A 206,656-nucleotide genomic window follows, 5' to 3' on the forward strand; every position below is an offset into this window, starting at 1 on the left:
ATTATTATTATTATCTCTTTTCCAGCGGGCAACAAGCTTTCCTCTCACTGAAGCCAGCAGTTATTCAAATGACCACTCAATAGAGTCAAGGTATACAGAAGAGCATCTCTGACTGCACCAGCAAAAACTACACTGATTGCCACTCATGTCAGCTAAGAACAAGAAACTGGAGCTACAATTCACATAAGCTCATCAAAGAATAGTGCGCTGTGTGTTCAGGGATGCTCTTCTGGATACTTTCGTTGGCTTCCTATCAAGTCTAGGCAGTCTGGCCTGACCTCTGGCATCAGCACACTTTCACCCAGATAACTGCTGTTCACTGGATATTTTCTCCTTTTCAGAACAGTCTCTGCAAACCCCAGAGATGTTTGTGCAAGAAATTCCCAGTAGATAAGCAGTTTCTGAAATACTCAGAGTTTGAATTTCAGCAGGTTTTCTTGAACATGTATAAATACCTAAATCGTTGTCCGGCTGTGTTTCAACTAATGAACAGCAAGTGTTCCTAATAAAGTGAACATTTCACAAGAAATTGTCCTAAAACTCTTACTAGTGATAGATGCTGAAGATTTGTGTGTAAAAGATCATGACTATAGTTCAGATTAAAGTCCATAATAGAGCATGATAGTATAATACATAATAATAATAATATGCTACATGGGTTATGAAGTCTTGGCTTCATTTTTGTGATTGATAAGACAGAATCAGGAAGCAAATGAGGTGGAATATGTTATCATTTCTTTCGTCATCAAGTCTGTGTTTCTGCTCTTTCAGACTAAAACACCATCCCGGATAGAATCTAAGCAGGCTCAGTAGTCTGGCCTCCCATAAAAGCAGTCAAATGCACATGTTTCAAGACAAAATTGTTTTAGTGTTGATCAGTGTGTTAGTGTTAGTCTAGCCTGAGTGACTCTAGACTGTGGGAAGATGCAATAATATGTTCTGGGTTTTTATTTTAAATATATAATGCAAAAAGCAATAAATCTCCATTTTCAGGTGTATGTGGGAATGTATTTATTGAATTATTGTATTTATTGAATGTTGCAACATGGATGAGTAATGTCACTGCATGGTCATACACATGAACACTAATGTAACCTTTAACCTGAAAAAACGTCAATAAAGTCTGAAAAGATCACTTCTTTCACGCCATTACACCATTAGCTCTGTACCATTGTTTTCCCTCAACCCTGCAGACTCAAATGACATCACTTGCAGCAAATGTAGGATTTAATGAGACCACCACACACGAACACACACCAAAAAATAACATTTATGAACATTTAGACAATACTTTAAAGAAAGTTACAAAAACTTCGTGGTTTACTGCTTCTAACAAATATTACACGGGCTGTTTGCCAGAGTATAACAAGCGATTAACAAACATCCCTTTTTGATGTATTTAGCCAGACTCCTTAGACATCCCAGCAGGAGGAAGAGAGCGGGAGAAGGTGAGGAAAAAAGTAGTAGTAGTAAGGGGAGGAGGAGGAAGAGGACGGTCGGTGTCTGTTCCACTTGAATGGCCGAAGCAGTGAGGAGGCTGGTCGGTAGGGGAGACAGACAAGACAGCGCTCTCTCTCTCCCTCTCTGTCTCTCTCTCTTTCCTCTTCCTTCTCTGGCTTTCCACTCCGCCGCGTGTGCGTGCGTCCCGCTCCGCTCCGCTCCAGCACGGTTCGAGTACAGGCAGGGAGGGAGGGGAGACTTGACGCATCGGAGTGAGCGAGCAGCACACAGAGGCTTTCCACTTTCCAATATGCAACCCGCGAGACGCCACACCGTCAGCTACTCGTGCTACTGACACTCAGAGACACAGGGAGACAGAGAGAGAGGGGCAGGGAGGCAGGGATGGAGACACAGTAGTGCCGCACAGACGAGAAGAGCGCAGTGATAACACAAAAGAAGGGAGCAGCGTCTTTTGCGCACAACTCAGACGGGGAGGCTATCTATTTTTGGCCGGGAGCGTCGCCGAGACTTGACAGTGATGTGTGTACGCACAGTTTTGTTTAGTGACAAAATACGGATTAATCTGCGGCCGTGAATTATTGGAGATATCACTTCTGCGAGGAAAGGTAAGTGTGCGGTTAATAAGAGTGGGAGCAGTTGTAGTAGTAGTACAAGTAGTAGTGTGTTCTTTTTTACTTGGTTACTTCAGCATTTGTCAAGTTAAACCTCCAGCAGCCCAGCTGCTGAGCTCCCGAGCTGTGAGTGGGAGCTCAGAAACAAACAGATCCCGCTCCGCATCCCAACTTTTCCCAGATTACATTAAAGCCCTGACGCTGTGTTACGGGATGCGGCGGGGCGGGATTGCCTTCTCTGAATTTCACCCTCTGCTGATCTCATTTGCCTGTCTACTTTGTTGTGGGACTATCATGGTGGAAGTGAAAGTAATCTGCGCGCGTGTGTGTGTGAGCGTCTCTCTGATCGGTGCAGATGTTTAGTAATCCTCCAGTGTTGACCCGCCCTTCAATAATCCCTGCGGATTTGGGGCTGATTACGCCGCCGCCTCCGTTGCCGTTGCTGCTGCTGACCACCTACGGAGGCCCCCAGGAATCCGTCTAAGTCCTGTACACAGCGAAATTAAGGAAAAGGAGACGTTTTCTTAGAATCACCTTTGAATACCACAGGTATTTTAGGGGGCGGGAACACCCACTTTAATTTACGCACCTTTTGAGGATTTCCACTGAAGTGACCAGGAACAAAGATGTTTTCATTCTAGTCCCTGTCATGTGGTCACTTTGTTGTCTCATCATGTAGTGAATCAGCCTTTATGTCACTGTATCTCTAATGGTTTCAATCAGTGCATCTGCCAGTCACTACATAAGCTGTATGTGGGCAGCCTGTGCAGGGCCTGGAGTCTACAATGGCCAGTAAATGCCATATAAGCCCAGTTTAATATGTTTAATAGATGTGGACATCTGTGCGTTTTCAGCACATCTGACATGCCAAACCGAAACTGCTCTTCCAAATGATAACTGAACTGGATTCTGTTAGTTTTCCATCCTCAGAAAAAGAACCTGAAATTAATGCAGGCACCAGGAGGAGGAAATGTGTCAATATAATGTTAACACCAGGCAGGGCAAGACAATGTGCTGCACACGAGCATCAATCCGCTGGCGTGCCTACCTACATTGTTCATTCAGCATTAGGTTTTTATGTCTGACTGAGCAGCTCCAGTGACTCTCTGTGTGTAATCTGTTGCACAGGCTTGTCATCCACCTTGACAAGCGCTGAACTTATTCTAAAGGTCAGCAGCGAGAAAAAGGAGAAATACTTCTCTTTCAAAAGGGTTGAGGACTGGGGATTATTCCTCAGCTCAGTCTTATTTCTTGAACAGCATTGCACGGTATCGCCTCGGAACCTCAAAACGGAGAACAGAGACCCTCCTGAGAATCCAAGCATAAATATTTAAGAGTGTTAAAAAAGATTGTGCGTGTAATTTAACTACCAAATGGCCTAAAACTTTTCATACAAAGACGCATAATTATACAGAGGCAAACTGAAGCACAATTAGCAGCCCGTTGGCTTCAGCTCATGACACACAAACGTTAATGATAATTGCTGCGCTTGACTGATATTTCCCTGCCTGCCTGATGCGGCCAAGGCGGTCCAGATGCAGGCCCGCACTGAAAAAAGAAAAAACAGCACTTTAATGGTTGGCGGCGGCATGAAAACCAACAAGCCTGTCAGAACTGCCAAGGCGCAGAAGTGACATTAAAAATACCCCGGGATAGGTGCATTTAGAGGCCTGGCATAAAAATTTCATTGCATGGTTTCCTCGGGAAAGTATCGCAGAAATGTGTCATCAAGGTCATTTTTATTTCATGCCTCTTCGGGAAAGCTAGCCGAAGGAACGGAACCGAAGATAAAGAGAATGCGTGAGTCTGAATGTGTGCAGATATGTCACAGGACATCCTGAAAGTACAAACATTACAGCTGTAGTCTCTGTGAGAGGCAGAAGCTGGGTGGGAGTTGGTGAGGCTGCGCATAATGAGACTTGTTGCTCGCTCCTACAGTTTGCTGTGTAATCTGCAGTGACGTATGGCTGTTAATGACCGTGAAGTTCTGCAGATGTATTTTCCAAGCCACTTCTTCTCCTGGCCACGGGATGCTTGCCTTCCTTTATGTTTCGAGGTGTTTGATGGGCTAAAACACAGAGAAGAGGGAGTTAGTTGTACTGTTATTATAGTTTTTTTAAGTTCTTCTTAGTTTTTGTTTCATTTTGAATTTTTGTTGTTAATTATTTGTCATTTCAGTTAATTTCCAGAGTTGGTTTGCTCGTTTCTGATTAGTTTTTATAGTTTTAGTTTAGTTTGTACAAGTTAAGTAAGTAAGTATTGATTATTATTACTTATTATTTAATTTATGGCAAATGTCAGAGGCAAAAGTTGGAAAATCAGTACAGATATTAAAACATTAACAGAACCTTTTTTAAGCAGTTGATTTACAAGTGCAATAAAAACATCCATCAAACCCTCATCAGGCAGTTTTTGATAACTAATTTAACTCAATTAACAAATACCAAGGCTTCAGATATTTTCTTTATTATTTTATTTTAGCCTGTTTTCCAAGTTAATTTTTTCTCTAAGGTCCAGTTTTTATTTTTTATTTTGGTTCACTAAAATAAATCTAGTTTTACTATTTAGTTTAGCTTTAACTATGACAACTAATGGTAATTATTACCATATATATGTAAAAATGCAGAAAATTCTCAGGTTTCCACGTCTCCAGTGTGGAGAGTATACACTTTCATTTATTGCAAAGTCAGTTTAATTTGTTTGTATGTTTTTGTTTGTATTGCAGGTGTTGAATCATTTTTTTTGAAGTAATATGAAAACAGACAAAAGGAAGGAAAAAAAACCGTCGCATTTTCAGGCTGAATCGGATATTTTTAGTTGTTTTGTTCTCCCAACAATCCAACGTGAAAATATAATCAATTTACTGAATATAAGAAAAGAAATCTAAGAAGTCGGAAATTCTGAATGATACAATTTTTTTTTGCAATGAGAAAAATTTGCTTCTGTTTCACTTCTTTCTTACATTTCATAGAGTAGATTTTAATATATTTCCTAATTGTCAGCTGAAGCTGTAAACCTTACGGGGTCCTGACGTTTCCATATTGAGAATCACGGCTGTTTAGTATCTGCCGTTTGATCTCTCTTGTCCCTTTTTATAAGCTTTCTAATACACGCTGTAATATTTGTCATAGCTATTTGCACCCACCCCGCTGATCACACGTATGCTCAGTAACAAACAGTAACTAAAAACACGCCTGGTGTCAGTTGTTTAGCATGGCTGCTTTTCAGCTTCACTCTGCTGGATTTTCAAAGCAAACAGCACCGTGAGATTTTTTTCCACAGCACCATAATGGATGAGGAAGCTGCAGGCCCCTGATACTACTTTACCAGAGTGTGGTGCGGTTTTATGTATGCCATGCATTACTTGTTTGGAATAATAGAGTTGTTTGACAAAGGTGCTGCGAGTGTTGGGGAAAAATAATAATAAAAAATCTCGCCTGCCAAGCAGCATCCTGGAAAATTACATGTTTATTCCTCAGCCAAACTCTTAAAAAGGTACGATAGTTGTGATTAGGCTGTATTCCAGGAATGTCAGCGCACCATCGGGCAGATACTGAAAAGATGAATTCTGTTTTCAGTGTATGAAAGTGAAAGCGCTTTATGGAGTCAGCACAGAATGAAAGGGAAAGCGATGCAAGGACCTCACAGTGAGGCTAGCATACAGTTTTGTGCATTTTGTTCTCGCTGTTTGGAACAGCTGCTGAAAAATACAATTACTGCCAAAACAAAAAGGCACCTCAAAAGCAGCGTCTCCAAATGAGTTGCCTTCAGTTTGATGTTTTCCTGCACACCACAAGCTGGTTTCATTGAAACAAATCTTTCATCTGCGTGGACTTACATATAAAATCATCCATCTGCTGCTGATAAAAAATTGTTGCATAATTTAGCCAAAGCAAGTTCATGAATAAGTCTGATTTACACAACAAAATACGTCCCCTTTGTACAACTGCGCGCACACTTCTGTGCATTGTCAGGACTAAGTACAATTGAGTATATAGCAGAGCTCTTCATTAACGTTAGGCATCCCGTCTCTGTGTTCACTTTCATTTTACAAAATCTTGAAAGAAGGCTAAGTGACACAGCTTATGCTCCAGCTCTATTTATTCGGTCTCATTGGTTCTGTAAAATGCCCTATTTGTAATCCAATCATATTAGAATAATTTCCCTGGTTTGGCTATGCTTTATGATGATCTGTCACTTCAAGGCCTCCGGTTTCAAGGCACCGCACTCCTCTGGGGTGACTCTTCACAGACTGTCTGCGCCAGCAATGTTTCCTAGTTCAAACATTGTTGCGCACTGCCTCTCCTTGGGAATGGCTTTAATTGAGTGCTTAATAAGAGCAACGCCACACAGCAACCAACTTCGGTGGGGGGGGTGGGGGAGATCTGAGCGCTGGGAATGTTGCATTATTAAACATACTTATATAAGGCCCGCAAACATTTCCTTTCCAAGTATTCTTGGGATGAGGCCAGATTTGCGATTCTTCTTGATGCTACACCTCGTTTGAACGTGCGTGTGCTTTTCAGTAAAGAGCCGCACAAGCACATTCTCAGAGGTAATATTGTGCTCCTCTGGGTGTGGCTGTTGTGTGAGAGACAGCGGTGCTCGCTGATTTAGTATAAGCGCTTGATAAGAACTGTGCTCCCCACGGGGTGTTGTTATTTTGTTTGAATCGACATTAAAGGATTGAATAGAGCGGCTGGTACGACTCAAAAGAATGCAACAAATATACCCGAAACAATGTGTCCCTTTTTATCGATCGATTGATTTTTTTTCACAGCTTTGTGGACAGAAACACACTGACAGAAAACAAGTGGCATATCTTAAACTGCAGGACTTACATGTAGCGTTTTTGTAAACATTCTCATATATTTTTTTAACATCCCTTTAAAATTTATGCAAGGAAACCTGGTCTCTTAGCTCAATCTCTCCCCTGTGAAAAAGTGCATTTTCATGTGTTATTATACCACGGTTTGAGTTACACAAGATCTTTCAAATAGCAGTTATACACAGTAACATAAATTCATATAATTTACATAAAATGCCATATAAGACAAATAAGCCATTAGAATTGTTTATAATCTCCATTATAAACCATCACACTCTGCAACATCTCAGCATCTCTTGATTAAATCAAAAGAATAACAGCTTTTTGAGATAAAAATGGGATAAAAGTTCTTAATGAGAGAAAAATATCAAGGCTCTGTTATTCACTGTGAGTAAGGTGTCTTAGCTTGGAACTTCTCATTTATTTAAAATGATCTTTTATTTATTTATTTCTTATTTAAAAAAAAAAAAAACAGTAGCACAGAACACAGTGAAATTCTGAAATCCACAGCTTGGTTTGGAAATTCTGGCATCAAACTTCGACATTTTCACTAAATAGGTAAACATCTGTTGTGTATATTCAAACAGTCTGAAGGTTTGAGATGAAGCGTACAAATCTGACACAAAGCTGACACAAAGCTGAGTTTTATTATTATGAGCCGTGCTGTTGTTGAGCACCGTTGCAGAATTTGGAGCTCTGGATTAACCTTGAATGGGTCTGAACTTGAGCTCAACACTTAAGATGGTTTAACAGACTCTATAACAAACTTTGGATGGAGTTTGATACCAGATGGAGATGGATACAGCTGGAGTTTATCAGAAAGTCCTTTGTGTGTTTGCTGCGTGTCCATTTTGGAGACTAAACATCAGTCTTATCATTTCTAGTCAGTTTTAACTATCATCTAACCTGCTACTGAATTTAAACTTCAGAAAGTGTAACAGGAAATTGCTTAAAGTATTTCATAATTTTGGTGGATTTTCACTCTTATTCTAGTTCAATGCTGGGAAACTAGTTTGAAACCAGGAGCAAAAGTGTGGAGGGTTATGTCCCCCCATTTGGACAATGCGAACTCACTGAGAATAAGAGAAGAAGTATAAATATATTTAAAATATATTAAGATATAGTGATAACATTGTTACGTTTGATTAAAACCTTCCAAGCACCAGACATCAATGGACACTGTTTTCTAGGCTAAATCTGTTCGGGCCTTTAAAAACACGTCCTGTTATGGCCAAAAAGTTAAAAGTGAAAAAGCTTCTTTTAAGGATGTAACAAAGGCTTGAATTCAGCCTTATTTCAACCATTTACTAATTTCTGTTAATCCATTGAGAAGTTTTCTTTTGATTAGAGCTCTAAAAGATGTCTAAATGATGCCCAACCATCAAGGCTAGAATATGTTTGAATGTGGTTCCAAAGTAAAGCCAAGCCTTTGTGTGACAGTTTTTGGTTATGAATGGTTACCAGACGGCTGAATACTTATGAGATGTTTGGGAAGAACTGTGTCTTTTCTCTTCTTAACCTTAAAATTAGACACAAAGGACGCTTTAGACATCTTCTCAAGCACTCAAGATGATGGCTTTTCACCTTCTACTTATTAACCAAATATCGATGCTGTTTATACGTCTGGTGAAGTCATCCTTTTTTCAATGTCTTTTCAATACCATGTTGCACAGTTGGAACAGCTTAATGATTCTCATACAGGTGCACTTATTAGTTGTGCCTTTCATATATTTCACATACTGTATACATACTATAACACAGTGGTCCCCAACCCCCGGGCCACGGACCGGTACCGGTCCATGAGTCGTTTAGTACCAGGCCGCAAGAGTTGAGGCTCGGGTGTGAAATTTATGGTTTTCAGGGTTTTTATGGTTATTTTTTATTTTTTGCGTTTTTATCGTTAACTCGGTTTCCCCGGGTCTTTTCCCATGAATAAATCTTTTTTTTTTCTTTGCACCAGTACTGATTTTATTTTGTTGTATTTATCTGCGACACCTTAAAGGCCGGTCCGACATAAACTGGTCCGTGGTGCAAAAAAGGTTGGGGACCACTGCTATAACATACAATACTAACAGAAAATATAAATATGTATTGTGTGTCTGCTAGTAAGATAATACAACTTACTCCAAATACAAACCCAAGGACACCCTGCTTGTGTTATTCAGTTAAATGTTAATTATGTAGCGACAAATTACAACACAGTCATGTCAAGGCTCTTTGTATTGTAAGCTGAAGATCCTGGAAACATAATGGTGCCAAAAAGCTACTGAAGAATGCTTACAAAGAAAAACATTTTGGTGCCAGAATCCATTGTTTGTTTGGTTTGACATGAATATAAATGTTTCTGAATTAACCTAATCAGTCAGGGTTTCACAACAACACTCTTTCACCCGCACGCACAGAGAAGTATTTCAATTTCTTGCAACAAAACAGATACTGAACATAATGTTAATGTGCCAACTATTACATAGATATAAGTTGAAGTTGGTCAGTGGATGTTTTCCAATTGTTAAATAATGAAACTGTGACGTGTCATCTTAATTCATTATCATCACTTTCATTAATTTAAGTTTCTTAAGTAATTTTCCAAACTTGTAAGAGGAAACAGTGTCCTAATGAGCACTCGCACTTCTAAGAAAAACAAAATGTCATTTTCGTTTGGAGCAGCTAAATTTGGAGAGAACTGCAGATGCTGCAAAGTGCAGGTATTCAAAATCTCATCTACCTCTCAAATGAAATAATTAGGCATTCCAGAAAAGCACTGTTTGTTTATCAGACCAGATGTCTGTGATTCAGATAAATTAGATTATTTAGTCACTGTATCAAAGTGCAATCAGCTGCGTCATTTATATATACCAAGGACATTAAGGGGGAAGAAAGACAAAGAAAGAAAGTAAGTAAGAAAAAGAATATTTTGATGTATTCATATTCTCTCTAAATTCTTTGAGACATGATTTTAGATATATCTTTCGCCGTAACCAGTCACATTGTTTTTTTGCTTTTGCTGCACTGTACAGATTAGAGTTGGCACTATATTCAGTGCTACTTTTGATACCACAGGCAGCGTGAGGCTTTTTTGCGCTTTTTTTTACAGGTCTGTTCAAATGTATTCTATTACAGCTCTATTTACTCTCCATGCTTCTCGAGGCTTGGCACCCTTTGTAGCTGCTGGCACTTTTTATGCCTAGTTTACTTTTTTAGAAACAAAAAATTATGTTATCCTGAAAAGATGAACACTGCCTATAAACATTACAGATGGGCAGGACTGGTTACCTTTGCTGCCTAGCTTCAGTAATGTTATTGTTTTATTGTTAGCCATAGCTGCTAGCTGCTACGTTTAAGGAGAACGGATGACTAATGAGGGTAAATACTAATAGTGTTTTATATTTTAATGTTATTGAAACAGAAGTGTTACTGACCTCTTAGAATTCTTCATGAAGACGGAGTGTGAGTCTTTAAAATGTTTCACCAAGTTTGTTCGGCTGCTAGTGAGGGGAGGGGCTGTGTGATGGCCTGTCTGCAGAGGTGCTGTGTGAGGATCTGTGTCAGCTGGAGGAGGTGGAGATCGTACTGTTGGTATCAGTACAGCTGCAAATCTAGTATTAATATATATTTTTAGCATCCATTAGTATATGAGTATTAATTCTTTTATAACCCTGCTTAATATCTTGTATGAAATACTATGAAAGCTATGATATATTAAAGCACAAATGTTACTAAGATCCATAATTTCCATGTTTTATTGGAGCTATACATTCAGTGAGATTGGATTTAGATCATATTAGAAAATGTGTTGTAGGCAACGTTGCTGTGTTTAGTAAGGAGTAACAGTGTGATTTTAATGTAAGTGGAAGGTTTTTATGTCGTTCTTTCAGAGAACCTTTCACATATTTTGATGAGGGTTTTTTAGGTTTTTTGTTTTTTCTAATGTTGATGATTTGTCCGATAATATGTCCAGAGGTTATCCTGAGTGATAATGAAAAAATAAAATAAAATAATAGTTTTAGACATTTTATATATTTTATTTCACACTTCTTAAAATAAATGTTTCGTTTTCTCCTAGATGATTTCTCAATAGCAAGCGAGTACTTGGTCAGTTCCAAACTGTCCGAATTTACCACCCACACCAGCAGTGATGTGAATACACAGCAGCGAGCTGCTTTGTAGCGCTGTCACGGTTTAGCTTCATCACCACCAGACCTGCACCCAGACTTCACAGAACCACATCAAGCAAGTACTCTGTAAAAATTAGGACTCATCAAGCCTGTGGCATATGTACATTATTTCCACAACAAAGTTGCTGGTGCCCATTTTATGATTACTCTACAAGAACCTCTATGACCTACTGTTAAGCCATGTCTGTGAGTTGTAAATGTTTTGTTTGTTTATTTATTTATTTTCATTTTTGCCAAAGTTCGTTTACAGGAAAAAAGAAACAGGGAATCACACAGAACTGTTCGTCCTGCTGACGTACAGTACGGTGATCTAACCGAGAGCGTCCTGCTGTGGTCTGTGTGCACAGCTGTTCACTTTATTAATTTACACTTTATATTATCCTGTCATACCATAACATTACCATAAAGACACTCAGACCCAATACTAAAACACTTTTCTTCAATTTTAACTCTACTTCAAATCATTCGAGCTGAGCAAATCTTTCAAAGCAATGACAAAAAACAGCCGGTGTAAAGAAATACCACATCCGATGGTTAAAAGCTCTAAAACAGAAATGAAAAGTAAATGACAATTATCAGTGTAAACCAGCATCCTCTGAGCAAGAACATTACTATTCCTGTTCACTCATATGGCCCTATTTTGGCACTCATTTGTCAAAAACACTCATGTGCCTTTATTCCTCCTTTAATGAACTGCAAACCTTCTGCTTTTTGATTAAAACAATTTCAGTGAATGCGTCATACATCCTGACATTGTGGCGGCTTTACTCTTCTTCGTTCTTGCTCATTTACTGGTTTTCATTCAAACACATCCTTGTATGTTTTCCTTCGTGTTTTGTGGCTGAGTGCAGGAAAGAATCTGGGCTGCAATAACTTAAAAATGTCTAAATAAATGTGTCTCCTTTGGTGGTCAAGCACTAATATAGGAAACTGCTTATTTTCAAGAAATATGAAAAACATATGTGAATATATTTTTAAAAAACTGATTTATTAATGTAAATAAATCTGACGTGCTTTCTGTTTTTGTCATTCTGCCTTTGGGCAACCACATTCTCTATGAAAGCTTCAACTCAATAAATTTCCCAGTCTGATATCATTAAGTAAAAATTGAAATATTAGCTGAAAGAGTCACAATGTTTAGTTATTTATTGTTTTCCTGTTAGGTGTTAATGGGTGCTTTAAGCTACCTCTGGTAAAATGCATAAAATGATAACATTTATATTAATATTGTACATGATCCCATTTTAAATAAAATCTAAAATAAAACAAATGAATTGCAGTTGGTCTGTGCATTATTAAGTAAAATTTGGGTGATGCTTCAACTTAAATATTAAATAGCTTCATTAATTTTGTACTATTTTGTTGAATTAATTAGCATTTTAGATATATTGTAACTAAATAAGCTATTTAAGATCTTTAAAGCTACCTCTAAAGATATAAGTAAAATATTAGTCATCTCTAAGAGCTTTACACATTTATGGAATCAACAGCCTTCCTTTCATGATGCTGCACTGTAGTCGGTGACAGTACAGTCTGTGTTTTCAGAAGAGGTCAAAACTCTCAATGCTTTGTGCTATTTGCACAGCATGCAAGCATGAGAAGACTTTTCATAAAAGCTTGTGTATCCTGTTTGACTTCAAATAGCTTATATTTATGCTCTAGCTGTGTCGGGATTGTCACAAAAGCAGCATCCGCCTATTGCGTGCCACAACACATGAGCGCCTAATAAATGTAGCTGCCTTCTCGACAGGTGTTACAAACTGAGTTGTAGATAGACCTGTATTGGAGCAGAGCTGCTCCTTTGATCACCTCTGGTTCTGTTTGGCTCTCCGCCCTGATATCACTGGACGATGGATCTCCTGGGACCAGTGCAGTACATTAACCAAACATGTTATCTCCTCCCAAAGCTAATTTAATCCAAGGTAGGATTCTGCACTGCCTGCACAAAGACATCAGTTGCCTTTTGGAACAAGCATTTGCAGTAGACTGATTTTGGACTGCTCTCTACATCGCCAAACTTTGGAGTGGAAACCAGTGTGGTGAGGGGAAGAAGATTTAAAGATCTGTGCCCCTGCTGCACTCATACAGCCACAATAATAACTGAGTGGTACTCTGAGTGGACAGAGTCCAATCCAAAACAAATGTATCATTCATTTGCTTGCAGATTTCTAGCTGCAGGTTGCTAATGCCGTTTATAATTACTACTGTGTATTTGCGAAAAGGTGCTGGTGCAGGCTTACTATTATAAACAAACACCAGCGTGTCACGTTGTTACAAACACTTTGAATTTTAATACGCTGTTAACTCCATGAGGGGTGAAAATCTTTCAATTTTCTGGTCATTTGTTACTGACTGAATACATTGATTGTCTCCTCCTCTAATGCCCCAAAGCATCATCAGTCATTTCCCTTTATCAAAAGCAGCTGCAGTACATTACATCTATGAAATCTGATGCTTGAGTGGTTATAGAGCCCAACTGCAAATTATGGCAGGGAGTCAGGGAATATCAGCATTACCAAACGATTGATATATGCAAATTATAATTACTTTTTAATTCGTAGCACCCACAGTATTAGTAACAGGAGGAGTGGTAGCAGTAATGGTAACAGGAATCTTAGAGTAGATACTGGTAGCAGTCCTGTATTTGCTAATACAGTTGCCATTTTGGCTCAGGGAAGAAATGGATGGATTAAAAAAAACAATCTGTCAACCTTTTTCCATTTCCTTCCTCCATTATTGCTTTTGCTTGTTAGATGCTTTGAATTTAGAGCAAAAGACAGAGAGTCACATTTGTAATATGACAAGCACTGGTTAATCTCTGCAAGCCTAACCAGAGCCTTTGTTAATCACAGCTCAGTACGCTCTGTGTAGCCAGATCATTTATCAACTTCCTTTTCCTTGGTATCAAGAAACTAAATAGATTACAGCAACAATAGGCAGGGGCAAGTTTGTGACGCGCTCAGTAGTGTTATCTTTAGCTGCTGGGGTGCTTTATCAGGTCGAGCTGAAAAGAGTGGAGAGAGCCAAACCTGCATGCTGATACTGTAACAACAGCCTTTAATAAACTGGAGGAAAACTAAGTTACTGAGAGTAACGACAGCTCTGTGAGTACGAGTATGCTCTGTGAACTGCAACAGAACTTTTGAAGCACTCCACAAAGATGCACATCACGATAATCACTATCAAAAAGCAAACAAATTAAAAAAGACCTACAAATGAGTAAGGAGAAATACTCGAATTCCTTTCAAGCATACCGAAAGTGAGAAGTACAGGCTTGTGCAATAGGCTTGCTCCACCACTAACTTCTTTATATCTTGCTAGTAAAATGTGAAATAGGTGCATTCATTTATAGAAAAGTGCATTTATGGAAATACAGAATATAAGGGGGAAAAAAGTTTGTACAATTCTTACAATCTGGAAAGTTAACATTTGGTATGACAACATTTATCCTTCAACGCAGCCTCAACTCTTTCAGGCAAGCTTGTCATTTCTTTAGTTAGTCTTCAGGAATTGTTCATCAGGATTCATGAATGATATTACACAACTTTTTTTGTTTTGTTAATGTTGCGATCAGGCTTCAGAGAATTCCAGTCTGTAGCTCTATTTGTGTTTTTCAGTCAAAGCCTGACGGTACTTTTCTGTGTTTGTGACATGTTCGTCAATTTTGTCGAGATTCCCAGCACCACTGACCGAGTCCTTAACCATGGCTGAATCTCCACCATGTTTTGGTGTTGTTCCCAGATCATCATACTAAATGTTGTTCCAGGATCAACATTGCAAGTGACCAATCAGAACGTCATACTTTTGCAACTTCAGAAAAAACTGCGGTAAAACAAAAAACTGTACTTAAGCTGCGAGAAACCGCCTCTGTCCGCCGATCAACGGACCCTGACCCTAACCCTAACTCTAACCCTTTAATAAACGGTAAGCAGAATTGATATTGTCCTTGCAACATTGGAATTTCATAAATGCACGAATGGCTTGGCAGCCAAAAGAATAACGTCACAACAATGTGATTGGCCACTTGCAATGTTGAAATGCTCACTGTTGTACCTCTCTCCTGATCCTTGCAAACATATTGATGAGAATTTGGTCCATAAAACCTGCTGTGTAATCTGGTGTACTTCAGCTTTTTTCTTCATGTTTCTCTTACTTAATGGCTTCTTGACAGCCACCCTTCCAATCAGGCTTTAGTGAATAGTAGATCAACTGAAGGACCATATATGTCATCATTATTTTATGTCTTCTACTGTAGATGATTTTTAGGGCAGCTACTTATCTAGTTTCCTCAAACTTTTAAAGGACACACTGGACAACATGCCGAGATATTACAAGGTTGTGGCTGGTAGCTCCTTGGAAATCACTTTGTTGCACAAAGTACTGTTTATACCTGTCAAACATAATGGTATGTGTTTTTGTGACAGGTTGATATTAAAATGCCTAAACATCCAATGTAAATGTTGCTTTTCTACTACATGGATGAAATACTGGTTTATCCATTGAGTTGCGGCCTTCTTTTTTTCTTTTAATCACTTGTGCATGTTTAAAAGACCTTCTGATTTCTACATTTAGAAATCTGACATGTTCATTCTGCCATTCAGTATGTACAGGATGCAGTGTGTGTCCTGGATTTGTCTTTTTCCGTATATTTTACATTCTTTGAGTCTCCTTTTGAGTGATTGGTCTGATATGTCTAAATTGTCGTTGTCTGCTGCCTAAGGCACAGTCTCAGACCAAACTACCAAGTATTAATGGGACAATGGAGGAAATATTGTATTAAATAAACCGGTAATACAGTTCCAAAGCCTTTATCTACTCAGCTAACTCCTAACACGTTATATAACACTGCTTGGTCATACCCCGAAAATGTGACTTGAGAGGGTCCAGGGCAGGTATCAGGTCATAACAAGTTGCAAGCAAAACTGGATTCTTACTGTGATGATAAACCTACAGGACACACTTCTACATCACTGTGTCTGGATTTAATCACACTGGAACACAACAACTGGTCCCATTTACCACTAGAAATAACAACAATGGCCTTTTTTCAGTTTTCATCCATCGTTCTGTAATTCATATCAGAACATTACCACGTGCCTGAATGCTTAACTGAAAAAAAAGAGACTGTGTGCCACAAACAACCACAGTTGTGCATTTAATGACCAACAAATTTTCAACAGAAAATATATTTTCACTGAAGCTATTTTTTTACCTTCACAATAAGCAAATGTTAGTAAATGTACTTTTTAGATCCAAACAATTTTTAGACTTGGGAAAAAACAACTGATCGTAACCGAAGGGCTTCTAATCCACAGAGATGACCCAGCATGTGACTCTTTTGCACAGCCCTACATTTGTACACTGTCTCTCCTGCAGCTGTGGTTCTTCATCCGTTATAGCTGTTTATGATGCAGGAACACAACGCTGCAGTTGTCTGTTGTTCTTTAAAGTGACCTTAACACACACCCTTTACTGTTTGGTTGATTGTTGTGGTGTTCCCACGGTGTTCACCAGTGAAAGCTGCTGTTTGTTTAGTTGTGTTGCTGAACTGCACTTTTATATGTCGTCATGCTAAATGTTTTGCGCTTGCAAATTAAGGCTGGTGTAAAACTTTTTGAGGAAAGCATCACCACAAATAAATGCATTGGCTTAATAGACACATGGCTTGGTGGTTTTATAAGAGAGCATATTAATATGCAAAAAAAAATTTCTCTAGGATGAGGCACAGCCTTATACCACTGATGTACCCAAGACACATCCTGACAACCCTCTATATGATGTATGGAGATAAAAGACCTCTTTTCTGTAGGTGGAGACAGGAGACAGAGCTGGAAGGTAGAAAATCTGAGATTAATGAGAGCGTGGCCTACTCAAACAGTTTCCTGTGCCTGTTTTGGTTTTTTTAGTGGTTTTGTCTCACTTTTTCTGACTATGTTTTAAAACTTTGTGCTGTCTATGTTGAATCACAGCAGGGGTGGCAAAACAGAGTTCTTCTGTGCTCCTTTGTAATGGCAAAATTACACAAATAGTTGTAATTTTGGAGAGGTTTGTGTCAAACATGCCTCAGTTCTAAATATATTTTACCCAGGAGACAAAAGATTAATGCCTTTTTTTTTTCCTGGAGGAGCTCTGCAAAAGGTAGATTTCACTTCTTAACCGGCTGTGTTGCTTTAATTCTTACAAAAGTAGAGCTTTTCCACAGGCAGCCTCTGACATTTCTTGCAAAACTTATTCTGTATTCTTTCCTCGGAGTTGCAAGCAAACAGGATAAATCTGTCTCCCTTCGCTGTGCCCTATCTACATTGTGCTTTATTCAACAACCCCTTTAAACCAAATGCCTATCATTTTGGCTGCAAAGTTTAAAAAGCATTTTAATGCGCATCCCAGAAACAGAGAATTGTAGTTTGTAAAGCCGGCGGTCCTAAAAATCAGTGTTTTGAAGAACCTGTATTTTTTTAATTGAAAAAATAAAAACAGTAATACATTTGTGTTTCATGTTCACTAGTGCAACAAGATGTGTCTGCATGCTATGAGCACACAGGTGCAGGATAGACATTGCTTGCAGCTTCAAAGGGTGTTAATGCATATTGGCAGGTTGAGGGTGCAGAAGCCAGGAAATTAGTGTGAACAAAGACTAACAACAAATTCTCCAACACAATCAATATACATTGCTTTGGTGAACAGTACTGTTTCAAGCCACTTTACCTAATGAATCCTGTCCTTTTGGGGTTTTTTTAAATTATTAATTTCCTTTTGACGAGCCCAAATTCATACAGCATTTATTGACTTGGTCCCCACGGGAAGTTATATTGTTACTACCTTCATAACCAACATATTTAGATGAATTTTATTTTTTAAGTACAGATTTCACTGTGAATCACACCAATTACAATGTTTTTTAAGATCCTTAAACGTTACTGTAAGGATGAAGGATGGGCATCACAAAACCCAACGAGGCAATAATACAGAGTAAAATTTATTTTACCTCCGTTCCATGAAGTGAATTCATTTAAAATAAATCAAGTTATTTATTTTAACTTACATTTAAGTTCTTTTGGACCCTAATCAGAAGCAGCATCATAGAGATAGTAACTGGACCCCTTGGAGTCTGTCAGAGTAAGCAGATGGTTGATGGAGATCTTGGCTGAGACACCCTGGATTAGGTGGAGGAGAGGGGGGAGCATGACAGACAGCCTGGAAGCCAGAAAATTAACAGAAAAGAATGATTTTTTTAAAAAGCAGGTGCTACAATAGGTGCTGATTGGTTTAGAGGATGTGTGCAGGTAAGAAGGTAACAGGAACTTTTGAGGCATGTAAATGTTACATGATGGGAAAACAAAGGTGATAAATAAAATTAAGCATTACAAATCACACAAAGATAAGTGGAGATGAGAAAGCAGATATAGCTTATTCCTTACTAAATATACAACTTCATGATGTAAGTAAATGTGACATCGCTTGTCATAGCCATAGTAATGAGCTTACATCAAGAAAAATACTCTTCAGGATTTTGAAAGGAACAGCCATCTATCCACGCAGACCTCCGCACTTTTCAGATTTGTTGCGTTCCCCTTTGCTCCCTAATGGCACAGTAACAGAAAACAGTGTTAGTTTAAAAAAAATCTGCCTTTTGTAGTAATTGTACTAAGTGTTAGTGCCCATCAGTGTCTTTTATTATAAGTAACAATGATACGCATGTGTATGCATACAAATGTTTTCTGCACAATGAAACTCTTTGAATATAGAGGCTGTAAACAGCAATCTTTACAATACATTCACATGCTAGAAGATTTTTAGTGTATTCAGTGAGAGACAGCTGCACAGTTATCAAAACAGCTCAGAATAGTTTCAGATTGGGTGTAACTTAGAGAAACAAAGTGATTTGTGCAGCAAAAGTCTTTAGTGACTTAAGCTAGCATAAGTAGTGACAGTGTTTTCATTCATAAATCTCGACCACCACCACCACTCCTTCACCATCACCACCACCACTTTACTGTGGTTTGAATTGCCGAGTGCTGTCTTGCTGACACTCTCCAAACGGTCCAGTTTTAATTCTCACTCCGGAGAGATATTGTCTCTGTTGAGGAAAAAGCACATAACTGTGAAATTCTTCAGCGTTTTCCAGCATTTCAGCATTTTCTGTCTTTCGGCTCGGCACTGGGGTTTTTGAGCATGAAAGCTGTGCGGCTTCAAAGAAGAACAATACTATGAAAAGTTTTAGCGGTGGCTTTGCGTTTAAACTGTCTTGGAAGTAGATGTCACGCTGGAGATACGGAAATACATACACAAGCGCGCGCACACACACACTGAACTGAAAACTAGATGCTTTGTTTTTTTCTGCTGCTCAACTTCCATGAAATTTGAACCAGGAGTTTACTGTGAACTTTAAACACACAGTGAAAGATTTGGGTTTACTTGATAAACTATAACGTAGCTCATAATTAGTGTGTAATATGTTCTTTCAGTTGTACGTTCCTGCATGTAGTTCCAAAACTTGTGAAATGAGTATGCTGAGTGGGGAAAGGCTACTTGCTAACGAAAACTTTACTTTCAACTAATCTCACCTATGCCTTCTTCTACAGATTGGAAAACCAGAAAGGTGCAAATCGGATTCCATACATTTGTGATTGGATGTGAGACTACTTTGACCCTACAAAATTGAAGATGATGTTGCTATGGAAACTGCTGCTGCTGCAGTCACTTATGGGGTGCCTTGCAGGTAAAGTATCTTATTAAGAACTTTTGATGCATGCCAAAGCTGCCTTTGTGAAGTCTGAGTCTTATTCATATGTATTTGGGGCAAGCGCCAGTATGAAAGCTGTAGTTTAGAAAGGCATAGCTTCAAGTAGATTAGCCATAAGCAAACATAATTTCTCTCACAGATCTAAAATAATATGTCTGTAGAATCCATTCAACGAGGACATTATTTTCAAGGTAAGCCCTGGTCCGCTAAAGACCTCCAATCACTGGCAATATTGCGTTTCAGCCTTTTCTCAGTATTGTATCTGGCACTCACAAAAGGTTAGCAATATCACGCTGAATTTGAATGAGTGGAGTGTACCGCATTAAAGTGGAAATGAAAATGTTCAGTTTAACTTGGCTTCACAGGTCACAAAGAAGGGTGAAATTATCAAAAGTGTAAAACTGCCACAAATCTAAAGTTTTGCTAAACCCCCACCTCGAAACAGCCAATATAAAAAACATGTCAAGGCAAACAAATAAAGAAGCCATGCAGTGAGGAATATGTGATGTCAGCATAAGGCTTTCTAAATCTGTTCGATTATATCAGACCTCAGAATTTAATTATTGAATATTGTCGCTAAATTGCATAATTAATATAACTATATGCAAAAAAAACAGACAGATAAACAAACATAAAGAACATTTAGCTGATAAATTCGAATTTTAAAAAAACTAACAAAGAGGTGGGGGAAACACCCTTCAACCGTGGTTGATGTTGCATAGTTTGTCCACCAGTTTGTCCACCAGTGGACAGAAACACCGATGGACAAACTGGTGTTTCTGTTTGGAACACTACAAACACACAATAACACAACAAGGTTTTGACCACTAGTTGTGGAGCATCTGTTCTATGATATCTGCTGTAGTAAAAGAAACATTTACTAACACATTTCTATTTTATTTCATTATGAAATGAGATGCGAGCAGGATATTGCTTTTCCCAAACGCATAATTGTTCGTTTTCCAGTAGTAAAAAATAAAAGTCAAGTGTGAGATCTGTTTCAGTTAGCTTCTTATGATCTAATTTGCTTTGTCAAGTATTACAGAGTTACCCGGATTAATCTGAGAGCATGAAATTGATCTAACATTTTACAGTAATTCAGCACTCAATCACGAATTCAGTGAACAAGTGAATTAATCACTCAACACATATATATATAAAAAAATCCTTGAAATGTTGTAGCACCAGTAATTATTTTGTAAAAGAAGTGCTGCGAAAGAATATTGAAATTAGGTTAATTTCTCATGTTGACATGTAAAAGAGGCTATGAGGAAATCCTTCCTCGGTACTCTCAGATGTCCATCACTCATTTAGAATGCACTAAAGTTGAGTTATAGCTTCATTACACCGTGGTGCCCATTTCACCCAGAGGCTCTCTGGCATTGATCACATTTTGATGGAGGACTTTAATTTGTCTCCTTTACAAATAGCAGGGGTCACCAGAGAGCACCAGAGGAATCACTCAGAGTGTTTAATCAACAGGTATTACAGGAATAAAGATGAAGAAAAGGCCCCAGTGATGAGGTCTGTGCTCTGTGAAACTCGCCTTCTCATTACTCAACACACATTAAGCCTGTTGTGAACTCCTTACCTTACACATGTGATTATCAGATTTGTGTAAAGGAACCTTGAGCTACATTGCATTTGCCCTTGCAGGGCTAACACGTGTCACTGCTCATCTTATTGTAGGTCTAACAACCCCGCATGATCTCGCTGCAGACAGCTGGTGATTACTGACAAGTGTGCAGCAGAATCCTCGTGGAGCTCATACCTCAAAGGCGCCCACATAACGTTATTTTGTTATGCACTTACAAGAATCAAATTTCCCCCATGAATCCCATCATAAAGTCCCACATGTGTTCCACAGGTCCTGTTAACCATACTGTCCTAACAGTTATAGTCTCATATAGCATATAGCAGAAACATACCGGTAAGATAAGCTGTAGCTCTGTCTACCTATGGACAAAGATACTAGACTGACAGAATAACCTTGTGTTCGTTGACATAAGTACCAGCACATAGTCATACTAGACCAAATTCCACTCATCACTGCATCATTTTTCCTTTCTTTGTGTCAAAGCTAAAGTGTGTCACAAAAGTTAGCACGCCCCACAAAATGATATTCTGCTGCTAATCTATGAGCTACTAATGGACTAACCTTCCATATGAACAACTCTGCCATTGTCTTTTTTTCTATTTCTTTTTTTCACAATAATTTGTCTGCATCTGCAGACTTATAATTAGTGTCGCTAACTCAATGAAGCTAGTGGGACTTCACCTTCCATCACTGCAGTTGCACAATGATTAACTGAATTAGCTGATATTAAAGGCTTTCCCAGCATGTTCCAACAAGTTGACGCCACACAGCCGACCTATGAACTCAAGCCTGTTTTTAGCACATTAACTAATGCCAGTAGATGTGAAATTCAACTTACTTCACATCAAACAGGAGTTATTGATGTAAACTGTGTGTTATAGAGCTATTCAACATTTAAATGTATTTCTCTGAGACACTGAGCAGTAATTCTAGGTCTGCATGAAAACTGTAGGGGTGTTACAACAGCTCAATTTTCTAGCTTTTTGAAACAGAAAAAAAACAGTGCACTCTTCTACATCTGATTATTTGTCCTGTATTCAGATAATTTTGTTTGCATATTGTCTCAGTGGTTAGCACTGTTGCCTCGCAGCAGAACATGAGGCAGAACATGCAAACTCCACAGAGAAATGCCCCGGCAGGTAGTTTCAAACTCAAACACACACATTCATGTTAGGTTAACTGACGGCTCTAAATTGGCCATGAATGGGAGGTAAACTAAGTGCTTCAGGTGTAGAGAATAAAGTGTGCTAGGATCAGATGCAGCTTATAGCCTACAGTGCTTCAAGTGGTCAGTAGGACTACAAAAGTGCTATATAGCTACCAGTCCAATTGCATTCTGCAAGATCTCAGTTGAAGCTTTGCGCCATGGGAGAAGCAGTGTTAATGTGGTCCTAGCTTTAAAACTGTAGAGTGGGCTGTGGCGTGTAAGGACAAAACCCCCTCAGAGAATAACTGTGAAAGAAGCACCCGGTGACTAAAACTGGTTTATCTTCTTTCCAAAATTCTCAAAAACTGAGACATTTGCTTTAATCAATCTTTCAGGGATACGCCAAGGAAGACCCCTGAGCAGTTAATATGTTTCCAGCTCTGCTGAAAAGCCTCAGAAAGCATTTTTTTAGAAGCCAAAGCTTGGACACAGCAACTCTCCTGGTTATCATTTTGGAACAAAACTCATGGAGGACAAGAATGATGCACAATATGCCGACCTAAAGACGCTGGCTTTCATGTGCTGCAGAGTGGATTTGTGAATAGAGAGAACCTCGTGGAGACTTGAGGAAAGAAATTATAAAGATGTTTATTGCAGCTTTAGGTACACTCCTCAGCCCGGGGAGTTACAAGTAGATTTGCTTTTCATGCACAAATGGATAAAAAGCTTGATAATAAGACACGCTATGTGCCAGTCGAAACTAAAAATCCAATTACGTTTTAAAATTAGTCACCTGCCTTTACGATGCAGTAGCAGACAGCAGACTGGGTGTTGTTTTTATTCGTGCATAATGCTTCAGTGTTTTCTATCACATTTGTCCCATTATCACCATTGGTCATTGTCGCATTTTGCTCTCCACTTCTGTTGTAGGTATTTAGGAAATGCAGCACAGCAGTGAGAAAAATGCAGATCAGGAAGGGTAAAGCAGACTTTCCTGAAATGTAATAACAAAAGAACACATTCCTGGTGAATGAGGCTGAACACATAACATGGACTGGAGAAGGTGTAGATTCACCACACTGGAGCAAATTCTTCTCCTAATAATATTTTCTATGACTGATAAAAATTCTCAGTGGACAGAAGGCATTATGCAAATCTGTTTTTGTGAGTTAGTAATGCCACCAAACACAGTCGTGCAGTAAAGTTATGTTACTGCAGGAGTTTGCGCTCAGCTGCTAATGCAGAAAATTTAGAAATATGCCTTAATGCGCAGTCCTCATTTTCTGCAAAGTCTTTCTCACAATGCTGGATTTTCAGATGGTCTCAGATGTTGAGCACACATTAGACATTAGTATTGGATTTGTGTTTATTTATCAAAGAGAATATCAAGAGGATTCACTTCTCTTTGATTCTGCCATAAATCAAAGTGATTTAGTTATTTTTCACTTTGAAATTTCTGACTGTCGGTCCCGTCTTCTACCTTAACTATGGGATGTACATACTCGCTGGACATTTTTTTAGGTATACGTGTTCAGCTGCTCATTAAGGTAAATCTTGTCATCAATATTTTGTTGATATCAAAACTCACGGCAGCGTTATCGTCTGGGTGTGCGGCTGGAATTTCCCATCAGGCTCTTGAGTCTACCTGGTATCCGCCCCTGGGCAGGGCCTGCTTATCCTCCGCAGTTCCACATACCTGGAGCTGATTCCAGGCAATCAAGCCAGAGTGATTTAAGCCTCAGCCTTCAGCACCAGTTCATCATCAACTCACTTCCTGGACTCACCTTGACTTAAACCTCAAGCTTAAGCTTCTCTCTTGGACTCCGGATACCTTACCCCCATCTTGGAAATCACTCTGTGCCTCACCTGCCCCCGCACAACATCAGGAACTCAGCCAATCCACATTCAGCTCACTGCTGATTCACGTCACCCCTTCCACACTGCTTACTCTCTCCAGCTGCAAGTTAGAAAAGTTATACAGCATACTCAACATCTACAGAGTTCCTCTCCACTACCTCCCTAACTCAGTTGTCCTCTCTCCTCGGTGTGACTGCTTAACTGCCACGTTCCATTCTGCATCACTGGCCCACTTCCCCCTCTCAATCAACATGCACCACATTAACTAGGCCTCACCACTTCACGTTCTATGATTTGTTGCCTTTGTCCTTATCACGCTTTGAGTCCAGTGCTTGCACCGACCTTTCGGTCTTGTGACAGGCAGAATGGCTAGATTGTTTGAAGCTGATAGCAAGGCAACTACGCATTACAAAGGTATGCAGAAGAAGATCTGAACACAAAACACATTGAACCTTGAAGCAGATGTGCTACAGCAGTGACCACACTGTGTGCCCGTCCTGTCAGCTAAGAACTGGAAATTGAGGTTAAGTTTGCACAGGCTCATTTTCTTGAAACCTCAATTCCAACTGAGCATCGTTTAAACGCTGCAGCCTATCTGCATATTGTAGCTGACCATGGCTATGCCCTTTCTGACCAGTGCATCCATCTTCTAACGACTGATTTAAACAGGATGAAACCATGTCACAATATTTAAATAATCTTAGACTGGTTCCTTGAACAAGACGGTGACTTCACTGCACTCAAATGGCCTCCATCACCAGATCTCAGTCCAACAGATCTCAAACTGTTAGGGTTTGGTGGAGATTTGCATTCATGAAAGGGCAGCCAACAAATCTGCAGCACATGGTCAGATGTGGCCATCTCCCTGCTGCACTCATGGATCTTTGTTGTTTCATCCTGGATTGTAGTTCTGACACTCACTAGTCCTCAGCCTCTTTCCTTCCAATTAGCATACAGCATCAGGGTGCTGGACCTGGGACAAAGCCCTCGATGCATGGTAAAGAGCTTTGTCTTGAATAGGTGACTATTATTGGGCTTATCTTCAGACTCAAAAACAGAGGTTTATATTGTTAAACATCTTTGTTCCTGTTATTTTACTGAAACATGTTTATGTCCTGTCATGTAAGGCTGTATGAATAATCTAAACATAGTAGTGGTATTATTCTATTAGCAAGTCTGTGCTGCAAACGCCTGATACACTGCATCTTATTAACACACTGGTAAAGCAAACTGTTGCACTGGGTGGCTTTTCGTTTTTTTAAATTATAAACTTGGGCGCTGTGTTTTTGTTTATTTATTCTGAGAAACATACAGTGTAGTAAATGTTCACCAGAGAGCCAACTGTGGCTAATCCGTGGATGAAAATAGTCCCCACTAAATGCACTGTTTATTCCTGTTTGATTAATGTTTGCTAAAAGCTGTCGTCCACAGTTGGTTGGGGAAATTTTTTTTTTCCAAGTGAAATTTAATATTTGTGACCTAGCTGATTGTACAAATTTACAACTAATGGGACTGAAAAAGTGTGTGTGTGTGTATCTGATAGTGGGACTTATTATTCAGAAATTTGGTTAATATTAAAATGGCATGGCCTTTGCAAATAAAAGCATGAAATGGGGGATTTTAAATGTGATTGCAACGCTCTCTTTGTTTGCTTTAGAGTGATTGAAGAAGTGGGTTTGGCAAAGAACTGGATGTTATAAAACCTGAAGTATTTTATCTTTAAACTCCAAGAAGCCAATAACCGAATGCAGCTTTGCTTTTCTGTTGTTGGCCAACTTATTAAATCCACTGTGATAATGTGGAGTTTGTGTAAATGGAACAGGGATTGTGAGGGCTGTTACGATAGGAGGGTGTGTTTGGTGTATGTACACGTTGTTGGCTGTTCAGCTTGTTTTTCTCTGTTCGTCCCTGTTAGCGTCTGATTTCTCCCCACCGTAGTCCTGCTGCGCCGTGCATCCAGAATCTTAATTCTCTACTCGTTGCCTGAGCTTATTCTACCATGATGATAGCAGCAAGCGCCCTTTACTTCTGCACATGCACTCTTGCACATTTTTCATCAAGCTGCTTTTTTTGTGCATGTGTGATTTTGGGGTCCTGTTTCAGAAACACTTGATTTCTTCACCCTGAGAGTCGCTGCAGAGCAGATTAAAGGCACTGTCTTTCCAAGCAGGCTCAGTATTTTACACAGAGCGACACACATACCAATACATGCACACCCTTATGCATTTTGGACACAAGCCTATTTTTGCTTTGTGAGTGAAAGAGGCTTGTTTCCAGATACCTTTCTTCTTCTTCTTTTTCTTTTTAAATGGGCACAATATTGTAAAATGCAAATATGGGCCTAATGCATGAAAAGCAAGAAATGTTTTCCTACAACAAAAAAGTGAAAGCAAATTGACACAGAAATAGCACCAGGAAGCTCCGGCTGATGCTCCGGCGTACCAAACCATAACAAGACGTTTTCGACTTTGAGTACTCAAAGTTTCCGAGTTTCCATAACCTCACCTTAATAGAGCAGTTCAACAGTTTGGAAAATAAAGTAATGTGAAAAACAAAACATATCCTATTATAATTCTAATACACACAAGGTCTGCCAATGGAGACCTTGTGTGTATTTCTAACGTGGCAGCGACTTTGACAAACCAGCAGTATTTGACCTCACGAACTCACCTGTTTCCTAGCAGGTACTAAAATGTTTAAAATTCAGAATTCATAATGCCTTTGATGAACAACAAATGACACATTACAAGGTGTCATTCATTTAACAGAAACTAAGCCAACTAATGCAATGCATGTACTCCATGGTTCAACAACTTTTTAAAACACCTGTAACTGTTTTCTGTGCGACTCCGTCTTGTGTGTTCTCACTGTAGTCTGATGGACTTGTTGCTTGGAAATGACCCCAAAACTCTCCCCAGACTAATAGGTAACAACAGAAACTTCTTTAAGATAATCGCTCATTGCCGAAACAGCATGATTGACCATCTTTTATAGAGGTGCTCACACTTGCTGATGATCAGTTAATCAAGTGTGTTTGATTAGCAGCACCAGGCTCCTCCTTGTACTCGTAATTCCAACGGAAGCAGCAACGGTGTGCTTGCTTTTTTACACGCTGCTTCTGCATTTTGTCTTTAGTGCTTCTTTATTAACTAATGATGCAGTGTCATATGTCCTGTATTACTGTTCATCTTAGCTTCCATTTACATTTTAAAACCTGGAAAGGAACAGATGACTTTTGTTATGGTTTTACATGTAAAACCTTAGAAATGTAAGGTGACTCTATGCTTATTAGCTTTGTCGCTGGAAGTCTCACTCAGATTGGGTTCAAATGTATGCTTTTATTTCCTGTTGTAAAAAGTTGTGAGACCCGTTTCAGTATTGCCATCATATGATGGTTGAGGATTGCCAATGGAGACCTTGTGTGTATTTCTAACGTGGCAGCGGCTTTGACAAACCAGCAGTATTTGACCTCACGAACTCAAAGAGTTCTGGCATCTTCTAAATGTACTCTGCAATAATAACTTGTGACAGTCAGCGACTGAGACAAGGTAAAATTGCATCACTGAAGGAGCATGAGCTCAGTAAACATTTTCCTGATTAGTTCATGGTCCCAATTCAGTCACTACTTTCAAATAATATTTGTAAACCATGGCCCACATTAGTGTTCAGAGGGACATAAAGCAGGATACGCTTTACTGTGTTTCCTGTGAGCTCGCAGTAGATCTCAGTAAGATCCACCCTCACTGGTGATGTCTGCAGCCAAAATATTCAGTTTGAGGCAGTCGTCTATAATATGACTTAAGTTGCCAGTGCTTGATGTCATAGTGAACAAGTCCATCTTTTATGTACAGTCTGCAATTATAAGACTTTTGTTTGGTCTCAACTATTCATAGACGGTGCACGTCACCCACATCCTATTCAGTCGGTAAGTGTTAACCATAAAAGAAACACAGCACTGTTGTCACCAGTGAGGCTTGCAGACTTTAGATTCATGGTGTCAAAGCAAAACAAGGCAAGACAGAAGTGAGCTGAAGGAAGCAACCCACGCAGCCTGTCACACATCCAGTTCTGCTGACCATCTTCATGGATTAATTGGATTTACTTGTGACAAAGACATGTACAGTAGATGCACTGAACCAAATGCACAGCATCAACTGTGCAATTGCATCGCACACATCCAAAGAAGTGAAGGATTTCTTCATTTCATATTTTAATTTTTTATTAATTTATCTTTTTTTGCAGGCCGATTGCATCTCTTCAATTTCTTTATCGTTTAAAATTATTTTTAAAAAAGTAAAACATTACAAGTAATTACAGTATTTTTTAAATAGTGACTCATGAAAGACAGTATAAATTTATTCATTCATATATATATATGAAGATCTGAAAAGGAGCCAGATGACAGCAGCAGCTGAGCACAGTAAAGGTTTTGTCCCTTTTGAGGTAAATTTCCTTAAAAAGAAAAAGAATGTCGTTTTAATTTGAAGGAGTAAACAATCCTATTTAATGATCACAATTACTGTGTGAATCACAATGTTTAGTCTGTGCATATTTACTAGAAATCCAAGTACACCAGTATCAACTTGCAGACTCCTATATTCTCATAGTAATTAACCACCCTATATGTTACAGTGTAGTGCAATTGTGAAAATGTCCGGCATCTTGGAGAATTTGCCACAGTTTGTTTGTGGATTTGTGCCGTCTAAGTGGCTTCTGTCTCTTCATGTAATCCCAGACTGAATCCATGATGTTGACTTCAGTAGCCTATGGGGTCTTTGCCATCTGCTGCAGGACTCCTTTAGTGCCTGATGACTCCAATGGTGGCTTTGAGTCACAGACTACTGTACTAAGACTGCACACAGGGTGAAATAAAATCCAGTCCACTCAATGAAAGCTGTTTATTTCTATTAGTAAATGACCATCAGGTTAGAGTGAAAATGCAAATCATGCAACTGATTAAAAACCAAAACACTTTATGTGTGATGCCTGTAATTTTTGCTTCAGTTGAAAATATTTTCAACTGAAATGAGGAATGACCTCAGAGACTGACAAGACATTGCTGTTTCCAACACGTCGGGCTATCTAAAGGACAACCTGTTGTGAATTCTTTCGGGTAGTTGGCCCGCTAATTCACTGTCATGGCTTTTTCTTTTCAGCTAAAAGCATGCCTGGCATCTCTAATCAGCAGCACAGGACTCATGTGTTGGCCTTGATACAGCTCCCCGGTGTATCCTTGTACTTCAGCTGACCCTTTTTAGCCACTGCAGTAGATTTTCTCCTACTTGAAATGATAAAGTGATAAAGTTTCGTTTTCTGCTTTGCCTAATTTTGGCTTAAACACTGAACATTTTGATGAGGTATGCTCTTAGACACTGGCCTGAAAAAAAAATCCCCGCAGCAGACGGCAGACAGAATGCAGTCGTAACCACAAGTGACACATTTGTTTTTTATATTCTTTATTTCATCTATTATTCACCACTGTACTGTCTGCACATTAATGTGTATGGCAAACAATGCTTTTGTCACCCTCTTGTAATCAACAGTATAGTGAGCTACTGTTTTCTTCCTCTATCAGATGTCTTTGTTCGGCCTGTGGGTTTCACAAAATGTAGGAAGCCTGTAAGACAAGAATGTGTCACCTCAATTTATAACTTTTGGCATCACGACCTTTGGAGAAAGCTGCCTGAGGACATTTGGGTGGATGATCGTTCTAATTTAAGCTTCAAAACTCTTGCTTTCTATATAATGTGCTTCACTTCCTGACCCAACTTTTTCATTGATTTTAGGGTGTTTTCACCACTGTTTGTTACTGTTATATCAATTTCAATATAAGCACCAAAAACAGTATGTGAGGAAATCTTATCTAGCATCTTGAAGACAATTTTCTCATGCGGCGATAACAATGGGCTGCTAATCATACTTGCATTGCTACCTTTACTTCTAGAATAAAAAGGTCATCCAAGGGAGGAGCAGACGTATCATCTGTCTTCCAGCCCACAGAGTTTGGAAATCATAAACTAAATTTGTCAGCTAAGTGGAAACAGGTCTGAAGTTTGCTCTTCTCTGGTCTCTTCTATTAAGGTTTCACATTTACAAGTTTTTCATTAAAATTATTCCTTGTGTTTTATTATTGGTTTGATCGGGAAATTACATCATACTGAGGTAAGAAGAATAACTATTTTGTCATCATTCATGTCTATTGTCATGTTATGTCAAGTATAATATAATAGTTTTCTAGTTTGTGTAATTTTGCTCTGCGCTCGTTTGTCCTTCACCCTGTGAAGTGGTCCAAGCTGTCCATCTAGCCTAGTATTAGTGCTAAGCTAGCGTTAGTGCTCTTTCGATGACCTCTGTTTCTCACCTTGAAAATTGGCTTACCCCCCCAAAAATTCTCCCTTCTGTGTTTATTTAATTAGAAGTTAAAATAAGATTGTTTTTGTGTGTGTATTGTTATAGTGAAGCTTGATCAACAAACCTCATCCAGGATCATAATCTATTGTACGCAATCAAACCACATCATAACCTGTGATATACTTTCCTCTTCTGGCAAACCTGTGCCCGCTTGTTTTTTGTCTAGCAGACGCCAGAAATGTAAAGATCACATATACTTCCAGCTTATTTACTCATTTCCATGCTGCATGGATAATACATGGATATCCAACATATAATAAAGCATGTACTCACAGAAATGTGTACATTTTATTCATTTTATAATATTTTGTTACACTCGAGAAAAAATTAGTAGTTGTTCAGCTGTTCAGGCATTAAATGTTAAGAATCAGACATAATTATACAAAGGTGTGAACAAATAGATGAGCTGGGCAGATCATATCTACATTAGTTACAATAAATGATTCACAGAGTCAGCCTCGTTAATATTTCAAATGTAAAGATAACTGCCTCAAGCTAACTGCTGATGTGAATAACAGTGATAATCTAACAAAGCATCCTCTGTGTTATACTTTGGTAAATGTTTATTTGAATGTTATATTTATCTGAATCCACAATGAAGAGGATGATATAATGGTAGGGCCTATGTATCTTTTATTTTTTTCCACCTGAGGATTGATTGCTAAGTACTCTGTGATGTATACCCATACTCACACTCTCTCTAGGGAACAGCCCAGTATGATCAAATTTGTCCGTGCTGTTAGCCATTAAGCTGCTGCTTTGCTCGAGAGTAGCTGCTGAGGTTGGTGTGAATGTGTTTTTGTGGTTGCGTGTGCAGATTGAATCAGTTCAATCGTCTTACTTCCACTGAAGTGAAAGAGTATCTACTGATATACATCTTCTATCTGTGATATTCAGTGCTTCGCGAGCTTTGTTTTACAGCGCCCATGGAGAATATTGTAGCTGGAATCACAACAAAATAAATACTAGGCAGTCTTCCATACATCCAGTCCACCGAAAGAAAAGAAAGACACAAGAGACAGTTTATAAAAAACACTTTGAATAGCAAATCAAATAGTAACAAGCATGTTGCTAAGAAGATTTAAAATCTTACAGATTTGGTTTTATTAAGTTTGAAAAAAATAACAAAAATAACAATAACTCTGTTTATAAAGTGCTTTCAAAAAGTGCTGAACAGCAATTTGAAGATAAAAAAGATTTAAAAAAAAATTAAAAGCAAAACAGTTTAAAAACTGCTGAAACAAAAGGGAACAACAATAAAAAACAGTAAAAACTTTAGGCTTAGAATTAAGAGGATTGGGTGAACAAGTGGGTCTTTACCTGAGCTCCACAGAGCATGCCTGCCTAATATCTTGAGGGAGGTTGTTCCACAAAGATGGGGCATGAAAAGAAAAAGCATACTCCCCAATAGCTTTTCTGCTGTCTTTAGAAACTTTTAGAAGGCCAGTATCGTGAGTTTGGTGAGCACACGATGGAACGTAGAGGTGCAAAAGCTCAGAGAGATGTGAAGACGCCAAACCGTTCAAAACTTTGTAGGTGAGCAACAGGACCTTGAAATCTGCTCAAACCTGACAAGGCAACCAGATAAGAGATTTCAGTTCTGGATCTTTGGTTAAAATGCAAGCAGCTGCATTTTGTACCATCTGTAAACCTCTAAAACCTTTCTTCGGTGACCCGGAAAGGACAGTGTTACAATAATCACTGCGTGAAGACAAGAACCTCTGCAGTGTCAAGTGATTAAACCTGTCTGGTTTTAAGCTTTGAAGCATCTACCTCTAAAACTTCCACCAGGGTCAAATCATTTTTAAGCTTCAGGGTTTGCTTTTTTTTTTTTTTTTTTTTTTTTTTTTTTCGCCTGTCCCATTTGGTTCTTTAGCCATCAGAATTGTTGTCTGAAGACCAACAAGGATACCCAATGGATTTACTTTGCCAAATGGATCATCGTGGCATTGCCGTATTGGTCCATTTGGTCGATCTTTGTTTTTATTATTTATTATATTTTATTTTCAGATGTTACAGACGGGACAGACATGAGTGAGAGATAGGAAAGGGAGAAAGAAAGAGGAAGGAAAGGAAAAACAGAAGGGGAGAGGGACAGTGAGAAAGGGGGGGAGAAAAAAAAATATCTCCTGGATCACCTGTTGAGAGAAGAATAGAAAACAAGCAAAAAAAGACAAAAAAAACAAAAAACAAAGCAACATACTAAACACAACACCATCGCATTAATCTAGCTAAGTGTAAACAGCAGTAAATACTAAATATTCAATGTTGTTGTGCAGCACGCAGGACAGATGTGCTTCGAAGTAGCAGCCAAGAAAGGTGTAATTTGGGTCTACGAGCAGTGAACACCCGTGTGCATACCTGTGTGGATCAGCGCACTTGTATTCCAAAGGTTTCTCCATGTAACGATCTGCTAGGGAGTGTGGGGGGGCCACAGCCCCGTCCTCCAGGGTGTGAAGCAGGTATGGAGGAGATCAAAACTCCAGACATCCAGAGGCCCCCAGAACACAAGAAACCATGGAAGACCAACAGATGGGCAGCCGCGCCACTGTTCCAGTAAGAGCTGAGGAGAGTCCCAGATGAGTTTGCTTTTTTAATGTGTGGCTCACTTAGTGCTTTATTTGAAATTAAACATAGGTTTTAAAACTGTAGCCCATGTGCATGTTTGTGTGTTTTAATTAGTTTTATTTATATAGCACCAAATCACAACAGCAGTCAAATGATGCTCTATGAGCAAGCATGTAACCAAAGTGGAAAGAAAAAACTCCCTTTTAAGAGGAAGAAACTTCTGAACAGAACCAGGCTCAGGGAGACGCAGGACTCTCCTGAACCATTAACTAATCTCTTTGTAATCAAAAGTTGTTGCCTAAAGGTTGAGAATGTTGCATGCTCAGCTTCTGGGTGATCAACTGGTTGCCTTGCAATCAGTCACCAAATGCAAAACAATCTGTGCACCCACTAGGAGATTGCCATTACTCTGCTGTGCCTGAGGCATTAGTTAGTTAGCTTAATCCACACACCTCATCTTCAACTACTCACAGACAGGTCTGTGAATAGAAAGAAATGCATTTGTTTAGACTTCTGTTTTCCTCCATAGTATAGTCAGCACCATTAGCATTCGGACAATATCAGTTAATTGTGAGTCTCTAAAGATGGAGATCTGTGTATATAAGCAGTTACAGTTCCTAAACAGTTAATACAATACTTTTGCTTGACACCTTGAATTAAACCTAAAACCTTGCACTCCGATTTCATCGTGAGAAAACTACAGAAATTGTCATCGTTCCAAATTCTTACAGAGCCGACTGTATGCAGCCGCAATCAGACAGAGAGCTCATAACAAACGGCATTTGATTTTTCTCTTTCTTTGCCTTTGTGAGTATCTGTAATCCTCCACCTGCCGCAGTCTCTGGTGGCTGTTTAGAAGAAAACTGTAAACACCAAATGACTCCAATCGATAGAAATTCGAATAATTCCATTATGTATAGCCCTAAGTGATGACATCAGTTTATACCACATGCCCCAGTGTGGCTCTGCAGAACAACAATCTGCTCACAGGTACCTGAAAAACAGAAAGAGCAAAGCAGATGACAATGTGCGTTTAATCAGAAGCCTTTGAGGAGTGCCTGAATAAGAAGGTGCATAAAACTGTTTACAGGAATTTTAATCCATTATAGTGATAAGCCAAAGTAGGTCAGGGAGACTGGCAATTAAAAAAATATTAACCATCACGCTGGAATGGAGATTATATTTATAACACGACATTTGCATATTAGACAGAAATTGTTGTTGGAGTGACAATGTTGACAGAAAGGTGGCAGAAAGAACAGCAATAACAGTACTGCTAATGACAAATATATCATCATCCTGTTAAAGTTTGGATTTCATTCAGTGCTTTACTAGCTCGGCGCGTGTGAAATGGAGTCTTTGCTGTTAAAACATATGCAATACATCAGTGTCCTGACTCTACAAAATGATTTTATCCAGCTCAGTGAGCTACTTATGCACTGTGACAGAGCTATCTATTCTAACAGTCACAGGGATGCATGAAAGATACATGCAGATATTCTTTAGTCTCGTCACTTTGAACCCACTTATGAAGTCTTTTGCATTCTCGCAGCCTTGCCCGGGCATTCAGCTCGGCACGCCCACCAGCAGAGAAAACACGCTTTCTTCAAGGTTGACGTGTCACAGCTGTATCTGTTCCATTTGCAGACCCTTGAGTATTATCTCGAACAATCACAGAGGACGCTATCTTTAATGAACTCCTCACAGAGGCTCTGTAAAAAAACACACACACACATGCGCACACATCTGCACAACATGTTTGATGTGCCTCTTCAGATGATGTGCTATCTTTTGCTCTGCGATTGAAGGCAGATTGTTAGAGTGTTGGTGTGAGCCGATGAGAAGCTTATTTTACAAAGTGGACTCGCTTAGATGCTTCTAAACCCAGTTTTTAAAAATGTATTTATGCCACGCCATGGTCTATAAACTCATATACTGTTACTTGTCAGAATGGAAATTGGTCTTTGACAGAACAAAGCAATTCTACTGTGAATGGCAGTCAGAGATGAATAGGAGGCTGATATCCTCTTATTTGTAACCCCTGCCTGTCAGTTTAGCCGCATTTGTTATGACTGCATACGATTATTTTTAGCAGATTTCCTGACAAAACCACAAAAAAACCAGATAACGATAACATAGTAATATATAGCAATCGACCTGATTTAACATCCTACACTGGGAGGTAAACGGTAAGAGTAGGGTTTTTAAACAGTAGGGTTTTTTGGGCTTTTCTTTTTTTCTCCAGACATGAATATAGAGAAGAAACTGCAGCTTAAAGAGTGACAGTTTAATTACTGTCATCTCCCCACATACAAAGCAGACAGATCTAAAATTAAGAGCTAAATTGAGATCAAGTCGCTTATAAACTGTTTATCAGTCGCAGAGTGACCAGTATGTCGAACTTTGGAAAGCTTCGGAAAATGCGCAGCTTCAACAAAGGCACTGACTGAAACTCTGTCCCGAGACAAGAAAACATAAATAGCTTTGCTGCTATCAGCTCTGCGATCATTATGATTATGATCAAGATGAATTTGGTTATTGTTGTCATTAGCAGATCATCATCAACGGAATGATTGAAGTGAAGTAGATGTGATAGCACCAAACAGTCAGAGTGGTTTGATGAAGTTCTGTGAATATATTATCCGGATAGTGTAAAAAGTACAATATAGAAGCATAGCTTCTTAATTGGCTTAATGTTAGTAGTTCTTTAACCCTCCAATTCTGTGCACCCCCACCCCCCTGACTTTAGTGTTCCAGTCAATATTGGCTGGTCAGTTTTAAGACATCACAAACATCAGTTCTGCACCAGCTCAACATGATTCTTCGCATTGTTCTCGTCCCTGTCAGCTCGTCAGCCGTGTTTCAGCATTTCACAGCATTTTGTGTCAGAAGTGCAACCAATGCAAGTCTTCATCAGAAACGCTCAGCGAGCACGGTCACAGACTGGGAGAGTGCTAATGCTGAGACAGACACATAGCTGGGGGAACTGTGCAGCCATTTAGCCATGTGTCACCTCAAGACTAGATTCACAGAGTGAGTCATAGCCCGCCCCGAGCAGGACACTGTATGTTCTTGACCACTGTGAGTCTACTGTCATCACAAACGGGGGAAAATAGGACAAGTTGCTGAAGTCATGACAAAGGGCTGTGAATGCTGATGCTGAAAAACAAGGCTGACACAGTATTTTATTACCCTTGTTATGCTGAAAATAAACAAGAATCCTGCTCGTGCAATTCTGTTACCTGAAGACCGTTAATGCTTTTATCATGAAAATTATTTAGGGAGCCCCATAGGTTTAGATTTATGGATTTAATTCTTTTCAGATAAAATGTATTTGTCCCCGAGAGCCACTTAAGAATTGCATAATGAAGAATCGGTACAATATAACAGAAAACATACTCCACAGAGCAAATGTACTGTGTATATATATATATGATGCAGTTGTACCACTTTATAGACTGTACTGTGATTTTATTTTATTTTTGCACACACATGCAGTTCAGCATAAAATGTACAACTGTTCCACATACTATAACCTATGACTGCCTATATTCATACATGGTGTGGTCTTGCATGCAAACACACATTAATTACAGAGCTATATTTAGTTTGCAGGGCTCCAAGCAGAAACCACAAACTGCTACAAATTCAAATTTAAAATTCAAATTTTATTTGTCACGTACACAGTCATACACAGTACGATATGTAGTGAAATGCTTGGACAACTGCAACACAGCAAGTTGATGTCACGTGTACAAATCTTTGCCCATAAGTCCGTTTAATCAGCCTTGTTTATCAGAGCTGTCATAATAATAAACATTTGCAGTCCGTTACTCTCAGAAACGTGAGTGAACCTCCACAATTAAAGAACTAAATCAGGGCTGTTTCTCTTTTAGTGAAACTGGTGAAAAGGCTGGTCACGAGTATACTTGCGCGTTTTCCCAAACTGACTCCATGCAGTTGCTCCAGAAGATTGCTATTGATGCTAATGGGAAAAATTGATATAGTGAGTTACCAGGACAGACCGATAGATGATTTGTAGGCCTAATTATGACATTTCATTAAAGAGATCCCAGTGGAGGTGTTATGGCAATTTTTGATCAAGCACGCAGTGCGAACGCTGCTTCATTTATCATGGAAGTAAATTATGAAGCATCTGCACATCCAATAAGATAAACTCCAGGGCTGAGTTGTCGCACGGCACTGTGATTCCACGTTTGCCGTGTACCTGCAGAAGCGATAGCGATCTGACGCGATATCAAAAACGTGAAAGTAGAGGATCAGCAACAGGCGGCCGCTTCCTGTTTGTGTTGGCGAAGGGTTATGAGCAAGAGGGGGATCATTACCTGTACTTCAAAAACATACTTTGAAAGTAATGAAGTCAGATGGCACTATCTACTCAGTATATTAAGGTGCTGATGGTAACAGATGGCGCTTTTTAGCATATCAAAGAGTCCCTCCTCCACCAGTTTGCAGAGTTATTATTTGTGTTTGTATTGGCCATGAGATTTTCATTCAGCAGTAATGTCATCTGTGTAGAATTTACATTTCATCAGTGCTTCTTTAATTAATGGAAAGCTCTGCCTTATGTTGATGAAAAAGAAAGCACAGTGGGATGTTTTAATGGGAATCAGAATCAGTAAAACGTAATAATTCAAAAATGTAACGACAGACAATCCGACCTGCCACAGCAGGAGGAGCACGAGTGCAGTCGATACCATTAATAATGACTGCAGTGAGCATGCTGCAGCAATGACATGGTAGCAAGGATATTATAGTTATTATTAGGTGGCCGTCTAAAAAGGGCCAAAGGGGCAGAGATATCTTCTTGTGAAGTAAACTGTGCACAAAAAATATTTAAAATGTATTAACGTAGGAAACCCTGATTGACATTGCGTGCAGTGCCTTGGAACTGAATAGGATTACATTTTTAATTGCATTTGAGCTATTTGACACACACATGCAGTATTTAGGGGACTTGACTGGAGTGCTGCCGCCTCTTCTCAGTTGGCCAATAACGAATCAGCTTCCCTTAACCAAATAGCCATGTGGCACTGTGCCTTGTTTCCTCAGCCAGTGATCTAGCACTATAATCCCCCTTTGATGAAAAAGTTAGTAACAGTGTTCTTGCTACCAGCTCTGGCCCCCAATGAGGATATGCATTTGTTTGTCGTGTTGCAACAGAAAGTCTTGGCAGGAGCAGAAGATTTTGCATCATAGCAAAAATATCATATAGTTGCCAATAAATTTAACTACGGCAAAGCTTGTAAAGTTCAGGTTTGCTTCAAATGTCAAATTATGAGGTATCGTGTGGGGGGGGGGACAACCCAACTATATTCTTATTCTGTGCCCAATAAAGTGGACCCACAGTACAGTAAATGTATTTTATGATTGTGTCTTCTTATCTAAAACATGTACAACATTAAAGCAAATAATAAAGTATATAGAAATGTATCAATTCAATTCAATTTTATTTATATAGCACCAAATTACAACAACAGTCACCTCCATGCGCTCTTTATGTTGTAAAGTAAAGAGCCTACAATACTGGAGAGAAAACCCAACAATCAGCAAGCACTTGCTGACAGTGGCAAGGAAAAACTCCCTTTTAACAGGAAGAAACCTCAAGCAGAACCAGACTCAGGGAGGGGCGGGCATCTGCTGTGATTGGTTGGGAGTGGTGGGAGGAAGACGGGACAAAAGACACAGAGTGGAAGAAAGCCAAAGATTGATAAGAACTAATGATTAAATGCAGAGAGGTGTACAAACACAACGTGAGTGAAGAAGAAGTGCTCAGGGCATCATGGCAAGCCCTCAGCAGCTTAGACTTATTGCAGCGTACAATTGAAGGAGGGTTTAAGGTCACCTAGCTAACTTAATAAAAAACGAAAGTTTTCAGCCTAATCTCAAAAATGGCTAAAACCAATCAGCTGCTAAGTACTCAATTAGGATCAAAGTGAATCCAATGAACTCTTCCTTAAGGTGAGGAAAATGTGGCTTCGTCTTTACGTGAGAACACTGTGGTGTCCCATGAGATTTAGTGCTAGCTGACTAAGTGAAGCTGACTCACCCTTAGCTCAGTGCTGGCAGCCAGAAACAATGTGACATTCATTATATTCTCCAGAGTCTTGGCAAACATTTCACAACAAATGCTACTTGGTTTTTACATTTCCCCATCTTTTTATGCTGCCTATAGTTTCTGTTATTTGATATAAATATGGTAAAACTTTAAAAAGGACTTCAGACAGGTGATCCATCACAGTGACAGTGTCAGCTTTTATCCCCTCCTGATTATTGTAGCGCCTTTAATGCTGTGAAGAATTTCCAAATTATTTGGCATTTACAGCCTCTCTACCACACGGTCATAATGTAACTGTGGCAGCAGCAGAAACTGATAAGATGTCTGCTGTGATGGATGGCATAGTGTATCATAAGAAAGTTTAGATTTCACAAATTCAGTTTAACAAAGTAGTGAAATAAATAAAAAATATTACATGGAAAGTAGGAGTGTTTTTTTTTTAAATCCGCCAAAATTGAACTTAATTGAATTGTCACTTTTCCCATAAATTAAATATTATTTTACAGCAAGCTTTTCATTCTGATAAGGTCTAATATTGTTGACTAATTCAAAGACATGCAGTATCTGTCTAAGCAGCAGTGCTCCTGAATGGTACAATAAGTGCCACCCTGGATGATGCATTTGTGGTATGTCTCCGTAATCATGGTCATTACCCATGAAGGGCATTTCTTAGGTTGACGTGCATGTCAGATGGCCTTTTAAGTCAAGGTCTCTTCTGGTAGTGCTGCCCTGATCTCTTCAGGCCATTTTACAGTGACAGGATGAGCACTGACCTCTGTCATTCCACTGGGTGAGCAGCCTGCGGTGAGCCTGCTGGTGTCAGGCCAGCTGAGCCATGCTGCTAGGCAGACTACTCCATGGCCCTTTGCTCCTGGGTCTACATCCATGCTCACCTCCAAACCAGCCCAGCTGTCCCCACTTCATTATGTGCTGATTAGGAGTAGATTACTCTGTGAGGTGGGTATGATCAGCTAATTTGCAGCACCGCTAAAGAAGGGAAGTGCACCTCATCGAAACTTGTCACGTTTTAAGCAAATTTGTAGCCAGCCTCCTAACATGACCTCAGAACTCCACCATTTAAATGATTTCACTCACTTAGGTTCTCACCGTTTTAAACACTGTTCTCTAACCTATTAAAGCTTTCATTAGGGCTGGGATCTGCTTGATGACAGTATTAGAGAGAGCTCAGCTGTAACCCACAAAACTGAAGCACTTGTCTAACTAACCTGGAGCAGGCGTTTCTAGGTACGCTCACCTGCTCGTCCTCAGGAGGAGCAATTATATTGAGAAGAAGGCAGCCGGGAAGAGGGGGGAGTCCCCAGATGGCCTCTGAGCCAAACCCTTGCTAATTGATGATGTTCGGCATTCAAAGCAGATTCGAGGGGAAGCACTTTCTTCTCCTCTCTCCACTGCCCCAACATCTTTGTTTTGTTTTGTTTTGCTTTGTCAACTCCCGCCGTTTGATATGCATATCAATACATGTTTTATTCATGGCCTTTTGGAGGGAAATCAGTCAAGATCACCTTGCCGTTGTCTGTAGACACAAGAACTACTCGCCCTGTGTACATGTGCTCTGAGTTGCCATTTCAAGGCTAATTTTGCAGCACCACCTCACACTCAGGCAACCCAAAGAAATGAATGATTTATGGGATTGTCACTCAGAGGTTGCAAAACAACCAGAACTGTACATCCTGCATTGTTCTTTCAGTTTTTCGGCTGCTTGTAGGGTTTGTTGTAAAGACACAAGACACCTATGCTGATGGCCTGGCTCAAAATGAGCACTGATATGATGTTCCTGGCAGAGGCAAGACAGGGAGGCTGAGCTGGAAGGCTTTACTGCCCATATCCCACAGGACTCATATGAAGTACCTGCAACTTACTAAAAATATGAACTTTAATTAAAAAAATATTTCATTACAATAATGTCTGCAGTTATTAAATCTCAGGATCCCTCTGGATGCCATATCTGTGAAATGAGTGCATGTGTGTGACTATTACTGTGCATTATGCAAAGCAATTCAAAGTTTGCCTGATAATCTGATTATCAGATAGCACCACAAGCTGCTATCAGACTGAACACATTCGTCTGTTCCAGGCAGTCTAAGCAGAGACTCAAAAGGAAGGGAGCCTCATTAAGAAGTTCCGCCTACATCCGTAAAGCTAGAGTTACAGGGTACCGTCAATACACCAAAGGACACGGTCACTTATTGTATGAACACCACTGATGCCTGGCAGAAACTTGAAATTTTGCTTTAAAGTGCTGGCTAGCAAATATTAACAAAATTTTGCAAAGGAGCAGAAGAGGGAGAACATCTTGGATATTGGATGGATCTACGAAGCCCTGAACTATACCCTTGCTTTATGAGACTGCTGTTTATTTCCAATTTCCTCCTTACAGTCTTTGTTAGTTCATATGTATATTAACCGTGAAGGCAAAGGTCTCCAAACTTTAAGCTAATAACTTGGCAATTAGAAAAACATCCTCTTGACTTATCTCTCTCCTATCACCAATGCACCACGGTTATCTTTACACATCTAATAGTTGGTGGTTGCCGTATTACTTCTTAAAGTTTAATATAGAATCTTTGAAGTGCAATTCACATATACAAGCCTACAAAAAAACAATAGACAAATGTAAGTTGAAACATCTGTATTTTACACAGAAGTACAAATGTCTTGCTGCACTCAATACTGCAGTTCAGCTACCTCAAAAGTTGAACGTTGGAACTTAGGAGTGACAACACGTGTGTTCCAAAAAAGCCAGGAAATATAGGAGTTGTTCTCAAGCTAGGTAGAGTTATTCATCTATCACTAGCAATGCGTGGGATTTTTGCACTTAATAAACACATTCGTGGATAGAGTCTGATCGGGGCACTGCATGTTGCTTATTTTAGTGAGTCACAAATACACAATAGCAGCAGTACAGATTAAAGGTTTGCGATTTTACTACTGTTTACATTTAATCGAACCATCTTGGGTTGTTAACTTAGGGTTGCTGAGACTGCTCCAACTTTCCAAGTGGGAACTCCAACTAGAAGGGGTGGAGGTTTCCTGATTCAAATTCCCACTGGGAACTCTGAAATTCCGACTTGTACAAAGGGATTCTGGTGCATTCTTGAGTGACTGCTAGCTTGGAAGAAAAAATGCTATATTCATTAAACATTTCTACTGCTTCAATCAATAGTAATAGCAAAGATGGCTAATACACTGCCCGTTGCATTCTGTAAAATTCTCTATAATATATCCTGAACGTGTTAATTACCAGGTAATGTTAACAAAAACCTGTATCCTAAAATCAAGATTGTCACTGCAATTCTACTGCTACAATACTTCAAGCCTGACTGTGCGTCATTGCTTTTTCACCTGTTAAAGTTCAGGGTTAGCATACACTCAGCTTTAGCATCACTCTGGGTTCTTTGCTAGCTTTGTGTTAGCATGCTATCTGTGCAGATGTTTGCAAAAACCCAGTTCTGTGTTTTCTGGATTCAGCTTCCACTTTAACAATAAAGTAAAATGAAAAATAATGTTCACATCTCCACTTCTCAAAAGTTGTAGACCGCTCCACGACCTCTTCTTTGCACACAAGCTAACAACCGCTAATTGTAGCACCAGAAGAGCCATGTGATTACTGAATTTAGTACAGTAATGTGTTACACTTCTGCATTATTTAAAAAATGTTATGTAATTACAGTATGTGTTACTTTGGAACATGTTTCCCACAACTGATGAATAGAGACACTATCTGAAGTCCAACTATTTTGTTTACTGCCCATATTACAGGACTCACACTCTGTAGGACACTTGCCCTGGGAATTGGATGTTGAGTATTTCTTTCGTGTTTCTTGTTAGGCTTTTCTGCCCAGATAGGTGTTATATCAGACTAAGGGTTGTGTAATCATTTGTCACTTCACTGGGGAACTGAGTCTACCTGTCCGTATGTCTGTCTAAGACAGAAAAACAAACAAACAAACAAACAAAAAAAAACAGGGTCCACTGTTCAGCTCCATCATAATCGGAGAGTGATAGAATAAAAAAATATGATTAATTTTGTTTCACTTACCTCCTCATCTTGATTCTCATGTGTTTGCTCTGCAGAAGGTGCAGTAAGCTTTAAAACGGCCACATTAGAGTGCCATGCTGTTCACTAACCATGCACAATAAATTTACAGCATGCCTAATAGTGTTGGCAGACGCACAGTTATTGTGGGCAGCACAAACAAAAAGTCTTTTTAGAAGCAGTCATTTCATAGTGTACTGTGCTTCAAAGCAGAAACAGTACTTACACGGATTATGTAGGAATCCATGAGTCAGGAGTGTCTTCTGATTATAGTTGTCTATATTCAGCACAAATAACGTAGAGCATTCATCTTTTTTCTGTAATGCTAAATACATGTTTCTGAAGATAAATCGGGCCAATCAAAGTATACAAAGAAATTCACTGTGTTCTCTCTTTTGCCAAAACCTCAAGCTACTCAAAGCTGCTGACCAGATGTTTTGGGAGCGGATGTTTCTGTTGCTGCAAACAGAACAATAGTGAAGAACATAAATGCTGACTATTTCACATTTCACACACGACGAGCTCATTCCTGTAAGGAGTCTGTTGTGGCTAAAATGGTTGCAAAAGCTTTCCGAACAAGGTCAGAATCAGAACATAAAGACAGTTCAGGACAGATGAATCAGAACTGTCGTCAGGCCATTAATCTTCTCCTTTATGGACAGCTTAGGGGAGAGACAGCAGAGTCTGCTCAGAAATATCTCCCTTCCAGCTCTTAGAAGATTGCCATTGATACCACGTGAATAGCTGTTTGATTGTGGCTTTGTTGGATGACATTAAAACCTGCGAGCCCTCAGTGGATTAGTTTCAAAGGACCAGTACAAACAATGCTGTTCAAAAAGCCCCCACTCAATTGCTTGCTGATACAGAGTGGCGATTATTGTGCAGGGCAGTATTTTTCACACAAACTCTTTTGATGGATATACCCACAGAAAAACATCTTCCAATAAAGGTTAAACTTCTTTATTTTATTTCTGTATTGATTGCTTTGCATGTAGAACATGCTCTATGATCAAAATTAGTGCTGTAAAAAAGATCGACGTGTTAACTTGAGGATAGGAAAATATCATCAGTGCTCTTAGTGTGTAATTAATGCTGAATAATATTTTGTATTTGCTGTCGATCTTATGTTTTCTGTTTTTAGTAAATAAGTGTGCTTTTTTCGGATAAGTGAGCATATTATCATGTTCCATTTTTACTAATACAACCAGAAGTAATTCATGCAATATGCAAGTAAGCACATAACATTAAAAGTTTGGTATTTAAAGGCGCATAAAGTGAAGCAAAAGTTACTTGCACGTCAGTCACTTGCTTTATTGAAATAATTGGTATTTTTAAAAAGCTGCACAAAAAAATAGTACAAAAAGTTTTTAGCCACACCTCATTTCTATATACTTTGCTGGGAAAAATGGGAAATGCATTTGTTTATTGAAAAGTGCAAGCATAGAGTCTGTACAATTTCGTGTAATTGCTTTAACTAGTCTTTAGGAATAGTTCTCCAAGTTTCTTGAAGGACATTCAAAGCTCGTCTTTGGCTGTCATTCTGCAAAGATGATCTCACACCGATAAAGTCGAGGTCCAGGCTCTGGGATGGTCACTCCACCTAATAGTTCTCCATTGTGTGTTTTTTCTATTCAGGTATGGAGTAAAATATATACCGTGTTGAAAATTCATGCTGAAAAATGATGATGCCAATCAGACTCCATCACAGGATGGACCAGAATCTGTCAGTATGTCAATCTTTCATCAGTTCTAGCAAGACCCCCAACACTTCACAATGACAGAGCTTCCACCGTGTTCTGCAGATGGCTGTAGACTCTCACTGTTGAACCTCTCTCCTGACCTCCTCCTTACACATTGATGATGATTTGAAGCAAAAACTAAAAATTTAGATTAATCGCTTCTTATGACCTGTTGCCGCTGACAGCCATCCTTCCACCTGAGACCACTTATAAGATAAGATAAGATAAGATAAGATAAGATAAGATAAGATAAGATAAGATAAGATAAGATAAGATAAGATAAGATAAGATAGAACTTTATTAATCCCTCGGGTGGGTTCCTCTGGGAAATTCGGTTTCCAAAAGCACAGCACCGAAAGAAGTTACAGAGTTACAGAATATTATATACACACACACACACACACACACACACACACACACACACACACACACACACACACACACATAAATAAAATATACGAAGGGGATAAATAGAATAAATAGGAATAAAAATAAAAATACAAGTGAATTGCACATTTCAAGTATTGAGTCTATTGCACTGTTGACTATTTACAAAAGTATTGCACAAGGTATTGTACAGTGAGGTGAAGAGGCACTACAGCTTAGTTGTTCCCCCCTCCTTTGTCCACCTGTTTCTCCTCCCTCTCCCCTCCAGAGAGGAGTTAAACAGTCTGATGGCGTTTGGGACAAAGGAGTTTTTAAGTCTGTTGGTTCTTGTCTTGGGGAGAAGCAACCTGTCACTGAAAAGACTCTTCCGGTTGTTAATGGCCGTGTGCAGAGGATGCCCAGCATTGTTCATAATGTCCAGCAGTTTTTTTTAGTGTGCTTTTCTCTGCCACTGTCACCAGAGTGTCCAGCTTCATGCCGACCACAGAGCTAGCCTTCCTGATCAGTTTCTCCAGCCTGGATGAGTCCTTCTTTGTTGTGCTGCTCCCCCAGCACACCACAGCATAGAAAAGTACTCCAGCAACCACTGACTGGTAAAACATCCTCAGGAGCTTCCTGCAGATGTTAAAAGACCTCAGCCTCCTGAGGAAGTACAGTCGGCTTTGGGCTTTTTTGTACAGGTGCTCTGTGTTGCATGACCAGTCCAGTTTATTGTCCACCCACAGCCCGAGGTACTTGTACTTGTTGACCACCTCCACCTCCTCCCCCTCTATCTGAACCGGCAGTGGACCTTCTCTGGACCTCCCGAAGTCCACAACCAGTTCCTTAGTCTTTGAGGTGTTGAGTTGCAGGTGGTTTGTGTGACTCCATGCGACAAAGTTCCTCACCAGACTTCTGTACTCCTCTTCCTGATCATCCCAGATACACCCCATGATGGCCGTGTCATCTGCAAACTTCTGAATATGGCATAGTTCAGAGTTGTAGCAGAAGTCAGAGGTGTACAGGGTGAAGAGAAGAGGGGACAGCACAGTTCCCTGTGGTGCTCCTGTGCTGCTGACCACTGTGTCAGACGTGATGTCCTTCAGCCTGACGTACTGTGGCCTGTCGGTGAGGTAGTCGGAGATCCAAGCCACCAGGCAGGGGTCCACCTCCATCCTGTTCAGTTTTTCCTGAAGCATACAGGGCCGGATGGTATTAAAGGCACTGGAAAAGTCAAGAAACAGGATCCTGACCGTGCCTTTTCCCCCATCCAGGTGTGAGTGGGCTCTATGCAGGAGGTACAGGATGGCATCCTCCACTCCGACACCCACCTTGTATGCAAACTGTAGTGGGTCCTGGGCATGTTGTACCTGTGGTCGGAGGAGGTTGAGGAAGAGCCGCTCTAGAGTCTTCATAAGATGTGACGTCAGTGCCACCGGTCGGAAGCTTTGGCAAATAGTAGTATCAGGTTCTTGTGTCAGATCTTTGCTCCAGTTTTCTGTAGATTTGTAGGCCTACTACTATTTTATGCCTGTGAAATTATTTTATCTTTGTCATTTTTATAGATTCAACTAAGCTAATAAGAACAAACAATGTGTTTTTGCAATAGACTGCTTATACAGTAACCAAAAGTACCTGAAGATATCATTTAAAATGAGCTCTTTGCTCATTTGTCTGATATGTGTAGACCCAACACTGCTTCAGCCTTTGAGTTTGGTGCCTTTTTAGGTTTGAATGATTCTTAGGTTAGTGCTAAATGGCTTAACAAAAGAACACCCAAAAATATTGCTTGAAAATGGACACGTATGAGTTTCTGTACTAAAAATGAGTGAAAAAACAGTCAAAGAAAAACTCTGAAGACCCTCAGAAAACCAAAGAAAGTGGAGAAGGCCACTTTAAATGACAACTCTGGTTCCTTGGAAGCAAAATATAATGAAATCAGGCTTTTTCACATTACTGTATATCTAAAATGAAGTAGAAATAGTTGTACAGAAATACCAGAATTAACAGTTAACTTCAGAAGAACGCATCTCATTATTATTGCCTGTCAGCTTGCCATTTTCAAAATAGGGTTAAGGTTATCGGTTATTTTTTAGGCAATTAAAACAAAAATAACCCTAACCCTTCATACTGATGGCATGTGCTGTTTCACATTACTGATCTGATCAAGTATTTCCCACCCAAGTTTATTTAATTATAGTTTATTTCGTTTACTTATTCATTTTTTATTCTTCAAATCTTACATGTTTTATGTGTAACATGTTCATAGCTGATAAATGGTGAAGCATGCACATCTAGTGCAATGTAATTTCAATTGTTTTGGATTGTCATTGCCTTTGTTTTTGCAGACAAAGAAGCAATCAGATTGGATTCTTTCTGAGGTCAGAACCAGTCAGCTGAAACACCAGAGAGATTTCAGTTCTTAATTAAAACATTGTAAAGATTCTGTGACTGTTTGTTTGTTTATGTAAAGAATTTATTTGTGATCATAAAAATGCAGGGATGACCTAATGTCACTTCATGGGTAACAACACAGCCAGAAAAAAAAGAGCTTTTTTTCTTCCCAAATGCATCTGCTGCTATTATCCTGCACTGTGGCATTGAACAGCATTTTGGAGCCTTTCAGAGTTTTAATGAGGACATATTTGATTTGAAATTGTTATGGAAACAAACATGTCAGCAGAAGGATAGAGTGTAGACAGTAGTGGATTTTCAAAATATCCTGCGATCTACTAAGCATGAATGACAGCAGTGAAAATACAACTACATAAATACATACAGAAGTTAACTGTAATCCGTGCAAACGGACGAAATAATCTGCAAACTGACAGAGAAAAACGTGGAAACAGCAAAGATCAAAGACTTTTTCTACATCTGTACATATTTTTCGCTCCAGTTAGATGCGAAAATCTTTGAATGTCAGCGTAATGCAGGCAGCAGCCAATTTCCATAGTGCTGTAGGTAGTCCCTGTGGCAGTAACCTGGTGCTTTGGGCTGGAAGTTGCATGAATCATGTTGTAATACCGAGAAGAAGAACAGCCTGTCGCAGGTGTAACAGGGCTACTGGGATACATAGTAAAGTTAGCAGAGTGTTAGAGAAACACAGTTTTAGGACTTTCAGCTTGACCTACTTCTTTTTTTTCAGTGCGGTTTGATACACAGGAAAGCATGCTAAACAGCATCATCTACACCAGATAAGACAGTTTGATTAATGCATGGACAATTCAAGGCACTTCATTTTACAACACCCTCTGTTCATGCAGAGTGAAAAATGTTGGAGTTAGCCTCTACTGTACACACAGTGCTACTCTTTGTATTAGCAATGCAAACAGCAAAACACAAGCACAAGTAAAAGTCACTTACATTGTAGGCAGTTTGACTTCTTTACAACACATTTGTTACTCGGTGTCTGTTCATCTCATCGCCTGTTTAAAGGATTTGTTTTTCCTTTTAGTTTTGTCACCGATGGCATCTTCCGCAAAATTAAGTCATGTTCTAGTAGTCCTCACTGCTCTTTGAATTATCCGCACTAAATATTCACACTAATGAATTACATAGGTTAATTTGTGGAATATGGAGTTATTTTTGTGCCACTATTCTGATCGCACATTAAAAAATAATTGCAGGTGCAAGTGTTGCATTTTGAGGAGAAATTTATTTTGAGCGAAGAAAAGCTAAATTTGAGTGAAAAAAATTCATTGCTGCGTGCAAAAAATGTATTTCAGTGTTTGCTATTACCCATACGGAAAAGAAATAGTAAAAACTTATATGTGATTACTCATGAAAGTGGCCACTTTCATGAGTAAATCATATAAGGCTTACATGATTTACTCATGAAAGTGGTCACTTTCGCATTACTTTCATACATTGTTTTAGTAAGTATCCAAAACATACAAGTTTCATTATATAATTTTTCAAGGGATCTTATATCTTGTATGCTTTTCATACAAGTTTCACGCAAGACAGATACAAACTTTATAAGATTTATATCTTTTCCATATGGGTATCCACACACACAACAGCAGCCCCTCTCACTCAGTTTTTGCATTTGCGCTTGCTCGCAACGTGTTGCTCGCGCTCTCAACATTTCTGCCCGTGCGCGCTCAACTCTTTCTGTACACCGTTATATTTGTGCCACAAAACCAGCCAATCACAGACTTGGATGCAAAAAAATCTGGTCATAAAGGTCAGTAAGGTCAGTAAGGACAAAAAGGTAATATATTGTCCTTACTATTTCAATTTTGTATTATCCAGATGTTTTTATGAACTGCACAGGTAACTTGGACAACAGTTTTATGTACAAATATACTTGTGTGCATCACAGCATCAGCATCCAAGCAGTTACGCAGCAGCAGGAACAAAACTGAGCATATTGGCGGAGTGACGGCTGGATTAAGATAAATGCCTCTCATAACAAAAAGTGCAAAAAGAAAAGATTCCATATTTGCTAATGTTTACACGTCATATATTTGATCTGCCAAATAAACAGAAAAAACAGGTGGAAATGTCTGTGCAGATGGTTTCGGTGATATTTTTGCAGCAGTCTTATACGCGACAGTTCCACTAATTTATGAGTAATAGAGATATAAATCTTCTCAGGGAAGAAGAAAGTGATGACAAAAGTGCTGTGTTGGGGGTTTTTTGTAGTTCGTGGATTTACAGAATCTCTGTAGTCACTCGAGGACACTAAATCATTTTCACAGCTGCATTTTTTTTAAGTGTTTATTTATTTATTCATTTTTGTGTTTTAGTGAGCTAGTTTGGATAAAACAGAGCGACATTCTGAGTGTGGCACTTTCATTTTCTATCTTTGCAAAAACTTGAAATTACTATTGTAACTGTTGCTGATAATGGAAACAGCACAAGCTCTGTTAAGTGCGTTCCAATTGGAAAGCCCTTAACTCACTAAAATTGCAGTCAAAAATTGGCTTTCGAATGCAACCATTAAAGCTTTTGTGGTATTGTCTGTATTATCTTTTTCTGCAAATGGTATGCAGCTGCCTATTTTCAAATCAGCACATTGCTATTTCATTTTGTTCAAGAATTTATGAGGTGACAGTGGACAAACTAGGCTGTTTGTAACCAAAATGTAAAACAAATTTGCCAGATGGGAATTGTTATGTCTTTGAATGACCTGAGTAGTTACGAAAGAATGATCAGGAAACAACTAGCTCTTGCTAGAAATAATTAGAAGCGAAACATGAGCATGCATGTGGCTGTATTGTTGTTTTAAATCCTGTTTTGGTGAGATGCTGGTTAACAGTTGAGAGGCATTTCTGAGCAGCTCTCTGCTCTCTCTTCACAGAGCAGTCGTAAGTCATGATTACAGTTTTTAAATAGGAATTCAAGGCCTATATATGTCCAAGCCCTGTGACAATGGCTCCGACAGCGTCAGTAGCAGTATCAACAACTGCAGGCTTCATTTCTTGGAGATTTTACTGGAAGCTTTCTCTGTAATGCCTCACTTTCCAGACTCTGACAGGGGGTGACACCTTTAAATGTTGCATTCAGCTTTGCATAAAGAAAGAATAGTCCGGCCCACACTAAAATTAGCATTATGTTTGAATGCTTCTGGGGAATTGGAAGCAGACTTTGATACTGTGAAAAGGTGAGGTATGCAGAGAAACATTGTCATGAATTAGATTGCCTATCAAGCAGTTCTTTGAATTATGCATCGCCTGTGCATGCAGTCCCATACAGCTCTGTCATTATTTCTACAACACAATGCTGAAGATTCCTGTTGCTTAAAAGTTTGCCACAAATTAAATAAGTTCGATCTGCATCGTGACAGTTACACATACAAAATTATTTTTTCTACTCGATTTTAGGTTTTTTGGAGGGTTTCCATCAATATTTGTGGAGATGATAAAGCGAAAAATATGACATTTCTTCTACAGTCAAACTAATTGTCAAACCCTTGTTTGTGATATTTTTTATGTGCAGAGGTGATCGGCATTACAGCATTAAACCAAAAAGCAAGGCAGAAAATGGAGCTGTAAAAGATCGGAGCTATGATAAACAAGTCAACCACTGTACCCGAACCTCCTCACAATGATTCTGCCTTCAGTAAGTGAACAATGAGGAAAAACAGTCTGGACTGTTTGGATCCACGGAGGCACCCCCTGTAACAAATCCTCTGTCATCAAGTTGTAACACCAGTGGCATTATGTGGTCCAAAGGCTTGGCTAAGCTGGTGTTCAGTCATAGTACAAACTAAATCGTTATGGATGACTGATCTACGGGCAATCTGACAGCAGCGCTTTTAGAAAGGTCAAAGGCTGAAAATGATCGTTGGGATCTATCGTTCTGCTAAGTTTTAAAACAAAGTCAGCATAGCGTTAACAGCTGTAAAATTCGACTTTCAAACAATATTTGGACTCATAGGTGGCACGCAGTGTTCTGTGGATGGCAAAAAACATCTGTTAGCCTTGAATAACACATCGTCTCCACTTCACCTGGATCTCTACTGCTGTGCGTGGAAGAGCTGCCTGAGACACACCTGCAGTGACAGAGTTATTTTGGTGTACGCTTTTTTCTTCATCCTCCATCAGTCTTTACAGTTGTTGAATGTGGCGATGGAGCCCGTCCTAGCTGTTACCATCTACCTAGCTAACATAGTCTAACCTGATGTTCAGCTGTGAAGTTTTATAAATGTGCAGTTACTGGTGCTGGACATATTTTATATTCCACAAATTATTATGTAAATTGTTATTATTATTCTGCCATGTGCCGCCTGTTGAAGAGAGATAGTTCTGGATTAAAAATTTCATATTAATGCATATGAGTCATATGATTAGAACTATGACTGGAAAGGACACACTACCCCCGCATACACTTGCCAATCCTACTAGTAGCCAATAACATAACATAACAAGCCACTTGAAAAACTCTTCAGCAGTATTTAAAAAATTCTAATGATTTATAAAATTATGAATGCTGTATCTGTATCCCACCCACCACTAATGTCTAGTGCAGCCATTCCCAAAGTCAGTAGTGCTGCGATCCACTTCCCAAGGTGCCCACCCAGTCTTTCCTTTGCCCAAAAAGCAAAAGAAAGTCATGTATTTCCTTAAAAGTTGGTTTCAAATAACATAAACAGCACAGGCTATTGGCTCTAAATTGCTAATTCTACCCAGTCATATGAAAAGTGTTAAGGCCAATGTGTGACCGACCTGCCACTGGGACACAAACTTCAATACAAGAGCAACATAATATCCCAAACTAATCAACTCCTATTACCAGTATTAATTCACTGTTTATATAAATACATTTATATACTGTAAATCGGTAGTTGTACATACTTGTAAGCAAACTGTTATCGTTGCAGCCCACCTGCAGTACCTTCACACCCCACTAGGGGGTCCTGGCCAACACTTTGGGAGACACTGGTTTAGTGTTTGTAATTTTGCTTTAATAATATCTTTTCTTACTCTTTATTCTATCAGTGAGCCTCATGCCTCTGATTCCTGGTAAACTTCACTTCAGCAGTGTTTTGGCTCATTGTCCTGTTGCTGCTGCAGAATGATGTATTAGTCATGCTGGTTACCTGTTGCCTTGAATTGTGAAGAAAATGACAAAAGTGACTTTTGTAAATATTCCCCCACATCATTATAACGTATAACACTTCCAATATCCGTACTCCTTTTCTGCATCTCTTAAAAATGGAACCAAAAAGCTTTCATTCTTGTCACATATCAAACCATCACACCAAAGTCTTTGGACTAATCTAATTTCGATTCCCTCTTCTTCTTGGCCCAATCAGTTATCTTCCTTCCATACGTCTCCCTGAGCAGTCGTTTTGCTGCACCAATTCAACTGTGAATACCTGATTCACGTTTTCTCCTTTGAACAGTTGAAAAGTGGTGATGTGAGCTCTAATCCAAGCTGTTGTTGTGGTTTCTGAGGCTGTAATTCTAATGAACTTCTCCTCTGCAGGAGAGAAACCTCTTGGCCTTTCTTTTCTGGGCTGTACTCAAAAAAGCTTGTTTAAATTACAGCCAGGAGTATCACAATATTCTTTTAAAAATGAAATATTGACATACATTTGAAGATAAGCTAGTGTTGTAAATAACTGTGTAATTGTGCCTAATACATGTATATGTCCAGTTTAAATGAAATGTTAGCAGTGGTCCAGTGTTACCTTAGTTCAATCTCCCACATCTCCCACAGCTTAAGTTCATTAGTGCGATAACTTCCTGGTCGGGGAAGGCTCCAATGATTCAGTATTCTGCTTCACTCGGACAGGCATGGAAACTCAATAAGGAAGTGGGAAGGGAAAAAAAGATGTACTTGACTTCCTGATAATATATTAATGTCATCATCCAGCTCCAAGTCCCATACTTTTAGATGATGATTCAGCTGTATGCTGCAGTGTGTGTGAATGCTGTAGAGCTCATTATCCACAACTTACAGCAGAAGATGAGAAGTGTCTGCTGTCCTCACTGTGCTGAGACCTAATCTCTACCCCATGTCATTAAATAATGCTCGATTTCATGTGATTTCACTGTAACTGCTTAGACATATATTGAGTCTCCTCTTACACAGTAATTCTATGTCACAGGTTGTAAGTCGGAACATCTTTTCTAAATTTGTCATGTAATGGGCTACAGGAGTATCTGTCTGCCAGAGTTAAGGCACGTAACATAATCACTACTTATATTCAGATTTAAGGTCATGTTATAACATTTTTCTTTATGTCAGGGAAACTAAATCTTTGGTTGCCATCAGTATGTGTGCTACTTTAAGCACACAGGAGGCCTAAAATATGGGCGGGTTCTTATAGAACACTGTTGTACTCTACACTCACTTTATACAACATGCCTCATTCACACACCAGCCAGGGATCGAACCAGAGACGCATTTACTTTGTATTTAATGAAGGAGGTCAAGATGTACAGTAGATTCCTGCAGTGCAAGTTTGAAATGTTGTCCCTGACCATTTCTTTGTATTTATATTTGTTGTTGTTTTTTTTATATATATATTATTTGAATAAAGTCAGGATTTGGTATGACCACCTTTATTCTTCAACAAAATTGTAAAGTCAAGTTTTCTTGCAAAAAGCTTTCCTGCCTGTCAAATTTCACATTTATCACTGGCTTTATATGCATTCAGCTGAATAGATGGGAACAAATTCAGCTAAAGAAATAGCAAGAAAGTGCCTAGGGATACCAATTATAATTAGTGTAAAAAAAAACTGGTGTAAAATGTGTAGACACACCTCAGGTTCATTCCTTTATTATGATTGAATAAGTTGCAGGTCAGTGTTGGCTTAAGAACCAAACAAAACAACACTCCTCTGGAAACTTTTAGCCTGGAGACGTGTTGCTCAAGACCACAAATTACAGCAAAGTACCTTTGCAGAGTACTAGAAGTAATGTCAGATACTGTTCAACTCTTTGAATCTTCACCCTGCCTGTCTCATAAACTGTCATGGTTTGTGTTGTGGCAAAGGCAAGGACCCAAATGCAGGACTCATACACAGAAAAGTAAACTCAAAGCAGCAGCTTTATTTGCTGGGAAAATCTCTAACACCGAATACAAGAAAACAAAACTAGAAAACTAACAGAGAACTAGGAATTAGTCAGGAGCACAGAGGACACATGCAGTACTGACAGGGTAAATGATGGTTAAAGACGCAACAACGGACCGAGGAAAACACAGGGCTTAAATACACAAGGGAGTAACAAGGGAATTAGAAACAGCAGGGAAACACAGCTGGGACTAATCTAACATAATGAGACCGGGGAGGAAGCAAAACTGAATACAAAGGAAAAGGAAGTATCAAAATAAAACAGGAAGACGCACAGACCGAAACCCAGACTCAAGACATGCAAGCTTAACACAGGGACACGGGAACAGAGACTAAACAAAGACTAAGATAAACACTGAGGGAGGGAGAACTGAGATCAAATCAAATCAAATCAAATCACTTTTATTGTCACATCACATGTGCAGGCACACTGGCACAGCACATGCGAGTGAAATTCTTGTGTGCGAGCCCCACAAGCAACAGAGATGTGCAAACACAACAACACAACAACACAAACGAGCAAAATACAAGAATGGCCAACCTGAAACTAATAAATATATGTACAATATATAATAGTGTATGCATTTCTGGATGTGTATACTAAATATTTTCCTACGTGTGTGTGTGTGTGTGTGTGTGTGTGTGTGTGTGTGTGTGTGTGTGTGTGTGTGTGTATACACATTTTTACAAATTAAATAGTAAAAATAAAATAAAAATAAAATAAAAATAAAATAATAATAATAATAATAATAATAATAATAAAATATATAAAATATACAGAGTTGAATATGTGCAAAACAAGTGGCATTTATATACAGTGTGGAGTGCATAATGTTGAAGTTCCAGTAGTGAAGCTGAGGTGTCTATGACGTGTTCAGCAGTCTGATGGCCTGATGGAAAAAGCTGTCTCTCAGTCTGCTGGTACGGGACCGGATGCTGCAGAACCTCCTTCCTGATGGAAGCAGTCTGAACAGTTTATGGCTGGGGTGACTGGAGTCCTTGATGATCCTCCCCGCTTTCCTCAGGCACCGCTTCCTGTAGATGTCTTGGAGGGAGGGAAGCTCACCTCCAATTATCCGTTCAGAGCACCGCACTACTCGCTGGAGAGCTTTGCAGTTGTAGGCGGTGCTGTTGCCATACCAGGTGGTGATGCATCCAGTGAGGATGCTCTCAATGGCACAGTGATAGAAGGTCCTGAGGATGCGGGGGCTCATGCCGAATCTTTTCAGTCTCCTGAGAAAGAAGAGGCGCTGCTGCGCCTTCTTCACTGTTTTGTTTGTGTGTACTGACCACGTAAGATCCTCAGCCAGATGTACTCCAAGGAACCGGAAGCTGCTCACTCTCTCCACAGCAGCGCCGTTGATGGTGATGGGGGTGTGTACTTCTCTGCACCTCCGGAAGTCCACTATCAACTCCTTTGTCTTTGCGACGTTGAGGGTGAGATGGTTGTCTTGACACCAGTGGGTCAGGGCGCTGACCTCCTCCCTGTAAGCCGTCTCATCACCGTTGGTGATAAGACCCACCACTGTAGTGTCGTCCGCAAACTTCACAATGATGTTGGAGCTGTTAGTGGCTGTGCAGTCGTAGGTGTAGAGTGAGTACAGGAGAGGGCTCAGTACACACCCCTGTGGAGCACCAGTGTTCAGTGTGATGGGGGATGAGGTGATGCTGCCCAGTCTGACCACCTGGCGTCTGTCAGACAGGAAGCTAAGGATCCAGCTGCAGAGGGAGCTGCTCAGTCCTAGATCCTGCAGTTTCCTGTCCAGCTTCGAGGGAACGATGGTATTGAATGCTGAGCTGTAATCTACAAACAGCATTCTCACATACGTGTCTCTCTTCTCCAGGTGTGACAGGGCAGTGTGTAGTGTCAGGGCTATGGCATCATCAGTGGACCTGTTGTGGCGGTATGCAAACTGTAGAGGGTCCAGTGAGTCGGGTAGTGCAGAGCAGATGAAGTCCCTGACCAGCTTCTCGAAGCATTTGCTTACGATGGGGGTCAGGGCTACAGGTCGCCAGTCGTTCAATGAGGAGATGGTGGAGGATTTGGGTACAGGGACGATGGTGGCCATTTTGAAGCAGGCTGGGACTACAGACAGAGAGAGGGAAAGGTTGAAGATATGCGTGAACACTCCAGCCAGCTGAGCCGCGCATGACCTGAGGACGCGGCCGGGAATCCCGTCCGGACCAGTAGCTTTGCGTGCGTTCACCTTCCCGAAGCACTTCCGCACATCCTCCTCAGACACAGTGTGCGCACTGACGTCATCCGCGGTGCGCACACTGTCCGGTCTCATGGTGTTCGCTGTGTCGAATCTAGCGTAGAATACGTTTAGATCCTCACATAGAGAGGCCGTGGTCTGCGGTGTGCTGGTTTTCCCTCTAAAGTCTGTGATCGTGTTTAGTCCCTGCCACATACTCCGAGGGTTGTCAAACTGTTGCTCCACCCTGTCCCTGTACTCACGTTTGGCTGCTTTGATCGTCTTCCGGAGTTGGTAATGTGCGTGTTTGTAGTCCGATGTGTTCGTGGAGGCAAAGGCGGTGTTCCGTGCCGCGCGAACATCTCCGTTAATCCAGGGTTTTTGATTTGGGAAGGATTTGACTGTTCTGGATGGGACGACATCTTCCACGCATTTCCTGATAAATCCACAGACTGAGTCTGTGTATTCATCAATGTCTCTGGCGGCCACGTGAAACATTTCCCAGTCCGCGTGATCAAAACAGTCCCGCAGCGCAGACTCCGATTGGTCCGTCCAACAGTGCACCGCCCTCCGGGTTGGAGCTTCCTGTTTCAGCTTCTGCCTGTAGGCGGGCAGGAGCAGGATGGAGCAGTGATCTGATTGGCCGAATGGGGCGCGGGGGAGGGCTTTGTACGCATCCCGGAAAGAGGTGTAACAGTGGTCGAGTTGCCGGTTTCCACGTGTGTTGAAAAGGATGTGTTGATGGAGTTTTGGTGAGACTTTCTTCAGGTTTCCCTTATTAAAGTCTCCGGCTGTGATAAACGCTGCCTCTGGGTGTGCGGTTTCCTCACTGCTGATCGCGCTGCACAGTTCCCTGAGTGCACGGTCAGTGTCGGCTTGTGGGGGAATGTAAACAGCCGTAATAATCACTGCTGTAAATTCCCTCGGTAGCCAGAATGGCCGGCACTTAATCATCAGGTACTCCAGGTCCGGTGAGCAGAAGGATTTGACCGGGTGCACGTTCGCATAATCACACCAGCTGTTGTTGATCATGAAACACACACCACCGCCTCTGCTTTTCCCAGTAAGATCCTGTGACCTGTCCGCGGGGTGCACAGAGAACCCCGGCAGTTGTATTGCGGAGTCCGGTACTTTGTCCGATAGCCAGGTTTCTGTGAGGCAGATCACGCAGCAGTCCCGCATCTCTCGCTGGAATGAGATCCGTGCCCGAAGCTCGCACAGCTTGTTCTCCAGAGACTGCATATTAGCCAGTAATAAACTGGGTAACGGTGGTCTGTAAGTGCGCCGTCTCAGTCGAACCAGAACGCCAGATCTTCTCCCTCTGCGTCGGCGTTTGCGGCCTCCAGGGCCAGAGAACAAAGGCGTCTCAGGTGAGATGAATGGGGGGTCTGCAAACGGAGCGTCCGTGTTGCAAAACTTGAACTCCGGAAAGTTATAAGAAAGACCGTCTTTTATGTCCAGTAAGGTTTGTCGGTCGTACACAAGGAGACAAGTGCTGCTCGTGAAAAAATAAAGGAAAAGTAAATTTAAACACAGAAGAAAGCCGTTGCTTGGGGGAGCTCGCGACGAGGCTGCCATACTCGGCGCCATCTTGAACCAAACCATCAGTGAGAACGTAAGAAATAAAGATAACAAAAACCATGAATAACAATAAACAAAGATTATTAATTCAGAACCTGAAACACAAATACTGTGACATAAACTGTTGTTGGTCCCATTCAATCATACGTATAGCACCTGTCACCACCACTTTTACATTCTTCCCCCGCTAAGAGTTGCTGTGGAGATGTAATCGAGTCATCTTCTCTATCAGCAAAACAGATAAAAGAACAATAGAAAAACGTTAGCTGTTGTAGACTGTGAAACTCAAGAGTGTCTGAATCACAGCACACATACACTACACAACAGACAGACTGACTGACAGCTTTAAATCTGCCCCAAAATGCAACATGTTTGCTCTTAGCATGATTCATATTTCTTTGCTGATATCAAGACTTTAGTTAGATTGCCTGGATAATGATAGCTTAAGCATTAAACTTAAACTAAGAACCTTCATGGACATTTAAAGTATTAAAAACATAAGCAGAGTATAAGTAATTTCCACTTTATGTTGACCTGTGCTTAGTTTCTCTTGTGGTTTCTGAAAGTAAAAGAAAAAGAAAGCAAGGTTCAAGGCGGCAGCTAACATGTTTCACTTAATGGTTTGTATTTCCTTCCATTTTTCAAATATTAAGAAAATGCTACGTTATGTAGATATCTGCAGTGAAGTGTGAATCATGCATCAGAAGTAGTAATAAGAAGACTTAAATATAGCCCATTTTTCAACAACACTGAGGACTGAGCTACAAAAGTGCACCCGCTGTGTTCTTCTGTTTTTCTTTCTTTCTTTTTTAAAACTCTGTAATGTAGCTGTTTGTTTCTGTAAACATAACCGCTGTTTGTCTGTCAAACCACTTTTATGCCTGAACTACCAAACTACATGATAAAACCAGGTAAAGAGGCGGAGCTTAGGCCAAGGAAGAACCAATCTGTGTGACAGAACATTGAGCATTAGCTCGTGATCTCAGTTTCTTCATCTGTTTAGGTTTGGTTTCGGGGTTTTTTTCTACATGCTGAACCCACAGTGACATTTTGTCCTCTGTCCTTCCCCTTAGCCCCAACCAGTTGTGGCAGATGCCCCCCGAGCCTGGTTCTGCTCGATGTTTCTCCCTGTTAACCTGGAGTTTTTCGTTCCCACGTTCACCAAATCGCTTGCTCGTGCCTAATTTTGGGGGTTTTCTCAGTATTATTGGAGGGTCTTAACCTCACAATATAAAGATTGAGGTGTCAGTTACTGTGATTTGGTGCTATATAAGTAAAACTGAACTGAATTGAAATCTCTTTTGTGAGTTGGAAGGATTAAACACAAGAGCAGATACAGGATACCTGCCATATAAATTATAAAAGTACCAAGCACAGCTTACTCTCCCATGTTATGTTCTGATGCAACATAACATCAGAAACTGTATGTGTATTATAATGAAGCCTCTGGGCTGGACTGAGGGTCTTAGCAGGATGCTGGTCAGGGGGTCGCTTTAAAAACTGCAACCTCAAGACTCGCCTCGCTTCCAGCTCTTCACCAGTGTGAGGTTATGTTCCCTTCTCATTTATGTGCAACACTATATATCTGTTTCTTATTTGTCTTAACCTATTAATCGTGCATGCCTTTAAACACACACACACACACACACATATACAGTGGGGCAAAAAAGTATTTAGTCAGCCACCGATTGTGCAAGTTCCCCCACCTAAAATGATGACAGAGGTCAGTAATTTGCACCAGAGGTACACTTCAACTGTGAGAGACAGAATGTGAAAAAAAAAATCCATGAATTCACATGGTAGGATTTGTAAAGAATTTATTCGTAAATTAGGGTGGAAAATAAGTATTTGGTCACCTCAAACAAGGAAAATCTCTGGCTCTCACAGACCTGTAACGTCTTCTGTAAGAAGCTTTTCTGTCCCCCACTCTTTACCTGTATGAATGGCACCTGTTTGAACTCATCATCTGTATAAAAGACACCTGTCCACAGCCTCAAACAGTCAGACTCCAAACTCCGCCATGGCCAAGACCAAAGAGCTTTCGAAGGACACCAGGAAAAGTATTGTAGACCTGCACCAGACTGGGAAGAGTGAATCTACAATAGGCAAGCAGCTTGGTGTGAAAAAATCAACTGTGGGAGCAATCATCAGAAAATGGAAGACATACAGGACCACTGATAATCTCCCACGATCTGGGGCTCCACGCAAGATCTCATCCCGTGGGGTCAAAATGATCATGAGAACGGTGAGCAAAGATCCCAGAACCACACGGGGGGACCTGGTGAATGACCTGCAGAGAGCTGGGACCAAAGTAACAAAGGTCACCGTCAGTAACACACTACAATGGCAGGGAATCAAATCCCGCAGTGCCAGACGTGTTCCGCTGCTGAAGCCAGTGCATGTCCAGGCCTGTCTGAAGTGTGCCAGAGAGCACATGGATGATACAGCAGAGGATTGGGAGAATGTCATGTGGTCAGATGAAACCAAAGTAGAACTTTTTGGTATAAACTCAACTCGTCGTGTTTGGAGGACGAAGAATACTGAGTTGCATCCCAAGAACACCATACCTACTGTGAAGCATGGGGGTGGAAACATCATGCTATGGGGCTGTTTTTCTGCCAAGGGGACAGGACGACTGATCCGTGTTAAGGACAGAATGAATGGGGCCATGTATCGTGAGATTTTGAGCCAAAACCTCCTTCCATCAGTGAGAACTTTGAAGATGAAACGAGGCTGGGTCTTCCAACATGACAATGATCCAAAACACACCGCCCGGGCAACAAAGGAGTGGCTCCGTAAGAAGCATTTGAAAGTCCTGGAGTGGCCTAGCCAGTCTCCAGACCTCAACCCCATAGAAAATCTGTGGCGGGAGTTGAAAGTCCGTGTTGCTCGGCGACAGCCCCAAAACATCACTGCTCTCGAGAAGATCTGCATGGAGGAATGGGCCAAAATACCAGCTACTGTGTGTGCAAACCTGGTAAAGACCTATAGTAAACGTTTGACCTCTGTTATTGCCAACAAAGGTTATGTTACAAAGTATTGAGTTGTATTTTTGTTATTGACCCAATACTTATTTTCCACCCTGATTTACGAATAAATTCTTTACAAATCCTACCATGTGGATTCATGGATTTTTTTTTTTTTCACATTCTGTCTCTCACAGTTGAAGTGTACCTCTGGTGCAAATTACTGACCTCTGTCATCATTTTAGGTGGGGGAACTTGCACAATCGGTGGCTGACTAAATACTTTTTTGCCCCACTGTATATATATGTACACTCCCAACAGCACATCAGATGTGAAATACACCTCCATAATTTATCTCACAATTTTAGCCTTGTGTACCTTCATTGTAAATGTTTGATGTCACAAGCTGTTCTGCAGTCTGTCTTTTGTTTGGTTACAATATACAAAGAAAAGAAAACAAATTCCTTCAGTCACTCTACCAGCAACAGTGTTCAGGTTAAATGTTTTTAGCGGCTATGAGCCCAGACGTCTAAAAAGAGACAGGCTTATAAATTAAAAATGATTTTCTTTGCTTTTAGAGGGGGTTTTTTGTATTGTTTTGGGTTTTTTTACTTTTTTACAGAACCATTATTCTTTGCAATTTGGCAAAACATTCAATATAAAATAGCACCTCTCCATAAAAACCCGAGCTCACTGATATCAGATGGAACCGACTGATTCCGACTGACTTTGGTTGCGATTTGCAACAAAGAAATACGAATTGCTTTCCTCAAGCGGCCTTAACGGCTGCTTTAACGAAGTAACTAAGACTTCTTTTGTGCCATTTACAACAAAGAGAAACTGACTGATTGCACCTCTGCAGGGGTAAATGATCCTAACATCACTGGGCAAATAAATAAATTAACAAATAAAAATGAGTTGTCTGAAGCAAATGCAAACATTTTTCTCGATAATAGTCCAACATAAATCTATCCCTATACCCTATTACCACCTAAATAGAAGCTGAAGACACGTCTTACTTCAAATCATTCTTCCCTGTGCTCGGTGTCGTGACAGGCAGTTCAAATTGATATGTTTTGCCTGCTTTGTGGTTTTGCCCTCTCAAAGACTTAAAGCAGCAATAACCTGTTTCTGCCGCTGACTAATTGGCTGCTTGGCAAACAGGCTGGTGGATAAGTTTTGTCTTTCCTTGCTGTCCCACAGAGAGCAGCGTCCTACAGAGCCCCGTCTTTACCAAGCAGCCTGGCAGCATCGTGTATCCTGTGGAGAATGTGGAGAAAAACCGAGAGGTGGTGTTCAGCTGCGAGGCCGAGGGAAGCCCACCTCCCATGTACCGGTGAGTGCGTGACTGCAGTCCTTTATCTCTCTCTTCCTCCTCTCCCTGTTGATGCTGCATGCTTTTATACAAGTGATAGTCTCAATATCTTTCAATTTTTTGACATCATGTCGCGGACAAATGTCTCCATTTTGTCTTCAGCAGTCCCCGTCGCATTTTGGCAGCTGAAAATGCCACTGAGAGAGGACTGTGGCAAAACTCGTGTGCCCACAAATCCTGCAGCACACTTGCATTTCTGTACAGAACAGTCACCTGATTCTTTGCGCTAAAAGGCAGTTTGCTTTTTCTTAACACCTGTTATCTCCATGTCTCCCCTCTTCGTAGAACCGTTATTTAGTCTGTGGACATTTGATCTTTTTCCCTGATAATAATATATTTTTTACAGAAAGTGCAATATATCCTTCTTCTTACTGCTTTGAATCAAAGCTGTTTGTTTCTGGGGTACAAAGATGTGATGTTCAGGGTAGGAACCCATAAATAAAAAGAGAAAAAGGTCTAATCTCATAATATTTTGTCAATTTGGCAGTGATAGTGACGTCTTTTAAAAGTACAAATCAAATATCACACGTGACAAATTCCAAAGGCTCAACTGATGAGTAAATAATTACACGAGACTTATCCTCACACATTATCCTCACACATACATGTCGTCTGTGAACCAGAAAGCAGCAAGTTTCTAATCAGCAAAGCCCGAAGTTGTTCCATTGACAGTGAATTAGATTTGGCCATCGTGGATTCAGAACATGTTTAAACGCCTTACATGTTGAGCATATTCCTGATAGTTAAAAGAGGTGTGCATACCTTGTACAGGTGTACAGATGTGGAACTCCAGCTGCTGTTCACTGTGAATGTAACCGCTCTTAGGATTACTCTCCTGATGCATCAACAACATAGTCTTGGTTCTGGTTCTACTTGTTCATCCATGAAAAATCAAGTCTAAGCTGATCAGGATCATAGGCATATATTACATAAATTCTGTTTTACAGTGGATTTTTCCTTCTACCCCCTGCCGGAAACATGTGTTGCCAATCTGTAGTCTGTGAATGCATGCTAATCTCCACTTGCTCTCCTCTCAGACGTCTTCTCTCTGCTGCAGAGTTCAAAGAGATCCCTGTTTTTATGTCTCTCTTTATTTCCTCCTCACCTCCACCATTAGTCTATTGAAAGGTTGTTTCGTTGTAAGTAAAAGTTGAAATCTATTGTATTTGCTGACTGAAATTACTGTAGAGCCATTTGGAAGCAGTAGTACATTTAATACTTGGGACTTAGCCAGCTTAGAGAATGACCTAATCAGCTGTTTCCTGTCAAGGTCGCTGTGTGGTCCTGTCAGAGCTGCCGCTGCCTCTTAGAGACGTGTTGCAACACACACACAGACAGGAACTAAATCATACTCAAAGTTCATTAATTGCGTGTCACACAGCTGTAAACTCTGACAGCTCGTGCCGCAGTGTTTACATGGAGCAGAGACATGTGCACAGTGTTGTCTGCAGCAAATCCAGATGAAGAGGAGAGGAAGATTGTAGCTAATAAATCGAATTTCAGGCACTCAAGCGTGTGGTTAAACATGCCGATAATAATAATATAGCAACACAGCATTAATAATTAGACACTTCTCGAAAACAGACTTTCTTCCTTGTAAGAGTTAGATGAGAAAATTGACACGTCACTCTGCACTCTGGGTTCTAAAAGTGATATTTAAAGTATGAAAGAATAACTGCAACCCCAGCTGATTGAAATTACTATTACACAGCATACTCGACAAAAAGACCTAAATCTTTATTAGTGATCCAGAAACTTAAACACTGCAAATAAATACAGCAGCTCCTTAACTTGGTGCATAAACACCGAAAATACAGCTAACCTGCTCTGTCTGACGCGAATGAAATACACCCATCATCAGCTGAGTCTATTGCACTAACTGCACCTACTCGTGCTGACAGACTGGTGCTTTCGCATGTACCTTATTACATTTGCAAGGTGAGTCTGCCCGTAAAAATAAATAAAAACCACCATTTAGCTAATCTCCCTTCAAGGCTGTAACCTTGTGCACAGCTGGACCCCTTTTCAATCACTCCACTTAGGTCCAGCTCTCCCGTGATTTAAAAAGGGACCTGATCTCATACGTAGAGCAGGCATTAATGTCTGTGCCAAACTGATCTGACTTAGATGTCAAGAATCATCACTGGCGATTATGGCTGGTTACAACCAGGAGCATCGTTTTTAAGTTGAGGAACCAACACTGGCCAAGCCTGAAGCATTTTAAAAAGAGGAAGAGTGCATGAAATGGTGCAGAGCGGCACAAAAACTGACTTGACCAGATCAGCCACTTATAAATCAGTTGTGGCATTTTTTGTGTTTTTCTTTTTTCTTTGAAGAACTTTCTGATTGAATATTGCTCCAAAAGAAAACACTGACTGGTTCAGTTTTTGGTAACAAGAGTAGAAATATCCCGATCCAAAAGGGTTTGTAATGGAAATCCATCCTAGTCAAGGTTAACTTCTTGGCCATCTCACAGCCACAGCAGTAATGATGCCCTAACATCAAATCACGAGTAGTTCAGTAGACAGGAAGCAGCATGTGAGGCTGGGAAAGAATGTCTCGGACTCCCAGACCATCAGCACCGGCTCCCCTCAGGGCTGTGTTCTTTCTCCTCTGCTCTTCTCCCTGTATACCAACTGCTGCACCTCCACCCACCAGTCTGTCAAGCTAATCAAGTTTGCAGATGACACCACCGTTATTGGACTCATCTCGGACGGGGATGAGTCTGCCTACAGGAGGGAGGTTGAACGTCTGGTGTCCTGGTGCAGCCGCAACAACCTGGTGCTGAATGCCCAGAAGACAGTGGAGATTATTGTGGACTTCAGGAAGCACACAGCTCCACTCCCCCCCATCATCCTGACTGAGACCCCCATCACCTCTGTGGACTCATTCCGCTTCCTGGGTACCACCATCACCCAGGACCTGAAGTGGGAGCCCACCATCACCTCTGTCATTAAGAAAGCCCAGCAGAGGATGTACTTCCTGAGGCAGCTGAAGAAATTCAACCTGCCAACACGGACGATGATGCAATTCTACACTGCAATCATCGAGTCCATCCTCACCTCCTCCATCACCGTGTGGTACGCTGGAGCCACTATCAGGGACAAACAGAGACTGCAGCGTGTTGTGCGCTCTGCTGAGAAGGTGATTGGCTGCAGACTCCCATCTCTGCAGGACCTGTACACCTCCAGGACACTGGGGGGTGCAGCTCGGATCTCAGCTGACCCTTCTCACCCTGGACACAGTCTGTTTGACCTGCTCCCCTCAGGCAGGAGGCTCCGGTCCATTCGCACCAGAACCTCTCGCCATAAGAACAGTTTCTTCCCCTCTGCTGTTGGACACATGAACAATAAACGTACGACTGTTCCCACCCCTAACACATGACCCTACACTGTGTTCACTGCATCATTCTGCATCAAACTGTTCAGACTGCTTCCATCAGGAAGGAGGTTCTGCAGCATCCGGTCCCGTACCAGCAGACTGAGAGACAGCTTTTTCCATCAGGCCATCAGACTGCTGAACACGTCATAGACACCTCAGCTTCACTACTGGAACTTCAACATTATGCACTCCACACTGTATATAAATGCCACTTGTTTTGCACATATTCAACTCTGTATATTTTATATATTTTATTATTATTTTTTTTTTTTATTTTTTATTTTTTTTATTTTTTTTTTTTACTATTTAATTTGTGTGTGTATACACACACACACACACACACACACACGTAGGAAAATATTTAGTATACACATCCAGAAATGCATACACTATTATATATTGTACATATATTTATTAGTTTCAGGTTGGCCATTCTTGTATTTTGCTCGTTTGTGTTGTTGTGTTGTTGTGTTTGCACATCTCTGTTGCTTGTGGGGCTCGCACACAAGAATTTCACTCGCATGTGCTGTGCCAGTGTGCCTGCACATGTGATGTGACAATAAAAGTGATTTGATTTGATTTGATTTGATCATTCCATGTTTGGCACTGATCACCACCTGCACTCATGTATATATCTATCTACTTAGCACTTTTAATTCTTATTCTTATTTTTATTTATTTATTTATTTTTTCATGTCTATTTATGCGTAATTTATGACAGTATGTTTGCACTGAAGCACCGCAGCAATTTCCTAATGTTGTAAACCTTACCCCGCCTCTCGCCCTATGACAGCTGGGATAGGCTCCAGCGCCCCCCGCGACCCTGAAAAGGATAAGCGGAAGCGAATGGATGGATGGATGTAAACCTGCTCAACATTTGGCAATAAAACCCTTTCTGATTCTGATTCTAATTATACTTGTTGTTTCCTTAAATATTATAACTCACAATTTTTACTTCTGATGGAGTTTTTTATATTCTTTCTATATTCATAGACTATGTTGCTAATCTGAACACTTCCCCCATCACTTCAGCACAGTCACATGCTATTTTAAAGGCATGTCTCATGTCTTTCTGGATACTCATCTCCTTTTAGCTCACAGCAGTCACGCCTGTAATCAAGTCAGACAACCACTGACAAAGTTTCAAAGTCTGCTGACGTGTTGGCTTTTCTTGCTCGCGTCTGTGTGAGCTATGAATGAGCTACGAGTGTCATTAAGACGACGTTACTCCAGATTTTTGGCACTTTTATCAGGCCACATGACGGTTTTAAGACTAAAGTGAGGAAAGAAATGTCAGGGTAGCAGTATACATCACAGGTTAAATAAAATAAAACTAGAAAATCAATCAGCTCTTTGTCTTCCTTTTATTGAACACATTGATTGGCCTTAATATGACTGACTAGACTGACTGTGCGTCGATACAGTGCAGGCTATTTTTATAGTCTTACAATAAATCCCCCCTACCCAGACGGAAGTAGACGCCATATGCCTTGGTATACAAGACACTACACCTCTCATTGGAGCCATTTATATGACACAGCTGCCATCCTCCTTCTCACTGCCTGCAGAGACTCTGGGTTGCTGCCTAGCTTCAAAACACTGCTAAGCTATCTAACTAAAATCTTAACTTTTGGTGGAATGGGGCTTTTTTTCTAAATGTTATATTGGTATGGCCTAAATACTCAGAATACCTGTTATGGACTGAGGGAAAAAGACACTTGAGTATTCAGGTGCTATTCTTTAGAGCCTAAAAAGTGGAACACTGGACTTCTTTAGATCTTTGAAGATTTTTTGCCCCTCCTCCAGGAAGCTTCTTCAGTTCTAGAACAATTCAGTTTTATTTATAAAGCACCGAATCACAACAACAGTCACCTCAAGGGGATTTATATTGTAAGGTAGAGCCTACAATAATACATACAGAGAAAAACCCAACAATCATATGACCCCCTATGAGCAAGCACTTTGGCGACAGTGGGAAGGAAAAACTCCCTTTTAACAGGAAGAATCCTCCGACAGAACCAGGCTCAGGGAGGCTCAGGTTGGGAACCGGTTGTTTTTCAAGCTCTCGAGACAACCATGACTCGGATGACTGGGAACCCACACAGAACATCCAGGTGCTGTAGCTTCCACCTCTAATATTCAAACTTTGGCCTCAATGCCTTCAAGTATATCACTGCTGGGCGCCCACGTAATTGCAGGCCAGCAGATAAGCGAGGTTCGCAGTGTCAATACCAAAGTGGTGTTCAGCTACAAACTCTCCTAGTCGTTCTGTGGTTTGACCTTTGCATAAACAGCCACAGAGGAATCAAATCTGGAGACTGAGTGGGCCGTGTTACAGTTCACCGAACAAAACAGAGAGCACCGTTCGATAAAGAACAGACTCACAACACCTTTTGAAAAAGCACATAAGCTAGTCAGGAGGTATTTAAAGCTCTGGAGCTCTGAATCACACGCAGGCATGTTTTCCTGTTATTTTTTTAAACACCTGTAAATTATTTATAGTTTACGCCACACCTCAGATGACGAGGAGATATTCTTTCCATTTCTAATCCAAGAGTGTGTAATTTAAAACTTTATAGTGTCCCACGGTGGTGTGATGTTTGCATGGCCGTAACACAAAGTAGTAATTTTTAAGCACTTTTAAGCACCGGGCTTAAGAAAAAGAACAGACCGCCTAACATTAACAGCCTCATAAGCCAGATGGTGTGGTATTATGCCACTGTGTGCACGGCCTGTTGTTACATGATTGGATAAAGCATGTGCCTAACAAATGGAACTGCTGTTGTGGCCTGTTTGCCATCATAAATCACTGTAAATAGAATTATTAATTGAGTTTACATGTGTTTGATGTAATCTGTTGCTCTGCTACCCGTGGAGGATACTCAGTGGCACCATGACGAGCGTCGTCTCTCCCGCCACGCTACCTTCTATTGTGGTCCCCGCGCCGGCTTTATCTGGTGTTATACAGAAATATTTGAATATCTGCCACTTAAAGTTTAAAGTTCTAATTGGCTTAAAGTGACAAGAGCTGTCACAGGCTGTATAATTTGTCACAAAAGAACAACGGCGGCTTTGGGCGGGCAATTATCCTTAACTACTACTATGTTTAACGACCACACAACATGGCGCATTTAGGAATACACAATGTCTGCCTCTGACTGGGTAAATTCTTCATTTTCAACAAGAGACATGATTACTCACTCAGATACATCAAAACATTTTCCAGGCTCAATTAGCTATCCAGGCTAATGTTTTCGAAAGGCCCAGATAAAGCGGCGAATCGACGGCTGGCAGGGAAAATCTTTTGCAGCGTTTGGTTTTTCAAGCTGTCACCGATTAAGCCGTTTGACTGCAAATACAATGCCAAGCCTCTCCGAGCAATTACAACTGTGAAAAGGCTGCTTTCATATTTGATGGGATGCCTTTTCAACCTCACAGGAAGCCGCTATCAGAGGGCGATATTGAGGTTTTTGCCGCGTCGCCTCACACTGCCCATCCGTTCAGCTCCTGTTCCACTCGAAGGTGGGACTTAGCCGGGACATATTTATGTTGATTTTAGTTTGTTCCGCTTCAGCTGCAAATGAATCTCTGCTGTAGTCCTGTGAGACCGCAGCCGCCCCTCCTCAGGCTCTTCTCTATTGTGTGTAGTAACAAGGCTCTTGAGAGTGTGCACTTACTTATGAGTGAACTGGAGGAGTGCCATGAAAGACCATTGTGCTACACATTTGGTCTATTAAAAGAATAAAAGTCTGCAGACGCTCTTTGTGAGTGCAGCAATGCCCCAGCCAACAACTATTCTGCTGTGGCTGTGTGTGTGTGTGTGTGTGTGTGTGTGTGTGTGTGTGTGTGTGTGTGTGTGTGTGTGTGTGTGTGTGTGGGTGGGTAGGCGGCTAAGGAGCACAACCCGACACTGTTTCTCATGTAAACAGCTCCTACTTGTTTCATATGGAAGCTCTGTACCTACAGGTGTCTTTGTCCAGGGGACCACATAAGTTGGATTTCCCTGCCACTGAAGGCAAACGAGTGTATTCTATAAGCCACATTATGCTACAAAAGACATAATACAGCAAGAAAATTCCACAACGCCACTATCAGTGCTTTCTTAGAAAGGTTATTATGCCTCAAAGGCTCCAAATTGGCATAACAGGGAAAGTTAAGACAGTACCCCCAAACAGCTTTGTGCAACTTCTGTCTCTTGTACAAAAGGGGCTTTAGCAAAGCCCCTTTTTTCACATCAAAGCTGCTTTCTTTTTTCAGCGGAAAACAATGCTCTGCTTTTCCAGCTGAATGGGAAATCGTTCAGAGAAACTTTTTTTTTTAAATCAAAGCAAAATAAATTTTAAAACTCCTCAAAGAAATAATCAGCTACAAAACCCCTCAAAGCCCAAATCAGATCCGGGTAGTCCATTAACCAATGCCATATTAAATCTTCTTTTCAGGCTTGTTTATCTGTGCTGTACCTTTTTACAGCTGAGATAGTTATACAACATCAATAACAAATGGCAATGTATGAGCTCGTTTCTCTGTCTGTTTTAGGTTTTCTTGCCTTGGTTGAAGCGAGTTATGGCTTGAAGCCATTTTTCTGAAATGACTGATTTTTCTCCCACCTGTGTTTCTTTAATAAGGTGCATCTGTGTGGAGAGATTGGAGAGTCTGTTGCCATTTTAAGTGAATTATACCCTTCGTTGGTCCCGCCCAGTCACCCACTCCTAACACCAATGATAATCAAGTGGAAGGGTCTAGAATGTACGAGTGTGAAGGCGAGCTTGCAGGCATCGTTTTAATTGTTGTACCATAATGATTAAGCAGGATTTTTATGCGGTCTGACTGGGGTCTGGCAAGATGGATGGCCTGAAATGCTATCTATTCTCAGGGAGTCAAGTCCTTGGCACCATAGTGGTTCACTGCTGCTTAGATTAACACTAAGCTGGAGGGCATGATTTCTGGGTCCTCTCCACCTTTCATTTCTCTCTTGTTGAAAAACAATCAAATATACAAGTCACGTTCTGCTTCTTCTTCTTGTGCTCTGGCGTACTTCCATTGCCCCAGTCTACACTGAACAGTGTTTAATTTGTTAAATTTACATGTTCATTTTTCTCTCTCTCTTTTTTAGATGGAGACTGAACAGCACGGAAATAAATCCCAAAACTGGATCTCACTACAGCCTTTCTGGGGGCAACCTCAGAATCAGCCATCTGAACAAAGACCAAGATGCTGGAACGTATCAGTGCCTCGCCTCCAACTCTTTCGGGACCATCGTTAGCCGAGAGGCCAGTCTAACCTTCGCATGTGAGTTTATTTTTTTCTATTTTCTTTAGGCGAGCATTTGAGCCTTCTTGGCTTCCATTGGAGAAATAAAAAAGTAAAAATAGAGGGAGAAAGAGAAAAACATGTCAGTCACAAACAAGGATAACATAGTGGGCTGCTCTTCATGACATGTTTAACATGGAGAAAGTTATCTCTGAGGTGCTATTTGTGTGTTGACTGGCGTTTACTCTATAAATGGCTGCACAGTAGGCAAACAGCAAGTGCTAAACTCACTGCAGTGGAGGAAAAAGATCAAGGTTTTCCTCTGAGGTGTCTTGGAGTACAGGCACAGTGATGAAGTGGAAGGTTCGGGTCTTGGTTGTACGTTCTGCAGACTCAACTAAACTTCTTAGCCAAGTTTGAGCATTAACATTGGTTTTATGCTAATGGCTTATTAGCTAAGTGACCATTCAATCTCTTTTAACCCTCTATAGCCCAACAGCATTAGCATAAATGTGCTTATTTATTTGTAATATTGTCAGAGTTAGTAATGTGGATCAGACATTAGACAACAGACCATCTCATACAAACCTAGATAACAGTACATAGTTGTTAGCTAAAAATTATGGCAGCTAATGCTACACTTGCGTGTCCTAGAAGTCACATTTACCCTCTGGTAAACAGTTTGTTAAACTTCATATGAGATTATTTACAAATTTCCTTAATCTGAAAAGGTTAGGTTTCTTCCACATCAAAGCAAAGTAAATTTCCAGTAAACTTCTAGCTAACATGAGCTAAGGAAAACAGTGGCAAAAACAGCTTAGCAACAGAAAAGTTCAGGATATGCTCACTCACTCACCTCAGTATCACTGTCATTGGTTAGATGTGAACTTCATCGAGTGATACTCAACTGTATCACAGGCCTGTCACAAAGTTTTATAGCCTCTTCGGAAACGCAGAGCAGCTGAAAGTAGCCATTAAGGAGCACCAAGGGTTAGCTGATGAAACTTTACTTTCCGTTACTTCAGAGAACAAAAACAGCACACCCACTCATGAAGAAATGCAAAGTCAGCACCATCACTTTTGCAGATTAATGTTTTTTTAATGGCCCTATCATACTGATTTCCGACCAGGAGGACGACAGATTGTTTGATGGATCTTGATGAGTCTAACTGACAAGCCTCTGGACCTCATATTTCTAGCAGGACTGAGTCAATAAGTGCCTACTTTATGTGCCAGTTATTTGACAGGAGTAAATCATGACATTAAAGGCAAAAGAGTGATCACTAGCTCAGATTAGATTTTGAGGTTTGGTGTTTGGGGACAAGGCCACCAATGTGCCTCAGGCCATTTATTTAGTTCCTTGGACCAGCAGGAGGTCAATCCGTGATCTGATTCTGCTGGTGAATTTCCACTATGATAGGATGACAGTTCCATCAATTGTCGGACTCTGACCTTACCAACCTGCAGTTGTTGTCACAGAGTCGGCGTGTGCGTGTATGACCGAATGTCATCTATCTTCTTTATTACTCTTGGTATAGCTTAATTAACTCCACTGCATGATTGAATGGTAAAGGTTCAAGCGAATAATTTAAAGGGCAACTGGTATTACTTTAGAGTGTCATGCAATTCTTTATAGAAATTCAAGGGAAGTAAAGGATATGAGTGAGGTCCTCCTGCAGACTCCTAGTCAGATGCACACAGTGCAGGTATAAGTTGTGTTTCAGCACCTAACAGCAATATTTTTTCCTCCAGTAAAGGTCATGACCTTTTGATGGTAATTAGTTTTACGCATAATTTGACTGTGATTTTGACACAAGACAGGGTCTGAACTGACTCGCTCCTCTAATAAGCCCAGTGCTAATTGCACCCGTCAGAGCCAAAATGAGCGTAATCATTTGGAGCCATATAAATGCACATCTGCTACAATCAAAAAGGTCAAAAGTCAAGAGATTTAAAGTTTGCCCCATCTTCAGTGTAATCGTGCACTGTCATGAAAACATGTCCTTACTATAATTGATTTCCTGTGGAAAAAGATGAAGCATAACTAGAGTGTATACCGTAGAAAGAGGATGAAACTGTGAAGGAAACTTCAGCGCTGGGGACATGAAGGTAAAGGGAAGGAGTCCTATTGTTACTTACAGAAACAATAATAAAAACAATGTACTATAACACAAGTTTGTCCAATTTTTAAACCACATCTAAAAGCAATACAATCCAGGAACACTAGGCAGGCACACAAAGACTGAAAGAAACCATGCATGTATCAAGGTACAGGTGAAGTCAATCGTGACAATAACAAGGTTGAACAAAGAAAGGACGTAAAAAAGAAAGAGAAAGCCACAAGAGGAACTAACCTTCAAAATAAAGCAGGAATCAAATGAAATGAAAGACTACACTGAAAGAAAGAACTAGATTTGACACAGAGCAGTGAGAGACAGACCGGGGCAACGCAAGGCACAAAGAAAATGAAACAACTTTCAAAAACAGCATGAGAAAAAAATTAGAATTGGAACAGAAACTACGGATAATTGCGAACAGCTAGTCATCCTGTTCATAACTGGAGGAACTTTCATTACATGCATAACTGTAGACGTAACTCAACAAAATATGTCATTTGAGGATTGGATGATATGCTGCATTTTTCATGTTAACAAACCTCACAAAAAGACCAAACAACTGATCCCACTAAAGGAAATGCTATCTTAAATGCTAGAGACCTTTTGTTTTCGCCACAGAGCATTCATTGTTTTCCACAGACTATTAAAAATACATCACTAAGTCACACAATTGCACATGGTGACACTTCTGTCATTACCACACACATACACACTGCACAGTCGATACCACAGACACAGTAAATGCTCATTAGCGCACAGAATGCACATCAATTCAAACCTGGAAATATTCCACAACAACCACCCGGTACGTTTGTTTGAGTGAAGTTTAAATCTGCACTGACCAGCCTGTTAGAGAAATCACAGATGATTCACATAATGTGAATCAAAAATGTTTTTCATTGTAACCTAATTTTAGCGAACTACTGCAGAAATGGGAAATCGAAATATAAAAATAATTCAGGTAACGTGTGAGTGTCTGTAGCACGTAGTTTTTTCTGTGACCGAACCCAACCACATGACTGGCACAACTTTTACTTTGAAGGGAAACCATTCTCCAGTCTCCATTTGCAGGTTGCATTGCACCAGCAACCCTGAGGAACCGCTGTCAACCAGTTGGGGAATACACTTGTCACCCTAGCAACAGGTGACTGTGTTACTCCCAGTGTGGGAGACAAATCTCAGGCAATGTGCGCTTGACGTCATGTGAGAAACATCAATAGTTTACTCATGTGGCTCCATGCTGTAGTGGCTAACACATTTGACTTATGCACAGAAGGCCTCCTGTTTGGGATCAGAAGGAGGCGCAAACTCATTCTTAGCGGTAGTGGACCCCTAATGTGGGTCCCCAAGCCCAGGTGAATGGGAGGGTTGTATGGGGAAAGACCATTCAGCATAGTTTGTCATATTCTAAATACTACACAAACATTTTAGCAAAAGCAAAATCTGCTTCTCAAAAAACAAATTAAGAGAACATTTAATTTATTTTTGGTGTGGGTTTGTATCCAGGCTTCAAAGGGAGTTTGGTTTCTACTGATCGCTGTCCCATCATTTTGATCTAAAAAAGTAAAAATGACAGTGCATGCCAGGAAAGATTTTCAACTTGAATATTTCACCCATCAAGATCTGATGTGTGATGTAAGTATTCCCTTAATGTTTCTGAGCAGTGCTTCTACCCCAAGGTCTACTTGAAGCGTGTGGGGTTTTTTTTTCTTCTTCTTTTTTGTGGAGCATTTATACATCACGGCCTCTCTCAGAGGATAGATGTTGCTTAAAACGCATTTTACATTTCATGACCAACAGCAGGAAGTGAAACACAGGATAGAACAGGGTGTTAGGGTTTTGTTCGGTGCTACCGGTAACCATAGCGCTTTCACCGGCAGCAACGTCTTTTGCCTGCCCAGTGCTTTTCAACCACACATCACAAAAGAAGCTCATTTTTGTGTGCTTTTCTGCTTTGCGCTTATGAAAGAAGTATTTTGCTCCCTCCATTTGAACGATTGTATTTACCTCAGCATCTTGTTTTATCAGTCGATGGTAGTTCTCCTTCTGCTGTCTTGTCTTGTAAATGTCGGTCGACCAAACAAATGTAAACCAAAGTCACACTCACAGTTGCAAACACGTCAAACACTTTTTGTGTTATTGATCAATTACTAATCAACTGCTGCATATCTTTGTGGACTACAGTGATTTTTTTTTTATTCCATGCAAACGGTCATGGAATGGGAACTTTTCCATTTCCATTTTACTTTTCAGACTAGACTAGTTAATTAGGACATTTGTTGAAGACTGACAAAAGCGCGGGTCTGCCAGTACAGATATTTGGTGATGGGAGCCTCAATAAGCTGCTAGTTTCTCACAAAATCAAATAAATCAGTGCCATAGTTAATTGTTTTGACTCAGCGTGAAGGTCAAAAGATATTTAATTTTGAGCCGGGTCTTAGAATTGATAATGAAATCCTGATAGTGAGTCGTTGTGAGCACAGGAAAGCGTTGTTGTTCGGTGAACATGCTCTGCCTTCTAATTCAGTCATTTATCTCCGGGTGTGAGGGATTTTTGCCTTTTCTTTAATTAAATAGGTATTAGTGGTGTCTTAATCTTGTTCCAGGTGAGTAATCTTTCTAAAAATCCATTATTGGTCTTGTTGAATTTAGATTGCATTGACACTTAAGACCTGTTTATAGGTCTGAACTTAAATCATACATTTCCATTTAAATTGTAATTCAAACGTCGGGATTTGTATTTGCTAAAGTGTTATCTCCTTCCAGAGGTTGAGCATAGCATATATTGTGTAGAACAAGAGTAAACTGTACAGTGAGACTTGCTCACTTGAATGGTATTAATCAGTTAACATTTGTTAGTCTGCACGCTCCGTGACGCCTTCAAGGTTGTTCTTTGGAATTGGCGGAGCTCCAGATACTTCAGGATTCGTTTCCGTGTCACAAACTTTTGATGGATGACGGTAACCCTCGCAAGGGTTGTGGCTGTCTACCTCCCGAGGCAAGGATAACTGATGGCTAGTGGGCGCTCCCACTCAATACTTGCTGCCCTTGATTAGTATGTCTATTGATTCTGTATTGCTGATTATGTAAAAGATGTACACACATAATTCACACTGATGATCAGGCCGCATATTCAATAACAGAATGATAGTGTGGGCTTCTTATATGGGTGGCACTCTGAGGGCTGTGCGTTGAATGCAGTGACGAGCTCATTCACTGCTGAAGTTTCCGCGACCAGAGATGTCAAGAAGGTTGAGCTTTCAAGAAGAAAATAAAGTGCTGTATACTGTACTTTCCTTGAAACGCTATATATCCCATTTTGAGTAGGAGTGGATATTCGCTTACTTATAAAGTATCTCATCAGAGTCAGAAAAGCTCATATTTTGCCAAGGACATAGGAGGGGTGGGAAATTCCTGATGTCACCGGAGTAGGCTTTAAATCCTTAAGGGGAAATATGAATACCTAATTTAAATGCAAATAAATCCTTTGGACTCCTCTCAGCTGAGTGATAATGTGGTGTGAGTATATTGACTTAGTTAATGAGGTGTAAATAGCTAATGGGTATGATCTAGCTTTTATGTTTTTTTATCCGCAGTACACTATCAACATATCACACTTGGGAACCTGCTATAAAGTGGAATAACTCACTCAGCATTTAATGTTTACCTCTTTAGCTGTCCAGCCTTTGAAATGGGGAAAACTTTTTTGATGATACGTGCAGGGAATTGGCGGGGGGAGGGTCCTCAGCAAAGTCTAACCCTTTTAGAGCACATTACATTTTTGCTTTTTTACATTCCTAAATAATTGTTAAAGTGAAAGTACACCAGTACATAGATCACAGGTTTCAAAATGTACATATGATATAAAAAATGTACATGTTTAATATCATAATTGTGTACTATCCCATATCCTGTCATGGTCCTGGGTCTTTGACCTAGTGTTTTGAGTTTATTGTTATTATTTTCCAGTTTCTGCTGTTTTGTATTTGTTCTTAGGGTTTTGAGTTGGGTGTTTTCTATCATCGCTACCTGTGTCTTTCCTCTGTGTCCTGTTCGTGTCCCCGAGTTGGTATTGTGAAACAGTCTGTGAGTTTCCTGTTTTACTTTGTAGGTTTGTGTCTCGTTATGCCCATTAGTTCAAGCTGTTTCCCCTCCTGTCTGCCAATTCCTGATTACCTGGTGTGCCTGTGCTCCTCGTCGCGTCGTCTGTGTTTCTCTGTGAATCTTCTGTGTACTCTGCATTATTCCGTGTTTCACCGTGTCTCTCTGCTTCCCGCCCCGTGTCCTCCTTTTGTGTTAGTTTTCCCAGTTTAGGTTTATGTTCAGTTCTGCCCTCACCTCTGTTATTGCTCACTGTATATAAATCTCACTTGCACCTCCGCCACTGTCTGCTATTTTGATCCTCCTTCTCACCTCCACACGACTGCTGCCCGAGTCGTGACATATCCCAACAATGTAATGCTGTGTAAGAGGTCTTAATCGCAATAGTATGTATTAAACTAATGTTTAAATTGAGAAAATGTAAGAAAAAAAAATGTGTCCAAAAAGCTGGAACATTTGCCTCTGTGTAGCAGCTTTGCTTCTTTTTGCCACAGTCTGTAAATATTTGGGAGCTGCAGAGAACATTTGTTGGACTTTTTGGAGAGGAATGTTGTCCCATTGTTGTCTGATACAGTCCTCAATCTGCTCTGTTCTTTTTTTTATTTAATGATGCTCCAAATGTTTTCAGTTGGAGAATCGTCTCTATTGCAGGCCATTTAAGCACCTTGGCTCTTTTACTATGGTGCTTGTATAATAGATGAATTATGCAGTTTAGCATTGTTTTTGCTGAAATATTCAAGGCCCTCCCTCAAAAATACGTCATGTAGACGGGAGCATCTGCTGCTCTAAAACCTTTCAGCATTGATGGTGCCTTTCCAGATATGCAACCTCCACCAGGGATGCACGCTTTTGAACTGAGTGATGATACAAAGCCAGATGCCCCCCTGTCCTCTTTAGTCCAGAGGTTTTTAAAAAGAATTTCAGTTCATTTCAGTTCAACAGACCCCAGAACAGTTTTCCGCTTTGCCCACAGAAATTTTTAAAAAACTTTTTCCGTGAGAAGTCACAACAGTATTGTCATTATGAAGTGTCTGAAAAATAACTGTCAGGTAATATAGTGACAGTCCCAGTACACATCCAAAAATGTGTATTAGTAATAAACAGCACTACTTAGTTACCCTGTGGCTTGAGAAAAACTCCTTGAAAGAACATGATATGAATACATCGATGATACTGATGTACTTGAAGGCATTGTCATTGTGGTTTTGTTGGGATCCAGCATTCATGATGACCTCTGAACGTGTGTTAGTTTGAGTTGAGCTGGCATTTCATTGCCCTAATGTACTAATGTACAGGGAGTCACTGCCTAATAAAAGCTAATATTAACACTAACCAATCAGCAGTCAGTTTAAACTTAAATGCAATAAATGTACAACGAGATGCACAGTGTTGGTTTGTGTTTGGTATCAATTGTTAATGAACTGATGCAGCTAATGTGTAATGTGGGCTGTTTAAGTGCAAGGCTAGCAGGGAATGGAATAATGTGTGAACTTTACCATGTCAAATAAGCAGGGTGAATGTGGAAAAATGGCTTCCAGCTACTTCGCTTAAAAAGTAGGATTCAGTGTTTTTTGAACAGAGGACTGGGTAATCTTACTGTTTGCAACATTACTTTATTTTATCTGCATATGTTAGAATGTTGCAAATTTCATGGAAGTGCAGCATCAAAATATATGCACTTTAATCTCAGTTCTAAAAATACTACTGTCGGCCTCCATGCAACTCTATACTTATCTGAAGGTCTACCCAGAGACTGTATATAAATGAAGGCAGATGTAACAGAGCCTTACAGCAGACTGGCTGTTTTTACTATCACTGCCTTGGTGTTTTGGATAGGGACTCTAACCACTCTATGATCTCAGAAACCAAGGCTAGCGTTGTGTCAGTCACATGGTAAAGGAAAATAAAACCCCAATTTATCCTCCTTCTTGGCTCGAATCTTCTGTAAAACTTGAAACAAGTGTCTGAGCTCATAGAGTCACCCAAAAAGTGGTGTTTTTAACAAAAAAAGAGCTCAATGTCATGTTGCTATCGACTTTGGTACAACTGAACAACTTTTTGCAGTTGTAGAAGTCGCCCCCTGCTGGCATTAGCAAGAAGCAAGTTTAAGACACTGACTTGTCTTCTCATAATGTTCTTTTAACTGCCAACCACAGTGCTTTTAGATTCAAGGTGGAACAGCTGAGGACCAGAGTCGAGGCAGGAGAATTAAAGATGCGTTTAAAGATTTTTTTTTTTTTTTTCATTCCATGCATTCATCTCGTCTTGTCTAGTGACAGACAGGCTGATAAAAATCACTGAATACACACCTCTGTGCTGGCTCCCACCTTTGCGCAGGCACAGACAGTACAAACATAGATATGATGTCCTCATACACACACAAACACATTATATCCACCTTCCACTTGAAGACAAAGAGCATCCTCAAGGGGGTAGCAAGTTGTGATGGATCTAATGTTCACGGTTGGACGGGCTTGTTGAAGTATGATAAGTTGTGCTGGCATTTGGAAAGCTCATATGTCTGGGATGTGATCATCAGCTTAATCTGGATCATTGTTTGTAATGCCAGCCCAGGTTTGCAATAATTGATGCTAATGGATCTAGATGGGACATCAGGTTTACTTATTCTGAGGCTATTAATCATTGTTAGCCACTTCCCGTTTTGAACATTACTCTGAAGCTTTTGTGCGGAAAACATTAGCTCAGTTCTATAATATTTTAATGAAATTTCGAAGGGACTTGCGCTCGCCACTGTTCCTTTCAGTGACAAATTTAATGGATATGCTATTTGAGATATCCTTTGCAGGCAAAGTCTGTGCTTTCATGCTTCCTTTTGAACATGTGCACAGCTGCGTACGCTTTAAAAAAAACAAAAAACAGGCTTTTGGTCAAGCCTTCCCACCACAATGCACCCCAAGCCCCCCCCCCCCCCCCCCCCCCCCCCACACACACACACACACACACACACACACACCCCGCATCTGAAGGCATCGGCCGTACCATATTCTAAATTATGCTTTTTACGACTTTCCCAAAGTACCTTTCACAACAATGCTTCTTTTGGTCTTTTTTGGCTGCTGAGAGTGGATGACTGAAGGTGGAGGTTGGTTTTTGGGGAGGGTGGGGGGGTGGATTTTGCCACTATTGCTGCATGCTTTCAGCATGGGCGAGGCCATGCCTGTCGCTGTGAACAGGCACAATCAGTACCTTTAGTGAAGTAGACATCACCACTTCATAAATCCCAACAGCTTTCATCTCAGCCAAAAATAATGCCAAAGACTTTTTTGGGGGGAACAAATTCAGTACCTTAGATGTCTCTGGCTTTTGTTGACTTTGTTCTATAGGATCATATTTTGGGAAGGCTCGGATGCTTTTATCTAACCTTCTATCGTGTTTTTAGATGAAAGTAAATGGGGGGTTAATCCAAAAAAAAGAAGAAAAAAGATTCAGCTTTCGCCGTGAAATTTTGTATTATGCCCAATAATGCAAGCAGTGTTTAGGAGAAAACCGCTTGTCTATTTGCAGCTTTTTATTGTACCACCATTAATAAAAAAAGACGTCTGTAGAAGCAAAATAATTAATTTCACAGAAGAGGCAAAGGGGAGAAAAAAAGCAGTGCAGATATTGCAGCTTTCATCAGTGATCTCTGATGAGCCACACCAGTCTGAGATAAAGCCCATTGGGAAGAAGGAAGTCGATTAGCCTTGCTACAACATTAATCACCTTTGAGTGACAGTTAAGAGATAACTAGGCAGTCAGTGTTCCCTTAAAAAACTGAAAAAAAGCAATAAAAATAAATCACCTAATTTAAGCTTTGAGTCCTGATTCAATTCTACACACATCATAAACCTCCAAGAAAGCGTCTTATATGGACATCTGCAGACATATTTGCCCTGCGTGCCTTTTTAAGCGCTTTTGGTCACCAACCAGCCAAAACCGGGTGCCGGCTTTTCACACTGTAGAAAAACTACGGGAATTTAGGAGGGCAGTGATTTGCTGTGTAAAAATGATTGTAGACAGCAACTTTGTCATCCCATTTGTGGATGTTCAGTTATCCATTTGTGTGGCAGATGTGTTTTTCACAGTAAAGAGCAGGACAAACAAGTGCATTAATCAAATAGGTGGATTTCTGTGCAAGTTCTTTAGGATTAAACTAATGTACAGTCACGAGCATAATAAAATATTTTATTATAAGATTTCTAAAATAATTGAGATGCTGGGTGCAGAAACCCAACCTCCAACAATATGAATGGTTTCATACAGTGCAAAGTATAAAGGAGTGGTGGTAGCAGATTATCTCTGAGGCTATATTATAATCACACTTTAAAATATAAAATTCTAATTCTAAATTTAATTATTAAGAATGTGTATGTGTAAAATTCGTGATTTTATGATGTAAAATCACAAATTTTTATTTTTAACTAGTTTAATTTATTGAGATATGTTGCAAGCTTGTGTTTTGTGTAGCATCTACCTTCTTAATATCTGTAGCCAGAACAAAATGAAGCATAATAATAATAACAACAATGTTGCACTCTGAAATGTTGTCAATTTGAGATTCGGTAAGACTATATTGGAGTTAGTACCTCAAAATGATTACTTTCCTGCACTACTCTGTGGTAGTTTAAGCCCTGCCTGCATTATAATAGTGCAGCTGAGTGTGGTGGTTCTAAAACTCTGGGGCTCGCTCTACTCGGGGGGTATAGAGCTATTTCACGGAGGAGCGCATGACCAGGATGAAAAAATGTGGAGTGGATTTGAGAAGTTGAATAAAACTGTTTCATGTGGGAACAATAAACTAACAGGAGTGCTTTGAGACTTGCAGCGCTGTCAAGCTTCAGGGTGCAAAATTACAAGAGACAGTGGAGAGTTTTCTGACAGGTAAGAAAGGGAAATAACAGACGATGCATATAACCACCACATCGATCAAAATAGAAGGCAAGGAAGTATGATGGATATCTCTATCTCAAGTTCAGTAAACAATAAGTCATTCTTTTATGTTTTAAACTTCGTCATAATGTTATTTCATTAAAATAACATTTTCCAATGAGTGGTAAATGTCGCCTTTTTTTCCTGGCGCCATGATGCGTAGCAGCCTGTTGTTGTTGTTTCTTCTTTTGTGACTTTATCGTCTGATAAAGTTTGTTTTTCTTGCTCAGTGTGACTTATGTGTCTGTCTCATGGAGCGTTGCAGAGAGACGTTGCCAAACTCCCGGTGTTCCTCAGTCTGACTGTGCTAGATGGCTGGAATTTTCAGGAGAGTAGAGACGTTAATCTGAGCAAGAAGAAATGTGCATGGGATGCACTAGTCATCATTAAAAAGTGGTGTAATCCCACACGTTACTGTGAAGGAACATTTGTGTGGCATGAATAAGAAAAAACAAAGCCCGGAGGATCATCTGACACAGAGGATATGGCTAATTAATAGATCCCAACAACCCTGTGAACCACTTACTGCTCTTGCTAACTTTGCTGCTGCAAGGACAAAAGCAGAAAGTCTTCATACCACCTGTCCTGTCAGATTGTTTGTTTTTTGGTTTAACCGAGCTCTTTCTTTAGTTTAAGCTTTTATGATATTATATTTATGTATTGAGCTGTTGTTTTGGGTGTTGTAACAGGAACTAACAACGTTTGAAAAAAAAATACTTCATATTGTTACTGTGATTATTAGAGGTGGAGAAAAATCTGGGTGGATTATAGAAGGAGAGGTATGACAGAGACAAATCATGCACCGCTACCCTTCACAAGTAGCCGGCGTCTCTTACTCCATCAGTGAGTTTGTCTCCTAAAGTTCAGTGTCCTTCACAGTCACACACTTGTGCTCCCCTCTACACAATCACAAACAGTCCCTGATAAAACAAACTGCAGCACCATGACTCAGTTCCTGCTGCAGCCGGTGGGCAGCAAGCGCTACGAGTGAGTCCTGCGGCCACGGCAGAGGCAGCATGAACGTCAGCCTCACTTTGTTATGCTTTCTCAGCAGCCGTCCGAGTCTACTGGACAGCATGTTTTTAAATGTGAAGTAATCCATAGTGTCCTCTGCATGTGTACACCAGGAAGCCCAAGATGCTTTTTCTCAGCTCCTCGACCTCAGGTACAAGTGCCCCAGAAGCACAGACAGGAAAACAAAAACAAAGTCCTGCTCTGGTTTTTGTTTTTTGCTCTCCACCAACACCACAGTGCAACTTTGCTTTAGCAGTTGTAGCCAAGAACAATGAGAAGACACTATATTAGATGTTGCATGTGTATTATTCAGGCAGAAACTGGTGCTGTTCTTTAAAATTGTAGCACTCTGCCAAATTATTCTGAATGACTTTACCCCATGTATTGATTCAGGTGTTTTCTTTTTCTGTCTCTCTAGTTTTAGTCAAGAATGCTGACTTTGGTTTTACATCCTTGAGGGAGACACATCCAATTTGACACTTAAAGGTCCAATCTGGCATTAATCTTTAGAAAAATATTAGGAATTGCTCTTTTAATAGGGCTTAAGACTCTCAGATCGCTATTAGTTAAAGCGTACTCTTGGGTTAAGAAGAGATTTATGTTTAAAGAAATAATTAAAGCCAGCCTCTTAATTGACTTGTTCTGTGGCCAATATGACATATATTAACTGACCTTATAGTCCTCTTCATAAATCACTGAGCCCGATAATTTTACATTTAGATCACTTGGAGCTGAACTAATCAGTAATCTCATTTGAGTGGATTGTTTGCAGTTTTGAGACGAGCAGGTCTGCAAAGACAGCGCTCGTGTCCGCGCCACCGCTCGAACTGACTTGACAATATTCTGCATATTGCAAGGTTAATTAAGGTTAATTAATCCAATTTGGAGAATATGTATGGATAAATCTGAGACAGTATATCAAGCCTCTTAATGTATTAATTCGCTGTCTGTCTTTTATTCGGTTCGGTAGCTAAAATCACATTTATGAATGATCTCTGACCTCAAACTGAATATTAAAAAAAAAACAAGAAGTGGAATAAAGGAAGCCAGAAGAAGCTGTTTAATTTAATTATGCTGCCAATTAACCTCTAAATATACGAGTAGCTCCATGTTTTCTTTGTACTTATTACAAGTATCTGTATTTAAATAGTTCCCTTAGGAATATATGTAGCACTCTTCAAACTGAGTTACCAGTGCAGACACTTAGTCTCTATGCAACGTGTGAATTACATTTACTGAGCTCTGTACATCATTAATGGAGCCAATTTGAAATGAACTGGTTCTTCTATAGCGCTTTTCTACTCTGTCTGAGTGCTCATTCATGCAAGCACTTCTCTATCTAACAGTCATAGTCCGATGGAGCACCTTGGGGTTCGTATCCTGCCCAGACTGGAGGGACTGAACCACCAACCTTCTGATTAGCAGATGATTTGCTCTGCATAAATCATCAGCAAATGTCAGATGTGGTTCTGACCTGCTATTGTTTCCATCAGCTGTCAAAGGAAAATATTTCAGTTTAACAGTACTTGTGGTGTCAAAGCCCTACTAGGAATAGCTTTGTGTGGTTCGGTGGTGGTAGGTTTGATGAATGAAAGGTAACCTGATTACCACCAGAGCTATTAAAATCCCTCATGTGTGACCTGCCACGGCAACCATCTCTGCTTAGCAGCGAGGCTTCAGATTGCTGTCTGGCTCATATTAGTGTGGGTGTGTGTCTTTATTGATTTCAGTGCTTAGTTATAGTTTTTTTTTTTCATCATGTATTCAGCTCAAGCTTAACTTACATTCATTATTCGCAACATACAATTACCAGTGCAGGTTACAGGGAGCAATAATAGGCCTCATTCTTTTCATTTCCACCTTATCTTAAGTGTGTCCCCTCAAGTATGCAAAAGAAATAAATCCAGCAAAAAGAAATTAAGCAACAGACACACACACACACACACACACACACACACACACACACGAGTGAGTGCTTCCTTCCATCGACCTATCTTTGTGTGATTAACAGGGGTGTGTCGAAAGAAGTGACATAAGGTGGCCCTCACCCCCCTTACCCACCATCACCCCCATCCACACACACACTCACAAAAGCAGCCAAATAACTGAATGCAGCTCCCTTCCTTTGAACAAAGGCACAATCTCTTCTCTTCTTTAAAGCAAACATATATTTATGTTCATGGGGCGACCATGGCTCAGGGGGTTGGGAAGCGTATCTGTAACCGGAAGGTCGCCGGTTCGATCCCCAGGCTCTCTGTCCTGGTCGTTGTGTTCTTGGGCAAGACACTTTACCCTACCGCCTACTGGTGATGGCCAGAGGGGCCGATGGTGCGACATGGCAGCCTCGCTTCTGTCAGTCTACCCCAGGGCAGCTGTGGCTACAACCGTAGCTGCCTCCACCAGTGTGTGAATGTGAGAGTGAATGAATAGTGGCATTGTAAAGCACTTTGGGTGCCTTGAAAAAACAGTCCTAAGATTTTTGAGTTTGCATCCAAAACGTGTTCATAGTGCTGCAAACTTTGTCCGCTGTACTCACAAGACAATGCTTTTACCCAGTTGAAGGGGAGGCGTTGGAAAGTAATGCTAATGCTCAGTCCCCGAAGGGTTTTTCTTCTAAAATTCATCACAGTTTTTCATCCAGATTCTACTTTTTAATTCTTATTTCTAATTAATCACAGAGGGAGTTTGTCAGGTTTTTAACAATAATAAGTGAGAAATTTAATTCATTTGTCCTTTTAGTCATATCAAAGCATTTACACTTCCTATGACGACTTTGTATGATGTATAATAGTCAGGTACAACTTATCTGTCCTGTACTGATTTACGCTACCCGTGCGTCTTTTAAATCACTCATTGCTGTCTTCCTCCACCAAAACCCCCGTACTTGTGGCACCATCTCTGTGAATTTGGATATCGGCAGCACAGGCGCACGTGGGGGGGGGGATGATTTGGCTTGAGGCAAAGCCAAAGGCTGTTTACTGCCAAAAATGTTCAGTTTGTTGCTGCTGAAGGTTCAGGCAGTCTTTAAAGGTTTTTTCTGACTTACTCAAAATGTTCCGTACGTCATGTTTTTGTATATCATTTGCTTGGCACGGGGCTTCAGGTTTTTTGCAACAGCGTCTGACACGCTGTGAGTTTGAACTCTGGCCCTCAGAGTTTACAAGTACTGTATTTGACAGGATGAAGCATCAGTTCCTTCCCACAGTCTGAAGAAATATAGGCCATGAACTTTCTGGCGCTATGTGAGTGTGTGCTGTGTTTATGTCTGCGAGCTCTGTAATAAACAGGCAACCTGTTGTGAGCGTTTTCCCCACCTGCTGCTTTAGGTTGCGCACAATGTGACCTTGAAAAGAAGTAAGAAAAACAGTAATTTGTTCATGACAGCACCTTCATGTGTATGCTAATAAAATGTAACAGCCTCCAGCTTGTGGAATATTTTACTTACTGCTGTTTTCTTGTTTTGTTTTTTCTATTTTGCAGACTTGGAAAACTTCAAGACTCAGAGAAGAAGCTCTGTTTCAGTGCGTGAAGGTCAAGGAGTGGTTCTGCTCTGCGGCCCTCCTCCTCATTCTGGAGGTAAAAATAATAAGTTCTCTTGCTTTTTCTTTTTCTTTCAGTTGACTAGCGAGCATGTGTCTGTTTCACACTGAAAATTGGAAGTTATCTCACTGTGCAAAGTAACGATGACTGAAGCGCTTTCAGACGGAGCTCTTTGAGATGTACCTGTTTAACAGCGGCTTTCGCTAGGTAATCAACACCTTAAACCTGACGCTGTGGGGATGGAAAAATTTCCAAGCGATTCGTGCCTCGTGTAGGTGTGATCACTCTCGGCTGGGTCATGGGAAGTGGGACAGCCTCTCTGTTAGGAGCCTAAAGCTGAATGCGCTTTGATGAGAGGGTTATTTTTTGACTTCATTTCCATGGCAGTTAAAATAAACTATTGTGCAGCTCTATTTATTCAGCAACGTTTGCTCTCAAGCTCAAGGCAACGATACTCTGAATTTTATACGGTGTGAGAAGGTAGCATACAAATGATTTTGCTTTCTTGCTGAAAGCCAGATGAGAAGACCGTGCCAGACCGTGCAGTAGGTAAGCTTAGGCTGCCTTCTGAATTCAGGTGGGTTCGTTTAGATGTACTGATCTTGCTCAAGCAGTGACAAGATCATTCATATGGTTAGTTCAAACTGAGAGAAGAGTGTCTTGAATTACATGCACTATTCAGACATTTGAAAAGCTGTCCTTTTTCATCACAGAGCAGGCTGTGACCAGAGGAACTGATTACAATCACATTATTGGCCATCAGCCTAGATAACTCGGGAATGTGATACCTTATCCTTGAAGGAATTTCTTACAATTTGGCTGATGCAAGCAATTCAACTACAAAATGTGGAAATATTTCACAAAAACTAACTTTTTTTTAAAATATATGTCCAAAAGTTAAAGGTCAAATTCACTGTATTTTTATGAGGCCATTCAAAATTGAAACTAAATCTGAGTTTGAGAAATTTCTGACTGCGGCTACAACAACAACAACAACAACAACAACAACAATAATAATAATAATAATAATAATAATAATAATAATAATAAGCCTCGGTTATTTATATAATTTGTATTTGGACAATTTTATTAAAACACCAAAAGATAATTGAGGTAAACTCCTCAGTTAAAAATCAAGTTTTAAGCCAAGCTCTTCATTCCATTCGTCTAATTGCAGCAGATGTGTCCTTGTGCAGCTTCTTCAATTCACTTATTGGAAGTGCTAAATGCAACAGCTGCTTGGATTACATTCTCCCAGCTGACAGCTACCTAACAAATATCACTGATTCATACACTGGTCTGCTTAGTAAAAATGCTGCTCGCATTGAATTGATTGTAATTGTTTGCAGCTTGTATCCTTTTGGGGTTTTAACCGGTGAAAGCTTGGCAAGCTGTGGAGTAATTTGGAATTTTAGATTTACTTTCAAATAGCCGAGCTGACATGCCCGCGTTTGATTGTTCTCTATACTGTGAATAGTTGCTTCGCTGATTCTCTTCATATCTGCCGATTTGTGCTGAAGTAATCCAATTAGGTTGTGTTTTTTAAGACCAACAGGCACATGAAAAGCCCCCTCAAGACACTTGTCTCCTCACTAATAAACAGAGCCAATACAAGGTGTCAGTTAGAAGTCCATTTTAGTAAATTACATCTCTCTGTTGTAATAGAAGCTACCGCCGCTCTGTCATTCAGTTGGATAAACAGCCTTAATCATTTGTTGTTGCTGTGGTTCTTCTAACATTAAACATTTACGAGGACAAAACGTCTTCGGTTTATACCCTCTCATCTTGCCCCAGAGCCCTCGCACGTTTGAAACCTGCACGAGCGTGTTGGTTTGCATGACCTTTAATGAGAAATTCACTGCGATTATCTTCACCTGCCAGTCCATACTGAGTGTTAGCTCACAAAATTATTTTCAAGGCATTTTTCAAATCCCTCACTCAGACAAAAATATCAGACAGCAGACACTAAATCGGGATTCAACAGGCTTCCCCACAAATCCTGGCCAGGCTATTGGCTCCAAACACACACACACGATTACATGTTCTGCCAAGCTGCCCATCAGAGGAACAGCATATTCAAACTGGCAACAATGAAAAGCAATCAATCAGCAGGCAAAGAGCTAAGTGTTTTGCCAGTAGTGCTTTTCTTTGTTGACCCGATACGCTGCTTTGTTGCATCTGAAACGGCACGCTGCATGGCGGGTGACAGGGCGCACCGCTGCTACTCTGGCGCTTCGGCGTCATGCTAGGGTCAGAGTGAACATGCACGATAGGGCATCCTTTGACATAAAGCCTTGCAGTTAGGCAGCAAAATGTATCCTCTGAATGAATTCAAATTTAATTTGCCTGAAAGGAAGTGAGTGGCATAAAACATACTGAATTAAAATTAGTGAGCGCTCACCCTGAGAAATGACTAAATCTGTGCTTTGCTTAATGCTTGTGTGATTGTAATGCTTTGCTTGCTTGTTTGTAATTTGACAATTTTATTATTTATTTGTTTGTTTGTTTCTTGCCCTGTTTCCCTTTCTTTGCTTCACTTTAGTAGTTCCAGTTATTTTTACACCATTATAAAAAGGAGCGTACAAATACGCTTTAGCTCCTGGTGGTGTTCTTTTGTCTCTGCTCTTGTCATCAGAATCTAAAGCTAACAATTTATTCATCCTAAGATCTGTGAACTTTGTTTCTATTGCTTATTCGTTTCTCGCTATCTGTTAGTTTACTGAGTCACAAACCACATACACCAGCCTGATGATTTATTTCCACAGCAGAGCGCATGATGTGTATTAATACACTTCTGAAAATAGGACCCAATAAATACCAGGCACTTTGTTTATTCCTTAAAACTGCAAGTCGCTTTACTTTTCCACAAAGCTTCTGGAACAGTGAAACTATGAATTTAAGACTGGTTTTGAGGCGTTTTTTGTTTTTTCACTAGTAACCAAGCCAGGGGACGGAGAAGACAAATCACAGGGGCCCTATACTTTTCACACACACAGATATGCACACATTTGTGTATTTCACAAATTCTACATGAAATAGTTTTGCCATTTTTTCCACTTTTAGCTGGTTTAAACATACAGTATGCAACTTTATTCACAATAGCGAATGGAGACATGAACTATTTGGACAAATGTCTTTATTTTTTAATTCAGGTGTTTTCACATGCAGTGTCACAGGTGTGTAAAATCAAACATTTGTGAAAGAAGGGGTTGTTCAAAAGCAGCGGTCCCCAACCTTTTTTGCCTTTAAGGTGTCGCTGATAAATACAACAAAACCAGTACTGGTACCAAAAAAACGAAGATTTATTCATAACACACGGGAAAAGACCCAGGGAAACCGAGTTAACGATAAAAATGATTTAAAAAAGTAACGATTAAAAACCCTGAAAACCATAAATTTCAGACCTGAGCCTCAACTCTCGCGGCCCGGTACCAAACAACTCACGGACCGGTACCGGGGTTGGAGGCCGCTGTTCTAAAGAACAGACTGAATCTGAGTGTGGTACTGTAAGAGGATGCCACTGTTGTAACAAGTGAGTGTGTGAATTTTCTTCCCTTCTAGAGTATTTTAAGTGTTATTGCAAAATCGAAATCCCAACAACTCAGCCACCAAGTAACAGATCACATAAAGTTAAAGAGTTCCAGACCTCTTCTGGCATTAACATCAGCACAAAATCTGTGTGCTGGGAGCTTCATGGCATGGGTGGTACTCCCATAGGTGAAGGCAGCTTGTTTCCATATCATTTAACTTGAAAAAATGAGACAAACAACAACTAAAAGCCTGTGGCTTGTCATCTTTATGAATAAGAATTGAAATCTGAGTGTCTGTAGTCGGCTCTGAGCTTCAACAGAGAGCTAACGTTAGCTTAAGTTTGCTTCATTTACAAAGGTGTCACTAACAAAAATGGGTTCTCTGAGGGTACACAGTTGCCAAGCTGTTAAGACATAGCAAGTATTCAGAACTCATTAAACAAACCATGCTACCTAAATACAATCCTCCAGTTCATGCGAGGGAATGTTTTGATGAATATCACTGCTCGTGTGATTAGAAACACTATGCTGGACAACAGTAAAAAGCTGCAGAGCCTCGGTTGAAAAGCTTTTACATGCTCTACTAGAGACATGAATTCAGGAAGCAGCTCAGTCATCAATCTCAGTTGTGTCCTTGTTTTATTGCAAATCTGTTTGGCGTGTCAAAAGATACGCAATGGTGTGTGTTTTCTCATAAATTCACAGAAACAAGATGACTAATGAGGAAAAGGCCATGCATCCAGGATGTGAAGACATTTTTTTCAATCTGCAGGCAGCCTGAAAGGAGACTCAGAATGATAACAACAGAACACAGGTTTATATTCAGGAAACAGTATTTTTCTCTTTTCTGAGGGTGTAAGAGAGGCCGCTAACCTGGCAGTTTTCAATTGGTCAAAATACATGTTTGAAATCTGTGTTGTGTTTGTTTCTGAATGCGACACCAGGCTGACATCTTGTAAGCTTGACAGCATTTCAAGGTTTGTTTGAAAGCAATCCTTCTGAATAGAAAGAATATTAGACAGTTTCATCCAGTTGCTTTCAGCAACGAGCTAACCCTGTCCCAAACCCCGAAGAGTTATATGAAAAGTTGATAATGACACACATTCTCTGCTTGTTGTGGTGCACTGGTAGACTGGGGGGGGGGAATCATTTTCAGTCGTGTGCAGTCAAGTTTTATAATGCTCCTTTGGCACAGAGAGGATGAATCACAATGTGGCATCGGTAGAGTGACAGTCAATAACAGGACAATAATGACTGTCGAGCCACCTAAGCCACCTTCCTTCCCTGACAAGGACCTCATTGCATTTTAATCAAATTCTGCATGTGGGTGGTACTTGCAAGGAAAACCTCTGCACATCCCTATTCAGTGCCATATGTTTGCAGATCTTCCCATGGAGTTAGGACCCTCTGTGTAAGCCCAAGGCTCTGGTGGGTTTCCACCTGCCAGAGGGGGTTCTCAGAGGGCACATTATGTGTGGCAGACAGCTGTCCTGCCCGCTGTAAGCAGCATGGAGTCACCCATGCAGAAAGATGCGTTCGGACACAAGAAGTAGATGGGGATGGTGATAGAGAGAATGATTTCAAAGGAACAGAAAATTAAGGGAATGTGCTGGAAGGGAAGCACATATCTGCTGTATGTAAACCAGGATTAGATCGGATGTGTGCATGTGTATCTTTAGGGGGGGGGGGTTGGTCAGCACATCTCTTTGTGCTATATCTACAGTAAACAGACACATAACTGTGTGGTGATAACAGCAACATGTGTGTTTGTGATAAGCATGACGTGTAACCTGCATATTATGGAAGCAAATATCATAAGCAGCATGCACAGCAGCTGCCTAGGTTGATTACTGGTGACAATACAAACTATGATTAATGACACCGTAATGACAGATAAACAGGGATTGCGTCACTAACTATAATACAGATGACAAGGTAATATTAGGACTTACTAAAATCTATTAGATAAGGGTGTAACTATTCTGCAACCTTGCTCAGGTGATGATACAGTTGTGCATATTATCATGTGGTGATTTTGTCTTCCCTTATTGTGTTATCCTAGTTTATGCTAGTCGTGATGTAGGCGGTGTCCAGATTCATGGGCTGCATCCTCCTGAGGCCGCATTTGTAGACTGATTACGTCACAACGACGCAACGAAGGCTGTCCAAATTCGTAGACTCCGACAAATGCAGCCGACAAATGCGTCCTCCTTTTCCCCGAATTTGAAGGATGGGTCGGGTGTGTCCTTCGTGGCCTACCATATCCCAGAATTCATAGCGCGGCACAGCCAATTCCAATTTCCAACAATGGCGGCCGCTACTAAGTTTTAATATTACTTTTATTGTTCTTTCTGGGTCAAAAAATAAACTTTTAAGATATTTTCAGGCGAGAATGTAGCTGTGTAAACGTCAAATATCTGCTCGGTTTATCAAGACATCGCATGTCTGGAAAAGTGCTTCGACGTTTTCGGAGACGTCTGTTACCCACCAGCTCGATAGCTAGCCGGGGCGATGACAGCGAACTCCCCGTACATCTGGCCTTCGGAGGACCCGGCCCACTTAGACCGCAAAGGCCGGGTCCTCAGGAGGATGCAGCCATGCATTTGGACACACCTGTAAGGAGTTATTGTCTGGTCATTCAGGTGAGGAGAGCTGGAAATATATGAAAATACTGAAGTTTATTTTTCATTTATGATCAAATTATGATTGAGTGAGCATTTAGTTTTTTTCTGACCATACTATTCTACTTTCTTTTAACCTATTATACAGAAAATATTATTATTACTGACATTAAAACATCACAGATATTAAACTGCTCAGCCAAGAAAAACATAAAGATTTATAAACTTAAATAAGATTAAAGTACGTCACGTGAAATTAACATAGCATGTCCAATGATAGCTGCCTGAAGTTGTCAACCTGTTTTAGGTTTTCTGTTGGTATATTGATCAGTTGCCTGGCAACAGTATTCAAATAGCAGCTCAACTATCCTTCTGCTTGTCAAAAATAAGATATTTAAATTCCTTCTGAAGGTGCACTTTGATAAAGGCTATATGAAGTTTTAATCTCTTCATGCAGCATGAGGAGCGACATGTTTATTTCGTGGTATTTGTTGACTCATACTTAGTAGTTTCTCTTTTTTTCCCATCAGGGATTATTCTGCTCTTAATCTGATTAGCAGCTGACACATTTCAATCTCCATGAGTAATCTCCTTTCACAATCATATTTCTCCCTCTTCATCTGTCTGGAAACTTCAGCTCTCTGAAATAATATCGCATGTCACTGTCACACCGTCCATGGCTGAGCCAACAGAGCCTCTTCTGCAAACCCTTCTGGTTTTGATATAATCTAGCAGTTACCTCATGCCAAAGAAGAAACTTTGTAGACAAGCAACCAACAACATGACAGTGGCATGAAATGGGATATTTTTCTGAGAGTGACACTCGGGAGTTGATTGGAGTTTCAAATCACGTATGAAAAGGTCACAGAGGAGTCTGAACAGAGAACGCACACATTTCCCAAAAGACATGTGTGAGTGACATGTTTCCTCAATCTCCTTTAAGCTTCTTAAAGTTTACACTAGTTGTTGTTATGGTTGTGTTTGGAGTGCACGCACGCCTGTGTGTGCGGTATAAAAGCATTAAAAAGAGGGTAATTCACGGCCTCACACAAATATACGTTCATGTCATTCCATGTATAAAGACCATTTCCTTTTTCCTTTTCTTTGTGGGGTTTTTTTTAATGGCGTGTAAGCGACTGCGTCCCCTCTGCCAGGCTGCAGTCACATGGCATGTCCTTGGGCTCCACTGTGCTGCCACATAAACACAAATCCCTCAGTGCCTGTGGGGATTTCATCCCAGAAGAAATGCGCTGTCACCTGCTGTGCAAGGGGAAAATAACAATTGTCGAAAACATGACAGCTCCGTCCACACACCTAGCTTGCCTAGCAGAGCATTGGACAGCAGTTGTAAGTTGAATTCATAGCACTTTTATAGCTGGCTTGCCATCACAGGCCTTTAACTGCTTCTGGTGCTGCATAGAATTCAGCTCACTTAGTGGGATTGTGCACAGATCTGTGCACACTCAGTTAAGTCATACCCTAGAAAATCCTCTCATGTGTTGAAAGAGTTCAAGTTATAGAAGACCTGGTTACCATCTTTAGTTCAAAGATAAGACTAATTCATTATTTTCTTGAATGCATTTCAAAGTGTGATTATCAACTTTTACCAAACCATACATTAATAAAGATTTTTGATTCACAGTGATATAAATCAGAGAAACTTACCCGACGATTCACATTCGAGAAATGAAAAAATATTTTCTCAGTGGTTCACTGGTGTGACAAATAGTACAGAAACGGCCCTTTAGTAACAGCATCAAAGTGGAAACAAAACTACAATACAGACTTCAGCTCTGTAAAGTTTGCCTGCTGACCGATGTGGGGGAGTCGTACTGCATTTGCGAAGCATTTTGTGACTCCAGAGGGAGCCTCGCAAAGCCTGAAATAATGCCTCAAATGATGCTGGCCAACCCAGAAGAAGAAGACAAGACTGAAAATGAAAGAACAGCGAGAGCAAACCAGACCTCCGCAGCCCACACTTTGAGGCTTGCTGCTTTGGCAACTTTCAGTATAACAAACCTGCATCTTAAACTGACCTGTCAGGGGTTGAGTTGTATTGCAGGAAATGTAGGCATTATATCTTTGCATAAAAGAAGAACGAATGGAACAAGTATATTTGTTGCATCAATTCTGATTTTTTTGAGACTTTACATCGTGACACAATGCTAAAAGAATGCAAAGCTGCGTCAGTGGTGGACACTCAGGGGGAGGTTTGCTGTGGCTCTTGGGCAAATATTTTTTACACATTATTTTCCTCACGGTAAAGGGCCGGCTTCATCTGTGGCAACAGAGAGTGTCTCACGAGTGCAGGACTACTGGGGATTTATTGTGTCCCGTACGTCCCGCTGTGATCTCTTTTTACCTGTTGAAAGAATGATGCAAGCTGACGCCTGTGCTAACGCAGCATCGGGTAGATGTTGCGTGGATATTGCAATCTTGTTCATCTCCTTCAGGGAACAGAGGTTATAGTCAAAACAGATTTCTCAGAGGCACACGTCTCCTTTTGTTTTCGTGCATTTCAAAGTCAGTTACAGGTGGGGCTGGGTATCAAAGGTTAAACTGCTGGTGATGTTGTTCTTAGACTCATCGATGATCTTTGCTCCAGCTTGCCGCTGCTGCACTTTGCGCGGTTTACATGTTCAAGGTGATGTAATTAGAAAAGACATTCAGTTTAGACTGTATCACACTGTGTAGATTTTAATTATATTCATGCAAGATTTCAATGTTTCCTCACATCATTGTGTTTGCTTAATTTATTCCTGTTCTTATATTCATGTTACATCACAAACAGGGCACTGCAGGGATCGTGAAGTGTCTCACAATTTACGAGCAATGTGACATTTCACAGATTAGAGAGAAATATTAATGCCAGGATGACAAACTCCACTGTGAGTGTCTGAGAATAGAAAGTAAAGCAGGTAGGTCACATGTTATGATGCCCAATAAAAATTACATGGAAAAAAGACAGGGGTCACATGTTTTCTGCACATGTGCACATGCTGTTTAATCACTACACTTGTAATCGTCCTTTATTTAGTCAACAGTAGGTGAGAAAAGCAAAACAGAGGGAAAAGGAAATGCATATCCAACACATTAGAGCAACACATACATAGAATCCATCTAATTATCAGTTTGTGTCATGCAATGTATACACAGCCGGCGTTGATGGGAATTTGACCCCTATGTAAAATCCTTCCAAACACTGTGCTACTTGTGCACATCAGAAAGAGCATTTCTCGTTCTTTGTTGGCATTTTCAGATGTTTTAGGAAATTTGGACAAATGACTACAACCGTTTACAATTTGCAAGTTATCACATGCAGAGTAGAGATGGACCGATCCGATATTACGTATCGGTATCGGTCCGATACTGACCTAAATTACTGGATCGGATATCGGAGAAAAATAAAAAATGTAATCCGATCCATTAAATATCACGAAAGCACCTCACAAAACTTGCAACACGCCGTAACTCACCTCAGAACGTATGCATCACGTGATAGAGCGGCTGTGGCATGCGGGACCTGTCGGTGGTCTGGATAGCATGTGGAGCTTCGCTAGCAACCTGGCATTTCATCTCCGACAAAGTTATCCCTGAGAGAAGTAAAGCAAGTGTGTAAGTCCATCTCTGAATGTTTGTAAAGCATTCCCACGTTAAGCTTAACAAGCGACTGCCTCTCGCTCTCCGGCTGCTACTTCAATCGTGAAACTGCTTAAATGATCAGCTGATCGGCTTTTCTGTCGCGAGTCCGTGTCTCTAGTTTGTTTTTGGCCCACTTTGCGCCAGAAAGAGGAAACCAGCGGCTGAACAACAGCAGCACGTTTAAGCTTGATAAGCTGTTGTTAGAATTTATTTAATATTAATTTCTACACCAGGATCTTTTTCTACGTAGCTGACGGCTGTAACTGTGCAGGGGCAGATCTAGCAAAGTTTAGCCAGGGGGGCCGATAGGGCATTAACTGGGAAAAGGGGGCACAAAGACATACTTTTCTTTCTTATTCTCATTTAAAATGTCGAGCTTTTAATAAATAATTATCTGACACCCAAAGTTTTAATTTGATGTAAAATGAATAGAAGTCAATTACTGTACATAGTGACTATTAAGTCTAATATATATACCCTAGTAAGCTATAGTACTTTTTCCTTTGAGAAGGTACCATCTGTACAGTCTGCAATTTTGTTGAAGAAAGATGTTGAATCTATTTAATATTTCTTGAAAAATAATTGATTTCTGTGCATTTTTTTTTCACACTGCATCAAATTAAGGTTGATTACGTTGATTAAGCATCATGAGGTGGAGCGTGAGGGGTGGTTCCCTATTTTTTATTTATTTATTTTTGTTGTTGCTGGGAGTTGGAACCCTATTAGTTAGGTTGCTTAATATTTACGCTAAGTACTCTTTAAAATACCAGAATAGGGAGGATGGTGTAGATTTAAGTTTATTAGATTGATCAGTATTGCTGAACTATAAATATATTTTTTTTGCATATAGGTATAACAGAATAGCTTTAAAGTAAAACAGTTGTTGTTTTAAACTTGAGTATGAACTTATACAAAATGCAGCAAGATATTTAAAAAACAGTTTTGTTGATAAAAAAAAACACCATATCGGTATCGGCAGATATCCAAATTTATGATATCGGTATCGGTATCGGACATAAAAAAGTGGTATCGTGCCATCTCTAATGCAGAGTAGTCTGCCTTGTTGCAAAACAGCAAGCAGGCAAAAGTCCACAGCTGTAAGTCCTGAGTTTGAGTATTGTAAAACATATTTATAGATCTTGAGCACAGCAGCGTTGCAGCAATTTGCGAGCATGGAGGAACCTGCTCAAATAAACATTTTACGGGTGCGGCAACCCCCCCGTGGAAGAGGAAGGGGAGTGAGAATGTATGGCAGTGAAGCAAAGAGAAGAGAAGAAAGAAACGAAACATGAACATGGAGGATGTGGCGTGCACGCCTGTTCTTCTGTTCTCAGCTTGTAAGAGAGAGCATCAGGTGTGAAGCTAATGAGAGTCTGTGGCAGCAGAATGTCCAGTGATTCCCTGCAACACTTGGTTGCCGTAGTACACATACAGTACTGTGCAGACAGCAGGGCTAAGGTCCAGGTGTAAATGATCAAGCCACCTCTTGTTTCTTTATATTTTGCGAGGATCATGGGATATGGGTGGAGTGAGGAAACCTGAACATGATAGAAGACAAAAACATTCAAATTAGTTTGAAAGTGCATATTTGGTATAGAAGGAAATTCATTTACTTAGTAAACACAAGATGAGCGGAAATTTGGGGCCACACTGTGTTTGTTTACAATTAAGAGGTAAGCTACAGGTATTACAGGTATTATTCTTCAACACAGCCTGAGCTCTCTTAGACAAGCTTTGATGTGTGTGTTTTTTTAAGGATCCTTCTTCAAGGACACTCAAAGCTCTTCTTTGGATGTTGGGTGCTTTTTGTTGCGTTCTCTCTCAAGATGATCCCACACAATAATGCTTCAATAATGTTGAGGTCTGGGCTCTCGGGATGCCGATCAATGACTGAAAGTGTTCTGTTGAGTGTTTTCCTATCCAGGTATGCTTTTAGTGCATTAGCAGGCTGTTTGGGATCATTGTCACGCTTAAAAATGAAGCCGTCGCTAAATAGACACTTTCCAGATGGTACGGCATGATGGGTCAAAATCTGTTTACAGTTTTTCTGTGTTCGTAACTAAAGATCACTTTAAAGAATAACCAGAAATTCTGGCTTCTTGGAATCAAAATATAAAGAAATGAGTGCAGAGCTGTAGGATTTCAGTTTCCACAGTTTCTGTCTGTGTAATGTGACCATTGGTTCAAAGTTCAGCTGGTTGTCTTGACTGCTCTGCCAACATGTGATTTGCATTTACCAGCAGTCAAACCTGTGTACCTAACAAAGTGGCCAGTGAGTGAACATTCAAGATACTTTATGTAACCGGAGCATGTTATAGCAGCCGGCCATCAGCTACAAAGTGATGCAACAACAAGCAAATCTCATTATATGTTAAATGAATAGATGCACATTGAATAAACTATTAAAGGTTTAGTGGATCTTAACTTGAGTCATAGTATTTTTTTCCAACTAAATGAAAAATAATTAAATTTAGGTTGAGGAAAATGTGATGACTGTAGGACTCGTGATATATGAACTATGAGTGTCTTGAATCTGTAATACGAGAAGACCTGGCTTCCAAAACCACATCAAACAACAAGGACCTGAGCAGGAGCCGCGATTGTTTTCCGCTGCGTGTCTTCCAACGTGACCACTGTCATCAAACATGCTACCTGCACTTACAATCAGCCATAGGAAGACAGGGAAATGGGGGCTGAGTGCAGAATCAGGCACGACACACCCTGCCAGACCAGACTGCAGCACAAAGGCAGAGTGAGGTGCTGCCTCCACACTGCCTCCACACGTTTGCTCCCCAGCTGACAGGCCAGTGTCAGAGCATGGCAGGAATCTATGGTAATTGCTTTCTGCAGAGTTCAAGGAAGGAGAATGGATTAACACAACCTGGTTACAGCGCCGGCTTCTTTTTAGACCGAGCCGCCGCTGCGATGTTTGTTTCTCCCAAATGTGCAGTCCGGTTCCCCTTCGGTCTGTCAGTGTGGATCAGAGGAAACAAGAAGGGCTGAGAGGCTGTCTGTCTTTTTCAAACCAGACCGCATTAATGGGCTGCCAGTGTGACCCAACCGCGCTCTTTGTACTGCACGACTACTGTGTTTAGTCGTGGACTTAATGCTGCTGACCTCTATTTTCTAATGGGGGGAGACCTTTAAGGGGCACTCAAGACTGAAATCACTTGTGTCTATTCCAAGAGTAGTTGTGTCTGTGTGTGTGTCTTTTGTCCTGTTTTTCCTCCCACCTGAGGCTTCGAGAGCGCTGAGCATGTGCATCCTGTCCGGTCCTGTAAAGGAAACAGTGGATCAGAGGATTCTCGGAGCCTGGAGCAGATATGGGAGTACTGCACTCAGTTACACAACGTGGGATGACAGTAGTCTAACAGTGGAAGGCGTCTCTCGAGTTTCTTTTATTTTTGCTTGTCTGTGTGCTGAAGATGCTCTCCTAAATCACCGAGCACGTAGATTCTAACAGGAATAAATTGTACGTTTGTTTTCGGGGGCTTTCCTCGTGTGGGTTGTGCAGCCGTGTTGTTTTGCTGCATGCGCCCTCCTCTCATCAGCTCATGAAGTACTTTAGAAAAAAATTAGATCATGTTGTACTAGCTCAGTGTGTGTTTTTTGTTTTTTTTTACCCAGTTTGACACATACCCAGCAACCCCTCCTACTCAGTGTGTAATACCGTGTGCGTGACGCTTGTAATCAGAGAATTATTCATCCTGGAAAAGGACAACTGTGTGCTGTTTTGTTGTAAATTTTTGCCTTCTTTTTTTTGCAGTATGCTCACATCCCACAGCTTTGTAATTGGGCAATTAAAAATGCATCTTGTTGTCACAGCGTGCCCTTACATCTATTATTGATATGAAGTGATGAGGCTACTGGTGCTGATCATACATTATGATGCCAAACCATACTGATGTAACAGTAAAACTCCTCAAGTCTTTCTTTATTGACAGATGGGTGCTTTGTTTTCTGGCAAAAAAAAAGAGAGCGAGATCTTTGGTCGTTCGTGCTTGTTGTAAATATTGTCGTCTGTGTTCAAATTAATATGAATTGCTTTTAGCGGATAAGCACACAACACTCCCGCCTCCACCCCCACCCCCAGGGACAGTGTCAGTGCAGGCTTGGGGCAACAGCAGGAGGATGAGAAGCAGGCCGGGGCCTGTGTTGTGGAGAAATTAATCACATTACACGAAACCAAAAACATGGCTACCTTTTTTTTTAGCGACTGGCTGACGTCACTGAATTTAACAGCCGTTGCATTTATTTATTTTTATACATTTATTTATAAATTTATTTATAAATTTATTTACTCCTCTGCAAATTTGTTCAGTTTTCATTTGCTGCATGTCCTTTTTCTACCTCAAATCAGCTGTTAGCACAAGTGCACATGCCTTTCATTTCACTGGAGTTTCACTGGACAAAGCCTTAATAGAAAATTGAATGCATTTCTAATGACTTGGTTTGAAGCATAGCTGTGAGTGGCAGAATTCATTATGCATACGTCTTTTGATGGCTGTGTTTTTTTCACTGTATATGGAAACTAAAGGGCTGCTGCAATAAAGAACCAGACGCAGACTCGTTGAATAAGAAGCACTTGAACTCAATCTCTGGGCAGTATTTACTTTTAAAGGAGTAGTATTGCATTTTCTATATTTTATTTTTTTTATCATAAGTTTATTTTGTTTGCCTAAAAGGATATTATACCTTTCTGGGAACATTGTATATGTATCCAAATTATTATGTATTCAAATGGCTATAGCCTTTTATATACATAACAATTTTACAATTACTGTAATGTGCATATAGTCAATAAATATTATTAATAATACAATTAATAAGGTGTTATTTAGAATTCTCAAATTCTTATATGTTATCAATACAAACAATGGCAGTGACAATCACAGGTTTAAATGGCTCTAGATAGTATTACTGTCACTTTGACCTTCAAATCAAGCTCGTGACCTTGAAGCACAGGTCAAAGGTCAAATGTAACATGATATTTTAAATCCTTATACCATACTTTCTGCATGTTGTATATGACAATGCGCACTATATAGGAATCATAGTTTCTAAGTTACAAGGCTTAGAAACCTGACAAATTTTAGTGAAATTTTATTTGATTACTAACACGACCCCACGCTACATCCCTACACAGTTTTAACAGAATTCATAAACTAGTTTTTGAGCTATCATGTTTCAATGACATGCTCGCGCATACACGCTACCAAAACCTAACCTTGGTAGATATAATTAAAACAACTGGGAAAAAAAACTTTACTCAGGCAAGTAGAAAATTCAAAAACCCAAACCAAACCAGAAGACACGTGAGGGAAGACAGCAGTACAGTGTGACAAACAAATGCAAACATAATGATTAGGAAGATGGCAAATGTGTGTTACATTGTAACCTTGGTTCTCTGATTGAGAGACTATCTCACCACTACATACATATGGAATACATAATGTAGTGGAGAGCTACAATAGAACACCAACTATGAGACACAAGATGACGAGACAGAGGAACAAGAGAAAAGAAACAGGAGCTACCAAAATAAGACAGGACGTAACAAAATGAGGGAACATGGAGGTGTAGGCTTAACAACACAGTGAACAGAGGAGAGCAGGAAAACTGAAACTCGTGAAATTAAGTCTAAGTTTTATTACAAGTTACAAAAGGAGATGCAAAAATGAAGTTGAGAATAAAACATGGAAAACAAAACAGGAGGAAGAAGCTAAGATTTCAAGGTAGCTGCGTATCTTAGAGGGCAAATATGTGTATGTTTCCAAGCAGTGAAAGTACATCTTTGCATAGTTGTTGTACTGCAGATGCTTTGTGTTTCACTCGATACAGAACGACATTATGTAAACTATTAACCATATGCTTTTTAAAGGTTTTTCTTCTTTTTGTTTATTTAGGCCAAATGAAAAAAGTGCTGTCATCATCAAAGTTTTTACCCAGTCAAATGAGTTTATATGACACATGAAGTCATTTCATGTTACAGAAACAGTTGCTGTTGATTTAATGCAAATTAAATTAAATTAAATCTGCAGTATCATTTCTCAAAATAAAGATGCTGAAAAAGGATTGTAGTGTTCCAAGTGTCATGGACTCCTGGACTATGATTTGTGACAGAAAGATTCTCCTTCAAGATGTTAAGTTAGTGGCGCTGGCTGTTATGTGTGCAATGTGTTTTTATAGCTGAGCAGTAAGTTTAGCTAGCAGCCGGCCACCATGACTGAGGCTGCTGTGGCACGAGAGACATCTGGCCAGTGTTCCTGTTCAGTTACTCTGTCAGTGCTAAATGAAGCAGTGATCCTGAAGCTATATGGTGCTTGACACACAGTTCCTACTAAGAACTGAGCTTGGCTGCTTAATTACACTCAACATCTTTTGACTGACACAGGACCACAGTGACTCCCTAAAATCCCTCAAGTTAATTTATATGGCACCAAATCACAATAACAGTTGCATCAAGGCATCCTGCAGAGAAATCCCCAACAATTCGTGCACCCCCTATGAGCACGTGCTTGGCGATAGTAGGAAGGAAAAACACCTTTTAACAGGAAGAAACCTCCAGCAGAATCAGTCAGTGTAGATGACACAGCTACTACTTTATTAAATCTCTTAATCACAATTGAATAGAAAATGCACTTTTAGTATTGTTGATATATTTATGCTGCATTCTGGTGCAGAATTTTTAGAGCATATGCATTTTATGTGCTTATCTTTATGAAACCACCTTCTCTGAAGCATATCTGCTGCTGGGGCGGCTGTAGCTCAGGTGGCAGAGCAGGTCAGCCACTAATCAGAAGGTCGGTAGTTCGATCCCAGACTGCCTCCTGGCTGCATGCCAAATATCCTTGGGCAAGATAATAACCCCATGTTTGCCTACTGGTGGTGGTCAGAGGGCCCGGTGGCGCCTGTGTCCGGCAGCCTCGCCTCTGTCAGTACGGCCCAGGGCAGCTGTGGCTACAATGTAGCTTGCCATCGCCAGTGTGTGAATGTGTGTGTGAATGGGTGAATGACTGAATGTAGTGTGAAGCGCTTTGGGGTCCTTAGGGACTAGAAAAGCGCTATACAAATACAGGCCATTTACCATTTTTTACCATATACTCACACAGCGCAGTCTAACTGTCCATCCATAATGCCACAACTTGATGAAGTAGTTTTCTTTCAGCTCATCATAAAGAATGATAGACCTGCTGGGTGATTACTGCCCACCGTCTTTGTCTTCGTGCTCCGTCTTTCCATAATAGCAAATCTGTGCAAAGAGACGGGCATGTTTGACGTCCTCGTCTTCTTCGCTCTTTGAATATTCAGTGAGGCCTGTCCTTTGAAGCTGCTCCTGGATCTCTTTGTGTGAGCGAAGCAGCTTTATTCATGGTGACTCATGCAAAGTGATCTTTAACCCAGAGGGGAACCACAAAAAACTCTTTTGGGACTTCTGCAATCCCCTGTCCGTGGATCATGTTTTGGAAGTTAAATTTAGTTTCTTTTTTCTTTGACATACCAAACTGAGCTCTTGTAGAAATAATTCTTTTCAACATTAAACTTTCTTAATGATTCAGCTTTGAAATAGTGTTTTCAACATCACTTTTCAAATTGAAATCTAAAACAAGTCAGTTCTTGTGTAAAAGCTGCAGTCTGAATATTTTTTGCATGGCAGTAATAGCAATTCTGCAGAGCAGCTGGATTTCTTCAACAATTTGTCTTGAAGATGTCCTGTTTTTATATCAGTGTTGTGTAACCCATAAAATCAATGCCCTGGATGATTGTGTGAGGACCGTTCGGCCAGCTGTGTGAGACATCTCATTATGTCTGTGCTCTCTGCGGTATTTTCCGGCTCATGTTGTGCCATGTAGTCATATGGGTTTTAAACATAGAGCGAGAGCAGGTGCAGCCATAGTCCAAAAGCACTGGAGAGGAAACAAACACAAACAACATGCCTTATCCTGCCTTGAAGTGTCCCTCGTCCCCACGGATCTCCGCTGTGTCATCGGTCTGTGCTCGGCTCTGCGTGCACACAGTGGCCAGAGCCCAAGCCTCAAATGGCACTGATCGGTACAGTACCTGCTCCTTACAGCCAGCAGGAGTATGCAGACCTGCTGTGATAAATTGCCAAGCAGCTAGAGGAGGTGAAGGGAAGGGTTCCTCTAAGGGTGTTTTGCTTAATTGCCAGTCCGTTAACAAGTGGTGGAGTTTGATTAAGCGCAGCAGGAGAATAGTTCATGGCTGTCAGTAATGCTGACTGCAGAACGCCACAATAGCAGATTATGTCACAACATTCAGATTTGATGAGCTGACATCAATAAAGTGACTAAAGTTGTAAAGTGATCACCTCACCCACTGATACCGATAGATTCTATATTCATTCAAATCGCTGCTGAAAGATAAATAGAGGCTTTGGGAAACGCTGTTTGTGACAAACTGCTCGCGTATGGGGTACGTTTACTGCTCGGGCTCATCTTAGATGCCATAGCAACACTCCGTGTTCATTTCTAATTGCGTGTCTGGTTTCTCTGTGAAACCAGCAGTAGAGATGATGTCAGTGGATGAATTACGGTCCCAGTAGGAGTGACCACAGTGTATATGCTGGGTTTTGTTCCTAAAATACTTGTTGTTTACATGTTTTCTGCTGAGCATTTGTCTCAATTTAAGCACCGTTTCGCACTAAATTAGATTATTGACCAGGTTGCTGGAGTCTCACAATTACTTAATTTAATCTACTGTGACATCCAGCCATTAATTATTATTAGGAGTAATTATTATCATTTTTAATAACTCCTCAACACTTGTCTAGACCATTGCTTTTTCTAATATTTCTCTTTCTTTAAAACTTCCCATAATGTCAAATCAGAGGCCTAATGAAGCAGATAAGTGCCTGAAGTAAAGTCCTTTGTCTTGATCTGGCTTTTTAACGGTAAGATAAGTCTCATTACAGTGAGCTTCAGTTTCACCCCTTTCTCAGCGGCTGCTCAAAAGGTTGTGTAGAAACAAGCAGCTTTGATGTCTGTGAATTTAAGGCTGGCTCATATGAATGGACTCAAAGCTAACTACTCAAAGTAATCCTTGGTATTGTTATAAGCAATTATTTGCTGGCAAACTCTTGGATCTCATGACCTGGAAATGTGTGCCTCACTTATCTTCAAAACCTCCAGCATGGCGTTGCAGGGAGCAGCTGACACCTACATGCTTATTTAAAACCTTTTGCATCATAGTTGTGTTTGTAACACAGTGTCTGTGCTGACAAAGTCTTTGTTTGCTTGGAACAAAGAGAAGTGAAATGTTGCTGACTGAATCAATATGGTTTGAGTTGGGGTTTAAGATGATTGCAGTGTTTTGATTCTTGGTTAGCTTTGTGATTTTGTGACCCGGGTGTAAGCTCTTACCATGAGGTACTGCTGCACTTGACTGGCTCCCACATGTATGCAGTGTGTGTGTGTGTGTGCGCACGCGTGTGTGTATGTGTGTGTGCGTGTATATGTGTCTGTGTGTGTGTGTACCTGTTTAGGCATCCTTGTGAGGACCAGAAATTGGCATTCTACTGTACTTGTGGGGACGCACATCACGAGTTTGAAGGAATTTTTGAGGCTCAAAATGTGGTTTTAATGTCAGGGTTATAATGGTTAGGGTAAGCAGCTAGAGAAAGCGTTATGCCAATTAGATGTCCTCACTAAGATAGCAAAATGAGAATGTGTGTGTATATATAAATAGATAGAGAAGCGTGTTGCTTTAAGGGTTTTTTGAAGGAGACAAAAGCCTATAATCGATTCATCTTGATCTTGAAATGTGTTTAGCAGTTAGCACTGCTGCTAACACTAAATGTGATTAAAGTAGTAGTTTAACTATTTTTAGCTTGCACTTCCTTTACTAAAGGAAAACTTGATCATCACAGTATAACACAAACTGGTCAAAATGGTTTCTCACCGTTCAATCACAGGCATTTGTCATTTATGGATACACTTCCTGGAAGTGATAATAACTGGAATTCCTAAACTTATGTTTAGAGAAATTGTTGAATGCTAAATGCAAAGTTTCCTGGCTTTCAGAGTATTTCTTCTTGGTACAATCCTTCCAGTTGGACTGAAGTTTCTTGAAGGCAGTTGCCTGGTTTATCTGGACTAAAGAGTTTTTTTTTTTACCTTTTTTTGTTTGTTTGGGTTTTTATTTTGTTTTTTGTTTTTTATCATTTCTTTTCATTTTCTGCTTATTATTGTCCCTATCTACTTTTTTGCCATCTTTGTTGGAAACTCCTTTGTGAATTCTAGTAGGGTGCCTAGGGAGCAGTAATTATTCATGACAACACAAACCCCATCTCCCAAATCCCTATTTGCATATTCAGACCTAATCAACATGAAAAATGGTCATTAAAGTGAATCCGGATAATTACATTTGTTTTCAACCTCTCACGGATCCTGTTATCAATTTTCACCTTAGCATGATACAACTTAGTCACCGTTTTCACTCCCCAGAGGTGGTCTCAAGCTTATTTCACACCGCAGCCACATCACCCATAAAAATCTCAGTTCCCTTTACCCTTTTCATGAGCCCTTCCTGCATTTAAATATATTTTTTTATATCCTTATCCACAGATCTGGTATTTTCCTGGATCTTCAATGAGTACCCGACATTTGTGAAGCAGGATACGCGTCGCTTCATCTCCCAGGAGACAGGGAATCTGTACATTGCTAAAGTGGAGCCCTCAGATGTTGGCAACTACACTTGTGTGGTGACCAACACCGTCACCAAGACCCGTGTCCAGGGCCCGCCCACTCCACTTGTGCTCCGCAGTGATGGTGAGCTCACACTTATGCCAGTTAACAGCATATAAGAACACTGGTTAGTGCGACAAAAAGGTTTTACTGTTTTGTGATAGTATTTATAGTCTGTTGGGGTACACTCAAAAATGATTCTTCACCCTCAAACATCAGAACAGTCATTTGAGTAAAATGTAACTAAAATATATATAAAATTAAAGGTTTATTTATGCATGGAATGTTTTGGAAAAATTACATATAATTAAATTAGTTAAAGGCAATATTGGGCAGTATGTAGTCACTGATTTACTTCATTTCCTAAAGTATGTGCTGTGTGCTTCATCATTCTGCTGGGTCTCAGTCTATTACTCAACCTTTGGAGCAAAGCAGGGTTTATTTCAATGCTGACAAATTATTGCAGTTTAACACTACATCCCCCAAAACTGTGATTTTGCAGTGTTGCATGCATATGCATACTAAGTGCACATTGTAAATGCAATAGGAAATAATCATGAAACATCTCGTGTTCTACAAAGACAAACCATTAGTGTTTTTCTTGAATGTTTGGTTTGATAACAGATTTCTATTTCTGTGGTCCTTTGTTATAAAAACAAAACAAAACGGCAGTTTCTTTGATACAACAGGAAAGCCAGAATCACTTGGCTGATTTAGTGCAGCGCTCTTTAGAATTTGTACAGGTCATACCCATAGTAGCAAGCCAACATGGCTACTGTTGGTACCTCCCAAAAAACTTTGTTTCAAAGAACACGAATGAAATTCAAAGGTTAATTATCTCCTCCTCTGCTAATTTCAGCCTGTCCTTTTACATGTGGACCTAATGCTTAAGGCTGGCCTTATCAAGCCACTTCAGATGAAAGGTCATTCTCAGCAAGTAATCTAATTGTAGGCTTCTATCCCAGAAGCATGTTCCATATTCTTAAGTAATGCTGAAAAATATGAGAATGTCATAAAGGACATTTAATATAATCTTCCCAATAATGATAGATGATTTGATGTAATAAAAAAAACGACATTTAAGTAGGCAGAATCACTTCTAATCACAACGCACACTTTAAGCTTTTTTTACATGACTTACATGCTATACTAGCTTTAATGTTAATGTTTAACTCAGTTATAATAACCTATGATTAGAAATAAAGGCTTGCTTTGATTTACATTAATGACCACTGGTCATGAATATTAATATGTGTTAATATTAATATTGTTTTAAGTTTATGTTTGAAACTTAGTTTCAGATTGTTTCTAAGGTTGATTTCCAATATTTCGATTTTGTTTTAATCATTTGAAAAAATGCTTAGTTTAAGTGTTCATTTATTTTTAGCATGAGGTGCCAAAAAGAACCAAAATCAAACTCTTGACACAGAACTTCATGAATAAAAACCAAACCTTTATTCAGGCTCTGTATGAAGTCAAAGTATCTTAAACGGTTGCATATTAGGAATAGCAAACAGAGAAAACAGCACAGGTTTAACAGAGAACTTGACAACGACAAAGGAAGACAGCAACTATATATATGACTGTGGCAGAGCGGAGACACCTGGGAAACTAGACACAGCTGAACTAAATTAGATAATAATTAATGAGGAAGTAAAACTGAAATGACCATCAACATTAAACAGGAAGTAACATGAGACAGAGATGAAGCTTCACAAAAAATTACAACGAGACATTTGGGAGGCTAGGCTAAACTAAATGAATGATGCAGCTGGTATGAAATCTACACTGGGGGAAAAAACAGGATAGAATGTAACAACAATGTAACAACAACTAAAAACTAAACACTGAATGAGACGATGAACTGGATATAAAATGAAATAATAAATAGAAGCCAAGACAAAGGAAAACTAAAGCTAAATATGAAACTGACAGTTACAGAAGTAAAGAAACTCTAAACAGCAAACGCTAGAAAACATCATCAAACAGAGAATTTAATAATAACCCTGAATTCAAAGTCTAAAACATAGGGTTCAAAACGACAGGACCATAACTTTTTTATATAACATGAAGTATTTATTGCATTAAGATGTAATATGTTTATAGTAAGTTCACAATGTAGACACAAGGCTTCATGCCGTGCAGACGTCCCAGTCTCCAGGAACAGAAACAGCCTTTCCAAACCGGAACTGACAAGTTCAACCAAACTAACAAAGACTGAAAGCAAAGACATACTTGCTTTATTTTTGTTTCATTGAAGGACATGTATTCCAGTTAGTTTTCATCTTTTTTTAACTAAAATGTTTTCCTCACCTAGTTTGAGTTTTTCAGTTTTTAATTAACTGTTATAACCTTGATGGTTTTAAGTAGAATTTTCTATGAATAAGTCCAGTATATCAGTGTATTGAGTTTGAAAACATTTAAAGGGAATAATGTTTTTATGCATAAACAAACACAAATAAACTCAAAAGATAAACATTTTGAATGATTTAATAAAGACATTTCCCCGAAGATGAAATTTTTACATTCATAAATATAAAATTACTTTTACCTGCAATTTTGCTATTTTATCCAGTGTTTGTGAGTATACACACTAATTTAATAGAAGTCGCAAATAAACACAAAATGTTTTTTTACATATTATCTTATTATCGTCTGTCGGACTAAAAAAAGTTGATGAAACTAAATCTAATATCAAGAAGACGGCTAAGCTAGTTGGTCAGTGGTGAGGCCAGCAGAGATTCCAAAGCACTTTCATTCTCTGCTTCTGCACTTTTTTCATTACAACATTAGTTCAGCACAGCAGCAACACCAACATATCAGGAGTCAGCTCGACCTCATCGTCATGAAGTGGAGCTCAGGTAGGGGATGTGAGTGCGGGTGGGGTGTGGGGGGGTTCAGGTTGGCACATTAAATATGTGTCCCCTACAAAAGGTTATGGTATGAGACAATTACCCGTCCACTTCCTCCTGTCTGCTTTAATATGGGTGATAGTGCTGTGGTTAAGTTTCAGTGACAGTTGTGATAAGGATCTGAATGAGCTTTCACAGTCACTCAGGGAGCCATCCTGATAACACATGCCTCACCAAATCAACGAGATGAAATTGGCCTGTTTCCTACATCTCTAGAGCTATTTGTGCAACACAGCCCTGAATTGCAGCAAAGGGGGAAAAACCTGTTGTTACATTGGTGGATGACAGTACCTTAGAAACGGCATTTCGTGCACCCGTGCTGAGCACTGGCAGAGCTGGGAGAAATGACAGCACGCCAAGTAGCAAATTCATTGATGTAATTTACCTCAGTGTCGTTTTAAGGGAAATGAATAAATCAGAGGTGCTTTTCTTTCCTATGGATGTAAGACACGAGTCTCAAATACATCTATACCAAAGCTAGAACAGCAGAAAATCCACATTCTGTCTTCTTCTCTGCCTATCCAGAGATTTTTAGCATGCACAGCAGCAATATTATAATCCACCAGAGCTGCTTCACCAACAGGAAGCTTTGTAGACACAGTGGCAGCACCCAGGGGGATTTTATGGGCCCATTTTCTGGTTCATAGCTGTTAGCGCTACAACGAGGTGAAACTCATCTGGATGTAAAAGCTCAAACCGTCTATGAATTCTCAGTCTTTTTGTTGTTGTTGTTTTCTTTTTTGGGTTTTGTCAGTTGAACATCAGCGTGTCGCATGTCCACATGGAGAGAATATGTTTTTTGCTTTTTCTTCTCATTACTTTCAACGGGAGGGCATCCTGTGACAATGCTGAGAGCAGTGCTGGTGTCTGCTGCTCAGCATGGAAGTAAAAAAAATAATGCTGCACACAGAAATGTTTTCAGCTTTTGGGTAGCAACAGAAGAAACCACAACGCTGTATTTTTTAACTTCTTTTGCCTGACTTGTTAAACTTGAATAAAAAAAATCTTTCTTTGCACTAACACTCATTTGCATTTCTCTTTCAGGTGTTATGGGTGAATACGAGCCAAAGATTGAAGTTCAGTTTCCAGAGCTTGTTCATGTTGCCAAAGGATCCACTGTAAAACTTGAATGCTTCGCCCTGGGAAAGTAAGCTCACTTTTAGTACAGGCTCAGCATGCTCACGACCATTTAAAAGAAATATGTTGTGAGAAAATGTTACGTTTTCATAACGTGTGCTTTGCCATTTCACTACAATCCTGGTATGTTTCAAGCCTGGCTGCACATCTGACAAATTCGAGAGTGTTGTGGTGTAAGGATCTTCAGCTGAAATATACAGCTTTGTAACACAGTGTACTGAAGCACAAAACACACGGCTAAAGTAAAAAAGTGCTGAACAGTTACACTAAACTCTGTGGTGCTAGGTTATTTTTGCAGCTTCACATCCACAGAGAATGAAATCCCCACATTAAACTTTCATTCAGAATCACCATTAATTGCCATATTTGTTGTTGTTTTTTTGTCTCCAGTTTTGCCTCTTTATCCACCACAGTAGATTTCAGTTCAAACAGTCAAGATGTTGATTAACTTTTTAACTTTAATTCAAATTATTTGCATTCACTGCTTATGAATTACAGCATTTTTTATTCACAGTCCCCCACTTTCAGTTCAGTATTTACACAGTTGACTGATAGTGACTGATGTTGAGGGACGCCATTATTAGGCTGAAAAAAATCAAATCAAATCAAATCAAACCAACCTATCAGACAGGTTTTCAAAATTTTAGAAGTAGCCAAATTAACAAAGTAGAAGCAGTGTTATAGTATTAGCATGTATGGCTGCCAATAGAACTGGGTCTCTAGTTTGGATTGGTGTAACAAACAAAGTAGCTGGATGAATTATGAAGTGTACAAGGCTATACTCTGCTCAGCCAAATAGTGGGCATAGTTTGGGGATGGTCCCTTCCTGTTCCAACACGACTTTGCACCAGTGCACAAAGCAAGGTCCATAAAGAGATGGATTAGTAAACTTGGTGTGGAAGATCTTGACTGGCCTGCACAGAGTCCTGACCTCAACCCAATAGAACACCTTTGGCATGTATTAGAGTGGAGACTGCAAGCCAGGCCTTCTTGTCCAACATTACCGTCCTACCTCACAAATGTGCTTCTGAATAATGTTCAAATATTCCCATAAACACACTCGTAAACCTCGTGGAAAGCCTTCCCAGAAGGGTTGAAGCGGTTATAGCTGCAGAGGGTGGGTTGATATCGTATTAAACTCTACGGATTAGGAATAGGATGTCACCAAGTTCATATGCATGTGAAGGCAAACGAGCAAGGCTATGAAGACGTTTCTGCAAGAAACAGTAGACTAGAGTAGATGCAGTTTCTATATTCAAATTGATATTTTTTGTACCATAGAATATAACAAAGGCATCAAGGTTACATTTTATTTAGTTCATTCACCTAATGCACTTATTTTATCTCAGTGTAGGAGTCTTTGCCATTTATCATCAGCAAAGCTTCCCTGCTCTCGGTTTTATTGTGTGCATCTCCTCACATACATGGAGTGGACCAGAGGAGCTCGTCTGCAATAAAAGTTTCTCAGCAACTGTTAAATCATAAAGCGTGCGAGAAAGGAGAGGGAGAGGACGACGGTGACTCATCATCAAACGTTTTAGTCGTCATCTTTTGCAAACAAACGTAGCTTTGGTGCGGCACCTTCAAACAGCGCAATCAGCGCACTACTGCTGATGCCTGGTGTATTCACAGAACAACACACAATTTAAGTTTGTCAGTATCCAGTATCACATCAATTTACAATCCAAATATCAGATCAGTGTAAACCTAATGCTTCATGTATACAAGACACCTTTCCACATAACAGATACTAATATATGCAATCTGCTTAGCTAGATGATTTGAACGCCATCATGTTCTTTATGAAAATTATGGTGCAGGACATTTACAGGGTAAGCCATCTGAATTTGATCCATAGTTCGCAGAGTCTCCTCTTGAAGCTTGGATCTTATAGATTTCAATTCAAGGTTTATTCGAGCACAACATCCACCAGTCTTGAAAATTACTGAAAGAGTGAAGTATGACTCAGTGATGGTTTTACTTATAAAAAGAATACTTTTTAAAAATTTTCTTGCAGATAATTGGTATACACGCTTTCTACATTCTGGCAGCTCATACTCTAATTCTGCTTTATCATTTCCAATAAAGGTAAATGCATATAAACATTTTTGTCTCTTGTGTCACCCTACCAGCTTCAAAAACACATTTACCTCTCTTCACAGCCCAGCACCTTCTATAAGCTGGAGGAGAGTCGACAATGTGCCATTCCCTAGGAAAGTGGACATGAGAAAGGCCAGCGGCGTGCTGGAAATCCCATATTTCCAGCAGGAGGATGCCGGCACGTACGAGTGTGTGGCTGAAAACTCCAGGGGAATGAACACAGTGAAAGGAAAGCTCTCTTTCTACGGTAGGTGATCCAGTCGTGCATGAATATTTGACCACCGTGCACCACATCTGTCAGACCTGCTCAGACTGAAAGGCAGCAAAAGCAGACACAACTTTTTCTCGCAAAGCCGGCTGCGGCGATCAGCAGAGGCTCGGCGTGGCATGCGCGAGGAAAGAGGTTTGTTTTAACGGCACATCAAAATGATTAAAGGCCATCAGCCATGATGCCTCTAATATTTTGATCCAGATTAAAGGGTGATGTAGATGAGGCTGAGCCCTTGGATACGACCTTGTTGGTGAGCCTCGTATTGGGTTTCCACCAGATGGCATCGTGATTCACGTCCAACTTGACGGGAGATCAAAGCTGTTAAATGTACTATACATAGACCAGTGGCACATATGTCAGGGCCTTAATCTGCACAGCAGCATCTGGATCAACGGGAGGGGGGGTTAGGAGATTTCAGTCATTGTTGCTGACAGTGTCACAGTTGATGCCACACCCACTGAGTTCAGATAGTAGAAGTAGAGATTACCAAAGACTATTTAATTCCAAAATTAAACACCCACTGTGAGAAACACTATCTGCAAGTAACACACGCATCTCAACATTTTAAAGGTTTTTTGCTGCTTTTTATTTTTGGCAAAATGATAAATGTGGAGATCTTGATTTATTATTTTGGCGCATATTTGTCACTCTTACATGTTTCAGATCACTGAGTAAAAGAACAGATGAGAAACAAAGACTGTTGTTTCAGTCTGGAAAGGTTTCCGAAGCCATTTTTAAGGCTTTGGAACTTCAGTGAACCACAGCGAGAGCCATTATCCACAAATCGAGAAAACCTTCAACAGGATTGGCCGACCAACCAAAATTACCCCAAGAGCTCATTGATTCATCCAGGAGGTGTCAAGGCGAAACCACCGCTGACCCAAAAGAACACAAAGTCTTGCCTCAGATTTGCCAAAAACATCTCGATGATCCTGAAAGGTTTTCGCAAATTACACCTGGTGTAAAACTACCACAGCGTTTCATAGAAAGAACATCATACCAAAAGTCAAATATGGTGGTGGTAGAGTCGTTGGTGCTTCAGGACCTGGAAGACTAGCTGTAATTAATGGAACCATGAATTCTGCTCTCTACCAGAGAATCAATTCATTTCCTGAAGCTCAAAAGCACTTGGGTTATTTAGCAGGACAATGACCTGAAACACACCAGCAAGTTGAATGCAAGTTGAACCTCTGAATGCCTTTAAAAAAAACTAGAGTGGCCTAGTCAAAGTCCAGACTTAAATCTGATTGAGATCTTTTGGGATTAACTTAAACAGTCAATTTCTGCTCAAAAACCTTTCTTCGGTGGCTGAATTAAAGCGGTTTTACAAAGAAGACGGGGCCAAAAGACTTATTGTGAGTCATCACAAAAGTTGCACAGTCAGTTATTGGATTTAGAGGGTAATTAATTTTTCACACAGGACCAGGTAGGTTTGGGCAGCTTTTTTCCCTTAATGAATGAAAACATCATTTAAAAACTTTTATATTTACTCCGGTTATTTTGACTGAAATTAAAGTTTGTTTGCTGATCGGAAACATGTAAGTGTGACAAATATCCCCCCCCCCCCCCCCCCAAAATAAAAAGAAAAGAAAAAAAGTATGGAAAGGGGAAAACTTTTACAGCACATAACCCCGAAGGATTTATATATTTGCAAAGAATATATATCCATCTTTCTGTATGCTTAATCATGCTTTTGTCCTTTTTCCCCTCAAACTTCTCTGAAGTTATCAAAGAGGGACTGAAACTTAGGGAGAGAGGAAAGAAAGAAAGAAAGAAAGAAAGAAAGAAAGAAAGAAAGAAAGAAAGAAAGAAAGAAAGAAAGAAAGAAAGAAAGAAAGAAAGAAAGAAAGAAAGAAAGAAAGAATTTAGAGTATTATTTGTGTAGCCACACTGTTAGATAAAAGAATTCTAGTAAAAGTCAATTTATGTTCCTACAGGAAGAATCTGTGTCCAGGTGCCTATGTGTACCTTTTGAGAGGTCAAAAAGGTAAATACATTTTCTGAAAGAGTAAAGGGTACATATTTGCACTGTTTCTCTTAGATTTTATGGTACAGTATCCAAAGACAGTCCGTGTTCTGCCAAATACAAAAAGAAATAAGGTTAAAAATAATTTTACTCTTAGGTTTTAAGGCTATACTGAATATTTAAGTCAGATGAAAAGCATGTAATCCATTCTGACAAGTTTCATTCTGTATCCATCATGTGTATCAGCTGCGTGGTGGTTTTTCTCCTTGTGCGCCGCATTATTCCTGCAGTCTGAAGATGTGTGTTAGAAGTGCATGAATAAGTAAATATAAAAGATCTAAATTTTAAATGAAGGGGAACCCTGTACCCAATTTCTGACTTTTTTTTAAAGTTCTGGTTTTATACCATTACATAAATTGTTACCAGAGGTTAAACATTGGTCTCTGCAATTCTATGAAAAATAAGTATCCCAGTGCTCCAATAGTTTGTAGCAGCATGACTTTGTCAGGCTCTCACACCGTTTAGAGGAATTTTGGTCCACTCTTCTTTACAAAATGACATCAGTTCATTGACCTTTGCAGGTATTTGTTTAAACATAGCTCTCTGAGAGCATTTTCACACCTTTTGTTGGTCTACTTTTCACACAGATGAAAATCCAAGTGAGCAAAAATGCGTCATTACAAGCCACGCGAGAATGTTCAGTCAGCTTACTGGGTAGATGTGTCCTGGGCTGGAGCAACAAAAGCAATTAGGAGAACATGGAGAATTTACATTCATTTCATGGCTAGTTGCTGGCCAAGAGAGACCTCTGGACAGCTATAGTAATTCAATTCAATTCAATTCAATTTTATTTATACAGCGCCAAATCACAACGACAGTCGCCTCAAGGCGCTTTATATTGTAAGGTAGACCCTATAATAATACATACAGAGAAAAACCCAACAATCATCCCCTATGAGCAAGCACTTTGGCGACAGTGGGAAGGAAAAAACTCCCTTTGAACAGGAAGAAACCTCTGACAGAACCAGGCTCAGGGAGGGGTGGGGCCATCTGCTGTGACCGGTTGGCGTGAGATATAGTACATTGCCACATCCTAGCATGCGAAGCATACATGGCTATGGGAAGTTTTTTTTAGCTCAAACTTGCAATGCACATCTGGTACTTTTTCATTCATTCTGCTTTTTGCTTCTGTCCTTGGGACCATTGCCCTGTTGCATGACCCAGTTTTAACCACACTTGTGTTGAACAGATAGTCTCACTTTTGACTATATCGAGTTTATGGTCAACTCAAAGACTGTAAGATGCCTGGGTGCTGCAGCTGCAAAACAAGCCCAAATCATCACCCCTCCACCACCATCCCTGCTATGCTATCTTTAGCAACATTGGCCAAGAAAAAGAGATTTTCCCCTGGCAACGTTTCCAAACAAGCCATATGTTTTCTAATTGTACTGTCATGAACTTTAACATGCTAACTGAGGCCTGTAGCTCGAAAACGCTCGAGCGTTTTTTCCTGTTTCTCTGAACGTTGCGTGGCCTGGCTTTGTGGTGAATTCCTATGAAAGCATTAGGGGTGTACTTAGTTTTTCGAATGACTTTATCTTCAAATTGTATGTGTAAATTATCTTGGTAACTGTTCGAAACAGCTGCTAATGCAGTTTTGAATAACCAGATCAAACTGTGCTGTTACATTCATGTTTGCAGCAACATTTGAACCAGGATATTTCATTTCCACCAAGGTCTTTGAGACTGTTTACTTGTGCTTTTCACATTCTGTGGCGTTTCCTCCCACCTCGACATCTCTCTGTTTTCTTCCTTCTTATTTTCTCCCCTTCCAGTCCTGCTGTGTCAGCCGTCACAAATAACTCATTTGAGGCATTAAACAATTTGCCGTTATTTATAACAGCCCTGGAAGCACTTAGCCTCGCTCACTCTAACGGGCCAGGAGCACGCTGTGATCCGCCAATGCTTGATTCGTCCCTCTGAGCCACCTTTCCTCTCTCAGTTTTGATGGCTTTTGTCAGTCTCTCCCTCTCTCTCACCCATGCTGTCTGCAGCCAGGTGATAAAAATCAGTAATCTTATTTTGAACTCCCTTTGAATTAAGCCTTTGAGACATTCGTCAGCAGTGTAAGCCAATGGGGGGAATCGATAAGGGTATCTCTTGTACATCTAAGCAAGCTACAGTGAAAGGCGAGCATGGCTTTTGTGTTAGACAGGAAGGAATGAAGGTGTTACTTTATGGAGGCACATCGGTCACACTTTTAATACCACTCTTGATGTACTAAGAGACAGAAGCACTGCTTTGTTTTTCTCTCTAATACACAGAAAATGTGAAGGAACTATGTTTGTAATACAACAGCATTTTTACAGGAGGTTTCCATCTCTTCTTTCCTGTCTTCATGTATTTTAATAAATAAACGATTTAGCTTGAGGCCAAAGCAGATTTGCAAAATCAGCTGCACCTTGTGATCATATTGTTTTTTCTCCTTATTAGTCATAATTCTGTACTGGATGAAGTTCCTAACAGCAAATCCAAGCCATAGACAAAAAGGTTTGTTAAATTTCCCCTGTGAAGAAAACGCTTTGAAAAGAAATGGGCTTTTGCTCACTTGCTGATGTCGATATTACTCAGAGGGGAAGTAAATGCAGAACTGTGACAGGTTAGTTTCCCTGTTGTGTTCCCATTTGTGTTTTTGCTGGCTTACCGCTGCATTATCTCGTAGTGATTCCACCGATAAGGCAAATTCCCATCTTTCCTCTGCTTTAGCCTCTTGACGTCGCACCTGATTGTTTGTGTGCTTAGCCCCGGCGCAGGCTGGGACGGGCTGCCGGCTTTCATTTGGCAAGCGTTTTCTGAGGGTCGATGCGCGCACAGCAGGTGAGGGATAGAGCGAAGGATGCTGACAGCGAGGGGGGGCAAAGAACAACGATGACAATGCGGCTCAGAAAAATGTGGTGGGTGGGGGCAGCCCAGTCAGACTCTGATGGAGAGCTGGTGTAGCATGAATGGATGTTAGGCTAAATAAGTGGTGATGGTAACGTTTATAGAAAGTCTAGTTTCACATCTTTCCCATTTGTTGCAGCAAATGTATACAGGCACATATGGTGCAGCTGACTGAATGCCTGCAAAGCCTGCACTCATGTACAGCATCAATATGAATTTAGTGATTTTGTGTTTACTGCATATAGAAAACACCTCAAGCAAAGAATTAAAAAAAATGGTCAATTTTGTTTTTATATAGTGATAACACTGATAGGAAACCAGGGGCAATGGGTTTAATCTCCAGGCCCTGAAAATCAGGCACAGTTCTGTGGTGGAAATCTCTCCATGGACTCAGGAACAAGTCTTTGTTTGCTCACAAGTTTTCACGTCCCCCCTGTGTGTGAGTGGGTTTGATTCCACTGTCCAGAGACAGGCTTGTTAAATAAACTGGTGATTCTAGATTGGCTGTAGGTGCACATGAGTGTGAATTATTGTCTGTGTGTCTGTGTGTGTTAGCTCTGCAGCACACCGGTGACCTGTGCGGGGTGTACCCCACCTCTCACCCAATCTCAGCTGGAACAGGTTGTAATGCATGCAGGAGCAACATAATGTAGTCGATGTCTTTTTCCAGGTCTCTGTCATTTCAGCAACAATTCCAAACTATGTTCTGCACACATTCCAGCAGCAGGAGCTAACCTGGCATGCCTTGACTTCAAACCTGTCACCCACTGAAAACGTTTGGAGCATTTTGAAGCGATGAAGATATCCGCCGAGGCCCAAACTGTTGAGCAGAAACATTCATATTTAGCAAGAATATGAAAACATTTTACTTTCAAAATTAAATCACTATGTCTCCTCTTTTCCCAAATGCTTACAGAGGCTGGTTGAAAGCATTTGGTGTTATAGCAGCGGGCATGTAAATGCAACATTAAAACGAAACAAAACAGGAAAAACAGTTAGATCCATCCATCCATCTTCTGTGAGTTGAGTCTTACGGGCTGGAGCCTATCCTAGCTTTAATATGACGAGAGGCAGGAAGAAGCTGGAGTACCTCGATGGAACATGCAAGCTCATACATACATCTGACACGAGCCCAGGACCTTTTTGCTGTGAGGTGACAGTGCAAACCGCTGCACCACCGTGCTGCTGTTGAAAATAATATTCCAATATAATATATGCTCATACTGCATGAATGCATACAACCCAATAGGGTAACATTTTATACAAGGAAAGCCCATTCCATTTAAGCTTTCAGAGTTTGGAAGGTAGATGATACAGTGTATGTCTGTGTTCTCAGTCATCCAGGCCATTGTAGTCTAAGGAGCTTGGAAAGAAAATCGTCTGGACTTCTTTAAGTTGCTTGAAGACGTTCTCTCAACCGAGAAGATTCTTCAGTTCTAGGGTCAAATGGTGGAGAGATCCCTTCCCAGACGCCTTAACGCCAACACACACCCTGGGCCTTTTGACCTCAGGCAATAACATGATAGGGTGGGGATAGGATTCACAGCGGGTTCACCCGAAACCTTGGCTGAGGTTACGTCTACGCTAATTCGTCTACAAATGCTCCGCATCCACACTGTCATTTTCAGTCGTTTTCGAAAAGAAACGACTGAAAACGCTTATGTTCTGCACAGCGAATGCATGAAACGTAAGACGATTCGACCTACGTCATTTCCGTCTTCTGTTTATTTAGTTTCCGGCTCTTTAAAATGTCGCAGCAAACTGTCGAGGAAAAGCACCGGGTTTTTTTAAATGGACTGACAATGAGATGGAGTTGTTGCTGTGAGTAACACAAGAGTACAACGTTGCAAAAGCGAGCAAGAATAAAGACTACAATGCCATCCGCCATCTTAGTTGAATTGGTCACATGACTGCATCTTATAAGTAAAATGCGTCATCGTTTTCAAAAGACGTTTTTCATCGCCTTTGGAGAACATTTTCAAAAAAGCTCCGTGTTCCTTGACCAAAAACGCCGTCTCAGTGTGGACAGCAGGCCAAAACGGAGAGAAAAAGATGCGTTTTCAAACAAAAACATATTAGCGTGGACATGGCCTGATTGTGACCTACACCCATTTTCAAACCCTGGCTCGTGTGATTAGGTAGAGTAACAACAGGGGTCCATGTCCTTCTTGCAGGACACTTCCATTGGGCTTAAATCTGGGACTCTCCACCATTTGACCTTAGACCTGAAGACGCTTCTCGGATGAGAGGTGAAATGTCTTCAAGCAACTTACAGAAGTCCAGACGCTTTTCTTTGCAAGCTCCTTAGACTATGATACAGTGCACAAAGGAACGTTGGAATCTGTTGAGTTAGCAGAGCTCAGCGGTAAATCTGCCCAGTTTCTTTGAAATGTGTTAGTGGCTTCAAAATAAGAGTGAACATATACATTCAGAAAGCAGTGTTTTTTTTGGAAATTTAATATTTGAATTGTTTTACTGCTTTACAATTAAATATAGAGTTTAAACAACGGACAGCTCAGAGTGTGTATGTTTGTGTGTTCCTTCACATAATTAGCCCTGTTGTCCAAGCTTAAATTTAAAGCAACTACACATTTTTTCTTTAAATCACTGACATGTGGCCTCACTGTTGTGATAATGTATCGCAAGACGAATCAAAACGTTAGCGAATCGATATTTTGCCCCGGACCTATTTGAGAATAACGTGTCTTCTCTGTGGCAGGATAAAAAACTGAAGATTCATCTTCAAGCAGCTTTTAGTTTAAAAGAAATTAATCACTTTTCCCCCCTCAGCTGCACTGACAACAACAACACTGGCTCCATACGAGTCAGATGTTAGTGATCTCAACCAACTTCGTGCATGATTTTAGCGGCACATGATCCACAAACACAAATCGCTCTTTCATACTGGCCGGATTTTGATGTCGTATCAGTGCAAGACTCCAGCATAGCTAAACAAAACTACACAAATACCCCCTCTGGTTGCCTCATCTACCTCTTGTTATCAGACTTTTTTGTCTCTCTCTTTCCCAACACACACACGGGCCCACGCGCGCACACTTTGACTACATGCTGAATGTGTAATGCACAGAGATAGTGGGATTTGCAGCCACTGAATTTCTCCATGTTCTCCTGTGTATCACGCTTTACTTGAAGGCAAAATACTGTATAGCGAAGCCAATTAGAGCAGGATTTGTACTGTAAGTGAAAAGGTCAGTCCTTGACGGTGACATTAGGTGAGATCTGTGGAATGGAAAAGTGTGGTCAGCTATTCCTCTTGTCCTGCTACTGGCCTTGTGTGATATAGGATGATAGTGGCTGGACCTACATATCAAGAGGAACGCACAGAACATTACACACAGGGAGAGCTTTAAAGATCTAGTTTTATGTACCTCTTTTCCAGCTTAGTCATTAACCAGCCCTGAGTTACTTGCATGACACAGCAAGAATCAATTCTCCCTCCGTATAATTATACCATTATTTACCGAGACTGTATTGAATGGAGCGTTTTTATGGTGCCGGTGCCCACCCTAATGAATATGGATCTGGTTTTCATCCTTTTTGTTCAGATATAAGAACACTTGGAAAGTAAAAGAAAGCATAAAAGGAGTTCAGTGATCTTTTTACATTTTTTTTAGCTCCAGTCAAAGGCAGTAGATGTGTAATTCAGGGTTTGTTACTGCACTTCAATGAAGACAGATGTTATCATTCACTTGTTGGTTAATTAATGCAGACGTGTGGAGAGAGAGTGTGGACCCAAGTGCAGACACAGACGGTGAGAGACTTAAAGTGAAAGCGAGCCTTTATTACAGCGAGGCAAAGGAGAGAATGACAAAACTGGGAAAAACCTTAAAACAAATATAAGGAAATTAAAGACCGAATACGAAAACCTGAGACAAGGAACAATGAACCTGGAACATGGAGAAATGCAGCAGGTGATACACAGTTGATCCGGCGACAAACAGAGGAAGACAAAAGGCTTAAATACACAGAGGGTTAACGAGGGAATGAGACACAGGAGGAGACACACACAACTGGGAGAAATCACACGCAACGAGACCGGGAGAAGCAAAACTAGAAAAGCCTGACATAGCGCAGGGGACTGTCAAAGTAAAACAGGAAACACGAGACAGTGAAAAGCACAGACATGAAACCATAACTTGACTAGATGTGACACAAGGAACAAAGGGGAAGTACGGAGACAGAGATCAAGAGACTAGAAACTAAATAACAACGACATGAAAGACTATTAATAATTCAAAAACACAAAACGCCGGCTCACAGACCCAGACTCACGTCACTACGCCTCAAATGTATGCACATATACAAATGTGTGTGTGTGTGTGTGTGTGTGTGTGTGTGTGTGTGTGTGTGTGTGTGTGTGTATACACACATATATAATGCACATACTCACTGGCCACTTCATTAGGTACAGCTGTTCAAGTACTCATTGATGAGTCGTTCACGTGGCAGCAGCTCACTGAATTATGGCATGTAGAGATGGAAGAAAGGAGATTTTTTTGAGTGAACATGGTGTGCTTGTTGGTGCCAGGCAGGTTGGTCTGACTATATCTGGTGGTCTACTGGGCAGAAGGTTTTCATAAGACCCTGTGCAGTTCTGTGAAAAGCCTGATTGAAACTTTGCGTTTGGACCTTAAGAGAGCTGTGCATATGTGAATGCCCACAAACCTCGATGAGCTGAAGCAACTTTGTAAAGACGAGCCAAAAGTGCAAATATGTGAGAGACTGATAATGTAAAGGATTACTTCATGTTAGTGCTGATAAATGTGCTTCTGCACGCCGAATGACGGGGATGTTAGTTTTTCACAGGACTGCTTAGAGTCCTGTGAAATCTTTCTTATTCACAGGATCGTGTGAAATTCCAAATACAAGTGTTGCTACAAGTGGGAAGAAAATTTGTAACTAGAATTGAATAAAAGCACACAACAACCACACTACTAAACCACTCCTTTTACTGGATTTAACAGCTTATTAACAACCTTTGGTTTCTGACATAAATGCATGTTCTATTTGTTTTTATAATAAATGACTGAACTGATTCATTATTCAGTTTTAAAATGATGAGCACTGTCATTCACTGCACTTTGTGATTGATGTTCTGCAGTCTATTACACAGTTCCAGTATAAATAATGCAAATAACAACTGGGTTAAAGGGTCTGCAGTCTTCCTCGAAAGCTGCATTATGCCCCCAAACAGCAGAGAGAGAGTGCAACCTTTTCTTGCCTCCATATATTACAGTTCAATTTTCAGTCGTTAGAATATGACATCCTTCAAGACTTTACTTCTGCACATTAGAAAGATCATTTCTCATTCGTTCTTAGCATTTACAAATGTGTTAGAAAATTAGGGCAAATAACAAAGTGCAGCTGTCTACACTTTGGACAAAGATTGGTCGTATGTGTCTGCGCGATCAAAACAGATAAACTTAAAGAGTTCTGCTCATTATGCTTGCATTATTTCATTGTGTAAATCCCTGCACTTGTAATAGTGCTTCTAATTGTGAAAATCTCCCACGCCCTTATGTGTGGGTCATGGATATAGAAGATGCAGAGGAGAAAAGAGGATGGATGGATGGTATGATGGTTGTCTACTGTAGTTCTTCCCCTGTTGCGTTGGAAGAAGGGTGTGACATGTGAGGCCGATGAGTGTATTTGACTAAATGTCAGACTAATCAGAAGGTTGGTGGTTCAATCCCTGTCTTCTCGAGTCTGTATGCCAAAGCATCCTTGGACAAGATACTGAACGCTGAGTTGCCCCTGGTTCTTTGGAGCATGAATGTGTGTGAATGTTAGGTGCAATAGCATGCACTTAGATGCAGAAAAATAGGTGCTTGTGTGAATGAGACATGTTGTGTACAGTGCTTTGAGTACTTGAGTAGGAAAGTCCTATAGAAGACCAGTCCAGTGAAAGTGTAGTACTACACATGCATGTTTATTTCAGGTACTGTGTAAATTTCCTCATCAGCAGGCATTCACTGTCAATGACAAGGAAATGACAAGATAAGTGTAACACTTCAGGAATCCACAAAACATCCAAACATGTTGATGGCTTTGGATCACACTGTCTGAAAGAAACGCTTTATTTCGGTAGCACCAACTTAAGCACTGATATGACATCTTTTGTGCACGGTACTTTTGTGGGTTAACCATAGTGTTTTGCTGCATGTATGAGGTGTTTTGAGAACATCAGATTTGTGAATTGAAAAAAAAGTGTTCACTCTAATTGCCTCGTACTTCCGCTCTTTCCAGCTCCTCCTCATCTCATCGAGACGCCCCAAGATGTCCAGAAGCTCATCGACGACTCGCTGGCGTGGGAGTGCAAAGCCACCGGGAAGCCCAAGCCTTCATACAGGTGGATGAAGAACGGGGAAAACCTGGAGTCTACCGAGGTGAGAGCTCCCGGCGACCCGCGTGTTTTTAGAACTGAAGAAAAGGGCTAGACCTTCTTCGGCAGCTTCGCGACAGATGTTTCTCACACACTCCGCGCTGCCGAATGAAGGATTGGAGCAGCCATGTACTGTACTTTCAGAGCTTTATTGCGCTGCTTGTTCAAGCTTTACTGACTAATTACCTTGCATTATATTCTTCTTCATTACAACACAGTGCCTCCTGTTCAGTTTATGTTACTCACTTCTGCAAAACAGCATTTATTTCAAAGGAATTAAACTGTGTCTGCTGTGCTGAGAGACGAAACTGTAAGCAGGCCAAGTACAGTGATGTAAGAGCCACCCTAATCTTCTGCTAAATCTCTCCACGCCGAGCGCGGTTATTAATCCTGTGCCACCAAAGAAGAAAAATACAAGATTCTCTATACAAACATTGTATATCCTACTTTCATTTTAGCTCGCCGCCCCCCTCCGGGTCCCCATTATGAGTCCGGTGATGAGAGATGAGTCTATTAGGACCAGCCTACTTCCACACCTAACTTTAACTGAACTCTGCTGTTGGCATTTGCAAAAATATGATCCCCTGTATTTGTTATTTATGTTGGATTATGATATCAGATCATTTAGTCAGGTTGTTTGGAAAATAACGATTGGACATTCAGGCACAGCGTGCACCTGATAAATAAACAGGCATTATGTTAATTTGCTTCATTATGCAAGAAAGGCGACAAACACACCAGAGGATATCGATCAGTACTTGAATGTTATACATGTGGTTGAAATGAACTCTGTGTGTTGTTATTACTGGAGGCAGTACTCCACACAGCACAGGCTTTTTCATATAAAAAAACTGATTTGGCTTGCCATCAGGGGAGAGTAATCAACAACCTGTTTAGCCAATGGCAAACGCTTTTATCAGCACCTCTTATGAGGTAAGGCTCTTGTGTTTTCGGTGTGTGAGAGTAATCATGTTATTGTTTTTCTTATTTGGCAGTTTCTTAAAAACAGTAAACAACAAAGCATTTGATTGATCCCGTTTGACTCCCTGTGACCTTACTGCTTCTTTCTCTGTTTACTGGAGGTGCAATGACAAGTCCAACAAATGTAAATAAACCCATATTTTGTTCACAATGAGCGACTAAGGGTTGATAATATTATTGGGCATAGACAGAGTTTTTTGCTCAAGTAAAAATGAGCAGAGGTTCAGCAATCTGCAAAATTGTAAAACTGTTTGAATATCTTATTATTTACAGTACATAATATCATCAAAAGATTGTGAGAGTCTGGAGAACAAGGTACAAAGCAGAAACTCAATATTCAAGGCCCATAATCTTCTCCCGTGGCGTTGCATCAAAAACATGCACGATCCTGGCATGGAGATCACCGCACAGACTCCGAAACACTTCCAGAAACCGCTGTCTGTGACCACAGTTTACAGTGCCATCCTCGAATGCAGGTTAATCTGCTCCATCAAGCAAAAAAGACGCTACAAAATCAGGAATGTTGCAGTCTTCTCTTTCTCTAAACTTACTGAATCCAGGAATGAAGCTAGGAAACACGGTTTGAACACAAGAAAAGTGGAAAACTGTTCCGTGGTGGGACAAATCAAAGAGAACATTTCTGGAAACGTGGACGCCACATCCTCTGGACTAAAGAAGAGTTCAAAAGCATCTCTGATGGTATGGGTGCATCGGTGTTTTTGGAATTGGCAACTTGCACAACTGAAAAGGCAACATGTGCTCAAATCCACATGATGTGTTTTTCAGCAGAGGCCTATTTATCCCCTTCGTATATTTTATTTATATTGTCTCTGTATTTATATATATATGTGTGTGTGTATAACTCTGTAACTTCTGTCGGTGCTGTGCTTTTTTGGAAATCGAATTTCCCAGAGGAACCCACCCGAGGGATTAATAAAGTTCTATCTTATCTTATCTCTTATCTTGCATAATTCGGCAAGACGATGCTAAACTACATACTCCATCTATTCATAAAGCAAAGTAGAAGGATCTGTGTGCCGAAGTGGCCTGCCGTCCAGACCTTTCACTAACTGAAAACATGAAAAAACTAAAGAAACAAAGACGACACGAGGCTGCTAGACTCCTATAAAAGACAAGTGCAGGAAAACATTTCTGCCTCAAAAGTCCAGCAACTAGTCTCCTCAGTTGTTAGATGTGTGCGAACTGTTGCTACAGGAAGAGGGGAAGCTACACAGTGATAAACACGATGTCACTAATATGACCATATTTTTTAATTAAAATGCTAAACATTTGATTTATATTTTATATTCTACTGTCAATAAAACAGATTTGTGAGATTTGCACATTTTACACAGTGTGCGTGCTTTTTAAGAATTTGGGTTATAGATTAAATTTCTAAAGATCGCTTCAAAAACGGAGGAAAACTACACGCACAGTTCATCACCCTCTGGATACGGGGCAGTAAGTGCATGATTAAAGGTTAGAGTGATGGCACTGATGTTTGTGCTGCACAATTCTTCTTAACATACACATAATTAATGGATACATTCCAAACGCATGGGTGAATGGATTAATCAGCAAAGGTGTTGCATTGTTTGAAATGCCACCATTAACCGCAGTGGCTTAATGAGTGGAAGAGGGAAAGGTCAGTGATGTAAGAAGCGGTGGGGAGAGGAGCTGCCGTTTGTTGTTATTTATTAACGATGAATCAATTGCGGCTCTTCTGACTGAGCAGTTCACTGAAAGTAACTTCTGATGAACTTTGAGCATAAAAAAAGAGCAACGTAAAAGTCATTTTTTGACTGTCGGTTCCTGGAGGGGTCAAATAGTCAATTATATGTGCGCTACATTTACTTGTTAAATGATGACATATGGACCGTCCACTAAGCTCACATGCTTTCAGTGTACTGCAGTGCTGTGCCCCTGTTTTAATACACATGAACAATCATTCAGCTGCCATTCTAGCCCTCTCCAGCTTTAGCATTAGCACGTTCTTGGATGAAGTAGGAACAGTTTCTGGAGTCTTCCTCATACCTTAGGTGGTTCTTTTCTCAACTCAGCACTTGACTTTTATTTTAAAAAGCAAACTTACCCTCTCCTAAAAACTAAAGACTAGCATAATCATAGTTTTGTAGGCAGCTGTGGAGTGGCAGATAATGATGTCATTAACCTTCCAAAAACAGACTAGTATTGGGTTTTTTTTACCTTCATTTATCATCAGAGTCATAGCAGGACTGTACTTCATGTGTTTTTGTTTAAAAATTAACTTTATCCAGAACATTCTATATTATTTCTTTGGATTTCAGCTGGTTTATAGTTAAATTGTTACTCTTCTCATGAATCCCTTTTCTCCATGAATGTTGGACACTGGACTTAATTATACCTCCTTGGACAACAGAGCACAGTACTGTGCAAAGGTTCTAGGCAGGTGAGAAAATATGCTGTAAACAAAGAATGCTTTCACAAATGAAAGTGTTAATAATTGATTTTCATCAATCAACAAAATGCTGTGAATGAACAAAAGACAAAAAATAAAAACAGTATTTGGTGTGACCACCCTTTGCCTTCTTCTTGGTACACTTGCACACAGTTTTTGAAGGACCTCGGCTGGTAGGTTGTTCCAAACATCTTGAAGAACTAAGTAGGCTTCCTCACAGCCTTCTGTCTCTTCATGTAATCCCAGACGCACTCGATGATGTTGACATTAGGGCTCCGTGGGGGCCGTACCATCACTTCCAGTACTTCCAGTTCTTCTTTGCGCTTTGGCTGTGTGTTTGGGGTCGTTGTCCTGCTGCAGAATACATTCGGGGCCAATAAACAATCATTTATATTTGTGAAAGCGTTTTTTGCTGACAGCATTTTTCTACACCTGCCTAAAACATTTGCACAGTACTGTAAATTTGCATTATAAAAGTTGAAAGAATTTTTTTAAACTTTTTATTTTGTAGTTTTTCCAAATTTATAGTACATGCAAACAAAAATATGAAAAGGAACACAAAAGAAACAAACTAAAAGGAATAAAGGACACTTAATCTGTGGAAGAGAAAAAAAAATATTAAAAAAATTAAAAATAAAATAAACAACGAGGAGAGGTCCCTGCCTTATGGGGATGAGTCTTATAGGCTATCCATTTTGTCCACTGTTTTCGGTGTTTGTCAGATTTCAGTCTCAAAGTGTAGGTCATTTTCTCCATTATATATATGTCCTCGATTACATCAGTCCATTCTTCCAATTTTAAAGGGTCACTTTTCAGCCTGTTTTTTGTTATTACCTTTTTGCTTGACAACAACATAATTTTAAACAAGTAATGGTCCTCCTTTCTTACATTTTCCCATATTCCAAAATATATTACTCGTGCCTCACACGGCACGTCATACCCCAGCACTTTCTTCATTGTTACTGCAATGCTTTCCCAGTAAGGTTTGATATTTTTACACTTCCAAAACACATGAGAATGATTGGCGTCCCAGTCTCCACATAATCTCCAGCATCATTTGTGTATAATTTTCTGAAACATCCGTAGACAAATAAGTGCAAAATTCATTCCTGGAACCAGAGCCGTTGAAAAAGCGGACGTCATTGCTGAGTTCTGTAGCGACGCTTTAATGGGTTTTTACATATTTTTGAGATTTTTTATTATGGACCCACAGCGAACAAGCTTTTGTGTTCAGTTTTTCTCAGGATTGCTTTTATTACCTGTGTCAGAAAAGCTATGTTTCTTTTCTTGTGGCATTTTCATCTGAAGGACCTCACTCTCTGCTGCTTTATTGACAATGGCTGCAGGATTAAGTAGCGCTGCAATTAAAAGGAAACTCCACCGTGAAACAGGATTTAGTCCATTTAAAGGACCACCGTACTCATAGCTTACTGCTCTGCACTTGAATTTAGGTTTCCCTGCTCTCTTAGGACTCTTATCCAAAAGGCTTCAAATAATGTTGCTTTAAGTGTGGTTTAATACTTAAAAAGGATCAGAGAGATGGTTGAAATTCCTTGTTTTCCATGTTCGTTCAAGCTCAAGTGGAGCAAACAGGCTTCGCCTCAAGTTTTGTTCTTGTTATTATAAAGCCACTGTTGAGCTTAGTTCATGTCTGCTACTTCTGTCCTGCTCAGGCACATTAAATGAATCAAGCATCTGAGTAGAATGAGCAGATTTCTTTAACATTTCTCCTCCAGTGAGCACTAATAATTTCTTTTTGTTTGAACCCTTTTTCTTAGTCAACAACAGTGTTGGTCAAGTTACTTGAAAAAAGTAATCAGTAACTAATTACTGATTACTTCCCAAAAAAGTAATCCCGTTACTTTACTGATTACTTATTTTCAAAATTAATTAGTTACTTAGTTACTTTTTAAAAACACGATTTACAACTTGAATAGGTAATAAAGCGATAGATGTTTCAGCCCAATTCTACTTTTTCTGCATAATCCATCATACAAAATGTAATCAAATGGAAAAGTCTCTTTTTAAAACTTGTTTTATCAGTTTTAATTTTTTTTTATGCATCAAGCAAAAATTTAATTATATGCAACATTCTCTGACTGGAAGAAATTTGTTTAACATTTAAACCTATTTTCTGCACATTCCAGCACATAAAATAAAATATTTTTTGTGTTTACACTCACTCTTTCAAATAAATGCAAGTAAAACACAGCAGAAAATAAATAAAATCAAAGACTCAGCGGTCCTGTTGCTCTATTTTCACCTGTAAAGCAGGAGTGGCGTAGGTGGAGGTTTACCCTGGTGCAGGTGTGCCGCAGCGGTCAGTTGAACAAGTAACGCGTTACTGCTCATCTCTGGTCAACAAAGATCAAACTTGAAAGATTAGAGTATAAGAGAATGAAAGACCCCCCACCCTTTTGTTCTGGAATGCAAATGAGTAGATTGAAGTTGTGATAATATCATATGAAATGTAGCCTGTGCAAGTGTTACAGGCATTTTGCATCATTCTTACAAAGACTAGTAATAGTAATCCTAACCCCCCCCAGAAAAGCTCACTTTTTCAATTTATTCATATTTTTTGAGTTTTTGTTTTGTCTTGTTTGTTTGTTTTATCACGTAAATCACACCAGAGTTGTTGGCAAATGACATTGCCAATCATTTTCATTCAGCATAAGGCGTACAGATGGTCCCCCCCAGGTCCCTGCATGAAAAACTGCTGATTTGAGAGGAATGTCATGGTTAATTAATAGCTGCCATAAATGGGAATGCTTTCCATGCACAGACTGATACACGCCAGCATTCGCCTCCTTCGCCAGCAGGGATGTTCGCCCCTGCACATCCGGAGGTGCCTGAGCGGTATGGAAATTCAGGCGCAACCTGCTCAAACACAGGATTAGTTTGTGATCTTTCGACGAGGACGGTCTCTCTTTTCATGTCACAGTACCTTAATCCCCGGCAACTGGAGCACAGGCCGCTCCAAAAAAAAAAAAAAAACCCTATGGAAATAGGCTCTGATGACATTATGGGTGAAGCCGGAGGAGAACGCAGCAGACGTAGGGACACGGGGGAGGCGAAAAACCTGACACAGCTGCATAGAGATGTATGAAAACTGCTCAAGGATTTAATACTGTAGTGAAGGAGCGGTGCGAAAACTCGAGTTCAGGGAGATAAATGTATACTGGGGATTAAATGTCCGACTGATTCACTGATCCAGCCGAGTTTTTAGTTCATCGGGCCTAGCCGTCCTTAAATAGATTTTAATTTGATGGCTCAGTGACGAGCAAGATTTTCCCCCCGTAGGCGGGCAAATAGTCCAAACAGATGAAGCGGTGGTACAGCGTGACCATGTACACAGCACTTAGTATGTACAGGGCATACCTATCTGGAAAGCAATTTTCACAGCGCTGTATACCTCAGATGTCTCGATACTCCTTCCCCTCTTATCCCCTCTTTCTGCTGAAGGGGAAACGGGCCCTGTGGTGCAGTCAGAGATATAAATAGAGCATGGTTTTATTTCACTCTCATAAACATGTAGATTGATTAGGGTCATTTTCCGCTAGCCTGCCTCCATCCACCCAAGCCTTTGCCTCCATTAGTGATGAAAACCTAGATTTATTGCCACGTCTGTCACTTCCAGACCATAATTCACTGGGCCGCTGGCTGCCTGTTTTTATGTAGATGAGCCATGGGAGTAAAGCATATTAAAGGCACATGTCTGTTTGTCCGTAGGAACGCATACAGGTCGCCAGCGGGGTGTTGTCAATCAGTCGCCTGACCCTGACTGACACCGGCATGTATCAGTGTGTGGCCGGCAATAAGCACGGGGAGGTCTACTCCAATGCAGAGCTGCGAGTTATAGGTAAGACCCCGCCCCGGTTTACAGAGTGTGCAGGGATGCGCACACCCACTCTGGCATGTGCGCATCCCTGCTTGAGATGTGTGCGCAAGAGTGTTTGTTTTCAAGTTTGCTCCCTCTTCAGATGACCTCTGGCCTCCCTCTTATTGGCCACTAATTGAAAAGCATTAATTATAAGATGAATGCGTCCTGCTGACAGTGATGTATGCTCGGAGCTGCTTTGTTCACCAGCCTCGCCCATCTGCGCTGTCAAGCCCGTCACTCTTCGCTCTTTGTCGGCAGCCGCCCTCATTCACCATTCAACCTCCGGCGCGTCTCATCCTGATCGTGTAGCCGATTGGGCTCGGGCTCAATACACCTGATTTTACTGGTCAATGGGGAGAAAAAAAGAGGATGTCGGAGAGGTTATCGGACAGCACACGATTTTTTTAAAGCGAGTTTTAGCGCAGGCGAGTTGTTATGAGAGTGATCAGACAGCACATGCAAGCCTGTTATCAATCTCTTCAACCCATCAGCTGTGGGCATTACTATTCAGCGTTCTGATTACTAATTATTCGCATTATAAAGATCTTTAATCCACTGTCATTGATTTACCCGCAGCAATAATTCAATGTATTTGTAATGTAATGGTGAAAAACTGTTGAGCCCCACATTTAAAATGAAATAAACGATCAGAGATGAATTGTAGGAAGGAGAAGAAAGTGTGAGGCTTTTACAAATACTGGCTTTAACATGCTGCTCTTGTCTCAGCTGTTGCCCCAGATTTTTCTCACAATCAACTGAGGAGCCAGACGCTGGTGAAGGTAGGAGGAGACGCGCTCGTCGAGTGCAAGCCCAAGATGTCTCCTTGGGGTGTGATCTCTTGGCGGAAGGGCAGCGAACCACTGCGAGAGACCGACAGGTAGCGCAATATTTGCTTTTACCACGACATGAGAACTGCTGTGCTTTTTGCATGTGCTCTTATTGCTCTGAGACACAAAGACAGACACGTCTAAACAACACTCGCCCCCTTCCACACCTCTCATCTGGTTCTCATTTAAGCATATCGCTGTAAAAGCCTCCAACAGCAGTGTGTTGTGCAGCTGGTTGCCGTGAATGACGAGATGCACACATTTTAATAACAGAAAATGTAAATCACTGGCGCATTAGCACATTTTAAATGCCTGTTTGACTTGGCAAAGGCAACTTCCTGTGTACTATTTAACCAATAACCATAAAGTTCGATTCAATTCAATTTTATTCATACACCGCCTAATCACAACAGTCACCTCGGGCACTTTATATTTATATATTTGTAAGGTAAACACGCAGCATCACCTTATTCAGACAGAACTCTAAACTTCAAATCTAATTAACTCAACAGTAAGATTACTTTAACAGTACCTGCCCACTATGTGTCAATAACATAGTTTTTCCCGTCTTTGTGATTAGCCACAGAAATCTGTTGATATTCCATGATTTCTGATTGTCTCGTCACTGATAGCCACTTCCTATATGTGCACTTGTAAACTGTTTGGCCACCATCACTGATGACTGCCAAGACTTGGAGAACACCTTAAAAGAAAACCGAAAATTACTTATTCTGGTAGCAAAGGGTTCGAGCTAGGGATAAAGGTAAGATCATCACTGATGACCTAGTTCTTGTGCTTGCATTTATATATAAAACATCAAAGATATGTTGACAAATCAATCACAACACTGACCAACTAAAGATGCAGGCAACCTTAAAGTGACCACTATACTGTGCTTTATCAGACCTGTCATGAGGATGAATGTGTATACCGTTTGGCTTGCATACTGTAACGTAGTGTTAAATTAGCGCATGTTTTGTATGTCTGTCGAGGCCTGAAATCACAAAAGAAACTGATTTATTTGTCTTTTTAGGAATTCAAAAGGACAGTGTCAGTGTGCACCACAACGCTTCAATCTCTGAGGCTTATTTTGTGGTCGTACTTCCATGGAGAGATTTTGATGCACTCCTTAGATGTGGCTAAGAATAAAAACAGCTTGAAGCTGAGCTGAGTAATGGTTAATGGGGTTTACCGTGTTTTATCTCCAGCTTTTTAGTGGCGGCCGAATAGACCGGCTGCTGAGTAAATTTCAACGTGCTAATCAAGTACTTTTCACCTCAGCGGGACGAGAACGGCTCCAGAAATCAAATCATTCGAGTTCTGTCGGGTTTTTGAGCAATGAGGAACGATCTCAGCGTCCAGCCACGTTTGACCTCTGAAATGTCACGCGTGCCACACGTGGTAACTCTGTCGGTCTTGTGCGCGTCTGTCAGAGTCCAGCGTGAAGTCTGGCCCAGTAACCTCGCTCGGAGACAGGGGTCGCCCATTGGGTGTCACCGTTCTAGCATGACCCGGCTCTGACAGCAGGGCTGTGTGCAGAGTGTCTTGCCAGGCTTTGCATATATACAAAGCAGTGTTGTTGCTTGTCAAACAAAGTGGCGGGGAATTTGCATAGTGGTTTCGCTGCTGGTGCCCTTCACTTGCCCTGTGCCACTTCCATAACAAACTTCAACCTCACAGCACACTTTGATCCTGTTGTTTGGAAATCATACTTTGGATTGTTTGACATGAATCGACGTTGCTGCGAATGAAGCGACGAATAAAGCGGCAGAGCTCAAAGTTAAATAGATGCTTTGCGATTCTTTGTTTCCCTGAAGTTCCATCACTGCACGCACTTGCCCTTCACTCTTCTCACTTACTGCTGACTGTACTCACTCGGTGACCAACTGCTGAGATAAATAACAAATGACTCGAGATTTGAATCATTCAAATATAATCACACAACAACTCCTGAATAATTGAAATTAGAAGTTTGTTGTGGGCGAAGCTGCAGCAGAAAGATAGATTTACTTTAGTTCTTCAGTGCAGCAGCGAGTATTAGACTAATGGACATTTAGTAGATGGATTTCTTTAACGCTGTCTTTGTTCTGGTAGTTTGAAAGTCTGTTTGATGCTCGCTAATGTGTTTTAATGCTTTTATTCGCACTAAATAAATGATATTTGGCTGAGACCACCTGTGCCGCTGTTCCAGAATGAAACGGAAAAGAAGCACAGATTTGAAATTAAAATTGAGACAGTCCCAGCTGTATTACATTAAAAGGAATCTTTTTAGATTTTAATTTTTTTTGCCACGATAGCAGACTTTAAAGACAACTAGGAAGTAGAGTAACTGTTTGTGGAGCATGACAACACACACCAGACTCTCATCTGTGACTGCAACACACGCGCACGTAACCACACACTTCTGCGTTACAGGGCGCACAGTATAAAATGTTAAGCATCTGCTGTGGCAGTCGTCGGAGAAGTTGCCTTTTTAAGCGGCTGCGCGCTTATAGCCTCTCTGCCTGTAGGTCGACTACAGTATTTATTCTTATCGTGCTGCTTGTTGTGAAAATGATGCGACTTTGATGAAAGCCGATCGCATCCTGATATCACACATCAGTTGTGTGATAAGCACGACTGCTATGCTGCTTCCTTTTACACCCCCCCTTTATGTTACGCACCTATACAGAAACATGCAAAATCACGAGAGGTAGCCGTGAACCCCTTTTGTTGAAGATTAATTGCTTTAATTGCGTTAGTGCTCCACAGTGGCTTCAGCAGAAAGGGAACTAGTGTCACCAGCTGGGCAATCCATCTTCATAGCAGCAGCCCCGTTTTTTTTGTATGTGTGTGTGTTTTTTTTGTGTGGGAGACCAGTGGAGAGGGAGGGAATGTCTTATCTACCCCAGACAACCCTGCAGGGACGAGGTTTAGATGACATCAGCTGGAACAAAGCAGCTGAGAGCGCAGAGTGGGGCAGGTCTTGCTGATGAGTGTGTAAGTGGGCCGTGTCAGGCGCGGAGAGCAGCCTGCAAAACACGCCATTTCAATATGTCACCAGCAGGAAGAAATCAAGTTTGTTAGGCCACTCGCAGCAGATGCGCTCAATCAAGTGTCCTCTCACGAGGCGTCGCAAGATGTGCTGACGTCCCGACGCTGCTCCCTCTTGCATTAAGCGCCATCTTTTAAAGACCTTGAGTATTTATCTCTATCGGCTTTAGAAGCCATGCAAATGTTTGAGGAGGTGTTTAAATCCCGAGGGAGGCATTAAAGAGCTTTGGGTGTGGCGGGTTTGATGCTGTCGCTTCTGCGTCTTTGCTTTGTTGCAAAAAAAGAACAGACAATGCTGGACTTCACATGCATGTAAAATCAATATGCATTTTTTACTCTTTAACAATCATTATAGCCACCTTCTGTAACACAGTGATGGACAGTCAGTATTTCAGCTTCTTTTTTTACTGAGCACAGTCCAAAAGGTTACATGCCTTTAAAAGGCCTAAGATGAGGCAATGTTATGCAAATGCTTTATGCTAAAATTAGATTTCCCTTTATTGTAATATATGTTTTTTCCCCCCACAAAAGATATCCAGAGAGGGGGAAACAATACAGAACCTGCTGGTGGCTGGATTCCTGGGGAAGCAGTATTCAGTCCTTTGTGTGTATTATAATCAGTGAGGGGAGATGGCACTCCATGAACAAAATGCACCCGGCAAACTGCTGCCAAGTCAAAATGCCAGCTGGGCTCCTGTTGTGTCTGTATGTGCAGAACACAGATAATATACAATATGTATAAAAATATGTATTGGTTTGTTGATTAGAAAGCCTGAATATTGCAACCAAACTAAAATAACTGTTAAATACTGATTTGTTGACATTGATTTGGGGATTTTAAATAGATTAAATTATGAAACCAAATTTAAATCATTTAGATTTTATTATATTAAAACAAATAATATCTATACAGTAGTTTAATTTTATTTATTGACAGATTTACTTTTTTGTGAATTTTAGTTATTATAGTTAGCCAAGTTATTTTGTATGTTTTGGCTCCTGCAACATAGGAATGAATAAAATAATGTATATCTTAGATTAGCTTAGCTTAGCTTAGTGTAGCTTAGCATAGCTTAGCTTATCTTTGAGAATTGCTACTTGAATTCAAATTGTTTTTGATTTCTGAAGTCATCCACATAGACTAAAAAAATGCCAACAATTATTTTTAAATAACTGTTCAAAAAACACCAGCTCGGTCACGTTTACCTGACAAAGCAAGTTAACTGAACTGGTGAGTTAACGGAAAGTCAGGGAGACGATTAGGACTGATGCTCCCAACCCAAAGAAAAAAGAAAAAAGAAAAAGCAAATTGGCGACAGCAGGGCTGCACAATTATGGCCAAAATGATTCTCATTTATTTTAATCAATAACATCACAATTATTTACAATAGTTATTCATTGATTTTAGTGACAAAATGTAAATAATAACCCTGCCTTTACATCCATATACCTAATAATATACACATCTTTGAAGCAAAACAAAGTTGACCCTTTTTATTTATCTAATTCACTGCAGCTCTTTTATAAAAAATCTGAATGAAAAATTGTCAAATTTGAACACAAAATTAAATCAACATTTAAAGCCTTTATGCTAAATTCCGGGCAAATAAAACATCTTTGCAGGCAAATATGAATTTATCTGCTGGAAGTGCATCTCTTAAAGCAAGATATAAGCTCTTTCACTCCATTTATTGTACGTGCGTGATGGATGTGAATAAAGCTCGAAGCAAGTGAGATCCATCTCTTTTCCTCGTGTGACATTTTGCAGAACCCAGAACCCACTTTTGTCCAATAAATTGACAATTTTCTTGAAGTCTTCATTACTCACTGTGTTTAGTGGACAGATGTCTTTGGTCGAATTGAATGCACTTTGTGAGTTAGATAGATGCACTGCTGTGCTGCTGTGCTTTTATGGCTGTCTGCGTTTCACACTAGTAACCACTGCATCGTTTCAGGGTTTTCAGGTGGTTAAATAAGTCAGTTGTCTTAGTTTGCAGTACAGACGCACAGCTGTCTTTGCCTTCTTCTTCGTTAACATCAGTTGTGCTGGATCCACAGTATTTGTAAACAGTGGTTTATGATCAGCTTCAAAGAAATAAGCTGTTTGCCTTCTGCTGTGACAGATATTTGAATTTTGTTGTATATCTGGCTTTTAACGAATCCTGGAAACCACACGCTGCACAGTTCAAGGAACAGCTGTGATTAGCACATTCAGAAATGTGGTCAGTTGCTGATTTAGGGAGCGCTTAATTTGCTTTTGCCATGTATTCTGCTGGTGGAGCATGCGTTTTTCAATATCATTTGATCAGCTTAATTCAATTGTGGGAAGCCAAAATCGTGATCAACATTAATATTGGATTATATGTGACAGTCGGTGTCCTCCAGTCCAGGTTTAACAATCTAAACATAATACCTACTCTGCCCTGTCTTAAAGGATAAAAATCCTCATTCTGACAAACAAACATTTGAACATGTGAAAAACAGACTTTGGGTTTGTGTCTTGGTTTCTCATCAATGACGCCTTAGAGCTAACAGAGCTTGTGATTTCACAAACCAAGTGGGACCTGATAGTGGGTATGCCTAACGTTTATGTGCAATTAATGGTTAACTGTAGCAAGCAACCATTCGAGTGACATCTTTAAACAAAGACAGAAGGCTTGTTTCCAAGGGAACATCTGCTTACAGTTTTGCTAAAAGTTAACTCCCTTTTTCTCACATTAGTAGGTTTAAGCTGTTCAAGTGTTAAGTCGCATGACATGCAGGAGAAAACATAAAGAATGCGACTGCGGACTAAGTTGGAGATGTTGTAAAATGTCATGTTTTAGACTTTGACCTTATCTGTGTCAGTGTGTTTTTATAGAACTGAGCTCTTATTCTTTCTATTATAGTTTATTATCATTATTATTATTATTATTAAATAGATAAGGTTAGGTCGTGATGAATTCAGTTGGGGAAAAAAAACATGTTGCTGCCAAGAAATTGTCTTAGTTTTGCACTTAGCCATTGATCAAAAAATAGCTTTATTGGTCTAGACAGGAAATGCTAAGACAGACCATTAATCTTGCTAGAAACTCCTCTGTCTTCAATGGTTTAAGGCACCTAAATCAACACTGCTTTATTCTGTAAGTGTACTCTTGGTGTCAGTATCTGCGTCTTCATCAATACTGGTTGTAGCTTAACAGTTACTTAGATACCTTGTCTGTGGAACCAGGTTGATTAGGAAAAGTCAGAACTAAATTTTCTTAGTGCTGATAAACGATGGATGTAGCCACAATGATTTCACCTACGAGTTGATCACGTTCTGTGAAGCCTCAAGCTGTCTGTTTTTGCTGTGGTCACCTTGGTCTCTTGAATCGGGACATGACAAGCGAGGGGTGGAGAACAGATCTGAGACACACTGAGGGACACTGCACACTTACAGAGAAGCAGCTCGCTTATCACTCAGCATACCCGCCCAAAAGCATAACCTGCTTAATTGTCCTTATTTACTCTAATGAGGACTATAATTTGCAACGTGAACATCATGTTGTAATTAATAAATGTTGATCGTGACTAGCAATTCAGACCATAAACTCATCTGACAAGCGTTTACTGGGGTCAAAGAGCAAGCAGGAACACCGCCATTTTCCCATAGACTTTTACACACTTTAAACACAGGAGTCACCCCCTGAGTGGAACAATTCATCACTCCAAAGAACACATCTCCACTGCTCTAAAATCCAGTGGTAGCATACTTTACAACACTGCACCTGACACTTTGCATTGTGCTTAGTGATGCAAGGCTTGGATTCATCTGCTCGGCTATGAAAACCCATTCTGTGAAACTCCCTGCACACCGTTCTTGAGCTAATGCGAAGGCCACGCGAAGTTTGCAGGTCTGTAGCGATCTGCAGAATGTTGTGGACTTCTGCGGAGTACGCACCTCGGCTCCTTACCATGCATGGAGGGTTTCACCCCAAGTCCAGCACCCTGAGGCTGTACGCTAAGCGGAGGGGACTGGTGAGTGTCAGCACCACAGTCCAGGATGAGACAACGAACATCCAAGAATACATTGGGAAGATGGCCCCAACTGACCGAGTGCTCAGTGAATACCTCAGGCAGCAGAAACCCAAGAAAGAGGAGGGAGACGAGGAACCATCATGGAAGGACAGGCCCCTGCACGGTATGTACCACCGGCAGATGGAGGAGGTGGCTGATATCCAGAAATCCTACCAGTGGCTGGACAAAGCTGGACTGAAAGACAGCACAGAGGCACTAATCATGGCAGCACAAGAACAAGCTCTGAGTACAAGATCCATAGAGGCTGGGGTCTATCACACCAGGCAAGACCCCAGGTGCAGGCTGTGTAAAGATGCCCCAGAGACAATCCAGCACATAACAGCAGGGTGCAAGATGCTAGCAGGCAAGGCATACATGGAACGCCATAATCAAGTGGCCGGCATAGTGTACAGGAACATCTCTGCCGAGTATAACCTGGAAGTCCCGAGGTCAAAATGGGAGATGCCCCCAAGGGTGGTGGAGAATGACCGAGCTAAGATCCTGTGGGACTTCCAGATACAGACGGACAAAATGGTGGTGGCTAACCAACCGGACATAGTGGTGGTAGACAAACAGAAGAAGACGGCCGTAGTGATCGATGTAGCGGTTCCGAATTGATTTGATTTTGATTTGATTTTATTTTGATTTTATTGATTAGCATTCAAATTCAAATCTCAGTGAAAACAGTGAAAAAACAAACAAACAGTGAAAACAGAACAAAAATCTACCATAAAGAAAGAAAGCATGAGACAAGGCTAATCAAAAGGTATTGGCTGAAGCATTTGCTTATTACGCCAACCCTTTTCACAAAATATCTTTTTGTATGCAGCTCCTGTACACAGGGCTTGAAGACAATAATAAAACAAAGCAAAAACCAAACAAACAAACAAACCAACAAAAAAAAAAAAAAACAAAGAAAAAAAACTTTCCACCTTAGATAAGTAACTACATCAAAGCAAAATAATCAAGAGGTTTTTTTCTTCTCCTTTTTGCTCTTTTCATTCTTGATTTATATATTTTTCTAATACTCTATTTTTAAACATGTTTTTAAACAAGGAAAATGAACTACACCTTTTTAAATCACTGTCATAACTATTCCACAGGTTAACTCCTCTAATAGAAACACATCTCTGCTTTATATTTGTCCTTATCTTGTTTTTTTTTAAGAAATCTGTTCCCCTTAAGTCATATTGACTCTCTCTGACTTTGAACAGCTTCTGAGTACTGGGGCAAAGCAAGTTATTTTGTGCTTTATACATTATCTGTGCCATTTTATATTCAACTAAATCATAAAATTTCAGGGTATTCAGATTAATAAACAAAATGTTAGTTGGTTCTATATAGTTTGATTGGTTTATAATTCTTATAGCTCTTTTTTGTAACTTGAAAATAGGAAGAGTGTTCGTTTTATATGCATTACCCCATATCTCTATGGAACGCCAGGACTGCCATAATGAATTAATTAAATACACCATTAAATAATTAATTAAATGTGGCAATAATTAATTAAAATTGGAATTAATTAATTAAATAAATAGTTATGACACATGTAATTAATTAATTATTGACACATTTAATTATTTATGTATTTCACATTTTAATTAATTATTGACACATTTAATTAATTAATTAATTATTGACACATTTAATTATTTATGTATTTCACATTTTAATTAATTAAAACCGGCATGTGGAAGCTAACAGAACTGAGCTTTGAAAAACCCTGTTTGTGTGTCACCAAATACCGTTTTAATATTTTTTTAGCCGAGAATGTAGTGGTTTAATCTTCATGTGTCTGGTCGGTTTGTCAAGATACAGCCTCTTTGCAAAACTCGCTCGCCTCGCAAGCAATCCCACCGACAAAGCGCAGGCCCCGGTACACAGCTGTAGTAACCCCCGCTGACTTCTTTTACTGAGGTTATATTTATCGGTGTTTTATTTCCTGATGTTCTTATGTGTCCTACGTGTTTCAGTCGCCAATTCTGAATTTAACTAACATTAAAAACATGTTTAAGGAGGAGAGAGAGCAAATAAATCTGTTTAACATCTGATCTTTGGGTTTTTGTTCAGTAATCAGCATGACCTGTGTATAAACACATAAAAGAGATAAAGTTGGTGTTTCTGTCATGTAGTAACTGCTGGCTTTAACTGTACAAAGGTTGTTCGACACTATGAAACACATACAGACTTCATGATGTTCGGCTAATATTTTTATTGTGAATATTAATCATGAGGGTAAACGGCCCTGTACACCACGGAGCGAGGTCAGCATATCCACGATATCCACGATATCCTCAGCTCCATGAGTTAACACAAAGTTTCACAGCTGACTATCTAACTGCCAACTATTCCAGAGACGTGAAAATATACAGCATAAAGAAAAGTGTAAGAGACTCAGCAGCAGATTAGAATAACAGTTATACATTTAATAAATCACCAAATGAATCCAAGAAACGAGCAAACCTGTTCCGACAATTTGAGTTTGTATTCCCTCAGCTGCAGACTCGCTGCTGTTTAAATGTTTCAAAAGGAAGATTAGATATAAAAAACGTCAAAGATAGACTCAGTCTGCCTTCACATTTGATATGAGGCCAGCACGTATAGTGGCCTCAGCAGGCTATTACTGAAATACACGTGCTATATCATAAACTATGATATAAATAGGGAGGTCCTATTAACATGTTTTAAAGGACACCTTCCTGCCTTTAGTCTCATTCATGAGCAGTATTAGTTTTCTTCTAACATCCAGAAGTCTGCACCATGTGTTTCATAGATTGTAACAAGCCTTTGACAGGTAAACATAACATGACCGAAAAAGCAAAAAAAAAGAAAAAAAAAAGAGAGAGAGAGAGAGTGTTGACGTAAGAAGAGAAAATGCTCTCAATTATGGAGACAGGCAAATGGTTCATTTATGTTTGATGTGTGTTTATTCCTCCCTAAATATCGTCGGTGAAGTTTGCCATGCACGTCAGATTTTCCTGCGCATTTTTATACGTCTGCCAACAGAGAGAAAAAAAATCACATTCTAACTGACAGCTGGTGCTTAGAATACAGTTGAATAACTATTAAAAAACAGATGATATTTAGATGATAGTTCAGTCTAACACATGTGCCAGTAAACCATTAAACGTCTGTGAAACTATGCAGTTATGAAACGTAACTTTAACCTCAGCCAAACCGATTTGCTCAGTTGTAAATAAAACAGCGAAGTAAACGTGACCCGACAGACAGAACCTGAGTGAATGAAGTCCAGCGTTTAACCACTGAGAGCTAAAACTCAGCTGAGGTTTGAAAGCTGTGTGCCGGTGATTGGACATCAGCCGCCGATGAAGCTGTTCGCCTATAAAGTGCTCTGTAAGGAAACAAGCTCCAGCAGCTCTGCGCTCAGGGAAAACACTATATTTACTTATCTTGTGCAGAAAAATGCGCTGACATTACTTTATATCGAGCTGCCCAGTTAAACTGTGACTATCACCAGGTAACTTAGGCGTGTTTCTTGAATTAGCAGCAGGTGTTAAACAGCTGACAGATGAGGAGGAGGATGCATGCAGGTAAACTGAGGGTCTGTTGAGCTGATCGCTGGTTTCGTGAGAAAAATGTCAGCTCGTTCTTTATGTTACAGAAGCACAGAGACACAAGACCAGGCGGAAAGAGACGATCGTTCGGTGAAAATGAGAATCTGCGAATGCAACATGTGGAACACGGAGAGTGGAATATGTAAACAAACCGGTTAACGTAACCCCCTCGGTGCACTCTGCATGCTAACTGTTAGCAGAGCTAGTGAAATCTCTGAAAACATCTGAGCACTTTTGCAAACATGTTCTATGTTGACAACCTGACCAGACATACGGCGCGACATTCGCGGCTAAAACACTGTTAAAAGTGTAGCTGGTGACAGAAAAACGGGGTATTTTAAAACTACACCACCACCATTGCTGCCTGTGATTTGATCTGCATTCTGGGATAACTGGCTGCCCCAAGTCTACACAAGCAATCGATTATCTAGGATCGACCTGTTTTGACTTACTTTGCACGGCAACCAATCAAATGTTAGAGAAGCTGCATGGGCAGCGTTAACCCCGCCTCCTGAGTTTGATGGGTGAGGCTGACAGATAAAATTATTTCATGATGAGAGCCAGGCGCCAGGACTGCCAAAATGAAATAAATAAATATATCATTAAATAATTAATTAAATGTGTCAATAATTAATTAAATGTGTCAATAATTAATTAAATGTGTCAATAATTAATTAAAATGTGAAATACATAAATAATTAATTAAATGTGTCAATAATAAATTAATTACATGTGTCATAACTATTTATTTAATTAATTAATTCCAATTTTAATTAATTATTGCCACATTTAATTAATTATTTAATGGTGTATTTAATCAATTCATTATGGCAGTCCTGGCGTTCCATATATCTCCAGACAGTAAGTCATATATGGAAGCAACAGAGTACAATAAAGTGTGTATAATGATATATTTGTTCAGGACATGCTTTGTTTTATAGAGAATAGCAATGGTTTTTGACATTTTTGTTTTCACGTGGTTTATATGAGACTTCCAACTCAGCTTATCATCAATTATCACTCCAAGAAATTTATTTTCGTACACTCTTTCAATTTCAATTCCATTAACCCTTATTTTAGATACATTTTTCATTTGTCTAGTGCCAAAAATAATCAATTTTGTTTTCTTTATATTTAATGATAACTTATTTACATCAAACCAGTTTTTTAATATATTTAACTCCTTTTCCGCTGTAGTCAGAAGCTGTTCTAAGTTTTTACCTGAGCAGTACAGAGTGGTATCATCAGCAAACAATACACATTTTAACAGTTTGGAAACACTACATATGTCATTTATATATAATATAAATAATTTAGGGCCCAGCACAGAGCCCTGAGGAACACCACAAGTTACCTTCAACTGCTTAGATTTCACATTATTGAATTCGACATATTGATATCTTTCATCCAGGTAACTTTTCATCCACTTGTATGCCATCCCTCTTATGCCATATCTCTCTAGTTTATTCATTAATACAGAATGATCAATTGTATCAAACGCCTTTTTTAAGTCTATAAAAACACCAACAGTATATTCCTTATTATCTATAGCATTAGATATCCCTTCAACAAGTTCCATCACTGCCATTGAAGTTGACCTTTTCACTCTAAAGCCATATTGGTTATCACTTAGGAGATTATGCTTCTCAATATATTTATCAAGTCTATTAACAAAAAACTTTTCTAAAATTTTTGAGAACTGTGGGAGTAGTGATATTGGCCTATAATTGGTAAACTGACATCTCTCTCCGTTTTTATGGATTGGAATAACTTTTGCTATTTTCATTTGTGAGGGAAACACACCAGTTTGAAAGGACAGATTACAAATGTATGCGAAAGGTTGCAGTATATATTCTATAATACTTTTAACTAATATCATGTCAATACCAAAACAGTCAGTGGACTTTTTATTTTTAAATGTCTTCACAATGTTAATTATTTCTCTATGAGTTACAGCACCAATAAACATGGAGGACACATTCTGAGTAATATGTTTATTTAGGTCGTTATTATTTCTTGACTCTGGAATTTCTTTTGCTAAATTAAAGCCAACATTTACAAAGAAATCATTAAATTCATTTGCAATGTCTTTAGTTTTATCAAGCACAATATCTTTATCTTTTTTAAAATAATCTGGATAATTCTTATTTTTTGAGCCCTTTTTGATTAGACTGTTTAATATCCTCCACGTTTCTTGTGTGTTACTTCTACTTTGCTCCAATAATTTGTGGTAATATTCTTTCTTACTTGTTCTTATAGTATTTACTAATCTATTTTTATATAACTTGTACTTTATTTCAGCATCTTTTGTCCTCTGTTTTATGAATCTCTTATATAGATTATTTTTCTTTTTACATGCATCTTCTATCCCCTTTGTGATCCATGGCTTATTTGATCTGTGATGCTTTCTAGTGATTTTCATTAAAGGACAATGTTTTTCATATAGTGAAATTACAGTTGATAAGAATGCATCATATGCACTATTTGAATCTTCATTTGCAAAAACCTCATTCCAATTGTGTTCCTTTAAGTCCACCTGGAGGGCAGCAATGGCTCTTGTTGTTCTATGTCGTATCATATCAAATATTTGATTCTTTTGTGTAGTTTTAATCCCAAAATAATTTTGAAAAATTGCAAAAACAGGAAGATGATCGCTTATATCAGTTATAAGAAGTCCACCTACTATTTCATGGTCAATTTTATTTGTGAATATATTATCTATCAATGTAGCTGTATCAATTGTTATTCTACTTGGTTTTATAATTACAGGGAAAAGGGAGTTACTATACATTGTATTTATGAAATCTGTTGTTTTCTGATGTCCATTTGGGTTTAGCAAATTTATATTAAAATCACCACAAATTATTTGCACTTTTTTATCATTTAGGTTGCTAAACATAGCAGCAAGTTTTTCATTGAATATCTCAAGGCATGAACCTGGTGTCCTATAGATGCAACTTATAATTATATTGTTAGCTTTTTCAACATGAATTTCCATAGTGACACATTCCAATATGTTATCTATGGTGCTTGACATACATTCAATCAGACTACATTTCAAAACTTTATCTACATATAAAGCAACACCGCCTCCTTTTTTATTCACCCTGTTCATTGTAAATAATTCGTATCCTTCCAGTCCCATTTCACTAACTTTCTCATTATCGAGCCATGTTTCTGATATTGCAATTATATTAAACTTTTTTAACTTACTTAAACATTCTGTAATTTTAGAAAAAATTTTATACAGGCTTCTACTATTGAAATGTATGACCGACAATGCATTTGCCATTTTAATATTCACATTGAATTGGTCATCTGTATAGTACTCACAAGTATTATTGGTGTTATTGTAGAAGTGGGTATCTGGGTCAATGTTACTTTCAGGGTCATTCATGTTGTGCTCTGCATAGTTAAACATTTTGAAGTTCGTTTTCTCAGCGTGTGTGGCAAAATAACCACCTTGACAGTCCTTTTCATAATCAAAGTCTTCCTCTTCAAAATCTCCGAATGGAAACCTATAATCTGTGTCCAAACTTGTCATTTATGTGTTTTTGTTGTTGTTGTTTCCATTGTTTTTGAGCCATAAGGCCAGAAACACTTTCCATACCCATTGTTCATTATCCAATCGTCACTTTTCCAATAGATTCCATAGCAGATTCCTGATTATTTATATTGCTCTAAGTCTTTGAGTTCTCTTATCATCACAACTTTCGCTTCTTCGGGATTGCCATTTAGTCTTATCATTACTTTGCAGTTCCTCGTCCATGTCGCTTGTATCTTATTTTGTTTTGTCAGGCTGCGTGCCTGTCTTGCAATTTCAGCAGTCTTTTTCGTTAAATGTTCATTTAAATACACACCAGTCCCTTTTAGCTTCTTACCCTGTTTCAGTAACTCAATCGTTGTTTTGCGACTCACAAACCGAAGAATGATTGCTGGCTTTGTTTTACTGTCTTTTCTGGGGAGCGTGTGGCATGCTGCAATATGATGGCGCTGAATACTTACATTCTTCGTTTGAAGGAATTTTATCACTTGCTGTTCAAGCATTTGCAGCTCCTCTACCGGGGCATCTTCACCGTCTTTACCTCCGCCAGCTGTTACTCTGGCGTAGGTTCGGTGTTGCGTCTCCAGACCACTTATGACTAAATCATCCATTCTTGTGTATTGTTCAAGGTCCTCGATTCGCCGTTCCAAGTCGTCTATTTTCTTGTCCTTGTCATTTATGAGGTTTTTTAGTTGTTTTATTTCATCCATTAGGTCATGTAGCATACCTTGTTGTTTAGCCACTTTGCTCAGTTCATCAGACATGAAATTAAGCGATTTCCTAATCTCCTCCAACTCCTCTTCAACTCCTGGGTTTGCTTTTTTAGGTGGCATTTTGAAAATGATGAGATTGGTATTTCCTTGTGATGGCCGTTGAAGTCACTGTTGATTTACTTGTTGGTGCCTTGCTAGAGGAGCCTGGGCCCAGTGGCTGCTGGAGGATCCTGGGCCTGGTGGAGCAGGAGGATCCTGGGCCTAGTGACTGCTGGAAGAGCCTGGGCCTGGTGGCTGCTGCAGGATCCTGGGCCTGGTGGCTGCTGGAAGAGCCTGGGCCTGGTGGCTGCTGCAGGATCCTGGGCCTGGTGGCTGCTGGAAGAGCCTGGGCCTGGTGGCTGCTGCAGGATCCTGGGCCTGGTGGCTGCTGCAGGATCCTGGGCCTGGTGGCTGCTGGAGGATCCTGGGCCTGGTGGCTGCTGGAAGAGCCTGGGCCTGTGGCTGCTGGAGGATCCTGGGCCTGGTGGCTGCTGGAAGAGCCTGGGCCTGGTGGCTGCTGCAGGATCCTGGGCCTGTGGCTGCTGGAAGAGCCTGGGCCTGGTGGCTGAGAAGGAACACGAGAAGCTGGAGAAATACCAAGGGCTCAGAGAAGAGCTCGAGAGGATGTGGAGGGTGAAGGTAACGGTGGTCCCCGTGGTAATCGGAGCACTAGGCGAGTGCACAAGCTAGGCGAGTGGCTCCAGCAGATCCCGGGAACAACATCGGAGATCTCTGTCCAGAAGAGCGCAGTCCTGGGAACAGCTAAGATACTGCGCAGGACCCTCAAGCTCCCAGGCCTCTGGTAGAGGACCCGAGCTTGAAGGATAAACCGCCCGCAGGGGCGTGCTGGGTGTTTTATATAAGCAGAGTAAATAAATGCAGATTACTAAAAATACTGTAGCATCTTTAGTGTAGAGGTGATGATATATAGATGTACTGTGTGTGCAGTGATTGTGAAAAATAAACTGTCTAATATTTCAGCAGTTCAGCAGCCTGATGGCTTGTGGGTACAGACTGTGCCTGGATCTGCTAGTGCGGGAGTGGATGCTCCTGTACCTCCTGACTGATGGCAGGAGGTACAGGTCATCAAAAACTTTTAATATTAGACAGTAATAACCCAAGTAAATGAAAAATTGAGTTTTGGATCTTTGGATTTCATTTATTAAGGGTAACTAGTTATCTAAACCTAACTGGTCCTATGTGGAAAAAATGGTTGCCCCTAAAACATAATAACTGGTTGTGTCATCCTTGGCAGCAGGAAGTGCAATATAGAGCTGGGCGATATATCGAGTTTTTTAAAAAATATCGATATATTTTTTAGAGATGGACCGATCCGATATTACGTATCGGTATCGGTCCGATACTGACCTAAATTACTGGATCGGATATCGGAGAAAAATAAAAAATGTAATCCGATCCATTAAATATCACGAAAGCACCTCACAAAACTTGCAACACGCCGTAACTCACCTCAGAACGTTAGCATGTCGGAGCAGTATGCATCACGTGATAGAGCGGCGGTGGCATGCGGGACCTGTGGTCTGGATAGCATTTGGAGCTTCGCTAGCAACCTGGCATTTCATCTCCGACAAAGTTATCCCCGAGAGAAGTAAAGCAAGTGTGTAAGTCCATCTCTGAATGTTTGTAAAGCATTCCTGCGTTAAGCTTAACGAGCGACTGCCTCTCAGGCTGCTACTTCAATCGTGAAACTGCTTAAATGATCAGCTGATCGGCTTTTCTGTCGCGAGTCCGTCTTTGTTTTTGGCCCACTTTGCACCAGAAAGAGGAAACCAGCGGCTGAACAACAGCAGCACGTTTAAGCTTGATAAGCTGTTGTTAGAATTTATTTAATATTACTTTCTACACCAGGATCTTTTTCTATGTAGCTGACGCTGGTAACTGTGCAGGGGCGGATCTAGCAAAGTTTAGCCAGGGGGGCCGATAGGGCATTAACTGGGAAAAGGGGGCACAAAGACATGCTTTTCTTTCTTATTCTCATTTAAAATGTCTAGCTTTTAATAAATAATTATCTGACACACAAAGTTTTAATTTGATGTAAAATGAATAGAAGTCAATTACTGTATATAGTGACTATTAAGTCTAATATATATACCCTAGTAAGCTATAGTACTTTTTCCTTTGGGAAGGTACCATCTGTGCAGTCTGCAATTTTGTTGAAGAAAGATGTTGAATCTGTTTAATATTTCTTGAAAAATAATTGATTTCTGTGCATTTTTTTTCACACTGCATCAAATTAAGGTTGATTACGTCGATTAAGCATCATGAGGTGGAGCGTGAGGGGTGGTTCCCTATTTTTTATTTATTTATTTTTGTTGTTGCTGGGAGTTGGAACCCTATTAGTTAGGTTGCTTAATATTTATGCTAAGTACTCTTTAAAATACCAGAATAGGGAGGATGGTGTAGGTTTAAGTTTATTAGATTGATCAGTATTGCTGAACTATGAAATATTTTTTTTGTATACAGGTATAACAGAATAGCTTTAGTGTAGTTGTTGTTTTAAACTTGAGTATGAACTTATACAAAATGCAGCAAGATATTTAAAAAACAGTTTTGTTGATTAAAAAAAACACTATATCGGATTCATATCGGTATCGGCAGATATCCAAATTTATGATATCGGTATCGGACATAAAAAAGTGGTATCGTGCCATCTCTAATATTTTTATACGAGATATAAGATGTGACAATATCTTTTATATCGATATAGTCTATGTTACGTTATAATTATAGTTGTGGAGCCACAAGTTTGCCTCTCTTTTGTCTGCTTTTGTCTTTACGCAACGTTACTTGGGCTCGCCTCTCCTTCACTGAACACAACTCCCCCTTCTCCCCCATTGCTTCACCTGCAGGCAGCGACAAGATGGACACGGCAAATCTCCGTTAACGAGTTACTGCGCATCACCCCGTGCGTGGGGCTGGACGGCGTCAACGTGTTAACGAGCTAACCACGGTAACACCATGCACGGCCTGAAATCCTTTCATTCTCTCAAAAGTTGACAGCGCGCCTTATGTATGAATTCTGGTTGTGCTTGATGACCGTGAACCGATTTTATGTGGTACACGGCGCTCAGCAATCTGTCAAAATGTTTTAGTTCGACTTTGGTAAGCTACGGAGCTGCACCAGCTTGATGGATTGTCGGAGCATTACAGCTACCGAGGAGCCTCGCGGAGTGATACGTACTGTGCTTCAACGTAATATTACCGTATTGTGTGTGTATAAGGACCATAAATGGCACCTGTTAAGAGACACGGTTATGAAGCGGATTTCAAACTCCAGGCTGTCAGTCACGAACTTGGAAAGAGAGCAGCTGTGAAATCTGTCTTTGTTATTGTGCTCAGCGTCTTTTAGTTTACATTTTGACTGCACAATTGTGACCTTTTTGTTTTGCACAAAAACAACATATTTTTCTTTTATTAATGGAGCATTACTATTTAATAAATGCTCATAATTTACTTTTGAGTAGTTTTTTTCATGTACATCTCTGCTGTATATTAATAAAAGTGCCTGTGTGACATCTGGGACACAGCTTTGACTAAGAACTCTCTTTTTGTTCTTACTTTATGGCTTTAAAAAAAAAAATCGAGATATATATCTTATATCGCCATCCAGCTAAAAAATATCGAGATATAAATTTTGGGTCATATTGCCCAGCCCTAGTACAATAACTAGGAAGTGTTTCACATCACTCTGGTGGCCTTTCTTTCTTTCTATTTTTTTTTTTTCAAGCATCATCAATGAACATTGCAAACAGATTTAAATCTGGACTTTGACTAGGCCACTGCAAAATCCTTTAAACGTCAGGACACAAACTGATTTCCAGACGTTCTCCTTCAGGCTTTCGGGTAGAGATCGTGGTTCTATAAATTACACCTGAAGCACCTGAGCAATCCCAGACTCCCACGCTACCACCATGTTTGACTGTTACTGTTAAGTAGTTTTACAGAACTGAAACCTTCCAAAAACCTTCCACCTTTTCCTAAAAGTTTTGGGAATTATCAAGAGGTTTTTGTCCAAATGTGACATAAGCCTCCATCGATTTTCTCCAGCATATCCAGTTCAACAGAAATCAGAGTTGTGGGGGAGCAGGCCATCAGTCTGCACACCTACAGTCAATTTAGAATCACCAGTTAACCTAACCACATTCATTTTATTGTATTTAATTTTGTCTAATAGTAAAATTAGTTTGATCTGAAACATTTAAGCGTCACAATTGTGGGGAAAAAGTCAGAAATGTGTCTTTACATTGTATAAATGTGTAATTTGTCCAAAACAAAATGACGTAACAACAACAGTCAGTGAAAAAATCAATGTTTTGAGGGTGGGATTCAAAATCACACCAGAAATTTGCATTAAAATTATATAGACTATATACATATATTCTTCATTTAGAACAGCAGTCCCCAACCCCCGGGCCGGTCCGTAAGTGGTTTGATTGAGAGTTGAGGCTCGGGTGTGAAATTTATGGTTTTCAGGGTTTTTACTGGTTTTTATTATATTTTTTAAATTATTTTTATCGTTAACTCGGTTTCCCTGGGTCTTTTCCCGTGTGTTATGAATAAATCTTCTTTTTTTTTTGTACCAGTACTGGTTTTATTTTGTTGTATTTATCCGCGACACATTTGGGGACAAATAATACGATGAAAGCTGTCAAAACAGAATGTTTACTTGTTTTTAAATGCGTACTGTATGAGAACCAAATGTGGGAGACGTGGGCATCACCGGGCTTGAAAGACACCTCTTCTGTCCACGTTCGGTGAAGAGTCTGAATAAAAACAGCCATTATTCTTTGAGTTGTGTGTCTCATGGCGCAGTAATTTGTGTTTAACATGTCCAAATTACACTCACCCTTGTCATAAAGGAAATACTTATCAAATCTCAAAGTGGCCACATCCGAGCAGCTTGACACACTAATGCACCAGCGGTTTCAAAGTCAGGCCAATTTACTTTGAGAAATCAAATGCTGTTGGGAAATTGGCTCAAATGTCAGCTGCTGCTTCCTCTCACATTTCTTTTTTTATAACAGGTTGCAAACCGAGCTCAGATGTACACTTCAGACGCTCTTTAATTCCGCTTTCTACTTTTGCCAAAGTATTGACACACGCATCGAAGAGCAAGCGTGAAACATGAATCAGTGAGAGTGAGAAATTACTATTGCAGGATGTTCTGTGATTCATTTCATGCCTGGAGCAGAATTGAAATCATCTGCTAGGTATGTTTAGAGAGCTTTAAGTGGCATCTGTGAGTGTCTGAGCTTGTAGGTGAGGGGCCTAGCGCGACACGTTGGAGAGTTAAAAGTGAGACGACGTCGAAGACTTTCCATATGGCCTGGATGTTGATTGGTCCATTAGTCTGCAGGAAGAGAATCACTTGCTTTAGCTTGATTGGCCAGATTTTATCTGTAGTCATGACCCGCTGCCACTCTGTCCGTCCTGCATATTATATATATCCCTCCTACGCTGGCACAGCAAATAAGCATGGCTGTCACGTAAATGAAGCGATGTCTCGCAGAGTGATCTCCATTTATAGACCCATCTGTTCAGCCAGACGCACTCCAGAAAGGATCAGTGTCAGGAGAACACCAAAACTGCGGAAGAGGCATAGAAGTGAACTTTGCATTAATTTGCTTATCACACATCTTTCCATAATGCGTTTTTTCCACCCCATCTTTTCAAGGATGTTTTAATAAGACACTCATCAAATGTCTCAGGGCTTACGTTTATGAAGACTTGGAATTAATAAGCGCCGCGTGGAAAACAGGTGTATTAATAAAAGTGCTGATTAAATGATCTGTGTGAACGGACAGCCCTCTACTTCTATTTCCGTCTCCTCTTTCTCACGCTGTATGCTGTTATACTTATTAAAAACATTGTTTATCATGTTTAAATGTCACTTCACATTTTTACTCATTAGATCTGTAATTTCCTCATTTGGCTCTAATGGAACATCTGCTTGTAAAGTGGAGTTCTGACTCTCCGTGGTGGTTAGCGGCGTGAGCGAGACCTGAATGCTGAGAGTTTATGCACCCAGAAGGACTCGTTTCATTACTCTGGCTTCAGGAAAGGTTTACTACCTGACACACCTGCAGCGGACAGCTGACTGGTGCTTTTCATTTTGCCTTTGCCTACACCTCTCCACCTTGTCTGCAGCTTATAAAAGTCACGCAAAAGAGTGTGGTCCCACTCACATGAGAATGGGAGCAATCCAAGGATTAGTGCTGTGCTGATCCTGGCAGCTGCAGACAACACCCAACACTGTTCAGAGGTGTGTGTGTGTGCCGTGTGACACACACACACACATCCGCATAGCAGATTAAATGTTTTATTTATCCAAACATGTCTCAGAGTTGGAGCTGCTCAGGAGGTGGAAATAATCTCATTGGTTGCTTTAAACCTCAGTGGGCAGAATCCTACATTTCCTTTAGAGGCAGTGTCAGGTAAATGTTGAATCAGTAGTTAGAGACATTTACTAACTCAACTGTTTTAATGGTGAATATCATCTTTTTCTTATTATGAAAAAATACATAAAGAGGCTACTATAATATCAAGCCCACACATATGCCATGGACATGCTGTGATCACATGCTGAATTTGAACTAGATGAGCATGATTGGCACATTGGTCATTGTGCTCTTAGCAGGTGTGGATTATAGGCATGTTGCTATGTTAGAAGCAAATGTTCCTATATGTTGTGCACTATGAGGTTGCATTTTTATAATATAATGTAATTGTTTAGACACTTTACATTAATTTGATTGAAAGTGTAATGGTCTTTAGGTCAAAAAATCTAAAACAATTATCCAATAAAACCATAGTGCAGCGAGTGTAAGTAGGGGCAGGGGGCTTGTTGAGCTATGTTGTGTATGGGACTTTAGTGATAGTAGTCTTGTGTTAAAATGAGAAGAAATCAACAAGTTTACAGGGTGTTTAAAACCAGCAGTTTGCTCGTCCCTGAATCGATACTCTCAACCATCTCTATGTGGTTGCTTTTAGCCTTTGTGACTAGTGTATAGCTTGTGTGCGGCCTAAAGTCAGCCGAGTTTAGCATAAGTTATGCAGATGGTTGTCATTTACATGTTCAGCATTTAACTAAACTCCAAGGAAGAAGGAAGGATGTTTTTCTTATAAAAAATTTGCTCACTAGCCAAAATTAGCCAAAACCCATTGCGCTAACCAAGTTAGCTAGTTAGCACTAGTGTTAGCTAACATGTGCCCAAGACTATCTTCCAAAAAAGTCATTTATGATTCAAGGAAGTAATATATGAGTCAACCTGAATACACAGCAAAGAATATAAGCATAGTGACACACTGTACACTGCATGGTTAAATTCTTCTTTTTACTATTTAAAAAATTGTTCATTTTTAGAGTCACTGTGTCTCTTTAAACACTGAAATAAAATATCCCACTCTGCCGTTACTGCAATTTACTGCAACTTCAGCATGTGTGTATGTTTCACGCTTTAGAAAGACAAAGAGTAAAATGGACACGGTGGACAAGTGTGTCTATTATACACTCAACAAAAATATAAACGCAACACCTTTGTTACTGCTCCCATTCCCCATGGGATGGACGTAGAGACCTAAAATTCATTCCAGATACACAATATAACCATCCCTCCCAAACAGTGGTCACAAATCAGTCCAAATGTGTGGTAGTGGGCACATCTGCTATATTGAGATAATCCATCCCACCTCACAGGTGTGCCACATCAGGATGCTGATCGGACATCATGAGTAGTGCACAGGTGTACCTCAGACTGCCCACAACAAAAGGCCACCCTGGAATGTGCAGTTTTGTCTCACAGCAAAATGCCACAGATGCCACAAGCAATGAGGGAGCGTGCAATTGGCATGCTGACAGCAGGAATGTCAACCAGATCTGTCGCCCGTGCATTGAATGTTCATTTCTCAACCATAAGCCGTCTCAGAATCAGAATCAGAAGTAGCGCACTGAAGCACTGAAGCACCAGGGCATCCATACACGGCGCCATCTTGGACAAGGCGTTTCAGAGAATATGGCAGCACATCCAACCGGCCTCACAACCGCAGACCTCGTGTAACCACACCAGCCCAGGACCTCCACATCCAGCAGGTTCACCTCCAAGATCGTCTGAGACCAGCCACCCAGACAGCTGCTGGAACAATTGGTTTGCACAACCAAACAATTTCTGCACAAACTGTCAGAAACCGTCTCAGGGACGCTCAACTGCATGCCCGTCGTCCTCATCGGGGTCTTGACCTGACTCCAGCTCGTCGCCGTAACAGACTTGTGTGGGCAAATGCTCACATTCGATGGCGTCTGGCACGTTGGAGAGGTGTGCGCTTCACGGATGAATCATGGTTCACATTGTTCAGGGCAGATGGCAGCTGAGAATGTCCCAGTTCTTGCATGGCCAGCATACTCACCCATTGACATGTCACCCATTGAGCATGTTCGGGATGTGCTTGACCAGCGTATACGACAGCGTGTACCAGTTCCCACGAATATCCAACAACCTCGCACAGCCATTGAAGTGGAGTGGACCAACATTCCACAGGCCACAATTGACAATCTGATAGACTCCATGCGACGATGTGTTGCACTGTATGAGGCAAATGGTGGTCACACCAGATACTGACCGGTTCTGGGTCCCCAGACCCCCAATAGCACAAAAAACTGCACATTCCAGGGTGGCCTTTTGTTGTGGGCAGTCTGAGGTACACCTGTGCACTACTCATGATGTCAGATCAGCCTCCTGATGTGGCACACCTGTGAGGTGGGATGGATTATCTCAATAAAGCAGATGTGCCCACTACCACACATTTGGACTGATTTGTGACCACTGTTTGGGAGGGATGGTTATATTGTGTATCTGGAATGAATTTTAGGTCTCTACATCCATCCCATGGGGAATGGGAGCAGTAACAAAGGTGTTGCGTTTATATTTTTGTTGAGTGTACGTTTTCTATGATACTGGGTTGCATCAGCAGCCCAAACACAGTGACTCTACAAATAAACATTTGTTTTAAATAATAAAAGAAGAATTTAACCGTGCAGCGTGTCACTTTTTGCATATTATATGAGCCTCAAATTGTGGCAATTATGTAACAATAATAATAATAATGTACCCGCTTTTATATAGATTTTTTCTAGTCTCATTAAATATTTGCTTTAGACAACAAGTCGCATTTTAACCATACATTCATACAGTGCTTTATTCTGTTTATATAAACACTTTATTTACTTTATATCTACAGCCAATTTAAAATTGTTAACCTAACATGCATGTCTTTGGACTGGTGGAGGAAGCTGAAGCACTAAAAACGAAACCTGCGCAGATTCAAGGAGAACATGTACTCTGCATAAAAAGACCTCAGGTAACCAGAGAACCAGAAATCTTGTTAATGATGTCTGATGGTCGCGTACTAACCACTCTACCACCATGCTGCCTAAGATTACAGCATTAGCTGCTCTACTACGCATAAGAACTCGACCGAGAATCAGGTCATTTACAGGTTCTCCACGAACATACGTGTGAGACTGACAAAGGCCGACAGTTTTTCATCTGTCCCTCAGTACAGTCACAAACTGTACTCTTTCACCAGTCACACCAGACCGACCAAATATCCACAGCGCTACAGTATCACTGCGTCTGGATTCTGACTTGAAGGTGTTCGGTCACAGCTTTGCATCACTGGCTCCTCAGCCAGGCACATACACCAAATGCCTGTAGTACAATAAAGATTTTCCGGTAACCATGCGCGTTCTCCACTGTTGTTTGCCAAACACTTCAAACAGTATTAACCCTAACTCTAATTCTAAAAGACCTTTTTTTTATCTTTAACAGCAAAAAAGCACAAAGGGATCCTCTGCCTTTCTTTTATCAAAGTAAAGTTGTTTTATAATCAAATAAAACCAGTCAGTTTTCTTGTACGTTCCCTATATTTTATATAACACTGGCACCGTCGGCCTACGCTCAAATATAAGAACAAGTCTCTGCATTTCATGGATCATGGATTTGTGATAACGCTTCTTTCTCCCTGGGGACATGTTGGCTTTAGTCGCACAATCTTTTGTATGCAACCATCAAACATCAACATCAACAAACGGAGGATGTGAAAACCATGTCTATGCCACTGTCATTGTTAACTGCACAATGGCAGGGGACAGGGGTGAGTGTGTGGTATCTGTATATATTTTTGTTATTCTTGTATCAAAGATGCACAAAAAGCAGTCTGTGCTTCGTGTCCTAAAATAATTCACTGACACATTTCTTTAAAATGATATGTCTTCATCTTTTCTTTTTTTTTAGCATCAATAGCAATCTTAAGAGTTGCTAAGTGTAGCGGCAAGTCATTACGCTTGCTGGTGTGTCTAAATTTCCAGGAATGATGCTTCGGAAGGATTTTGCCAACTTAACTTTTACTGAACTACTGAGCATTACGATATAATGTACGACTGCATTACCATATGTCCGTCATTGTGTGCAGAGAACAAGAACGGAGTTTGGGAGGAAGAAGAGCGATAAAAAGCCAGAGGAGAGGAATTTAACATGCCTCTGATGCCTCTTTGACTCCCTGTAAAGGTGATCGGTGTTGAAGGGCGCTGACTTAATGTTCTTCGGCCCTCGCTTGTCAGTCATGATCACAGGCATTAATTGATTTTGCTGTTGTATTTGGAGACCATCAAAATGATTTGTAGATCAATTTGCCTTGCCGCTATTGTGCCGCTACCTCTCGCGGCCCACAGCATCACTCACAGGCAGAATATATCCTTTAAGCTGTCACTATTTCCCATCACGCAGTGCCATACATTGTCAGTCATCTATCAGTCTGACTCAACATTTGCTTAATTAGCACTTTTTGCTCTTCAGAGCAGGAGGGGGAGGGTTATAAAAGCCGTGCCTGACAAGAATCCCGCTTTTCACTAAACTCAAATAACACTCTGAAGTGCGATAAAGTGAATTCCGAGATGTTTGCCAAGATTAGGTCAGAGCCCTTTTTACCCGTCTGCATCCCATGTACTGCTCGCCGGGATTATTTTTATCTGGAAGACAGTGGCTGATATCATTTTTCAAAGTGAGAATCCGCCAGCGCAGCATGAGTAATCCATCTTGGTTCCTCTGACAATTTCCTGTGGAACATGTGTGTGCTCTTTATTCCTGAAAAGATCCCTCAGCACACGAGTGGAGATGAATATCTCTGGAAGGGGAATAAACCATCGGAGCACTTTGCGATTAAAGGAATCCTCTGGAAGCGCGTACACAACGCCCACCGTGCGGCCCATGCAGATAAACTCCCTCGCCTTGCAGTGCAATTACCAGCACAATCACATCATGTTCCACTGGCGGGAATTAAGATGTTCTCAATCAGGTTGCTTCATTAAGACACCTTCCTATAAAAAATGCACACTTATACACAACATTTATTCTGAGAGGATTCATTTGCACCAATGTCCTCAGACACTACAGTGGTGTGTGTGTGTGTGTGTGTGTGTGTGTGTGTGTGTGTGTGTGTGTGTGTGTGTGTGTGTGTGTGTGTGTGTGTGTGTGTGTGTGTGCGCGCGCGCATAAAGTATGTTTAAGCTAGGAGGTTTTAGTTAGTTTTTAAGGTTTTTTTTAGCACTGATAGTTTAACAGCATTTTCGTGGCTGGGGATGCTTGGGATTATACGTACCTTTTCTCTTTACTGCTGAACTGCATCCATATTTGATTTTTACTCGTTACTTGGGAAATAGACCCAACAAGCACTTCCCAGGGACAAAACATCCAGTATTCAAATGGCTCAACAAACTTTAGCTAGAACTACTTTATAATGTTGAAAACAGAAGTATAATTCCTGTGCCTGTCAAAAAAAAAGCCACACACACAGAAATAAAAAGGAAATAAAAAAAGGATCCATCCTTGCTGTTGAAGCTATGTGGAAAAAAACTTGGCATTTCCCTGCTTACATTATGGTAATTCACATTGGAGCTGTAGCAGTAGTGTGCATTTCATAGAGTAAGAGATTAATACTTGCACTGCAGCTCAGCACCCCTTTGTCCCCTGGCCACGTTTTTATAAAGCTACAATATTGCCAAAGAAGCTTTAATTCTAACCGGTGCCCTGGAGACAAGTGTCAATACACAGTGAACCAAAAGGAAAGTCTTTCAAGTACTGTCTGCAACTTACTCCACTGGTAATGGAGCTAAATAGGAAAAAAATATATACGATCAGCACATAACTCTGCCTCGGGTTGCGTAGAGTGTCTTTGTTGAGACTTGGAGAGCGAGTGCTTATTTTGTGTCCATCATTCTTAATCATTTGCTCTGTCTTAAAGCAAGAGCTCCCTGCAAAGAGCGGTCACAAAGGCGCTTGTTATATTGTTGCTGAGCTTTGAGTGACACCTTCAAAAGATCTCCTGTCAGGCGGGTGTTTTCTACACGATTGATGGTAATTTTGTGGAAGGCACCGTTTTTGGTGGTTTTTTTGTTTGTTTATATAGTTTAAAGACTTGTAGGGTAAACTGGTTGGGTAATTGAGCTGCTTAATAACGTCTAACACACACAGAGAGTGATTTGTGCTTTTTGGCAACCTAGCGTTTTATTACGATGAGGCTCAGCACTGACTCAGCAGCACATGTAAGGCACAGCTAACAGGTATATTTCTCTGCTTTCACTCTAGTTTTGTGTGTGTCATCTTTAATGGTGAACAGCATGAAAAGCATGTTACATTTAACACATTGGTTCCTCATTATGCAGCACTGTAGTAAGAAGTCATGTTTGTGGTATGGCAGTTAATCGTTTAGTACTCTATGTTAGGCCTTTGGTCACTGGATTATTGAGCTGAATCTAAACTTAAATAATCACGATACATTCATTTTTCCTGCTTTTTTAGAGGAATTGGACCTTTCTCTCTAACTGTGCACAAATGTGTTCATTTTTCATTCATTTCTGGAAGATGTTGCATGCATATATATTTGGCAGCTGTCTTAGGTTTTGGATATTTTTCTTTTTCACTGCTCCAATAACTTTTGTGTTTTATTGTAGCTGACAGGCCCATTGCTTCCACCTTCTGACAACAGTCACATGTTACATTCAAAGCACAACCTCTGGGACTGAAAAATGAAGCCACATGTAATTGCCAAAAAGTACCCTTCTTCTAATGACCTCTGGTTTCAAACATGAGTCAGTCTTGATTGCCTCCCATGTCAAAATGCTTAACTTTATATGCATTGAAAAGCATGTTTACAGCCTCAATTTCCCAATTTTACAACTTTATGATGTGTTAAAATTCATCTTTCTGGATACTGAACAAAAACCTCAACAGTGAAGGTGTCATATGACCTGGAGCCAGGTCGTCACGGAAACTCTGAGAAGTCAGCCGTGAGACGAGTGTACAGGAAGTGCAACTACAAAAATATTTTGCTTAAACGGTCTCATCAAATGTCTCCTTCCTAGTGGTTCATGTCCCGCTCGATGCACGGTCCGCTGTTTTGCAGTCCTTCCTCCACTTCATCTTCCAGAGCATCTTCCAGTGTGACGTTTGCAGCCTTCATGTCATTTTTGATTCATCCAGTGCTGTTTTGGTCTTCGCCGTGTCCTGTTGCCACCCAGGTCATGTCGTGTGAGACCCAGCGGCCACCTTAGCATCTTCATCTCCATTGTGTGAAGAACTTGCTTATGCTTGGTGGTCGCTAGCTAGGACGCTGACCTGTAGAATGCCACTGGGAGCACAATCGACTTGTAGACTTTCGCCTTGAGGTAGATTGGCATCCTCTTGTCGCACTGGACTCCAGTGACCTGACGCCACTTCATCCACGCTGCGTTCACACAGGCTCTGGCGTCTGGTAGGGTTTTGCAGTCTGAGGTGACAAGGGACCCGAGATATTTGAATTGGGTGACTTTGATCAGTGGCTCGCCATCAATGGTGATGGCACCGTCGGTCTGGGGGACGCTTTCGAGACTGTCTCATCAAATATATTGCACCAAAATGTATTCACCCATCACCAGTCCCCAAAATTGTGTTTGAAGTCCTGTGGTTGGAAATTATAGCACAGCCATTATTTTGTTGTTACCTTTAAAGGGATTGCTTCAATGATAAAACACCATTAAAACGTTAATAAGGCAGCTTGGACTGCTATCAGTCTGTTTCCATTTTGCAAACGAATAGGATCAAGCTGGAAATTACATGGAGTCTGTTTGTGATAATATAGCAGTTAATTGTGGTAAGTCTGCAGAAATTGCATGTACATACACAGATATTCATATTAACAACTTCCTTTCAAGTTCAGAGAGATGTCTAGAACCACACAGATCGGGAACAGAATTTAAATAATTCCTCCAGGAACAATGAGGCAGTTTAACAGCAGAGTGAAATGGGTCCTCAGCAACCTGCTTTTATATGCCAATGTAACTGGAATACAACCAGCTGACAGACAGTTACGTCTGGCCCCCTACTGCAAAGGCATGCATTGCAAATGAGCTTCACTCATCAGTGCAGACTTCACTCACACTGATTCGAACATGTTGGTAATTTTTCTGCATTTAGAAATTTGACTGCAGTTATTTTCAGACCTTCACCAATCTGTCTGTAAGTGGTTGTAGTCGGTCTGAGTCACACAGAAACTGCTTGGAGACAAGTTGCATCCCACCAGGTGACCTGAGCAATCATCTTGATTGATCGACAGTTGTCGCTGCATTGAAACTAAAGCAGTGATTTCTTTTTGGTTCTTCTACACCAGCCTGTTTTGGATATAGACTTTTTTAACCTAAACATCAACTGGTACTGGTGTGGTGTATTTACTGGATATCACTATTTCACTGATATTCATCCAACAGCTTCTAATGGGCTCTTACTCAGTCAGTTGCCACGGGCCTATGGCTTATGTAGCTAAAGAAAAGATAGAAAAACAAATGTCGAGGTTGAGTAGTCATAGACAAACTGCTGCTATTTCATCAAAGTTTGGCACTTTTGTTGATGCTATTTATGTGGGCACAGCTTCACATTTTAAAGCTGTGCCCACCACAAAGTTAATCATCTTCTGTCCATCTGCTAATGCTTTGATCATTTGCTGCAGCTAATGATCCATGCGACAAGGTGAGAGTCAGTGGTACAGGTCTGACTAGGGGAAAAAATCAATATCAATTACACCTATATCGGAGAATTGTCAAAACTAAATGCCCAGGTGTCCCTGTCTCACCAGTGTCTGCCAATAGCTTTGACTGGAAATTTTTTTTTTTTTTTTTAAAGCGCATACCTGCTTTATCTCTAATTGACCGTTAACCTTGATGCATGCAGCGTCACGAGAAAATAGAAGGCAAGTTTGTTTAGTCACGATGCTGCATGAAGCATCTGAGAAGGGTTTTTTTCTGCAGTCGCACCGCATTCGGTGAGTTTTAGCATCCAGGGTCTGCGCTCCACAGCTGGGCTTGATTTATGCCACTGACAAGGCCGTTTCTCTCCAGCACAGCACACTGTGGGGAAGCTCAAGAGAGACAGCCTTTCAATTTATCTCAGACGGCCCCTCCCCCGGCCCGCACTTCAGGGTTTTTAAAGCAGTAGAGAGCATAGATCAACACCTGAAGTTAGGTCCCACCCCCTTATCCCAGCTCAGAGGATACGGTGACCTCGCCTCCTTCTTGGCACCCTCACCACATTACAGCTTCTGGCCTCCAGCGCTGTTAGTGATGCTGACGCTTTGATATAATTATGATTAGAAACGCTTCCTGCAGGTAGGTCGACGATGGCCGGCGCAGGTCGGAAATAGTAACACGAGAACACCTCACCTTATCTGTGAGTTTACCACGGAAGGCAAACACAATATCAAACACATCCCCCGCAGTACTGTTTTTTTACCCCTCCACACTTTCCACATTGAGTTAACTGGTATTTGGAAGTGAATGGCTGGCGAGGTAGTGAGTTGAGCACGCTGTTTGTGCTCTCAGGCAGTAATCTTTGTGTACAAAAGGCTTTAGCTGAGACTAATTATTTGGTGAAATCACCCTAAGCTCGCGAAGATCTCTCTCTTCCTGTGGTCTCATGGCTGAGTAATTCCACTGATAGAATCTTAACCCCTATTTTCACAAGCCGGCTTTATTTACCCTGTTAATTAAGCAGAGAGGCACGCCTCCGTCCTGCAGCCGCACCGCCAATCAGCCGCAGCATCTCGGAATCACCGAGCATTCAAGAACGTTCCTGTTTGGAACTCTCGAATCAGATCTGATCTGTGATTACGCATATTGTTTGCATGTTGAATTCTGATGAGTGCGCTCCTCTTCTTCGACGGCGACTTAGCGTGTTTATGTAGAGGGCAACTTAATATGATTCCTCTGTTTGAGGCGCCCACCGTTACAAACTCGTTCCAGGCTTGGTTCAAAACTGTTCCACTCAACACGCAATTTCCTTCCCTTTTTTTTTATTACAGATTCATTATTTGGATTGTGACAGTTTCCTCTCGACATCCAGAATTTATCAAACAGATCAAAGACAAAATATGTCTGAATGAAAGATCAAAACAAGGCTTTCAAGTGTTTGTTTTTTTATGGTAAGGAAGCTTGCAAAAAGGCAAAGTGTGCATCTGTTAACATCGTCTCAGAGAGAACGTAAGGAAATCACAAATACAAAAAACACAAAACATAAGGCTTTCAATTTGGACCGGGCTCTTCTCCTGCGATTTCCACTTCACAGCGCCTCGTGATAGCTGCTCTGTGACTGATGTTATTTGTCTCTTTCATCTTGGTGGAGAGCAGGGAGGATCAACGCTGTGCAGCCCCTGTCCTCTGAGGCTTGATCTCCCCCCCCAAAAAATACACACCTGTGTTTTTTGGGATTACACGAGTGCATTCGGACATCTCGCCGTGTTCAAAATAATCGCCTCCTTTTGGAGAGAATTACAGCCGTGTCCATTAAACCGTGTGAGGCAGGGATGAAAGGAGTGGCACTTGTGTTCATCTCACCTGTGAATTATTGATACCTCCCATCCTCTGGATTCTCCCGGGACCAGGGTGGAAAATGTCTCCTTGCATAATGGGCTCATCGCGCAGACATGTTGTCTGGGCTGCAGCGGAGGAGAGAGAAGACAGGGAGCAAAACAGAAATGTGTTAATAGTGTGCCTCCATCTCTTATTCAGCACTCCTGCGCCTCGGCTGACTTCTACTGTATTTGACCTCATCTTTTCTTCCATTAGCTTCAGACTGAAATGACGAACACTTATGCAGACATCCAGTCTGCTCCTTTTCTCTGTGATGTCAGTGAAAGGAAAGTTCCTCCCCGGTCTTTACATGAATCTACAGAGAAAAGTACACGATACGGTGAATGGCTGAGAATAGTCTTGGCTCTCTCTCCTTTGGGCTTGCACCACTTGTTCACGCTCTTACAAGACGCGCCAACACATGATGGCTTTTTCGTCCCTGAGGGTAATGGGATGGGGGATATACAGAGCACCGCGCACAAACGTGGGTATTTAGTTATGTTGAGGAATTACTGTGAGCATCGTGCTGCAGGTAGACTTGATCTGGGTCAGAGCTTGTTCTAGTTAAAGCAGCATGCCTTTGCGTGTGTTTACGCTCGTGCTTAGTTGATGCGCACCCTTAAATTTCCTTTAAATACCACGAGTCATCACAGCAGCTCGGCTATAAACACGGGAGTGGCAATGCAATGCAATTCAATTAATGTACAGCAGTTGTTTTAATTGTGCTTACTCGGCTCCGTGTTACGGCCACTTGTAGGGCCGCAGTGCCATTTAATGGGCTGCTTTCCTCATAAATATCAGCCTGCAGGTTTGACGCCATTAACTGTGCGCCAGCCCACACTGCGATATGCCCCCGTGTAACTGATGGTCATTGTTGGCTACTCTGCATTCAGCACTTTTCTCTCAGCCTGATATAAACCCAGAAGTATCCACTCAGCAGCACCATGTGGTTTTAGAAGTAGATTCACTTACACTAACTACCTCTGCACTTTCTTATCGCATCCACCACTTGAAAAGAAAAACCCAACAAAGAGGTGGGGTGGAGGGGGAAAGACAGTGTGCCACACTGTATCAGCCACATTTCAGCTAAATGCTCCCAGTTAAACGCAAACAACCGTTCTCACGTAACGGTGATGAAAGCTGATGAACTCGGACTGCGTCAGCAAATATTTGTAACAGTCAAATAGCTGTTTCAAATAGGTTTTTAAATCTGGTTGGACTGTTAATTACTGCAGTAGTAGGTATTTGGATACAGTGCTGACAGATAGTTTTAATTGGTGCTTTATAGAGCAGCAGCTATTAAGGGTCAGAGGAACAGCCCGGCTGATTCAGATATTACATTTCAATAACTTTTACTTTCTAGCGTGATTACAAAAACAGAAAACTAATTTTAAACAGGATTTTCTGGAAATCTTAAAATCGCCATACTTTTAATTGGACTCTCTTTCAGCTCAGTATGGTTTTTTTCTGGCCCAGAGCCTCACTTTTCAGATTGTCTCTCATCATATCATCATATCCACAGTGCATTTTTCAGCCAACAGGCGTCTGTTTTTAAGAAAATATGTCCATGCTTTTGTACAGTACACTACCTGCCAAGCTCTAACAGCAGCAAGATAAAGCAAAAAATGAGCTGGTGAACACAGAGGCACATTATCCAGAGATATTACAGAGAGAGAGATAGCACTCAAAGACTCCTGAGTTGAATTCTCTCTGTGGGGGATAAAAGGGAAAAAAGCTTTTTAAAACCTTATGTTGGGTCAGAGTCAGTCGCATTTGACTGGAGACTCTATACATGTAGCGTTTTTATCCTGGTGACCATTAAAATTAAAGTTCATTTAAATAATTGTGCACAGTAAGTGCCCAGAGCCTTTGATTTAACAGCTGTAGACACACGTGTTTCTAAGAGTCAGATAGAGAAACACAGATAAAGGAAGATTTTGTGCACACTCATTACTTTTGGTTCCCACAAGTCAGATTTCAGTGTTATTGGGAAATAGTTCTCCAGGCTTTCTGACATTGGCTGCTTTTTCACTTATTTTCAGTTCAGTCTTTGTACCTGATCATTTTCAGAGGAATGATATGTCAGCATGTTGTGTGCCGTTAAAATCTGAGGAAACTAGACAAGTAGTGGAGAAAATAAGAAGTGGCAGACCACCTAAAAATATCCAATGTCCTTAATAAATAGAAGAAAATCCAGCAAAGACCTGACACAGGACCTAAGTGAGGCACCTTTATTTAATCCATTTACTATCTACTCATGACTCATCAGGATTACAGTGGAACTCAATGGAATACTATTGAGCTCAACATTAGTAACAGCGTGGGATTATCCTGACAGAGAAGGGACGAAAAGGCAGCGAGCATCCAAAGAAGAGTTTTGGATGTCCATCAAGAAGACTGGAGAACTATTCCTGAAGAGTCTGCTTAAACCTATTACATGAAAGCTTGTTTGAGTTCCATACAAAACAATGACTTTTAACCTCATTAGAATTGTACAAACTCTGTTTTTGCTCGTTACACCGTATTTCTATTTTTGTTTGCATGTTTCAATAAAGTTTTCCCAGCAAAATACAAAGAAATGACATGTGGCTCAAGACTTTTACACATATTCACCAGGTGACCAAAAATATAACTCCAGATGTTGTTTATTTGAAAGAACGTTTTAAAAACAACCTTTGAAAGTAGCGCTCTTACTGTAATTCTGATATTGTGACGATGGTTCATAAGGACAAACTGAAAGCTTTGAAGTTTACTAATCTGACATCCACTCCTCAGTTTTGCATTTCATGACCCTGAAAGATGACTCTGATTAAATGCCATGTAAATCTTCAGGGAACAATATGCTAATGTTGCATTCACAGCTTTATGAGCCTCCCCTGAAGTGGCTCGCTCACACTTCTTCATTTCTGTTTTTATATGTTACTTCCTGTTTGGAAGTTAATGACTAACTGATATTTACCTGCCTTTTATCTCTGTTATACTCTTCGTCCTGATAAAACCTGCTTTTTAGCGCCTAATTGCTACACACTCTTCACCAGCTAATTGCTGCCTGATGACTTGCCTTTGAGAAGGTGGCGTCCTGTGGGTCTATCAGATTCTGTCGCCACTGAAAAGGACACCGGTTATAGCAGCTAGCATTTGTTTTGTTTCTTTAATGTAGAGTAAGTGGTTATGGACTAGCAGAGGGTCTTCACCCTCACTGCAGGCCTCTATTCGCTTTGACTCCTTTGACTGTTTTCACAGGTGAACGGGGCAGTTTAGCTGCCACACATCATGTTCCCCTCTCACAATCAGGCTGACGCCATTATACAGTTTGCCGAATCAGCAGAGCGTTTCAGATAATTAAAATTCAGTGCGCTTTGATGAGGTGGTCCACCCTTGATTTCCCCCAACACTTTGCTTTCAAGGGCACAATTTCCATTTTTCCTCGTTATTTACAAAATGTCAACTTTTGTTAAGGCCTTTTGACCTTTTTTGAAGCACTTGTGGCTGTTGTGTAAAGGGCACGGAGCCACTATTGTCCTAGATATCTCCAAGTCATGTGTTGAATTAATCAGCCCTGAAAATACACTCCTATTTCTCATTGTTGTCATCTGCAAAGAAGCAGAACCTAATTAGAGACAGTGAGAAATTTTCTTTTCTGCGTATTCGTCACTTATCTTTTGTGCTATGTCAGCCATGCCACGTAGTTAAAATTTCACGATGCACGCACAGCAACATTTGTTCTTCTTACAAAAATCTGTTGCTTTGACAGTCACATAAATTATTTCCTTTTTTTTTGTAACCACAGAATCTCCATTCTGGACAACGGTAGTCTGCGGATATGGAATGTGACCAAATCTGATGCAGGCCTCTACACGTGTGTGGCAAGAAACCAGTTTGGTGTGGCAAGCAGCACGGGAAGCATCATAGTTAAAGGTATTTCCTGTTCAGCCTTTACGATTCACCACTTTTGCTTTTGCAGGTTTTTCCATCCCATATTGGTCACCTCTGTAGTTATAGAGAGAAAGGCATTGTTCTCCAACAACACGATGCCAATAATGAGATATGTAGATAGCTGGCTGACTGCTTGAATAGTAAAAGGAAACATGAGTAGTCTTCCTGTACTCATCTTTTGTCAGCCTGGAACCTTTGTATTTTGTGCAGTGTTTTCAGTTCCTTTATTGTTTTGATTGATCATGTCTAAACCTCTAAATCACTCAAAACTACCTGGTTAGACTGAGGCCCGAGTCATACAGGCCTAGAGATGGTGGACAACCATTTGGTCATGAGAGGAAAATGATTGCTGGACTTTGCTGGGGCTTGATTTGAAATCAGTCATTAAAACCCCAGTTATGCACACGTAGAGAATGGTCAGTGACTCACCGGTGGCTAGTGAAAAGCGTGGTTATTGGAGGTCGCTTGCTCCTAGTAGAGTTGGTTGCAAAGTCCAACTTTTCCACAAACACCAACTATTTCCTAAGCTGCAGGGAAACTGTGAAAATTTTGACATAAACTGGAAATGCAGATTGTTTGCCTTCAAAAGTTGCAGCTTGTAAAATGTAAAGGTAGCAGAAGTAAGTCACAACTTTTACTTTGAAGGATGACAAGTGACAAGTGCTGGCAGACAAGTCTGCCTCTTTCATGCAAACTACAGGTGACGGTGGCGTCTCAAGGAGGACTCAAAGCATTTAACTTTATCTGAGGAATCTAAGTCTACCTTGTTTACACTGAGTATTGCTCAAATCTTACTGAAGCTGAATGCTGCTCTTTCACCCGCCTCCAGTGGCTCCCTGCAGCTATCAATATGGGAATGAAAATTTTATGTATCATTGCTGTAAGTTAGATCCACCAAATCTAAAAACGTGTAGCTTACACTGAATCAAAGAAAAAGGCTTTAATATGTGCATCGAGCTCCACATCCTGAATCTTGCTGAACCTCAGTAGTGGAGGTGGTTAGCGTGGATGCAGACACATAAATGGCTCGTTTTTGTAAAGCTTTCAAATACAAAAAAAGAAAAATGTATTAGTGCATGATCAGATTTGATTGCTTTCACCAAAAGCATTACTGTTTTCATAGTATGCCTGATCTGTCGCTCTACTGCTTTGTTTTTTACTTCTGCTAATTTTAAAACTGTTCATCTGCTTTATGTTTTATTTATGATCAAAGTAAGCAACATTTAAGCTGATAATTTTCACAAATACCAGCAATGTTCAAAGTGGTATGCAGAGCTTTAGAACTACTCAGTTTAAAAGTAAGCTTGTTCAAGCTAATAGGCATTTTTTGCTCCCACTTCAGTGCTGTGTTAGTGACTGAATTAAGTAAACAATAGAAAAACAATAAATTTTAGTTTTATAGCTTCATCAATTAAATAAAAACACAGTATTATTGCAGAGTAGTCACAAAGATTTTAATTATATACTGAATGGAAATGTTGATAAGCTAATTAATACTTAATAGGCTTAATTATAAGGTACAAATATGTTTTGCTCCTCTGTACAGAAATGTTTGCCTATAAAAGCTTGCTGATGCTTTTTTGCCAGTCCCTTGTTACAGTAGGTTTCAGAGGTGGGACCAAGTCATTGTTTTGCAAGTCTCAAGTAAGTCTCAAGTCTTTATCCTCAAGTCTCAAGTCAAGTCTCAAGTAATGTCAGGCAAGTCAGAGTCGAGTCTCAAGTCACTGGTGTAAAAGTCCGAGTCAAGTCACAAGTCTGAAACTTTGAATTTCAAGTCCTTTCGAGTCATTCAAAAAAACGAAAAAAAGCATGTTGCAGTTATATGCTAAATGTAAATATTAGACCATGTAATTTTTAAATCTGTGTTTTTCTCAACACATGACAAAATAGTGAACGTAGAAAATATACACAAATTGTGAAATTGCACCTCTTTAAAATGCAGCTCAATTAAACCTAGCTCCAAGAATAATTTTCACCGACAGTTCTGAGATAAGCTGCATGTTATTCTTGGATGCGGTTGTAGGACCGGCTTTAAAATCGCATGACAAAAATATCATACACATTAAAAAAAACTGCATCACCAACGTAGCCTGGACAACATTTGCTAGTTAGATGAAGTCAGCTATCTCATCTTAGCATATTTATATGCATATTTATAATTATACGGTTCTTGGAGTGAGTGCATACACTCATGAAGTTTAGTAACTTCAGGTCACTGCAACAAGCCCAGGTACAGTTTACCGACGGATGGGTGCAGGACCTTGAAATGCACCGTGTAGAACAAAAGACCATCGTACGTATCATAAGTTTACCAGTCTCACAAACTGTCGTCATAAATACACATTCCTTAACCGTTTATTAATAGGACCTTTGAGCTCAACGATAATTAATTAGTAGTGGAAATAATTTCTGGTACCCATCACAGAAATGTAGCAGTGACAATAATACTGTATGCTGTAATCGTACTGGGCAATTAGTGATACAAAAAAACCTGTTTTATCCTGTGAATAAAAGTATGTTTTTGTCAATGTACCATAATAACAGAAGCGAAACGCAATATTGTGTCAGGACAATTCACTATTTATGCACAATAAATAAAGGAGCATAGCGCGACAATTTCTGTTCAGTGCCAGACTTGCTTGTAACCTATATCACCAATTATGTTATGAAAATGACGTATTAACTACTAAAAAACACTGACCTTCGTGTAAATGCTTGGAGCAGACTAACCTGTGAGCTGGAGTGTTCTGGGACGTTATATTTGGTCTTTGAATGGCTGCAATCCAGGCCATCCGTCGCGTCTTTGTTACTTCGGAAACATGGCTCGAACAATTTCTCTTCAACGACGTAATCCGATAACAACCGATCTCTTTACCCGTCGGCTTCCCGTGGCTGTCATGCGACCGGCTATTGCAGTTAATAATACAACAGCTTCTTGACATTTTTGTGTTTCTTTTTATCACTGTGTGACTGATTTCAATTGAAAGTCTGTGTGCGCTAGTACCTCTTGCCACGAGTTCCCAGAATCCTTTGCGGTTCTACCCGTGAATGACGTCACATTTTCAATCTCTATATAATATGCATGTTAAATTTTATATTTGGGGTAAAATATCAAGTCTTTTCAAGTAAACAGGTTCAAGTCCAATTCAAGTCCCAAGTCATTGGTGTAAAAGTCCAAGTCAAGTCACAAGTCTTAGAACATTTTTTCAAGTCAAGTCTAAAGTCATAAAATTAATGACTCGAGTCTGACTCGAGTCCAAGTCATGTGACTCGAGTCCACACCTCTGGTAGGTTTCGCCACTAAAAGCCACTTGAATAGATGAAATTACGGAAAATTTATTTGATGCTTAAATTTATTTAAGCATCATTTTTCAGATTTTTGCATCCAGATCACCCAGGAATTTGACAGGTGAAGTGTTGACTGGATATATTAAAGTTGTGACAATAATAGTTACTTAACATTTTCTTGCTCTTTTAATATACTTCTTATATATCCTGGTGTTTTAAGAAATTTGCAATATCCTAAATCTTACTGAATAAGAGTCCTCTGACCCATTCTGTGGACAAACATCAATCTGTCTGCCTCACACATTCTTCAACTGCCCAAATATTATAAACTTTTTGTGTAAGATGTTTCAGACTTTCTGTAGAACAGATTCAGTTTCTGGATTCAGTTCTGGAATAGCTCTATTTGGGGTGAAAGCAGCCACCCTGGAATCATCGAATAACCAACAATCAATCACACATTGGTTTGTTTTGTGTTATTGCTCACACAAAGACTCATTTTGCTGACTGGAAACAAAAGAAACCACCTTGTTGATGAAATATTAATATTAGAAAAAGATCAAATGCACACTGAGAGAAAATGGGAATTAATTTTATACAATATGACAGCCTGTAATTTAATTTCAACTCACCAGAGACTATTTGCAGTAATGCTGATGACATCCCCTTTTTTTCATTTCATTAATGTACCTAAAAATCCCAATAAAGACAGTTGGAGGGAAAAATTTGTAACAGGTCCTCTAAACATTGACCAGTGACGACTTGGGAGTGATGGATCAATTTCTATAAGTAGCGCTTTTCACAGACTTAAAAGTCACAAACCGCTGTGCAACAATTAAAACACAATTAATATCAGTCTGTAAAGTAAGACATGACAGCGGCTTTGGTTAAACAGCATGTATCAGTGCCCCAGGAATGAAACCAGGCTGCTTCATCATGGAGACAAAGCTCTGGAATGAGAAACACATACAGCAGCTGCAGTGGACAGGAGCCCACACTGTTCCACTTACCTTTAACATTACTCCTGAGTGACAGTGCAACGCCTTTACCTATAGTAGCACCTACAGAATACCAACCTACTGCTGCTGGATACCTGTTTTATTTTCCTTAAAATAAAATAGCCACAAGTGTTTAATTTTCATTCATAAAAAATGGCCGACACATCTTATCTTCTGATAAGTCCCACAAAAAGCAGGTTTTTCCCCCCTCTCTCTCTGTGCTGTCATTACTAGACAGAGACACCTCAGCTGCTATGTCTGTTTGCAGAGATGTTGAAATCATTCGGCTCACTGCCTCGCTGTGCCCCCCAGTACCAGCAGAAGGATATACTGCGAGAAAAAAATAGTCTTCGTGTTGTTGGATCATCTGGGTTGGGGATTGCATTTCTGCTCCGGTGCTGTGACTTATTATACTTCATTAAAAATAAATGTGAGCTGGGTATAAAGTGCGGTGCATTCTGCGGCGGCTTTATGCTGTGCACACCGCAGCTTTTCTGTCCCATTTCCACAGGGGATAGTGTTCTCACCTCGTCAGGCTCCCGGAGGATTTGCTGACATATTCAGTGAACTATACCCTCACTGTGACCTCCTTTTCACAGGGGTTCCTGGGCTCATTTGTGCTATTGTTACATGTTCTGTTTTGACCTTCCTCGTTGAGCAGCTTCTTTTACATTTATAGAGTTATTGATTTTCAGTATATTGCCCTGAGGGAGAAAAGTTCACGCCTCATATTTCAAAAGGTTTTTCATATAAAGGTTTTCTATCTAGATTTGCATGTACTCTGTAGTTCAGGAATTTTCACACGACGCATACAAGTGCAGTTCTCGCAGCTACGACTGCATTTCTTCGGCTTCACCAGAAGCAGAATATTCCGAGACGCCGAGGTAAACCCCGTGGGTCAGAGCATGCTGGAAATTCGCTCACACCTTCTACTCACCGCCTAAGAGAGAGTACGATTCACTGTAACCTCATATGAACATGCAGAATACATTGATCATTCGTCTGCGCTGTTATTAAATACCCGTGGGGGGGAAAGAACTACACAGGTCAAAAAAAAAAAGAAAATCTAATAAAATCGTGCCCAAATCCTTCCAATACCCTGTGTGAGAAATACTGCAGCTAAAATCATTTTTCATAAAGTCTCGAAGACAGAGCTTCTTCTTCTTTGTGTGTAGTTTATAGTTTTTGCTCAGAGGTTCAATCCATTAAATTGTCCTTCTTCTACAAGTTAGCAGTCTGTAAAATCCTTTGAAATGCAGTGTCAACAGAACAGTCTGCTACCATATCAGGGTTTTTTTCTCCAATTATTCAAGTAGTTGCCATAGAAACATGGATTAATTGACTTGCTCAGCCCCTGCAGGCTAGTGTTTGATTGAATACTTTAAAAAAAAAAACATTGATTAATGTCAATGAGAATAACAGCGAGAAGAAAATCCTGTTATTGTATCTATATGTTCATTCTCCTTTTTAGCCAAAAACACGTCACATAATGGAATTTTAAATAACTCTGTTGCAGCTCTGTCTTCTGTAAATCACTATCAAGGCGTGTTTCCTTTTTCTGTTGAATTATAAAAGACAGATTTCATATATTATGAATGCCTGAAAGTCAGCAACAGTCAAGGATGTGGGGAGAGCTTAGAGTGCACCTTGCCGCTGATTTATGCTGATGCCTCGCTCTGGCTCCCATTGACGACTCTGCCGCTCTACCAAATGCAGTACGCCTTGCATAATAGAAGTGAGAGAAATTAAAGGATCACGTAACCTCAGAAATTCATTGGTGACACCTGCAGCCGTTACGTGAATTGCAGTTATTATTCTGTTTCTCTGGGTTTGCAATGGCTTTTGCACGACTTATCCTACTCAGGTCTTTATTTGGCTGTATGAGATATCTTGCGTCTGCGCTAGCAGGCACCCTAGCACTAGGTACAATTTAAAAAGACCAACTGAGATCAATCAAAATTGATCCTAAAATAACCAAACAATGCCTCGATTAAGCAAATACTCCACCCACGTTGACTGCAGTTTTTCACTCATGGTTAAATTTCAATATGGCCAAACAGACTTCCAGACTTTTAGCTGAGCAACCAGAGAGCATTAAGGGGCAGAGAGGAGGATGCTACTCTCAATGTTGTTGCCTCTTTTCAGGAGGACGCAGCTGAAGTTACACAATTACACAGTGAATTTGCAATTATTATTATATTTACAGAATACCACAGTTTTTGTCTTGGTCGTATCATTTAATTTTGTGGTATTTATCCGCAACACCTTAAACGCTGGTCCGTGAAAATATTGTCTGACGTTAAACCGGTCCGTGGCGCAAAAACGGTTGGGGACCGCTGGTCTACGGAACAACAGCTTTCCGACTGTATCTGTACAAATACTGTCCTGCTGAGTTTTTAGGGCATATTAAATGAATGTTTTAAAAGATTTAGTCATGCCAGATCTGGCTTCAAAGCGGGATTTCAGAAACCAAACGATAATGTGTCGCTAAATCCATCTTTTACACTATGTATCTATCATAGCATTTAGCTCACTAACTTAATCTTGCTTAACTTGTTTGCTAATGCTAAAGCACAGTACTGTTGATATAGCAAACAGAAAACAGGCCTCTCTTATGGCAATGCCCTCGGGAGCAAGCATAACCATCGCATCCTTTGGATTTTTGCAGAAAATATGTCCTCACAGAGAAATTATGCTTTAGGCTGTGAGAGCCAATGAGAGAGTTGTGGCATGTTATTTTATTTATTTCATTAAAATTTATTCAGACATTTCCATAAAGTGTTTTTTGGGGGGTTGTTTTTCAAACATTTAATGATGATTAATGTATTTGTCTCTTGCAAATGTTAATTTCTGGGATATTTTAAGTGCAACTTTAAAACCTGATTAAAAAGTACAGCATTGCTGTACCATCCTGCACCAGTTCCACTCTCTCTTTCCCATTTATCAGACACTGTGAAATGAAAATGGTAGAGAACACCCCCACCCGCCCCCAGCCAATCAGTGGGAGTAAGAAGGGGGGCAGTGGAACCTGCTGCTCTCCCTGTAGGTTCAGGTTGATGGCCTATATGTGGTTTTCCAATCAGGCTGCAAAGAAACACAACCATGTCTGTCTTCTCAGCATAAACAGACACCGCTGTTATCCACTCATTATTCTTGTGAAAAGGAATATGGGTTTTATTTGACACCCTCACACACTCGCTTCCTTCCCATCATAATATGTTAAAGCTGTTTTCTGTGGCTGATGTACAAATGTTCCTGTATATGAACGTGTGCCTTTCTGTCACAAGTGATATTGTTTGCAAAATGGGATGGGGTAATTTACATGCACTACTTCATTGAGGATTGGAAACCTGTTTAGCGGGGAGAAATTTGTGTTGCGGGATCAGCCCTTATGGGAGATGACAGTAGTTTATTCAAATTGACTTTGGTGATATGAATACTGAAAAATACCTGTCAAACAGCATTCTGTATCTCCCGCTGTGAATAAGCCACCTCGCACACAGCAGAGGAGCAGTCACAACAGATGAGCCCTGTTAATGTCCCCATTATTCCAACACTGGGGGGATATTAGCAGATTAATTGCACTTGATTATAGACGTGCTCTCGGAATTTTGATTACACTGGAGATGAGCCGTTGCAATTAGGGTTGCCGCCGATCATTACGGATGGTCAGTGAACTCAAAACTTCAGAGATCCTACAGTGTTCACGTCAGTTTGGCTCTCTCAAGCAATTCATCTTTTCGGCGCTGTGACCCACTGTAGCAGCCATTTGTTTTGGAGACATTTCAAAAGTAGACGAGGAATATTCTGTCATTGTGGGCGACATCTAGAGAGATCTTTTTCATAGATAGGTAGTTTCCCTCTGTCTGCACCACAAGGTGCACATGCGTGGATCTTAAAGACTGAAAGAAAGATGAAACTAAAGATGTTCACCGTGGGATGAATTATCAATTTGGTGATCCCATAACACACGGGTGGGCAACTCCAGGCTTTGAGGGCCGGTGTCCTGCAGGTTTTAGAGCTTACCCTGGGTCAACACCCCTGAATCAAATGATTAGTTCATTACCAGTGTTCGGGAGAACTTCAAGATATGTTGCGGAGGTAATTTAGCCATTTGAATCAGCTGTGTTGGATCAAGGACACATCTAAAACCAGCAGGACACCGGCACTCGAGGCCTGGAGTTGCCTACCCCTGCTGTAACATTTTGTCAGCTCCTTAACCAGGACAAAAATCTCACTGTATTCACTCATGAAGAGTCAACTAGAAAAATCACAACATGATTGAAAATAAGCATACTATACTACGAGTATGTTACGTCGTCTATCCATTTTGCACCACTTATCTGGTTCACAGCAGCAGTCTGAGCAAAGAAGTCCAGACTTCCCTTACCCTGGCCCGGGGGACACCAAGTTGTTCCCAAGCCAGCTGAGTCCTGGGTCTGGCCTCAGGACCTCCTCCCAGTAGAACATGCCTGAAATATCTCACCGAGCAGATATCTGAACCACCTCAATTTGGTTCTGTGGATGAATGATGTGGATGAGCGATCCAAGTAGCTCTCAAATGACCATTCTCCTCACCCTGCCTCTAAGGGAGAACTCAGTCACACTTCATAGCTCTTTAACCTTGCTTGTAAAATTGCATGTTTGCACAATTTCCAACTAGTGCTAGATTGGTACAGTAAATGAATTGGTACAAGCACTTTCATGCAAAAACTTTGATTTGTTTTTCAATCACCCACCTTAATCTGGCTCTCAGTGCACTTGCACTACCAGCACAGTCATCATGTTAACATTGTCTGGATGAACATCTAAGCATACTTTGTTAGCTGCTGATGACTCCACGACAGAAGACAAATAATCTGTTTCATTTTACACCCTAGACTTAAATGTGGTTACCAGTTCTCTGCTGAATTCCTACAGTTGCTTTTCCAAGCGAGCCATGTCATCCAAGTTGGATGGCAGCAACGATATGAAATAAATGCGATTCCTGACAGCCATATAGAAAAATAATGAGCTGCCATCTGTCAGTAATCACCAGCAGGTTGCTACAGATGTGCCACCACACAGAATACAGTACCGAGAGGATCTTGTATCTATCTGTTGAGCAATGGAGACAAGGTTTTCCTTGCCATTCAAGTTTGTCCTTGAGGAACCTTTGATAGGTCCTTCAGAAAATAAGTGGAGCACAAAAAAACTGCATCGGAGGATTTTCTGGCGTGCTGATGAATCTGTTGATTTGAAAAGGAAGAGGAGGTAAAATTGCGAGTGAAATGATTGCTTTTTAAAACGGTAACCACATTTTTTTGTTCTTAAACGACCTGCTAGGAAACTCTGAGGATTCGCCAAGGTGATGCACGATGCTACGCTGATTCACTTTGAAAAACCTTAGCCTGACATGCTTCGTCACAGTTTAGATCCTTTGTGAAGACGTCTTTTCTTACCTGCCAGTGAAAGAAAACATTTCCTTTTCAGGTTTGTGTTTGTCTTGAACCCTGACGAGTCCGGATCTTCTGCGTGGGTCTCAGTTTAAAGATGATTATAAATTTGTTTTCCAAATACTCTAAATCATGCGGCCTGTGTCTCGTCCCTGTGCTCCACTATTCAAGCTCGCATTGCTCACCTTTAGAGGAAACTTACTGAGTATATATATATATATATATATATATATATATATATATATATATATATATGTGTGCACTGAGGGAGACTGCACACTTCGCATTACGGCTTTAGATCATTAAAGACAGAGGATTCTCCACAGCAGGAAGGGAAATGTGTGGGCATTATTCATAATGTTGGAAGGAAGACTGGTGAAACTGGCCTTGTGAGGCATGTCAGTGTGCCTCAGAAAGGAGCTCAGGGTCATTTGGTAACTGTAAGCTAGCTCTGTTTTCTGGTCAACCATATGTTATTGTTATACAGCTTCTCTGAGTGTTCCCACTGTGTGCCGGTGGTCTGTATATCATTTGTTTGGCTTCATTAGCTGTCTGTGCATCCTAGGCTTCCTTCAGCTGCTTTGCCTTAGAATAGAATGCCATGCTGATTGCTGTTGGTGTTTTTATTTTGCAAATCAACTCCAAAATTGCATCTGATATTTTCTTCTCTGTTTCTTTCATCATTACCATCTGTTGTGAATCTTGTGCCCTTTATATACACAGAAATTCACATTAACTACTTATATTCAGATTCCAGCCAGAAACTCATAGACATTTAGAAATAAAGACGTAGTTGCTGCTGGTGGCGATTTATCAAAAAAATGATGTAGGTGGTTGGCAACCTTGCTTTCATAGAGGAAGAAAACCAGAATACAAGCAGTTGGCAACCAGCTGACTCGAGTCTCCTACTCAGAGAGATATGTCGCAGAGTAGTTTGACTCATTGACACAGACGAACTCAGACGGGTTAACAATCTGTCTGCGTTTATAAATTAGACAGTAGTTATTTGCAGACCTCTCTGAGAGTGCAGTCTATCCCCAATCACCTTGCAATGTTAATATATTTTTTCTTATCAATCACTTTTCTACTCTGTCAGAGCACTGAAAGCGCTTTACACAACCTGCGTCATTGCCCTTGCTTCATGCCACAAGCACTTTCTATGTAAGTGCTTTCTATCTAACGTTCACACTCCGATGAATGCATCAGAGAGCAACTTGGGGTTAGTATCACGCCCGAGGATGTTTACCACGAACCACCAGCCTTTCACCTGAGCTACAGCCAGGTGAAAGAGCAGAGGTTTAGAGTGTTGCATAACCAACTGGTCACCACAACTACTTGCAATTAGTTTCTGACAACAAGAATATTGAATACAACCACTAATTAGTTTTTCTTAAAGGTCTGGTGTAAGTGAGCCATTAAAAAAGCACACAGTTAGATCATGTTTTACTCGTTAATTAGTTCCGTTCTATGACCAAAACATTGAATTTCTCATGTGGTATCATTCCAGATCAAGTCATGAATGCAAACAATGGAGGATGTTCTTTTAGAAAAACATGGTATCAGATTTGACACCCAAGTCATTTCAAGTTGATTCAATATACTATACTAAGTAACAATATAGTGTTAAATACACAAATTTGTCTGGGAAGAATTACCAAAGCAGCTAGTTTTTTGGACATGGATATTCAAGGCTCTTCACCTCCTGCACAGGTAATTCAGCAGTGAGCAAGAGATGTGTTTAATTTTTAAAACAGATTTTTGGAGGAAAGCATGAATCGCAGTGTTGACTTGGAGGTTTCAGAAGCCCGTGGTGCTAGTTTTAATAGTTTAAACAAGGTGTTTGCAAAAACAGCAAAAAAGAACTTACATAGTAGTACAAGTTAAAGAAGTATGATTTTGTCAAACCTGATTGCATTTAGTAAAGTCGGGGTTGCTCATGTCTAAATGCTTTGAATTATTTGAATTATTAACTGTGCAACAGCTCATATTACATGTATCACATGTAAAATATGTTCAGATGCTTGAATGTAAGTTTTACGTTGGTATGACATGTTTATTATATAAGACATGGTTTGCATGGTAATATGTAGTTAAACAATGATGTAGATAACCGAATGAGCCAAAGTGGCACTTTGCACTTCTGTCAGAGCGATAAGCGAGCAGCATGGTGGGGAGAGAGCGCAGTGGTTTTAATAGGCTTGGTTAAGTGGTGAGATGACGTTGACAGACAGATGTTTGAGCTGTGCTAGAAAACCTGTGATCATACGTCAGTATCTTAGCTGCTCCTTGGATGAGCTAGGTCAGCTGAGCACTGATCAGGTGTTGTAGTACATCTGCTCATTTGACCCTGTTTGATTACACTGGTTAACAATGTTTCAGACATCCTCAGCTCCATCACATAATATGTGCTATTTCTGTTTGATTTTGAAATCCAGATGTGACAATTAAAATAGCTGAGTAACATTTCCAAGATGGTTCATTTCTTTATATTTTGCTGCTATTGTACATTGATTTGAAGAGTTTGAATCATAAATTGTAAGTTTACTTTATGGTCACTTCACACTATAATATTTCACCTTTAATATTATGTAAGAATTAAAAACATCAGAAAAAAGGTCTATATAGCCCAGACTTGAGTGAAACAAAATTTTACAACTAATAGCAGATTTATTTCACCTCAAACACCGAAAAACTGTCTAACAGCTTATTGTGAAAGAAGAAGAAGAATTACAGATTTCCTGCTACTACAAAGGTCATGTCGAGCGTCTGAGTACAATGGATGCGGGACACGACCATGGAGATAAGATTTGGAATTTGACATTTCATACTTGGCACATTTCTATGAATCTGACCTGATGAAAAGCAGATTAATAGTTTAGATAGTGACCATCTAATAATTACTATAGTTTCCCCCCATTCTGCCCATTTTCGCCAAATCTTAAAGGTTAAAATGTATTTAAGTGATTTCTGGCTTCAATTAAAATTTTGGGTCTTAGATCTGAGCAAGTAGATTATCATGAAAACTAGAATCAATCAGCAATTTTAAGCAACAAGTTCCGTTTCAGTGACTAAAATTTAATTAGTTAATGGAACCTTTACAGTTGTGCACTGCTACCAGGGCACTTGGACATCTGAGACGTTCAAAAACAGAGACAAGAAACCTTTTCAGAGACAACCTGCCTTTTCACATAACAGCTTTCCAGTCTCAGTCATTTAAAAACACTGTTAAAAATCAACTCTTCTCACTGACTTTCAGGTCTACCTCAGCAAGTTGTCCTGGCTTTTTATCATGCGAGCAGTCTTATTCAGTCTATTACTGTTTTATGTGATTACATTTTTACTGAATTTGTTATTTTACTGGTTGTTAAGTATGAGTTCTGTTTGCATTGCCTGTACAACAGATTCTTTTTAATCATAACTTGACTTGGGCTCTACAGTAGCATTGCTGTAAGCAAGTCCTATCAGACTCTGCTTGATTATTTATACAGAGTATACAAAACAAGTGAAGGGGGGCCTTCACCTGTCGGATTTTTCTCCCACAATCACTGTTAGAAAACCGTCATAGCATCAGTATTTAATGGCTTGCTTTCATAAGCTCACTTTAATTTACATTTTTGATTAAACTGAGGCCGTGGGTTTCTTCAGCCGAGGATGGGCGACAGAGTTAGACTCTTGTCTACAGAGCCCGAGGTTTTTCTTCTTACTGATGCTGACTGTTCCTTAAGGTGGATATTTCAAATGATGGCCTGGGGCCTGAAAAAGTTCCCAGGTCCCTCCCAGCCTGTCTCAGCACACGGGCTCGCTCTCTGTCTTGTCTCGGACTGACCCTGCTAAGTGAGCGTTACTGTCCTCCCCGTTTACAGTAGCAGTAGGTAACAAGGCATTATACAAGATAGAAATCAATCAAATTATGCTCAAGAGTCCAGTGTGTGGTTGTGTAACCAACCTTGGTTGTCCGTATAATCTGTCACAAATCATGACAGAGGAGGGTAATAAGGCAGCATACCCCCCCATCATTGTCACTGTGAAACCCCCGGAGGCAGTAAGACACCAGGCAGCACACAACCACACGACACAAGGAGAGGAGATGACGACAGAACACACCAGTCCTGCTGTAGAAATAAGGAAGAGAAAAATTGTTTATTCCGTGTTATACAGGTAACACGAACAGAGTGAGTTCTCTTGACTGTGGATCTCTGTGGGTATTTCCTCTGTAGATCCTTCCCAAGCCTTTTTTCCCCCACCACACATTTCCTTCTTTCTCCTCACATGATTTGGAGTAACCATCTCTCCAAGAACACCACTGCAGAGCACACCTGACACTTTTTTTTTCAGAGAAATGTGTTTCTTAAGCTTTATATTTTTTAGCTTTTCTGTTCCTTCCTGCACTTGTTCTACAAGGTGTAGCCAGCCTGCAGAAGCAGACCGAGCACACACAGAGACTTGAATACCTCCTGTGTGTTATTATGGGGGTTTTTTTCTTTACTGCACCACCATCGTTCACCATTTAGCCCCTGCAATAGAGGACTGGGCTTCTCAGACACACTTTCATTGTGTATATGACAAGACCCAGCAGCTGATAGCATTCTGGCCTGAAATCAGAAAACGACTAGATAAATCACATTGGGAGCGTGCGGTAGCATCTGTGTGTGTGTGTGTGTGTGTGTGTGTGTGTGTGTGTGTGTGTGTGTGTGTGTGTGTGTGTGTGTGTGTGTGTGTGTGTGTGTGTGTGTGTGTGTGTGTGTGAGACAGAGAGGGGGAGCCAATACAATGAAGGTATCGAATTCACTGTGGATGAAGACTGCACTGCCGGCACTTTCTACATGAATCTATGCCTGTCCAGGGATCATTTGCCATGGTTAATTTAGTCCATGTGCTCAGAGTGGCTATTTCAACCAAGTAATCACAGCACCCCCAAGAGGGAGACAGGTGCTGCACACTCTGAGTATAAAGCCTCTCCCTCCCTCACGTCCTTCCACCTTCCCCCTCCATCGCTAACATACGAGTGCAGATAAGGGACGCTCGTCTTATTCCCATGTGCAGCCACTGTAATGCACTGCAGGAGAGAAAAGAGAGCACTGATGACTGGAAGAAGTCCTGTTTGCTGTTTTCCTAGCAGTTCGATTTGGGAATTGCAGCCGGTTCGAGGGGAGTTCCAGTCTGCAGGCTGAGATGACAGTGACACATGGAGGCTTCGCGGGCTGCAGGAGAGACACGTCTCCTCCGAGTCCCCACAGAGACAAGCTCAGGCCGAAACTAATACCAGTTATTGTAGCTGTGCACCCTAGTTTGCTATGTGCTCCGTCCTGTATATCCTTCTATTAACTCAGTCTGACATATCCATAAGGATGATGGAAGGGCTCTGCTTTTTGCAAAGCCATTTCCTGTGCTGAATTATAATGCCTGGAAAGAGTAGAGGCGTGCAGCGTGCTTGATCAGACGTGCGTGAATATGAATGTGTGTTTTTTCAGAGCCTACCGTCATCACCACGCTGGCCTCCACGCTGGACGTCACCGTCGGGGAGAGCGTGGTCCTGCCCTGCCAAGTGAGCCACGACCCGTCTCTGGAACTCAAGTTCACCTGGTTCTTCAACGAGCAGCTCATCCACTTCGGGAGCCACGGTGGATTCTTTGAAAAAGTGGGAGGCGTAAGTCAATATTTCATCATTCATGGTTTCTGACAGGCCGCGAGACTAACAGGCCTCTGGTTTTAAAACAAGCTGTCATGTTGTGAGAGGTGTGCAGACAGGATGCCTTCATGCATCAGTCCGGGAAGCCTTTTTGCTATGAGCGCTTATATAGTATTTGGACATTTTATCCCCAAGAAAACAAAATATGCCTAAAAACAACAAAACTTGAAATGGGGGTACATTAAATGTGCATTTCTATCCCAGTAGCTATTATCGAAAAACATTTACCCCCTAGAATTAAATAAGGCAGTAACTATGTGTATGTGTTTGAGGATTTTAGCCACACTTTATTTTCTTTTTAAAGTATATTTTTCAGCCAAATGAAAAGAGAAATCAGGTAAAATCTTAGTTTTACTCTCTAATTCTATCTAATTTCTTATCTGCTTGAGCAGTAAGGACAAATCACCAGGCTAACACATAAAGACAGACAATCAAACACTCTCACATCCATACCTACGCCCAATTTAGATTCACAGATTAACCTAAAATATATGTCTTTGGACAGACACAGAGAGAACATGAAAAGAAGGCTTCCCGGCTCTGTGGTTTGAACCTTCCCTTGGTTTCGTTCTCCCTGTGCTGATGACTTTCTTTGGTTTTCTGCTTCATCTGTTACAGATGGGAGACAGATAAAGCTTTGAGTGGCCAGTGAGGCTAGAAAAGTGCTATTCTATGCCACTGACAAGTGTATGATTTAATAATAACGTTATATCAGATTCCCTCATTATGGTACCAAATTATCGGTAGCAAATCAGCGTACTCAAAAGGTGCAACGTGGTGCTTTCAGAGTGCATCACCTAGCAATATATATATATATATATATATATATATATATATATATATATATATATATATATACTCATTTCTGCTGTTTGTTACAATTTGTTGTGTCTCCTGCTGTTTTTCCATCAAAAGATTTCATTCTAGATATAAAATACATTATTACATAACAGCAGTTTACTCACCACCTGTTTCAAAACAGAGTTTAATATTTCCTTATCCACCACGGGGGATGATAATTAGTGATCATATGTCTAGATTTATGTTATTTTCTTGGTTTTTTTTAAAACATATTACATTTTTAACATCTGAGACTCATATTAAAGTAAACACTGCTAGAGCCGGACTGTGGATTTTTTCATACCTAACTAATTATCAATATTTGATGACTGAAAAATCCAACATATCATCGGATTGTTTTTTTTTTTTATGTGTTACTATTTATGAGTCCTTGCCAAGATAATACGACAATGCAGTTTAAAAATAATCTTGTTTTGTGGTCACATGTTTGTGGCATTTCAACTTGGTGTTGGCCAAACTATTCAGCATCAATGCTCCTAAAATGGTTGAAGGGTGTTTCTCCCAAGTCTGCTATTATATTGTTTAAATACCAATAAATTGGCAAATAGCTAATATCGGCCTCTAAACACACCAACGGTGTAGGCTTTATCCCTGGAGCACAAGCTGACGTTATCCCCCATTGTCTTCCCCCCAAAAAACGATCACGATATGATGGCAATAACCGCAGCGTAAATGGCCAGATACTGATGTTTCCACATGCAGTCAGACCCCCTAATTTTAGTTTTGTATTTGTATTAATGCAACAAAAAATTGAATGAAAATAGAGTACCAGATAGATGTCAGTTAATTACATCTATCAGCAATATAAACACAGAAGACTAAAGGTTCATCCACACAGGAAGTGATTCATGCAGCACCCTCTAGCTGATAGTTAGTTGCTAGCAGACATCCCAGGTTTATCTTTGTAACTGTTGAATGTATTGTCATTAAACAGCACATTTCACTTTCATTGGTAGTCGAGTTGAACAAAGTTTTGTGTTCCCAGCAGTTATTTCACTCACTGTAGCTTTAAGACTCTGTATGTCATCGACTTTCTGTTATATCTGGTCACCAAGTAGCTTCCTGTGTGGACAGTTGCTAAAAAATTGCTCTTTTGGTGAGACAACAAACTAACCTAACAACAAGTGAGAACAGAAATAGAACTTGTCCACAAATAGTGGCATCCAAACTGGAGTGTTCAGCTGTGTTTGTGCCCACCTTGCCAAAACACTGTTGTGTGTAATTTCAGGAATGCTAATATTTGCTAATGTGCTAGCATGCTAACGGCCAATGGCATAGCTTAGCTGTAGGGTTTCTCCCACGAGAGAGCATCATTTCAAATTCTGTTTATTGTCACACTCCAGCTTTGATAACATATATTCCACATAAGCTGAGGCGCATAATGTATAATTAAAACTCAAACCTTGTTGAGCTTCATGGAGGAATCCTCATTTTATTAGCACCACTGCTACATAAAAGACATTGATTTATTGCCCAACCCCCTTCAGAGATTTCATTGTATAAAAGGTCCAGATGTGACTCTGAAGATTAATTGGTACATCAATATTATACTTCTTCTCTTAGCGGGGTCATAATAAATTCAGCCGCAGTGCAGAGGGAATGTTTGTATCAAGTGTATAATTTATGGGCAGAAAAAATTTGCTGCCTGTGGTTTATTTTAAAAAGAAATTTACATACATGCAACCAGTCTCAGTGAGCTCCTGTATACTTTATAAAGTCCGCAGCTTATACCTCAGCATGCCATGCACTGTTTTGAGTTGGAGGGGTTTTTTCTCTTTTAGCTAAAAAATGCAAGGCTCCTTTAAAAACTGCAGGCAATACAGAGGGGAAAAAATCCAATGCAGAGGCGTTTTTTTTCTTTCTGTTTTCTTTATGATTTAGGTGTTTCTAGGATCGTGATTTACAGTCTCCCCTCCTTAATAAATTGCTGTTCGTCTACACTTATATTGATTAAGCTACCAGCCACTCCATAGAATTCTTACTGCCACTGTGCCACATATTTCCGCCATGTCCAATTTATCACAGAACCTGCTCAGCTCTGCCTGGGTGAAATGATAATGTAGGAGAGGGAATTGCAATTAGAGATGGAATGAAAGGCTCTCTTAAAGAACTAACTATTAGACTAGCCATTAGGCTGCGCCGTATAACTGAAGCGGCTCCATACCGCAATTCAAATCAAGCCATTAGAGCAAGTTCATTTCTGTAATCACAGGGATAAAACAAATGCACGGTGCGCACATGGTATAGAGAGGCATTTCTTTGTGCTTCTTTAGAATATAGATAGAAAGTGGGAGTGTGGAAATATGAATTCCTTTTTGAAGATATGAGAATAAGCTTTCTGTTTGGTTTCGTTTGTTCACGCTTGGCTACAGAAAAAGTGAGCGTTGAATTGGAATCACAATAGCAGGTTGCTTACGAAACTCCTTTGCTTGTTTGTGTGTTTGCGGGTGATTGTGCATGCGTTGAATGACAGCAGCATTCGGCGGGAGACATTATGATTCGGAATGTCCAGCTGAGGCATGCCGGGAAGTACACGTGCGCCGTGCAAACCAAGGTGGACAGCATTTCCGTGGCTGTTGACTTGGTCATCAGAGGTGAGTCACCATAATAACTGTGATTTAAATAATTCACGATCTACCTGAAGAAGACTGGCTTTGTCAGTGATGCATGTTTACTGTGGCTGGTTGCACTTCACTGACGAAGGAATAAAGGGAGAGAAAATTGAGGCGAGTGGAAATTTCTCTCTGGAAGGTTTAAAGGAAATTTACTGTCTAATTAGACCCAATAGCTCCCAAAGGTTTCACACTGAACTGACGTCGCTGCAGTAGCCTCAGGTGCTAAAACCACCGCCACACTCTCTACCATCTTTCCATCTTTTCCTGATTTACATTCCCTCCCTCCCCTACCTTCTTCCTCCATCTGTCTCTCTATCTTTCTGTTCTCTTTCCTGCCTTGGCTATGCCATCTATCAGGTCCCCCAGGGCCCCCCACCAGCATCCATGTAGAAGGAATCACTGATACCACAGCCTCTCTGTCCTGGAGGCCCGGTCCTGATAATCACAGTCCAATTACGGCATACACCATCCAAGCCAGGACACCATTTTCCCTCGGGTGGCAAGCTGTCACCACAGGTAAGCTCTCTCCAACCAGCTGTGGCCTCCTCCAGTCACCTGGAGGAGGCCACTCTTCATCATGCCTCGGCTGTGAAAATATTGAAGATGTAATTTTTACCCCAGCATCAATTGTAGTGGGACCATTGACTCCCATTTTATCGCTCTCTTCGGAATCCTGAAACATGGATCTCGTCCCGATGATGAAGCTTGTTTGCCACAGCCGTAATTTGATAGTGCAGTTAAGTAATGGGATCGGTGTAATCTTTGCCCACATCCTTTATGGCACCCTTAACATTTACACATGATTGGCGTAATATGCTTTTATCTCGTTCTATTGATATTTTTGTGAATTAGGACACTTTTATCAAAGATGGTTTTACTGGCTGCATTGATTTGCCAAGCAAGGGTCATAGATTTGTAACAGAAATACAATGTGACCTTATAGGGGCTCAGAACCCAGAGGAAGAAAATTAGTTTTTGCCTTTTTAACTGGAATCATTTTTATTATTTTTGTTTTCAATATTCAGTCCCTTACAGCGATTCTGGTGTTTTGCTTGTTTCAGCTGACTTAACAACTACACAGTGCCATGCATGCATTATTAAAGATTTCAACAAAGATCACCAAATTGGCAATGTAATGGTTAATGTATGTGTTTATGTGCATTTTTTAAAAATCCTTATGCGTCCTTGTGTGGTATTGGAAATGTGCTGTGTAACTACCATGTCTGTTAGCCTGGAGGATAGCATGCTACTGATGCTTAGCTGAGACACTCCAAGAACACACAGCCACACACATTCATGTGTTGAAACTGAAGAGGGCACTGTGTGTTTTCTGCCAGTTCCTGAGGTGGTACGGGGCACCCGGCTGACAGCTACAGTAATAGACCTGAGCCCTTGGGTAGAGTATGAGTTTCGAGTCCTTGCGAGCAACTCCATCGGGACTGGCGAGCCCAGCAAGCCATCCAAACAAGCAAGGACAAAAGGAACATGTACGTACTGAATCTGTTTTCAAAACTGACCAGTATACATATCATTTACCCAACTTTCTGAATACTTTTTTTGGAAATACTGTTCCCAAAATGTTTATTAATGCTGGAGGAAGGGAAACCGTTAGCCTTGCTCTGTCAATACATAAGTGAAGTTATCAGCTAACACTAGCAAGCTTGGTTGCATGAGAAACTCAAGGGGAGAATCACTCCACGTCACGCGGCATTCCTGAGGAACGCAAAAGGTGACCTTCCGTGTTCTTATGGTAGCGCCGGGTTATGGATAAAATCTAGTAGAATGATGCTCCCGTGGTAATACACGTTCCAGCCATGTATTCCAGCCCTAACCTGAACCAGCACTTTAATGGTAAATGGCCTGCATTTGTATAGCGCTTTACTCAGTCCCTAAGGACCCCAAAGCGCTTTACACTACATTCAGTCATTCACCCATACACACACACATTCACACACTGGCAATGGCAAGCTATGTTGTAGCCACAGCTGCCCTGGGGCGCACTGACAGAGGCGAGGCTGCCAGACACTGGCGCCACCGGGCCCTCTGACCACCACCAGCAGGCAAACATGGGGTTAGTATCTTGCCCAAGGATATTTGGCATGCAGCCAGGATGCAGCCTGGGATCGAACCACTGATCTTCTGATTAGTGGCTGACCTGCTCTGCCACCTGAACTACAGCCACCCCACTTTAATGACATTAAATAGTGTTTTCCAAAGCGATTTTAATAAAATGAACGAACATGTGTAGATTGATTCCAAACCGTTCTCATATTTCCTCATTTTTCCGATCTCGTCATTTAGGGATGTGTTGGGTGCCCGGAAGCGTAATATGTTGATGATTTGTCACCTAGCGTAAAATATTACGCCTCGAGAGTGAGAATGTGTTGGTGTCACAGCATCTGTCAAAGTGGCCACACCCCAACTCCAGTTTCCAGATGGGTGATCAGCCGCCATAAATTTGTTATGAAACTATCCATAGATGCCAGAATCTTTTTTGTGGTTGGCTGTAAAGATGCTTTTTAACACTGTTAAGTTGGGCATTTCAACATGGGAGTCAATGGGGATGAGCACGCTTTTGGAGCCAGGCTCAAGTGGCCATGAGAGGAACTGCAGTTCTTGCTACTTGTAGTATGTTGGCTTCAATGTTCAGCCTTGGTTCCTGCTTATTTCCACCACGTAATTCCCACCCGAGATGGACTTTTTGTTTTCAGTCAAGCATATGTTCATTAGTCAACTTGACTGGTTCTGTTAGATCTTCTTACATCTGCACAGAGTTTTTTCACAACTTCTGTCTTTAGTTCAGTTTTTTTTCCGTTTTTGGGATTAATTTTTTCAAGTAACCTTTGACAAGTAAAGGGTATAAGCATATTTTGTAAAATGTCAACCAATAGGCTGTCCTGATAGGTGGAGCGCATACCAAAAAATGCTCCCAGGAGCTCCCGGTTTGAGTCCCAATAGGCAAGACATTTGCTCCGTGTCGTTCCCTCTACACACTTCTCTCTACACACGTGTCGAATAAATTTAGAAATGCTGATAAATATCTTAGGAAAATAAAATACAAAAACCTTGAATATACAGTCAGTGTGCTGGATATCATTACTGCCTCAAAAGAAAATGAAAGTCTCATTCAAATTGCAAAACATCTCTAAAAGCTTCTTTTAGCAGTTTAACAAGTTTAGATTCTTTACGTGTTCCCTTTTCGTCTCAGAGATGGGAAGTTTGCTGATGTATCTGAATGCTGAAGTTCAGGCTTGTCACACACTTACCTCTCTTAGCAATTTAGGATTTGCTGGAAGGAGCATTATTACATGTGCCTTTGCAGTGTCATGTGAAGTCAACCCAGCTAAGCTGATCTGTCTTCTTCCTTTAGCTCCGAAGGTCACACCAGCTAATGTGAGCGGAGGCGGTGGCAGTCGCTCCGAATTAGTCATCACATGGGAGGTAAGCAAGCTTGCTCAAGACCCCCTCACCCTTGGAGGAGGCAGCCAGACGTCATTATTCTCTGTGGATGTAGGCCTCTGTTTCATTAATAACAGCTGAACTGCTTAATGTATGGCATTTCATTTTTAAGAACAGAAAGGCAATAACTGCTGCTGTCACCCTGGGGGAGAGAAAAATGCTTTTGAGGTTTCAATAAGATAATTAAACTCAGTTGTTCCTTCGAAGTTCCGGCTTTTTTCTGTGATTATTTTCTCACTTTTCTCCTCTTTTCTTTATTTTTCCTTTTTCGTTCTCTTTCTTTTCTTATTTCTACAAGGCCCCCCGCATATCAGCCCGACTCCAAAAACGTATATTTGTTCAAGCTGCTGCTCAGAATCATCAGCTCCTGCTGTGAACCATTTCACTGTTGATGTTTCAGTATGCACAAGTGTGGTTAAAAGGTAACTTCTGCTAAGCGAAGCCCCTGTTTTGCCTCAGCCCCTGAAGTTCTTTATGCCGTTGTGTTTTCACACAAAAGCAGGGGCAGCAGGTTGTTCATAACTATTCCTTTAAGAAATTAAGAAAAGGCGTCTCTCCCCCAGGGTAACAGCAGACATTTCTATTCGCATGGCTGCAACCCGGGGCCTAGAATACAGCTCAAGATATGAATGAAGGTCTGCGTCAATGACACACACAACTCTATATTGGTCAGCAAACATAGCCAGCCAAGAGTTTAGTTTACTTTAGTATGAAACAGAAGACTTTAAATGATTTCTTTGGACTGTTGTTTTTTCCAGGGTGGAACGCAGCATGTATTACTAATGATTTTTACAAAATAAGAATTGGATGCTCACGTTTGAATTTCTCTTGGATTTTCTCTAAACTATGCAGAGTCAAAAGTATACATACGGCTTCAGATATATACATAGACCCCACATATATTTGCTTAAATGTTTCAGCTGGACCTTGACCAGATGTTTTTGGTAGCCAATTTAGTTCATTTCAGATAGAGCTCGACTTATTTCTTAGTGAGCAACCTCTCAGTCCATAGCGATGTAAAACTTAGTTCACAATGGACAGTGACACTTTCAGCAGGTTCTAGCTCATGGCAGCTTGAGCTTTGGTTGTTTCTGGCTTGTTTCTGAACATCTTAACTAACTTCCTCTCATCTCAGGGTCACAGTTGGGTCTTAATCCAAACCTTGGCAAACTGGTGAAATAATTATATAAATAAATAGTTTTTTTTTTCAACTCTCATCTATTTATTTTGAATGAAAAGACAAAACATTACCCTAGGACTGATACTTTTCACCTCATAAATGTACAAATGCTTAGGCAATATCAGTAGCAAACGCTGTGTACAGAATAGGCTTTAAAGTTTCATTTTTTTCATATCTGCTACAGCTGACCCCGAACCCACCATTAGTTACAATGCCAAACTCACTAAACCCGAATTAAATTCTAAAAGGTTTTTCACACTTTTTTAGAAGTAAGAAAAACTGCATAATATAAAAACCATTTGTTGTATTTAGAGGTTACCTCTAATAACTGCAGAGAAAAATCAGCAAACATGAGAGAAGATGCAGTTTTGCTATGATAATAGTAAAATAATAACAAAAAGTTGAAAACAAAGAGTGCTCAAGAATAAATCCCTGAGGGACACCACAGCGTATTCAAGTGTGTTTGTTTCTGTCCGATTAGTACTGTTTTTTTGTTTTTTCAAGAACCTTTAAAAGCTTTGGGTGGTCATTCTGAATGTCTGGAGACCATAAACACTTATTCTAGCAGTTTTAACAAGTTTTATCAAAACAGTAGACCCCACTTCTCTCCAGACAAAAAAAAAGATGTGCTCTATGTATCTTTTAGTAGACCAGAGTGAAGAGGTTTGGTTTATTCACTAGAATAATGGAGCTATAAATATCTGAAGCATGACCACGGCTACGGCTATGTTATCATGCTGAGTGCTTTGTACTGTGTAATGGATGTGTCTACTTATAGTTTTTGTGTGTTCAGCATGTTTTATTTGAAGACAAGCATTGCCTAAAAAACTGAAAGCCTCGTGTCTGACCATATTTCGTCGCATCCTCACATGGCAACTGTAGTTAAAAAATAAAATATAAAGACAGAGTTGCAGTGTGTTTATTTCCCTTTCTTTTGCAAGTGCTCACACAGTGTTGTTTTCCTGCAGCCTGTTCCAGAAGAGCTGCAGAACGGACCGGGCTTTGGCTATGTGGTGGCTTTTCGACCCCACGGCGCCACAGGCTGGATGCAGGCAGCCGTACCCTCCGCTGAAGCATCCAGATACGTCTTTAAAAATGAGAGCATTCAGCCCTTCTCCCCTTTCCAAGTCAAGGTTGGGGTTTACAACAACCTGGGAGAAGGGCCATTTGGACCTGTTACCACTATCTACTCTGCTGAGGAAGGTGTGTATGATTTGGAGTAGATCTGCATGTCTAGCTAGCAGTGATTCATCACTAAAAGACTGAGTCAGTCCTCCTTTCTTTAAATGGCAGCAGCAATCTCGCAGGCAGCCTTCTTCTATCAGCACTCGCAGGCGTCTTCAGCATACTTTCCTCCCTCTGTTGTTCTAATAAAAAGAAGCCGCTTTGAAACTTTTTTGACGTTCTCTCTTTGAGGGGTCATCAAAGCGCAGTGCAACTTCTAAAACCAGTCTTTACACATTAACTCCAGAGCCTGGCCGAGCGCCCACCAGGGTCCGCGCCAAGAGCCTCTCTGCATCTGAGATTGAAGTTTCGTGGAAAGCTCTGCCCTGGAACGCCAACAAGAAGAGAGTGCTGGGCTACGAGGTGAGCTCTGATGAAATACCTTGTTTGTGTGAGTTTTCCCCTGGATGCATTTCCTGTTTGTATGCGTGTGTGCGCACACATGCCAGCTAATGCTGTACAATCTTGTTGTCTTCTATTATTGATGAGTGTTCGAGACTTATGCACCTTGGGCGTACGAGATAATAGCTCGCTGCCTGCATAATGGTCCAGCCGAGTCCCAGGCCTGTGGGTTTGGTTGTGTTTCTCTTGTTGCTTACCTAAGTACTGTAACCACCCTGATTAGCGTGCTGATGCAATACTCCAAGGGATAGAATGCTTAGCTTCTAATCCACACAACATAGCAAGCAGTGGCTCTGCAGACTTTCTCCGTCAGTTCTTGTCATTTTAATTCTGCTCACTGTTGAAATCCAAGATGTGGACGAAGACGTTTTCGTCGTCGGACTGCGTAAATTATAAATTGTTGACCACTCAAAAGCAACAGAGGAGCAGGCCCTCAGCAAACCATTCCTTTGAGGAAAGGCAAATTATATTTGTGCTGTCAAGCATGCCCGCTGTTTCAGCCCTGACAAGCAGGGTGACAAAGAAAATCTGTTATCAGTGGACATTGATGGCAGGGGATTTTTATGGATTCTTTCACTTTTTTTTATTTATTTTTTTGTTTCCCCACTTTTGCACATTTGACCTCAATCTGTACAAACAAAACTTAAACAGAACACACATCTGCCCGGCACAACGGAGGACCACAGTTCACAAGGCGCACAAGGTGGCATGCTGCTAAAGCTTGTTTTCAGACCGCTCACAGCTTCCATCCAGTTGAGTTCACATCTCCCTGTTTCCAGTTTGCACCTCACTGACAGGGTGTAACAGAAAGCTTTTAAGGTGTCCATCGTGTTTTCTGCATTCACGTCTGCGGTTCTACCTTGTTGCTTTTCAGCTGAGGTACTGGAGTAGAAGTGAAAGGGAAGACACGGCCAGCGTGCAAAGGACTGTAGGAAATCAAACATCTACTATTATCCGCGGGGTGAAAGGCAGCACCGCATATTACGTCTCAGTGAGGGCGTATAACACTGCAGGAACAGGTCCTCCCAGCACCACCGTCAACGTTACCACCAAAAAGCCACGTAAGTATGGGATCAAATTAGAGCCTGCAAGAGATTAATGGCTGGCTGAGTTATATTGGGACTAAACTCAGATAAAAGGTGGCCTATTTTAACCTGAATAGATCTCTATAGTAACTTTCACTGATCATATAGGCCAGTCCAGAGTAGATTATCTTCAGAGTTTCAGTTAAATATCAGCTAGAATCAGCACATTAGGCTCTTTTAGGGATATACAGATTATTTCAACTGGTTACCACTGAGCAATTTTCTGCTGATTAGAGGTCTAAATATGCATCAAAATGATACACAGCCATAAAATTGGGATCATGTTAGCTCAGACGTGAAAGTCTGGTAGATGTCTATATCACCCTCGACATTATTTCAACAAACAAACACATTTGTTTGTGTTTTTTTTTTCCATGTCACATTTGATTGTTTTGCAAAATGATCGTGAAGAGACGAAGAGACCCCAGGTACACAAAGGACACTGATTTAGTATTGCCAATATGAAATCAGTATTTTCTTCTTTATTGAAAAAATTGTTCATTCCATGCATGCATCAGTTATGCAACTGCTTACTGCAGTTCATGGTTGCCAGGGGGTTTGAGCTTGTTCCAGCTGTCATAGAGTGTATGCATATGTACAAAAGACGGCAGAGTTATTAGTTAGTTTCATCTCATCTGAGAAAAAGATGTGCTTCCAGTATGCATCATCGTTTTTCATGTTTTCCTCATCATATTGTCTGGTTTAAAGTTGCAGAAGAGTTTTTCTCGATCTCCAACCTCGAGTGCATTCCTGTGCAGAGCTCTAGTGATTGTCATCTTCTTACTTGGCAAAGTCATTCACTGCTGTTTTGGCAGTTATTCTATGGTCTTTAGACACATCGCTCACTAATTTCCTTTCTAGAATCTTTTAAATCTTTTAGAATTTCTTGATGATACTTCTCCCTCTGGCTTTACGAGCGTCAACAAGTCTAAATGGATTTCTTTTGTTTTTGCCATGATGCTTTCTCAAGTGACAGCTCAGACTCTTGAAGAAGTTTTATACTCTGTGTAAATTGGAAGATAACCCTCAGTTTGAACTTAATTTTACAAGCTTTGAGAATTACAAAGTTAAAGCACATCTTTGTACACATTGCACAGCAGTGGTTTGTGCTATGGATAGAAACAATATGGAAATAGTTTATCCTTTCTAAAGAACCTGTGGCTCCGACATGCCAAATTGACTTTTTTTGAATGTGAACAGTTTCCGATGAGTGTGAAATAGAATGGTTATTTTCTTTGTTCTCTTATTTCCAAAGCTTGAGAGGACACTTTTATTAAAACAAAACAAAACAAAAACCAATATGACTTTTCTTACTGCCTAGGATTAGACATAGACTTAGTTGATTGGGGTCATCGACAATGGTTACCTCAGTGAGTTAACCAAATCTTCATTTTGTTTTGAAGTCATCTTCAACACCTTTTTAAAGACTATTTGCTGGGTCACCTTTTGTATAAGCACAGAGCGTGATGCAGACAGCGTGGGTTCTAATCCCATTCTGTCTGTCTGGTTTGAAGTTGCAGAAGAGTTTTTCTCAATCTCCAACCTCGCAGTACATTCCTGTGCAGAGTGCGAATCCCATTAACTCTTTACTGGGATTTTAGGTTTTATAGAACCAGCTAGCACAAACAAAGGCTGGCTATGTTACAGTTGCTTCACAGTACACCCATCTGATCAGTGTGCCACTGCTCAGCTATCATTTTAAGGTAAATGATGTGTTTTTGCTCTCCCAGCACCCAGTCAGCCACCGGGTAAAGTGGTGTGGAACACGTCGAACTCCAAGATTATACTGAACTGGGAGCAGGTCAAAGCCCTGGAGAACGAGTCAGAGGTCACTGGTTACAAAGTAAGCACCCAGACGCCTTGTTTTGTTAGAAAATTCTGTCCCGTGCCACACTGCCATAATTCGATCTCGTCTTCTTCAGGTGCTGTACAAGAAGAATCGACACAGTCGCCCCAGCATCATGGAAACAAACACCACCTCTGTAGAGCTGGCGCTTCCTACTGACGAGGATTATATTATCCAGATAAAGCCATTTGGTGAGGGAGGGGAAGGCAGCAGTAGCAGGCAGATCACCATCCCAAGGATACCAGGTCAGTGGAGAGCTAGTTAGTGTCTCCCTCGTGGCTGAGCTGAATAATCCCCTCCCCTGCTGCTGTCTTGGCAGAACAGATTAGCTGCTCCAAAGCGAAATAATGTTCTGCATTTGACATTTGTGTAATTACAGCTTCTACGTGACACCAAAAAGTATGTAAAGTAAAGTACTCTATTTAGAGTCCTTTCTGTGCCTCACTCTGCTGCTCAAGGAGTAAGATGAGAACATGTTTTTGATATTTTTATCAGCTCTTAATTGCTAAAGCAGGTTGAAGAGATGTCTCTTTAATAAGAAAAAGGTGGGAAAAAAAACTTATTTCTCTCATAGACTAACAGCCTTTTTCTTTTCAACACCTTTTTCAGGCCCCAACGCAGTCGGCTCAGCATCCAAGGTCTCCACTCTATCAGCACTCAGCACAATAGCACTGTCTTTCACAGCGCGGACATCTTTATGACAAACGTCTCGCAGCAGGCGTTGCATCTGATGTGAAGACGGCGCTCCGGCAGAACGCAAACAAAGCCCACTCCGGTGTAACTAGATCCATTCATTTAGATTTTAGAAGCAAAAGGAAGACGCCGAAGGAAAAAACAACAAAAAAAGACAAAAAAAACCGCCATTGAGATAACAGGGAAGGGGTCCCCTTCAGCGCCCAGGCTAAGTAAGGGAGATTGACCGATGTCGTGACTATGTTGTTACCAAAGCAGCTTTCATAAGAAAAAAATAATCAGAAAAAAATGTCTTATATGCATTTTTTTGTATGACACGTTGAGCTTTTATAGATTTTCTTTTCTTAAATAAATTTAAAGTCTGTCTGGGCGTATTGGGTCAGAACATCTGCATGACAAGCAACATCATCAAATTTTCCAGTCTGGAGGTGAAGAATGTGATTTGACAGATCACCCTTTGTCTTCTAAAATAAGATACTACTTGTGACTTTGGTTCCAGCAGACCAAAGTGAGGTTTTTTTCTTCATTTCTGTTTCTGAACTATTTAAAAAAAAAAAAAAAAGCTTGTCTCAAAGGACTGCATCGACAGCTTTGGCATATGCTGCTATTAATCCCAGTTTGTAAAGAGACAACTAGCATTAGACTTTACATGTTAATGCTTTATCATTCTAGGAAAGTGGCTGTGGGTCATCTTGATATATCAGATAATCCTAATAGGCACTAAGCTTGGAAAGTTTTGTCAAAGCAGTCACATGAAATGTGAACACTGAAAGCGTTATGAGTTGCAATCATTCCTCCTGTCCAAAGATGGCATAGCTCCACTGCAGCCTCATGTTAGCTTAATCTACACTTGTGCTAAAGTCCAACATGAGGTTCTGGTCTTGGTTGTGCCGTGCTCAGACCACACAATTATTTTAATAAACATGCTCAGTGTGTCACGTTAAAAGATTCCAACGTCAGATGTTCATATATGTTGTTTTTTTCTGAGTCAGAACATATTTGGAGGGCTAAATTATCAGCAAAAGCTAGCTTGATTAGCAAGCAAACCTAAAGTGTACAAGTATAACGCCCCTAAAACTGACCAAAATTAAACTATAACTTCTTGGACAAGCTGTACCTCACAGCAAGTAAGTTATAGCTTGTATCCCAACTGTATCCTTTTTTTTTTTTATGATAATCCTACTCAGAATTCTCTCAAAACCCACCAACACCTCAAACATGGTTGAGGAATCCAGTTCAGTGACTGAATTAGCGAAGGTGAAGGCTAACTGGCTGCTTGGCCAGGCCACATCCCTAACTTTAATCCAGAAACAAACTCCAGACATGTAAGCTATGAAAATAGTTTGCCCCAAATACAATTTTTATAAACTGTATATACCAAGCTTTTTAAATAGCAGCTGTAAAGAAGTTAATTGAATCACTCTAGTTGAGCATTTTAACACAAAAGTCTATTAGAACGTACTGTCTTTTGGAATCAGCCTCAAATGACCATTGAAGGATTTGCATGTTGGTTGTAAGCTATCCAATATGCAGCAATAGTTTTTTGTCAGCTCTCATTCACTCAACTGGCTAAAACATGCCTCATAACCTTGCTACATCTTTCTGGCCATGGTACTTTCACGCTAATATCCTATAGTCTTAACCTAGCACTGACTAAATGTTTTTTTGATGTGCCAGTTCCCCTGTTTGTGTCGCCTTGCTGTGCTCCAGCAGTTTTACTGCTATGAAGACAGAACAAACCTCCACGCTAATAGCTGGACTTTGCTAACTGTAGAATGCTAAAATGTTTCTGCTGAACTCTAGAATTCAGTCTCGGACCACAGATCATACTGCAATTGCACTTGGAAGAGATTTTAAACAGCCGGTACGGACAGAAGGAATGATCACAGGGAGCAATAACTGGTTTATTTGTATAGCGTGAGTCTAAATCCCATCATCCTCGATGCTAAAGCATTAGCATATTAGCATGCCACGTTTTTGGTGCCAGTCCCTTGAGGGGTCGGGTTACCCAACAGCTCCCAAAATGTCGATGAAGTACTTAAAGCCATCCACGTGATAATTACCGACTTTGTAACCAGATGTAACATCGAGCTGTCGTTGAGAGCTTCTCCCCTGGGTTCCTCTATCATGGCCGTTTAACAGCAATGGGAACTGGGCCCTTGTGGCTGTCTCATGCTCCTCATTCTTTAAGTTAGTCCTGTGTCTAGAGCTATTCTTTGCCTTCTGTGTGCCTCATCATATGTTCAAAATCCTCAGGTCCTTAAAGAGCCTTAACTTATCATATGTATATCAAAAACATTAGAAACATAGGACTATGAAGCAGCCGTGGTGATGTTTACATGCAGCTTTGTGGATAGAAAACTGTATGTAGTGAGGGGGGCCAGCATCCTTTTCCTGATGTTACAGAGGTGAATTGAATGGCATTCTGCTGTTTCGCATGGGATATTGGCAATATATGAGGCCTGGTGCATTTTTATAGGTGTGTATTCTTAATAAAAAAGACAATGCTGCTGATCTTTTCCTTTTTCCCATCGTCTCCTGATGCCATGTGGGGCTGCTGTGCTACGCAGAGTACAGTGCAGTCTGTATGTAGCTTGTAATCCAGTTAAGTAGTTTGTAGTACGTTGAAGGGAAGTGTACTGTAGGCTACTGGGTCTTGCTCAGAATCATGCATTGAGAAATGTGTAATATACTGTTTTGTACACTTCAGATCATTTATATAAAAGAACCTTTCTAAAGAGATGATTTACTTGGTTTTTATGTATCAACTCTGTTTCATACTGTAGCTAACTGTTGCTCAGCATGACTGTAATTTGTCCTCTCTTACGTCCATTTGCAAAACCGACTGAATGGCTTAAGGACCGTACAAGGTTCGTGCATCTGATAAGTTTGTGTATACTGTGCGTGTACCATGAAAACTGAACCACGATCAGCCTAATGTCTATGCTTCTGTCTCAGTCAGCCCCTCTGAGATGTGCTGGGTCTTCTGCTCATATACGCGCCACAGGAGAGTTTCTTCTGTTGCTGTTTGTTGTTTATACTGTGTTAATAAAGATTACCGATTTATAGAACAATGCTGAGTGCTTCTGGTGCATCAATATGATATCGGCCTGCATGACATATTGCAAGAAAGTGCCCCCCTTGAACTCTTTTCTGTGATACACCTGCACCATTTCATAGGTTTTATTACAACGTGCCCTGAAGGCAGGTAAAATACTAGGAGGACTTCATTCAGTGTAGTGCAGTCAGACTTGGGAAATCTTCACACTACAACTATGACAGAATGTGCCAATAGCACTCATCATTAATACTAATAATCTGGAGAAGAAGCACAGGAATTTTAGATCTCCATATTTAGCAATCAGTCTCTCTTTCCAGATATTCCTTAGCTCAGAATGTGTTTTTATCTCTGTCGATTTTCTCTTGAGAAGTGGCTTCTTCCATGCAAATAGCTGCATTTTTTTTTTTTTTTATTGGTTTTTTTGTTTTTGTTTGCCTGAATATTCTCGGATCTCTATCTGCCTCTTCATCCCTGCCGAGACTAATTTCTAAAACTCTGGACTGTAACAGAAATATTAACGATTGACTTTGTCTTTCCATTAATGTGAACAGGGTAACTTCACCCCCCCCCCCCCCCCCTTCTCTTAATGATCCACAGCCTTGCCTACCCAAGTTGCAATTTCTCCTCCAGGACGTCTTTCTTTTATTCTCTTTATTAATCTATTATTCTTAATTTATTTATTTATTTTAGCTTATTTGCAAGTCTTGGGCCTGAGTTTGCATGTTCTACATTTTTTTCGCTCTGGTTTCCTCCCACAAGCTAAAGACGTAGATGTCAGGTGATGGCTCAATCACATTAGAGTAAGAATAGGACTGCAACCTCCTCACAACTATGTAAAATCAGTGGCTGTCCAGTGATTGCACTGAATTCTTTTCCAGTCGGAAACCGATTGCGAGTACCTGCAGAAACCGACTGGTTGACCAGAGGTTGACCGTGCAACACCCTCAACCTATGGGTGACCACTTTGAAGCAACTGCACAGGTCACCTGGTGGGAGGCAACCTGTCTCCAAACAGTTGTAGTCTATGTATTAACAGACCTCTCTGCATTGAATCATATCTGTTATTAACCTCTGTCTCTCTTCCACAGCATGTCTTTTATCCTGTCTTCCTTCTCTCACCCCAACCGGTCGCAGCAGATGGCCCCGCCCCTCCCTGAGCCTGGTTCTGCCGGAGGTTTCTTCCTGTTAAAAGGGAGTTTTTCCTTCCCACTGTTGCCAAAGTGCTTGCTCATAGGGGGTCATTTGATTGTTGGGTTTTTCTCTGTATCTATGAAGCGCCTTGAGGCGACTTATGTTGTGATTTGGCGCTATATAAATAAAATTGAATTGAATTGACTCAGACCGACTCCAACTGCTACATGTGTCTTTGCAATGGAGCTTAATTCAACTGGTTGTGTTTTATATGAAAGCAAGGTTGCAGTTAAGCCTTTGTCCTGCAGCAATCACATCGCCATTTGTGAATGAATTTCTGTTATAAATCCATGAGGTTCTGGATGGACTTTTTCTCTTTTTGGGGGCGGGGTAATAATTTAGAATTAATTTTTTACAAGACAGTAGAAGAGACAGGAAAGGAGGGAGGAGATGTGTGCACATTCAAATCTGCAGAAGTCTTTTGGCAAATGGGTCAATCGCTCAACCCATTGAGATATATGGGCACCGAGACCTGCAATTTTTGATGATTTAATCACAGTTAATCATCATATTATCACAAATCGATCTAAATACACGTTATTGACAACTTGACACCAGTCAGTCATCCTATTGTCATCACTGTCTTTACGTAGCAAAGTTGCTTTGAAGACAGCAGCTGACTGAAAGTGTCCATGGCACAGCAGTAATTTTAGTCATGCCATGGTCTCCAACCACTGTTTTCCCTAGTGTGACTGTAGCTTAACTGGTGACTGTGATAAGGCTGAATGTGTAGCCATGAATGAATGTGTAACTGTGATAGCCCTGTAATGTTAACCAGTCTAGGTAGGAGGGGAAGAAGAAAGAAATGTAGGTTTTTGATAAATAACAAAAACAATTACACAAATGACAAATCTGCAGCACTTGTGTGATGCTGTCAGGATGGAGCAAAATTTCTGAGGAATGTTTCGAGCAACTTGTTGTTCAAAGAATTAAGACAGTTCTAAAGGCAAAAGGGGGTCTAACTCGATACTAGCAAGTGTAACTAATAAAGTGTCCAGAGATCATGCAATGCGTGTTTATATATCCTCGGACAAACAGTCTAAAAACAAGAATGATGAAGGAATTCTGCCATCCAAACCCTCTTCTCTTTATATCTCCTCATATCTCATGTGGAGAAATAACCAGAAACACAAACTGTAGACTGTATGTGTGAATTGGGCCCTGGCCCTTTAAATAGTATAATATACAAAATTGTTCAACTGAACGATTGCAGCACATTAAATCTGGGTGTTTTAGATGTCAGCCTATCCAAACAGGATTTTGCTGGTCTTCCTGAGAAGGTGAGTGCACGCAAACCTAAATTAACAACATTTTTCCAGATATTGTCCCATATGTCACATGAATTTTTGAGATTTATAAATAAGTACTCCAGTATTCATATTCATCAACTATCTGGTTTGTGCATAGTGAAGGATTTCAAACATGTCCGATATCTAGCTTTGGTGCATTAATACACAGTATCTCAAAACTGGAGACATCAAAGACAAAGTTAATATGCAAAGAGATCGGGAAAAAAACTTTCAGTGGATTAAATATTAGAATATTGTGTAAATGTTTCATGGATGGAAATCCAAAGTTGGGATTTTTCAGCGTCCAGTCTTGTTCGTTTACAGAGATGTGTCAACAACAGATCCATCAAAGGTCCAGTGTGCATTCTTCCGTATATTGTCTGTATCTGTGATGAATACAAAGGTATCACTGCCTTAGATCATACCAGATTTTAGGGCTTTTATTCCAGTAATGGAGGGTGAGTAAGACCCCCATTCTGTCTTATGTTAGTTTCAGGCCGCCCTGGAAGGACCAGCAGCTGTGAAAATAGCTGGATAGATGAATGTACTGAATCATGCTGGAAATATTTTATTTTTTCCTCCTAGTTCAAATATTTTTATATCAGTGTTGCACAGTTGCCAAGGCTGTGCCTTCTGCTGTTTTGTGTTACCCACTTTATAAGACATATCACTAATAGGAATAGCAATTACTTTATTTGTGAAATTCTTTCAGGCATTATCAAACACTATCAATCCATTACCTCTAGCTGCTTATCCAATATTAAGGATGCCAGCTCAGAAACATCACAAACAACATCAGTGCATTGCAGGGCTAACAGAGAGAGACAGCCAACCACACAATCACACACTCTTATATCCACACATATGGACAGAATCATCACTTAACCTGACTTTGGACTGTAGGAGGAAGCCAGAGTCCCCAAAGGCACCAGGTGACCTTGACTGTTGAGCCTTCCTGCTAACCACTGCACCAATCAAATACCAGTGACAAATAAATATGTATTTTGTAGAGGACTCCATAATAGTTATTCTTGACATACTTTACATGGATAAATTGATTTCACCTTCTAGCAGCGCTGACATAGCTCTAAGTGTTCTGTCCTCACTAAGCGTTGTCCTCGTGAACGTAGACTCAGCTATACAGACAGCTAAACACTCTCCTAATCAAAATCCAGGGAACAGGCCAATGTGTTGAGTTGGATGATTTAATAAGGAAAAAGTGTGAAACTGTTGACAAAACCAGAAATAAACCATTAAAAATGTTGCCTCAATATACAGTATGACAAACACATATTCAAAAATATGAGCACAATATTTATCTGCTTAGTGAGTGCCCGAATAAAACATCAAATGAAATCACACTCATGATCAAAACGTTAAAGAAACCACATGACATATGAGCTAGCTTAACCTCACTAGCTTAGGTTATACATGCATTCAAATTAAATTCTAACTACAAACTATATCACGCCTTCACAACAAATAATAATGCACACAAGTTGTCTCAGTGATAACAAACAATATTACTCACAGATGATGCCGTTTATCAGCTTGTGAAGGCATGGATGGCAACAGATTAACGGAGGTGAAACTGCCTCTGGCTCGATCTTACAGAGTAAAAAAAAATACACAAAAACAACCACTAGAGGGCAAACTGCTGCAGAACAGAAAATACCTAATGCCAGCATACTAAGCGGTATCCATTATTCATTCGTTATTTATTTTGAGTAAACTGTGCAGACCTAGATCCTTCAATTCCCATCATCCAACATGTTATTGTCGCTTCAATTCCAATTCTAATTATATTAGCCCTTAATAACAAAAAAAGTCTCCTCAAATTGCTTTATATTAAATATTGAAGGTAAATACCCTCCAATAATACATTGAAAACCCTAACGATCAAACAGCGGTAATGCGCGAGCACTTGATGAAAGTGGGAAAGAAAAATTCCCTTTTAACAGGAAACCTCCAGCAGAGGGGCGGCCATCTGTTGTGACCAGCTGGGCGTTAGGGGAGGAAGACAGGATAAAGACACGCTGTAGAAAAGAGCCAGAGACTAATAATAACTAATAATTAAATGCAGAGTCGTGTATAAAAACCACTGAAAGATGGAGGGTCCACCTCCCATCCTACTTTTAAATACCATAGGAGCCACCGATAATCTGACAGCAACGTGCTCTATTGGGGTTAAACGGTACTGATTAATCAAGACCTGCAATGGAAACTTATTATAAATGTGCAAATGCCAGCTGGTGATATAAATCTAAATTAAAGCTGGTAAAAAGAAATCAAGGGGGTGAATTAAGACATAAGTGGATTTCTGTAGCAGCAGTGACAGACTCTGGTATGGGAAAAGCCAGAGCAAAATAAATAAATAAATGATAAAACTGGGACACAGCCATAGTTATCTACCCATCATGGGCAATTAGAAAAAAACAATCTGTGCAATGAGACTGTATGTGGGGAAAAGAAAAAAGAAGAATTTTGACATAATTGGCTTTCCGTACCAGCAAAGGTGAAACTATTGTGACTTGTAAACAATGTGA

The 206,656-nt window shown here is 40.4% G+C and overlaps 1 protein-coding gene and 1 long non-coding RNA gene across 5 annotated transcripts; one reads left to right on the forward strand and one right to left on the reverse strand.

Annotated features, from left to right (window-relative positions):
- The first annotated feature begins 1,569 nt into the window (after positions 1-1,569).
- cntn4 (contactin 4) lies at positions 1,570-201,645 on the forward strand. 3 transcript variants are annotated; one of them, XM_026168944.1, is made up of 23 exons: positions 1,570-2,066; positions 19,658-19,794; positions 63,115-63,247; positions 71,781-71,956; positions 87,559-87,654; positions 107,995-108,198; positions 112,071-112,173; positions 114,326-114,510; positions 125,711-125,850; positions 132,994-133,123; positions 133,871-134,021; positions 169,652-169,779; positions 184,987-185,162; positions 188,539-188,659; positions 189,038-189,196; positions 190,018-190,167; positions 192,051-192,121; positions 194,288-194,522; positions 194,791-194,906; positions 195,820-196,006; positions 197,761-197,873; positions 197,953-198,121; positions 198,486-201,645. In XM_026168944.1, exons 2-23 carry the CDS (start codon positions 19,740-19,742, stop codon positions 198,575-198,577), a joined length of 3,090 nt encoding a protein of 1,029 aa, XP_026024729.1. In that variant the 5' UTR covers positions 1,570-2,066; positions 19,658-19,739; the 3' UTR covers positions 198,578-201,645. The 3 variants fall into 3 exon arrangements, with proteins under 3 accessions (XP_026024729.1, XP_026024731.1, XP_026024730.1); XM_026168946.1 differs by having other exon boundaries at positions 188,542-188,659; XM_026168945.1 differs by lacking the exons at positions 1,570-2,066; positions 19,658-19,794 and adding an exon at positions 51,519-51,705.
- Positions 165,237-185,054, reverse strand: LOC113022961 (uncharacterized). Of its 2 annotated transcripts, XR_003272478.1 has the most exons (4): positions 184,994-185,053; positions 183,462-183,627; positions 165,847-165,947; positions 165,237-165,767 (listed from the first exon to the last, which is right to left on the reverse strand). It is a non-coding gene; the product is annotated as an uncharacterized LOC113022961 (long non-coding RNA). The 2 variants fall into 2 exon arrangements; XR_003272479.1 differs by lacking the exon at positions 183,462-183,627 and having other exon boundaries at positions 165,238-165,767; positions 184,994-185,054.
- Positions 201,646-206,656: the final 5,011 nt, after the last annotated feature.

Source organism: Astatotilapia calliptera, chromosome 5 (genome assembly GCF_900246225.1).
Source record: "Astatotilapia calliptera chromosome 5, fAstCal1.2, whole genome shotgun sequence".
Taxonomy (NCBI): Eukaryota; Metazoa; Chordata; class Actinopteri; order Cichliformes; family Cichlidae; genus Astatotilapia; species Astatotilapia calliptera.

What these genes read in the sequence shown, in the direction of transcription:
- cntn4 (XM_026168944.1), top strand. Translation starts at nt 19,740, where the DNA reads ATGATGTTGCTATGGAAACTGCTGCTGCTGCAGTCACTTATGGGGTGC. An exon ending in CCACTGCGAGAGACCGACAG is followed by an intron (nt 134,022 to 169,651) that starts GTAGCGCAATAT and finishes TTGTAACCACAG; the next exon opens with AATCTCCATTCTGGACAACG. An exon ending in GGGAAGCATCATAGTTAAAG is followed by an intron (nt 169,780 to 184,986) that starts GTATTTCCTGTT and finishes GTGTTTTTTCAG; the next exon opens with AGCCTACCGTCATCACCACG.